Source organism: Macrosteles quadrilineatus, unplaced genomic scaffold (assembly GCF_028750875.1).
Source record: "Macrosteles quadrilineatus isolate MER2022 unplaced genomic scaffold, UCM_ALF_1.0 Scaffold_1__1_contigs__length_201487025, whole genome shotgun sequence".
Classification (NCBI taxonomy): Eukaryota; Metazoa; Arthropoda; class Insecta; order Hemiptera; family Cicadellidae; genus Macrosteles; species Macrosteles quadrilineatus.
The window spans coordinates 138,220,540-138,508,897 of NW_026542594.1; the positions used below are offsets into that span (position 1 = coordinate 138,220,540).

The following is a 288,358-nucleotide window of genomic DNA, read 5'->3' on the forward strand; positions in this document are numbered from 1 at the left end:
GGTTGGCGGCCGGTATTTAATCAAGGGAGGTAAAGAAGAGCCTTCGAAGACTTCAGCTGTCAGATCTCCTCTTGAGGGAACACCATTACCGCAACGATTCGGTATTAAGCCATCAGCCTCGGTGGTGTAGTTGATAGCGTGTCGGGCTGATATTCCGTAGGTGCTGAGTTTGAATCCCGCTGGCAGCACTAACTTTCTGTCAACAATATTTGTTCATATCAGCAAGTTTGGTTGGGTTTGGTTAAAATCAACACCTATCCTAAGATCAGAACAACATTCATACAACCTCTGCAACACACATAACATAGACTTTCCACAGCATCGATTGCAGAAATTCAATAATAGTCCTCCTGGCTCTTACTTCTTCAATTTATTATCACCACAACTAAAAACCGTCAAAGAACCTGTCACCAATTTTTAATAGCAAACTAAAACAATTACTTAGATAGGCCATACTACACAGTCTCCGACACTTTCCAACACCTGAGACATGAAGGCCTACAAACCCATTTTTACCCTGGTCCCAGGAAGAAGTTTGACGATTCCCCGATCCTTGGATTGTGGAAAAGACACCGGATGGTAGCCTAAATGGTAAATGGTAATAAAACAGTCCTTACCTTCCTTACCCAACCTTACCATTGACTAACCAAAATAAGGGAGTATGTTTTATCTATGGCGATACTCTTAAGGGATGATTGTAAGACATTCGAAAAACTATAACTCCCATCATATTACGTAAAGTAACGGAAGTACGTAGGTATAGACTAGTTTTCGATCATGGAGGCAGCGATGCATCATATAACAGGACATTTGGTGACGTCAATAATAGCTCGCTCTTTTGGAAGAAACCCTCTTACTGACTTGTATGAGTGAAACGTCGTGTGCGTGTGTCAAACACATGGCTTGCGAAATATTTATTAGTGTGCGAATTCCTCTCAACAATTAGAGTCTTAGAAATGTGTTTTTATGTATCAAGCGTACATTATAAATTTAAGCTTCACAATTATATCGTTTCCTATGATACGTGTCTGAGTGGTTAGTGTATCCGGAAATAACTGGTTTTCATTGCAAAGACCCTGTTTTTAAACTTTATAAGCTAAAACTATTTACATTATACAGTCTCTAAGACAAGAATTGTACTATAATATTTTTGGTGTCCCTTCATGAGCATTTAATCAGTTATTTGCTAAGATTTAACCTATTTTTACAAATCTGGTTCAAGGTGAGGGGTTTGCATCAATCTGTTAAGAACTATACTCCATTATTACCTGTACGTATTTGATAATACTTCATCATGTCTTCATACTCTTCTGAAGAAACATCCTCTGACAGGAACGTTGAAATATGGAAAATAAAGAAATTGATAAAAAGTCTGGAAATGGCAAGAGGGTGAGTAGGCCTAAGCAATTCCATTAAGTCTATACAGCAATACAAACTAATAGCCTAATTTAACCTTAAGTTTTCAGTGCCTATGATTTTAACCAGTCTGACAACGTATGTTAATAAAATATTCACATTAGGTCTATGGTATTAAACTACGCAGAGTAGGATACGCGTCCGGTAACCGGACGTGGATTGTTCGTCCGGCAGTTACCCAACCTAACCAACCAAACTTGCTGATAAAGAAAAAATCGAATGATGGTTAAATTCTGTTCATAAAATAAAATTAGAAATGCCAAAAATTCTAACAAAAGATGTAGGCCTAAGGTAACCCTCCCAGTGTTACTTGACGAAAATTCGACAAGCAGCACACTTTGTGTAGTGTTACTTGTCGATTTTTCGACACGCAGACATCGTTTACGGCGAAGGCTCTATGACTGACTGAATCGGATTAAACTGGATCGAGTTAGGTATCGTTCTTTCCGTAATATTCTAAGCTTTCTCCAGAGGTCTGTCCCTAAGCGCTATTCATTTTAGTTCCGAAAATATTGTAGCAGACAGCTGACGTGCGTGTATTTGTAAACAGCTAGGTTCCCCCGGACCGATGACTGATGTGTTTTATTACGTTTATCATTGTTTTAGTGTTAAAAATCAAAAGTAGTGATATACGTGGTGCATTATAAGAAGATTTAAGTGGTTTTGAAGTGCTGGTTGATGATCCTGAAGAAGTAGGTAGTGATATTGATGTAAATTATCAGCCAGATTCCTAGCTATGGTTAGGCTATGCATTCTTAGCTAAACGCTATGTACTGAAATCAGTTTTTTGCCCATAACTTATTTATTTGCAAATATACTTCCTTATATTATTATATATTTGTAATCCTCATAAAATTTAGAACATAGTGGCTATTTTCAAATATTTATAGGCCTATAATTTATACAATTTCATTGAGCGCGAACTTATTTTTTTTTTGAAAATTTTCGAAATTATATTTTTTTTACCTAAAAATTTTTTTTTTTTTTTTAAATGTTCCTTATGTTTTATATATAATATTGAAGCCCATGATTTTCCAAACAAAATGGTATATAGAACATTAGAATTAACATTGTTTTAAGCTTCTCAGATCCGTTTTAATAAAACCTTGCAAATGCGCCAAAAATAGGTGGACATTAAGGCCTAAACTATGGACACTTGGAGGGTTAACTTACAGTTAAGAAGAAATGGCATTTAAAGCAAAATCTTTGTCAAAAAGTTAAAGTTACCGATGGGATTCAAACCAGGGACTTCTTGCTTATCGACCGAACACTCTATCCACTACACCACGAACACCAATGGCTGTGCATCGTATCGTTGTGGTAATGGTGTTCCGGGCCCCCACAACCCGGTGACGTCACTGCCGGACACCTAATCCACGCCCAGTTACGGGACGCGTATCCTCTGTGATTAAACTAGAAGCCTAACTTAGCCTATTCTCTAATTTTGATAGGCCTGGGCCTACTGTACTTAATGACTTAGAACCCCTGTCCACAGATAGGCATAAGTTATCGTCTAAGTGCTAGTGGCGGCTGCAGTGCAGGGGGACCGCGAGCTAGGGGGGCCCGTGAGCCTTGACCGGGATTTTTCAGGAAATTTCACGGGGACACAGGCCTGCGATTGTGCAAAAAGTTCAGCCACACGGGCCCCCTATCATAACAATATTTATATGAGAATTCCCATAAGTTTTTTATGACGTAGGTCTATATATATGTTTTAATCTGTATTTAAAAACACTAAGTTAGCACAAGTAGCCTAACTTAGTTTACAAAAGCTATACTAATACTATTCCTTGACCGATCGATATCAGTCATGCAGGCTGCATCAACTGTCCTCGTACTGTGAGAAGGCGCTATAATACGGCTGAATTCAGAACTAATGTGGCCCCTGGCCTTGGAAGATAAAACAGAGGTAATGTTAATCCTCCTAGCCCCCGACAGGTCACACCATAAAGGGCCTTTTTATGCTGATTCAACTAAATGAACTTGACAATGTTTTTACAATTAAATCGGCGAACTAACCTAGGTGGCTAGGACACTAGCTAATAAATAATTCCACTCTTTCATAAAGCTATTTCAAGAAGAATTTTCATTTCATTTCATTTCTTAGCGTACTACCTTATTAGGAGGATGCACTTTAGATTTGTTTACCTCGCGCTTTAGATTTGTTTACTTTGAGTTACGTAAAAAATGTTACTTACCTATGGGCCTCTGCCAAATGAGATCGTTAAAAATCGGTTTGCTTTAAAAATTGTTAATTTTTATACAGGGTGTTTCAGTAAAGCATAGCCGGCTATGCAGATTCAGATTCTACATGCATAAATAAGTCGAAAATGTAGAATAACATTATTCAATTTCGGCTTAGTTTAGCCGTAATCCGTCATTTTGTATTTTTTTTTTATAATTAATAACTCAAAAACCCTTGGAGATATTTTTATGAAACTTTTTATACACTTTAAGTCTACAGGTGTAAATATTCTCCAAAAATATCTTTGATCAGGCTCGTCAAATTTCAAAATGTCGGCCATTTAAAATTTGTAAAGTAAAATTCCATGAAAACCAGCCATTAATACAAAATTTTAAATAGCCGCCATTTTTAAATTTGATGAGCCTGATCAATGATATTTTTGGAGAATGTTTATAGGCCTACCTGTAGACTTAAAGTTTATAGCAAGTCTTATTAAAATATCCCTAAGGGCTTTTGAGATACCTATTAATTATAAAAAAAAAAATACAAAATGGCGGATTACGGTTAAACTAAGCCGAAATTGAAAAAAAGTTATTCTACATTTTCGACTGATTTTTGCATGTAGAATCTGAATCTGCATAGCCCGATGCTTTACTGAAACACCCTGTATAATTTTGATTTTAGAGCCGAGCAGAGCCCTGGCCTACAAGCTTTAAGAGAGATCAAGCACAAAGTCAGAAAATCAATCTCGAGCCGATTTTCTCAGTTTAGCCTACTCAATACAATAGGCTAATGTCAAATTAAAAGTAAAAGCTTGTTCTTGTCCGCGAGGATCAAGCTCATGAAATTGAATGAATAGGCCTACGCTTTTGCCGCGATCGCATATATCGACGAGAACATTTTCTTGTGGGCGACGATGATGATGTTTCTGCGGCCGCAGTTGATGTTCAATATTTTGCTGTGATTGCGGAAGACGATAATGACTTTTATTTTTTCCGCGAGAGATATATATCTAGAATTTTGCCGCTATTGTGGAAAAAATAATTTCTCGCCACTAAGGGTCGTGGGAGATATTAGGGATTGGACCTTTAACGCGGGAGACGATGATGTTGTTATCCAATTATTTCATAGGTGTAGTTGCAATCCCGGTAAACTATGATAATAAATGTTTCTTCCATGACTACGGGAAGTAGGCTATGATTTTGCCGCGATCATGGTAGACAATGATGTCACCTTGGTCCCTCGGGAGATGCCATGCCAAGCTAAAGTGCAAGTTTTTAATTGGTAATACACGTGATAATACTTACTTTACATACATGTGATAATAAGATTATTGGGAGGAGGGCCCGACGAACAAGCTTGCGGGGGGGCCCCACGGGGCTCTTATCGTTGCTACTGCCAATTGCTCCAGAAGTCAATGAAACATTTGCTGATGAATTAATTTTTATTGTATAGCCTCTGGATCACTGGTTTTTACAATAAAAGGTTTAAATTACCTGTATCCGTCAAGTGATCCTGGTTTGTAGTTGGTTGACTACAGCTGTTTCATGTTAATATTAACACATCTTCAGGTCAAATTGTTGCATTGATTTACCGTATTCCATAGAATGGTCGTCATAAGATTTAAAGTTCATAAAAAATAACACATACCGTACGTACGTACACGAAACATATAACACTGATTGGCCAAAACACAAAACGAAATACGCGCTTTTTCGTTTTGTGTTTTTGCCAATCAGTGTTAAATGTTTTGTGTACGTGTATGTGTTATTTTTTGTGAACTTTAAACCTTATGACGACCATTCTATGGAATAAATCGATGCAACAATTTGACCTGAAGATGTGTTAATATTAACATGAAACAGCTGTAGTCAACCAACTACAAACCAGGATCACTTGACAGATACAGGTAATTTAAACCTTTTATTGATGAATTAACTTGTAGGCCTATACCTGAGGAATTATGCTCCCTTTTGAACGATCTGCAGTCCCTTTTTTTGAGGTCGCTTTGCAGAATTGTAACTGTAGGCCTAACCTACGAGGCCTTGTTTTCATGAGTCCGAATGGTCGTTGAGTCCCCTTGCACCTTCTTACATGATCACAAGTGATGTATACGAACTTAAGATTGGAAAGCTTTGAATTGGCTTACAGCCAAGTCCCATGTGTTTTTTTTTCTGTAGCCTGTAAGTCCTTAATTTTGTTTAACTTACGATTGAGTTAACTTAACGATTGAGGACTTGGACTAAAAATGAATTACCTAACTTAACGTATTTCTCATTGGTTAATTTATAAAAATAACTAAATGCCTAGGACTAAAAAGTTACCAGCCTACTCATTAAGTCTTCATTTAACCTAGTTACAAATAAGCTTTAAGCTTGCAATTTCAAATTCATATCCAAATTAAAAACAGTAGACTCCCTCTTATCCGGACTCCTCGGGACCGAGGCCGGTCCGGATAACGGTTTTTCCGGTTAATCCAATGTCCCCAAAAACTCGTTAAAACGGACCGTTTACTGTGATATTCAACTTAAATTTAGGAGAGCATTGTATATAGACCCGTGATCACTGGTCTCAAATATTTGCCACGAGAACAGTCGTTTCAGTACCGCCCATGGCAGGTTAAGTGTAAGAAAGGGCCATGTGGCCCTAACTTTGCCTGTTGAAATAAAGGATTTTCATTTCATTTCACTTCCTGCTGATCTAGTACGGTTAAACCAATGTGCTGGTAAAAATTACCCAGTTAGAGAGATGTCATTTCTGCCGAGTGTAGTCCGGTTCAACCGACGTCCGGTTAAAAGGTGATCGGATAAGAGGGAGTTTACTGTAGGCTTTAAGTCTTCTAGTGCCTATAACTTCATTACCTCCTCTTTTGCTTGAGACCAAATGTATTGGATAAGCATTGTCAAAGAGCAATTATGTAGGCTATATATTTTTACAATATTAATAAAATTTCTCCAATGGAGTAAAGTTATACGTGTGTCCCACTGATGGCGTGGACAATGGTCTTTGGACGCCAAAATTGTCATCGTAAAACTCACTTAACCTGTAGTCTAGGCCTTTTCATTCATATGTCTCTTAAGGTTTGAAGCAAACTGGTTGCCTTCAAGAAGTTTGATTAGATCAGGGAGCTTATTGTAAAGATTCAGTGCCATAACTGAAAAGGCATCCTTAGTTTTCACTAAGCCTGTGGAAGGAATTGTCAACCCTATTTTTGAAGCTGGTTGTATTATGACTACATTCCTTGTAATGAATTTCTACAGGTTAGGCCTATCAAGGATGTAGTTTACAGATGAAATGATGCAGTTTACTATAAACATTCAAATTGCTCATTGCTTGATTGGTTGGAGAATTAAACTTTAGTTGTTTGTAGGCCTAGGCTTAGTGTTAAATTAAAGTTAAATTAAGTTACATTAATTAAGCCTAAATAATGGTTTGTCATTTTATTACAGCAATGGAACATCTATGATTTCACTGATCATCCCCCCAAAGGACCAAATATCAAGAGTCAGTAAAATGTTGGCAGATGAATTTGGCACAGCCTCTAATATAAAGTCTAGAGTGAATAGGTTGTCAGTTTTAGGTGCTATAACATCTGTACAACACAGATTAAAGCTATACACCAAGGGTAAGTAACATTTTCAATTATTTACTTAGTTGAACAGTATGCTCAAAAACCTTTGGATTAAGGCTCGGATACACTTAATAATTACGAGGGCTGTCCAGAAAGTAGCGGATGTTTTGAAATAAACCATATACAAGATGAAAAAAGAATTTATTATATACATTTTGAAGCCAAACCTAAGGCTATTTTTCTACATGATCACCATTAAAATTAAGGCAATTTTATAAGCGTGGTACAAGCTTTTCAATGCCCTCTTTAAATAAATATACCGCCTGTGAGTTTAACCACTGGTTTACACCGGCATGGAATTCAGCGTCAGTGTCAATGCGTTGCGTAGCGAGCCTCGTCTGGAAACACATGGTAGTCACTCGGCGCCAAATCTGGACTGTAGAGATTATTGAAAACTTCCCATCCAAAACCATCCAATAACTCTCTGGTACGATTGGCGGTATGTGGACGGGCGTTGTCGTAAAATACCCTTGCCGCAGCAAACCTGCAGATTAAGCAAATTTCAACTTGTCTGATTAAATTTTAATTAGGCTTATAATATTTCCATAAATAAGACATACTAGGTGAAACCTGTCGAAATAGACGGTTACTTTCAGGGCTTGAACTAATTCATCTTTAACTTGGATAAATAAATAGAGTAAAATTTTACAAATTTTGAGCATTTAGCATTGTTTAATTTGAGGAATTGAGTGTAAAAACAGTTATGACAATTGCGTTAGTTACAAAATATTTTCCATACCGCAAGTCATCGGAGTTATTATAACTATGTTAACTGGTGTCTCTTCTTTTGGAAGAACCTCTAAATAGTATTAAAATCCTACTGGTGAATCCTTTTTGGTAAAAACTTCCGTGATTTCATCAGTGTAAAGGATATAAAATCAATGCTTTTATTTGAAAAAAAATATTCGTTTGTTGAGAAGTTACGTTTTTACTTCAAAGGAAGGTCCACCCTTAATTTTGATTTTTTTTCCTGTGTCACATGGTTCATCATAGCGTATTGTTGTGCCAATGAATAACCCTCTAGCATAGTTTTGAGAAATTGATCGTGGCGGGTTACTGTTAAAGCTGGAATTCCTAGACATGCAGATGTCAGTTGTCTCAGCCTTATCAATTACATAAAGTTGTAAATATAATCTCTCTTCGGAATGTTAGGTGTAACTTAGTGGAATTTACTTGTAGTGAAGCTGGCTTTTATTCGGGCCTCGTTCATATGGTCGTGCAGCTTCATTGGTAACAAATAATGCAAATGACAAAGCAATGCTGCATTTCCAAAAAGCAAATACTGTAAATATGCTTATACGTAAATAGTGACGTTTACATGCATTGTTGTTAATCAACATAGAATCGACTCCACCCAGGAACTCGTTGTACACCTTGATTGTCACTGGCTTTACTGAGACGTGATTAGTTCCTTGACTGGTAACTTCGACGTCTTGGGCATGCATACAATTTGATATTAGGTGAACCGGTTTCCTGGTTTCACGCTCTTTGAACTTCACAAGGAGGACTGATGCCAAAGCATCAAACATCCTTCTAAAGTACCAAGTCTCACTAACTTGTAGCACTGTATCCAAGGCGACTTTAGAAAGATCTTTAGACCGCTTTTTGACAGTTCTGGTCAAAAAGGTGTTTCTCTGGCTCAACCAACGGACTAAGGCGATCTTTGTATAGAAGTTATCAGTGAACAGATGATAGTCTTTGTCCAGTAAACCAACTTTCCCCATCAGGTACCGTACGTAACAACTTTCTGAGTGAAGGGATCAGAACCAGCAGACAAAAAGTATTTACCAGAGTACAACACAGACTGAAGGACGTAACCCGTCTTGGAATCACACAACTCAAACTTTTTAATGCCAAACCGTGAGTGGCGTTTGTTTGGCATGTATTGTATGAAAATAGTACGTTAGTTCATACCCACCAAACTTTCATCAATACATACGTTCTGATTTGGGATGAAATAAGTTTTAAAACTTCCATTCATCATTTGAAGGAAATTGCGAATCTTCACCCAAGGATCATATCCTTATATATCCGGGGTGGAGAGACCCGAGATGACAAATGAAGCATGGATGTTATGAGCTGAAATCTACGAAGAGTCATGGTTTGGCAGAAAAACGAAATATGAAGTGTATGGTCATTACTCCAATAGTTGGTGAAATTCTTCTGACGGGTTATTCCCATAGACAACAAACGCGCTAGGTACTTCTTCATTTCGTCCACTGTGATATCCATCCATCTGCGAAAACGGGATTGCGGGGACAACAATCCAGTTCTTTGTAGATGGTTGATTTTCCTGTGGGCATACAAGTTTGTCTCATTGACAAACATGTCCCACATGGCCCCAGTGAAGAAAAGGAAGAAGTAATGCAAAAGGTTTTTGAATACTTCACAAGTTGGTCCAGGATTTGCTACTGTAAATTTAGAACTCACGTCCACTGGCGGCTCAGGCGGATATACCCTCACCCACGGCGCTTCTGTAGGCAGCTCTTGCCGCGACGGTCCTCCCTGCGGAGCTGGTTCAGGTGCTGGTTGGTGATCAGGGGCTTCAACTTGAGGGGTGGCTGCCCTGGGGACCTTGGGTGGCGGGCCTGTGCCAATTTTCTCAAGCCTCGTATTGTCTTTCATGATAAGCGGATTGGTGGGTCTTTTCCTAGGCCTAGGGGGCTGTACACGGATAGGCCTAGGCCTAGGGTCGTCACCAAACAGATTGCGGCTATACCAAACAGGCCTGAAATTTCCTCTGTCGGTTGTGTCTAGATCGTCAGAGTCCACTGCCCGAGGAATAGTCATAAAGATCTTCGACGTCACTTTCCTCATGGACCATTGAGGATATGGCCTCATTTAGCTCGTGTCTGTTTGGACGTAGGATTTCTCTCAGTGGAGGTGGCCTTTCAGATGGAGGGGTAACGGGGGCACTTTTTTTGCTCAATACTTTAGCCCTATAAGCCTCATAAATGCTTACTCTATTACTTGGCCCTGCGACCTGGCCATCATTCGCACAAAACACTGTGGGGTTGGTTTTGTAGGTGGGGGTGTTGGATTAGTTTGTGGGGCCACATCACAGGGTACCGTTACACAAGAGGGATTTTCCAGAGACTGGATCACTGGGGGCGGGGCAACAGAAGTTCAAATCAAATCAAATCATTCTTTATTCATCTAAATATATAAAAGGCAAAGCCCTCACTGACACACTCACTCACTCACTCATCACTAATTCTCCCACTTCCCATTTACCTAGGAGGCTGAAATTTGGTACACTGATTCTTTAGGCATTAAATAGGAAAACTAAGCTATTTTTATTCTGATCCGACTCTCGGGCTCCGCCCCAGTGGCTCTGGAGTTTCCCATGTTAACCTTATGAGTACTCATATTTAAATGGAATTAATGAATATTAACAGCTGTTTCAATTAAACAAGTTGGTTCTGTTCTATGATGTGCAATAGCATTTAAGTTACAAGGATTACCAACAGGGTTCAGCACTATTTTATTTTAATTTATGACTACCGTACAGCTAATTTGCAACCAAAAAGGACGTGATTGAGCCATGCGAACGAGCTTACTTATGAAGTAAAACGGGGCAAAGCCCGTGGGTACAGCTAGTTATACATAAAATAACATGTATTGAATAGAGTCAAATAGGCTATAAATACATATAACTACATATTACAAAGTGCTTAAATTAAAATATACAATTAAGATAAGTGAAGAATTTCTAATTGAATATATTAAAAATATAACACTATTGCAATCACAATAACATTAGCAGTTATTAAAATAAAAAACATATACCCAAAATAACATGTATTGAATAGAGTCAAATAGGCTATAAATACATATAACTACATATTACAAAGTGCTTAAATTAAAATATACAATTAAGATAAGTGAAGAATTTCTAATTGAATATATTAAAAATATAACACTATTGCAATCACAATAACATTAGCAGTTATTAAAATAAAAAACATATACCCATTTTCTTGGCTTAAGTAAAAATATACACAGAAAAGAAAAAGTATTACTAATCATTGTGAAAATTTAAATTGTTCCCCTAATTTTGCTATGGAGTTCAAATTATGTAAGCTACTAATTTTTATTGTTTAAAAATTCTTCTATGGAATAAAATGAAAATTTAATTAAAAAGTCTTTTAGTGTTCTTTTAAATTTATTCAAATTGTCTTCCGTCTTTATATAAGCCGGCAGGTGTTGCAAAAAAATCAAACCTGAATAATAAGTTTTCTTTTTGAAAAATTCCAATTTATGTCGGGGTAGGTTAATTTTAAACCTAGTGTTATAGTCACCAGTATTGCTTGAAGTGGATGACAATTGAATTTGTTTTGCATAGACAGATGCTTCATATATATACAGACTATACACCGTTAGGATTTGTAATTCCTTAAAATATCTCTTAGCTGATTGTTTTCTTTGCAGTTTCATCATTAGACGAATAGCTCTCTTTTGTTTGATAAGGATAGAATCCAAATTGGTCTTTGATGTTGCTCCATAAATAGATATTCCATAAGCTATGTGACTATGCAGTAATGAAAAGTATATTATCCTCAAAGTGTCTATGCTGCAGACCTGAGACATCTGTCTTAAAGCACATACACCAGAAGTCAATTTTTTAACAACATGTTTAACGTGATTGTCCCATGTAAGATTTTTGTCGATAATTAAACCAAGAAATTTAGTCTGTTCAACTTGGTCTATCTTGTCATTGTTTATAAAAATTTTTGCTTCAAATTTTGTTGTTGATTGTTTGGTTGAAAAATATATGAAGTTTGATTTATTTGCATTTATAAGAAGATTTTTTTCTTTTAAAAATTCATGAGTTACTTGAAGATTTTTTGAAGAAGATGTTTCAATTTCAGAATTAGAATTTCCATTTAGCAGGATATTAGAATCATCAGCATACAGACACATGGATCCGTCACTCCCAGGAATAGTCCCAGGCAAACCTCTAATATAACAAAGAAATAGTAGAGGGCCCAGGATCGATCCCTGGGGGACTCCATATCGTAGTGTCTGATGCTGTGATTGAATTTTTTCAATGTAGTTTATTTTATAATGTTCTATGATGTCATCCACTTAAACAAACTGGTGTCTATTTTTAATGTAGGATTCAAACCATTTAAGTTCTTTACCACGGACTCCAAGTTCATTTAAAACGTTAATTAATTTATTGTGCGACACACTGTCAAAGGCTTTACTGAGGTCTAAGAATATTCCTACCACCTTTTTCCCTTTATCAATTGCATTTATTATAGACTCTATAAATTCTATACCAGCTGTTACTGTGGATTTTCCTTTTCGAAAGCCATGTTGCTCTTTGTCCAGTAACTGATTGATTTCAAGATATCTAGACGGCTGAATATAAACTATACGCTCATAAATTTTGGAAAAGGCAGGTAAAATTGAAATGGGACGATAGCATGATGGATCTTTAGGATTACCTTTTTTAAATATGGGAATAACTTTAGCCAACTTTAATTTGGATGGAAATATGCCTGAAATGAGAGAGGAGTTTATTAAATGTGTTAATGGTTTTGATATGAAAAGTAGTGATTTTTTAATTAGAGTAATTGGTATTTCATCATGCCCAGAAGAAATTTTATTTTCAAATGACAGCACGACTTTTTTAAGATGGTCTTCTGTTATTGTTTCAAATTTAAAAACGTTTGTCATGGTAGTCACTTTTTTTGGGTGAAAATGTTGTAATTTGATGTTGAATCAATGTTTGGCAAAATAAGCTTTTCAACAGCAGTTGTAAAGAAATTGTTGAAAACATTACTCACAGCAACAGGATCTGATATTTGGTTATCATTTTGAACTAAGATTATTTTGGAGGGGACAGTTTGTTTTGATTTTAGTGAAATCTCATTTTTTATTATATTCCATGTAGTCTTTGTTATGTTCCTAGATTTTCTAAATTTATTTTGGTAAAATTTTTGTTTAGCACTGTTTATGGATTCCTTTAACTCTTTTTTCTTTACTTTTATTGTTTTATATAACAGTGAATTCCTTTTTGCTCTAGTATATGTTACTAGTTCCTGGATTTCACTTTTTTTCCTTATTATTTCATTTGAATTCCATTTACATATATTTGATACTTTTTCTACACACATCATTTTGGGGAAATTAGTGTTAAAAATGTGACTGAAAGTAGACATAAAGACATTAAATTTTGCATCCACCGAAGATTGATAAACATCATACCAGTGTTCATTACTTAAGTCCCTAAGGAACATTTTAAAATTATTTTCAGTATACTTTCTGCATAACCTCTTCATTACCTTTTTGTTTGTACTGTTAACATTTTGTATTTCAAGCAATTGAGCATCATGATCAGATACATGAGTAATAACGCCTGAGACATCATAGACAATAGAGTAAATATAGACTGTCAAAGAAAGGTTTTGCGATCTGCCGCTAGAGCGTTATCGCCATTCGATATCGGTTATCGGTATTCTATTCGGTTTCATCGTCGACTACTCGCCAGCTGTTACCAGCACTACCACTCTTGCAAACGAAATGCTTACTATATAGCTATTATCGTCTTCTACAATCGCGTCAAAATCATGAACATCCTCTGCGGCTGTGTAGACATCATCATTGAATGCCGTGGTCCCGAAACGTCATCGTCGTCCACGATTGCCGCAAAATCGTGAACATCTTCAGCGGCCGTGTAGAAATCATCGTATCGTCTTCGTCTTGCGTGATCGTAGAAAAGACGTGATCATTTTTCCCGCGGTCACGAAAACGTCGTCTAGCACGGTCGCGGTTTAAGAACATCTCCCGCAGTCGTGTAGACATCATCATCGTCTTGCGCCGTCACGGAAACGTGATCGTTGTCTAGCGCGATCGCGGTAAAATCATTAAATTTCCCGACTTTGATATCAAAATAAAGACAACTTTTTAACCCAACTTTAGATCCCAACGTTGTAAGACCATTTTGAAAATCAATACTAATACCTGACTTTCCCGTTTTCACCGACTACTAGACACCCTGGTTAATTAGATTTTGACCTTGCAAATATGAAACAAAAACTTCCAATAAACCACTTGCTAAAATTATGGATTAGTAAATAAAAACTTTGAATCATTGTAATGAAACTACAAAAGTATAACAAATATATGTTTAAAAAAAAATACAATAAATAATGGCATTTAAATAAATTTATTGCTTATTATTAAATAAGTCAGTAAACTCCAATTCCGGGGAATTCCTCCAAAGTTGGCAACACTACTCCCAACTACGAAGTTGTTATGGAAACGGTCGCTAGCGCTTGATGCTGCAGCGGTGTGCGCCGTAACTACACATTACCCCTAGCGGTCGGCGCCGGAATATATGCTAACCGCAGCACAGCTGACAGTCTATATTTATTTCTTTTTGTCTATGGAGGCATTTAATTTTGTTTCAAAAATGCTGGTAATGAAGTTATCAATTGCAGTAGCTGATTTATCAGTAATCCTAGTTGGAAAGTCAACCCTATAAGACATGTTATATATATTTATGATATTTAAAAATTGATGGTACACATTATCATGATTTAAAACATTAATATTTATATCACCTGCTAATATGATGTTCTTGAACCTTTTTGTTAATAAATCTAGAGTAATATCCAGTTTTGCTAAGAAAGGTTGGATATATTTATATTCAGGAGTTCTATATAACCCTAACAATATAAACGACATACCATCTAGTATGATTTCAGTCATACAGCACTCAAATTCTTTCTCCAAAATAAGTTTTTGAATTCCTTATGTACTGTTTTAAAATTTACATAGTTACTAGTAAGTATTAGAACACCACCCCCAGTGGTTGAAGATCTGGTCCAATAGGATGCTATTTTATAATTTTTCAGTTTAAAATTAAACAAATCTGTCTCTTTCATGTTAATTTCTGTTAGAACAACAATATCTGGCTTAATTTCATCCAAGTTTACTTCCAAAATGCCTATACGGGTTGATAAATTTTGAATATTTTGATGAAGAATTAGAAAGTTTTGAGTGCTGTTTACAGAATGTGTTAATTGGTTGCTAGATCTTGGCCTATTTTTCTTAAAAAAGTGGTTACATTATGACATGATGTATTAATAGAATCACAGGTTAGGGGTAGGGATTTCAAGACAGGAGTGAACAATTGGCAATTTAAAGGTACTTCATTCACTGCACCAACACTATCACAACCCCTGACAGACAGCCCCCCATCACATGACACAGGCGCTGGTGACTCCTCCACAGGCTGGGTCATTTTTTCATTTTCCTTGGGCCAAAAGAAGCAGCTACTTGATCCTGGTGATCTCAAGTCTGAAGTAGAGGTTCTACAAGCTGAAGGGGTTGACACGTCATCGTTTAATGGGCTACTTAAGGATGTTTCCATAGCAGATGAGTGTTCCATGGATTCCTCTACAATTTTAGTCCTAGTAACTGAAGCCAATTGAAGTTCTTGATTAACTGGTGAAGACTCCTGCTCATGATGATGATCAATAACTTGCTGTAAGCGTTTGATGAAGTATTGGTAGGGAACACCATTGTGTAATGGGCGGTTCGAGTGTTGATGGTAGCAGATTATTTGCACAGATGCTTTGGTTGCCTCTTGAAATTGAACCAGAGTCCTGATGAAGTGATCTGGCCACACCTGATCCCTCACACAACCCATTGCAGAGCAAATAAGCACTTTAAGGTTTTTCTTCTTGAATTCCTCAGTTAACTGTTGGAAAGCATAGTCGTAATCGTAGTTTGTAGGTTTAAGATAGTATTTTGGTTTTGTTATTAAGCTAAAGACACTAGCTCCCTTATTAGTCTTCTGATAAGCTAGGTGACTGCTTAGGCAGTCTGAGGGCAATGGTTTACCAAACTCCTTACGGAAGGTAACTGCCACACCAGCACTTAGACTCCTTTCATGTTCCAGGTCTGCAGATATGGTGTGAGCAAAGCCAACAGATTCGTCGTTTTGAAATTTATTAATCATGCTTTTCATGCTTGTCTGAATTATACTTATTGGAGGTAGACTATGGTTGACTTTTCCTCTTATGTTTGATATTTCTTTGTTAGGCCTAATAGAATTTATAATGATATATGATAGCTTTTTCTTCCCCCTATGATTTAGATGTAGTCCATGACGTGTAAAATGAAATCTTTGTAGTTCATCCAGGTCAATAAGATGCACTTTGTTTGTTCTTATTGCTAATTCTCTGATATAACTATTTAATAAGTTGATATCATCATGACGCGGATCATTTAAGCCTATGTCATAGCGATTTGGTATTGTGGTAATATGTACAGATGATTTATCCTTACTTAGTTGTGTCAGATACTTTTCCAAATTGCTATAGATGTTTGAGGTTGTTTTTTTGATTACATCATCGGTTCCAGCAATTATTACTAATGACTGATGTCGAGATCTGTTTGCTTGGTTATAAATCTTCTCAGTTGTAGCACCGGACATGACTTGACCACAAACTGTAACTGCACTTCTGCTACACTGTTTAATCATTTCAGGGAGTTCTTTTCCATGGCTGTCAGAAAACAATTCTATTTTAAAAGAGTGTCTATCTGTTTCTTTCTTCTCATGAGTCCAATACCTTTTTGTTTTCCCTCCTCTGAAATTGGTTTGTGTCGTTTGTTGTGGGCTTTGAAGAACAACACCTTTGTCCGAGTCTAAACTTTCATTGATTTCCAACGTGTCATATTTATTGTTGGTAGTGAAGTTTGCAAAATTTTGAGTCTTGGAGTGTTGGTTTATTTTATATATTTTTTTTGGTTTCTCCCATTTCTCACTTTGCATTTCATGATTAACTACATTTTTATGGTTATTGTTTGTAGCTGTGTTAAATGAAATATCTTCAGTAGAAGTGGTTGTAGGGAAAGATGTTGGATTAACGATTGGTGTGGATGAAATGGGTGCTTTGAACATCATATCGGCTACGGTGTTGGGACTTAGTGCATTAGAGTTGCAATTGTGGAGAAATAAAGCCAGTTGTGCCCGCTTGGTTAAGACATCACTCTCCTTTACATCCGGCCAGAAGTTTTTAGGGCTACCTTTTAACTCTTGTATTCTACCTTGAGCTATTCGCTGGATAGTGAATATTAAGACAAATATTCCACAATCCACATTGTTACGTTGTTGGGGAACAATAACTTTGTTCAAGGTTGAGTGTTCACTCAAGCTTAAATGTCGTGAGATCTTCTGGACGACCTGCTCTGCATGATGCAAGTTATACTCCCCAACTGAATCGAAGTAGAACCAGTTGTTATTTGTTTTCTCAAGCAATAAAAGGCTCCAATGAGAGCCTCCCTTTTTTCATCTGCAACTGAGTCATTTATGGGGAAAAATACATAAGATTTATTTTTCATATGAAGGGGTTCAATTAGAATGTCAATTTCTTCCAAACATTTAACTGCTTGTGTTAGTATAGGATTCATCAGCAGTATTTCTCTTTCAGTAACTTTGTCTGAAAGTAACTCATAATACGATTTAATAGAATCATCAGTTATAAATTGTGGTTCCATTACAGACAGACAGGTTGTTAGTATACTTGAATCATTTGTTACTGTTTGAGCAGTTTCTGAGTCGCTTGTTTTCAATTCTGTACGATTAAGAACAGTGTCTGGTGTATTTGGTGTAGGCTTAGGTTTAACTGTTGGAGTTTTTTGCTTTGGTGTACTTGAACAACTTTTCTGTAATTTATAGGCTTTTTCAATTTCATCTAGAGCTTGTCTAAACCTGGGGTTATTTTCCTGTGAGCTACTAAGAGTACTAAGTAGAGTTTTGCTTCCTCTATACGGAGAAATACCGTTTTGTTTACATACTCCTGTTTCATTAGTCCCAAAAAATGTCACGTGATAGTTTTTAACATTATTTTTTAACTCTATTTTATCTATGATGGCTGGCCAAGCACAATGACCCCGAACTTTGGCAAAGATAAGATCATCCTTTTTGAAATCTGTGTGCTTGTTAATCATCTTTAAGTATAGGTAAACAGCGGTAAGAATTTAGGTACCTAACCTAACAAATATCATCAATTTATTCTTGGAAATTTTTCAGGTGTAATAGAACATACACTGGTTTAAATACCTGTATTTTAGGTATAAATTGGCAATCACAGGCTATATTTGAGCCAATATCTAGGACTTTATGCCTAGCAATAATATTAAGTTAAAACTAACTGATAAGAGATAACAAGGTACCAGCTTGTCCTAGGCCAAGGTGGGTTGGTTAGTCACTTTGCATTGATTACCTTATCTTGATTCCAGGTAGTATCTTCACTTACAGTATTTAACTTCAATCTGCTATTTATTTACAATATGTACATTCTTGATATTTAAAGCACTTTTAGTGGAAAATGCAGGTAGTATTTTTAAAGTAAAATGTTTTTGCAGGTTATAAACAAAATATGTTGCAAATATTTTAATAGGATACAATAAAAACAAAATGTATTTAATAGTTTTATAAATAAACACTGTTTCTTTCATTCACAAAACACCTTCACACTCAAAATTCTCTAATTTAATTAAAAAATAACTGAAAATGATGACTGGTAAAACTCCGTGTTTAATCAACTTCAGGAACAAGCAGGTGAAAGTTTGGGGGATGACACTCGGTTTACATGGCCGGGGTGGAATGTCAAAAATGGGCTGATCAGAACAAGGAGGGGTGATACTAGAGGGGTCATCAACCTCCTCCTCGTCCTCACTAAAGGTTTCAATGTCAAACCTTTTATGAACACTATTTTACACAATTCAGTAATATTTATGCATAATAATATGCATGAAGATTCCTGTTATACACACACACACACACTTCACTAACACTAACACTTTGAAACAATAACGGATTTAGTAATAAATCGTGAATATAACGAGAGCAAACACTCACTGAAACACAACACACAATGGCGATTACAAGACAGACTTGAGCAGTAACTTCTTCCGTCGTCTTCATGTGAGCAGACAGAAATAACCCTGAGCGCCACAATCACAAGCTACATTTCTTCCTCTTCAAAATGACATATTATATGACTAGTAATAATAACTTACACTGTATGTAATTTGTATTTTCCGTACTAGCGTATTACGCTGGTTGGCCATTTGTTATAAATTTAAAAAACAGCTGTTTTCATAAAATCGTACCCGTTGTACAATCAATATTTCGTTCTAAATATCAATACCACAATGAAGATAAAATCAATGGCTATCCAGTGGTACCACCCGTCAGTTGCGGTTCTAGGACCTTGTCAAGGGGGGGCTTGGGGGGTGTGGAGCACCCACCAATAAAGCAGGGGGGTCCGGAATTTGAATTTTCAAAGCCGTTTGGTGACTTTCTAAAGCCATTTTAAACACCTAAAACCATGCCCAATTGTCCATAAACTCCCATTTCATCTGTTGTTTGTCATGAGCAAATAGACATTTAAAAAATTAAACTATGACGATTGCATTTATGAATTTCAAAACACACTGTAGACTACGGCCATATCCTTCTTAAAGCCGTTATGGGTGACTTTCTAAAGCAATTTTAACGTCTAGAACTGTGGGCAAAATCTCCAATTTACCCATTTATTTGTATTGAATAAGTAGACATTTTTTAAACTAACTATGACGATTGCATTCATAAATCTCAAAACATATAGTAGGCAACGGCCATATCCTCCTAAAAGCTGTTTACTGGCTTTCTAAAGCCATTATTAATGTATATATCTGTGTCCAACTGTCCAAAAATCTCCCATTTCACATGTTATTTGTCTTTGTCATGAGTAAGAAGACATTTAAAAAATCAAACTATGTTGAACTTGCATTCATGAATTTCAAAACATAGGCCTACTGTAGAATACGAAGCCATATCTTCTAAAATCTGTTTTTGTGACTTTATAAAGCCATTTCTAACGTCTATAACTGTGCCCAATTGTCATAAAACCTTCAATTTCACCAGTTATATTCATGCCAGCAAGTTGACACGTTTTTTTAACCTTAAGTTTTTCTCCATTTCATAGATCTGTCACAATATTGTATAGTATCGAATTCAGTAATAGTATTGACTATATAAACTTTAACACAAGTGTTTATATAGTCAATGGTAATAGGCTACTGGTGCTACCGCTGATTGCGGATTGATGCCCGTGTAAAGTTAGTGGCTAGCAGACAATTTCACAACTAACTATGGAACATCAGGAAATCAGCTGTTTCACCGAACTTGCTCGGCGCTCTCCTTTGCCCTAGCGTGTCAACAGCTGACTTCTGTAAAATTGTGATGATGCGTACAACCACAGGCAAGGGAAACAAAGGTAATATTGTTTTATTCTTTGTGCTATTGTCCACAAAGTTTATCTATGTGCAACTTAATACTACTCCTGCCATCGCTTATTAAGTTTAATAAAAACTACATTGATGTCTGTTTTATGACGTTGCGTGTTTTAAGGACGAAACGTACGTATAAATTTATTCTTCCCGGGTCCAAGGGGGGGGCTTTAGCCCCTGTAGCCCCCCCCTTGGAACCGCCACTGCCACCTGTAATATCCCAAGACCAAAATACCCGATCAGGGTAATGCCAAACAAGTCGTGTTTTGACAGTTCCCAAGTGTCAGCTGCAAAATTTGTGCCGCGCCAAAAATTCATTTGATTTCTAATCGTCGTGACATTGTTATATACCAGCTACAGGGTTCGTTTATAATATAATGAAAGTTCAGAATGCGATCTTTCGAATGGTATATATATTGTTCACATGAGAGTTGTTTATAAGCGGTGTTTTCACCGTTTTGGTCAAAAATTTCAAAATTTTGGCCCATGCTAGCGTATTACACTGATGGCCATTCTAAGGCGTCACGGCGAATGAGCGTATTACGCTGGTTGGCCACTGCTAGGGTTAATCTTTACAAAACAGTTTAGAAAGAAATTGCAAAATTTGATGTTTTAGGGTAAAATATGGGAAAAACTCATTTTTACCCTATAAAACCCCCGTGCCCATGGTCCGATCATGCTGGTTCGCGAACTCCTTTGAATAAATGTAGGTTTACACGCTTATACTGAATTTCAACAAAATCTGGCTCGAGTTATCGCGCTAACTGACACATATATAAATATATATATATATACAGGGTGTTTCCAAATTGTCTGTAAATATTTTGTGAACTTGTCCCTTGGGCGAAAACAAACATAAAATGCCGTATAAGTATGGGTCTAAAATGCCTAGATTTCTGTTTGTCGGTCTGTTTGTGATTTTAAAAAATTGTTTTATATTTTGAGCATTTTTCAAGATTGAAATTTCAAAATTGGTATAAATGTGTATTTTGGTAGGTAAAAAGGGCTTACAAAGTTTCGTCCTAATATCTCAAGCCGTTTCAATATGGAGGCCATTAAAAACTTTTAATGCCAAATTTCATGAAAAAGGTAAATATTAAGAAAATTGTTTTTCAGATCAAACTCATTTTATTAGGATTTAAGTTCTTTATCTTTTTGTTCTGACAAACAATTTTCTTAATATTTACAGTTTTCATGAAATTTGACCTTAAAGATTTTAAATGGCTGCTATAGGCCTATTGAAACGGCTTGAGATATTGGAACGATACTCTGTAAGCCCATTCTACCTACTAATATACACATTTATACCAATTTTGGTATGTCTATCTTGAGAAACTTCTAAGATATTAAATAACTGAATATTAAAAAACACAAACAGAAATCCAGGCATTTTAGTACCCATACTTATATGGCCTTTTATGTTTGTCTTGGCTCAAGGAACAAGTCCCCAAATATGTCCAGACAATTTGGAAACACCCTGTATTTATGAATTTGAAGGAATGGTGTTTTTGGCCTCTGGGGACCTCAAAACGAAAAAGTAAATCGGTCCGGGGTCCAGGTCTTACCATGAGACCTACGGTAATAGCTTATTCCGTATATGGGAAATTTGCTTCACGACACTTGTTTTGGTCTTAATTTTTCAAGTTTTCGCAGTAACTTATACCTCTGAGTTCATTGTTTGGCCACGTTCAAGAAAGTCTACCAAAATCACTCCCAGAGTGTCCCAAAACACTCTAGCCCTGATTTTTCTTGCTGATAGCGTCTGCAAACACTTAATTTTAAGCTTTGCATTTGCAATGGGAGAAAACACAGTTTGATAAAAATCCGGTTCTTTAAATTTATGGATGCTATAGTATAACACATCTATCATAGCCATAATGTTCTACCACTGAACCTGAACAATATAAAAAAATAAATTATCATTTGCACAATATCACAAATCTCTATCTATATAGGCTACTTATTTAATACGCAAGCAGGTTTTTTGTGACAATTGATCCTCCGAAACTACTGAACTGATTGACATGTTTTTGGTGTCATTGGAAAGATCGTAACGTGAAGTTGTGCAGGACACTTTCTTTTTAGGGAAATAATTAGAGAGTGAGGCCCTGGGGTCCTTTAAAGTTTCATGTTTCTCCATAAGATTAACATGGGAAACAAAGATTTTTATGAAACTCCAGCTGTTGTCAGATATTAAAAGTGAGAAGGACATAAAATGTTAACTGTAAACAGTCAATAAGTTTGCTAATTTAACAGTTTGCTACAAACATTTACTGACTTGGTTGAAATAAAATATTTACTATTTGAATTTGGGTTGGCGTAAATATTACAATTTAAAATACCCCCGCCGCAGCAAACCTGCAGACTAAGCGAATTTCCATTTCCCTGAATGGATTTACACTTGTCTCCTTAAAAATATCACATTTATTCCCTATTTAAATAGAATCAGTTTAAAACATACTTAGGTTTGCTGCAACAGGGAGGGTAAAAGTGTTTTTTATGTAAAATGTTAATAGTTGGTAAGAAATAAAAACATTTTCCAAATTTGGGCAAAATATGTTAATAAACAAGCAAACTACAACAGTTTACTTATTCTCCATAAGAATAACATGGGAATTTTAAATTTACAATTTTTTGGAATTTTCTCCGTAACCATTAGGCGCATTATAACGCTTCAATATACTAAGTTATTTGTTTTTTTAAGCTCTACAAAATAGTTTAGAGAGAAATTGCAAAATTTTATGTTTTTTGGGTCAAAAATGGGAAAAACCCATTTTTACCCCATAAAAGCCCCCATAAACCCCCGTTCCCATGGTCCGATCATATGTACCAGTATGTGCATTTATGAATTTCAAAACACACTGTAGACTACGGCCATATCCTTCTTAAAGCCGTTATGGGTGACTTTCTAAAGCAATTTTAACGTCTAGAACTGTGGGCAAAATCTCCAATTTACCCATTTATTTGTATTGAATAAGTAGACATTTTTTAAACTAACTATGACGATTGCATTCATAAATCTCAAAACATATAGTAGGCAACGGCCATATCCTCCTAAAAGCTGTTTACTGGCTTTCTAAAGCCATTATTAATGTATATATCTGTGTCCAACTGTCCAAAAATCTCCCATTTCACATGTTATTTGTCTTTGTCATGAGTAAGAAGACATTTAAAAAATCAAACTATGTTGAACTTGCATTCATGAATTTCAAAACATAGGCCTACTGTAGAATACGAAGCCATATCTTCTAAAATCTGTTTTTGTGACTTTATAAAGCCATTTCTAACGTCTATAACTGTGCCCAATTGTCATAAAACCTTCAATTTCACCAGTTATATTCATGCCAGCAAGTTGACACGTTTTTTTAACCTTAAGTTTTTCTCCATTTCATAGATCTGTCACAATATTGTATAGTATCGAATTCAGTAATAGTATTGACTATATAAACTTTAACACAAGTGTTTATATAGTCAATGGTAATAGGCTACTGGTGCTACCGCTGATTGCGGATTGATGCCCGTGTAAAGTTAGTGGCTAGCAGACAATTTCACAACTAACTATGGAACATCAGGAAATCAGCTGTTTCACCGAACTTGCTCGGCGCTCTCCTTTGCCCTAGCGTGTCAACAGCTGACTTCTGTAAAATTGTGATGATGCGTACAACCACAGGCAAGGGAAACAAAGGTAATATTGTTTTATTCTTTGTGCTATTGTCCACAAAGTTTATCTATGTGCAACTTAATACTACTCCTGCCATCGCTTATTAAGTTTAATAAAAACTACATTGATGTCTGTTTTATGACGTTGCGTGTTTTAAGGACGAAACGTACGTATAAATTTATTCTTCCCGGGTCCAAGGGGGGGGCTTTAGCCCCTGTAGCCCCCCCCTTGGAACCGCCACTGCCACCTGTAATATCCCAAGACCAAAATACCCGATCAGGGTAATGCCAAACAAGTCGTGTTTTGACAGTTCCCAAGTGTCAGCTGCAAAATTTGTGCCGCGCCAAAAATTCATTTGATTTCTAATCGTCGTGACATTGTTATATACCAGCTACAGGGTTCGTTTATAATATAATGAAAGTTCAGAATGCGATCTTTCGAATGGTATATATATTGTTCACATGAGAGTTGTTTATAAGCGGTGTTTTCACCGTTTTGGTCAAAAATTTCAAAATTTTGGCCCATGCTAGCGTATTACACTGATGGCCATTCTAAGGCGTCACGGCGAATGAGCGTATTACGCTGGTTGGCCACTGCTAGGGTTAATCTTTACAAAACAGTTTAGAAAGAAATTGCAAAATTTGATGTTTTAGGGTAAAATATGGGAAAAACTCATTTTTACCCTATAAAACCCCCGTGCCCATGGTCCGATCATGCTGGTTCGCGAACTCCTTTGAATAAATGTAGGTTTACACGCTTATACTGAATTTCAACAAAATCTGGCTCGAGTTATCGCGCTAACTGACACATATATAAATATATATATATATACAGGGTGTTTCCAAATTGTCTGTAAATATTTTGTGAACTTGTCCCTTGGGCGAAAACAAACATAAAATGCCGTATAAGTATGGGTCTAAAATGCCTAGATTTCTGTTTGTCGGTCTGTTTGTGATTTTAAAAAATTGTTTTATATTTTGAGCATTTTTCAAGATTGAAATTTCAAAATTGGTATAAATGTGTATTTTGGTAGGTAAAAAGGGCTTACAAAGTTTCGTCCTAATATCTCAAGCCGTTTCAATATGGAGGCCATTAAAAACTTTTAATGCCAAATTTCATGAAAAAGGTAAATATTAAGAAAATTGTTTTTCAGATCAAACTCATTTTATTAGGATTTAAGTTCTTTATCTTTTTGTTCTGACAAACAATTTTCTTAATATTTACAGTTTTCATGAAATTTGACCTTAAAGATTTTAAATGGCTGCTATAGGCCTATTGAAACGGCTTGAGATATTGGAACGATACTCTGTAAGCCCATTCTACCTACTAATATACACATTTATACCAATTTTGGTATGTCTATCTTGAGAAACTTCTAAGATATTAAATAACTGAATATTAAAAAACACAAACAGAAATCCAGGCATTTTAGTACCCATACTTATATGGCCTTTTATGTTTGTCTTGGCTCAAGGAACAAGTCCCCAAATATGTCCAGACAATTTGGAAACACCCTGTATTTATGAATTTGAAGGAATGGTGTTTTTGGCCTCTGGGGACCTCAAAACGAAAAAGTAAATCGGTCCGGGGTCCAGGTCTTACCATGAGACCTACGGTAATAGCTTATTCCGTATATGGGAAATTTGCTTCACGACACTTGTTTTGGTCTTAATTTTTCAAGTTTTCGCAGTAACTTATACCTCTGAGTTCATTGTTTGGCCACGTTCAAGAAAGTCTACCAAAATCACTCCCAGAGTGTCCCAAAACACTCTAGCCCTGATTTTTCTTGCTGATAGCGTCTGCAAACACTTAATTTTAAGCTTTGCATTTGCAATGGGAGAAAACACAGTTTGATAAAAATCCGGTTCTTTAAATTTATGGATGCTATAGTATAACACATCTATCATAGCCATAATGTTCTACCACTGAACCTGAACAATATAAAAAAATAAATGATCATTTGCACAATATCACAAATCTCTATCTATATAGGCTACTTATTTAATACGCAAGCAGGTTTTTTGTGACAATTGATCCTCCGAAACTACTGAACTGATTGACATGTTTTTGGTGTCATTGGAAAGATCGTAACGTGAAGTTGTGCAGGACACTTTCTTTTTAGGGAAATAATTAGAGAGTGAGGCCCTGGGGTCCTTTAAAGTTTCATGTTTCTCCATAAGATTAACATGGGAAACAAAGATTTTTATGAAACTCCAGCTGTTGTCAGATATTAAAAGTGAGAAGGACATAAAATGTTAACTGTAAACAGTCAATAAGTTTGCTAATTTAACAGTTTGCTACAAACATTTACTGACTTGGTTGAAATAAAATATTTACTATTTGAATTTGGGTTGGCGTAAATATTACAATTTAAAATACCCCCGCCGCAGCAAACCTGCAGACTAAGCGAATTTCCATTTCCCTGAATGGATTTACACTTGTCTCCTTAAAAATATCACATTTATTCCCTATTTAAATAGAATCAGTTTAAAACATACTTAGGTTTGCTGCAACAGGGAGGGTAAAAGTGTTTTTTATGTAAAATGTTAATAGTTGGTAAGAAATAAAAACATTTTCCAAATTTGGGCAAAATATGTTAATAAACAAGCAAACTACAACAGTTTACTTATTCTCCATAAGAATAACATGGGAATTTTAAATTTAAAATTTTTTTGGAATTTTCTCCGTAACCATTAGGCGCATTATAACGCTTCAATATACTAAGTTATTTGTTTTTTTAAGCTCTACAAAATAGTTTAGAGAGAAATTGCAAAATTTTATGTTTTTTGGGTCAAAAATGGGAAAAACCCATTTTTACCCCATAAAAGCCCCCATAAACCCCCGTTCCCATGGTCCGATCATGCTGGTTCGCGAACTCGTTCGAATAAACGTAGGTTTACACGTTTGTACCAAATTTCATCAAAATCGGATCATTTTTGCTCGAGTTATCGCGCTAACGGACACATATATATATAAATATATATATATATATATGAATTTGAACGGATGGTGTTTTTGGCCTCTAGGGACCTCAAAACGAAAAAAAAAATCGGTCCCGGGTCCAGGTCTTACCATGAGTACTACGGTAATAGCTTATTCCCTATATGGGAAATTCGCTAAAAGCGAGAGAGCCTGGATAAATTGATAATATAAAACTGAATTAACATTGTGCTGCATTTCTTAGAAATCATTGAAAGAGCCGATTTGCAAACTATGGAAACATGGGAAATTCATAGAACACCACCAAGGAGAAGAAATAGAAATAATGTTTTTTTTATTTATAACCGTTATTATGGATAACCTAATGCGGGTATGAGTAAGGCTATTTGTAGACAACACTAAAAAACAAGATCAGCTTTTGAAAAATAAGATATTTACAAGAAATGTTGATTATTTCAATCTGTTATGTACATCTTGAGTATTTCCCTAATCTTTGAGTCAAATTTTTTAAAGTCATCAGAAATTATAACTTATTTGTTTTAAAATAACGCCTGTAATACTTAGCAATTGCTGGAATTCGAGCAACAGGTACACTAGTTATTCATTAAATTAAAAACAAACTTACTAAATTATTTGTTTTTAAGCTCATTAAAATTGTCTAGAGAGAAATTGGAAAATGTTGTTATGTGGGTCAAAAATGACAAAACCCCTTTTTACCCCACAAAATCCCGTTCCCAAGGTCCGTTCATGCTGGTTCAAACCATCAAACATCAAACCAAAAAAGTAAATCGGTCCCGGGTCGAGGTCCTACCATGAGACTTTTGGTAAAAGTGTATTATGCTTTATTTCTTTTGTAAGCTATTTTATTTTAAAATGTAGTATAGTATTAGTATTAGACTTTGTGACAAATCACCTGTCAAGAGAATTGATGTAATGTGATGATGTTTAATAAATAAAAAAATAAATAAATTACCTATATTCGCGCACATGTCGAAAGAGAGCGTCTCGGATGCTAGCAGCCTAGTATAATGCACCACATTTGAACCAATGCCCCAAACCGATTTTGTGCATCCCAGGAGGCCAAAAGTCACCGGACGCTTGAATTTCAGCATCCCGGGTGGCAGGCACAAAATCGAGCGTCCGGTGGCTTTTTTAGCATCCGACTCTGACATCCATAGTATAATCGCCCCCATTTGATTTAATGCCCCGCTAGCGTCCTAGTATAATCGTAGCCTTAGTTAAAATTAGCTGTCGTCATAAATGAAAAAAAAATGATAGTGCCGCACACCCTGTTGGTAAACCTTATAACTTTTTAATTCTATTGCATATCATAGAACCAACTTGTTTAGCTGAAACAGTTGACTACATTCTTTTTAAATACGAATACTAATAAGGTTAACATGGGGAGAAATTTTGAGATAAGAATAGGCCTAAATGTTAATCGGGAATGTGAGCTATCATCATGCCAAATTTCAGCCCAATCTGTCCACTTAAAATAAACAACAAACATACAAACAAACACACAAACTTTCACATTTATAATATTAGTATTAGTATGTGGAGTATGATATGATAATCCATATAGAAATTCAAATTCTTTACAAATTCTGTTACCTACGTCCGATTTTCCTTAAGCTAATTTTGTGACTGCTCTGGTGAACTAGGCCTACTCTATTTGAGTAAAAGACATATACTGGGGATTTATTTGTAACTTAGCCCATTTCAGTTGATGACCGGTTTAAGAATAATTTACCAAACTTAGGTTTACCTAACGAATTTTGGTTTCTCTTTGTAGCATTTTACATAGGCCGACATTATAATATTGCGTGTCACCATTAACTGATCGGACAACCATGACTTCGTATTACATGTTAACTCAAAGAAATCTGTAATACTCATAACTCTTGTGTAACATTTGATATTAATCTTAATGATTATTTAAGACTGTTAACTTATCTAAACAGATTATTTTTTTCCAATTATATGATTTTAAATAGTCTCCAAACATTGTGTTTAGTCATAATTACTAACTAGACACGTATTAAACTACAAAATAATCATAACTGAATTTAGTCATAGGCACAGATTTTTTTCAGTCATTAGATCAAAGCACGTTTGGTATTACTAAATGTATTAAATTAAATAAAACAATTATTTTTCTGTAAACACTTATTTGCAACCTAAGAAGTATTGATCATGGCAACAATTGTCATCACAAGATTAGAACATCTATTATTAAAGAATTTTTTTGATTTTTGTGTGTAGGAAATCGACCCCTAAATATTTATTTGTATAGGCATATTGGGTATCAATTTAAAGATTTTATCCTCTAGATGTGCCTTTTGCTGGTTTGGATGATATCCTGTGAAAGCCCTTTTTCCTATAGGCTTTTAATATTTCAGAGTTTGCGCTGAATTCTGTTCTTACATCAAAACAGATGGTCATGAAACAAATTCTACATCCATACAAAAGTGAGGTTATCTTACAGCTGGTAATGTTTTAGTGAATTCAAGGAAAATCCTTATATATAATACGTGAAGGCGATTTCTACGAAACACTACTCCTCCGTTAATAATGGACGGATTTTTACAAACGATGTGTCAAAATTAAGTATTTTTTGTGTAGACGCCCCCTTTCACCAATTCCTGTAATAAAAGTCTTCTGGCTTTGCCCCACAGGCCATCAAAATCCCAATGTATTTCTTATGAAGTAAATATTTTGTTTACTAGACGGATGAATAATTTGTATTAATTACAGCTGTTCATAGTAAACACATGATACATACAAGACCGTTCGTTTTCAGAATGTGTTCGATATCAGTTTCGAAAACTGGAGTGGAGCGAGCGTTCGTTTTCAGAGCGAGTTCGTTTTCAGTTTTGATAACTGGAGTAGAGTGATTGATTACATTATCTTTGAGTCGACTCTTTCAAGTCATCGGATATTGTTACTGTTATTCGTTTTGAAATAACGCCTGTACAGTAATACTTTGCAATTGCTTGAATTCGAGCAACAGGTGCACTAGGTTTTCTATAATCCCACTCGGATTATACGTAAACGAAATTTGCTCCCCATATATTTCTTATGGGAGTTAAATTTAATTTCTGTTTTCCGAGTTCGTTTGGATCTTATACCTGACCGATGTTCATGATTGAGGTCTCAAATTGAAGGTATGCAGGCACAGATTTGCCATCAAGCATCAGCATATATTTATCTTTAGTCCCACTCTGCTTATACGTAAACGAAATTTGCTCCCCATGTATTTTTTATGGGAGTTAAATTTGGTTTTTCTTTTCCGAGTTCGTTTGGCTCTTCTACCCGACCAATTTTCATGATTGACGTCTCAAATTGAAGGTATGCACGCACAGATTTGCCATTAAGTATCGGCATATATTTTTCTAAAAGCCCACTCGGCTTACACGTAAACAAAATTTGCTCCCCACGTATTTCTTATGGGAGTTAAATTTGGTTTTTCTTTCTCAGTTCGTTTGGCTCTTCTACCCGACCGATTTTCATGATTGAAGTCTCAAATTGAAGGTATGCACGCACAGATTTCCCATCAAGCATCAGCATTTATTTATCTATAGTCCCACTCGGCTTATACATAATAGAAATTTGCTCCCCATGTATTTCTTAAGGGAGTTAAATTTGGTTGTTCTTTTCCGAGTTTGTTTGGCTCTTCTACCCGACTGATTTTCATGATTGAGGTTTCAAATTGAAGGTATGCACGCAGATATTTGCCATATCAAGCAACGGCATATACGTAAAAGAAATTTGCTCCCCATGCATTTCTTATGGGAGTTAAATTTGGTTGTTCTTTCCCGAGTTCGTTTGGCTCTTCTACCCGGCCAATTTTCATGATTGTGGGCTGAAATTGAAGGCATGCACGCAAAGATTTCACATCAAGCATCGGCATATATCTACCTACTGTATTACTCGACCAAAAAACATAATTTTATTCATTTTCGAATTCTTTATTTTAAGATGTATTTCACCAGTTATAATTATATAACTCTGCATATTTTGGTCTAAGAACCTTCAGTGAAATACCGGCTTTTATTTAAGCTATTATTTATTCAAATCGTACGAGTTTCAAGCAAAATAGGTGATCAACCAACATAAAAATTATTTTTCATAAGGTTTTTCTATGATTAAAAATCACTATCTCCAGTGTTGTTCTTGTTTTCTTTATGTTTTAGACTCAAAATAATCAGTAAATTATAGGCTTTAATTTGAGCTATTGATAGTTTGAATCAGTTAATCTCAAGATTACTGTATTACTTAATAAAAAATCATAAATTGGATTATTTATCGGATATTATATTTATTTTAACGCTGCGGAGCAGCATGGGTCCTGTAGTATCATAATGTTATTTGTATCAAATGTAAATAAAATACCCCTGGTACAGCAAACCTGCAGACTAAGCAAATTTCCATTTGCCTAATTGGATTTACACTAAAATGTCTCCTTAAGCAGGAAACCCACTGGTCCGACACTCTCCGACACGACACCTTCCGTCAAGTCTCCGACACCTTCCGACAAAATTACTTTGCATAACTTTAAATGGACTGTAACCCACTAGTCCGACACGACACCTTCCGATCCGACACGTCACGACAACATTGCTCTCTGAGGCATTCTTGTCGGATCCGTCATTTCTCCACTCTGCGTGCACTAGGCCTAGATTTAGTCACTGTCTAGCTTTGTGTGTGTGATCACAATATGTGGAACAGATACGGAACATGTGATCACAAGTGTGTGATGTTTTTGTACAATTATTGGTTACAGAAAAAATTCAAAAAATTTTTATTTTAAAATTCCCATGTTATTCTTATGGAGAATATTGTAAAATATTGTAGTTTGCTTTCTGATGGATATATTTTGATTAAACTTAGCAAATTTATTTATTTTATACTAAGTTATTAATATTTTACTAAAAACCACACTTTTTTACCCTCCTTGTAGCAGCAAGCCTAGGTACTCATAAAACCTATTGTTAATTAAATACATTTAATTGAAAATCAATTCAGGTAAATAGAAATTCTCTCATACTTACAGAGATCGTCATAAATGTTATAGAATTTTGTATTATTTGTTCTTGTCTCTCAAACTACTGCTTGTGAACAGTATGTGATCACATGTTCCATTGCAACTGGCACTGTTGGAGTGGTGGTGTATTTCCCGTTGGAGGCCTACTGTCGGTGCCCGTCGGACTAATGGGTTAATGCCTTAAAATTGCGGAAGGTGTCAGAGATTTGACGGAAGGTGTCGTGTCGGAGAGCGTGGGTTTCCTGCTTTAAAAATATCACATTTATTCCCTGTTTAAATAGCATTAGTTTAATGAGTACTTAGTTTTGCTGCAACAGGGAGAGTAAAAGTGTATTTTATTGCATGTTAAAAGTTAAGTATAAAATAAACGAATTTCCAAAATGTGATCAAAATATGCTCATAAACAAGCAAACTGCAACAGTTTACTTATTCTCCATAAGAATAACATGGAATTTTAAATTAAATTTTTTTTTTAATTTTCTCCGTAACTGTTAGGCGCATAATAAGGCTTCAATATACTAAATTATTTGTTTTTTAAGCTTTACAAAATGGTTTGGAAAGAAATTGATAAATTTTATGTTTTTAGGGTCAAAAATTTTTACCCCATAAAACCCCCCATAAATAAACTCCCGTTTCCATGGTCCAATCATGCTGCTTCGCGAACTCGTTCGAATAAATGTAGGTTTAAACATTTATACAAAATTTCATTAAAATCGGATGATTTTTTTCGAGTTATCGTGCTAATGGATGCACACACATATATGTATCTATATATATATATATATAGATAATTTTCAACTGAACTCAGAGCAATAAAAAATTTTAAATTAATTAAAACATCACGAATTTGAAGTCACAAAGTGGCGCTGGCTACTAGTGTTTTTTATGCATGATTTTCTTATAGGCTACATATCTTCACAATATACTTCACATTACGTTCTCTAAATGGATGTATCAATCTTCATCTGTTCTATTATTGTTTATTTTAGGCGAGTCTCTCCCACCAAGCTCTGTCTCAGACATTGGACTGACCCCTCCTCATATATATTTCCTGGCCACAGTGGGGACTTGTCATTACTACTAGTTCTAAGCTTGACACTCAGGTTGTAGTTAAATTATGCAAGTGAAGGATTTGTTATGATCCTTATTTTCAACATTTTAACCTTTGGGCTAAAAGGTTATAATGGTACATTGATAAACCTATATACAGGGTGGGGCAGAGTGGACTCCCTAGTTTCAATCAGTCGCTGAAGAGCGTGCGCGCGAGTTAGCGGAGTGGGAGAGGTTTCATGTGGTGGGGGGAAAGACGCCATTGTTAGTAGTCACCATGCCATAAACTGGCGAGCATCGTGGTTTTGTAGTCAAAACGTTCTTTAAAAATAAGTATAGTGTGGTGGCGACCCAGCGTGCATTTCGTAGACGGTTTGGTTTGAATTGTCATGATAGTGTTCCCGATGCTAAAACCTTAAGGAAATGGATTACCGAATCTGCAACTGAGGTTTACAAAGTTCGACCAAGGACCTTGGAAGCCCTTAAGGAATTAATTGTTGATATTATCACTGGAATAATGCCAGGTATGCTGCGTAGAGTTTTTGAAAACTTCATTGAACTGCTGAATATGTGCATCACTCGTCAAGGTCTTCACCTGGACGATATCATTTTTAAAACTTAATGAAAAATAAATGGCATTGTATTTAGATTTCAGAAATAAAAAGCTTTTGTAGTAATCTTGTATGGTTTTTATACAGTTAACCGATCAAATCAGGGAGTCCACTCTGCCCCACCCTGTATTAGGCCTATGATAAATTTTGAGGCATAAAGTTAATTTGTTGTAATATTTTTTAATGAACTTTGTTGCAGTGCCCCCCAACGGTCTAGTTATATACTGTGGAACTATAGTAACTGAAGAAGGGAAAGAGAAGAAAGTCAACATTGATTTTGAGCCTTTCAAACCTATTAATACCTCCTTATATCTTTGTGACAATAAGGTATGAAATACAAGAGTGTTTGTTTTTTATAACATTAAAATTAATCAATTGCTAAAAATAAATCATCAAACGTCAATGTCAGATAAAGAAAAATGGTTAAAAGCCTTTTAAAATGACAACTCTTGTCATTTAAAAAATATTTGAAAGTTAAGTTTAAAAATTCAATTTGTGTTTCCCTAGGGTAGCAAAGGTTTGGTGTAAATGTTAGATATTGCCCTCCTTTCAGATATTACCCTCCTTTCTCCGTCCTTTATCCTCTGCTATGAGATCCAAAGCAATAATCCCTGAGTATTTCATTAGTTGGTTATGATAGACTTATTTTCTAGTTTCACACAGAAGCCTTGACCGCACTACTAGCTGATGACAACAAGTTTGGTTTCATTGTCATGGATGGTAATGGTGCTCTTTTTGGAACATTGCAAGGCAACACAAGAGAAGTCCTGCACAAGTTCACTGTTGACCTCCCAAAAAAGCATGGTTAGTATAGATATCTATTTAAAGAAATAGTCTTAGTAGGGATGGACAACATTGGATTTTTAGTTAGGGACGAGATTTTTTATTTCTCATAACATTTTGAGACGAGATCGAGACAGGATTTCTCATACATAACGGGAAATGCTTGTTTGACATTTTACCTGATTTTGTAACATTGTGAGATGACTGTTTAAATACAAAAATAATAATAGACATGAATATTTAATATCTTTTATTAAAAAGCATCAGTATAAAAAATGTATATTAATTATGCCTAACTTATTAAAAATAATGCTCATGCTTAGGAAACAAGGTGATATAAGTTAGGATAGAGTTAAACTTATCCTAAAATAAAATAGCAATATTAATTTTTATAAAATACTTACTTGTTTTGGCTACGTTTACAGTAGTAAAACATGCCTCACACTGCTTACACTCAAAAAAACTTCTCAAATTATAAAACAATAAAATTAATATTTACATGTAAAGAATTCATTAAATATGAACGCCTTCGCAAAGAAAACGCAATTACAACATGTGCTTGTATTGCAGGTGTTGCATTGACTTTTTGCAGCCATTTTTAACTTTTAGCGAATTTCCCATATAGGGAATAAGCTATTACCGTAGTACTCATGGTAAGACCTGGACGCGGGACCGATTTTTTTTTTATATATATATATATATATATGTGTCCGTCAGCACGATAACTCGAGCAAAAATGATCCGATTTTGATGAAATTTGGTACAAACGTGTAAACCTACGTTTATTCGAACGAGTTCGCAATCCAGCATGATCGGACCATGGGAACGGGTGTTTACGGGGGGTTTTATGGGGTAAAAATAGGTTTTTCCCATTTTTGACCCAAAAAACACAAAATTTAGCAATTTATTTCCAAACCATTTTTTAGAGCTTAAAAAAACAAATAATTTAGTATATTGAAGCGTTATTATGCGCCTAATGGTTACGGAGAAAATTCCAAAAAATTGTAAATTTAAAATTCCCATGTTATTCTTATGGAGAATGAGAAAACTGTTGTAGTTTGCTTGTTTATGAACATATTTTGATCAAATTTGGAAAATGTTTTTATTTCTTACTAACTATTAACATTTTACAAAAAAAAAAAAAAAACAGTTTTACCCTCCCTGATGCAGCAAACCTAAGTACTTGTTAAACTAATTCTATTTAAATCGGGAATAAATGCTATATTTTTAAGTAGACAGTTCAGTGTAAATCCAATCAGTCAAATGGAAATTCGCTTAGTCTGCAGGTTTGCTGCGGCGGGGGTATTTTTTTTTTAATCTCGTCATGAAAAAATCTTGATGAAATTCCTGAAATTTTGAGATTTGATTTCGGTCTTAGTAACCCTCGTACCTTGGCGAGTATGCTATCGTAGATTCTAAAAATATACTTTGTGGTTGGCTGACCAGGATTTGCTTTTTAAATAATATAATATATAAGACTTACCGTCTTGAAGCAATCCAGTATTTGTACTCAGTGTACAGCTGTTTCGGCTTCATAAAGCCATCAGTATAAATGTTTGCATATTTATAATGAATTGACCTCTAGAAGAATGGGCTGAAGATGGCTTTATGAAGCCGAAACAGCTGTACACTGAGTACAAAAACTGGATTGCTTCAAGACAGTAAGTCTTATAATATATAATATTATAAATGCAAATGTCTCTCTACAAATTTCTAAAGAAGTTTTTAAGCCTTCTGTCTAATCTCTTATAGACTAGGGGGTGGGCGAATAGTGATTTTTCAATTTGAGTCGAGTCGAGTATTTTAGTAAAAACTTTAGTATAGAGTTGAGTTGTTGCGCGTTAAGTAGGCCCAGGGTTTAAGCTACGGAAGCATTTTTAGTTGGTTTTTTAAGCGATAAAATACTTTACTTATAGGCCCCACTTAAATATTAAGAAAACTCACAGTACCTAAAATATGCCGTGGTCAGGGAAATAAATAGAAATCGGTCAGGGAATTCACTCAAGATATTTTCTTAGGAACCCTGATATACAGGGTGATTGATATAAGTGTGCCAGCCGTTTTATTCGAAAACAATAAGAGATATCAAAAAAATTTAAATGGTAAATGCCTTGGATGTTTTATTTAAAAAATTGTAGTCAAGTCAAAAAAATCATTTTAGCCGCCATTTTTCCAATATGGCCGCCAACATTGATTTTTCTTATGGAACACCCTGTATTTTATGATGTATTCTGGTAGGAAATGTAATTTTAAGATGATTTTATTCTTGTGATTTTTTTCATAAACCTACCCGTTTCATAGATAATAATGGTTAAAGTTTTGAAATTTCTGCATGAGAAAGAATTTCGATAAAGGCCTAAGCAAGCATGCCAGCTGTTTTATTAGAAATCCATTCAAAATTTCACAACTTAAACCATTATTATCTTTGAAACGGTTAGGTTTATGAAAAAAATCACAAGAATAAAATCGTCTTAAAATCACATTTTCTACCAGAATACATCATAAAATACAGGGTGTTCCATAAGAAAAATCAATGTTGGCGGCCATATTGGAAAAATGGCGGCTAAAATAATTTTTTTGACTTGACTACAATTTTTTAAATAAAAAATCCAAGGCACTTACCATTTAACTTTTTTTGATATCTCTTATGGTTTTCGAATAAAACGGCTGGCACACTTATATCAATCACCCTGTATGTGTGTGTGTCCGTTAGCACGATATCTCGAGCTAAAATGATCCAATTTGGATCAAATTTGGTACACAAATGTGTAAACCTATGTTTATTCAGACAATTTGGCGAACCTGCATTATCAGACTATGTGAACAGGGGTTTATTAGGGGTTTTATGGTATTCATATTTTTGACCCGAAAAACACAAAATTTCACAATTTCTTTCCAAACCATTTTGTAAAAAAAATAATTGCCTAACAGTTATGGAGGTAATTATAAAAAAAATTAAATTTTAAATTCCCATGTTATTCTTATGTAGAATAAATAAACTGTTGTAGTTTGCTTGCATGGATATATTTGTATCAAATTTGGCAATTTTGTTTATTTCATACTAAGCTTTTAACAATTCAATAAAAAAACACCTCAGTACCTTCCCTGTAGCAGCAGACCTAAGTACTTATAAAATTAATGTTATTTAAATAAGAAATAAATCTGACAATTTTAAGCGAATATTTTTGTGGAAATCAAGCCAGGTAAATGGAAATTTGCTTGGTATGCAGGTTTGCTGCAGCGGGAGTATTATTAATTGGTTTATGTAAATTAACGGCTCTTCGGTTAATCATTACCTTCTAATATCTAGTATTAGGTTAGGTTAGGCTATCAACTACCACAAAGAATCTTGGCCGATAAGTAGCTTAGCCGACCACGGTGGCAGAATTCCGTGGGTAAAATTCCTTTCTCAGGTTTATTGGGATTTTGATTATTTACAACTTTTAAATGGAAATGTGAGTTGATTGAAATAAATAATAATTTAATCGTCCGAAAAGTTCACAGCCGGAAATCTACCCCCATACCTGTGATGCCAAAATGACGTAGGCCAGGTAAATTTCCGGGGATAGAATTCTGGCGACCTATATGGTTAAAGGGGGGGGGGGGATGGGGCTGGGGTAGTAAAAATTCACCTTCTCTTTGGTTAAATTAGAAAATAGTATTTAAAGAAATTGTTGTTCTAATCAATAATATAGGTTTATGTTCGTAATTTATCAAATCCTGTCTTATTACAACTAAACTATTAAGAAAATACTTAAGCGCTATGATAGTTTATTACGGTGTATTTTATCAGTAGCAGAATAATTAGAGAAACCTGTAATTAAGTATAAAATAATGGCTGGAAGCTACCTCAGAGGATAGTTTACGACCTAAAAGTTTAATTTTTCGTTAGTAAAATATTTATTATTTTAAACTTTGCACAGGGTGTCCAGCGTTAACATGGACAAACTCCATGAAATGGTTCTATAGGTCAAAATGAAGAGAAAATTAGGAATCAAAAGTTTTTCCAAAATTGATTCGTTAACCAGACATCTAGCATTTTGTGTTTTTTACATAAACATTTTTATCTTTGTATTGTTCCAACCGATAACGATGTAGGTACCGGTATTTTAGAGTAGAAGAGACCTATGTTATAAAAAATAATTAACTTACTACAATTTCTATCAAAATGGCTGTCATTTTAATAAAAAATTTAAATTACAAAAAAATTGCTGATATTATCAAAGAAATGTCAAGTATACTTTACAACATTACAACATTAAGTTCAAAAAGAAATTTTAAAAAGTTTGATTTATTAATGATTCTTTTGATGTTCAGGAAGAGGAGGTCAGTCCGCGTTGCGTTTTGCTCGTCTGAGAATGGAGAAGAGACACAACTATGTTCGGAAGGTAGCAGAAGTTGCAACTCAATTGTTCATCACTAATGATAAACCCAATATTGCTGGACTTATCCTGGCTGGTAGTGCAGACTTTAAGACAGAACTGAGTCAGTCGGACATGTTTGATCCTGTGAGTTCTGTTTGAACTAAGGTTGTATATTAAACTAAGACTAAAAAAAAAATTAAAGGTTACCTACATTTTCTTAGCAATTTTCGCAGAATCTATTTGATCATAATGTTTTTTTACACTAATTCAGTAACGTTACATTTTTTGTTAGCTTGGCACTGCTGAAGCGCAAATTTTGCAAGAGTCAATATTGCTGTATAGCTACAGCAATATTGTATACCTATATATATATATTGTATATATATAATACCTTATATAATAATTTGTATACCTGTATACCTACAAGCATTGGTGTAGATATTTGTTTCACAAAGGTGTCTGCTATTCTTATGGGCGTATTAGTATAGAAATGGGGAGTGAGCTGGTCTAGTGGTTAGAGTGCAGGACTCCGGTCCCTGGGGTTCCGGGTTCGAATCCCACCAAACCACCACTGGAATTGATCCAAGTGACAATTCCACAACCCCTAAGTCTAGTCTGAAATAATGTGAAAAACAATTCCAGGCTCCTACCTTTCGTCCTAAGACAAAAAAATTTGTATATTAATTAACCCCATACCCTAATATTGTTGTAATAATGTAGAGCAGGTAATACCTTTTGATATTGTAGATCATGAAAACAGAATGGAGGTAGGAAGAGGTACAGTTATTACTAGGGATTTATTGAAGAGCTCTTCGTGTCATAAAATATTTTAGATCTAGCTCAAATCAATATGTAGGCATTTTGTTTATTAATCTAATTTTTTTAAATAAACTGTAAGGGAAGAACATTCAAACTTGATTTGTGAATGTTAACATGTAATTTTCAGAGGCTTCAAGCTAAAATAATTAAACTAGTTGATGTATCATATGGTGGAGAAAATGGTTTTAACCAGGCCATCGAGTTAGCTGCTGAGTCACTGCAAAATGTCAAATTCATACAGGAGAAAAAACTAATAGGTATGCTCCTTTGTTTAATCTCTTAAGTAACATAATATGTAATGTAAGTTAACAGTTTTGTTCCAGTAAATGTACTTTTAGTTGTCCTTTTATTTACTGTCTTATAAAGAAATTTAATGAAGCAACAAATAAAACCTTATGAGCCTAAATTAGCTTTAATGGACACTGATGACAAATGGTTTTGTATTTCCAGGATGAACTACAGTACTTCACAATACTACAGTTATTTTTCAAAACTTATTTTGTAGTAGAGATGTGCGAGTGCGGCCATGAAACTCGAGCTTATCTTTGAACTCGGCAGTTTCGAGTTGAGTTTTGTTTAAAATTGTAAAAAATCAATATTTGTTAAGATATAACTTGTGTTTATATAAAATGCTTTTTATAATTTGTATTAGGCCTACTGTAGATTCTACAGTAATACAAACATTTCTACAGTGTAGAAATAAGCAAGAGGTAGTTGTCTTAACCTATTTTTATAGCTGTCACAACAGAATAGGTAAACTCAAAGCAGTCGCCAGCGACTGACTGGCAATGGCATAATCTGGACTTGACACAGAATGACATGATCGGTAGTGATTTTGTTTTTAAGTACTGTTTCACAATAGAAAATTCCACTACTGAACTGTTACGTTCAAGCAATAAATCTATGTTTAAACAAGTCAGAATATAAACACTATAAAGGTAAAACAATAGAAGGGAGGGAGGGGTTGGGCAATGACCTTGAAAGGAGCGGGCATAGCAACAGTGGTGTAGGGGGTTAGTGGGAAGGGGAGGGTGAGACCTTTGAGCTATATTTAGACCATACTAGACTTTCACAACTTCCCAAATAAACAAGAGGTAGTTATCTTAATCTATTTTTATAGCTGTCACAACAGAATAGGTCAACACAAAGCACTCGCCGGCGACTGACTGGCAATGGTATACTGACTTGACACAGAATGGAATGACATGATCGGTAGTGATTTTGTTTTAAAGTACTGTTTCTCAATAGAAAATTCCACTACTGAACTGTTACGTAGGCAAATTTATGTTTAAAAAAGTCAGAATAAAAACACTAGAAAGGCAAAACAATAGAATGGAGGGAGGGGTTGTGCAATGACCTCGAAATGATCGCATAGCAACAGTGAGTAGAGTAGGGGGTTGGGGGGGGGGAAGGGAAGGGTGAGACCTTTGAGCTATATTTAGACTAGACTTTCACCACTTCCCAAATGGCTGGGTGGATTACAATAGCAGGTTTTTTCCTTCCCTGGTTCGACTTTTGTCTTTTTGTGTTGGAAATTTGAATAATCAAAAATATAATTTGAATTGACCACAATTATTTAGCATTGATATTACAATTTGCAAGGGACCAGGAGAAAAATTATTGGAATTAGAGTTAATGCCATGATTTGCATTTTTATGTCAACATACAACATTGCGCAATCATGATGTTTTGGGTCATTGGCCTTTGTAATATAGGTAACGCATCTGTTATAAGTCGATAATTATAAATTGATGTTCCCGTGGTTGAAAATAATTATTCTGTAAACTTGTAAAACATTAGATAACTCATAAATAAGTATAAAATAATACATAAAGATAATAATTGCACTCCTGAAAAGGATATTAAGATAACAACATAAAAACATCATTATACTTTCTCTTCGTTCTTCCATTCTTTCTCGGGGGTCCCTTCATTCTACGCATTACTCATAATCAGCTGAGCTGTTATCATCCAGTTATTGATAACAACAACAGATTTTTTTTTTATTGTAGCTATTAGAGAGTAATAACATAGACTAAGCAATGTATTTTTTATCTATGGTAATAAACAACAAATGCTTTCTGTTACTAAATCTTACAAATATCTGGATTATAGTGAATTAGGCTTAAGTCTAGGTTTCATTTGATTTCTATAACTACTATTGTATGGGCGTATTACATTATTCAGTACAATGTTCAATCTTCAATTGTTTTGTTTAACAGTAAGGTAGGCTACTTGTAGGCCTATTTAAGTATTTTATTTTGAACAAACATTTTGAGTATTTTGACAGAATTTTTGTTTACAACAGACAAGATTAGAAAATTTAATTTTCTTTAATTTTAAAAATTTATTTTTCCTTTACCCACTGTCAAACCATTGGAAATTGTGTATGCCCACTGTTAGAAAAACCACACCAACTAAGAAAAATGATAATAAACTTACAAAACTAAAGGTGAAAATGTAGAAAACAAAATTAAAGTTGTAGAATAAATCTCTATGCCTACTTTATATTGTAATTGCAACCTAAATAACGAATAGATGCAAGTATTAAGTAATTTTAGCCAAATATTATGGAATATTACTTATCAATAGGGATTAATATAATTATTTTTTTGATAAATATATGCTCTTTTACTTATTTTTCGCAGAAGTAGAAGTTCATTTATGAGCTCTATTGTTGTTGTTTTAAAATTATTTTCTATGCATTCTATTGATATGTTACTGCACATATATTAATAATTGATTCATTTATAATCGTACTTTAGCTTGTAACAAGGTTGTTTTACAAGTTACATGCTCTAGGCCTAAGGAGTTACTTAAACTTACACATCCTCTGATCTTTTTGATTTAAACTCAACTCGAACTCGAGAATCATACTTATTTTGCCAATTACTCGACTCGACCTGAAAAACCTGTACTCGCACATCTCTAAAAACATCCTTTATAAAGTTTTAATTAAAGTACAATTCATACATAAGAACAGGTCTTTTGTCATAGTGATATATTTTAAAATAAAATTAATAGTGACTATCTGTGTCCAAAGTCCATACACAAAACTACCAAAGATAGTCCTGTACATGGACACAGATAGTCCTGTATATGGTCACAGTTAGTCTTTGATATTGCCTAGCTATATGAATTATTTAAAAAACCTGCCCTTGAAAAAAGAAAAAAAAACTTATCTTTATTTGGATCAGATTTTTTCAAGATCCGGATCCTGCACAGACATTTTCTTGGATCCGCCCATCAATAGTTTTTATATATTGCAGGACGATACTTTGATGAAATTAGTCAAGACACCGGCAAGTACTGTTTTGGTGTTGAAGACACTCTGAGAGCCTTGGAGCTAGGTTCTGTAGAGACTCTTATTTGCTGGGAAAACTTGGACATTCAGCGCTACGTGCTGAAGAACCACACAAACGCTGAAGAGAAAGTCCTGCACCTCACACCAGAGCAAGAGAAGGACAAGACTCACTTCACTGATAAGGAGGCAAGTACAAGTAACGCTTTATACTCAATCTTGTGAGACATACTGATAGTGATTGTACCGCATAAGGGGAAAAATCCATTTTAATCCATCTACAAGATCAGCTATGCACTCTAAAGTTTAAATTATATCCTCAATTCCTGGCTTGTACTTGTGTTAGGATTACTCTTGTAACAGTGTTTGTATGTTAGAGTGGGGTGGAGCTGGAGCTAGTGGAGAACCAACCATTGCTGGAGTGGCTGGCCAACAACTACAAGAGCTTTGGTGCTACCCTGGAGATAATCACTGACAAGTCACAAGAGGGCTCACAGTTTGTCAGAGGGTTTGGTGGCATTGGAGGTGAGTTAATCCATTCTTCTGGTGTATTAGGCCACAATCCATGTTACTCTGTCTTTAACTGAGTTTAAAAAATGGGATACTAACAAATTATGTTCCAAGTCCTTATACATTGATTTTCTTATTTGCTGAAATAGGTTTGCAATTCCAATTATAATTATTAATCAGATAATAACCTGCAGTAATCCTACAAACAGTGCAAACCAAACTTTTACCAAGGAGATAAGAGAAATAAGATTAATCATACCATACCCACAGACAAATGTAAGTTTGTTATTTAATAGTAGACAAATATTGAATTAAAAGAAAACAATAATGTATTGTAAAGAAAGTTTGTAAGAAAAACCATTATTCTTGTTGCCGCTGTAGTCTGTAGTCCTACAAGTCTGTTCCTAGTAGTTACAGAGTCGGAAATAACAGCCTCTGCTGGCAGTCCACTGGTTTTGCCTGTGACCAACCGTTTTGGACATTCTTTGTTTGGTTTGGCTCATCAATAATTGTAATGGCAGTGCTGTTAAAGCTACTTTTAAAATAAATTGATTCCAGTGTTTAGTTTACCTTCAATTGCTTAGGTATTTTAAAATATGCCTACTCAGATGTCATTGTTGGGAATTCTTTTGGGATTTTTTTGTCTTTGGTTCTGCATCTTAATCATTAATGGTGTAGATAGTAAATTTACATTGTATCAATCAAACATAAATATACAACAATCAGACCGTCATTTAAGTTGAGAATCAAGCTTAAAATCAGAGGTTGTGTTACAATATTTGTTGTAAGAGCAGCTTGGGGTGCAATGAAGTGTGGTAAGTGGACTAATGTTAGTGTCTGGTATTTAATGCAAACAGGAATTCTCCGATACAAAGTGGACTTCCAGAGTCTCCAGGCAGATGAGCCACTAGATGATGTGGACCTAGATGAGTATTGAGAGGTGACTTGCTTGCCTAAACATTTCATGTTGCATTCTTTATTGTTGAGTTGTTTTCTACATCTTCATGTTATTCTTTATTTTTTATTTGCAAACAAAGGTACTCGGTTTTTCATTCCAAGAAGTAAATAAGTTATTTGCAAGGAGCAATCTATAAATTATTTGCTTATCATGTTATTTGACAGATAATAATAGTGATATTTAAAATTATAATCTTGTTATTTAAAATTATAATCTGTTGTTAAATTGTAAGATTTGGTATGTATAAAAGATCAATTAATTGTTGAAACTAGTCATATCCAATTCCTGCTACTTTATTGCCACATCTCATTGACTGAACAAGTAAATAATTGTATGGGCCTACTCTAAACAAATGATAACTATTCTATAGTTAGTTTTAACAAAAAAAAAAGCTCTAGACTAGGATTGTAATTTAAAAAAATGGCGATAGCATCTATCTTATCTAAGAATATGCATAGTACACGTAGAAACTACAGGACATTCAATATTGTGTTATCAATGTGTACTATGGTCTACCTGGACTTTTGCTAAGGTAAGCTAGTTGCTATCGCTCTTTTATTCTAACGATCACTTTTAATCTTCATTAATCTGTTTTTGAGCAGCTTCTGTGAGTTTATTCTCCTGGTAAAAGTTGCGTTGAATTTAAATTCCATCTAATGATATGATTATTGGTTAACTGAGTACCACATTCCAGCTACAGTGGAGAGAAGTAATTAATTGGTAATTCAAGTATCTGATTAAGAAGGGAAGATTAGGTTATATATAATGCTATTTTCTTGGACATATCCCTGTATTTTATTAAAAAACTTATTGGCACCTAGTTGATTGAGCATTGAGCTGATGACTTCAGCATTTTTCTGTCTTCTATTGCAAAGCTGATCGATCAGCTCTTTAGCGTACTTCAGACTTAAAGTATGGAAAAATCTATCATGAGCTTTAGATAATGAGTACAGTACAGCTTTAATAATTAAAACTCCAATAATCCGGATTACAAATTATTTGAACCTATCAAAGAGAAAAAATTTTTAAGAAAAACTTTGCTCATTGCAATATTAAGCAGTTTTTGCTAATTTGTCACATTGTTTTAATGTGTGCCGATTGTGTCCATCATGCAGCGAGTGTAGTGGTCATGAGATCTGCACAATAATTGCTCCGGATATTTGGAGTAAGCAACGATCTTTAAACTCGTCATCATTAATATCATAAGTAAATTAAATCAATTTGTGCTTTCTATTTAATTGGAAAGGTTTGTAAAGGTGTAGCATGGAAAATTATTCTTTGATTTGCTGTCAACAAATTTGTTATTCGTGTTCATTATTGTTTTAGAAACCACAGACCATTATGTCTTATTTTATGCAAGAATCATGTTTTAAGCACACATTTAGTTTTGTTTATTTGTGATAGAAGATGAGGATATAACATTGTAAGGCATGGTTTAGTTTTGTCATAGCCTATTTTTATTTTCTTGTGCATGGTTTATCTATAGGTCTAGGTCTATTTTTGGTGTGTTTCGACTAAAATTTTTGGCTGCCCTTTAGTTTACGCCCCACATTCATTCGATTAAAATTTTAGATTAAAACTATCGATATAACAATTATTCCATTTGATTGTTCAATCCATTGTTTACCAATTTTATTTTGTTATTTTTTTTGTGGTGCAGTTTGAAAAAATCGTTAGGAACTGTTATAAAGACTGACCATTTAACATTTTGCCAAAGTACATTTTGCCGAATACTTATATCGCCGTGATGTTAAGTTATCTGATGAAGATCCATTTCTTTTTTTATAGAAGCAGTAAAACAATTGTATCCCGGAGAAGTTTGAAAACGTTAAACTGTACTGATTTTACTTTTGTTCTAGTTAAATTGTTTGATTTATTTATTAATCTCTGTTTTGTTTAGTTTCTTCTGTTAATCATGACATGTTTATTCTAAAAACAAGCTGATAACAACCGATACCTTGTTGGATATTTACAATCAAATGAAATAATCGATATATCGATAGTTTTAATAGAAAATTTCAATCGAGTTATTGTGGGGCGTAACCTAAAGTGGAGCCCAATTTTTTGTTCAACAACATGTACTATTCCCAAATGTAAAAGATTTAACACTCATATGATAATTATGGCCTAATTAAGTAAATCAGGGTGTCCACTAAACCGGAAATTATGCGGGAATTTTGAATTTATACAGGGAGTTTTCAGATTACCGCGGTAGACAGCTAATACAGTATATATAGCTAATGGCAGCTATTACGGCTGCGAGGATGATCAGAATAATGCTGAGATCACGGAAGACGATGATAATGTACACTCAACCGTAGGAAATTATTAGAATTTTGCCACGATCACGGGAGACGCTAGTGATGTCTGCATAACCGCAGAATATGTTTATGATTTTGCCACAACTGCGCAGGACGGTAATGATGTCTACCCGGCTTCGAGGGATGATCAGAATATTGACGCAATCTAGGAAATTAATAATTATGTCCACAAGACCACAAGAAATGATTAGAATTTTGCTGCGACTCCGAATGACGTTGATTACGTTTCCGTGACTGCGGGAGACAATAATGATGTCCACATGATAATGGATGCCTACAGTAAATGTAATTCAAATTTATAAAAATCAGTCAGATAACTGAACTGGAAAAGCAAGATAGGATGAGAAAAAAATTTGACACATACCAAATGATAAAGGTTAAGAAAAAATAATTAAAAGAGTCAATACACCAAGCTAAACAAAAATGGTATAATGAAAAAATAAAAACTCTTCTAATAATACTAAAGCAACGTGGAACATAATTATAAATTAATAAAGCTTAACTCAAATAGTGATTGTACCAACAACATACCAGTTATGTATAGATCAAAATTGTAAACTCCTTAACCTATCTTTAACTAAAACCTTAACCTATAATTCACTAGCTGTCAGTAACAACTTAAATAATTTCTTTGTATCAGCTGTGGAAAAGCTTATCTTGCCACTAGTGATGAGTCAGTACCTTTTCTTCAATGTCGGTACCGGTTCCTAACAAATCAGTTCTCGGTTTAGGTACTATCGGTGCCTCATTTTAAATTAGGCAATTTAATTGTTTGTTGTAACGGACGTTGCCGCGGACGCTCAAAATGTCTTGGACCTTGTCGCGATAATGGGAAATCATCAGGAATGATACCGTGAACGTGGGAAATCATTACAGATTTTGTCGCGATTGCCGGAATTCATCACGGATGTAGGTGTGATTGCTGAAAATCATCATGGATGCTGTCACAATCACAGAAATGAGAAAATCACTTTGGATGTTGCGGTGATCATAAAGAATCATCATCAATTGAAGAATCATTACCGATTTTGCCGATTTTGAGGGAAATCATCCAAATTTTTCATTGATAGAAAAATAAGATCAACAATTTTGCTGCTATTGCAAGAAATTACCACGGAATTCACCGAAAGGTTTTTAATTGTTTTTGCAGGTTTAAACAAGCAAATAAGTTTTGCTTATTTGAGCGGCAAGTTTTGCCCTGGAAACTTTTTATTTTGAACCTGGAAAACCTGAAATTGTCCTTGAATTTTATTTTTATGGAACACTGGACACCCTGGTTTTGCATTAAAAGATACTATCGTCACTAAATTTAGGTTGTTTGTCTCAAATGTACAGTTACTGAGATACTAGGACCTCATTTATGAGTGTAACACAGTTTCCAGCGGACTTGGAAACTGGGGAAAGCGGGAAATGTACGTGAATTTTGTAAGGTACCCATATTTGATAGGAATCGCAAAGAAAAATAAAATAATTGTACTTAAATGTATGCATTAATCATTATGTCCACTATGACTAAAAACTCAAATAAAAACTGTCCGGTTTTGATGAAATTTTGGACATAAGTGTAAACCTTCAAACAGGTTTGCAACCCAGCATGATCAAACAATGAGAAGGGGTTTTATGGAGTACAAACAAACTGAACTAGAGCAAACCTTGATATTACATACTGTAGCATAAATGTTATAGCATTTGCATTACAATAAAAATATATTCATCATTGCCTCCAGGATTGATTATTGACAATATAAATAGGTTAATCCCTTGTGTCATCAATCCTTAATTAAATTAGTCTATGGCGACTAGTTTAGAAACATTAGCAGTTTCATTGTCAAGCCTCTTGCCTTTTTAAAATTATTCTTGTCGTTGTCAATACACATTGTAGTACATTCAACATACAGAAACACAGATACAAATTATTAACTAAAACGAATGCACTCCTGGTCTCCTGCCATAACTATCGCGGTGATGGGCACGATGCAACTCTCACTGCGGTAGTAATGGCAATGGCACATTTGTTTTTGTTTTAATTTGTGTACGTGATTCTGTATGTTGAATGTACTAATGTGTATTGACGACAACAAGATGTCCCAATATTTATAAAATGGCAAGAGGCTTTACAATGAAACTGCTGATGTTTTGAAACTAGTCGCCACAGACTAATTTTAGGATTCATGACGTAAGATATGTTAACCTATTTATATTTTTATATATATAAAAAGTAACTGTTATGATTTTTAGATTATTATAAAAGACTTTGCAATGCCTAAGATTCTTGCATAAATTGTCCACAAGTTGTACTTCTTCTTTCTTGAAACTTAAACCTAATATTTTGGACCCAATGGTGGCTGATAAAAGGTCATTAACATTTTATAGAAAGTTAACAGGTCCACTAAGGTCATATTTTCATAGGGTTGTTTTTTTCCAATAGGATGGTTGAGTATTATATCTGTTTTTATGGTTTTTCATTTTATTAAAGCACAATTAATTTTTTTTTTATTCCCACCATAACTGTTATAATCCAACACTACTTGCTTAGCACTTAGCAGTGAATGATAATCCTTATATATAATACGTGAAGGCGATTTCTACAAAACACTACTCCTCCGTTAATAATGGACGGATTTTTACAAACGACGTGTCAAAATAAAGTATTTTTTGTGTAGACGCCCCCTTTTACCAATTCATGTAATAAAAATCCTCGGGCTTTGCCCCACAGGCCATCAAAGTTGGAGTTTCTCCCATAAGATTAACATGGGGTAATCTAAATATTTAATTAGAAACTTTGTCCTCACTAATTTGAGAGAACGGCTGGGTGTAGAAACTTGGTAGAGGTGTCCAAAGAAAGGTCTTTGTCTGTAGATGAGTTACAAAAAGAAAAACCAAGCAAAATTCCTTAAGACTCTGCCCCAGAAGCCTTTAAAGATCCCTCGACAGAGTTGTTTACATTTTGGTCACGTGAATAATACTTTTTAATGAAACAGCTGTTCATTTTTATTAGGGAATTTCCCATAGGGAATAAGCTATTTAAATTGTATTTCAAACAACACACATTTATTTGGAGTTACTGAATTCTACCAAATAAGTATTTGCAATGTTATTTTCTGATTTTAAAATTGATTTTCTTCTTTATCATGTAATGTTTTGCAATATAACGTTCCATTACGAAATCATTGGAAAATCCTTTTATCAGCAATTCTTAAATCATTTCTCATTGAACTATCTTATATCTATTGTACGGGTTGGTGTCTGCCTTTTTCACCACTTTTTCCTACATTTTATCATATTATTCTACACATATCAAATATGCATTTATGTAGAAATATCTGCTCTTATCGTGTCTAATAAAATTCAAACATAGAAACCTTGCCCAAAATGGTACCCATCTTGACAAATTATTTGCACCTGCCTATATTAAGGACTTTGGCGCACTGGGTTGGTAACATTATTGAAAATAACACGACATTTTGGCTGTAAAATATGGTACAAAGAGAAAATACTATTTAAGCAGCTACTGTCATGACATAAAGGTCATACTGTATTCCTTTTAAACTAGATCACATAATCCTTTATAAGATACGTTGATTAACAATATGTAAACGTCAATATATACGTAACAGCCAATTTACAGTATTTTTGCTTTTTGGAAATGTCCCATTGCTATATCATTTGCATTATTTGTTGCCAATGAAGCTGCAAGACCATATGGACCAGGAGGCCCCTAACAGTTCAAGAATAAAAGCCAACTTCACTTCAAGTATTTTACTACACCTAACATTCCGTAGAAAGATTATATTGAGAACTTTATGTCATTGATAAGGCTGAGACAACTAACTGACATCCCTCATGTCAAGGAATTCCAGCTTTTTACAGTAACCCCACAATCAATTTCTCAAAACTATGCTAGAGGGTTCATTCATTGGCACAGAAGTACGATATGAACTGACGCGACACGCGACGTGACGAAGGAAAAATCAAACTTACACTGTAACGGATATACCCTCCTTTGAATTTAGAAAATGTCTTCCCAAAAAATATTTCCTTTTGAAATAAAATCATATTACACTGATGAAATCACGGAAGTAATTTCATTCAATTTAATTTCATTCAACGCAATTAATATCATTATTGTTTTTACACTTATTACTCTTTAAACAATGCTAAATCCTCAAAATATGTATATTTCACCCAATTTATCGCAGTTGGATGAATTAACGTAAGCCTTCAAAGTAACCGTCGATTTCGACGGGTTTCACCTAGTCCTTATTAAAGTGTGGCCAGCTGCTGAAGAATGCAGGAAAACTTCCTGGAATACAACCTAAGCATGGTGGAGATATAAGCAATAAAATTGATTAATGTTATCAACAATTAATTAAACCTTAGCATATTACTCATCTTAAGGTTTTGTAAAGTCACTGAGTTAGGAGTAACTTGTAACTTTTGCAAAGATGGTTTGTAAAAAACAATAATAAACCCCTAGTTTTACATGCTTCCATGAGAACAGTTTTGGAGTTTATTTTAATCAAATGTTGTGATTGTTTTAGGCCTACTGAGATACAAAGTGGATTTCCAGAGCATGCAGTGTGACGATCTAGACTTCAACGATGTATATGACTTGGACGAATACTAAGTCAACAGTCAAGTGTGTGAGGAAGGTAGGGGTGCCTGCACAACAACTCGTGACTCGATCTATGCTCAATCATCTACCCTAACATAATGGAAGTCTGTATTTATTTTGGCAAAATTAAAAGAGTTTTTAGTTTGCAAACTAAGTTTAATGTGTTATTATTTTATTTTTTGTAAGGAACACATTTGCCTTTTTTAAAGGTTAAAACCTGTAAGTCACATTCCAAAGCATACATATTTTTATAATGTAATCAATTGTAAGTTGGCCTAAACATTTTAAAGATGCTTAAAAAAAAGCATTAATGTAGTAACTACAACTAATAATATAAATTTGTTGTTTAGTGTCGAAAATGCATAATATCAAAGTGTAAATATTGCGATGACTGTTCAAATCTGGCTATCTGAATATTTTAGTTATGAGTTGTTATGTTGATTGCTTTTTGGCATCAAGTAGCCCTACCTTTTTCTTCACTATGGTATTAGTAAAATTTGTTGATCAAGTATAAAAGTTGGCATGTTTATTTTTTGTTGAAAGAAACAGCTCAAAATAAAATGTTTAGCGTTAATTTAATTTGACTGGTTTTAATAAGTAATGTAACATATCACTGTTTATTTGTTGAAAATATTATATCTGTGCCCTAATGAAGGTTTTAAAATAGATCATGTCATAAAGCCATATTTTATTTATTTATACAAATTGCATACACACTGGAGCAAGCTGTTATATCTTTAACTGAGTAAATTAATAACTTAATTATTATCAGGCATTTAGGTGTTTTACGGTTAAAGATTGTGGTTATATTTTTATTTATTGAAAATAAATCGATCAATTATGTAGCGAGTTGTTTGTCAATATGAGTATGGATTTATAATCAGGAAATTATTACAAAAATTGTAAGAGTGTTTCTTCAGTCTGCAATATTCTTAAGAATGAATAAAGTCTTAATGGAAAATTGATAGTGATTTACATTTTATGTAACCCATCGAACAGTTCCAACTACTGTAAGAACATTTTTTCCGTCATCGGCCCACTGGTTTTCTAGTGAGGTCTTCACATGTTTTGATTCATTAAACTCTTCATAGTGTCATTGAAACCAATAAAAACGCTATACATTAGAGTCCCGCAAACACGGCGTAATGTGGACTGGAAGGGTGCCGAGTTTGTGAAATGCCAGGTTATCGGGAACTAGGGTTAAAAATAAGAACAATACAATTTTAAAGCTTTTTAACCGTCTTTTTCATTTATATTTATATTACAAGTCAGTATTAAGTCATCAGATATAGTACAACAAATCCTTGGTACGAGTTGAGAATGATTTGACTTGAGCTGGCTTGAGTCCATGTTTAACCCGGACTCAAAAAATCACTAATTATCTGAGCCAGGTGATGGCCAAGTTATCCAAACTGCCGGGTTATCGAGTGGCAAGTTTGGGGGACTGTACTGTATTTTAGGTAGGCATAAACTTACATCACATAACTTATTCAAGGCCCTAGCCATATTACACTGAAATTGTCTTACAAGAGTAATCCTTTTCCAGCAGGGGAAGCTCTCTCCCTTTAACTTTGTAAAGAGGGGTCCCATGGAGTCGGAAGTGGGGTCTGGGGTAATGGATCTTAAAATTTTCTGATCAGTTTTGTACACATCAAGAGTAGACAAAATAGTTCGGTTAAATGGACTTGAGTAAATTCTATTGATTTACTAAAACTTGTATTCTACGACAACACTAGGGTAAAAATTGAATGTGTAAAAAATTAACTGAAGATCTGAATGTTGAACCAAAAAAACACAAGCAAACTTTTAATTACACAAATTGGGAGTTTTCCCTACCATAATAGGAAGGGCAACATTAACAATTATTAAAGTGAATACTCTTTGTCTTAGTTGTAACATATACATAAATCTAAAACTAAAATGTTTGAAAAATATATAATATGTTGTATTTATCAAAAAGAGATCTGTCCATTATATAGTGGTAGCTTAAAACGTACACTTTTCAGTACTGTAACTATTATTTCACTACTTTGACTAGCTAAGAGATAAAGGGTGTAATAACTTAAGGTGGACATAACTTTGAAAACCATTTTTTTGGGATTCAGGGGGGCCCAAAACAGGAGATATCAAGGCCACACTAAAAAAACAGGCCGTAATGCTCGTCAAGCATGACGTCACGATAGAAGACAGCAATGAGGTAGGTATTTATTTATTTATTTTCCAAGGAAAGATTAAAACAAGCAGCTGATCATAAACGGCAAATCTTACGTCATTGCCGTCTTCTATCGTGACGTAATGCTTGACGAGCATTACGGCCAGTTTTTTTAGTGTGGCCTTGGATATATCCACTTGAAACTCAAACTCAAAAATGTTGACCAAAACAATGTATTTTCTTCATATACTATGGTATAGGGGGAAAAAGTAAAAATGTTCATAGCAATTGAGCGGAGCGAAGTGAAGCTCTTTGGGATCGGCTTCAATGCAAACTTTCTAACACTTACAGAAAACATTTGAATGATGATTTATTTGAAGAATAATAATTACATCATACTATTGCTGTTGTCTCTATCAAATTTTTGTCTTTTCAATCTAATTTAATTAGCTTGTTTTCTTTTGTTTTTGTACTGTGGTTTATGCAAAGTTTTATTTATTGATGAGTGAACAAAGTGAATGAATCTATGTATCATGTATAGCGGAGTCGGAAATTAGTTGTCCGCTTGTCTGTGACTGTGTTCGCGTCAAAAACTCAAGAACCGTTGCACTTAAAGCGTTCAAATTATGTACAAATAATTCACTGGGAAGACGTCATTGAATTTCTAGACGATTCCGCTCAGTGATAATTATAAAACCTTAAAAATACATTTTAAAATTCGTCCCATAAGAATAACATTCAGGGGCAGCTCCAGCAAACTTTTTTGGGTAGGCCTGACAAGGAACAAGAAGGAGTTTGATCAGGGTAGAAGAGGTTTGAGGGGCTTCCCTGCAAAAAGGGGAAATTTAAAAATGTAAATGCAAAGTAATGAGTTTTAATGCTTTCCCTTTATTTACATATAATTAAATGTATTTAATTATTTATAATTTTGAAATATCTAAGAAAATTTGGGAGCCTACCTGGCCTACCCTGTGAAGCTGCCCCTAATAACATTAGAAGCGACCTTCTTATTTTTATTTGTTTACATTTTGCAACCAACAATGTTGTTGTTATTGTTCAAATGTTTATAGCGGACATTTTCCATCACGATGGTAAAAATAAAACCATCATGATGGAAAATGTCCGCAATAAACCTTTGAACAACATTAACTCACCATCACCAACAATGAACTTCAAACAAAGAACAATGTTGTTGTTTACTTTAGACAAAGAGAATGACTTTTTCTCTAAACATTTTCATTCATGGTAAACAGTAAACAGTTTGACGTCTATGAATATTATGTTATAATTCTAAAATTTCCTGAATAATAAATTTAATTTTACAATTTTAGTGGCAGTTATTCAATTCAATTCAATATTTCTTTATTCATTGAAGCACAAAGTACATTAATAGTGTCATTCTCTTAAATGTTTTTATATTACAATGTTATATTCTATGGATACAAAGTTCTTAAAATCTAACATAAGTTTATACAAATTACAAATTAACGCTCCTTCTAAAAATTTTAAAGTTCATCAAGATTCAATACCTTGTTGATGAGAAATGTTTTAAGACCCCTCTTAAATCCGACCATGCTTTTTGCCGATTTAATTTCATTTGGAATTTTGTTATAAAATTTGGAGCCTATATATTGAGTTGTATATTTGTTTGTTTGTTTGGCAGTGATAAACTCAGACACCGCTGAACCGATTGCCACGAAACTTGGTACATACGTGTAGAATGTCATGGAATAGGTTTATACACCATCAATTTCGTGATCCGTCCAATCGGCTCTGCCCCAGTGGCTCTGGAGTTTCTCATGTTAACCTTATGAGAAATGGAATTAATGAATCTTAACAGCTGTTTCAATTAAACAAGTTGGTTCCGTTCTATGATGTTCAATAGCATTAAAGTTACCAGGATTACCAACAGGGTGCAGCACTATTATTTCTTTTACATTTATGACAACAGCTAATTTGCAACCAAAAGGTGAGTGAGCATAGCGAACGAACTTCAACCTGGAGGCGAGTTAGCGTAGTGAACGAGCTAACCTGAAGGCAAGTGAGCGTAGCGAACGAGCTAACCTGAAGGCAAGTGAGCGCAGCGAACGAGCTCCAATCTAAAGGTGAGTGAGCGTAGCGAACGAGCTCCAACCCAAAGGTGAGTGAGCGTAGCGAACGAACTTCAACCAGGACGTGATTGAGCCGAATAGAAAGACCAAAAATATTGTCTACCCACTAGCATTAGTATAAGAGCAATAATAAAGAATCGTTTATCCTTTGTACTATATGTGTTTCATTAGTTGTCGTACGTATTTTAATTTAGTTTTAAGCACTTCATATACAATAAGACAATTAAACATTACGGTACTTAAATTATAAATAGTCAAAGGCAAGACAACGTCTGCCGGGTTCAGCTAGTTTTATCTAAAAAATCTATATCTATACTTATTTAATACGCAAGCAGGTTTTTTTGTGACAATTACTCCTCCGAAACTACTGAACCGATTGACATGTTTTTGGTGTCATTGGAAAGAGCGTAACTTGAAGTTGTGCAGGAAACTTTCTTTTTAGGGAAATAATTAGAGAGTGAGGCCCTGGGGCCCTTTAAAGTTTCGTATTTCTCCATAAGGATAACATGGGAGATAATTTTTATTTACATAAACATATGGTTGTTTCTTGAAAATAGTCACTACATAATAATTGCTGAGTATTATGACTGTTAATGTATATTACATTTCAATCAAGGATTGTGTACCTTAAAGTTTACTCATAATGGATCTTACTACTTTATTTTAATGCTGGGAATGGTAAAATTCAGTTGAGAATAAGTTACCATGATTTAGAAAAATTTAATATAATGATTTATGTATTTAAAATCACAAATCCTTGACAATATTAATTCATTTGAAACTAAACAGCTGATCAACAAATCAAACAAATCATCTACTTCATGTGAATAATATTGTTACACAAACATAATTTTTGTTAACCAATAACTTGATTCTTTTTTACTTGTGGGTGTATTTTGAGTTTGCAGTTATGATAGCACTAAGCCAAGTAACTTTTATCTAATTTTTTTTATAAACTAACAGTATTAATGAATTACTACATGGACTTGACAATTTATTGTCAGTATACCAAGGGAAAGAAGGGCGGGTCCGCGAAAACAGACGAAGGCGGAGACACCCATCTAGAAAATCCAACTGAGTTTTTAAATATACAATAGAGGTCAGTGGATTGCCAAGACACAGATTAGACTAATAAAAGGGGGCAGTGGTTTTATTGATGAGGAATATTAATACATCAAAAAGGGCCTCATTAATGGGACAAGGCTTCATGTGATCAGAACGGTTAACAACTTAATAGAATGAAAAGTCCTAACTGGAACAAGTGAGTGGGGACATATTTTGATTTCGAGGATAATAATTTGCCCGTCTGAAACAAACTTACCTTTTAAAATGGAAAGATGCTAATTTCTGTTATCTTTGGCATTTGCAGCACAAGCACTTTAATTAAAGAGCAGCATGGTTCTACCCAGACCAATTTCAGTGCATGAGCAACTATATTATATGTTGTTTTAAGTAAGGCAACATCTTTTAATAGGATACGCATATTCATTACGGAAAATTCTGACCAGGGTAATATTCCTTAAGGTAACATTATTACTAAAATCGTAGTAGGCCTATTCATGGAAGTGCTTTTGTGAAAAAAATTTTGTTTTGTAGTGTTTATTTTTTAAAGTGTTTTCTTCAAGCAGCATTTTATGACCCTCAAAATATGCTACACAGGCCTATTGGTTTGATATGATCAAATTGTTTGTTGAATCTGTTTTTAAAAATCTTTAAAAAATAACTACCCTATAACATACTTGAACTTCAACACTTATTAATTTACTAAATATAATACACATTCAGCTAGAAAATGGCTGGACTGCTTCGCTTTTAATGTTTTATTATTACTGTATTTAATTTTCGACGTCGAGTTAATATATAACACGATGAATTTGTTTTCTAAATTCATATGTTATTTTGCGGGGCATTGAGCCGCACAGGTTCACTAGTACTTATTTAATACGCAAGCAGATTTGTTGTGACAAATACTTCTCCGGAACTACTGAACCGATTGTCATGTTTTTGGTGTCATTGGAAAGATCGTAACGTGAAGTTGTGCAGGAAACTTTCTTTTTGGGGAAATAATTAGAGAGTGAGGCCCTGGGGCCCTTTAAAGTTTCGTATTTCTCCATAAGATTAACATTGGTAACAAATATTGTTATGGAACTCCAGCTGTTGTCAGAAATCAAAAGTGAGAAGAAGGGCATATATTAATTGTAAACAGTCAATAAGTATGCTAATTTAACAGTTTGCTACAAACATTTGCTGACTGGGGTGAAATTCGTTTTAAAATAACGCCTGTAATACTTAGCAATTGCTCGAATTTCGAGCAACAGGGACACTAGTACTTATTTAATACGCAAGCAGGTTTTTTGTGACAATTACTCCTCCAAAACTACTGAACCGATTGACATGTTTTTGGTGTCATTGGAAAGATCGTAACGTGAAGTTGTGCAGGAAACTTTCTTTTTGGGGAAATAATTAGAGAGTGAGGCCCTTATGGGGCCCTTTAAAGTTTCGTATTTCTCCATAAGGATAACATGGTAGATAATTTTTATTTACAGAAACATATGTTTATTACTTGAAAATAGTCAAAGTCTACTACATAATAATTGCTGTGTATTATGACTGTTAATGTACCTATACTACATTTTAATCAAGGATTCTATACCCTAAAGTTTACTCATAATGGATCTTACTACGGTACTTTATTTTAATGCTGGGAATAGTAAAATTTTGTTGAGAATAAGTTACTATGATTTAGAAAACTTAACTATAATAATTTGTGTATTTAATATCACAAATCTTTGACATTATTAATTCATTTGAAACGAAACAGCTGATGGACAAATCAAACAAATCATCTACTTCATGTGAACAATGTTGTTACACATAGTTTTTTTTAACCAAAATAACTTGATTCTTTTTTACTTGTGGGTCTATTTTGAGTTTGCAGTTATGAAAGCACCAAGCCCAGTAACTTTTATCTAATATTCTTCATAAACTAACAGTATTAATGAATTACTACATGAACTTGACAAGTTAGGTAATTAATTGTCAGTATGCCAAGGGAAGAAGAGTGGGTACTCGAAAACAGACAAAGGCGGAGACACGCATCTAGAAAATCCAACTGAGTTTTTAAATATGGAGGTCAGTGGGTTGCCAAGACACATATTAGACTAATAAAAGGGGGCAGTGGTTTTATTGATGAGGAATACATAAAAAAGGGCCTCAATAATGGCACAAGCCTTCATGTGATCAGAACGGTTAACAACTTAATAGAATGTAAAGTCCTAACTGGAACAAGTGAGTGGGGACATATTTTGATTTCGAGGATAAAAATTTGCCCGTCTGAAACAAACTTACCTTTTAAAATGGAAAGATGCTTATTTCTGTTATCTTTGGCATTTGCAGCACAAGCCCTTTAATTAAAGAGCAGCACTGTTCTTACCCAGACCAATTTCAAGTCATGATCAACTATATTATAAGTTGTTTTGAGCAAGGCTACATCTTTTAATAGGATACGCATATTCATTACAGAAAATTCTGACCAGGGTAATATTCCTGAAGGTAACTTTAAGACTAAAATCGTAGTATTGATGGAAGTGCTTTTGTGATAAAAATATTGTTTTTTAGTGTTGATTTTTAAAAGTGGTTTCTTCAAGCAGCATTTTATGACCCTCAAAATATGCTACATTCGCCTATTGGTTTGATATGATAAAATGTTTTGTTAAATGTGTTTTTAAAAATCTTTAAAAATAACTACCCTATAACATACTTGAACTTGAACATTTATTAATTTACTAAATATAACACACATAGGCTACAGCTAGAAAATGGCTGGACTGCTTCCCTTCTAAGGATTTATTATTACTGTATTTAATTTTCGACATCGAGTCAATATAACACGATGAATTTGTTTTCTAAATTCATATGTTATTTTGCGGGGCATTGAGCCGCACAGGTTCACTAGTTAATACTATTGTTCTCTTCAATTTCCAGAGTAAATTTGAGTTTTTTCGATATGTTGTTCAAATATGTAGTTTTTAAGAAGTTCTAACTGCCTTTTGTTGCCAGCAAAAATTACAAAAGTGTCGTCAACATATCTGAAGTAAGCTTTTATCTTTGGGGCATACTTGTTCTTATCAGAGAAAATGTGAGTGTTCTCGATGTGGTTCAGATAAACCTCTTTGACAAAGGTGAACCCATAGCTAAGCCATTGATTTGTTTATAGTATTTGCCGTCAAAATGGAAATAGTTCTGTTCTAAGACCAGTTCTAGTAGGGTGACTAGTCCATTAATAATTTCTTTTCACACCATTTTGTAGAGCATAAAAAAACAAATAATTTAGTATATTGAAGCGTTATTGTGAGCCTAATGTTTACGGAGAAAATTCCAAAAAACTTTAAATTTAAAATCCCCAAGTTATTCTTATGGAGAATAAGTCAACTGTTGTAGTTTGCTTGTTTATGAACATATTTTGATTGAATTTGGAAAATACATTAATTTCTTACTAAACTATTAACATTAAAAACCCACCTTTTTACCCTCCCTGTTGCAGCAAACCTAAGTACTCGTTAAACTAATTCTATTTAAATAGGGAATAAATATGATATTTTTAAGGAGGCATTTTAGTGTGAATCCTATCAGGCTAATGGAAATTCGCTTAGTCTGCAAGTTTGCTGCGGCGGGGGTATTATTAAATTCAATGTCGTATTTACAGGCACATTAGTAAACAAATTAACGATGTTGAAAGATGCCATCATCTTTGCACCATGATGCCATCATATGACATCCATCATCATATGACCATCATCATATGGTTGGCATCATATGACAACCATATGGTTGTCAACTTGAAGTTCTTTAGTATTTTCGACGAATTCTATACTATTTTTAATACTATGGGTATTATTTATACCTAAATGCTGTCTCAATAATTTATCTAGCTTTTTAGCCAATTTATAAGAGGGAGCAGGCATAAAATTGACTAGTGGTCTAATTGGCATTCCTTCCTTGTGAACTTTTGGAAGTCCTTTGAGTGAGGGGGCATGAGGGAATTTGCCTAGTTTTTGGTTAAAATGTGCTGGCACTTATTCAGCTTGTTACTTTCTCCCCCTTATACCATAGTATATGGAGAAAGTATTGTTTTCGTCAACATTTTTGAGTTTTGAGTGGATATATTCGTTTTCAGTCCCCCTGGACCCAAAAAGTGGTTTTCGAAGTGATGTCTGTGTGTGTCTGTGTGTGTGTCTGTGTGTGTGTATGTGTCTGTGTGTCTGGATGTGTACAGAGCTAGGGACTACACCTGTGGTCCGATTTTGATGAAATTTGGTATGTAGGTTCTAATCCATGGTATCTCCAGGGTTTTTTTTCATATTTTTGAAATTTTGATTTTTAATGGGGATTTTCCCATAAAAACCCATAAAGACAGGAAAAATTGGATTTTCTCAAAAACGGCCCGAACGATTTTGAAAAAAATTTAGTATGTTGTAGCCCATTAAATTTTGAACAAAATGGTACAAATACCATTTCTGTAAAAATTATGGTTCAAAAGTTATTGTAAATTATGTTATTTTCCCATAAAACCCCATTAAAATAAGAAAAAATAGGATTTTAGAAAAAAATCCCGTTTTGATTTAACATAGTATGTTATGGTCCTTACAATTTTGATAGTTTTTTTTATTTTTTTGAAATTTTGATTTTTAACGGGGATTTTCCCATAAAACCCCATAACATAACAGAAAAATAGGATTTTCCCAAAAATGGCCTGAACGATTTTGATAAAAAATTAGTATGTTATAGTCCTTTATATTCTGAACAAAATGGTACAAATCCCATTTCTGTAAAAATTACGGTTAAAAAGTTATTGTAAATTATGTTATTTTTCCATAAAAACCCCATAAAATAACGGAAAAAGTGGATTTTCCCAAAAATGGCCGGAACGATTTTGATAAAAATTTAGTATGTTATAGTCCTTTAAATTCTGAACAAAATTGTACAAATCCCATTTCAGTATATTTACTCTCACCGCTTACACATGATAAAGGTTGTTGGCAAACTTATGGGAGAAAGTATGTGTCAGAATGCTAATACCGTTCATTTTTTAATAAATTGTTAAATTTTATTGTCGGGTGAGCATCCATTTGTTCAATATTATTTTCAGAAATAAAAGTATTTACTTTTTCTTTGTAATCAGTTGATTTTAAAATCACTAAGGACTGACCTTTATCAGCTTTTGTGATAAGGCAGTCCTTATTTGACAACTTATCATTTATGCCGTTTAAGATGTAGTTTTCTTTCTTATGCAAATGGCTAAACTTATAATTAGGCTTATGTACAAGATTACTCTTTATTTTCTTATTTACATTATGTCTAATAACAGATCTATCTTCATTGTTAACGACACATTTTTTAGTGGTTTCAGCATTCATAATTTCTGAGAAAACATTGTTTTTACCAAGTTTAGACAGATTGTTCTTGGACCCTTTGTTAAGCAAGTTAATTTCATCTTGATTAAAACTGATATCAGTTTGGTTGACAACTCTAGGAAAGAATTTATGAGTGATTTTAAAGTTTTCTGTAGGATCCTGTTGTTTAAGGAGTAAGCTGAGTTTTTCATCTTGTGTTTTCTTTTTAGCGAATGTCTTTCTGTTGATCTGACTTCCTACAATGCCGAATATTTTATCAATCTCGGATGGGTGTAAAGAATTTGCTAATTTTAAGTGTTTTTGGAGGACGAGCTTGTTTAACATGTCTTTCTTGGCATATTGGCATAGTGAAAAACTTAATTATGGCTCAAATAAATTATTCAACACAGTTTTAGATTACTTTGGTAACAATTATGTTGGCAACATGAGTCCTGGAGGCACAGCTGATAAATGGAATGGAGTGGGGTAAACAGTCATCGTCGACCGGTTCAGTGACGTGCGCCGGCCGGCCAACTACTGTATGTTAAATGTCTACTGTGTTCGTGTTGTGTTTGTGTTCAATGTCAAATCTTTTTGAGAAGTTTTGACGACATTCAATGAATGAAATATTTTAACGTTCTGTTTCGAAAATGACTACTTAGTAGTTGAAACTAGTCAACAGAAGTTCGACAGAGGAATTGTGGACGTCAAGGTACGTAACCTGTTATAATTGATTACCAATTCAACAGGCTTCAACATAAATAAAATGAAGGAAGTAGTCAAGGCGAGCAGTGCAGAGTGTGGGAACCTTTTGTGGCAGTTAGATTAATGTATCTGCAATAATAAAATGCTGAGAGAAGGGAGGGAAGCAGGTCCACGTTGTTGGAAGTGGTGAAAAAGTAGTCAAGGCGAGCAATGCGGAGTGTAGCAGCTGTTTGTGGCAGTTAGATTAATATACCTGCAATACTAAAATACTATCGGAAGGGTTGGGAAACGGGTCCACGCCGTGGGAAGGGGTGCAGGAAGTAGTCAAGGCAAGCAGTGTGGAGTGTGGAACCGTCTATGGCATTTAGATCTGCAATACTAAAATAATACGGTTTTGAGAGAAAAACGTCCACTACGTATGAAGTGGTAAAGGAAGTAGTCAAGGCGAGCAGTGCGGAGTGTGGGAACCGTTGGTGGAAGTTAGATTAATGTATCTGCAATAATAAATTGCTTAGGGAATGGAGGGAAGGAGGTCCATGTCATAGGGAGTGTTGAAGGAAGTGGTAAAATTCATGTTTTCGGCCCCTGGACTATATTGTTAAGACAATAATAGGTTTTTTACATACCTCAGTCAAATAGTCCAAAAATGGTATTGCTCAACAGCTTACATGTTTCGTTGCCAAGACAACATTATCAAAGCTTGCAACTCGTCAAAAACACATTTAAAACACGAACACGAACACAGAAGACATTAATACGGTACGAATACACAATTGACATTTAGATAGCGCTATCATAATACTGATTTGGTCCGGCGCGGCGCGGGGCTGGTAGCAGACTGGAGGTCACGTCACGTCGTCTCCTCTACTGTTATCACTGATGTTATCAGATCTTCGATCAGCTGTTCCTGAGTTTAATATTGTATTAAAAATCGAGTGAGACTGGAACTGTAATTTTTCGTTAAGGATGTGGTCCTTACACTGTTCGTCATTATAAATTTTATAAATTTCGAACTCCTCCAAGGTGTCAAGTTTGCTACCTACCTTTCCCACAGACATGTAGAATTTTTAAACCATCGTCAATGCTACTCATTGAGTGATTTGAATCAACCAGGTGTTGTGCGAAGGCTGATTTTTGTTTGACCATTTTTGGAGTAGGCCTATGTTCTCTGTAGCGGGTTTCAAATGCCCGACCCGTCTGGCCTATATATTTGCATGGGCAATCTGGGCAACTGATCTGGTAAACACCGGTGTTATTTAATTTGTTGCTAGACCCTTTATTATGCAAGATGTTCCTAGTGCGGTTGGTGGTTCGGAACGTTAAGTCGATGCCTTGCCTATTTAGTTCTTTTTTAAGGCTGTTTTCTACAGAGTGGCTGTACTCCACGCAAACATATTTTCTCTCACTCTTATCTGGTTTAATATCTTGTTTTCTTTTGTTCTTATATTTGCTAATTAATCTGTCTACCAAATCGTGTTTGTACCCATTGGCTGATGCGATATACTTTATTAATGAGCATTCTTTGTTATAATTATCGGGGCTTAATGGAACAGTTAACATTCTGTGGATCATGGAGTTGTAGGCTGCTATTTTTTGCGAAAACGGATGGTAAGAAGTGGAGTGAATTGTTTGAGCTGAAGTGGTTGGTTTTCTGTAAATACTATAATCAAATTTGCTGTTATTCTTCGTGACTGTGAGGTCTAGGAAATTTATTCTATTGTTTGACTCTGTTTCTAAAGTAAACTTTAATTTGGGTGCGATGTCATTCAGATAGTTGAGTAGGAGGTTTAATTGCCTATTGTTGCCATCGAATAAAACAATGGTGTCATCCACATATCTGAAGTACATGCTGATTTTATTTTTGTAAAAGTTTTTATCGCAGAAAATGTTGTTGTTCTCGATGTAATTTAAATATATATCAGCCATAATACCCGATAATGGGGATCCCATTGCCAGTCCCTCATTCTGAACATAATATTTATCATTGAACTTAAAATAGTTTTGGTGTAAGACTTCAGTTAACAAGGCCATTAGTTCGTCCAACGTGGTAAAAGCGAGCAGTGCGGAGTCTGGAAACCGTTGTTGGCAAATAGATTAATGTTTCTGCAATACTAAAATGCTATGGGAAGGTAGGGAAACAGGTCCCTGTCGTAGGAAGTGGTGAAGAAAGTGGTAAAAGGCGAGAAGTTCTGAGTGTGGAAACAGTATTTCATTTGGCAGTTAGATCAATCTACATGCAATACTAAAATGCTAGAAAGGAGGGAGGGAAACAGGTCCACGACAAAAGAAGTGGTAAAGGAAGTAGTCAAGGCGAGCATTGCGGAGTGTAGAAGCAGTTTGTGGCAGTTATATTAATGTATCTGCACTACTAAAATGATGAGGGAAGGGTTTTAAAGGCGAGAAGTTCTGAGTGTGGGATCAGTCTGTGGCAGTTAGAACAGCAATACAGCAGGCAGTTTGTACATGCAATACTAAAATGCTATGGGAAAGGAGGGAAACGGGTCCACGACGTGGGAAAGTGGTGAAGGAAGCTTTCGAGGCGAGCAGTGTGGAGTGTGGGAACCCTTTGTGACAGTAACAAAAATGTATCTGTAATACTAAAATGCTATGGAAAGGGAGGGTAACAGGTCGACGACATAGGTTGTGGCGAAGGAAGTGGTGGCAAGCAAAGGCAGTTTGAACTCGTGTTGCACATTATATTTTTCCTACAGTTACTATAAAGCATCTATATATTTGAATACGCTAGGCATATTTTTGTCATAATTGTTTTGAAGCTACTATGCATCCGTTTATCAAGTTTGAGGTGTCGTTGGATAGGTTGCCACACACGTAGATTTGCCATCTATCAAAAAATCTTTGAAATTCCATCAGGGATCTGCCCCAGTGGCCTTCAAAGTTCCCATGTTATCCTTAAGGAGAAAATGTTTGTTTACATTTGAACAGATGAATACTTTGGAATCTACACTAATATTTGAAACAGCTGGTTATACTCAAATTGAAATTAATGGAAACATGACAAAGATTTTAAAGAGATTTTTTTTGCTCAACAATAATTGTCAATAATCAATAATCAATCGTTGAGTTGGGGACGCCACCTAGGTGCGTATTTTAACCCAAATAAGAGTGAAGGATGAGTGTAGAATGGTGTGTGATGACCTGTGTAGCTTTGTTACTGACTAAGATCAGCTGTTTCATTAGTCAGGATCATTTATTTAAAGCCTGCATTCACTGCAAAACACCAATTATTATGGTTCAGTGAATTTTAAAGTGAACTGACAGTACAGCAGTTAGGTACACGTTATTGTTGTGAAGATTTATTACGGGACCTGGCAAATAAGTCCCAGACTTCAGCCAAAGGTGTTGGTGGGAACGAGAGAGTTTGGTTTGTCATTTAGGTTATCTCCCGCAGTCGTGAAGACATCGTAATCGCCTCCCGCGATTAAGGCAAAATGTTAATCATATCCCACAGTCGTGTGGTGATCAACATCGTCATCTGCAATCACAGCAAAATTCTGACTGTTTCCCGCGGTTGTTGGACATTATCGTCTTCTGTGATCCCGGCCGTGTGTTGAATATTATCGTCTCTCTTGGTCACGGAAATGTCATTGTTTTCATGCACGATCTCAGTAAATCAAAATATCCAGGTAGAAATACAAAATTCACGCATGATTCCCGGTTAAAAATCACACACATAGTTCCCAAATTTCCCGGTCCGTGGACACCCTGTATATATTAGTTTTGCCTATGGCACTGATAGGGTCAAAAACTAAGTCAGGAAATGTTTGTAGAAAACACTATAATACCCCCGCCGCAGTAAACCTGCAGACTAAACAAATTTCCATTTGCTTGATTGGATTTACACTATACGCATACCAGAAACAAAATAACCCTGGGCCATTTCGAGCCGCGCAGGTTTGAAGGGTACACAACACCTAACACATGGTCTTTTCGTTTCTGCGCAGGTTTTTTTGTTCTTGGGATGTCTATAAAATGTCTCCTTAAAAATATCACATTTATTCCCTATTTAAATAACATTAGTTTAACGAGTACTTAGGTTTGCTGCAACAGGGAGGGTAAAAAGGTGTTTTTTTGTAAAATGTAATAGTTTAGTATGAAATTAATGCATTTTCCAAATTTGATCTAAATAAGTTCATAAACAAGCGAACTACAACAGTTTACTTATTATTCATAAGAATAACATGGGAATTTTAAATTTACAGATTTTTGGAATTTTCTCCGTAACCATTAGGCGCATAATCATGCTTCAAAATACTAAATTATTTGTTTTTTTAAGCTCTACAAAATGGTTTGGAAATAAATTGCTAAATTTTATGTTTTTTGGGTCAAAAATGGGAAAAACCAATTTTTACCCCATGAAACCCCCCATAAACCCCTGTTCCCGATGTCCGATCATGCTGGTTCGCGAACTTGTAATAAAATTAAATAAACGCAGGCTTACATGTGGACCAAATTTCATCGAAATCGGATGATTTTTGCTCGAGTTATTGCGCTAACATACCTATATAAATAAATATATATTTATAAATATATTTTTTAATAGTTCTGTTCATTTTTTAGGGCTACTTTTTCAATTAATAAGCAAAATAATAAAAACCAGAGTACCCTGAAATTCATTTTTATTTAAACTGATACGTATTTTGGCACTAAAGGCCATGATCACAGTATGAGTTATATAAAAGTTTGTAAACAATACAAATTTTGAGACTCTGGCTTGAACCCAGATTGCCTCAAGATGTTATATTATAACCATTTTTCCATTTGTGTGTTCCATCGGTGGACAGTGCCTTATAGCAAGGCAACATTAAATATAGCTAAACCAACAAAAACAGTGACAAAAGTGCCTGGGTGGCTAGCCATAGTGTTAAGCTTTTACCTATATTAATGTAATAAATGATGTCAGACAAACAATCGGATGACTTCAAGTCCTTCATTTCTTCAGTAGAAGAAATTTGTGAAGGTGTTGATGTGTCTTGGAGGTGAGAGTAGCATTGGAACATGCTACTCTACTTTGGAATATAACTCAATATGTCAACGTGTCTCGACCAGTTTCCTGTGTTTTTTCTCCTGTGATGCCTCATCAAGGGTTACATATTATTCAGCCTATTAAACCTCTCCTTCAAAAGATGTTTATGGTATGTCCAGTGAGATATTAAAAGAAATTGTATTAGAGATACTGGAGCCGCTAATATTTTGTCTCAATAAGTATTTTAGATGGGGTTTTTCCTGCATGTTTGAAAATCTTCAGAGTGGTACCCATCTATAAAAAGGGTAACCCTGATTTGCCTCTGTTTAGTAATTTAACAGTAATAGACCCATATCATGCATTCCAGTAATTGCAAAGATATATGAGAAAATATTAAAAGACCAAATTTGTAACTTTTTTGAAACTACAAATTTGTTTAGCGATTCTCAATATGGCTACGGCTCTGGCAAATCCACCATTCAAGCTATAGATGTCTTGGTTAATGAGTTAATTAGATCAGATCCTTAGTAGAATGTCGTTCTGCTCAGATTACACAGTGTGATTTAACGAAGGCATTTGACTTGCTTAGTTAAAGTACTATGGTTTTGATGGTAAAAGAGTTGAAATTGTTGGAGTCATATTTGAAAAAAAAAAAAATTAAATTATACACGACAGCTGAAATGAAATACACAAAAATGGCACATAACATTGCATGACTTTGTATGGTCACCATTTCATTGAAAAGTATTAACCCTTCCCGGACGGGCGAAATCGTGACATAAAACGGAAAATAATTATAGGAAAAAATAAAAATTAATACATTACTATACAAGTATATATAAAATAAACACAATGGAACACTGCATACTGTCAAAATAATATTTTACATGTTTTTAACTATGCGGATATATCCGCTACCCGTCCGCGGATGAAGAGAAAATCAGCGGATATATCCGCCACCCGTCTTTGAAGATATGACCATAAAGACAACGTAGTGTTGAGCGCAAAATGTCGAGGGGGGAGCGTAGGAGAGGTGGGTGGTGTCAAGGGAAAGGGGGAGGCACAGGAGAGGGGTAGGCGTGGGAGAGGGGTAGGCGCGGGAGAGGGGTATGCGCGGGAGAGAGGGGGGAGTGCGGGAGAGAGCGCAGTCATGGAAAGAGCGCAGTCATGGAGAGCAGGAAAGTGGCGCCTTGGTACCGCGAAACATCTGGTTACTGCTCAAGCACCTGACAGTCTGTCTGAAGAGAAGGCGGATGTATCCGCTTCCCGTCCAGAGCATCAAAAACCATAAGCAGATATATCCATCACCCGTCCTATATCGGCATAAACTTAGGCGGATATATCAGTCACCCGTCCGTGAAGGGTTAAAGTATTAAAAGCTAAAAAGTACAAAGGATCGCATTATTTTTTGAAGATTTGTATCCGTTTCACAAATCAAATACAAAATTATTTGTTCTCTTCTGTGGAACTTATTGACATCGTCATAGAAAAACTGTATTGCTTAGCTATGTTTAGTTAGTATAGATGCTACTGCAAGACTAAATCACTAATTGTATTTTATATTATTATTAGTGTTATGTCTATATGTTAATAAAAAATGTGAGGTATAATCAATCATACCAAATGTCAACCCTGTTGGTTTAGTATTTTTCATGTTTACTTGACACAGACATCAATCCATACATCCAAACTTTATCACTTATAATATTATAGTCCAGTAAATAGAGACAAAAATAGGGGGTTAACTTACAAAAGGTCCGGTAGTTCTAAATTTTTTATATGTTGTCTAGGATGATAAGTAGGTGTTTAAAATGCAAAATGAACAATTCTCCCCCCTCCGCACCCGCCACCATACTGGAAAAATAAAAAAAAATCGGTACTTTCTAGAGATTTTCGCCTATATCTCTGTTTTGGTGCGTTTTAGCAAAAAATAAAGATATGCAATGTCAATATTGTAGACAATTAAATTTCCTATAATATAAGTTTAACAAATTGTTTCTAGGATTTATGGATACGAAAATATTCAGTTTTTTTAAAGAATAAAAGATTTTTTTGATATTTTGCCAAATTTCTAATTTTAGATCGCTGTAATTCAGTAATGGCCTATTCTAGGAAAACAAGTATCACAATCACATTCATAGAGAATTTAATTACCTACAAAATGCTTCTATTTTTTAGGCCAACCGTTTGATGTGGGGCTGAAAAAAACAAACTAAACAAATTAAAAGAATGGGTAATTTTTTTGCTTTTGTGACTTAAAAATTCACAAATTATTTTTCAGTATTTGCTTTAATTTTCCATTAACACATTCGCTGCGGCTGCGTCCCCGGTGACGCATGGCGTGCCGTGGTGGCGAAGCGGATGCGTCACCGGGGACACAGCGCGCAATGCAATGTTTGCCCAGTCAGTGTGGCTCAGGTTATCGTCGTGGATGGTTGATAGGCGCTAGTATTGTGTATTGAATACCAGTCTACAACGTGGTGCAATTCGTTCGTTTCTCGCGGGGTGCTGCATGCGTCTCCGGTGACGCAGAAACTTTATCTTTGTATATAGTCTTTTTTGCTTTAGGTATTAGTTATTTTTGTGTCTGGGGTTTGTAATTAGTGTTTTTTTTGTTGCTAAAATGGATCCATCAATACCTGGTCCATCTAACCTTACCACTTTGGTGAACGTTCCATTTGACGACGAACTTGATGTTGACGATCCAGTTCAGCAGATTGTTGACGATCAGTCTTGTGAAGTTTTTAGTGATAATTACGAAACAGACTCTGAAGATGAGGATCCTGAAACACACACCGAAGCTCCACAATGGTCCATTACGACATCAGGTATGAGACCTATTTCATTTACCAGGACTGATACTCTGTTGGTGCCAATCCCTGGCGAAGGGGAACCTATTGATTGGTTCAACTTGTTGTTGGACGAAGTCCTACTCGAGGATGTTTGTAAAGCTTAACGAGTACGCACTACAAGTATTTTTCAAACCGACTTTGACCAGCAAATCTCGCATAAACAAATGAAAAGACCTAACTGTCCCGGAATTAAAAATTTTCATTGGTTTGATTTTTCATATGGGGACAATTCGATTGAATAGAATTCAAGATTATTGGAAGACTGACGGGTTTTTTTATCTAAAAAGTATTCAGGCAAAGTATGTCCCGTGACAGATTTCTGAATATCCTCCGTTGCCTATATTTTACAATAAGGTCTGCGAATCAAACGGAGCGTGAGGAGTCCATAACAAAAATAATCGTGGACTACTTCAATAATAAAATGGACCAGATTTACTATCCCCAAAAAGAGCTTTCGATTGACGAGGCAATGGTTTTGTGGCGGGGGAGGTTGTTGAAACTGTACACCTTATGTGAACACCAGGGGCTGATTCTCAAATTTTTAGTCTATGCTGGATCTGCAGACAAAGAGGTAGGAGGGAAGGGACACACCGAGAAAATTTTGATGCACTTGCTAAAGGGAAAACTGGGAAACGGACAGCCGTATACATGGACAATTTTTACAATAGGTAGCGTTAGTTTGTCAGCCCGACTATTAGCAAATCAAACGTTGTAACGTTAGTTTCTTGTTTTGAACCCAAATCCCAGTGAGACTGATCACCTCACTAATGACAATAAAATTGAAGTGACGCGCGCCTTCAATGTTTGGATGACCATAAACAGAACTGACAGAAAATTGCCAACTCTGCCCTGAAGGCACTAAATAAAGTCCACAAATGTATTGGGCTCAGCGTGGACAGCGCTATCGATCGGTCATTTGCCGAACAGCTGATTGAGATCATGTCTGTACTGGAGTGGAGGAGCACATGTGAACGCTCGTTAACGACGAAGAGGTTAGTTGAGGAGAAGCAGAGCCAACATCGTCAAGGACCCTCAGAGCACCGACGCCGGTGGATTTTCTTATATTACCATTTTGGGAATATTCTGAGGTAAGCAGTGTGCCGATTTTCAAATCAAAAGATTTAAAATCCGCGACAGGCAATGGACAAGTCAGTCCAACATGACGTAACGCGGAAGGATACAACAACCGTTGGGAACCGGGCCGTGTGCAAAGCGTCTCGTCCTCGTCACTCGTGGTTCAGAACTCGCGTAGTCAACATGTGAAGTCGCGTTTTGTCGCTGGTGTAGGACGAATTTATTAATATCTTCATTCGTAGCTCGGAAATTCGCGTTCGGGCGAAAATTGTGCGTGCATCAAATGATCGCAATTGTCAAAATTTCGCCGAATTGCATTTGGGGGTGTGTTTTATTAGTATTAAGTCGAGACAGTTGAGATGCCGGATTGATTGTTCGCGTTCGTGATGAAAATTCGTACATGCGTCATATTGATAGCAAATGTCAGTTTCTAGCAAATCGCGGGTCGTCGTGACGGTATTTTCAATTGAATCATTAAAACGCCAGCTCGAAAAAAAACAAGAATTAATAAGTCCTACACCAGAAAAAACCGTGTCGTAATATTCCGCTCGGTCAGACAAAAAAGTCACAAATCACCACGAGTCAGTTTTTAAATGTTCCGTCCGTGTGAGAGTGTATGTGTATGTGTCGACACGTGTACGTAAGTAAATGTATTGTGTTATTTGTGTTTTAGTATTATTGTAGTCTTGCCAATCTGCCATTTTTCCACTTGTACAAGACATTTTTACCATTCAGAAATCATGTCATAGTTGGTCTGAAAATATCATGTTTCACTTGGTCTGCTTAGAGCACATGGTCGCAATTCAGGATGAGAAGTATTTAATTGAATTTATCATGTCATGCAAAGAATTTAAGTTACATTAGAAATTATAGTCAATTGAAAATTATTTATTAAATTAAATTGAAATAGCCTAATAATTTTAAGAGCAATGATTATCTGTGATATATTATTATTTTTGTGTTTTATGTAAAGGGTCAAATTCTATCGTCAGTATTACTATTCTTAACATTTTGTATTTTCTTGAATTGTAATATTTTTGATCAGAGTGTCGCATTTTTATTAGTGAGAGTTTGATTGTGTAAAGTAAATGGGGGAAACAAAGTGCTCGGTCGAAGGCTAGGGTTGATAAAGGGTCATGAGGATAGACTCCCATTAAATTCATAAAGTGTAAATATTAAATAAAAGTCAATTAATCGACTCAGTAGTCGATTGGCCCCGTTGCATTAATCAACAATGAAGTGATATGTAGATCACAAGACTACGTAATGTTCCCTGTTGCATTGAATTGTAAACTGGCCAGTTGATATACCTATGAACATCTTTGGGGAGTCTGGTGGCCTAAAATAAATAAATAAAGTTGTCAAGGCTAGGTCATCCCGAGACTTTGTAGTTTTAAAATGTGGCAAACCACCAAGCTTAACTTACAATCAACTCTCTCACTCTCTCTTTCAAAATATTGCTAAATTGTGCACAAAAGGTTATTACATTGTTTATAGTTAATATTTGTATCACAGCTCATTTTATTAATTATTGTATCACAGTTCATATTTTCAACTCATTATACAGCATTTTTACAAAAATCCATCTTTTCATTCACCTGTGTTTCAGCTAGTATTTTTAGTATCAATCTGGTATAAATTAAAGAGGTAAATGGCTTAACTGAAAGAAGTATACAAAGTATACACAATGAGTGTTGATGATCACATTTTATAAATATATTTTGACAGTGCAATTTTTATAAGTTTAGTTCATAATATTCAATATCAAGTTGTGAATTCATGAGTAATCGGCTTAACCGAATCCATATATATGAACATCTTGAAGTCATACTTTTGATAAATATTTCCTGAACAAACAGTTTCATAAATATTTTCATTCAATATTTCAATATTATTATCAGGGACATATTTCCGAATAGGCGGACTAGGCGCCCGCCTAGGGCGGCAAATTTTAGGAGCGGCAAAATTTTGAGGGTAAAAAAATAAAAAAACGAAGTTTTAATCTAGAAGAAATTTTAGCAAATAATTTTGGGAACGGCAAAATAGCCATTTCAAATATTTTGATTAAGTATACAACTATTTCAGAACGCATCCAAGTCAAACAAACGTCAAAAGTTTATTACACAGCTGTGTAGAGTTGTCCGTGCTGCCCTATTGGTCTGGCGGACACGCTCGCCGCGGGAGCGGGTCGCCGTGCCGGCCGCTATTACGTAGAAAACACTCCCTTCTGTTTACTTCATACACCACTAGTCAATGCCACTACGCAGCGGCAGCTCTATAGCTGAAAGATTCTTTTGCTACGTTAAAATCAAGAAGGAAAGTGTGAACTAAATACTTACCACTGTACCAAACTTAACTAATTTAAAATTGTATATTATTCTTTCAGTAAAAATACGTAATTTTTCTTTGCGATTCATGTGTTTTTTGTAAGAAAAAAATAGTTTAAGAAAACATATTTCTTTCATTTCAAATCAAAGCCAATAGCACGTCTCTCAAGTGGATCTGACTAATAGTGTACAATGAAAAGCGTTATAAGAACCATTGTATACAGACGATTTTGTGTGCCGTTTAAAGCCGCAAAATGTAATTGTAAAAATACTGATTAGATAAAAAAAATTGTGCATTCCGTTTAGGCCTATCCAAGTCAGAATGTTTTGCAAAAAACGGCACAAAAAACGTCCGTTAAAAAGGGTCGAAATAGTATATTTCGTACCTAGGGCCGAAAATGAGGTTTCGCCGGCTCGAGACAGATTATTATGTTTTTAGGTTCGAGACGAAGTCAACCTAAAACGATCGAGAGCTGCAAAACCATTTCGGTCCGTGGTACGAACGCCATTTTCCACCTCACTATACCTTAATAGCACTATTCACCACAATAATGATGCACACTGATAGTCAACACAACTAGAACTTTAAGGTTACGTGAAGAAATAATTTGAGGAATCAGCAAAAATTAAAATAAATAGTTGCTAGGTAGCGGTGACAATAAAACAATTCTATTGCAATGCTATGGATACTGATTGTGTATTTAATATGCATTCATGTTTAAAACAGTAAGCGATCAGCTGATTTTGCGGCCCTAGGGATGTAAGAACCTGCTCGGTCCCCAAATGACGATGACAGCTGGCATGGCCAGCAAAACGTAACTTTCAGCCACCAATTAACGCATGTAAAACAGCTAAAAACATCATGGTGTGGTGAAAATTTATTAAATTTGTTGATGCAGCATGCAATATTACTGATTATTTTTCCACAAAACCAGCTGACAGGGCATGTATTGGCCATTGGGGCGATATTAGTGAGGTCGGGGAGTGCGTTGAAAGTGGGAGCGGGAGGGGCGGCGGCAAACTTTGTTGCCTAGAGGTGGCAGATATTTAAATACGTCCCTGATTATTATTTGCAATTTTACAGTTTTACAGAGTGTCAATTCACGTCACAATCTTTCATCAGAGTAGCACATTTCAATTCATGGAGTGTTCAAATAAACACATCAACACATCTATTAGTTTTTAAGAAGTGTTAGAATTAAGCTGAAGAAGGTGTGAAGGAGGACAACATATCAGACCTCTCACGGTCCATAAATCGGACTTCTGGGATATTTAATTACAGGGCCCACTTAACATCTTTAATTCCACTGCGCAGCTCTGTGATTGTATGTCCTCAGTAGTTCAATTAAAATCAAATTAAATTCATAAAAAACCCCACCAGGGGGCAACTTTTTGTTACATTCGCACCTGTATGGAATACCTAAATTGTATTACGTAAAGGTGTGAGGTGATTTTATTTGATGGAATGATCAATTAAGTAAGGAAGTAAAGTAGTTGTTACATTTCCTTACAAAAGAACCTTTTTATTCTTTTTTATTTTTCTTTACAGCAGGGAGAAAAATTAATTAGCTGTTTTGTTGGACAAAAGTCATTTCACTAAATCAAATCTTCAAATTAACTAGTTAGGATGTTAATTAAATCAATGTCGATTGGCCGTACGTTTTAACATGTTAGGGATCAAATTTTGTAGGATAAATGTTATAAATTCCGTAGTTTATTTATAAATGTTTGTGTTAGGAATTTTCCTCAGATAAAAGATAGTGTTATTAAGGCACGTCCTATTAATTTACTGTGTACACACAGGGTTTTTTATACCGACCCACTGCTACCGGAATTGTCACTACTACGAGAGGCTACTGTTTGGAAATCTCTGGACGCCGCGCCGCCTTGGTGTCAGCCGCTCACGTACCGACCTGCCGCTCACGTACCGACCTGCCGCTCACGGCCTACCGCTCGCTCAACTGTTGGACAATACGTTTGCCTCAGACACCCGGTCCGGCCGGATATCTTTTGTCTTTTGGACACTGTGTATGAAGTCTACATTTGGTGAGTGACTTTACGATTATTTGTCTCCTGTGCAACGGACACTTGGACAGTGGCTAGTGTATCGTCGTGGGACATCCAGGACCTACGGATTTATTTGTATATTTGTATATTTTGTGCTTTGTATGTTGTCTGTTATAGGGGTTCCGGTGGCCACCGTCATTATGTACCATTTTGTAGATTTAAGATGAATCCTTTTTGATTGATTATTGATTATTGATTATGGGTTACTTATTAATTATTGCTGAATATGGATTTTGATTATTGAATTTTGATGAATATGGTAAATTGATTATTATTGATTATTGAGTGCCGATTATTGATTATTGATTGTAGATTATTGATTTTGATTATCTTTGAATATTGATTAATGATTCTTGACTATTGATTACGGATTGTTGATTATTGATTTTTGAATTTTGAATATAGATTATTAAGGATTATTGATTACTGATTATTAATTAGTAAAATTTAATTCTGAAGTACTGCTATCCTATTCACTTTGAAACTGATAATAGATTTCAATTAGCCCACATTTGCTCATTTAACTGTGTGATTTAAACTTGATTTGTTATCAGGGCATTCTTATCTTGAGATAAATAGAGCTTATCATACATATTTGGATTTTTATTTGATATTCCAGTTAGTTTCTATTTGGGTCGAATTAGTATAGCAAATCTTAATAGCAACTCTAGTTCTTAAGTATTTTGAGTGATTTTGGTGACAGTTAAATTTAGGTATTTATCGATTAGACAAATGGTTAGGGCAATTCAAGCCAATGTAGAGTATGGTCAATTGACATCACAGGTGTTAGGTTTACCCTGCTTACCACAACTATAGGCAACACTATTGGGAGATTGGTTCCTTGTGACAATCGACAGATAACTTGTCCATATCACAAGGTGGCGCCCTTTTTAATAAATACTATCCATCGTAGTGTTAACACCTCACTGGCCTAAGACACATCGCACCCCGCCCATTGAGCTAGTCTGGAGCAAACTTGTTGGCAGTTGGTAAAATTAGTCAAACTGTTACAAATGGCGCCCTGAACGTGGGACCAGTGTGCTTGACCCCTCTACTATTGACTCTACTTGAACTGTTTTGAGATTGAAATATTCAAAGCTGATTTATTTATTGTTGTTTTGGATTGTTTTGTATATTATTGGAAATTTGAGACTACATCATGATTCCTACTAGTGTTTACCATTTGCGGAAGTCTGAAGTCGAATATGAGCTGAAGATTAGAGGTCTATCCGTGGAAGGTTCTGCAGGAGAGTTAAGAAAACGTCTGACACAGAGTTTACTTTCTAAGGTGGTTATAGATGTTTCTGTTGTAAATAATATAGATACTGAAGCGGAGTTGGAAGAGTGTGAGACTACATTAGGGGACTTGTCTTCAAAAATATCGGAATATGATGGGAATTTTCGAGATAATGAGTATCAGCGGTTGTCTACTAGGCTTATGTGTTTGTCTGATAGGATTGGAAGAATCCCAGTTTCTGCTCCGATGAAGCAGGTGGAGGAAAAACCCGAGGACTACAGTCAATGGCGTGTTCAGGATGGCTCATTGTGGAAGAAAGTTGGTGATGGAGCAACCCTGATTTCAGAAGAACCAGAATGGAAATTGGTCTTACCAAAGAATTTTCGTCAGCAAGCTTTACAGGAGTGTCATGATGCCGTGACATCTGGTCATCAAGGAGTTCTGAAAACTTACCGAAGAATCCAGCTCAAGTACTATTGGCCGAAGATGCGGAAAGACGTAGCTACGTATGTTGCCCGCTGTAAAGTCTGTCAAAGTGTCAAATATGACCAACAAAAACCAGCTGGTGTTATGGGAGAGTACCGTGGGGTTAACATTCCTTGGAAGATGATTTCTGCCGACCTCTTAGGACCTTTCCCTCGTTCGGTAAAAGGAAACAAGTATCTCTTAGTTGTTGTTGATACCTTCACGAAATTTGTCTTGTTGAAACCTTTACGAGCAGTGACAGCTCAGGCAGTGTCTTCTTTTCTTGATGAAAATGTATTTTTGGTTTATGGAGTCCCAAAATTTCTCATCTGCGACAATGGGTCTGAATTTATCGGTAAGCCTGTCAAGAAGCTTGCAGAACAATACGATGTGAAGATGCTTCTGAATGCGAGTCGTCATCCACAAGTCAACCCGACTGAACGAGTCAACAAGAATATAGTAACCATGCTGCGTGCCTATGTGGGGAACAACCACAGACATTGGGATAAGCATGTAGCTCAGTTGGGATTCGCACTGAGATCTTCAGTCCACGAGTCTACAGGCTATTCTCCAAACTTCCTTAATTTTGGAAGAGAACTTCCTATATCCGGAGCAGGATTTGGATTTCTTCGTGATGAGGAAACTGTTCCCGAAGTTGAAGACTGCCAACGGTACACTGAGAGGCTACGAGACTTGAAGAACATCCATCAAGAAGTTCATGAACTCCTCAAAGATGCTCACAAAAAGGAACGGTAAGCACTACAACTTACGGAGGCGCCCTCAAGAGTTTTAGGAAGACAGTCTGGTATGGAAGAAGAACTTCACTAAGTCAGATGCAGCAAATTACTACTCAGCCAAACTGACTCCAAGATACGTAGGTCTGTACAGAGTGGTCAAGAAAGTATCTCCTTTGATTTATGCCCTAGAAGATATGCAGGGCAAAGCAATTGGAAACTGGCATATCACCGATTTGAAGCTGTATGTCTAACAATGGTCCGGAGTGGACTTTGAGAAAATTTAGGAAATTTTCTTCTGGCAGGGGGGTATTTGTAACGTTAGTTTCTTGTTTTGAACCCAAATCCCAGTGAGACTGATCACCTCACTAATGACAATAAAATTGAAGTGACGCGCGCCTTCAATGTTTGGATGACCATAAACAGAACTGACAGAAAATTGCCAACTCTGCCCTGAAGGCACTAAATAAAGTCCACAAATGTATTGGGCTCAGCGTGGACAGAGCTATCGATCGGTCATTTGCCGAACAGCTGATTGAGATCATGTCTGTACTGGAGTGGAGGAGCACATGTGAACGCTCGTTAACGACGAAGAGGTTAGTTGAGGAGAAGCAGAGCCAACATCGTCAAGGACCCTCAGAGCACCGACGCCGGTGGATTTTCTTATATTACCATTTTGGGAATATTCTGAGGTAAGCAGGGAGAAAAATTAATTAGCTGTTTTGTTGGACAAAAGTCATTTCACTAAATCAAATCTTCAAATTAACTAGTTAGGATGTTAATTAAATCAATGTTGATTGGCCGTACTTTTTAACATGTTAGGGATCAAATTTTGTAGGATAAATTTTATAAATTCCGTAGTTTATTTATAAATGTTTGTGTTAGGAATTTTCCTCAGATAAAAGATAGTGTTATTAAGGCACGTCCTATTAATTTACTGTGTACACACAGGGTTTTTTATACCGACCCACTGCTACCGGAATTGTCACTACTACGAGAGGCTACTGTTTGGAAATCTCTGGACGCCGCGCCGCCTTGGTGTCAGCCGCTCACGTACCGACCTGCCGCTCACGTACCGACCTGCCGCTCACGGCCTACCGCTCGCTCAACTGTTGGACAATACGTTTGTCTCAGACACCCGGTCCGGCCGGATATCTTTTGTCTTTTGGACACTGTGTATGAAGTCTACATTTGGTGAGTGACTTTACGATTATTTGTCTCCTGTGCAACGGACACTTGGACAGTGGCTAGTGTATCGTCGTGGGACATCCAGGACCTACGGATTTATTTGTATATTTGTATATTGTAATATTTTGTGCTTTGTATGTTGTCTGTTATAGGTGTTCCGGTGGCCACCGTCATTATGTACCATTTTGTAGATTTAAGATGGATCCTTTTTGATTGATTATTGATTATGGGTTACTTATTAATTATTGCTGAATATGAATTTTGATTATTGAATTTTGATGAATATGGTAAATTGATTATTATTGATTATTGAGTGCTGATTATTGATTGTAGATTATTGATTTTGATTATCTTTGAATATTGATTAATGATTCTTGACTATTGATTACGGATCGTTGATTATTGATTTTTGAATATAGATTATTAAGGATTATTGATTACTGATTATTAATTAGTAAAATTTAATTCTGAAGTACTGCTATCCTATTCACTTTGAAACTGATAATAGATTTCAATTAGCCCACATTTGCTCATTTAACTGTGTGATTTCAACTTGATTTGTTATCAGGGCATCCTTATCTTGAGATAAATAGAGCTTATCATACATATTTGGATTTTTATTTGATATTCCAGTTAGTTTCTATTTGGGTCGAATTAGTATAGCAAATCTTAATAGCAACTCTAGTTTTTAAGTATTTTGAGTGATTTTGGTGACAATTAAATTTAGGTATTTATCGATTAGACAAATGGTTAGGGCAATTCAAGTCAATGTAGAGTATGGTCAATTGACATCACATGTGTTAGGTTTACCCTGCTTACCACAACTATAGGCAACACTATTGGGAGATTGGTTCCTTGTGACAATCGACAGACAACTTGCCCATATCACAAGGTGGCGCCCTTTTTAATAAATACTATCCATCGTAGTGTTAACACCTCACTGGCCTAAGACACATCGCACCCCGCCCATTGAGCTAGTCTGGAGCAAACTTGTTGGCAGTTGGTAAAATAAGTCAAACTGTTACAACGTACTGTACATGTACTCTCAGGCAAGATAGGAAAAATATACCTGAGGATGTAAAATCAGCCAAGCTAAATAAAGGAGAGACAATTGTGAGATACGGGAATGGTGTGATGGTGGGGAAATGGCGTGACAAAAGAACCGTTACTTACATATCTACCGAGCACGAGAACAAAATGATTACTTTCACCAATAGCCGAAAGCAATCGAGAATCAAACCACTTCCTATCGTGAAGTATAATGCTTTTATGAGTGGGGTCGACCAAAGGTAAATAGTGTAAATAATTTATTTAGGTAATTATAAACATTTAACTTATTTCTAACAAACAAAGTGACTTGTGTAAAAAATGTGGCGAAACCCGGCAGCGAAGCGGGCGGTGGACCAGCGGCGTTTCTTCGCGCAGTGCTACTGCGTCACCGGTGGACCATGGATTCTGGAGGCCCAGGACCATAGATACGTCACTGGAATTTCCATTTTGATGCCAGATATCGTCATTTCTATCACCAAAGGTAAGATTTTAAGTGAAAACTAATTTCAGTATTTGTATGTGGATTATGATTTTTTTAGCCGCAGCGAATGTGTTAATAAAAAGCATACTTACTGTACTTACTACATGTAACAGTGCAATGCTCATGATGCAGGTACTATATATACCCCTTACAAATATCCACTGGTGAGAGGAGGTGTAAAATTTCAAACAACCCACCAACACAGCAAGTATACATTTCTTAAGATTCATTTATTAAAAATTCATTTATAAAAATAAGAAAAATAAGTAATATCATTGGTGTAGACGGGTTAAATTTCCCATAATATATGTATAATAATCTGTTTATAGGACTAACGGATACGAAAATATTAAATTTTTTAACAATAACAAATTAAACTTTTCGACTGGAACCTATCAGAATGAGTAGAGAAGCTGCTCCCCCAAACCTTCTTAACACCATATCATGCAAATGCACAACAGGTTGTATAGGGACGAGTGGCTGTAGAAAGGCGGACCTAAGTTGTTCCGCCCTTTGCAAAGTGTGTGGTAGCCAAGAATGCAACAACAGGAAGGAGGTCACCGTCGACGACACCGATCTACTAACTTAACGAGGACAATGAAGACTCCGTCTTCATTCTCTCACCCCCTACAAACGAGTGAAGCTCCAGTAGTGTTCTAATATGCTAGTTATTTTATTTTATTTCATTTTATTAGTTATTAGTTTACTTATTTTTTTAAATGTTTGTGAAGATTATTACAGTTTTTAATCTTATTTTGTTTAAATAAATGAACCTTTAAAAATGTACTTGCTGTGATGGTGGCTATAAGAATGGTTCTTATAGTGATTAGGCTATAACAATGGGCTATAATTATAGAAATCATACTTCATACTAATATTATAAATGTGAAAATTTGTGTGTTTGTTTGTTTGCAGTTCAATCACAAATGCGATATCTATCTACTGGTCGGATTGGGCTGAAATTTGGCATTTATGATAGTTCATATTTCCGATTGAAAAAACATAAACATATCCTTATCTCAAAAATCCTTTCGGGCTCCGCCCCAGTGGCTCTGGGATTTCCCATGTTAACCTTATGAGTATTCATTCATATTTAAAAGGAACTATCCGTTACCCACGGGCTTCACCCCGTTTGACTTCATAAGCATTAATAAAACTATTGATTGGGGAGAAGCTGAAGAGACACAGCATTTTCAGTTTCAAGACTTTATGTTGTAAGATTTTTTAGTCGGAGATTAAACAAAAAGGTTTTCATTTAATTTTTGATTTTAATTTAATTCCTATAGAACTTTTAATCATAAAATGATTTTTTTTAAACTGTGCATGACTCAATTAATAATTATATCTTATTTTTTTGATTGTTGGCGAAGCCACTACGGATAATTATTTTAATGATTGCAATACTCTGTTTATTTCTTATGCTGTATAATATTTATGGTCATACCATCGCAGGCAAAGCCACGGGTACAAGCTATTATTTTAGTAAAAATCCAATCAGACAAATTGAAATTTGCTCAGTCTGCAGGTTTACTGCGCCGAGGGTATTTTATATTACAGTATACAGGGCAATAATTGTAGAACATCTTAATAAAACATTTTTTATTCCAACTATGATAGTATATACATTTTACATAGATACACTTTTTAGCAATCACATTATTAGCCCATATAACCTATTTTAACAAACCCTCATTAGAGGGTTGTTAAAACTCTCTAGGGGGGTGGCAGAAAAATATTTCAGATCTGGCAGGGATCATGCCACTTGGGGTGGTGATAGTATAGGACTAAGAATGTAAAACCGCCAGACCCCAATGTTTTACAACCTCGGTTGCCCTTAATTGAAAAAAAATTTCAAAATTAGATCAATACAAATTCTATTAGGAGCAAGGGACATCCGAGGCACGTTTTTAGTGTTTTCACAGGGGTGATGAAGACTGTTAAGAGAAAGAGATATGTTTTTTGTCTCTATATCCATTTGTTCACTGTGACATTAAAATGTAATAAATTAACTTGATATTTTTAAATAAAAAATTAAAAAATGATTAAATACCAGACAGATGTTTTTACCACAGTGGCATACTGATTACAAATTCTTTCTTACGTAAACATCAAATTCAATTGATCAAAACGAAAAAGTTTCTAAGGATAACAATAGTTTAAATAGTATTTGAAAACAGTGAAGTGCCACAACAATTGATGGTGAAGGTAAAAAATAATCAACTTATTCTAATAATAAAACTTCTTTATCATTTTATGACTGAGTAAATATGTGAAGGTGCTCTATTCATTTACTTGAATAAAAAAATATAAATTGGAGGTAAGTATAAGTTATGGGTTTTTCAAGCAAGTATGAATTATCTTCATTCATTCTTTTGTACCGCACGTCCCGTTAATTGTATAGGGTTGGGTCACTTGAACACAGTTTAGGTTTGAACTGAGTACTCGAGTTTTAATTCAATAGGTACTGGAGACCATTTTGATGATAGCTAAATTGGCTGATTAGATATTTTCTATAGACATAAAATACAATCATAATATGTACATTATTTTAGAGCAACATAGCTATTTATTATAAAGGAAACACTAAGAAGACAAAAATATTACATTGCGCATATTTAATTTTTTGATACAAGAAAATACTTCTTTTAATGCCATTTTTCAATGATGATTGTTTTAAATCAAAATAATACAAAATATGTGGAGATATTTCGTTGTTTAATTATAATATTTGCTATGGTAGTGAATCGTGATGTTGAAAACGGCCTTTATATTCTTTCAAATAATTACTCTTACCAGAGATTCATACAGTTTTAGGTTGGATATCTCAGAGTATACATTGCATCAATCCACACAACCTTTCCATAAATAACTATACAGCTATAGTCTATACAGGAAGCCTAACACAATACATCTTATCATATTTAACGGAAGTGTAACAAATTATGTATAAATGTATACATTAAAATAATTAATATTAGTTGAGGAATGTGTTAAAAAAGAGGTTAACCCTCCAAGTGTCCATAGTTTAGGCCTTAATGTCCACCTATTTTTGGCGCATTTGAAGGTCTTATTAAAACGGATCTGAGAAGCTTAAAACAATGTTAATTCTAATGTTCTATATACCTATTTTGTTTGGAAAATCATGGGCTTCAATATCATACATAAAACATAAGGAATATTTGTTTCAAAAAAATTTTTTAGGTAAAAAAAAATTATTTTGGAAAAATTGAAAAAAAAATAAGTTCGCGCTCAATGAAATTGTATAAATTATAGGCCTATAAATATTTGAAAATAGCCACTTTGTTCTAAATTTAATGAGGATTACAAATATATAATCATATAGTGAGGTAAGTTATCAAATAAATAAGTTATGAGTGAAAAACGGATTTCAGTACATAGCGTTTAGCTAAGAATGCATAGCCTAACCATAGCTAGGAATATGGCTGATAATTTACATCAATATCACTACCTACTTCTTCAGGATCATCAACCAGCCCTTCAAAATCACTTTAATCTTTTTATAATGCACCACGTATATCACTACTTTTGATTTTTAACACTAAAACAATGATAAACGTAATAAAACACATCAGTCATCGGTCCGAGGATAACCAAGCTGTTTACAAATATGCACGTCAGCTGTCTGCTACAATTACGATCGGCTCGGAGAACATACAGCGCTGAGACAGACCTCTGGAGAAAGCTTAGAATATAACGGAAAGAACGATACCTAACTCGATCCAGTTCAATCTGATTCAGTCAGTCATAGAGCCTTCGCCATAAACGATGTTCGTGCGTCGAAAAATCGACGCGTGACACTACACAAAGTGTGTAGCGCGTCGATTTTTCGACGATGGACGCTCGGAGGGTTAATGCATCCTATAAATGTGGTTTTATTGGTCACTTCACTTAGGCTGAGATGTTACTATTATATACAATATTTAAATATATTTCAATACTTCTAATATTTTTATTAGAAGTATTCATAAAATCACATCGAGAAGTAAAGAGATACATTGCTATGCTACTTTACAGGACACAGTGATAAGGATATTTTATTTTATTTACTTCCTCAATCCTATAAACAAGTATGAATGGTTTTAAAACTAATATACCTTGCATTCATCTGTTAGGACAAGTTCTTATGTATTTATTTACTAATGTGTTTGTTACAACTGAGCAGGTTGGTCACACTGATCTGTTGACTGGTTGAGAAAGGTTATGTTGGCAGTCTTGATGCGAGGGGTGACACCAACCAGTGATAGACAAGGTGAGATGCAGGGTGTAGAGCAGTGACTGTTGCTCAGATCACACTGATCCAACAGCTTCAGCAACTCCTCCGCGGTTGGACCACCTGAGTTTTGCATGGCTAATTGAAAAAGTTCAAAGTTAGTTTCGTTCAAGAAAGTGCTCTTAGCCAGGATTTTCAAGATAGCAAGGACTTGTAGAAGTATAGAATCAAAGGAATAGCAGCTAGCTTACATTGGAAGAAGTACAGGTAGACCATAGAACACAAAGAAGGCATAAAAAAAACACAATATACAGGGTGGCTGAAAAGTAACTTGCACCCCCCTTAACTTTTCAACCATTAGAGATATTTGAAATCTGTTTGTGGCAACCTTCTTAGCTATGAGGGGCTACAATTAGTATGGTCAATTTTGAAAATTTTGCCCTTAAGCTCAAAATTTTCAAACGACAAGTATAGTCGAGTTTGGTATCATTTTATAGATCTTGACGAAACATACAAATTGAGATAAAGAAAACCAAAATCGGCCCACTAATAACAAAATGGCGCCCCAAAACGTTTCAAATCCAAATAACCATGAGGGTGGCTGAAAATAAACTTGCACCCCCTTTAACTTTTTACTATTTGAGATATTTAAAATCGGTTTGCGGCAACTTGTTTGGATATGAAGGGCTACAACAATAATGGTCAGTTTTGAAAAAATTTTGCCCTTAGGGGAAGCGGTGGTAGGGGGTAGCTCAAAATTTTCAAATAACAAGTATAGTCGAGTTTGGTATCATTTTACAGGTCTTAACATAACATAACAATTAACAAAAATAAAATAGAAATTGGACCATTGATAACAAAATAACAGCTAAAAATGATTAAGACAATGGTTATTAAAAGTAATTTTGAACTGCCATTTAGTTATTATGCTCCGATTTCTATTTTCTTTATGTTAATTGTTATGTTATGTCAAGACTTGAAAAATGATACCAAACTCGACTATACTTGTTATTTGAAAATTTTGAGCTACCCCCTACCCCCGCTTCCCCTAAGGGCAAAATTGTCAAAACTGACCATTATTATTATTAGGACTCCAGACTTATCGTAGATGGATGAATTAATTTCTGTTTTCTCTTTCAATAGAGATACAAGTTTATTGTTAGTCTTGAACGATATGGTGAATTTATTTTTGTCCATGATATTTTTAAATGTGCTACTGATATGTGAACCAAAAATTGCTGAAATATACGTTTTCTTTTCTGTGGATTTAATTTGAGGGTTATTTAAATGTTTAAAAATCAGTTTGTCCACTACACTGGAGTGAAAGCCATTTGCGACTGCTATGTATTTTATCGTGTTTATTTCTTCATTATAATCAGTCTGATTCATCGGTATTGATAACAATCTATGGATAAAACTATTGTATGCGGCGATTTTATGAGAGTGTGGGTGGTGTGAGTCGGCATTTATGGTCTGGTCGGTGTAAGTAGGCTTTCTATGAATTTTAAATTCAAAATGATCATTTTGTTTCTTAATTGTAAGGTCCAGAAAATTTAACGCTTGGTTTTTTTTCCTCCTCTAATGTGAACTCAATATTCTTGTGCATTTTGCACAAATAACTGTTTAATAGAGAAAGTTGTCTGCTATTCCCGTTGCAGAACATAATGGTGTCATCAACATATCTGTAAAAGAATAAAATTTTATCTTTGTAACGGTTAGCATCTGTAAAGAGATTGTTGTTCTCTATATGGTTCAAGAATATTTCAGCTAAGAAACTGGAGAGTGGGGATCCCATTGCCAAGCCTTCGTTTTGTATGTAAAAATTATTTTCAAATCTTAAATAATTTTGTTTTAACACAATTTTTGTCAATTTTATAACTTCTTCTATTGCTTCTGGGGAAAGTTTGGAGTTTTTTTTTGCAAATTCTTATGTAGGATGGATATAGTTTCCTGCACAGGTACATTAGTATACACATTTACAATATCGAATGATACTAATTTAGGGTTGCCTTTTATAACTTTGGTTTTCAATTTTTCGACAAGCTCTAAGCTAGTTTTAATGCTATGATTGTTTTCCAGCACAGTTTCATTTCTGATTATTCGGTCTAACTTTTTGGCAATTTTGCATGCTGGAGATGGCATAAAATTGACTAAGGGTCTGATTGGCACATCAGGTTTATGTATTTTTGGTAGACCCCTCAGAATAGGTGCTTGTGGATTTGTCACTTTTAAACTGTATTTACAACACAGCTATTAGGATAATGGAGGGAAACAATGAATGAATGAACACGCACCGGTGATAAGAAGACAGAGACAACGTCATAGACCACTTTGACCACCAGTCTAGACTTTACCTCAGCCCGGGCACGATCGATTGTCAATGTCCCTTCGTGTTTTTTGTGTTTTGTAATGTGTGTCCGTTTCGTGTATCGTGTTTTGTATATGATTTATTTATTGAAGTCTGTTAACGACCTTCGAATGAAGTGATCACTTGACACCTTGAGGCCTGAAGATGGTTCAAAACAAGAACCGAAACTAGTTGCCTAAATCAGCAACAAAGGATTACTATATGCAGGTATTGTAAACCATTTTAAGTATAATACAGTAATCCGGAGGCTAAACAACTATTCTAAAATTATTTAATTCCTACATATCCAATGTCGAGGCGACTGTTGTAGGTCTCCCCCTTTACCTTGCTAACTAGCCTGACATTATTACTAAATTTCTAATGTATATAATTAGCCTAGGGACTTAGCCATCATGTATGTAGGGTTGCAGAAGATCCAATTTTCGGTGGTTTTTCTGAAGATGACAGCGGAGAAGTGGGAAGAGAATTGGAAAAGTAGGTGGGGGAAGGCGTTCACTTGCTCGCGGTGGGCTGACGAGTTCATCATGCAGCCCTGCCACGCGAAGGGCTGACACTATAAGAAATATAGCGTGCCGCTATGCGTCACAGCTTTTGTAAGGTTGTTACTGATTTTCTGTCTGTGATGTGTTTAATTGTAAATTATTTTGTAGTGATTTATCCTGACTGTGAAGAATGTCTTACAAATCGTCTTACAAAACGATTTTCAAGAGGATCCTGATCCAAGAAATGATCATTTAGAAACAGGTTAAGGCCAATGCATTGTTTTAAAGCTTTAGACACCATTACGTCTACTACATTATTAGTTTTTACAATGTGCCAGTGACAATAAAATGGTTTAGGAAATAGTAAAATAGGTAGTAGAAATACAAAAAAGTTAGGTGCGTGTATCGTACTTAGGGGACTCATCACTGTGGCCGCCATGTTGGATAGGTGCGAAGCGTTGGAAACAGGCTTCACTCTACCGTTTGGCATGCCTGGTCTATTTTAATTCTGTGGTCGCTGAGTGTACAGTTATAACCCCCCCAGAGGGGAGGTAACTGCCCGGTGTTGGATCCGGCACTTCAGGTAAGGCCACAGCAATGGACGACTAGGATCGCCAGCCCTTAGGGGAGCCCCCAGTGACATTCCTCCATCCAGGATGGTGGGGTGTTTAGCTCTCGGAGTGTAATTCTCTCACCTACCTGTGGCTGTGGTTCTATGGGCTTGCCCTGCCTGTTGTGTACGACTGACATTTTGTGAGGCATATCCTCGGCTCTGGAAGTAGCCTCTTCCTGGGAGGTGAAAGACGGGCAATTGCCAAGCCCCCAAAGGGGAGGTAACTGTTCGGTGTTGGAATCGGCATTTCAAATAGGCCATAGTCATGGACGTCTGGGGAGCGCCAGCCCCTTAGGGGGAGCCTCCAGTGACATTCCTCCATCCAGGTTGGTGGGGTGTTTAGCTCTCGGAGAGGTGGAAGTGCGCCATCATCTACCTGTAATTATGGTTCTATGGGCTTCGGCCTGCTTGCTTTGTGCGACCAACATTCTGTGTGGCAAATCCTCAACTTTGGAAGTAGCCTTTCCTGGAGGTGAAATCGGGCGAGTACCCGTAAGCTCACGGGGACACTCTAGGGGAACGGAACTTTCCGCAGTGTGAGGGCAACGGCTGGGCGCACTCCATCAGCCAATCCCTGTCTCTGAGCCTGGAAGGTATGGTTATCTAGAGTGTGGGGGGTTCTCCATGGAACCTCAATTGAGTTAAGGGTGTCGCCACCTTTGGTGGATAGGTTCATTGGGGGTGGGTCCCGCTTCTATACCTGCCTCCTTTTGGGAAACCCTGATGGCCGGGCAGTGATGTTGGGTTAGATGGGCAAACGAAGTAGATCGGGTGCTGGGATCAAGCCCGCTGGGGGTATTTGGGGTTCTATCCCCCCAAGTTATCCCTGGTTTCCCAGCGAATGGGATGGCCTTGATCTGGTAGTGGTGTAAATAGGGGGTTGGGGTAGGTAGCTTGCTGACGGTCCCCTTCCTTCTGGCTTTGATGGCGGGTTATGGCCTGTCAGGGATTAGATAGGTCCCGAGTGTCGCTTGCACTATGTTGCGTCCATTGACTCCATCATGGTCTGTCGGGGTTTTCGGCCCTGGGGGAACCCAGTTGGAGGGACGTAAGACCAAGTAACCGGTATCCCTGGTTAGGATTGAGGGGCAACCCTCTTTCCGAAGGAGTGCTTCGGCAGCCGGTGAGCCTGATGACCATAAGTCATCCACCCATGGTGTGACTAAGGTTGGTGCGTATGCTCCGGCCCACACCATGGGGCCCGGGTATATTTAATTAGAGGTACCGGGTTGCAGTTGAGGGGCCTTGGACCCTTTCAACAAAAACAAAATGGGAAAAAATGAGTGTACAGTGTAAAGTTGGACCTGTTTCTTGTGCCGGATTGGACTCAGTCCTATTCAGGTAAACCTACTATGTTAACAAAGCCTGCTATTTTCATATGATAAGTCAATGTTTTTGAAACTGCATGGTATTTTTCTCGGAAGGAAGGGCAGGATGTAAAAAAACCATAAATCATTGTCTCCAACAGGCCCCCAGGCATTCTCAAGGTCAAAGACCCTCCCCTCTTACACCTCCTGTTTGCAATACAATGCCTATTGCAAACAAAATTGTGTAACAAAACAAGGAAGTAGCGGTTAAAAAGTTATATTTCTTTATTCAAAAACGTAAAACTGTTACACATTATTTTCAAAGAAACTAATTCATTTTAATGTTGTTAAAATGTTTATTGCGGACATTTTCCATCACGCAATTAACCACAATAATTGTTGGGTATGGTTTTTCGCATGTCCGCAATAAACCTTTGAACAACATTAACTCACCATCACCAACAATGAACTTCAAACAATGAATTAATTCATGTTAGTTTGTGTCTTGTACATATTTTATTAGAAAAAAGTAATTTTACTTTTGTAAAATACAAAAATATTGACTAGAGTTAGAGATTAAATTTAACAGCCATTATAAAAACTATTATTTTATGATAAAATAGAATTGGCATATCAAAATAGCTATTACGCTAGTAATAAATGAAAGTCGAAAAGGATTAAACTGATAAAACTCAGAGTTCTTGGAAGTACATGAGTACAATAACTGTCCTGATAAAATATTAATGGATTTGGGACTGCTAATGGTTTTTTTTATTGCATCACTACCCTAGTAATAAGTTATGAAGATCTTAAACAAACATCTGATAAGCCTTTTATGTGCTCGGAACCAAAGGTTGTACCGAACCGAGTTTGTACCACGTAAAATGCTGTACCGAACCGATGACAGTAATTAAGCTAGAACGTACCGTACTGACTTTTTCGGTGCACTGCAGACCCCTAGTTGACAGTCTTATCTTTCCATGCCAGTAGGTTGCAGTATCGTATTGGAGCATTATAAACTTTAATAGGCGGCTGAGCAGAGTAATTTTAACAATGATGAATGACATAACAATGCTTAAGTTGCCATTGTGATTTATAATACGAAGCATGAAATGTTGGGATGAAATGAAATAACACAATAACATGATTTAATTGGTTGAAGTTAGAGATTATTTCTTGGTTGATTTATGTTCAAATATAATTATTACTATCGAGCCGGGATAGAATACTAAAGCATTCGTTCAACTATTTGAACTTTCCAATATTTGCACACCCCTAGTTTTCGGTGAGAGTGGGAAGTTTATTTTTTTGTCCTAGGACGCTAGGCACAAGCCTGGGATTGTTTTTCACATTACTTCAGGCTAGACCTAGGGGTTGCGGCATTATCACTTAGATAAAATCGATTGGTGACTTGGCGGGGAGCGAATCCGGGACCTCAGGGACTGAAGTCCCATGCTCTAACCACTACGCCAGCTTGCTCCCAATAGCCTCATGAGTGTGAGAATAGTAATAAATTACTTAATTTTCCAAAATAAAGTTAGTTGCTAATGAAACAAAGGGAATGCTTACCAGGTTCTCCCTTCTTGGCAAGGTCAAGTGCAGTAGTCAAGTCCCACATCTGTAGAGCTCCATTGCTGTGTCCTGTGAAAATGAAGCGCCGCGGCCGAGAGCCCATGCGACTAGAGCCCTCACATTCGTGCACACAGAACGATGTTATCATTGTCCCATCCACCGACTTGATCACACACACTCTGAAATCATTAATGGTCTTATGATAAGCACCAAATTGACACAATTCTAACCCAACTGGAAACTTGAAGGGAATTTGATACAGCACAGGACACAAAGAATATTACCCTTTACCCTTTATATTACCCAAAATAAAGCTAAGCACAGTAAACTCTCGATTATCCGAGCCCTGGTCATCAGAGTCCCTACCATTCAAGCCCTCAGGTTATTCGAGGTCGTTTTAGGCCTAAATATATATTTTTTTTATTTCCGGTCCAAAAACAACAATAATTACATTTTTAGGAATGTTTTTGATATCCAAGCCCTGGTGTTCCGAGTCCCTGCCATCCGAGCCCTCATGATATCCGAGGTTGTTTTAGGCCTAAATATATATTTTTTTATTTACTGTCGGAAAACAACAATAATTAAATGTTTAAGAATGTGTTTGTTTACAAAGGAAAATAGCAAGTAATTTGTTATTTCTTAAAATAATACTTTAAATTATAATTATAGGTATTATATTATTATTGACCACGGAGTCATACCGACCATCACGCCGAGACCACGAGTCTTGCCGAAAATCGTGCCGTGACCGCGGAGTCATACCGACGATCGTGCCATGAACGTGGAGTCATACCGACAATCACGCCGTGACCACGGAGTCATACCGACGATCACACTGTGACTGCGGAGACATGCCGACGATTTCGCCGAGACCACTGAGTCATACCGACGATCGTACCGTGACCGCGGAGTCATACCGACAATCTTGCCATGTCCGCAGAGTCATATCAACGATCACGCTGTGACCGCAGAGTTATACCGATGATCCTGCCTTTTTGTTTTTATCGATCAGTGCCACAAATGGTAAAATTTGATTTTGTTTGTCTTATGCACAGGAAAAAATCCCGTCCCGTCCTGTCTCAAAAGTTGGGAAGGAAATAAAAATCCTGTCCCAAACTAAGAATTCAATCCCGTCCATCCCTAATATACATACATACCTATTATTGTATACATATATACAAATTTGAACAAACAGTGTTTTTGGCCTCTGGGTACATGAACATGAAAAAGTTAATCGGTCCCGGGCCTAGGTCTACCTAAGCTACTTCCTTATAAAGAATTTCTCTAAAATCAACTGTTTGATCCTAAGAAAGTTACTAGGTTGTTCATGTTTCAAAGCTGGACCCGATCAATTTGGATTTTGCAACAAATTCCGTCCAAAGAAAATCACAAATGTATTCTTGTACCAAAGATCGAGAACTTATATTCTCCCCGAAAATTCTCTCAATTTTTAGGACTCATCCACCTGTACCTTAGGCCTACACTTCAAATGATAATCCAATATTCCTTTTTAAGCAAATATAAATACTTTATGATTTCTGTATCCTTATCAAAATCTGTGTCTGGCTGTTACCTTCTGCCATTTGACGCCAAGCGAACAAATATTTCAGGTGTTTCTGGGACGACTTTCTGGACAAATACTTGCTCATCATCTTGTTCTCCAAATGGACCTTCATAATACAAACAGCATTAATACAATTGAAATTCTTTTTTACCTTTGTTAATTGGACATTGGACGAAACTAAAAGAAATCCTCATACTCAGGTTAAAAATTTGTTTGTTCTATTACAAGGTTAAAAAATCTGATTTTTGTTCCACAGATTTATTTTTTTGTGTAGTTCTTAATAAACTACATCTTATTCTCTACTGTGATCTCATTACCGATGATCATCTTCCCCGATAATAGCAACTTTTTGGATTAGCGAAATTCTGGTATAATACATTGGTTTAAAGAAGGAGTTTTTTACAAAGTACTTTACTTAACAGTGCCCTATAAAATTTAGATAAGGTAAATGAAAAAAACATACCACAGTCGTTGCCTGCAGCATAGCTGACATATGGTTCCACCTCTTCAAGAGATAATATTTTGAAGGAAGCAACTGGAGTTGATCCTGGTTGAGTTGAGATCATTCCTCGAAACCTAGTGACACTCCACGTGCGCACATGGTTATACTCACAACATAATGACACTAAAAACTTCTCTGACAGGGTAACCTGAAACACAAAACACGTTAACTTAAAGTATATTCTGGTAGAGTTGAGATCATTCTTTAGAACCTCGTGACACCTTGTGCATTCGCACGGTTATACTCACAACGTACTGACACTAGGAACTTCTCTGACAGGGTGAGCTGTGGCACACAAGTTCAATAATTTTCAACTGCCAATCCACAGATTGACACTTTTTGAATCCTTACACCAATAAATAAATAAATAAATAAATAAATAAAAATGCCTTTATTTGCGAGCGTCTTTCAGTACAAGAACTGTTTTACAAAGTAACTCATATCAATATAACTAACTTAAAAATATACAAAAATTATGATACAAAAACAATGTGTATGACAAAACAAAACAAAACAAAATTATAAGCTATATACAATACTTTACATCTTCTTTACTTTTCTTTTGAAAGCCAGGACCCCCAGCTGTTTTAGGTCCAAGGGGAGATCATTATATATCTTTGGGCCAAAGTAATAAAACCCTTTTCTACCCACTTCTAGTTTTACTTTTGGAATGTGGAGCAAGGCGTTCTGCCGGGTCACACGTTGAGTCACCTCCCCACGTGCCACAAGCCTCTCCACCAAGTACTTAGGCTCTTGCTGAACCAAGACCCGGTGGATGAGGCTACAAGTCTGCGCCCTGCACACGGCAACCATTGACAGTAACCCCGCAGCATCCCGAAAAGGGGATACGCGTTCACGCTTACGGATACCGTAAACGAAACGAATGGCGGAGTTCTGCACTTTTAGCAATCGGGACATCTCTTCCCTTGAGATGCTGTTGCCGTATGCAGGAAAACAGTAATGGAGCACTGACAACACTAGTGACTGTACCAGCTGCAGCTTGGCTGTCTCTGGCAGGATGTTTTTGTACCGGTACAGACCACGCAGCCTTCCCAAAGCCACCTGGGAAACATAAGTGATGTGGTCCGAGAAAGTGAGGCCACTGTCAAGTACCACACCCAAGGTCTTGACGGTATCCCTCACCATTAGAGGTTTTCCTGCGATTTGAACGTGCATGTCTCCATTTGCAACTCTGTGAAGAGTAGTGGGTGTAGCAATATGAAGAATCATGCATTTTTCAGAGTTCAATTTCAAACCATGTTTGCGTGACCACTCACTTATTCTCACCAGATCAGAGTTCATTCCTGCAAAAGCTTGATCAGCAGCCTGAATCTCATAGGAGAAATGCAATTGGCAGTCATCGGCATATGAATGCACATTGCAGTGACTCACACATCTGGACAGATCTGCAGTGTACAGGGTAAACAAAATGGGCCCCAGACAGCTCCCCTGAGGCACTCCCCTTGATTTCTCTAGGGGAGGTGAGATATCGGTACCCACCATGGTAACTTTCAGTCTGTTTTCCAGGTAAGATCTAAACCAAGCAACCGCATTGCAATGAAAACCAAAATGTTTCAATTTTGCTAGGAGCAAACCATGGCTTATGGAATCAAAGGCCTGTGAAAAATCAAGCATGACTACAGAGCTACACCTGCCCTCGCTCCTCGCCCCAAACAAGTCTGCAAACATATTCATCAATGCAGTACAGGTGCTATGGTTCTTTCTGAACCCTGATTGCAGTTTGGGAAGCAGATTCTCTGCATCTAAAAATTCTGTTATTTGGCGTATTACTAATTTTTCCAGCACTTTAGACATAGCAGGCAAGACCAATATTGGCCTTAAATCATTAAAGTTTGAAGGAATCTGTTTTTTGGGCAATGGATGTACCATACTTTTCTTCCACGCGTGTGGAAATTCACTGTTTACAAGAGACATATTCATAAGGTGAGTTATTGCATCAATGGCATAAGGGCTGACGGCTTTTATCATTGCAATACTTATGTCATCAACACCGACAGCTCTAGAGGTAATTTCATTAATAGCTTCCCTCACTTCTGATACTGATATTTTTCTAAACTGGAATTTATTTACATTACGTGTATCTTCATTATATAATCTAATCAAATCTGCATCTGCTTCAAAACATGATCCCATTTTTACAAAAAAATCATTCATTTCACTGACCCTAAAATCATTTGGTAAATTATTTCTGCCCTTTCCTGCTACTATATCACTCTGTTTAAGGCATTTCCAAAAAGCTCTCGTATCTTTACAATCTGCCAGGTTTTCTGAGAAAAAATTTCTTTTTGCTTTCCAAACAGCCCCATTCAGTTTGTTTCTAACTTTTTTATAATCTATCCAGTCGACATTCTGTCCTGAACTTGAAAATTTCCTCCTTAATTTATTTTTCATTTTTGTTAACACAATGATATCATTATTTCTCCAAGGTGCTTTTTTCTTTGTCACTCTCTTTGTTACTAGCGGCGCATGTTTATCATAAATATTTTTTATAGCAGAGCAAATGAAAGAATTTATTTGACTAGCGTTGGTCATGTCCATTACTAATTCCCATTCGATATTCTGTAACATTGAAATCCGACATAACATGTTAATATCTGTAACATTATCCGAGGTAATTGGAACCAAATGCATCTCTTGGATATGTAAAAACTCGGTTAACACGGAAAGTGTTGAGAATATTATTTAAGGTTAGGTTAGAAATAGATTAGTAATGATAAAACATCATAAAAGAAACACTTAAATTATTTTATTGATGAAATTGCACTTCTTCTCTTTTGTTACACAATAATGTAAATACAACCAAGTTTACAATTAGTCAGAAAAACAAAACTTATTTTTGTGAAAAGAAAATTAAAATGGTTTTCTGGCGGAGTTTAGCTCCTCTTTTCTTGGTTGCAATGTTTCACCATGGCTGAAGGCAGAGTACTTCTGACGTCGTGGCCTCGGGCTGCTGTGCCATGTAAGCCAGTGCCTTCTCGAGTGATTTCAGTCCTTCCGTTTGTGATATGCGTTTGGTTTCGGCTGATTCGTCGTCACTAGAATCATTTTCATCTTTCTCACACTCATCACGATTTACAATGTTTACGATGTCGTTCTCGGTCAATTCATCTGTTTTATCTTGTCTCCGTTTACTCAGTCCATCACATTTTCTTGAGTAACTGGCTCACTCGTAGGCAAAACATTTGTTAGTGTAATAAGCTCACTGATATCGGTTTTGGCAGTTTTTGATCCATGGTTAGAGAGAAGTTTTTCTGTTAATTTTCGGATCCCAAAAAAGCTTCCTCGATGATTCCCTGACTGTGCTATCTGCCAAATTGTCCCATGCTTCGGCGACCCAGTAAGAAACATTCTTCATGGTTATTGCTTTCTGAGTTGTGGGGACAGTGTTTCCATGTGTGTCCAACTGTCCAATCAAGTAGGTCAACAGTATTTTTCGATAGTTCCTCTTGAACGTTTCAAGAGTACCTTGATAGAGCGGCTGAATTGCGAAGTAACATTAGGTGGCAAGAATATTGCCTTCATGTCTCCACTTACCAGATTGTCAGAGTCAGGGTGTGAGGGGGCGTTGTCTAGAAGCAATACGACCTTGCTTGAGAGATTCTTTTACTTTAAAAATGGTTCTACAATAGGTAGAAAATGGTTGAAAAACCACTGCTTAAAAATTTGATCATCCATCCAAGCATTTTTTTTTTTACTTTTGTACGTTTACAACTTTTGGTAAGCATTTAATGTTCAGGTTTTTGAACGCTAAAGGGTTCTTTGCTTTGCCGATAAACACCGGTTTCAATTTCTAACTTCCGGATGCATTGTAACATCCCAGAACAGTAACCCTATTCTAATTTTTTTATATCCAGGTGCTGTCTGCTCATCCCTAGATGCTTATGTTTTAGATGGTAAAATTCGGTAATTTAGGCCTCTTTCGTCATAATTAAATATCTGATCTGAGGTAAGACCATGTTTCAAAATCAGGGTTTCCAATTTTTTTTTTTTTACTCTGAAACGTCATTAGAATTTGCCGACAACTTTTCTCCGCTAATATCTAACTGTCTTATCCCAAACCTTTTCTTTTCATCGGTATAGCCACCCTGTGCTAGCAGTAAAAGGTTTATTGTCATCTTTGAACTGTTTTAACGCAATTGCTTTGGCTTGGATGATTCAGGGTGTCTACTATATTCTGGATGAAAAATTCATGAACGATTCCCGTACATTTAAGGACACTTTGTCGTAACCTTTGTCGGTGTGATTACCAAATATATTTTCATTATTTTCCTGATTTGTAAAACTGTATTAGCTTAAACTTGTTCTTCACTGTCGTTGTAACAGAGAGAAAAGTAAATAATAATATATAAGAGTTAAATTTCAAAATAGAAATTTATTGAAAGTAAAAGACCATTTACTTTAGGTAAAGCTTTATAGTGTAACAGAGATACTCAATCATTGTCTTACGCGATAGCGACAAGATCCTGAATATCTATATCGGTCACGGAAGCATTATCATATCATATCCAATCTAGGCGGATTAATTTGGCATGATTCGCCCTAGCAAAACGCTAAGTTCTCGACTAATTTTGAAAAAAAAAAAATCTTTAATGCATTATATTGTAACTTGGTTCTTGGTACAAAATCGGTATGGTAAGCGGCTACCAGTAAGCAAACAGTAAGATTATTGTCTTTTCATTTGCAAAGTTTATATCAACATGGGAATATAGCAATCATTAGTTTATCTTAGGCTCAATTAAATTTTCTTAGTATATTTTACAACTATTTCAAAGAATCAAAATACCCAGGCCTAGACCTAATTATTTAGGAGGGCCTATATAAACTGAGTACAAACAATGAGGTTATATAGTAGCAAAGCCACTATCATCATAAGATTTAGATTGCTTAAAGCATAGCATACAACATAATAAATAAATATGGGATACAAAAAACATTGATACCTGAACAGCCAACAATATAAGTCAAAGATACATCAAATGCAATGACTTGAGACCAAGTAGGCTTGCGTAATGATAAAAAATTAATGCAAACAAAAATGCTTGTTGTTTTGTCAATTGAAAGATAAAATATCCATAAAAATGGTATTTAAACTTACAAAATAATACCAGTTGTAGATTAGTTACAAGTTTAATATGAAACCATAAACAGTTTTATGGCAATAGGCAATCGCCAGGGCAAATTGAATCTTCAAGATGAAAGTACTATTATTTCCATGATAAAATAGGTTTGGGATCTAATTATAATCACCCTAGTAATAAATAAAGGAAAGTGATACAACTTTTATGAGCTAAGCTACTGGGTCAACAGTTCTTGGAGGTACTTGACTTGACACTTGATTGGCGTGATAATATATTTATGGGTTTGAAACTGTTAATGGGGTTTTTATTGCATAATTACTCTAGTAATAAAATATAAAAATGTAAACAAACATCTGATAAACCTTTAATGTGCTCCTAACCAACAACACTTATCATGCCATACTTAAAATGGCCCATACAACTATTTAAGGACATAGTCTGACATTTAAGGACAATTCCCACATTTCATGGCCAGTAAAAAATTAAGTACAATTTCCCGGTTGGTAGACACCCTGAGATTGGCCCACTACATGATTGGTGGACTACACAGTGACCTCAATTAGGAGAACCATATAAACAAAGCCTCAGATGTATTTTCATACTCAAATTTAGTCATAGTTTTCCTAATTGAAATGTCAAAACTGCTGCTCTGAGAAGCCCAACCTTCAATTTCAGATCTTTTACACCGCCAGTCTCCCACACCCCCGGTCACTTCACCAACACCTAGTTTCTTGGCCACTTTCTTAACAGACTCTCCATTGTCAAGACGTTTAATTGCATTCAATTCAATTTAATTTAAAGATACTTTATTCACAGATATACAAAAGTATACATGAATGGCGTTCAGAACAGTTCATCATAAATTATATAGCCTAATATCTAGATAGTAAACTGATACATTATATGTATATAAGTATTTATTTAATGACCTTAAAAATTCTTCAAAACTGTATAGCGCTTTGGTAGCAAGAAATATTTGTAATTTCCTTTCAAAGCATTTAAAACTCTTTTCAGATTTTATAATTTTAGGAAGGTAGTTATAATATTTTATCCCAGAAACAGTTGGATTTTTTTAAACTGCTTTTTAGAAATATTTATTTGAAAATTTCCCTGATTTCTTGTATCTGCCTTTTATTTGCTGATGACACAACAATAATTTCTCGCAACAATGACATTCAGATGCTGCTCCAGGAGGCTGAAATCGACCTCAGTAAAGCCAGTACATGGTTCGAGCATAACAAACTAAGTCTAAACAAAGACAAGACTCAACAGCTCATCTGCTCCCTCGCGGGAGTTGAATTAGGAAATCAGCCAGTGAAACTGCTTGGATTCTATCTAGACAGCAAGCTCTCTTGGAATGATCATGTCAGCGTGGTGTGCAAGAAACTGTCAAGAGTAATCTCCCTGATCAGAAAACTGAAAAATTTGGTCACTTTGCAGTATCTTGTCGTCATCTATCACTCCTTGTTCCATACACACATCTCCTATGGACTGCTTTTGTGGGGGCACTCTGCAGCATGTGAGAGAGTCCTCCTGCTCCAGAAGATGGTTTTGAGGATTATGACAGGGGCTGAGTATAGGCAACACTGCAAACCTTTATTTCAAGAGCTTGGCATCCTGACAGTCTATGGGAACTACGTTTTGAGCTCCCTCCTCTACGTAAAAGAGAATTTAGCTGATTTTCAAATAAGAGGGCAGCTTCACGGTCACAATCTGAGAAACAACAACCTGATCTCTATTCCCAGATGCCGCACTTCTAAAGTGAAGGACAGTTTCCCACTACTGGCTTGTAAAATGTTTAATAGACTGCCTGAGAACATTAAGAACCTGGAGCCGAAACTGTTCAAAAAGAAGTTCAAGTCGTGGTGTTGCCAACAGAGCTTTTATTCCTTGGAGGATTACTTCAAAGCCCAGTTAGTTTTTTAATATTTTTTATGCCGCCTGACACTCAAGTTAATTAATAATAATTATATGTTGAAGTATATTTTTTATTTTTGTAAGTTTTATGATATTTGTATCATTACTGACGCGACCTATCCAGAAATGGTCAACGGTCAAGAGGATGGTAATTATGGTAATTATGGTATTCAATTAAGTTTTAACTGAAACAACAGTGCGTTTCCGTGTACCACTCATGATGTGCTTAGAAATAGCACAACACACCTCACAACGTACCAGTACCTTTAGTGTCACTCACTACAATATTGAAAACTAAGTAAAACCAACAGCAAAATGGCGGGCGGGCAGCAAATTACGAACACACTTGACTTCAGCCGAACAAACACGACGTTTGCTGCTCGCTTCTGACGACTGCCGGTTGCTCCCGACTTCTTCTGACCGCTGCCGACTTTTACCTATATCTGTCCACCTCTGATTTGATGAAATTTTAAAATTTTTATTTTCAAGATGTGCCGCGGTTAACATGGAGGCTCGGATAAATGGGACTCTGATAACCGGGACTCTACTGTAATACTAAATTGCCAGTGCATATTAAATGTACGGTATTGATTCAACAGTCATTTAAAAAAAGAGATGTCTAATTAGTAATTTTCTTATAGATAAAGCTTATTATAGTGTACAATATTTCTTAAATGATCATTTTTGACCAAATTGAAATTCTTTTGTATTTTAGAAGCAAAAGTGAATTGAATATATTTTAGTTTTGTGATATTCTCCATTGTAAAATTAAAGCAGTTTTGTAGAAAAACACAACTCCTTTGTCTCTAAATGAAAAAAAAAACAAACAAAAACTGAATGAGATTTGTGAAATAAAAGTAGTTTACCATAAGGCACTCAATTGTAACCACGCATAAAATACGGTTCAAAATAGCTTTAGATTTTATAAAAGCATGCAAAAAGTAGACTCCAAGTAGTTTTAGTACCTATCCTAAGTAAATAATATAAGAAAAGAAAATATAAGAAGTAGCTACTTCTGGACAGAAAAATTGTGCTATAATTGAAATTAAGTTTGAAAATTGAATACAAACGCAAATAATAATGTACATTTATCTCTTGGTAAAAAAATACATCTATTTTAAATCCTAATCCAGACATATGTTTTTTTATCATGTTTATCATATAAAATTTGTAAACATTAAGCTACCGGTATCAAAATGATTACAAAACATTTCATTATAATTTTACACTATAATCACAATCCATTGAATAGAGATCTGTTAACTTACAAACGGTCCAGTAGTATTGGTAAGTGTTTAAAATGCAATATTTACCCCCCTCCACCACTGCCGCCATATTGAAAAAAAAAAAACGGCACTTGAGATTTTCGCCTACATCTCCGTTTTGGTGCGTTTTAGCCAAAAAGGAGTTATAGGTAGTCAATGTTGTAGACAATTAAATTTTCTATATTATACGTTTAATATTTTGTTCCTACAACTTATGGCAAAAAAATATTAAGTTAAGAAAAACGGGAAAAAAAAATTTTCTAAAATTTGACAAAAATTCTAACTTTAGATAGCGGTAATTCAGTGATGGCTTATTCTAGGAAAACAAGTATCACAATCCAATTTGTAGAGAATTTAATTACCTACAAAATGCTTCTATTTTTTAGCCAACTGTTTGAAGTGGGGCTTAAAAAAAACCCAAACAAATTTAAACATGGGTTCATTTTCTTTCACTTTTCACTCTACATTTAATTTAAAAAAACCACAAATTATTTTTCAGTTTTGGCTTGAGTTTTTAGTTGATAAAAAACATACTTACGTTACTTACATGTAACTGCGCAATGCTCATGGATGCAGGTACTATATTCCCCTTAGGGTAAAAACACATATACAGCGATTCAGAGCAAAGCGGGGGGGGGATCCAGAGCGAGCTGTAGCGGCGCGACTGACGTCGCACACATGCAGCCACTAGCGAGAGCGACACGAACGGGAGCTTGATCATTTCAAAGATACCACATTGTAAGTTCGCATGCAATTTGCAGCACAGAGAAAAAACGTGGGTGAAAACATTAATTTTGCATGCTTCAAACCGATCGGAGAGGTTGCATGGAGTGAATGGAGGAAGGGAGGTACATGGTGAATATAACAATTTGTTTCCAGTTCTTAGGAAGCATTATTCGTGATTAATGCAATACATATCTACCTCTACCTTTGAATATATTCTTTCAAAAAGCGAAGGTTCCAAAACGCTCTGTAAGTTTCGTTTCCAGATGGGCGTACAGAGCGACCTAATGGCAAAAGTGGAACTAAAATTGGCCACAAGATCGTTCACGCTCCGCTCCTAAACACTATAAAAACAAACAAGATTGTTCCAAAGTTAACCGCTCTGCTCCACTACGCTCGCAACAGCGGTTTGTGCGCACGTTACTACTTGATTGTATAGGTTTGATTTTGTCGCTCTAAATTGAGCCGCTCCGACCCGCTCCCAGTCACTGTATGTGTGTTTCCACCCTTACAAATATCCACTAGTGGGAGGAGATACTCAATTTCAAACTACCCATCAACACAGCAAGAACTCTTTTAAAGATTCATTTGTAAAAAAAATAAGATCAAATATAGTAATAATCTTTAAAAACGCAATGATGGGTCTTTTGTAAAAAGTTGACAGAATTGATTCATTCCAAACCCAAAAATGTTTAAAGAGGTGTCACAGCCCAACTCACTATTGAAAAATGCAGAGAAAAAGCTGGGGCGAATTACCCAGATACAAAAAAAAAAATACCACAAAAAAAGAAAGCCATATTTGTGCAAATTTGTACCTCAAAAGGTGAGCAAACCCCATCCTTGTATAATGAGTGGCTAAACCAAACTAGCTGATAGAAGTTTGTTCGTCTCCAGGGACGAGTCAGTATGGCAAGCTCAAACATGGCCGCATGTAATGTTTTAAGAGATGAAGATTATCATGTTTAGAACAAACACTGTTGTGAGGCGTAGATTACCTTGGTGACAGGACTCTGGTGTACAGTGAAGGTCTGGAACAGTTGAGGTCCGTGGCCTACAGTCTCTGGGTGTTGCACTATCACTCTCACAGTACCTGAACTGGTCCCATAAGCTATCTCTATCCAGTTACCACATAAACCTGCAACATGTCCTTGTAATTAGACTTGCAAACTTGAACTTGAACCTAGTAACAAATATTTACAAGAACTTTAACTTTAACTTAGGAACATCACTGCATTGTCAAGATTGGACATTTTTGGCATATACTTGAGCACTTACCTCAAATTGAAATACTCAAAACATACAGTATACAGTCCATGCAACGAAGAATATTAAATGTTACATCAAACCTCTGAAGATGAAAGTTATTTAACAAAAGAAAAGTCGGTGCACCTGCTAACAAGTGCAAAAAAGTTAATAGAACTATTTTACTTCATGGAGGATTGATGGAGTCTGGATCAAAAATTGTATTCTAAAAGTACGGTATATTTTTTATCTATCTGGGCCTAAATCTGATTACTACAATTATTACAATTGATCGCGTGTTGTAGTATACCGGCTAGTTACGTTTTCCCATCCTTTCCCCTTTGTGTTATATTTGTGGACGTCCAAACTGTAAGTAATTTTGTGTATTTATTTGTTAAATTGAGATTTTCAGTGAGTCGCACTTTGGTAAATTTTCCTGTCTTGTTTTGTCAATTCATGTAGAATAAGCACATGTTCATAGGTTCGATCACAATTTGTTGATTTTTAAATCCATTCATATTGTTGCAATCCGCTTTATTTATTAGACTGTGATATTTCTATAGTATTAAGAATAAATATATGAAAATGTTCTTATAGGGTAATTCAGAGTTGCTTTGTAATATTTTTATATAGTATTTGAATTTTGCACAGAGTCATTATTAAAAGTACAATTCGTTACAGAGTGTCACAATCAGCATTTTAATTTGGGGGAATCATTTAATATCAAAGGAGGGATTAGGTTGCTGGTTCGGCTGAATCGGGAAGTGTTATCGGAGGCTGTGCCAGTTTGCATATAGACGAACCGCCAAAGTGCCAAATTAGCTATAAAACAATAAGCAACGTTCCAGTAAATATTATTACGATTAAACGCAATACTGTTTAATCAGTTGACCTTCGAGAATCGACCTTCATATTTACATCGTTGGCCAACGAACAGGACTTGTTTGGCACTGGTCGTCTCAAATTAAATTAAATACCACTCCTCCGTTGACACCTTCGAGATCGGTGTGAAACCGCGCCAAATATTCCCCTTTGAATAAATCCGTTCAACATTCTCAGACAGATCAATTCCGTCTGATTGTGTCACTCAAGGTCATATTTTTATATTGCACCACACAATCAGAAACTGTCAAACTGGAATCATTGTAAATCTTAAATAATGCTTAATAAATCAAATTGTACTCACTTTTAGTTCTCAATAACCTGGTAGTTCTTTATTATATGCTATAGTATCAAATTGGTAAACAAAAGGTAATTCAGTAAATAATAGGCCACTACAAAAGATTCACCTTTTAAGTGCAACACTAAACACTAGTGTAGTAGTGAGCAAGTAAATTCGGTGTAGAATTAAGACTGGTAAATTGCTCTCATTAAAGGTATTACTTTTTTGGAAGAACTACAAACAGTGCCAAGGGCGTCCCCTAAGGACCTTTTGGGAATATTTATATTTTGCAGGGCCCACTCATATTTTTTCAATAACATCAAGCTTCCACTGCCAAAAAGCTCTGTCTGATATTTTTATTTTCTGAAGTTCTTCCAACCCAGGGGCAACCAACATTTGCGGTTCGTATTAATGGTCCAAAGGTATCGATGTGTAGTCGTTCAAAGCATCTTTCGGGAGGTTTAGAATTCATCAGGCCAATATTTAGCGCTTGAGCTGGTTTAGACAGCTGACAAAGGCTACAAGATCTGACAAATTGCTTAACCTCGTCGAAAATTTTCTCCCATGTGAATTCGCGTGTGATTCGCCCGATAGTCTTTTTTATTCCTAGGTGAGCTGATATTGAAATGTCGTGAAAATATTTCATTAACATTTTCTTCATTTGAGTCGGAACGACGATTTTAGACGGATTTCTGGGGTTTTTTTGATAACGTAGTATACCCTTTTTTATAAAATAATTCGGTACGTCGATTCCATCTTCGATGTTATTTATAATATTGAGGAGCTGTGGGTCTTCGCGTTGTTTCGAACTCAGTGACTCAAAGGTTTCAGGGAAGTGTTGTAGAAAGAAAACTTGTTCGGGGACAACATCATTTTGTGGTGTGAGAGTTTTAGTCGGCTGTTGTTTGTTGACTTTGACTCGGTCGGGGCCAACGTTGCTTTGTGGCGCTGGGGTTTTAGTCTGTTGTGGTTCATTGACTTCAAACATCCGGCTTAGAGCGTCGCTTACTATGTTTTGTGTGCCCCTACAATGCTCGATTTTCTCGCATGGAAATTGTGAAAATCGTAGTTTCCAACGCGCTAACATACCAGTAGTCTTGTCGGAGCCCATAACATGTGTTACAGCCATACAATCGGTTTTAAGGATGAATGGGTTATCAGTGAGATAATCCTTGAACTTTTCCAGGCCGTACAATACAGCGGCAAATTCCTTCAAATACATGCTGTATTTTAATTGAGCACCTGAGAATGTTTTGCTGGCAAAAGCGATTGGAACATTATTGCCATTAATTTCCTGTTCCAGGACAATTCCTACGGCGTTTTCACTTGCGTCACACGACATTATAAATCTCCTGGACCAATCTGGAAGATGAAGTACGACGGGTGAGGACAATGTTTGCTTTATTTTGTCGAAACTAGATTGTTGATCGGGACCCCACCTGAATCTTACGCCTTTCTTTTTCAAGTAGTTCAATGGTCTACTGATTTCGGAGAAATTAGGTATGAACTTGGCATAAAAAGCAGCCATGCCGATAAATCGTTGCACACCCTTTAAATTGCGTGGTCGAGGAAAATTACTAATAACCTCAGCTTTAGTATCGTCCACATACAGTTTGCCATCCTTTACTATGTGTGACAGGAAACGCATGCCCCTCTTTGCCAAGGTGACCTTGCTGGGTTTGATTGTAAGTCCGGCGGCCCTTAGACGTTCCAAAACCATTTTCAAGTCATTGTAATGATCCTGTGGGTTTGCGCTATAAATGCAGAGATCGTCGACAAAGTTTATTACACATTTAAATTTTAAGTCTCCTAGCATTTCGTCGACTATGCGTCCTAACACCTGGCTACCGATTTTTATTCCTTGGGGACAAGTACGAGGCTGATATAAGGCATATCCTACATTGAAAGCGGCGTATTTCCTACTATCAGGGTGTAATAGGCATTGGTAATAGCTATTGTTCAAATCAAGTGTAGTGAAATAACGAGCATCTTTAAAATAAGGAAAAACTTTATCTACTTCTGGTTGTGGGAAACTGTCCATTTCAATAAACTTATTTAGTTCTTTATAATTGACTACCAATCTAAATTTTCCGGGTTCCTTTTTTGGTCTTAGGAAGGCGCTAGAACTAAACTCTGAAACACTTTTTTCTATTACCCCTTCATCTAATAATTGTTGCACAGTATTTCTCATTATTACCATCTTATCTGGCTGGACGTGGTAAGGTCTTTGTCGGAATGGCACAATATCCTTACTAAAACGAATTTTGTAAGGCTCAGTCTTGGCTAAGCCGATTTTGTCTGTGACAACGTCGCTAAACTGTCGAAGTAGGTTTTCGAATTTATTTCGTTCGTCGTCTGTGAGCGGTGAATCACCTAAATCGGGTTTATCACAAGTTGGGATCTCTCCTTCTCCTATCAAACAATATGATTTAACACTCTCCCTAAACTTAAACTCCGCTGTTGAATCACCTAAATTCACGGACATTCGCGCAAACTTCATAAAATCGTACCCCAATATTAACTGTAACGGAAGTTGATTGACTACCCAGAAGTTGTAGTCCCATGACAGATTATCTATCTTAAAATGAACTTTGACCTCTGTCCGCACAGTTATCTTCTGGCGGTTCGCGACTTCTACTGATTGATTAATTTTACTTGACTGTTTGATCAAATTAGCACTTCGCAACTTATTAAAAAGCGTTTTACTCATCAATGACCTACTACTGCCAGTGTCTATCAGCGATAGGCAGTCTATATTGTTGCCAAACAATACCTTAATTAGCGGCAGTTTCGCGGATACATCTGTTGCTTGCATACTTTTGTTGGGCGATAACTTTACAGTTCGACGTTGTGTGCCCTTGACAACGTCGGAATCTAGTTTAAAGAAACCCTACAGTTCCTAGCGATATGACCTTCACCTTGACAACGATAACATTTTACAATTCTTTCCCTGGGTCTGTTACGTAGATCGTTTTGCGACGTAATTGGATTGTGACGAGTTTGATTCACAACCCTAGGCGATGAATTAATCAATGGGCGTCGATTTGCATTACCAAAATATCTCTCTTCGGCACGCATTGAACTAGTGATTCTATTTGCGAATGATTTTAGCTCAAATAAGCTTTGTGGCATTTGACCGAACGAAAAATGACTTCGAACAGTTGGATTACATTTTGTCAAAGCAATCTCAATCACCTCGCCTTCTGACATTGACGATTTTAAAGCGAATGCGATAGATATGATGTGATCGACGTATTCTGAAAAAGTTTCATTCGGTTGTTGTGGTCGATCTAACTCAAACGATGCAATCTCTCGTCGCCTAATTGACGGAATAAATCTGTGTAATATCTCGTCATGTAAGACATTCCAGCGTGCGTTACTCGATACTGCTTCTAAAAACAATTGGAACATTTGACCTTTGACCTTAGGGATAATAAGTTTAATGATCTCTGTATGACAATTCGGAGAAATATCAAATATTGGTTTGATGTTTTTGAGAAATGAAATTAATTCAAGTTCATCTGTGCCGTCGACTGTATTCAATTTATTAATCAGTTCAATTACCACAATTTGATCGGTTTTAGTAAGTGATTGACTAACATTGTATGCGTGAGCGTGTACGTGTGTGTCATGGTGAGTGTATGTGAGAGGTCGAGTGTGTGGGTGTGGGTGGTGTACAGTGGCACTGACCGGGGCAACAGTGGACAGTGAACCAGTCGCTACAGGAAATGACGCGCGTTGTTCTGCAGTGACTATCTCCATCTCTCTCGCACGTTCGCCGTTTGAAGGTTGAATATCCACGTACGACGAGCTGTTGGCATGACTGTTATCTTGAGTTGCATTCGACGTACTTGATAGCATTTCAGTCAATTCGTGGTTGTTTAGGTCCATTAAACAACTATTAGAATTTTGTCTAATTGGCGATGGTTCGTCATCGTTTACGATCGGTAAACGACAAGCGGAATTTTGTCTATTTGACGATGGTTCGTCATCGTTTACGATCGGTAAACGACAATCGGGATTTTGTCTACCTAAACTAACTCCATTATTATTTGGTGGAATATGCTCATTGTTTTGGTGTATCGGCGCATTTAAATCGATTAATTCCTCTAAATTTCTCCTTGACATACGATCGCGTCGGTCATTCGCAGTTGTATTATACCCAGGCCCAAATTGTTGGTGCATTTTTCCCGCTAGGAAAATAATTCAATTTACGATAATATATCTCACTTTAACAAAACGAATTTTCCACGATGACAAAAACCAATTGACAATTAATTACAGCACAATACACAACGACAATAACAATAATAATAGAATCTCTTATAATCTAAACAATTTCAGTGAATCGCACAGACACAAACAGTACCAAGAGATCACGCGATAATATCGTTTATTTGTAAAGAAAAATAAAAATAGAGTATAGTATAAGACAAGTAGAGTCCGCTCTCCGCGTTCCTCTTTCCGCTCTCCACTTCCGCGCCTAGGAAAACCCGGCTTTAGACTAAGAATAAAAAAGAACATTTCTGTATTAATTAATTTGATGATTTTATGAAATACAGCAGACATAGGCAGGTACTGCCTGTACGTCTGCTGGATTGCTATTTAATAATTATCAGTAGGTTACCAAATCATAATGGAATTATTATACAAACAAGATTAATAAATGGAATGAGTATTGCTTAAAATGTTATTAGTTTAGGGAAAGAGATTTATAAATATGTTAAAATAGAATAATAAACTAGAATAACTACAGTTATGATCAGGTGGGGAGCTAGGACCTATACCTAAGGATTTATGCTGACTCAAGATGGAGGGGGCAAGGGTCGGGTCAAACGCGCCGGTAATCAGCCGTGATGATAACGTCGGCCTCATCTATACCAAGCCTGAGGAGAAATTGTTTGATTCTTAGTTTGAACACATTAATTGAAGGTGATTCGAAAAGATTATCATTGGTAAAATGTTTACAGATATTTCGATAGAGTATACAGTAGAACCTCGCTAATCCGTCACCTACGGTACCGGGAGCATGGTCGGAACAGCAAAAAGGTCGGATTATCAGAGGAACGCGTCTATTGACATAAAAATGTAGTAAAACTGTATTTTAAACAGACCACGGATAACTAATAACCACTGTTAATCTAACATGACATAAAAGCGTTATTTCCAACTCATAAACTAAATGGGCGTTAATGTAATAATTTGCATATTACATCATAAAAATACAATTAGTAGGCTATTGCACAATCATGATAACTAGGAGTACTCGCGTATGAGAATGAACAAAGACCATTTCATACATACAAATGTGTTATTTAACAGTAGGCCTAACCACATTCATATCAGTTGATCAGCTGCTCAAAAAGTTTTAACTTAATTAAGGCACTTATCAAATCCATAATAACATAGATGAAACATACTCCCTAAGGGAGTACTGTGTATGTTTAATCTATGATAATACTTGTTCACCAAAGCAGTTTCTTTACTGCACTTTGGGCTTGTGTCATTAGCAGTACCAGGAATCAGGGAGTTGGTTTATGCATGGAAACTTTGGCCCAAGGTCATAAGACAGGTTTGAGAAAATCCACTAAAAGAACAGGTAAATCTTTACAAATTCTGTGATTTACAATCAAATAATGTATTTCAATTTATTACTAAAACCAGCAATATTTCTCAAAAATGCTGAGTAATATAGGTTTGTCAATCTATAAAACCAACAATTATTGTTTTTGATGATTCATTGCTGTACAACATTCAGAAATAAACAGCATTATGTACAGCAGTGTGTAAGAGCATCTCCTACATGACCCAAAAGGAGAATTACAATCATCACAATACATGAGAATTTAAACCTTGTGTGGTGTGGTGTGGTGGGGGAGAAAACATTATTTTGAACCAGCAGATACTGCTGATTTTGTTGTGTGAGTGATCAAACAAATGTTTTAAAGTTTTAAAACTTCATATATTTGGATTCATATTTTAATACATTATCATAAGATAGTTTTAAATGCAAAATTACAATGAAGGAGTAAATATTTTCTAAATATCAAGTATTTTTTTTTCTCCTACTACTTCACACCCAACCAGCCCATTGCAGAGTACTGTCAAATGTTCAACTCTCAAGAGGACGAGATCCTAAACATTGATGGTGAGGTGACTGTTTGGAGGGATTTCAATGCTAGTGCGGTGGAATGTGAAACAAACACAGGAAGGCGGTATGTTTTAGAGATGGCAGCCAGGCTAGCTCTCTATATCCTAAACACAGGTGACGTTTCCACCATCCGTCACCCCCGACATGGAAAGATGATCCCCGACATCTCTCTGTCATCTGAAGCCCTGAGGACTACTCTGCAAGCGACTTATCAGACAATTGTCTTCAAAGAAATTCCTGAACTTTCCTGAGCTGGGCATATACACAATATGCCAGCTCAGCTCATCCGTCTCAATGTACCTCAGTTGTATTTGCCAGAGCACATTTTAGGGTTACATAAAAAATTAACCCTAAAATTGGACTTGTTGAAAGACTAATTCGTACTTTGAAAAGACGGTTCTACACAACAAAGCAGGATGTTGGAGATGGAATGCTAGCTCTTCAAAATGTTCTTTTTAGCTACAGAAACTCGCCTCAGAAAACAACTGGTAGGGCTCCGGCAGAATTGTTTCTTGGTCGTAGACTACCAAAAATTTTTGACAATATGAAACCTAATCTTAGGAAAAAGATGGAGATGAAACTTTGGTAAGAACAAGGGAGGGACAACAAAAAAGTTCGAACTTTTGAAGAAGGAGAAGATGTGTGGATTAAGAATGAACATGGGAATCAAGTCGTCCATGTTTAACCCTGATATCCCATAATATGGGATATCAGCTGATTTATTATTATTAAGTTTGTTAGTAGATATTCTGTTTAGGTTGATGTGTTTTAAGAATTCGATAAAATGGTTCTTTTATATTCTGAATATCATTTAGTGTAATTCTACAAACATCCACAATATCAATCATATCAATCATTAGTTTATCTTAGGCTCAATCCAATTTTCTTAGTATATTTTAAATCTCTTCCAAAGAATCAAAGACCCAGGCCTAGACCTAATTATTTGGGAGGGCCTATATAGAAATTGATTAGGTTACAATGAGAGTAGCAAAATCACTATCTAGTTCATAAGATTTAGATTGCATAAAGTACCTTCAACAAAACACAAAAATACAGGAAACTAAAAATCATTTTAAGCCTTAAACAAGGCCACACTAAAAATAAAAAAAAAAACAGGCCGTAATGCTCGTCCAGCAAGATGTCACGATAGAAGACGGCAATGACGTAATTTTGCCGTTTGTGATCAGCTGCTTGTTTTAATCTTTCATTGGAAAATAAATAAATAACAGGGTGTATACTATTTTATTAAAGTGAAATTCCAGGTTTTTTCCAGGTTTTTTCCTGGTTTTTTAAAGTTTTTCCAGGTTCCCGCGTATTTCTTTGGTTCCACTTAAACTATAATCAATTTAAGACTTGCAGCTAAAGTATACAATATAAACTTGCATCAAATTTGTTTCAAAGTCCATAGTGAGCTAGTGTTGAAAAAGTAATAATCCTTATTATAGCAATCATTTTCATTATCATCATTACTTAAGGCCACGGAAACATCTTCTCTCTCGATAGCAGCAAAATCATGAATATTATCTTCATTTTTTATGAACAAACTATCAACGGCGGCAAAATCCTGAATATTTCCTGCGGTCGTGTGGTCGCTTCCCACAGTGACGTAAACGTCATCACAGTCTTACGTTATCATAGAAAAATCCTGGACATCTCCCGCGGTATGTATACATTATCGCCGTCTCTCGCGATCACGGAAACGTAATCATCGTCATCCACGATCGCGGCAAAATCACGAAAATCTTCTGCGGCCGTGTGGACATCATCATTGACTCCCGCGGTCACGTAAACGTCATCGTTGTCGTCCGCGATCTCGGCAAAATCATGAATATTTCCCGCGGCCGTGTAGAAATCATCATCGTCGTCTTTAGCGATCACGGCGAATCACGAAAATCTTCCGCGGCAGTGTGGACATCATCATTGCCTCTCGCAGATATGGAAACGTCATCGTCGTCTCCCGCGGTCACGGAAACGTCATCGTCGTCTCCCGCGGTCACGGAAACGTCATCGTCGTTTCCCGCGGTCACGTAAACGTCATCGTCGTCTCCCGCGGTCACGGAAACGTCATCGTCGTCTCCCGCGGTCACGGAAACGTCATCGTCGTCTCCCGCGGTCACGGAAACGTCATCGCCGTCTCCCACGGTCACGGAAACGTCATCGTCGTCTCCCGCAGTCACGGAAACGTCATCGTCGTCGGCCGCTATCATGGCAAAATCATGAGCATTTCACGCGACCGTGTAGAAATCATCACCGTCGTCTTTCGCGGTCACGGCAAATCACGAAAATCTTCCGCGGCCGTGTAGACATCATCATTGCCTCTTGCAGATATGGAAACGTCATCACCGTCGTCCGCGGTCACGAAAACGTCATCGTCGTCTCCCGCGGTCACGGAAACGTCATCGTCGTCTCCCGCGGTCACGGAAACGTCATCGTCGTCTCCCGCGGTCACGGAAACGTCATCGTCGTCTCCCGCGGTCACGGAAACGTTATCGTCGTTTCCCGCGGTCACGGAAACGTCATCGTCGTCTCCCACGGTCACGGAAACGTCATCGTCGTCTCCCGCAGTCACGGAAACGTCATCGTCGTCGGCCGCTATCATGGCAAAATCATGAGCATTTCACGCGGCCGTGTAGAAATGATCATCGTCGTCTTTCGCGGTCACGGCAAATCACGAAAATCTTCCGCGGCCGTGTAGACATCATCATTGCCTCTCGCAGATATGGGAACGTCATTGCCGTCGTCCGCAGTCACGAAATGTCATCGTCGTCTCCCGCGGTCACGAAAACGTCATTGTCGTCGCTTGCAATCGCGGCAAGACGCATTTTACGACTACAATCTTCTACCGGGGCTAAAATAAAAATCCCGGAATCGGTCCAAAAATCCCGGCTTTTTCCCGGTTTTTTCCAGGTCCCTTCAAATTCAAGGTTATTTCCCGGTTCTCCCGGTTTTCCCGGTTGGTATACACCCTGAATAAGTACTTATACGTCATAGCCGTCTTCTATCGTGACGTCATACTTGGCGAGCATTACGGCCTGTTTTTTAGTGTGGCCTTGCCTTAAACAGCCACATCTAACAATATAAGACAAGATACAGAACATGTAATGACGTAATTTGAGACCGAGTAGGCTTGAATAACGAAAACAAAAATTATGCAAACAACAACAACTGTACTTGTGGTTGTCAATAGAAAGATAAAATATCTATAACAAATATTTTAACTTATAAAATAAGATTGTAGATTAGTTACATGTTTAATATGTAGCCATAAACAGTTTTATGGCAGTAGGCAATGGCCTGGCAAATTGAATATCAACGAAAATACTGACTAAGTTAGAGATGATTTAACAGTCATCATAAAACTATTATTTTTATGATAAAATAGAATTGGAGAAAGTCATAAAGAAATAAAAGTGATAAAACTCAACAGTTCTTGGAAGTACTTGAATACAACAAATATTGTCGTGATAAATGGTAATGGATTTGGGACTGCTAATGGGGTTTTTATTGCATCATCACCCTAGTAATAAATTATGAAGATCATAAACAAACATCTGATAAGACTTTTATGTGCTTGGAACCACCGACTTTTTCGGTGCACTGCAGACCACTAGTTTAAAATCCAAGCTTTTTCAAACTTTTACTCAAATAAACAAATTGCCAAACATTGTACAGCAAAATAAAGAACAGAACAACAGAAAATCTAGTAAGCTACTTCTAGTCATAGGCTACTGCTACGCTGTTTCAGGACAGAAGAATGTCGATAAAAACATTAGATAGCGCAAAAAAAGTATAAAATAATACTAGCCTACTTATAGCATAACAACAGTCGTAAAACACCGTTAATGATAACAATGACATAAAAACATCGCTTATTCTTTCTCTTTGTTCTTCTATTCTTTCTTAAGTTTCTCTTAATCCTACCATTCAACAAGTTGCCATGGTTACTAAACACCCAATCACAGGCTACTAAAGTTGTCATGATTACCTACGGCCGGTTTCACACGAGCCACAAACGTGCCACAATCGCCGGCAGAAACGCGCCACTAGCAGTGCTCAATTGCGTGGGACCTTTCAGATGGCAAAAGCATGATTCCGCGATTTCCATAAGTTTATCGCCATTTTTGCTACTTACGGGCAGTATGCTTGTATCTCAGCACCTACTATATTCTAATCGCATACACTATAATTATTTTACTTATATATGTCAGTCTTCTCTTTGGTTCCCTTCAACTCGTAGTTTGGCCACATAGTAGACGCCTCATCTTCCCAAGCTTGGAACTTCAAATGTTTATTTGAGCAATCTTTACATTCTTGGTACCACTCTACTGGCCTACAACCTACTTCTACGCTAAAGTGGTCTTTGTCAATGTCAGACATAACTTAATGTTATAAAAGTCAAGCGCGCCACAACAGTCAGAAGCGTCGTTCCGCGATTGTCGGGCGTTTTGTGGCTCGTGTGAAACCAGCCAGTTGTGACATAGCAAGCGCACAGCAGACAGATGTGTCATGTGTAGGCCTAAGGAGCAGACGATTGTCAGTGTAAACGGATAGCTTGACCTTGAAGCTTTGATCGGCATTTCTTTGTTTTGCTTCCATTTTATTTTTGTCAAATGAACTGTGATTTTCCAAAAACAATAATGTGGGAGCCTACTTAATATTAATAATGGGCAAACATGGTTAAATATACAACAAATTTCAACACATTAGACAAAAAAAAAAAAACACAATTTATAAAGTTTTCTGGGTATTTTTTCTTGGACAATGAGGTTATGTTAGCGGAAGCCTATTGTGTTGGCAGCACGGTCGGACAAAGCGAGGAGTCGGACCATCAGAGGTCGGGATTAGCGAGGTTCTACTGTATTAGAAAAATAGAAAGAGTTCGTTTTAGAGAAAGTATAGTTTATCTGAAGTGATGAGATACCTACTCGTTAAGAATAACGGGTACTGTGAGAGTGAGTTATTCCTTGAAATATATTAGGCCTAGTGTGATTTTTAAAGATGTTTATTAATAGGCTTTTAATGAAGAACTATCAAATAGTGAGAATGGACAATTTCTCAAACAGAGCGTCAGTCGGGTATCGTTTGCATTTACCAAACCCCACTTTTAATATAGTTTTTTGAGCAACGTTTAAAGGTTCCAGAATACTTTTATAACATCCACTCCATGCAATGATACCAAAAGAAAGCAACGACTGGACATACGCAAAAGTATGCCATTTTTAATTCTTTTATTGAAAGGAACCTAAAGGTGAGTGAGCATAGCGAACGAACTTCAACCAGGACGTGATTGAGCCATGCGAACTAGATCATCTTGAAAATTGAAGTTAAACGGGGCAAAGCCCGCGGGTTACAGCTAGTATATAATAAGAATAAAATTGGCCCGAGAGTTGAACCTTGGACCACCCCGCAGTCTACAGGCATTCTACTGCTATTCACACCACATCTATTATATTATTAAAGTGATACAACCAAATTTTATGTAAACGGTTAAGGCCATTAACCAAATACAAATATAGACATATGACACATCAAAATGAAGCTTATAGTGTGTAGATTTGTCGAAAAGTGTTGATATGGACGAATTTCTTAAGGGCTCTGCCCCACAGGCTGATTTCCAAAGGGCTACGACGCCTGGCATGCTTCCAAAGTTTAAATGATTTTATTTAATTTAGTTAATGGAACAGCTGGTCAATGCAATAAATTGGTGTTTGTTTATTTACACGAAAAATATGTTTGTGATGCTTTATTTACATTTGAGAAAATATGTGCATTATTTAGTAAGAGGGTTATGTTTGGTTAAAGAAATGTAGTACAAGTTTGGTAGAATATTGCTTACATTTTTATTTGTAATTTATATAGCTACATAAAAAGAGGCTTGACTGAAATTTAAGAATTTTGGTAGAACATCTAATTCATAAAGCATCAATAATAATGAATTGATGCTATTGCTACATTTAGGTATGTTGATATTTTTTTATTATATATTGACATATAATATAAGTAGGGGTTTGAAAGATAGAGTTACAGTATTTGTAAACACATGTCAGCACCACTTATACACTTGACCGTAATGGCTGTTTAAGAAGTTTAAACCTTATCTAAATATAAAGAAAATAATTTTACTTTAGTAGGTGGTAAAACTGAGTTTTTATTCTAAAATAAATAGTCGATGTGTAACTATTTTATACAGCAGATCTAAAGAACAACATTATTCTCTTCTACGTTTTCTTCCCGTTGTGAAGCACGGGTATATCAACTCGTTTGAAATATACTGTGTTCTATTTGAAAGATAACTTTTAAACCAGTTGAGAGCGTTGCCACTTATTCCCAGTAATTCCATTTTGATTAATAATTTTGCACGATCAACAGAATCAAAGGCTTTTTTAAGATCAAGAAATATTAACATTGGGTGATTTTTATCAGAGATAGCGCGATTAAGTTCTCTATTAAAGAGGACGGCAAATTTAGCATTTCGCAACGCATGGAAAGAACTACATCGTACGATGCGACTGCTGAGTGGACTTTTTATTTACAGTTCTAAGGACAAGAAAAATATGAATATACAGATGACCAGTACATTGATATTATTTATAAAACATCTTTCTGTATTACCAGCTTTCATTTTTCACTTATATTAATAAGAATACATCATAAACAGGGTGTTAAAAATAAGCGGGGAGATACTTTACCTAGTAATTCCTTGGGTCAAAATAAACAGAAAATGAAGGATAGCATTTTTTCCAAAATCGTTTCGTTAAGCAGATATCCGCCATTTTGTGTTTTTTACATACAAATATTTATCTTTAAACTTTTCCAACCGATGTTTATGAAACTTCCTATGTTAAGGTAGGAGAGACCCATGTTATAAAAAAAGATTCATCTCGATTCACCCTAAAATTTCAAAATTTAAACTTAACTACAATATAATATAGGTACTTTACTACACCACAATATTTACGTATCACCATAAATCTTTAATAAAATAAAATGTTCACATTTTAAAAATCCAAAGTAAATCAATATAATCTTTCTTTTTTGGAAAATATAGTAAAAAAAATAAGGCGATGTTAAAATAACGACAGGCGAGTTTCGATCTGGGTGTTTCAGGTTTGAACCTAGGAGGATTTAACATTAATTAACATTAATGTTTAATCCTCCTAGGTTTGAACTGATTGAGAGGAATACATATGAAACCGAAGGGGGGAAGTAGCAACAAGTGCACTAGTACCATAGATAAAACATACTCCCTTAGCTAGTACTTACTAGTGTCCAATTACAATTTGATGGATTTAACCAAAACCTTTTCTATTTCACTTATTTTCAGCTGTTAAATTTCAAACGATACGTTTTAGCTACATCATCAACATTATTATCATCATCATCATTTGAGTTTGGGTTTGCGGCAATGTATTTTTATTAATAAAACCTTTAATTTGATACCAAACTTGACCTCTGCTGCTATTAATTGACTGTATGGACTATTAATTAACAGCTGTGTCTAAGGATTATGTCGGCCTTAGTCACTAACAGGACAACAAGATCGCTCCACTCATCACACACTCATCTCCATTCATACTTGGCATACATTTGTATGGTCGCCATTTCAAAAACAGGTAAAATAGTATTAAAATTATACAATAATTTTGTCTTAGTTTTTGTGGTCCATCCCCTTTAAGGGATAAAAAAGTGATAATAGCTTAAGACAGTAGATATTTATGGCTATTATTGATATACCAAGTCTCACTACTTTATCTATATTGTTAAAAAAATATAGCCAATCCAGGACTTTTCAACCATACTGTATAACGCCAACACGAAATTTTTCCGTTGAACTCCTCCGCATTTCTTAGACGATTTTTACCATTCATGTCTCATTAGAAAGAGCGTGTCACGTACATTTGCAAACAAACCTTACATTTTTTAAATCCCTTGGGCTCAGCCCCAGTGGCCCTTAAAGAACCCATGTTATGCCTATGAAGAACATATTGATTTATTCATATTAGGATCAGCTCAATTAATTGCTGTTATGCAATTCAAGGAAATAATGTAGGCTACATTATTAACATGTTACTGATTTGTTTGAAATACTATATTTACTATTTCAATTTGGGTTTGCTGGATAATTTAATCCATTTTACCAAACAATAAAAATTAATGGACAAAGTACTATTTTTCATGAGCAATCATTGAAAGGACCGATTGAAGTCCTCATCAACCAAAAGAATGCCTACTAAAGCAAATAAAATTAAGACAAACATTTAATGCACGAAATCAGGTGGTTCTTAAGTATGTGAAAAAATTTACCGCCATTCAAAAACAGACGGTAAACTTTTAAACATATTCGTGACAACGGGTAACATGGCTACATTATCGATGACAAACGTGGACAACCTTATACGAGTGTGAGTAAGTCCGAAAATAGAGTAAGTCCGAAAACAACTCTAAAAAACAATACAGTAAGCAATAAATCGCAAGAACCGTCTACTGACGTGTATACTCAATGCTTATACCGAACTGTTATATGTACTGTTATATGTATATGTAATGAGTATTTCCATTAGTTGTTCCATTTAGTTGTGTGTCCATTAGTATGAATGAATGAATGAATTATGAATTTATTCCACCACATATATAAAATTACACAACCAAATGTACAAAAGAAAAAAGGGCTTTATGCAAAACTAAACTAATTAACTATAACTAATTAACTATATAAATGTGTAAAAGGTTGTTCCTATCTAATTAGTCCTGGAATTAGCAGACATAGGCTGTGCCTGTGCGTCTGCTAAGTTTCTATAAAGATTGAATGAAGTTAAAGTGGTGCAATTTAGTTTTATTATTTTGTATGAGTGAAAAGTATAATTAAATGAATTTCAGCAGTTAAAAAATAGTAATGTAATAAGTGACAGTACTCTACAACGAAAAAGAACATGCAATAATAATAAGAACATGCAATAAATATCAATAGAAGCGTCGGAGAGAGAGTGGCTAGGGTGTGCTGTCAATGTCGAGGTCAAAGTCAAGTCAATGGTCAAGTCAAGGGTCGCGGGCCGATCCCGTCGCGCCGGTAAGATGAAGTAATAATAAGATCAGCCTCGTCCGTATTTAAATTAAGTAGCCATTCTTTAACAAGACGTTTAAAAGAGACAATAGAATCAAATAAATTTAATTCAGAATAGTATTTACAAAAATTTTGAAAAACTATGTGAGATATATAAAAAGAATTTGTTGTTGAAAAAGTGTTGTATACCTGAAGTGTAGTAATGTGGACTTGAGATGAGTATCTGGTGTTATGAGAATGTGAGTTTTCATTAAATATTCTAGTGCAATTCTTGAAAATGTTAATTAGTAAACATTTGATATACAGTTTGCGAACTGTAAGAATTGATGTTTCCTTAAATAGGGTGTCAGACGGAAATCATTTAGATTTACCAAAACCAATCTTTAAAAGTGACCTATGAGCAATATTTAGAGGTTCGAGCAAACTTTTAAAACATCCCCCCCCAGGCTATAATCCCAAATGAAAGCAAAGATTGGACGTAAGCAAAGTAGGCAATTTTAATTTCTTTTAAGGTTAGAATTCCATTCATTTGTCTGAAGGCAAACATGTATTTCCTGACCTTACTCCTTACACTTTGAATATGTTCAGCCCACTTCAGCCGACGGTCAAAAATTACACCCAAGTATTTATATGAAGCTACCTCTTCAATAGCTTCGCAATTACAAGACAAGTTAAGGAAATCACTACTGTACAAGAATGAATTGTTAGGTTTTGTAAATTATAATCTGTGTTTTTACTAATAGAAATAGGCATAAATTTTGTTTTTGATATGTTTAAGGAAAGAATATTTTGGTCTAACCATTTTTTTATAACCATTAGATCATGTTGCGCTTTTTCTCGCACCTCGGGCCACGACTTCTCCTCCAGGAAAATTAGTGTATCGTCAGCAAACAAAAATAACTTTCCAAAAACATTGATTCTCGATATATTATTAATATATATTAAGAAAAGAATAGGCCCTAAATTACTTCCCTGGACCACCCCATAATCGACAGGCTATATAGGATCACTGTCTGTACCACAAATTGTAACAAATTGAGCTCTGTTTGAAAGATAACTCTTGAACCATTCCAAAGCACTGCCGCAAACTCCAATTGTTTTTAACTTGTTGAGAAGTTTTAAACGATCTACAGAATCAAATGCTTTTTTGAGGTCAAAAAATATTAATATAGATCGTTTTTTGTTGGAAATGGTATCGTACAACTCTTTGTTTACATCAAAAAGAATATCTGAAATATTTTTGTCGTGACGGAAACCGTACTGATGCTCACTGAGAATGTTATTAGAATGAAGATAAGCAACCAACTGATCTTTGACAGCCTTTTCAATTATCTTAGTAAAAATACTCAACAATGAGATTGGGCGAAAATTGTTTTTATTGGTGATTTCGTTGGATTTATATAATGGAAAGACTTTAGCCAATTTGTAACAATCAGGAAAAGTTCCTGAAGTTATGCTTAAATTAACAATGTGTAAAAGTGGAAAGCAGAGGATATGAAAATTTGCTTTAAGGACATCGGCTGAAATACCATCGTAACCAGGCGCGGAACCACCCCGCAGGCCGCAGAAGTAGCGTTGTAAGTCATGTGCAGTGATCGGTTGAAGCGTAAACGTCGTGTCGAGTTGGTAGTCACAGTCATCAACCAAAAGGGCCCAACTTGGGTCTAGTTTATAATATTTTAGTTGACTCTTTTAAAGTCAGCAGAAATTGTGACTGTTATTACCCTTGAAATAATGTTTGTGTAGTACTTTGCAATCCTACCAATGCTTATAGAATCATAAGATTACAATTTTCTGGTTAGAATATGTCGCATAGAGTGGTGACTACTGTATCTTTTTGGTTTGCTTGTAAAACAGGATCAACAGAGATTTTCCATCGACTTAAACAATACGATACTCTTAAATTGTTCATTGCAATAACAAAATATCACACAGTTTGATGAATATTTGTGTGTAAAACGCATACCCAGTACATCTGTATTCTATCTATTTTACCTTTTATTTTTCCAAGACTTTATAGAAAATCACGCATTTCGTGATCAGTGAAGAAAGGCTGTATCCCATGTGTTTTATAGGTAAAGAAGACAAGGGCGGTCCTAGACATATATTTTGGGGGTTCACCGGGGGCCTGGGGGTCATGGAATACCCCCCAAAAAGGAGGGGGGTCCTGGGGTTCCCCCCGGGAATAACATATATATAAATAAATATAGGCTATACAGGGTGATCAACTCAAGGAGGCCACCATTGGGATATCGGAAACGGTAAGAATTAGAGAAAACATTAAATGGAGGACATTCCTTTATTTTTTGTGGTAGTTAAAAATATGATTTTAGTTTTTTGAAATCCAGCCGCCATTTTCCAAAATCAGCAAACAAAAATTCCAAAATGTCATTTCCAAAATGGCGGCCAAATTTGAAATTTCTTATGGAACACCCTATATTTAATCATGTTTTCGGATAGAATAGGCAATTTAAAAACTTTTTTATCCTTGACATTTTTTCGATAAACCCACTCGTTAAGGAAATACAGCCTATGGAAAAATGACTTCCGGTGTACATTTTACATCATGTAGGTTTTACAGTAAGTTTATAGCAAAAATGCGAAGAGTAAAAAAGTCTTACAATTGCATCCACATTCCAAAAAGACCATAAAATTTATTAAAAATATAAATTATAGTATTTCAAAAATGGCGGCAAACTTGAAAAGTGGAAAACTTTTTATTTTATAGTCTTTAAGGAATGTAGATGCAGTTCTAAGATTAATTTCCTTTTTGCAATTTTGCTCTAAACTTACAGGTTTAGGAGCTACATGGTGTAAAATGTACACCGGAAGTCATTTTTCCTTAGGCTGTACTCCTAAAGGAGTGGGTTTATCGAAAAAATGTCAAGGCTAAAAAAGTTTTTAAATTGCATATTCTATCCGAAAACATGATAAAAAAACTAAAATCATATTTTTAACTGTCACAAAAAATAAAGGAATGTCCTCCATTTAAAGTTGTCTCTAATTCTTACCGTTTCCGATTTCCCAATGGTGGCCTCCTTGAGTCGATCAGCCTGTATATGAATTTTAACGGATGGGGTTTTTGGCCTCTGAGGTCCCTACTCAAACGAAAAATTAAATCGGTCCCGAGTCCAGGTGTTACCATAAGTACTACGGTAATAGCTTATTCCCAATATGGGAAATTCGCCAAAAACATAACAGTTAAAAAAAAGAACAATATTACATTCAACCAGCTGTTAGTTAAAACAAATTATATGGGACTAAAACAAATCGATGATTACAAAGATTCCTTTAAAAAATAATTTGAACATCCTACTATTGCATATTTAATTAATCTGCCATCCTCATGCCTAAGAATTGAATGGTCAGCATTACATCTATCTATCTATCTATATCTATCTATCTATCTATACTATTATAAAAAAGAGGTGGTTGCTGTGTGTATGGGAAAAGTAAACTCGAAAAATACTGGTCGGATTGGGCTGAAATTTGGCATGATGATAGCTCACATTCCCGATTAACATATAGGCATATTCTTATTTCAAAAATCCTTTCGGGCTCCGCCCCAGTGGCTCTGGAGTTTCCCATGTTAACCTTATGAGAAATGGAATTATTGAATCTTAACAGCTGTTTCAATTAAACAAGTTGGTTCTGTTCTATGATGTTCAATAGCATTAAAGTTACAAGGATTACCAACAGGGTGCAGCACTGTTATTTCTTTTATATTTATGACAACAGCTAATTTGCAACCAAAAGGTGAGTGAGCGTAACGAACGAACTTCAACCTGGAGGCGAGTTAGCGTAGCGAACGAGCTAACCTGAAGGCAAGTGAGCGCAGCGAACGAGCTCCAAACCTAAAGGTGAGTGAGCGTAGCGAACGAGCTCCAAACCTAAAGGTGAGTGAGCGTAGCAAACGAGCTCCAACCTAAAGGTGAGTGAGCGTAGCGAACAAACTTCAACCAGGACGTGATTGAGCCATGCGAACGAGATAATCTTGAAAATTAAGAAGTTAAACGGGGCAAAGCCCGCGGGTTACAGCTAGTATAGTATAAATAAGTCAACTCTAAATATGTCTTTAAATTTGTTTCCAAATGCTGAATTTGTGTCACAAATGCTGAATGTTTACAGCTGTTATGTTAAGCAAATTATATTGTACTAAAAGCTAGCTTAGAAGGTTAGCGTCGGCTGCTAGACTTTTTAAAAATTAAAACTTAAATTCCAAAAAACTGGGACCCTTAATTATAATTATGGCTTTGACATTCCCTAGTTCTCAAAATTATCTTTCTTTCAACACAAAAATAATGAAAATCCGTCGACTGGTTGATTCAGAATGTGAAAAAACCCCATTTACGTTTTAATAATATATATGATAGTTTGGACAGGTTTCAACCCTTCCGAGGCGTAATACATTTACACAGTTTGTGTGTAGATTACATTATAACTCATAGAATAGTTCTACAATTAAATGGATCTCCTTTTACAAACGTATATAATAACCAGAAATTTTCAGATCGTCCTTGCGTGTATTTCATGCCACAAATTTTAACGAAAGGCTTTTTATTACATAAACTATACCTATTTACAGTGTTGACCAAACAGTTGGCAAGAAGCATTAATAGATAAGCTATATACCAAATATGATAATTTTAGCTCTATTCTAATTATGACAAAACAGGAAGTAACTAAAAGCGAGTTTTGTTGGTGTAGTAAGCGTTGCAGGAGGTCTACTTTACACTGAATCGACGTTCACTTTTAATTGCTTTTGATCTTCCGGCACTGTTGACTCAGCGAAACTGAACTTGTATTTTACCGTATTTCGTTATATTAAAACTGCTGTTGCATTAGATTCCCAATGTGTCAATCGCTTTAACATGGACCACGTTTTTAACACAGACTGTATTATTTGACTTACTGGGACTTTTGATCTACAGACACTGCAAACATTGTAGTTTTTGACCTAGCGGCACAGGTATAAATTATTTGACCTTCCGGCACTGTTGACTTCCAGCAACATTCCCCTATTTTTTCGATTATTTTTGCGAAGACACTTAGCAGAGATAAAGGGCGATAATTGTTTTTATTGATGAAATCGTTAGATTTGTGCAAGGAAATACTTTTGATAACTTATAGCAATCAGGGAAAACTCCAGAAATTATGCTGTGATTGACAATATGAAGGAAGGGATCACATTGTACATTGAAGTTGCTTTTCAAGACTTCGGCCGAGACACCATCACAGCAACAGGGTAAGATTATCTTTATAATAGATAGAATACATTTTAAAAATCTATAAAAAATTAAACATTTAAAATTGTTATTGGCAGTACAGTACTAAAAAAATAGGGTTACACTACTGGTATGTTTAACAGACAGATCTCTTACATGCAGATCCCTTGTCAACTGAAAAGAAAATGATCTATCACAATTATTTTATGATTTACCAACTCTTAGTTACGTATAATTAAGCAGGCCTAGCCTATATGGAATGGAAACTTTAAAATTATGCATTGATAAACAGACAGCACTAAACATATTTTCAACTAATGTTTTAGATAAATGAAATAAATAATATTGATATCAATATGTCGAGAATATGAATTTACTACAAGAAACCAAACTTGAGAGCTCTTGATACTCACTTGTTTTAGGAGTGAGGTAGACAGAGATCGCTGTGATAGGGTCATGAGAAGGATCACGATACAACTCTGTCACCAGGAGATCATTGTCCTTCATGCGGAGAGGAAACTTCTGCATGTCTGCCAGTGAGGATAAAAAAAATCTTTATAGATTGGTTAACAAGACTTAGAATAGAATAGAATAGAAAAAGTGCTTTATTGATTAAACATGTTATGTACATGAAATAAAATACAGTCATTTTGTTCCATAACGCACATACATCAATGGTCATATGACTGTCTGCTGGGTTGGCATAATGTCCATTCTATATTTGACCCATATATCAACTTATGGAGCACTAAAAACAATACATAAAATAAAATCACCCTTCTTTAGGTAACTTATATACATACATATGTACCTACTGTCCCAAAAAGAATGGATCAAAAGTAAACTGGCATAAAACATTAATTTTAAAGATAAATACCCCCGCCGCAGCAAACCTGTCGTCTATGCGAATTTCCATTTGCCTGAATTGATTTTCAATTAATCTATTTATAACATTAGGTTTAACGAGTACCTAGGTTTGCTGCTACAAGGAAACTAAAAAAGTGTGTTTTTAAGTAAAATAATTATAGCTTAGTATAAAATCAATAAATTTGCCAAGTTTGATCAAAATATATCCATAAACTAGCAAACTACAACATTTTACAATATTCTCCATAAGAAAAACGTGGGAATTTTAAATTTAAAATTTTTTGAGTTTTCTCTGTATCCAATAACCGTACAAAAACACTTTGATATGCTTAATTAATTGTTTTGGGTGTAAAAAATGAGAAAAATCTATTTTTACCCCATAAACCCCCCCCCCCCCCCCCCGTTAAACTCTGTTCCCATAGTCCGATCATGGTGGTTCGCGAACTCATTCAAGTTTATCCTGCCTTACACCTTCAAACCAAATTTAATCAAAATCGGACAAAAATTACTTAAGTTATCGTCCGGACACACACACACACATATCTATATATATAAAAGGCAAAGCCCTCACTGACTGACTGACTCACTCACTCATCACTAATTCTCCCACTTCCCATTTACTTAGGAGGCTGAAATTTGGTACACTGATTCTTTAGGCATTAAATAGGAAAACTAAGTTGTTTTTATTCTGATCGGACTCTCGGGCTCCGCCCCAGTGGCTCTGGAGTTTCCCATGTTAACCTTATGAGTACTCATATTTAAATGGAATAAATGAATCTTAACAGCTGTTTCAATTAAGCAAGTTGGTTCTGTTCTATGATGTGCAATAGCATTAAAGTTACAAGGATTACCAACAGGGTGCAGCACTATTTTTTTTTTTTTTATTTATGACAACAGCTAATTTGCAACCAAAAGGTGAGTGAGCGTAGCGAACGAACTTCAACCTGGAGGCGAGTTAGCGTAGCGAACGAGCTAACGTGAAGGCAAGTGAGCGCAGCGAACGAGCTCCAATCTAAAGGTGAGTGAGCGTAGCGAACGAACTTCAACCACGACGAACGAACTTCGTGATTGAGCCATGCGAACGAGCTCATCTTGAAAATTAATAAGTTAAACGGGGCAAAGCCCGCGGGTACAGCTAGTATATATATACAGGGTTAGTAAAAAGTGTGGAGACCCCCTGTTATTTTTTTAACGGCCCGTACTAGAAAAACTAAACTCGGCACATCTTTATGGCATGTTATGAAGTACTTTTTGGGCATAACCGCCACTTGGTGTACATCCCCAAAATGGGGGATTTTGTTACATTTAACTTACAGCTTTCCAAGTCTGGAGACCCCCTGTAAATTTTGTAACGGCTCACACTAGGAAAACTAAACTCTACACACCTTTTTGGCATGTTATGAAGTACTTTTTAAGCCTAATTGGTTCCCAAACCCAAAATGGGGGATTTTGGGGGAACTCTTAAATGTTAAGCCCCATCGAGTGACCCTCATTTTGAAGGTCATAATAAAAGAAAACTAACAACGCAAACTAGAGGTCTCTATCTTAACACAGTAAAATATGGCAGCCAATTGAATATAACATTGCAAGCTATTTCTGATTTCTAAAGATTTCAATCAGCTTCAATTTTTTACTGGATTGAGATAGAAACCTCTAGTTTGCGTTGTTAGTTTTCTTTTACCAGGACCTTCAAAATGAGGGGTCACTCAATGGGGCTTATGATGTAACATTTTTTGAGATCCCCCCAAAATCCCTCATTTTGGGTTTAGGAACCAAGTGGCTATTAATCTTAAAAAGTACTTCATAACATGCCATAAAAAGTGTGTCGAGTTTAGATTTCCTAGTATGAGCCGTAACAAAATTTACAGGGGGTCTCCAGACTTGGAAAGCTGTAAGTTAAATGTAACTTCTGAGAATATCAATTGGCTGCCATTTTTTACTGGATTGAGATAGAGACCTCTAGTTTGCGTTGTTGGTTTTCTTTTACTAGGACCTTCACAATGAGGGGTCACTCGTTGGGTCTTTCCATTTGAAATTTTTGAGTTTCCCCCAAAATCCCCCATTTTGGGGATGTACACCAAGTGGCGGTTATGCCCAAAAAGTACTTCATAACATGCCATAAAGGTGTGCCGAGTTTAGTTTTTCTAGTATGGGCCGTTAAAAAAATAACAGGGGTGTGCCAAAGGCATGGATTAAATTAAAATATTAAATGTCAGCTGGTTAGAATTGATTATAAGCATCTAGACTGCCAGTGCAACTCCTAGGATCGTAGGATCGTGGATCAGATCGAAAAACCCCCCACCACCGCTCAGTGCCGATGGCGTGACGTCAACCATTACTGCAACGATACGGAACTGAGTCATGAGCCTTTGTGGTGTAGTGGATAGCGTGTCGGGCTGATAATCTGAAGGTGCCGAGTTCGTATCCCACCGGGATCTCTAACTTTTTGTCAACAATTTTTTTCATATCAGCAAGTTTGGTTGGTTTGGTTAGGTTATGACAGTTTAATTTTATAATTAAAAGATTGTAAAATTGAATTTGAGACATTTATAATTTTATTTTTAGAACAGAGCTATTTTTCAATTAGTAAACCTTCCTTCGAGTTTATCATTATCAGCAAGTTTGGTTAGTTTGGTTAGGTTATGATAGTTTAATTATATTTAATTCAAATTTAATCTACAAATTATACGTTTTGACAGCGACAGTGATACAGATAACAAATTTCCGCCAACAGTTAGATAAGCTATGCTGATGCGCCGGTATGATTCGGAAGCGTACGACATGGTGCGGTGGTGGGGGGTGATCTACTGATCTGATCCACGATCCTCGGGCTCGGAGTTGCACTGGCAGTCTAGACGCTAGTGAATTGATTTGTTATTGTTTTGAACTTATAATTGTTACTATGGAAATATAAAAACTTTGGATCAAACTCTCTCAACTTATTTCAGTTTTATCAAACTTTTAATTTTATAAAACTAACAAACTTAGACTTTAACAACTAACTATTTGACATGGTAGCAGAGCTGCGACAATCCACCTGTAACTGATCTTTTTTACACAAATTTTAACCCTACAACTTCAACTGTACTTTGAACATGACGACTCGACTGAGGAAGAAGGCTGCCATTCTCACGTCGCGTGTGAAAACTACCCTTTCAGAGGCGACTACACTGCTTTACGCCGAGGACCCTTCGAGGAACTGCTTGCTGACTGTGAATGGCAAAGTTGTACGAGTCCCAGAACTCTTGCCATTTAAGAATGTTACCTTCAAACATGGGAAGGATTAGTTTAGGCAGTTGTACTAAACTGCGTGGATTTTCCAACACTGGCTCGGAAGAAAGACCATTTGAATTATTGGCATGATCATTGATAGCTTTCGTGTTGAACAGCTAGTGAACAGCTAGTGACGCTGGGAACTCTGCAAGGCTATTCAGCTCGCCTAGAAGCCTTGATGGAACAGATTGACCTAGACACAGCCAACGAGTCGGCAAATGTGGAGGGTACCGACGACGCCGAGGACCTTTTTGGTATCGTACTTGACAGTGAGCAAGTAATATCAACCTTGAAGGTAAGACTTGAAGAAGCCTTCAACACGAAAGCTATCAATGATCATGCCAATAATTCAAATGGTCTTTCTTCCGAGCCAGTGTTGGAAAATCCACGCAGTTTTGTACAACTGCCTAAACTAATCCTTCCCATGTTTGAAAGTAACATTCTTAAATGGCAAGAGTTCTGGGACTCGTACAACTCTGCCATTCACAGTCAGCAATATTTAACTAAAGTAGATAAATTCAATTATCTTAACTCCCTTTTGCATGGAGAGGCCAAACTATGCATTGCTGGTCTACAATTATCTGCTGACAATTATGACGTTGCCATTTCTTTACTCCAAGAAAGATTCATTCCGGTATGTTTTTTCCTTCGTGATGGCATTATTAATGTTATTCTTAGGTTGACGGTTACTCATCACTAAAATAAATTAATCACAATTTACTAAAAAATGTCGAGGTATATTTCAAGTTTACATCAAAACTCATCTTCAGCCTCTAGTAACAACATATCAAGTAAATAAACTATGATTTATAATGAAAGAGATATAATAATACAAGAAAGATTTGCTAACAAACAACTCATAATCAATTCACATAACAAAGCCTTGATGGACTTAAGTCCCTTAAAATCGAACGACATTGGAAAACTTAGGAACTTATTCGATGTTATTGACAAACACATCAGGTGTCTACAAAACTTAGGCGAAAATACCAACTCAAATTTCTTTTTTTCTCTGATTATGAGGAAAGTTCCTCTGGATATAGTTATAAAAGTAGAAGAAAACAACGTAGATAATACTCTTGATGCCACTAAATTATGTAGTATAGGAAGAAATATAATCGTAGCTAGAGAAAAGTCACAACTGTTATTAGGTTTTGGATCAACAAAAACTTCCATCTCACCATCAGAAAACGGAAACTACTTTTGTACCTCAGAAAAAGGTAATTTTTCAACTACCCAGGCCCTTCCATCGACCGAAAACAGAACTGCAACCTGTATTTTCTGCAAAGACGCCCACTGGAACGACCAATGCCAGAAGTACAAAACTTTAGAAGAAAGAAAAAGTAAGGTTAAAGGTCTCTGTTTTATTTGCCTGAAGAATGGCCACAACTTAAAAGATTGTAAGGTAAGCAAACCTTGTATATATTGCAAACAAAGGAAGAACCATCATAGAAGTCTTTGTCCCAAAAGATTTTCACAGTCTCTTAAGCCTCCCGAAAATTGTGCTGTCAATCCCGAAGTCTGTAGCGAACCTTCTCTTGTTACGGTTAATGAAAATGTGATTTTGCAAACGGCTAAGGTTTATTTGACGAGTAATGGCTTGACAGAGCCTGCTAAAGTTTTGTTTGATACCGGGAGTCAAAGATCTTAGATTTGCACTAATATTGCATCAAAACTTAAACTAAAGAGCAATAACACTCAAGTTTTATATGTATTTAACCTTTGGTAATAAAGATGCAAAAACCTTTGAAACACAAAATGTAACTACCGGACTCATACTAAGTGATGGTAAGGTTTTCAATCTCAGTTGTAATGTAGTGCCCCAAATCACGGGAAAGTTAAGCAGTACCTCTAGTATTGATGTTTCCCAGATACAATCACGGTTTCCATCCCTTACTTTTGCCGAGGGTCAAAATGAGGACTCAGTCATCGACTTGTTAATAGGAAATTATTTTTATTTTGACCTCGTAACTAATGAAAAGATCGAAGTATACTCTGGTTTGTATCTAATAAGATCTAAGGTTGGTTGGATTTTAAGTGGGAGGGAAAAATCCCCAAATGATGCAAAATCAAACACTTACACAACGTCCTTCCTCACTATGTCACAACCTACAAATGTTTTTAATTTAAGGAATCATTTTGTGGAACCAGACTCACCGTTTGTACAAGATTTGCATATTAAGGACCTATGGAGTTTGGATAATATAGGGATTTGTGATTGCCCTCATCAAAATGATGATGATATAGCTTTGGGCCAGTTCAATGAAACTATTAAGCTTGAAAATAGTAGGTATTTGCCATTTGGTTGGTTGGCCTTGGAAGGAATATCCCCCTGACTTACCAAAAAACTTCAATTTGTCACTTTCAAAACTTAACTCACTTTTGTACCGTTTTAAAAACAATTCTAGTGTGTTTGAAGAGTACGATAAAACAGTCAAGAATCAACTCTGTAACGGAATTATTGAAAAAGCTCCTCCTAACGATGATTTAACGGTTTGTCACTATATCCCACACCACCCAGAAAATGAATGGCCACGAAATGACTTAAATCAAATCACTTCAATGTCAGAACAAACTTATCAAGACGCATTGAACACTTGTGAACTTCCCACGCCTAACCAAGAAGTTATGGCTGCAACTCAAGAAACCACAAGTAAAGGAAGTCCTTTTGACATTGATTTTACAAAGTTCTCGTCTCTAGATAAACTAATTCGAACGACAGCATATTGCAAACGAGCTATTAAAGCATTCAAGAAACTTTCAACTCCATTTACATCCAACAAATTGAACTTCGAAGAGCTTCATGAGTCTACTTTATGTTGGTTGAGGTACATACAAAACTTACATTTCGGCCCTAGTATTAAAAGCTTAAAACTTGGCAGGACTGATCATCTCCAAAAACAGTTAGGGTTGTTTTTGGGTGAATATGGAATATTGAGATGCAGAGGAAGACTTCATAATGCTTATCTATCATCAGAAATAAAATTTCCTGTGCTGTTACCTAAAAATTACCACTTTACCAATTTGGTAATAAATGACTATCATGTTAAACTACAACATGTTGGTGTTCAACATACTTTATCAGAAGTCCGAAGACACTGTTGGATTATTCAAGGAAGATCTCAAGTGTCTAAGATTATCAGACGATGCAAGAAATGCAGAAGATGGGATGGAGGTCCATTCAAAATGCCGTCTTTCTCTCCCCTACCACTGGAAAGTGTTACCCAAAATATGCCTTTTTCATACACTGGTCTAGATAACTTTGGTCCGTTGTACGTGAAGAACAATGAACTCACTGATGACTCAAGAAAGGTATATGGTTGTATTTTCACATGCTTAACTGTTAGAGCTATTCACCTAGAACTGGTCAGTGATATGACGTCAAGTGAATTCTTGTTGGCTTTGAAGCGATTTGTAACTAGAAGTGAGGAAATTTTAGTTTTTGTCCTTCGCCCGGAGTGTGCCAAAGGCATGGATTAAATTAATATATTAAATGTCAGCTGGTTATAATTGATTTGTTATTGTTTTGAACTTATAATTGTTACTATGGAAATATAAAAACTGTGGATCAAACTCTCTCAACTTATTTCAGTTTTATCAAACTTTTAATCTTATATCTCCACACTTTTTACTAACCCTGTATATGTATATATAACTTATATATAAATTTGAACGAATGGTGTTTTTGGCCTCTGGGGACATCAAAATGAAAAAGTAAATCGGTCCCGGGCCTAGGTCTTGAGACCTACAGTATAGGGAAATTCGCTAAAAGTTAACTTTGTATAAAATGTTTTCCTTATCTTCCTAAGTTTCTTCTAACGTGGTTTTAACGCCTAACCTTTACATGTTCTCCGTTATTTCCAACTCTGATCACACATTAGCAAAACTATTATATATAAACCTTCGCAAATACAGTATCTGACAGTTTCGAGCCAATACAAATATGCTTCGCAATTAAATGTCACCCGGATTTTACATGTAAAATGATTTTAAATGATCACATAAGTGCCCAGCTCAGTGACGAAAATGAGCTGCTGATTCTTCACAGGAGTTATTCCAAAAAAGACGGAACGAGCCATATGACTGCTCCATCCAAGGAAATGGCATCCGTAACATGATTCAAGATTCAAGATTCTTTATTTCCAATAATGTACAATAAATAAAAAGTGACATATTTTATAAAAGGAAAAAATATTCCTCACAAGACTACACGTCTGTGTGTGAGGAAGAGTCCATGGCACTCGCTGGTCACTCTTAAAAAATATATACACTTACATAAAACAACTTTTCTAGTTAACAATATATAACTTATTCATTAAGTAAAATTCAGTATTGTACGTAAAAAGAAAGGCAAAAGTTCTTTTAAAAACCTTAGTAATTTGATGTGAGTTTAAAATCATGATAGACCTTCATGTGAGTGAATTATATACAGAAGAAAAAAAACTAAAATGCATTCGGATTCCTGTATAGCTTACAATTAATTGTGGCATTTCAATATTGACAAATAACTTTTTAATTGCGTAATGTGTGGATAAAATTATGTTATATGTGTTAGAGGCAGTTGTTGCCCGTTCGTATTCATTGCAATCGCTTTGTAGGGACAGCTCGACCGGTGAGGGAGAGGCCGGTTGCTGGGAGAAGTGACGATGAGTAGGGGGGGGACTGATGCGCGAGCGCGGTACACAGACTACCTTACCACAGCGTGTCTCAACGCAGACTAAGCTCAGCGGCGTACTGCATTACCATTGACTACCACGACCCAAGCGTCAGCGGCCCGAACTACGTCGTCAAAAGCGGTACCGTCTAATAGTATAGCGGTGGGCTCTCTGGTTAAGGTTAAAACTAACTACATAGTAATAAGCACATGGTTTTTCTAGAAAAATATATTATTTTGAAAATTTTATGTTGACAAATAAATGTTGCAGAGCAGGTTGAGTGAATGTATGTTTGTGTAACAGAGGTTTATTACGCCCGTCCGCCTAATTATCCCACCAATTCCAATGGTGAACACGGACCATTTTTCCTCCACAAAGCGCGCTATTAAGTAGAGCATTATACCATATACATCGATGGCCAGGGCAGGGGGTTGGTACCGCGCGGACTCGTGGCAGTGCGCGAATGGTGACGGCTAAAATAACAACGTTTTTAGAACGGCATGAACACTAATCACGCACTGAATTATGTTGTTGCTATGTTATTATGTTCGTCTTGTAACATAATTAGAAGGATTTTAAAATTGTACACCTAATAATGATAATAAAAAAAATTAGAAAAATATGTGTGTATATTAAATAAAGAAAAAAAGGAAACATGAAAAAAAGTTAAGAATATCACAAACAAAACATTGAACTGTTTACAAGTAAAAAGGTAAACAAACAAATAAGCGCTGACAGCGATTTTTTGTGACAGCCGGTAAAACTGACCAATGTTATAAGAAAAGAGCCCCCTCACCCCTCCCGTTTATTTTAGTTTATCTATCTTTGAGATCGGCGAGCGATATGATTGATCTTTCACTAACCCCCAGACAAAAATAAATCACTCCACTTTCGTCTCAATAAACCATTCCAAACACTGTGCTTTAATTTAAACTGCATTTCCATATTGCAACTGTATGTTTTGAAAATTCAAATGTGCCAACAACTATGGAACTGCTGATTACTGTTGAAAGGTACTAAAAAAACTTAGAGATGCAAGATTTGAAATGAGCCATAATTGACTTTTCTACGACCCTTGGTAACACGTATATTAACACGTTTGCTCCGACGTGGCTACCGGTGGCACATAAATGAAATTTCAGTCAAAAAAATTTGTGTACAAATTACCATAGACCAAAAAGAAAACTAAATTGTTATAGGAATAGATGTAATTAATTATTTATCAACTTTACAGTTTACTTGTACAGTTTCAGTAACAAAGTAAGATAATAATTATGATAATTAGTAAAAACGCTATTGACTAGTGAAATATAAAAGCCCTAAAATGAAATATAGGCAAATACAGCATTGTTGTGTTGTTACAGTCCTTACCTATGTAGTATATAGATCCATTGTTGCAGCCCAGCAGTAAAAAGGAACCAGCCACATCGAAGGATGATATCGGCACAACATCCTGTATCTGCCAGTGCTGTGTCATGGCGTGCCACACTCCTATCTTACCAGTGGGAGACAGAGCCACCAGCTGACTGCCAATGAAGAACAGGTACTCCACTCTCACATTCAGATTGAATGTACCTGCAAATGTCATCAACAACTGATGAGATAAAATACAGTAAATACACCTATCCAAAGAACAAGCCAACAGCTAGCTATACTTATATAATGATTAAATAATAGTGAACATCTTGCATGAATTCAAGCAATTGCAAACTATTACAGGAGTTATTTGATAACCAATAAAACTCATAATTTCCGATAAGTTTAAAAGAGTCAACTAAAATATTTATTTAACTAATGGAAATACTAACAATGTCCATACTAGTTCGATATAATCAAAATTTCTTGTAGATATTTTATAATTTTTTAAAAGCTGATCTTGTTTTAAGAGTTTTCTACAAATTTTTCCCACTCATAGCCACATTAGGTTGTCCATGATTATATTCGTCATTAGGGGTGTGCGAAGCAGCAAGAAATTTTCGATTCGAAGCAACGATTCGATTCAAAAGATTTTCGATTCGATTCGATGCAACTCGATTCGAAGCAATACGGTATTTTTCTATTCATAATTGTCAATTGAGTGGATTAACAATAATTAAAATTTACCACATTTGTGTAATGCAAATTTTTGTTGATGTGGTATTAGGCCTATTCATACTTAACATATGAATTTTAGGTGAAAAAATATTTATTTTCAATCATAGGGATTAGAATAACCTGTGAGCTGGTTTACTTGCCTATTTCATAATTTTTACTTGGAATTGGCTCAATTGCAAGAAAGAAGAAAATATTTTTTTATCAAGACATTAATTCTCATTTTAATAACTGTTTAAATAACTAAATAGGTACCGTCAGCTAAATTACAACAAATTTGAATGGAACTTAATATAAAAAGACCATTAAGAAATAAATTTAGCCTACATATCCTGTGGACCTGCTTCAGGACTGCAAGCAAGAAGAAAATAAAAATAATATGTTTCCACCATGCAATATGTATCATTCATTCCTTGCCTCCTAACCTCCTTAGTATAATAACCTCACACTTACATTATTTGTTACATCATCATAAATAAAGAATTATCTATTATTGGCATCAGTTAGTAGGCTTACAGCTTTACATAGGCATTATTTTTTATAGGACCTAAAAAAGTCCTAAAAGTGTACTAAGCAACATGACAAGTGGAGAACTCATTGAAGAAAAGATATTGTGTAAACTAATTTAGGCCCTACTATAAAACTAAAAAACAGTAAATAACACACAAACATTGTTTATGGTATAATTATTAAGGACTGTAAAAAATGCATATCATGTCATACAGTAGTATAGACCTACTGCAAGAGATTAAAATCCTAAAACAACTGATTTTGATAGCTAATGAATGAAATAAAAATCCATAAAATAAAGCCAAACAAAATCACAATTAATTAGGTACCCGAAAAGTAACTCTTAAATAATATAAAGTAGATTAAAATAATATTAAATCAAGAGATAAGAAAGTTAAATGCTAACTTCTAATGCCCTTGGCAACACAGGTCAATGTTTTTAAACTACCCTCAATGTTTTTGGAACAGCAGGGTCTTTTTCTCTGAAGGAAGGGTAGTAGTATGTCAACAAAAACAATGAATCACTCTCCCCAGCCAAGCCCAGGCAACGATGTGTGCATTCAAGGTCATAGACCCTACCCCTCCCCTCTTACACCACCCGGTTGCTACCCAGTTGCTTCAATTGCTGACAAAATGCAAGTGATGAAACAAGGAAGTAGAGACAAAAAAATATATTTCTTTATTCAAAAACAAAACTGTTACAGATCATTTTCAAAGAAATTAATTCATTGTAATTTGTGAGTTGTAAATATTGTATTGGATCTTAGAAATATATTTTTTTAACCCCATCTAACCAAGATACAGATCTGTTCACTATATCAGATATTTATTTTGTTTATAATTTATTATGTAAAATACTAAAATATATTTTAAATTAGGTATGGAATAAATAATAAATGATTAAACTAGTATGTCTGGATAAATAGTCTATTCTTTTGACTTTGTTTTCTTTGCACTGTTAGTGTTGCGTAACAGCTTTTGTCTTGTCAATCTTGTCAGTAGACGACTAGACTAGCTCTGGCTAGTGGCAGTGCGGCAATTGCTCTGTTGTGTCTTTATTCGTGAGCCAACTTACTAATCTTTAATTCTCATTTGAACATTTTAATTCCTCTGTAATAATAGATATAATAATATAAGAGTGTTTCTTTGGAAATAAATTATTTTTTTTTTTTCTCTTGCCCGAACAAAAATTGGGACCGGCAGACCACTAACAAAAATACCAAATGTATCAGTCTATAACATTAATCTTACTAGTTAAGTATTAAGTAACAATTTTTCAGACTTATTTTTAAAATCATTTTGGAGTGACCTATCTTGTTTTGGCTAAGTTTACAGTAGTAAAATATTTTTCACACTGCTTACATCAAGACAAAAAACAAAACCTCTCATCATTTGCAATGTCAAAACGAAAAAATATAAAACAATTAAAGCTATATTTAATGCAAAGAATGTATTAAATAAGAACGCCTTCGTAAAGGAAACGCAACAGCAACGCGCTCCTGTATTGCGGGTATTGCGTTGACTTTCTGCAGGCGTTTTTCGTATATGGATACTGACTCCCTCATGAATCGAATCGTTTTTTGACCACCACTGAATCGAATCGCGATTCGATGCATCGAATCGAATCGAATCGAAATTTCGATGCATTTTCGATGCATCGCACACCCCTATTCGTCATTGATAACGTGCCTGCATGGTACCACCATTGTCGCCAAAATGTTTATGAATTTCTGTAATAAAAAAAATAGCGATAAAATTTGTTCACATTACTTAAGAACTACCTGATTTCCTGCATAACCACTCTGTCACAATTTTATTTCCTTCAGTTGGTATTCTTTTGGTTAGTTGCTGTAATAACGTCAATTATATTTACCTGAGAAAATGCAAAGTTTAAAGGCCTGTTGTTGTTCAGATGTTTTTTTATGTTTTCCTTAACTGTGAATAGTAATTGAATCTTTCAATGAAAGTTTTAGTAAAGGTTTCTTGGATGTAGTCATATTCTTCTAAAATCACTTGACTTTTATGAAAACATAGGCATATATTTAATGTCTTTGCCGTACCAGTTTTATTTAGCCTTAGGGGTTTCCTCTGCAATATATCATAAATGTTATCCATGTTTCCTAATAAAATTGAGAGCACTTCCGCTAACATCCTTGTTTATCGTTTGTAGGAATCTTCAACTTGTAGGCGTTCTTAATTACAGTAGACTCCCTCTAGTTCGGCTTCGGTTGGATCGGCCGCCGGATGGTCCGGCCCGGTCTCAGGGGGACAAGTCATATGTCACGGGCGAATGACCTTCGACAGGATTGAACTTGAACGTTTAGTTTCCGGCCATAGAAGTAAACAATTCATGTCAGTTTAGTTTACGGGTGCTTCTGTGGGTGAATTGTTGCATATTACAGATATTACCTATGTAAAACTATGTTACATAACCTCAAAAATACCAAGAACATTTTTTATAAATAATTTTTCTTTGGTCTAATATGTTGAAATGCAGTGTATAATTAAATATTTTGGACCACTTTTTTATGCAGTAGGTTCCCCCATTATTGTTTTTGAAACACCACCGTTTATTTGACAAAAATAAATTAAAGCAAAACAACGAAATAGCCATCGTTAGCTTCAAGGTCAAGCTATCGCTTGCAGTGACAATCTGCTCACACAAACCTATGTCTGCTGTGCACTTGCTTGCTATCTCACAACAGTTTGTGATTGGGTGATTAGTAACCATGGCAACTTGTTGAATGTGTGGATGAAGAGAAACCAAAAAGGCAAAGAAAGAATAGAAGAACAAAGAAGAAAGAATAAGCGGTGTTTTACGTCATCCAATGTTATCTTTATCCTATTTTACGACTGTCCTTATTATCTTTAAGACTAAGTACTATGATTTTATGCTGTTTTATGAACCGTCTAATGTTTTTATCGACATTCTTATGTTCTGAAACAACATTTAGTAGTAGCCTATGCTGACTACGGTAGCTTGCAGTACTAGACTTTCTATTGTTCTGTTCTTTACGTGATTTATTGCTGTACGTACAGTGTTGTGTAATTTTTGTTTTGATTGAGTAAGCGTGATTTTAAACGTTTCAGTTTTTATTACTAAACCAAGGTTATTGACTCTACATATCACGATTGCGCAATACTATCATTTGTATTTTGATTATGTAAAATGCACTAAATCCGGTTAGTCCGGCCGTTTTGTAGTTCGGCCAGTGGTCCGGTCCCGAGGTGGCCGAACTAGAGAGAGTCTACTGTATATAAAGAACAATACTGGATTCTTTAAAAAACATTATCCCTATTTATTCTACTTTGTGGCGTTCTATGATTGTTCTATGTTTCCATAGTTTGCAAATCGGTTTTTTCAAGGATTGCTCAAGAAATACAGTAATGGGTCAATTCATATATCTTATTTGGTGAAATACCTATATAAAATTGTCCAAGCTTTCTCGATTTTTTTATGATATGTACGCAAACCCAAATTCAAATAGTTAATATTAAATTTCAACCAAATCAGTGTTTATACATGCTTTTCCTTGAATTGCAAAAATAAATACAGGCCTAAACAGCAAATAAATTATCCAGCTGATCATAATGTTAACAAATATGTTCTTCATAAGGATAACATAGGAACTTAAAAACCCACTATGGAAGAGCCCAAGTGACTTTTTAAAAAATTTAAGGTCAGTTTGCAAATCTACATGACACGCTCTTTTGAATGAGACGTTAATGGTCAAAATCGGTTAAGAAATGGCGGAGGAGTTCAAAGACAAATTTCGTGTTGGCTTAATAATTATATAGATTAATTATTGTACTAATTGCAGAGGCTACATATATTTTAACATTACATCATAACTGGGGGAATCACAGTGGAGCTCTGCAGCTCCTCTTTTTAATTAAAGAATAAGTTTTTCCTACAGTTACCTGAAAAACAGGCTTTCTTGAACTGACTACAGCACACAAAGTAGCTGATTCCTGCATTTACTTACTTTACCACACTCATTTAACTTCCCCACGCTCCAGTATTTCAACCAGACAACAAAAATACCCCCACCGCAGCAAACCTGCAGACTTAACAAATTTTCATTTGTCTGATTGGATTGACACTAAAATGTCTCCTTAAAAATATCACATTTATTCCCTATTTAAATAGAATTAGTTTAAGAGTAACTTACTTAGGTTTGCTGCAACAGAGAGGGTAAAAAAGTGTTTTTTTTTATGTTAATACTGTAGTTTAGTAATAAATGAATGTATTTTCCAAATTTGATCAAAATATGTTCATAAACAAGCAAACTACAACAGTTGACTTATTCTCCACAAAAATAAATGGGAATTTTAGATTTAAAATTTTTTGGAATTATCTCTGTAACCATTAGGTGCATAATAATGCTTCAATATACTAAATTATTTGTTTTTTTAAGCTCTACGAAATAGTTTGAAAAGAAATTGTGAAATTTTGTGTTTTTAGGGTCAATAATGGGAAAAACTTATTTTTACTCCATAAAACATCCCATAAACCTCCGTTGTTCCCATAGTCCGGTCATGCTGCTTTGCGAACTCGTTCAAATAAATGTAGGTTCACGCGTTTGTACCAAATTTCATCAAAATCGGATCATTTTTGCTTGAGTTATCTTGCTAACGGACACACACACACACATATATATATATATATATATATATATATATATTATTCTTGAGGATTTCTTGATAGGGTTATGATAATTGAGACATGAAACATTGCAAATTTTTGTTTAATACAAACGTTTTCAAGCAAAGAGAAATTAATGAAATATATAAAAATGAACAAAACAAACAAATATGAACTGTTTACAAATACAGTAGTTGAATTTTGAGAACATATGATTGAGTACAGATCAAAGAAAATAATCAAATCAGCCTAAACGAAAATTAAAATTCAGCTGAGTTGAATCACTTTTTTACTATCCTTAATTCAAACAACTTTGTTTTCAGTACCAACTGAGCCAATTCAGAATTTCTTAACCCTTCAAGACGGTTTGACGAGCGTTACTCGTAAGACACTGCTACGGTTTGACGAGTGCCGCTCGTCATGACATGACCCGATAAGTGGTGGTCTCTGACGACGATTTAGTGAACTATTTGGAACCCGGACTCTATGGAGCATGTTGTCCATTAGTTGTTTGACATTTTTCAGCTGTTATCGATCGCAGTAAGTGCGACAGAGACAGATGTATTGTTTGCAAACTTGAGTGTTGTTATGTTTGTTCGTCTCGGCGTCAACTGTTGGTACGTACTGACGTTCTCAATCGTTTTTTACGGTATAATCGTAATTATATAGCATAAAGTGGTGTTAAATTATATTTCAAGTTATAAACAAGTTAACAAGGTGATTGTTGATTCTTAGTTTTTGTTTGAAAATGTAATTTATGACGTGTGTTTGGGAAAGATGCGTGCGTGTTGTTGTGCAAGGTTAGGTTTGTGCTAGGTTATTCTGACAAAAAGATATAAGTTTTAATTTTAATGTTATTTTTACAAAAGTGAAATGGCAAGATCTAGTGAAATAGACCGTTGGATAGATGAAGATGAACACCTATTGTCGTCAGATGAAAGTGAGGAGGAGGAAATAGACTTCGCTCAACAGGAGGTAGGCCTAAAGGGTAACGTTGATTTTGATGATGGCGATGAGATTGGAATTGACATTGGAAACAATTTTGATGTTGATGATGAAATGGAAATTGATGATCCGGTTGTACAGGGAAATAGGAACATTGAAAATACAATTGAAAGTGTTGTACTAGGGGCTGGTGACTGCCCATTACCAAGACCTCAAGCCAAGCCCCAAATGGTTTGGGAAACTATGGAAGGCTACGAACCTAGCAGAGAACCCTTTAGGCCTAACAGGGAATCTGGGCCTAAAATACCCGCTAATAGTCCCCTAAGTATTTTTCAATTTTATTTTGATGATGATATTATGAATCTAATTGTAACAAGTACAAATCTTTATGCGGAACAGCAAAGGGCTAAGAAAGGAATGGTTTTTGCACGACAATCCAGAGACTGGGCTTGGCAGCCTGTTACAAAAAATGAGCTTTATATCTATTTTAGTATTGTCATGCTTATGGGTATTGATAAAAAACCAAGCCTTCGAACATATTACTGTAAAAATCCTCTGCTCAAAATCCCAATCTTTTCTAGTACCATGCCTTTCGAGCGTTTTCAAATGATTAGCAAATATTTACATTTCAGCGCTTCAATGCGACTATCGCAATTCCAAGGTCCAAAAAAACTTTTCAAAATATATCCCATTATTGAACATTTGAACAAGAAGTTTATGGAGTCTTAGGAGTTGTCCCAAAACATTTCAATTGACGAATCACTAACTCTGTGGAAAGGTCGGCTTTCGTTTCGACAGTACTTGCCTCTAAAATCAGCACAATTCGGAATAAAATCTTTTGAAGTGTGTGAATCCTCCTCAGGGTTTACTTGGACCTTACTTGTGTATACTGGGAAGAACTCACCAATTGAATGTCCCATAGTCCCGCCTGATAGCAACAAGTCCACAACAATCGTCATAAAGCTGTTAGAACCGTTATTGAATAAAGGACACACCGTATGGATGGACAACTGGTATAACTCCCCAGACCTATCAAGCTTTTTGAAATCCAAAAAGACTGATACTTGTGGAACACTGAAACTCTCCAGAAAAAATGTTCCTGGTGAAATAAAGAATGCCAAGCTAGGAAAGGGGGAAATATGTGCTCTTCATAGCAAAAACTTTATGGTAATGAAGTGGAAAGACAAACGCCTTGTCACACTTATTTCTACATTTCATAATCATGAAATAGAGCAAAGAAGGAACAAGTCAGGTAAAGAACACATGAAGCCTGTTCTTGTTTATGATTATAATCAACAGATGGGGGGAGTAGACCTTAGGGATCAAATGCTCCATAATTTCCTCCTAGAAAGAAAGCGTGGAGTAAAATGGTATATAAAACTATTCAAGCGGCTGATGAATATTTCAGTTCTGAACTCATATATTATTTGGAAGTTTACAAACCCAAAATGTAACCATTTACAATTCAGACTACAGTTGATAAAGGAGCTAATCCATACTTATCAGGCAGAGGTAGCTAGACCAGTGCATGGCAGGCCAAGCATTGAACCGAAGCCCGCTAGACTCGTTGAAAGACATTTCATCGATCACATTCCACCAACAGAGAAGAAGGAAAAACCTACAAGGAGGTGTGTGGTCTGCTACAAAGCTGGGTTAAGAAAAGAAACAGCCTTCTGGTGCCCAGATTGTAAAGCAGCGCTGTGTCTTGTCAATTGCTTCAAGGACTACCACACAAAACTCAACTTCTGAAGGTATGTTAAATAAAATTTTAATGTTAATGTTATATTTTTTGGTATTATTTTGTAGATTACTTATTCACAAACAATTTTATATATAAAATAGATTGATATGATGTATCCTACCAGAGATATGATTATAACTAATATCAATAACTTCAGATCATTATACTTGTACACTTATCATAAATACAGAAGAATGTATATGCCATCTGTTAGGAACCAATTCCTTCCAACCTTTGGACTCTCTTATCGCGTGTCCACCACACACACGCTCACCGCAGCTCAGACACAGTCCACTGCCGTTCATCATTGTGATCACACACATCAAGCATTACGCTACCCGCAATAATTTTTAGCTATCATACAATTGCCTTTTATTTGCCCTGGCAAAGATTTGATTTTTTCTTTGTATCGAAAGGAATTTTTATTTTTCTTCGTATTTTGAGAGAGAGATATTTTAGTTGTGTTTATAAACTTTTAATAAGTGAGTCAGTGCTAGTGTACAATACCGTACTGGACAGGATATAGACGCCATCATGGCCGACCAACGGCAACAGCATTGAAGGTGGGGTACCCCAGCCAGACGTCGCCGATCTTCACCTCCACAATACCAACAAAGGTCGGTGCAAATATCTTTATCTCTCTCGAAAACAATTAAAATAATTCAATATAAGCAATATATCTATTTGCCATATATTTCACATTATCTATAAAATCAATAAGTATTTTTTGCTCTGTTCAATCACGATCAATTTATCCTACATTATAACATTGGTCCTTCGAGCCGGATTTCATTTCCTTGTACTAGCCTAGGGAAAGAAAATTTACTTTATTTGTCATTTTAATACATTTGATTATTATTATCACTTATATTTCAATCATTTAACTATCTTTATTCATGTGAATTGCCATGTCCATTTCTGATCTATTTCTATGTCACATCGTTCCGCCATTTTGTTTGTTCACCTGTTCACCATCACCACAGTTTCAATTTCAATAAAGTAGTCATTCCATTCCTAGTCCTAACATTTGTTCCAATTCCATTCCACTACTTCTTCTTCTATACGTCATCAGAAGGCAGGATTACGTCACGGTGCTGTTACAAGTCGTCGACCGTTACAACTTCACTATAACCACGAACCACAGCCATCATTATTGTAGCGATCAAGTATTACAGTGTATGGAAAAGTAATTATAGTAGCATTACTGCAAGCTGCTGAGAGTTTGTCTACGTTTTGTAATATTGTATTGTCACTGTCTGCCAGTGCCATTTTGTTCTGTTTTGTTTTGAAAGCGAAGCGAATGCAGACCGTGTATACTGGGTTAGAGACGTAGAGTGAGGTTATGAATTGAAGCAGACTGTTTTAATAACGTTATTATTTGAAAATATTTTTTGTATGGAATAGAATATTCACTACTTATATTGAAGATATTCACTACTTATATTATATTGAAGACATTCACTACTTATATTGAAGATATTCATCACTTATTATTATATCGAAGATTCATTACATAGGCTAGAAGATACACTGAGCCTATTTATTTTGTTCCTTGATGCAACGATGTTATTTTGTGTGAGAGGCACATAATCTCTAACAAAATGAGGTTTACAACTTTCGTCAAGCATTGTGAGCTTATTGAAATTAGGCTTGAAGCCATCAATAAACAAGTGGTAAGTCTTTCAGAACTTAGTATCGTTAATGAATTAAATTCCCAACAAATCAACAAGCTTAAACTCTTGTCAAAAACAGCTAATCAAAAGCACTCTGAATTTGAAAAACATGTCAATAAGCTTTTTTCTAATATTGCATCCATTGAGGATATTGATAATAAAAAACTTGGTGATTTTCAAGAGAAAATATCTGATCTTTATATTGGCATACAGTCAAGTTGTGAAGCTTTGTTCCCTGCTCCTACAACTGAACAAACAGGTTTAGGCCTAAATGATTCGGACATTAGCACGGCTGGTCCAGCAACAGAGGCTAAGTCTAAGCCATCTATTAGGCTACCAAAAATCAATTTGCCAGTTTTTTCTGGTAAACCGGAGCACTGGATAGCTTTTCAAGGCATATTTGAGACTACTATCCATCTCAATGCATCTCTTTCAAACATAGATAAATTTTCTTATCTGCTTTCTTGCCTGTCTGATGAGGCACTTGACCTTGTTAGATCCCTGCCACTTAATGCCACCAACTATTTAATTGCATGGGGAAATTTACAAAAAAGGTACCACAATATTAGGCTATTGGTTACCCTCCACACAAACAAGATTCTTGACCTTCCGCAGGTTCACAAACCTTCTGTTAAGGAGCTTAGAAATTTTATATCAGCTTATAATGACAACTATCAAGCCCTAAAGGCCCTTAACCATGATATTGCAGCCAATGAAAGCCTAGTTCTTACTTCACACTTGTTGCGTAAATTCGATCCTGAGTTACGTGCTGAATTTGAACGAAAAAGGGAAGACTCTAAAATTATTCCAAACATTGGGGAGTTTTTAAAATATCTTGAGGATGAGTGTATTCAACAAGAAGCAGCATATTTAAATAACTTGCCAACTTCAACCTTTTCATCTACTTCCAAGCAACCTAATGCGTCTAAAATGCTACAACCGAAAAATCCGTTTTCAAGGCCAGGTAACGTAGCAAAGCCTAACAAGGCAGTACTAATGTCAGTTTCAGCTGGTAAGCAGCAACCATGTTGCGTCTTTTGTAATTCTGCGCACAACATATTTCATTGCGAGAAATTTGGAGCATTGACTCCTCAGAATAGGTACAATATTATTAAAGAGAAGAATGTATGCCTAAACTGTTTTGGAAATCATAACACAGGATCTTGTAGATCTATTTATTCTTGTAAAAAATGCAAGAAAAAACATCACACTCTTCTTCATTTTGAAAAGCAGGATCAGAATGTACAATCTAATAATGCACACAATCAGTAACTTTAGCCACTTCCTCGACCTCTTGTATCAGAGGCCTAGCCAATGACCTTGGTAACACTGTGGTTGCTACTGCACACTCTCAAAATAGTATGATACTTTTAGCCACAGCTCTGATTAAGGTGTCTACTGAAAACGGAAACCAGATAGTTGTACGTGCTGTACTAGACAGTGCCTCTCAGGCTACTATTATGTCAGAGTCCTGTGCTTCGATGCTTAAGGTTAAGCGCACCTTATGTGGTGTGACTGAAATAACAGGCATATCTTCAGCTCAAATCAAACCTAAAGGTTTAACAATAGTGAATTTTTCTTCACTTAATGGTACTATTTTGGCTTCTTCACACTCCGTCTTAATACTAGACAAAATCTCTAACTACATGCCTCGCATTACCATTTCACCTGATGTACGTACCAAGTTGAAAGGGTACACATTGGCAGACCCAACCTTTGACACTCCAGGGCCAATTGATTTATTAATTGGGGCTGACCTGTTCACACAAACATTGTTAGGGCCTACAGTTGCACTTGGCGACAACATGCCTCATGCTATCAATACTATATTTGGCTATGTTATTCTTGGTAATGCTCCAGTTTTGAAACAGTGCAACACTCAATACAGTGGATTAACTACCCTTCTCTCGGTCAATGACATTGATCTCCATTCTATGCTTCAAAGATTTTGGCAGATTGAAGAACTACCTCAGTGCTCAAAATTGTCTCCTCAAGAACAAGAATGTGAAACCCATTTTTTAAATACACATTCCAGAGACAGCAGTGGTAGGTTTATTTGCCGACTGCCATTTAAGGATGATCCTAAAAAATTAGGCAAGTCTTCAAACATCGCAAAGTCAACCTTTCTTTCCATGGAACGCAAATTTGAATCAAACCCTGAGCTCAAACGCAACTATGTGGATTTTATGGACGAATATCTTTTGTCTGGCCACATGACACTTTGTGATGAAAACTCAATGATCTCTAGACCTCACTGTTTTTTGCCTCATCATAGTGTTTATAAGGATACAAAAATTCGTGTCGTATTCAACGCTTCTGCACCCACGACTTCTGGTCTTTCACTGAACAACATTCTTCATCAGGGTCCAAAACTTCACAACGAAATTATAGACATTATTCTACGCTTCCGCTTCTATAAACTCGCATTCACTTGCGACATCAAGCAGATGTTCAGAATGATATCCATTCATCAGGACGACCAGTCATTTCAACTCATTTACTGGAGAGATCATCCATCACACACACTCAAAACTTATCAATTGACTACAGTAACTTTTGGAATGACATCTTCTCCGTTCCTTGCCAACCGAGTCATACAGGAACTCATCAAGAAAGAAGAGGAAAACTACCCTAAAACTTCTAAGATTCTTCAGCAGCAAATCTACGTTGATGATGCCCTCCTTGGTGCAAACTCTATTCAGGAAGTTTTAACTTTGCGCAATGAGGTGATAGGCCTACTAGGAAAGGGTGGTTTTGAGCTGAGGAAATGGATTTCAAACGATAAAAGAATTTTTGAAGGCCTACCGGTGGAACATTGTTTTTCTACAGTCTCTCTTGATCAACACTCCGTTGGAATATTAGGTTTGAAGTGGAATCCAGAGTTAGATTACTTTTCTTATTCAGTTGAGAAACCCTCAAAAATATTCACCAAGAGATCTATTCTGTCTACTATTGCCAGAATTTATGATATTACAGGGATGTTAGCTCCTCTTACATTATGGGCCAAAGCACTGATGCAACATCTGTGGGCCTTAGGCCTGGAGTGGGATGCTCCACTTCCTCTTGAAATTGCAGACCGATGGTCAACGTTTATCGAAGAACTTCATTTGATTGAAGATTTGAGAATTCCCCGATATTTATCCTTAGATGGTGCTGTAAATATTCAGTTACATGGCTTTGCGGATGCCAGTGAATTAGGCTACGCTGCCTGCGTCTATATACGCACTGAAGATTCACAAGGCAACATTGCAGTGAATTTATTGATTGCTAAATCTAAAGTTGCACCACTCAAGCGCATCACCATTCCGAAGCTGGAACTCTGCGGTGCACACATCTTAGCAAATTTAATTAATTACTGTGTTTTGCAGTTGTCTGACAAATTTCATGTTGACTCTATCACAGCATGGAGCGACTCAACGATAGTATTATCATGGATTCATACACCTGCTTATAGATTGAAACTTTATGTCGCTAACCGTGTGTCCTTAATCCAGGAATTAACTCCTTCATGCATTTGGAAACATGTATCCACCAATGAAAATCCTGCAGATTGTGCCTCCAGAGGTTTGACTGCTTCTAACCTCAAAAGTAATGATTTATGGTGGTTCGGTCCACTTTGGCTACGATCACACTCTTCATCATGGCCTCCATCTCGCTTCACTGTATCAGAAGAGGATTTACCTGAAGTCAAGTCTACATCTATTAACCTTCTGTCAACTGAGAAATCAACCAGTTTTGAATTCATTAGTAAACCTAAATATTCATCATGGAAATCACTATTGCATATCATAGGCTATGTTCTAAGATTCATCACTTGTCTCAAGAATAGGACCAAGATAACTGAACCATTAACTCGCGAAGAGTTGGACGAATCTGAAAGGCGTATTTGTCTGATAGTGCAGGCGGAAACTCTTTCTCATGAGATTGATCTTCTAAAGAAGAAAAAATCTTGCTCCAAGCGACTTCAACGTTTGTCTCCATTCTTAGACAACAGCGGCATAATTAGAGTGGGAGGACGTCTTAAACAATCCAATCTTGCTTATGCCAACAAACATCAGATCATTCTGCCCAAGAATCATGCTGTAGTTGACATGCTTATTGATCACTACCATACTTTTAATCTACATGCTGGACCTCAACAGCTGCAATCTTTAATCCAAGAAAAGTTTTGGATTCTTAGCGCACGGAGAGTAATTCGATCACGTGTGTTCAAATGCCTTAGATGCTTTCGTGTTAAGCCTAGGCTAACAGCACCACTCATGGGTGATCTTCCCTCGAATCGAGTGATTCCCTCACGCTGTTTCAATGTGTCTGCGGTTGATTATGCAGGACCCTTTACTATAAGATTTTTCAGACTACGTAGAGCACAACCTCTCAAAGTGTACATTTGCCTTTTCATATGTCTAGCCACTAAAGCCATACACTTGGAAGTTGCGACTGACTTGACAGCTGAAGGCTTTATTGCTTGCCTAACTAGGTTTATATCTCGTCGAGGTTTGGTATCTGATTTGTACTCTGATTGTGGTACCAACTTTGTCGGCACTGCATCATCTCTGAAGAAGTGTTTTGAAGATCTCATGCGTAGTCCTTCTACTCAACAATTCGCAGAGAATCACCAAGTCAAGTTTCATTTTAACCCTCCACGTGCTCCTCACCTAGGAGGACTTTGGGAGCGAGCTGTCAAGAGTATGAAATATCACCTCAAAAGAGTTATGGGCGAACAAATTTTGACATACGAGGAATTCCTTACTTTGACTGTTAGAATTGAGGCCATATTGAACTCTCGACCTATCACTCCGCTCTCATCTGATCCTAATGACATGCAGCCCTTAACCCCAGGACATTTTTTAACTGGTGGTCCGTTATCGTCTCTTATCGAACCTTATCTCCTAGACTCTTCTAGTCACCTTCAGCGTTGGAGACTAATGCAGGCTTTCACCCAACATATATGGAGTAGGTGGCAGAGGGAATACCTACAAACTCTCCAGGAACGTTCAAAATGGACTTCAAGCCAACCAAATCTTCAAGTTGGAGACCTAGTCATCGTTCACGAGGATAACTCTCCTCCACTCACCTGGAAGATGGCACGGATCACAGGAGTATCACCTGGGAAGGATGGAATCGTCAGAGTAGTGCAACTCAAGACCACCACAGGAGCCCTTACTCGCCCTGCCGTTAAGGTCTTCCGCCTTCCTATCCCTTAATCTATGACTACAATCCAAAACCCCCCTTTTGTTTTATTTTATTTTTATCTGTTTTCTGTCTGAGCTTGCCATCTTCAAATTTATTTTTCTTTGAACCTAGTTGGTTCAAGGGGGGCGATATGTTAGGAACCGATTCCTTCCAACCTTTGGACTCTCTTATCGCGTGTCCACCACACACACGCTCACCGCAGCTCAGACACAGTCCACTGCCGTTCATCATTGTGATCACACACATCAAGCATTACGCTACCCGCAATAATTTTTAGCTATCATACAATTGCCTTTTATTTGCCCTGGCAAAGATTTTATTTTTTCTTTGTATCGAAAGGAATTTTTATTTTTCTTCGTATTTTGAGAGAGAGATATTTTAGTTGTGTTTATAAACTTTTAATAAGTGAGTCAGTGCTAGTGTACAATACCGTACTGGACAGGATATAGACGCCATCATGGCCGACCAACGGCAACAGCATTGAAGGTGGGGTACCCCAGCCAGACGTCGCCGATCTTCACCTCCACAATACCAACAAAGGTCGGTGCAAATATCTTTATCTCTCTCGAAAACAATTAAAATAATTCAATATAAGCAATATATCTATTTGCCATATATTTCACATTATCTATAAAATCAATAAGTATTTTTTGCTCTGTTCAATCACGATCAATTTATCCTACATTATAACACCATCTCTTACAATAGATACAATAACAACAAATATATTGTTCCTTGGATATTGATATTCTCCACTCATTAAATATAATCCTTTTATTTAGTTTCTGTAAAACAAAGATCTTAAAATTCACTGAACCCTAATAATGTGTTTTGCAGTAAAACACCAATTATTGTAAAAAAAAAACACAGTGTACATTTTTATCTTTTCAAAATCTTTGTCATGTTTCCATTAATTTCAATTTGAGTATAACCAGCTGTTTCAAATCTATATATCTAATTCCGTAAGCCCAAAATTTTACAATGAAATTGTGAGCGAACGGGAGGTCGTAGAAAGCTGGGAGGGGTCTCATTTTAAAGGTCTGGGCATGAAATTTTGGGGAAAATTATTCATTTTTCTTAATTATGCACCAAAAGGTTGTTACGTAATAAAATAATTCACATTTAAATAGCATGGGAATCTAGGACATGTCTGCTTTGTTTACCTACTTTAAAACATGTGGTTAACTTTATTTAAAGCATATGGTAATATGTACTGTACTGTAATTTGTAGACCTTTTCCCAATTTTAAGGGTCTGGATTAGTCAATGGAGTACGATTGGTTGTGTTAGGTATGTCTGAAAAAAGTGTAAAGTTTGAAGTAATTTCTGGAGTAGGCAAAGGCCCAGCGCACACGGTGTGACGGTTTTACAACAACTGTTGCAAACCAGTTGCGTCTGGAACCAGTTTGCAACTGAAACAAAACTTCTGCCCGCACACGGTGTGACTGTTTTACAACTACAGTTGCGTCTATTGTGCAATCAGTGGAGTGCAAATTTAGTGCAGTTACGATGTTTTAAGGCCTAAGGTGCGCTTAATACGTCGGACTCAGACGAAGAAGACGTCATTAGCTATTATCAATACCAAAGACAGCGAAGGGTACTGAGATAACATTGGGTTCACCCTTATTTGAGCAAGAATGTTAGTACTAGGCTGTTTGTAGCAGCTAGAGCTATTCGGATAGGAAATTATAAACACTAAAAACACTATACGGCCGTCAAAATTCAACCAAAATACCACCATCAAACGCCACAAAAACACCCGTGGTCTCGTGCAACTGAAGTCTGCAACGCAACTGCAACGTCGGGCCCACGGTTGTATGTGACTGGTTTCAAACTTTTTTTGAAATCGCATACAACCAGTTGCGTCGTGTGCGCCTCCCCACTTTAATACATTGCCGAGGTCTCAAAACAGTTGCCCGCGCAACTGGTTTGCAACGAAAGTTGTAAAACAGTCACACCGTGTGCGCTGGGCCAAAGGGAACATATTTTTCATGCCAAAAATAAAACTAATATCTACAGATCATAATATGCTGTTTAAGTTTATAAGGATTCCAATTCCATTATAAATAAAGTGCAAGGCCAAAACTTCGAAAAAGTTGGCATTTATAAAAAAACCATTGTTTACCCATGGTCATTTTTGATGTTTTTAGCCGGGTAAAGCGGCCAGATGATGTATACTACTACTGTTAAAAGTACTACTGTAGAACCAAATAAAGACCAAGGAATCGACCAAAATGGATACTATAGGTACAACAAATGTTTCCAGAGAGATTTTGTTATAGAATTAGCATTTTAGAATTTGGAGGATGACACTATCTCTATGTGTTTTATCTAAGTGAATTTGTTTATATTCAAAGAAATTTATATATATTTAATTAATAGTCATGAAGATTATTATTAAACATGTTCCTTAGTTGTAATATGATTTAGTTTGTATTATAAACACATCAAATGAACAGTCCTTTGCAGTTTTTATTTTAATCAGAGCAGACATCAAAATGCATTGCAGGTATGTATACATATTATAATATACAAAAATGTTCAACGATAATTCAAGGTAGGGTAACCCATGAGACTAATAATTTGTACAAAATAATTACTAGAATATAGTATATAGGGGCTATTGCCCCTACAAGCCACTAGTATTAGTGTAAATTTCAAAGTATTTATCTGTTCAAATGTAAACAAACATTTTCTCCATAAGGATAACATGGGAACTTTGAAGGCCACTGGGGGGGGGGGGGGGGGCGTTCCTTGACATCCAGGGCGCCTTTGACAACACTGAAACCCAAGCTGTCATCAATGCTGCCAGAGCTCGTGGATTCCATGAGGTGGTGTGCATGTGGGTAGAGTCTCTACTTAGGAAGGAGGAAGGTAAGACTCTCTCTTCACAATGAGGTTCTGGAGGCCAGGACCACACGAGGGTGTCCACAGGGTGGTGTACTCTCTCCTCTTCTCTGGAACCTTGTTGTGGATGACTTAATTAGATCTCTCAGTGACAGTGGTGTATTCGTTCAAGGATACGCACAAGGACGACATTGTGATACTAGTTATGGGTAAATTCAATAACACGGTCTCCGACCTCATTAACACAGCCTTGAGGTCAGTTGGACAATGGTGCACAGAGGTAGGCCTTTCTATCAACCCCTCCAAAGTGGCGGTTATCCCCTTCACGAGGAGGCGCGATCTAAATGGCATAGGACCTCTGAGACTACAAGACACAGTGCTTGAAATGCAGAATTAGGTAAAGTACCTGGGTTTGGTATTGAACCGAAAGCTGCAATGGGGACCACAACTCCAAAAGGTCATTGATCGAGGTAAGTGGTCACTCATGGCATGCAGACGGATGGTGGAAGGAACCTGGGGGCTCAAGCCGGTGCTCATGCACTGGCTATTTGTCTCTGTGGTAAGGCCTGCCATGACATATGGCTCACTCGTGTGGTGGCCCAAGATGGACTCTGTGTCGGCGGTGAGAGATCTGGCTGCCGTCCAAAGACTCGCCTGTCTTATCATCACGGGCGCAACGAGCAGCTGTCCGGGAGCCTCACTGGACTGCCTTCTCAACCTCACTCCAATTGACCTGCATGTCAAGGTCACTGCGAGGAGGACTGCCTACAGACTCCAGTGTGAAAACCTTTGGTTGGATGTTGGAGGATCCCAAGGTCACTCTCGGATCACTCAGCAGGTAAGAGGGGAGGTAATGGACATGCCCTCGGACCACATATCGACTCGATTCTTCTTCGCCAGACCATTCACTGTCCTTCTTCCATCCAGGGATGAGTGGATGTCGGTTGGGAATCCTCTTCTACAAGGCGACCTTGAATGGTATACTGATGGTTCAAAGGTAAGAAGTGGGATTGGGGCTGGAATTCATGGAATGCAGAACGGGGTGGACATTTGTCTTCCTATGGGTACTCACCCAACTGTGTTCCAGGCCGAAATGACTGCGATAATGGTATGTGCTAGGGAAAACCTGAGGCTACGCTTCAGGAACATCAACATTTCCGTTTTTACAGACAGCCAGGCTGCGCTCAAAGCGCTCGACTCATATGAATTCAATTCTAAGGTGGTCTGGGACTGCCTTTCTGCGGTATGCGACCTGGGCAGGCGCAACAAGGTAACACTCTGTTATGTTCCTGGGCACTCAGGGATAGAAGGGAATGAGGTGGCTGACAGGCTAGCAAATGACGCGTCAGACTCAGACTTCGTGGGACCACAGCCTTTCTGTGGAATCTCTCATGGGCATACATGTCACTCAGTCATGTAATGGGTTCAGGAGGAACACAGGAAAAGATAGGTTAGGCTTCAGCACCATAGGGTAAGTAAGCTCACCCTCTTCTTCCCTTCCCAGACGGTCGCCTCCAATGCTCTACATTTAGACAGGAGGCAACTCAGACAGATCACAGGAATGGTCACTGGACCTTCCTGAAATTGCACCTGTATCGCTTGAGGAACCACAATGGTGACACTTCGTGTAGGAAATGTGGGCAATCAGAGGAGACTGCTGATCACCTACTCTACGACTGCACAGCTCTGAATGAGGTAAGGGACAGTACTCTTGGTGCAATGACAAGGGGCAGACACCTTCCTCAGGAGGAGCTCATAGACAGGATGCTGAAGTTCACTAAGCAACTCAGGTTTGACAAACTCTGAAGTACCATGTGGGGAGCGCAAAAAGCCCATCAGTGGCTGACATGCAACAGGACAAGGTCCGCCCCTACAGAATCAATCAATCAATCAATCAATCAAGTGGTCCTTCGAATGATTCTGATGTTTTAACTCATGTTATTATCATATTTTATCCCCCCATCAACCAGTAAAGGTTAACCTGTATATAGCCTACATACCTTTACACATTATTTATATGCTTTAAAGTAACTGTAGGAAAATTATACTGTACAACACAAGCGCAAAGTCTCTTTGCTGCACTCGAGAAACTTCCCTATCATTTGCACTCTTTTCCAATTATAAATACTGATCTTTTCAATGAAAGCACTGCAGAACGCACTACATTGAAAATAAATTATTACTAAAAATAACTCACTCTAATGGTTTATTCCCTGGGGTTAATGCACATTTTAATCATAAATTTATGTCAGATATTGTTTTGGAAAACAATTTTGGTAAATTGGTAATAGAAACGAGATTAATGTGATTAAGTAATTCCAGTGCACCCTTACCAATATTGGTTCTGCTTCCATGTTCGGAGATGCCCCAGAGTCTGATGTGACTGGAGTATGAAATAGCCACCATCTTGGATGCTGTCTCTCCCTGCGCTGCTCCACCTCCCAGCTTGGCATTGACTGCAACTCTCTCTATACAGCTCTCGATGTGAGGCGATGTAAACACCAGCTGCCATCCAGTAGAGTCCTTCAGCCTGGACCACACATATACTAATAATTATCCTATACTCTAATACAAGCTATGTCTGTATGTATGTCTGTCTGTCTGTAATTATACAGGGTGACAATTAAGTCTTAGGAAGACTTTAAAACTTTAAAATGCAAAGAGATATCATAACCAAATGTGGCATATCATTATTGGTGATAGTAAGATATTTTTTTGTGTACATGGTGATGTGATGTTACCTATGGGGGACGGCCCATATGGAGTAAGCTGAAAATCTTAAATGTATGCATAGGTTGATATATACATCAAATTAAAGGTCTTTTTGAACTAAAAACAATGCCATAAACTGGACCTCTAATGGAAAACCGAGTCAAAAATGGTAGCCGTTCGAAGATTTCTTGAATCTGTCATTTTTAATCTTCAAACGGCTTTCAATTTTTACTCAGTTGTTCTTTTGAGCTCACATTTGTGGCATTCTATTCTACTAATGAAGGCCTTTAACCCTCCGAGTGTCATGCGTCGCTGCAGCGACTCACGAACACTGTTTACGGCGAAGGCTCTATGACTGACAAAATCGGATTGAACTGGATCGAGTTAGGTATTGTTCTTTTCGTTATATTCTAAGCTTTCTCCAGAGGTCTGTCTCTAAGCGCTTTATGTTCTCCGAGCCGATCGTAATTGTAGCAGACAGCTGACGTGCGTATTTGTAAACAGGTTAGTTAACCTCGGACCGATGACTGATGTGTTTTATTACGTTTATCACTGTTTTAGTGTTAAAAATCAAAAGTAGTGATACACGTGGTGCATTATAAGAAGATTAAAGTGATTTTGAAGGGCTGGTTGATGATCCTGAAGAAGTAGGTAGTGATATTGATGTAAATTATCAGCCAGATTCCTAGCTATGGTTAGGCTATGCATTCTTAGCTAAACGCTATGTACTGAAATCTGTTTTTTGCCCATAACTTATTTATTTGCAAATCTACTTCCTTATATTATTATATATTTGTAATCCTCATAAAATTTAGAACAAAGTGGCTATTTTCAAATATTTATAGGCCTATAATTTATACAATTTCATTGAGCGCAAACTTATTTTTTTTTAATTTTTCCAAAATAATTTGTATTTTTACCTAAAAAAATTTTTTTGAAACAAATATTCCTTAGGTTTTATGTATGATATTGAAGCCCATGCTTTTCCAAACAAAATGGTATATAGAACAGTAGAATTAACATTGTTTTAAGCTTTTCAGATCCGTTTTAATGAAACCTTGCAAATGCGCCAAAAATAGGCGGACATTAAGGCCTAAACTATGGACACTCGGAGGGTTAATTTGATGTGCATATCAACCTATTCTTACGTTTATGATTTTCTTCCGTCTTCCCCCTGAGCAGGTAGCATATGCAAATTTAAAGAATCTTTGAAGAGCTGTTATTATTGACTCGATTGTCCATTTAAAGCCCGGTTTGCAGCATTGTTCTTAGATCAACAAGAGCTTTTTTTTCTGCGATAACTGAAAAATCTTGAATATCTCACTCAGTAACAGAAACATCACCACTGTCTCCCGAAGTTACCGAAACGTCATCGTCGTCACACGCGGTCACGAAAACGCCATCGTCGTCTCCCGCGAACACGGAAATGTCATCGTTGTCTCCCGCGGTCACAAAAAACTCATCGTCGTCTCCCGCGGTCACGGAAACGTCATCGTCATCATCCGCGATCACGGAAACGCCATCGTCGTCTCCCGCGGTCACGGAACGCCATCGTCGTCTCCCGCGGTCACGGAACGCCATCGTCGTCTCCCGCGGTCACGGAACGCCATCGTCGTCTCCCGCGGTCACGGAAACGTCGTCATCGTCTCCCGCGGTCACGGAAACGTCATCGTCGTCTTCCGCGATCACGGTAACATCGTCTTGTCACCCGTGGTCACGGAAACGTTATCGTCGTCTCCCGTGGTCACGGGAACATCATCGTCGTCTCCCGCGGTCACGGAAACTGTCATAGTCCGCATGCGCGATCGCGGCAAAATCACTAACATATCCCGTAGCCGTTTGGACATCATCATCGTCTCACGCGATCACGGTAACATCGTCTTGTCACCCGTGGTCACGCAAACGTCATCGTCATCTCCCGTGGTCACGGGAACGTCATCGTCGTCTCCCGCGGTCACGGAAACGGGCATAGTCCGCATGCCCGATCGCGGCAAAATCACTATAGTAATACCACGAACAAAACAACCTGCGCAGAAACGAAAAGATCACGTGGTTCGCGCCGGTAGGTGTGGCGTACCATTCAAACCTGCGCGGCTCGAAACGGCCCAGGGTTCTTTTATTTCTAGTATTACTATAACATACCCCGTAGCCGTTTGGACATCATCATCGTCTCACGCGGTCACGGAAACGTCATCTTCGTCTCCCGAAGTCACGGAAACGTCATCGTCGTCACAGGCGGTCCCGGAAATATCATCGTCGTCTCCCGCGGTCACGGTAACGTCATCGTCGTCTCCCGCGGTCACGGAAACGTCATCGTCGTCTCCCGCGGTCACGGAAACGTCATCGTCGTCTCCCGCGGTCACGGGAACGTCATCGTCGTCTCCCGCGGTCACGGGAACGTCATCGTCGTCTCCCGCGGTCACGGGAACGTCATCGTCGTCTCCCACGGTCATGGAAACGTCATCGTCGTTTTCCGCGGTCACGGATACGTCATCATCGTCATACGCGATCGCGGCAAAAATTTCCCGGTTAAATACAAAATTCACGCATAATTCCCGGTTCCAAAAATTCACGCATAATTCCCGGTTCTCCCGGTCGGTGGACACTCTGTTTTACCTACCACCATTTTGTAAACTAGCCGTTTCAGTTTAGTTCTTAGAAAAGAATTACTTAACAAAATTGAAAAGAATTGAAGAGATTCACTTAACAGTATTGTTTATTTACATAAAAACACGGGTAACGGACCAATGAGGTTCAAGGATTGAGAAAAAATAAGTAAAATTGTAATGATTCAAACTTCAACTAATCAGCTGTTCAGGCCAATTTAATTGTTGAGTGATGTAATTAATGTTTGGTACAATGTTTCATTTCATCACTGTCAGTGGCAATGAGAGGTTATAAACAAAAACATAAGCTCTCTTAGAAGTTATGAGTAGTGATTTTTAGTAATTAAAACACTGTCTTAGGTAATGCACTGTATCCAAGTTGCGAAAATAGTCTTAACGACACTCGTAGAAGTTTTTAAGGCTCGTACCTCCTTAAATCACTACCGGTACTCATGTCATTAACACTATCTTTACGCAGTCGTTGCATAAACTGGTATCACATTGCAGAGATGTTATTATTTCAGAGATAAATGTCTCAAGTTTGTAATAAAAATCCTTTTGTAAATTATTAAATGTCTGCTTACGATAGGCCTATTGTTTTAACAATTAAACCCAATGAACCATAGCCGAGCAAGGCACGGTCCCCCGGTACTACTAATAATACACCAATTCAAATAGAGTGAGAAATGATGAATATTTTTATTGTTTAGGGGAGATTCCACAACTTTCTTGTAAAATCCATCAGATGGAAATTTGTTGGAGGTGTTAATCAATAATGCACTTTGTCATGTCACCTGAAAACTCAAAAACCTATTAGATAGTCTACCCACCCACAGAGTTAACTGAAACTTTTGTAACAAGTGGGCGATTTTCAAGTGTTTACAGTACAAGCATGCACAAAGACCCAGAAATTATTTCACACCTATACTAGTCTTTTCTAAAAAAAGTAAGTCCTGTCATAGACAATCTGTGTATTTTTACTCTACATGGGCAAAAGAACTTTGGTAATGATGAATTAGACTGCTAAAAAATGCAAACTGAACAGACTGATTGCTAAAGAAAAATGCCATATTTAAACATAAAAAGGATATAAAAAAGTGTATAAACTTAAAGAAACTAATATGACGGATAAAAACGTTTTCAAGATGGTCACCTGTAGCAGACGACAAAGTGAGCGTAGGCCACTGCAATCCAGTGATGATGAGCCTTGATAATCTGCACTCTGAGGGGGTCAGCCCAGTTTGAACCTGTACAATTAATTATTGATAATAGTTTCCATAAATTGCAAGACCCTGTAAAGTTGTTGTGAAATATGTTTTATGTTGCTTTTTTTAATAATTTACTTTGCAATTCTGATTTCCGTCATTTAATTGGTTTAGCTCTCAGCCAACATTTATATTACGTATAGTATTATCCTTCGTTTTTAACCCTAAATGTTTGTTTCTATGTTCGTCGTGTTAAATGTATTTATTTATTATGAATTGACGACCTTCAAATGATGCAAGAAGACATCTGTACTGGCCCGACAATGACTCCGTTGTAACATTTGTTTACTTAAGCACAGTCGACACGGGACTGATCACCCTGTTTTAAATATAAAACCTTACAGGATGCGCACTGTAATTGGGCCGACGCAACAAGTAAACATGTTGACTTGACAATCGCCTATCCTTAATTGAAGGAGTCCTGAAATCACCGCAAAATGCTATATTGAAGATTAAAATTTAATTTGAATTATAATTTCATCCATTTATGCATCTTTGGTTAAAAATACAACAAGGCAGGCCTAAGTTATATTTGCAACATTTACAAAACGGTTTGAAGACCTGGGAACAGCTGATCGTACGAACAACCGAGGTGACGTCATTACCCCCCTCCAGAGTTATGATGAGTCATACGATCCTTGACATCTTCCCACTACATCTACCATCATCGCTGAAACTAGACCTAGACTACTACCCTTCCCTCCAGAGGATTTTAAGCACATCATGTGCGAAGAGGGCCGACCGTACCCCTAGCTGACTGAACCTGAGCGGAGTGCTTGATGACGACCTCACAAGACCTAATCTGAGCCAGCAGTGGACATTACTAGCAACAAGCTGCCCACTTCATCCTCATCTCTGAGGTTTACGCATTGCAGTCTGATGTCAGAACTCAGAAGCTGAACCAACCTAAGCTAACCCACTCCGTCACCTATGTGGAAGGGTAACCAACTACTGTATCGCATTTGGTGAGTGATCTGCTCCAATTATTCATAGGCCCTCTAAATGAAGCCTAGGACTTCAATGAATTAATTCATATAGACATTATGAATAATTATAATAATTAATTATAATTATGAATAATAAATGGCTGGCCAATTTATCATGTAATAACAATAACATATTTAGATTTAGAGGTAAATATAAATGAATTTCAATTGATTTCATAAATACCCAAAATACCCGGGTATTTATGGATTTATTTACCCCAAGTTTTAAATACCTGGGTATTTATATTTACCTACCCACTGGGTATTTACCCGGCCCACATCACTAAGAAGGAAACAATCTGACTATGAAGATAATGAAAATGAACAAGAACAAAATGAAAGAAGCAGAGAAAAAGAATACAATTATTCAACTATGAAGTCAATCATTGTATCAAACACTCATTCAGCTATTCAACCTCCAGCTAGTTTCTCCTTTGTACCAGCAGATTGGCCAAGATGGAAAACACGATTTCAAAGATATCGGTCAGCATCTGGGTTATCTGAAGACTCTGAGAACAAACAAATCAACACTCTGATATACACGTTAAGTGAGAAAGCTGATGAGATTTTTGCATCTTTTAATTTAGCAACCGAATCAACGCTAACATTTGAAGAAGTCTTAGATTTATTTGACAAACATTTTATTCCACGGAGGAACTTAATTTTCAAAAGAGCAAAGTTTTTGAAGAGACAACAAAAAATTAACAAAACAGTTGAAGAGTTTATAGTTAGTCTCCATTCCTTGGCTAGAACCTGTGACTGGGGTTCCCTTAATGATGAAATGGTGTTGATGGTACTAATACTGGGTTTAAATGATGAGAAACTTAGTGATCGCTTGTTGCTAGATCCCGAGATGAATTTAGACAAGAATGAATTTACAGTAATACGACATGCAGATAACGTAAAGAAAGAGAAGACAAATTTATGTGATGAGAAAAGAGTTCAAATTGAAGCAACTCGTCGAGTTCAAACCAAAATCAAGGATATAGGTTTTGTCAAAAGAAACGAGAATACCCAGCACAATGCATTTGGTGTGGTTATAAACCGTCCCATCCAAGAAGCACGTGTCCAGCAAAAAGCGCAACATGTAACTTATGCAAAAAGATTAGTCACTATTCAAAGGTCTGCAGATCTAAAGAAGCACAGGAAGTAACTGACGAAAATGAAGTATGTGAATTTGGACCTTCAAATAATAAAGTATTCATATGTACACTTGGGGATGGGTCGAAATGTAAGCCCTGGAAACTAGAATTAGTATTTGAGGGAAAACCACAAACATTTAAAACTGATTCAGGGGCAGATGTAACAGTAATTCCCCCTGGCATAGTTGATCCAAGTAGGATCCAGCCGACTCTAGATGAGTTGTATGGGGCTGGTAGAACAAAATTAGAAACTGTAGGTTGTGTTAGAGCTAATATCCAAAACAGAGATGTTAAAATAAATCACATGGTATATGTAGTGAAGGAACTCATAACACCCTTGCTTGGTCGTCCAGCAATACAGGACTTGAAAATTTTAACTTTTGTTAATTCAGTTGCAGAGGTAGTCAGTGACTTTTTTACCGAGTACCAAGAAATGTTTAGTGGTCTGGGCGTCATTCCTGATCCCTACACAATAGCACTTAAGGATAGCGCAAAGCCATATGCAATAACCACTCCTAGGACAGTACCTTTACCCCTAATGTGTCAAAGTGAAAAAAGAACTAGAAAGTATGGTAGAAAATAATGTAATCACGTCAGTTGAGCATGCTACTGAAGGGTGCTCAGCAATGGTAGTAGTGCCTAAATCTAATGGAGATGTCCGCATATGTGTTGACTTAACAAAGCTTAATGAATCTATCCTGCGGTCTTATCATCCGATTCCCAAAATTGAAACGTCTCTCAGCTCAATCTCAGGAGCAAAATGGTTTTCAAAACTTGATGCAAACAGTGGTAATTTCCTTACCCCTTTTGGAAGTTTTAAATTTCTCAAACTTCCATTTGGAATCACATCATGCTGTTACTTGTGTGTTACTGTTACTCATGTATTACTTCCAGTACCTGAACATTTTCAGAAATGCATGAACAAAATCTTAGATAACCAGTCAAATGTCGCAGTCCATATGGACGATATTCTGATTTGGGGCAAAACTAAAGAAGAACATGATACAGTTGTTCGGCAAGTACTTGAAAAGCTTAAAAATGTAGGAATGACACTTAACAAAGACAAAACTGAGTTTGGGAAGTCAAGTCAAGACTGCCCAAAAAACGTAAAAGAACTTCAAAGGTTCAATGGGATGGTAAACTTTCTTGGTAAGTTTTTTCCTGACAAAGCTAAGATTTTGGCCCCAATGAATTCATTACTTCAAGCAAACGTTCCATGGATATGGGGTCCGGAGCAGGCAAAGGCATTTGATGAAATAAAACTCATTTTGACTAACTCTCCTTGCCTAGCCATTTACGATGTAAATCGGGAAACAATTATCTCCTGTGATGCCTCGCTTCAAGGGCTAGGATTAACTCTTTCTCAAGTTTAAGATGATGGTTCTATACAACCAGTATCATTTGCATCCCGAAGCCTTCTTCCTTCTGAAAAAAACTATGCAAACATCGAGAGGGAGGCTAGAGCTGTTGCTTGGGCTTGTGAAAAGTTTCAAGAATTTATTATTGGCAAGAGAATAACAATACAAACAGATCACAAACCACTACAGTAGAACTCCGATTATCCGAATCAATTGGGACCAGACCCCATTCGGATAATCAAAAATTCAGATAATCGGAGTTTTACAGGAATTCCGGGAATTTCCAAGAAAAATCCTCATTTCCGGTACTAAATGAATTTTTAATTAATAATAAATGAAATCAGAACATTTTTACAGTATACAATACTCTTAGCACAAGTGTTCTACACTTGTTGTTAATAACAATTCTTTGATATTTTCCAAACCTTATTATTACTGTAGCTTTACATTATTAAAATTGTTGAAATAAGCGATTCGGATAATCGGCGATTCGGTTAATTGGAGTTCGGATAATTGGAGTTCTACTGTACTTCAAATTTTGAAATCCAAACATCTTGATGAATTGTCTCCAAGAATTCAAAGAATTTGATTGCGTCTCATGAGATATGATTTTTCAATGACATATATTCCTGGAAAGCAGCTTCTAGTTCCTGATGCTCTTTCAAGAGCACCTCTCCCACTTTCAGGTACTGATGACCGTGAGTTAGAAGAAGAAACTCAAGCGTTTGTTCAAATGGTTTTGTCGTCCATCGATATAAACGACTGCATAGTTGCTAAAGTATTGGAGGAACCAAATAAAGATCCGACTTTATGTGAACTGAAAAAAATAATCATCCAAGGTTGGCCTTCTAAGACATCATTACGAGATGACCTAAAACCATATAATTCAGTTAAGGATGAGCTAAGCGTTGATAATGAGATGATACTACGAGGTTCAAGACTTGTAATTCCACCAGCTCTTCAGTCTTGGGCACTTCAAAGAGGACATGAAGGTCATTTTGGAATTACCAAGTGTTGTTTACGTGCAAAAGAGTCTGTCTGGTGGCCAGGAATTTCTTCAGCAATTGAAAGTATGGTGAAATCATGCCCTACTTGTATTAAACATTCAAGGAACAGTCATGAACCATTGCTTCCCACACCATTCCCTGACTGACCATGGAAAACACTTGCAATGGATTTGTTCAAACTTGAAGGCGTTTGGTTTTTGACTGTGACAGATTATTACTCCAGATATTTTGAGATAGCTGAATTAGAGTCATTAACATCATGAGAAGTAATAATAAGATGCAAAGCTTTTTTCTGTCGACACGGCATTCCAGAAGAAGTTAGGTCTGAATGTGGGTCTCAATTTCAAGTCCTTGAACATTCAGATTTCAAGACATTTTCCAAAGTTCATGGCTTCAAGCATATAACAAGTAGCCAAAAATTTTCCCAAAGCAATGGAGAGGCTGAAGCGGCAGTGAAAATCGCCAAAATGATTCTTATTTAGCGCTTCTAGCCTATCGAAAGACACCCCTCTGGAATGGGTACAGTCCCTCTCAGCTTCTCATGAACAGGCGATTACGGAGCACATTGCCTCAGACAGGACATTTGCTTTGTGGAAAACCAGATCTAAAGGGTCTTAAAGGGAGAGAAGAAACATATTGTGAGAAGTATAAACACAACTATGATAGAAGAAGGCACAAAGTGCAAACTCTCAATCCTCTTCATATAGGAGACCCAGTTTGGATTGTGGACCTTAGAAGACATGGCAAAATTGTGAAAATCCTGGACAGCCCTCGTTCATATATTGTTGAAACTGATAGGAGGAATGAGAGAAGAAATCGATTCCACCTCAAACTTGCCCCTTATTTAAGAGAGGAAAACAGTGAACAAAATTTGTCTGAGAATACACATCAAAAAGAACCAAACAACCGTCTAAAGAGAAATATACACAAACCAAGCTGGTTGAAGAACTTTCAAACTTAAAAGGGAGGATGTTGTGAGAACAGTTTATTTTATAACACCTGTTAAATTTCTATTAATTATAATCATATGTTTATTTGTTATTCTATGTTTGTAAAAAGGTAAATAAAGGTAGTTGAGTTTGCGGTGGGGCACACGGGAGGGACTAAGGCTAACATATCTTGTAGTGTCAGCGTTCGCCGCTAGAACCCCTAAGTTGAAAAAACTTAAATTAATTTTTTTAATTTCTAGTTCTGAAATTAACTTTTTAATTATAAAATAATTTTTTTAAATAATAAAATAATTTTTTTAAATTATAAAATAAATTTTTAATTTTTAAAATTAAACTGTCATAACATAACCTAACCAACCAGACTTGCTGATAATATAAAAACTATATAAGATAAAAAATGAATAAAGGTTCAATATAAAAAAAAGTTCTGTTCATAAATAAAATTATAAATGCATCAAATTCTAACAAATGATGTACAGTTAAGAAGTATTCGCATTCTAAGCAAAAATCGTTGACAAAAAGTTAATGTTCCCGGCTGGTTTCGAACCCGGGACCTCCTGTACACTAATCCAAAACGCTACTAACTATGCCACGAACGCCGCTGAAATCATATCGTCTCGTTACGGTAATCGTGTTGCCTCAAGAGAAGACATTAGCCACGAGAGATATGACGTCACTACACCTTTAGCCTTAGTCCCTCCCGTGTGCCCATTCCGTTGGGGTTGAGTTATGACATAAAACAGTGCATCCACTTAAATCTTAGTAAACAGTTTTAACTGCTAACTTTTTCTTTCTTCAAGCAGAATTACAAAAAATAATTAACTAACAAAGTGAAAACACTACTGCCGCAACTACAAATGAAGATAAAGAGATGCTTGTCCACTCCAGCTATTAGTCTCTGATCACACTCTAACAACTGACTGGGTAGCAAAAAAACTCCTAAAGAAATTCAGGCATATTTCCCAGCAGCAAAACCTGGTTTTCTCGGACATGAAGTATCGTCACCAAGTGTAGAGTACCATTTTACTAGGGGTTTGTGGGCTCCAAATATTTCCGGGTCGGGTAAGGACAACAGTTGGCCTGGGGGATACAGGCCTATAATGAGTGTGGGGCCAAGCTTGGTTCAAGTCGAACAGAGCAGAGCGCATATTTCTGTACCTAACTGCAGAAAGCGTTTGCAAAGATGCACGTTCGAAAAGGTACGATTTTACCACAATTGCCGAAGACAAAGATGTTGCCATGACTACTGAAGATGATCACAATACCGTGAACGCAGAGACGTTTACGATTTCACCGTGACCGCAGAAGATATTCTAGATGTTGGCGTGACCATTAAAGGTGTTCACGGTTTCACCATGACAGCAGAAGATCTGAGGGTGAATCCAATGAAGATTGTAATGGTACCATTTACAGTAGACTCTCAGTAATCCGGCAGATATAGGACCGTGATACTGCCAGATTAGTGAAAATGCCGGATTACTGGAATGTTATCAATAAAAACACTTGGGATTCGTTGATAGCTCGTCTAAACGTCCGTGGGAGATGTTCATGGTTTTGCCGCGATCGCGCATGACGACGATGACGATTCCGTGACTGCGGGAGGCGATGATAATGTCTAAACGTCTGAAGGAGATGTTCATGATTTTGCCGCAATCACGCATGATGACGATGACATTTCCGTGACCGCGGGAGGCGATGATAACGTCTTCACGTCCGCGGGAGATGTACATGATTTTTCTTCGACCGTGGAAGACAACGATAATGTCTACATAACCGTGGGAGATGTTCTTGATTTTGCCACGATAAAGACGATGACGTTTCCATGACCACAGGAGTAGATTATGATGTCCAAACGGCCGCGGGAGATGTTCAAATTCAATTTCAAATTCAAATTATCTTTATTCATAAAGTACATTAGGAATATATACATGAATAGTGTCACATTTCTTAATGATAAAGTTATAATAAAATATACATGCTTATAGTAAATAAGAGAAAATTTTAAAAAAAACAAAAACTAACAGTTAAAACATACTTTGATTAGTAGGGACAGAGAAGTCAATTACAGTTCATCAAATGAATAAATAGCCCTGCTAATGAGAAATTGCTTAAGTTTGTTTTTAAATTTTTTGATATTTACTTCTGCTTGTATGTCCTTTGGAAGTTTATTATAGAATTTTGTTCCGGCGTATTTGGGTTTCTTTTAAAAAATGGCGCAATTTATGTATATGTATATATTTATTTATTTAATGCTAAGCTGCCTCGATTTCTTGTAAAATAATCATGTTTCTTTCCAACCAGCTCTATTTCATGAAATCTGTTTTTAACGGATACCACTGTTTCAAAAACATACATACCGAAAACTGTCATTATATTTTCTGCTTTAAACTTTCTCTTAACAGAAGTTCTAGGTGGAAGGTTGTAAATTATTCTTATAGCTTTTTTTTGCATTCTCAATATATATTTTAAGTTTCTCTTATTGGTTGAGCCATAAAGGGAAATCCCAAATGAAATCACTGAATGTATGTATGAAAAGTAAACTACCTTCAAAGTTTCTTTTTCACAATAATTTTTTAATCTAGTTAAGGCATATAATCCGGAAGAAACTTTTGAAAGTACTTTTTCAACATGACAGTTCCAATTTAGTCTTTTGTCTAATCCTAAAAATTTAGTACTAGGTATCCTTAACTTCAATGGTTTTATTATTAAATTCAACAATCGGTCGAGGTTGATTTCTGGTTGGCCGAGTTTGAAAATTTATGATACTTGTTTTATCCACATTGAAATTTAGATTTTGGGAGTTAAAAAAATAATTTAAAATGCATATATCTGATTTTGTCTTACTTTCTTTTCTAATTCTTCGTTTGTTGGGGCTACGATTTTCAAATTGGTATCATCAGCATACAAGCAGAGTTTACTTAAATTACTGAGTTGCGGAAAATCTCTTAAATAAATAATAAATAAAAGAGACCCCAGAATGGATCCATGCGGAACCCCATATTTTAAGTAAGTGGTGTAAGATTGATATGGAATTTTATAGTTTTTAAGGTTATGATAGATAATTTCAACAAACTGTTTTCTGTGGGAGAGATATGATTTAAGCAAATTTAAAGCAGTCCCCTCTATACCCAAGGTACTAAACCTTGAAATTAATATATATATATATCATGTGATATTGAATCAAATGTTTTTTTCCAGGTCTAAGAACAAACCCGCTACCTTAAATTTACCATCCAAACTATCAATAACCGATTCAATAAAATCAGTGGCAGCAGTTGTAACTGACTTACCTCTGCGAAATCCATATTGAAAGTTGTCAAACAGATTGTTATTTTCAAAAAATGTTACCAATTGATTATAAACTACTTTTTCATAAATCTTAGATATAGAGGGTAACAAAGCTATAGGTTGATAATTTGACACCATTTGCCTGTCCCCCTTTTTAAAAAGTGGTTTTAATTTTGTAATTTTGAGCTTATCAGGAAATATACCGGATATCAAAGAAGAATCAACTAGGTGGGTGATTGGTTTTAGTAAAAATGTCTTGACTTTTAGGAATCTCATCATAGTCCATACTAAAAGAGTTTTTTAGACTATTAATGGTTCTATCTATTTCATTCTCATTAACACTAATACCGAAACCCTACCTAGGCTGACGTTAACCGAAACCCACGGTCTGTGAGACCCCATTTAAAAATAATGGATCCCGCTTAGACACACACAAACCAAAACCTTCGGCCTGTGAGACCCCGCATTAAAATTCACTAACGATGGACTTCTGAGACGGGCATGTTATGAACAGACAACCTGTCAAGGTCACGGCACCCACGCAAAATGAACAAACAATATATCAATAGGTAGGGGAGGAAAAAGGGGGAAGGTATTGGGGGAATGGAATCTTCAAAGCAAACAGTGTTGCCAACATGAATTTATGAAAATTCCCGTGGGCCTGTCAGACCGGGGTTTCGGTATTAGTGTTAACAAAGCTGAATCTAAAGCCTTTTACTAAACTGAAATATTTCATTGTCTAACTGATTCTCTGACATCGGTTCAAAATTATACATTATACTAGTTACATTTGAAAAATATTCGATAAAACTATTACAAATAAATACAGGGTCAGAATTCAACTTATTACCTACTTTTAAATTAATGTTTTGTACATTCTTAGATCCTGTTCCCACTTCTGGATTTAAAATAGACTAAGAGGTTCTATTTACATAGTTTGATTTGTTAATTTTTGTTTTGTAATATTGCTTTTTAAAATACTTCAATTTTGACCTGAATTAATTTCCTAACTTTTTTATATAAAGTTTTTCATTTTAACTCTCGGGCTGTTTGGCTAAGGTTAACAATTTTTTTGTTTTTCTACTTTTAACTCATTGCTTACCAATTTAGGCTGTGTGCTGTCTTGTCAGAGATTTAGGAAACATATGTTAAAGTAATAACTGAATGTTTCATTAATGTATTATATTTATTTTCCACTGGAGAGGCATAAAGATCTGCCCATGACTCACATTGAAGTAAGTTTTTAAACTGGTCAATTTGTGAATCAGAGAATTTTATTTTATACTCAAAATAAGATTTTTGGGAAGAATGTTTAGTCACAGTATTACAAATGTCTAGCATCTGACCATCATGGTCAGACAACTGAGTGTTGATGCCTGTTAATCTGTAATTAAAAGGTTCCAAATTAGTAAAAATATTGTCTATGGTAGATTGAGTAGATTCTGTGATTCTAGTTTTGGAAAGTCAATTAATGAAGAAAATACATTTGCTCTCACAATATGTAATAATTTTTATTTCGATTTTTATAATTTTTGTCAAGCATGTCAATATTAATATCGCCGATAAAAGCTATGTATTTGTACTTTAAGTTGAGAACTTCAATCAAAATGTTAAACCTTCTAATAAACTCTGATTTGTTTTACTTGATAGGATTTCTGTAACAACCAATTAAAAGTAATTTATCCTTTGATACAGCCTTTTGTATTTAAACAACATTCAAATATTTTTTCTGGGATAAAATTTTGGATTTCAGGTGAGATGATAGTTTTACAATTTAGGAATGGCTTAGTTAGGATGACAACGCCTCCCCCATGGACTTTTTTCGGCCAAAACTAGCACTAAGGCTGTATCCATTAATATTGAGTCTTTCTATTGTATCCTTCGTCATTTTATGCTCTGCCAAGACAACATTGCTTGGATCTAGTTCAGATAAAGCTATTTCCAAAGAATCAAAAGATGAAAAATATTCAAACTAAAGTTTATGTCCACGAGCTGTTCTAATTGTTTATTAAGGATGTCATGTGATAATCCGTTTCTCAAGATCCGGTGAGAATTTTGATTATATGAAACTAATGTCACTGTTGCATTGGTTGATTTTTGAAATTGAATTATATTGTTAATGAAATGTGATTGATCAAAATTGTCCCGGACACATCCTATTGGGGAACAGATCAAATGTTTAAGGCCCTGTTTCTTGAAATTCTCTGTCAAATCCTGGAACGCTTCATTGTAGTCATATGGATTAGGCTTGCTGTAATAAGTGGGTTTTGTGATTAAACGAAATATTGAGGCCATATTATCCTTTTCTTGTATAGCCAAGTGTCTTGTCACACAGTGAGATGGCGTAGGTTTACCACAAAATGTTTTGAAAATATCCGCAACACCAGCAGTCATGTAACGGGGATCATAAAAGTCCACAGATATGCTGTGTGTGAAACCTACTGTTTTTCTTTCATGTCTGAGTCTAAGAATATTTGCTATATAACAGTCAGACACCTCAATAGATCTTGTCTTCTCAAAACTGTTGTTAAGAATAGCTACCCCCTTTTCAGTGGTGAGCAATTGAAATTGGCCTTCATTATCTTTTGCAGTTGTACATTCAAATATGTTTTTTGCTAATTGAATCATCAAATAGGCAAGCTTCCTTTTCCCATTATTGTTGAGGTGCATCCCATGGCGAGTGAAGTGCTGTCCATCAAAGAGGTCAAAATCAATAATATGTATGTTGTTAATGCGAGCAACCAACTCCTGGATGTAGTTATTTGCCAAAGCTATGTTGTTGTGTATGACGTCATCAGAAGATTTATCGTATCGAGTAGGGGTGGTTGTTATACATACAGGTCTGGTTTTACTAAGTTTTTTCAATTCACCTTCCATTTTTTCATAAACAACGCAAGGAGAGTTCACAGATACATAATTTGTACCAGCCAGCAAAATTAAAGGTCTCTTCTGAGATTTAGCAGCTGATTGTATATGAATTCGATTCCCGCGTCTGGTTTGACTAGTTCATCCATCAGGACTTTACCCTGGCTGCACTTAGCAACAAGCTCTGGAACCCTTCTTCCTTGGCTGTCCACATAAAAACCCATCTTTCCCTCTTGGTCTACATGGAAAGTTTTATTAATGAATGTAACTTTTTTCATGGGATAAGGTTTTGCAAACTTTTTAACTTTTCCCTTGACTGATGGTTCTTTGATTGTATTTTTGTTTTCACTGTTAAAGAGATAAATGATGATACCTGTTATAGTTTGAAACCCCTGCAGTTGTTGTATTCTTTTTGACTTTCTTTTGTTTATGTTTGGTTGCTACTGTCTTCCAGTTATCTTTGTCCTCCATATAGTTTATTATTTTCACATTGGTCTGATGTAATATTGATTCCTAATTCCTATAGAACTTTTACTTGTATTTCTTATCTCAAGGGTTTCTTCAAGATGTTATCCTTTTTATTGTGATTTTCACCTTCTGCCTTCTGATTCCTATTTTTAGGTTATTTATAGTCCTTATTTAGCATTAATCTTCTTTATATATAAAATCCAATGTATGTTTGTTTGTTTGTCCTTTATGGACTCCGAAACCATTTGACGGATTGTAATAAAACTTGTATGCATCATTAAGCATTATTCTAGGATGGTTTGTGTGAAGTTTGGTGCAGATCCGTCAAAAGGGCTCCGCCCCAGTGGCTCTGGAGTTTCCCATGTTAACCTTATGAGTTCTCATATTTAAATGAAATTAAAGAATCTTAACAGCTGGTTCAACTAAACAATTTGAATCTGTGATGTTCAATAGCATTAAAAAGTCAATAGGTTTACCAACAGGGTGCAGCACTATAATTTTTATTTATGACAACAGCTAATTTGCAACAAAAAGGTGAGTGAGCGTAGCCAACGAACTTCAACATGGAGGCGAGGTTAGCATTAGCGAACGAGCTAACCTGAAGGCAAGTGAGCGCAGCGAACGAGCTCCAACCTAAAGGTGAGTGAACGAACTTCAACTTGAAAATGAACGAGCATTTGACATAAAACCACATTAGGACAGGACATTAGGTCTGTCGGGCCAGGTAGTGTTGTTATAAAACTGTTGCTCAAATCAAATCCCAGTGATTGCTCAACACATAGGCCAGATGTGACCTCTTACAAACTAAATCAGCTTCAAACAGTGCTACATGCTGTAGAATCTCTAGGCTGATGATACCCTTACTTATAATATCAAAGACGATTGCCTCAATCAGCAAGCATACACACACACCACAGTCGTATGAATTGGGCTGTTGAGGTCCCTTTAGTTCAATAAAATCAGCGCTCATAGCGTTTCCTCCTAAATAGGCAGATATTTGTAGTTATTACTTGAATCCAAATAAAAAAATTGTTGGTTTCTTTACTGTACACAAGAAGGTTCCAGTGAGTTCTGGTCGTGGTGTTTTCATTTGTGGATATTTGCTCTGAATCATTTACTGCCATGATAAGGGCATTTTTGCTTTTGATGTCGAAAGGATCTAATAAATAAATAGCCAAAATCCAGGCAATTTTTGACTCCACTGACTATGAGATGATTTAATGCCAGACAATTTTCGTTCGGAGGATATCTTTCATTAAGAATATTTAAATAAGGCAAAAGAGAGTCATCCGAGAGCCAGTTTTTCCCAAGTAACTCCTCCTGTATATTCAGTTTATTTTTTAATGAAACAACCTCAGAAGCAACTGGACATTTTTCATTAGGTGTGCCTTCATCACTGTTGGAGCAATCTGAGTGTAATGATATTGTTGAAGCAGTGTTCTATAGAGAAGTGCCTAAACTGGAGTTACTGGAATTACATCACAAACTGTTATGTGGGAAGGATTCTTTTGCTCGTTGTCATCACTAACATGGTTTAAATTAATATAGTTATTTACAACACTTTCCTCCAAACATTCAGCAACAACAGGTTTTCTTACTAAGAAATTAAAAAATATCAATATTATGGGGTATCTTGTTTTCAGTGATGTATTTAGAAAGTTCCTTTTTTGACCTGAAAATCTTTCCTCTTGGGGATATAATATGTATGTCAATTCTACCTTTACTTAAAACCAGTTTTCCTAATAATTTCTTTTCTTTGCCAGCCCTTTGGTACATCATTTATACTTGAAGGATTCATTTTTAAATAATTTAAAATAATAAATAATAACTCTATTAATCTAATATATAAAATTCTCGTGTCACAGTGTTTGTCTGCAAACTCCTCCGGAACGACTTCACCGATCGTTATGAAATTTGGTGTGTAAATTCTGTAGGTATGCGAATCGGACGTAAACTATTTCCCTTTTCGAAATTCTTAAAAGGGCTCCGCCCCAGTGGCTCTGGAGTTTCCAATGTTAACCTTATGAGAAATGGAATTAATGAATCTTAACAGCTGTTTCAATTAAACAAGTTGGTTATGTTCTATGATGTTCAATAGCATTAAAGTTACAAGGATTACCAACAGGGTGCAGCACTATTATTTCTTTTACATTTATGACAACAGCTAATTTGCAACCAAAAGGTGAGTGAGCGTAGCGAACGAACTTCAACCTGGAGGCGAGTGAGCGTAGCGAACGAGCTAACCTGAAGGCAAGTGAGCGCAGCGAACGAGCTCCAACCTAAAGGTGAGTGAGCGTAGCGAACGAGCTCCAACCCAAAGGTGAGTGAGCGTAGCGAACGAACTTCAACCAGGACGTGATTGAGCGATGCGAACGAGATCATCTTGAAAATTAAACGTAACGGTACTTTCTTTCCATCGGTCTGTCTTAGGGGAAACTTATAACTTATGCGATACGAAGTTCGCCGGGTCAGCTAGTAATACTATATAATCATATAATTGAAAACATTAATTCACATCAGCAGAAAATGAATAATATCCAGTGATGTAGCTCTTAAATGGTCAAAATAAACAGACAGCTGATTAGGTCTTGTGAGAAGTCCTTGATTGATAAGGAGTAGGTTGTCTGTGGTCAGTGAGGGCAGGGTTCAGCAACTTATGTCAGTCTATATTGTTTAGGCACCAGTGCCTAACCTGTCCAAATCATGTTGGTTCGAAGCAGATTGATGTTATAACCCAATAAAATAGCGGTGGGGCACACGGGAGGGACTAAGGCTAACATATCTTGTAGTGTCAGCGTTCGCCGCTAGAACTGCTAAGTTGAAAGAATTTAATTTTTTTTAAATGTTTAGTTATAAAATTAATTTTTTAATTATAAAATACATTTTTAATTTTTTAAATATAACTGTCATAACATAACCTAGCCAACCAGACTTGTTGATAATATAAAAACTATATAAGATAAAAATCTAATTAATAATTACTTATAATTTTTGATTAATTATAAAATTAATTTTAAAATTAAAGTATTATAAAATTAAACTGTCATAACCTAACCTAACCAACCAAACTTGCTGATATGAAAAATTTGTTGACAAAAAGTTAGTACTGCCAGCGGGATTCGAACCCGGGACCTCCTGAACACAAATCCGAAACGCTACCAACTAGACCACGAACGCCACTGAGATCTTAAAGTTTCGTTACGGTAATCGTGTCGCCTCAAGAGAAGACATTAGCCACTAGAGATATGACGTCACTACACCTTTAGCCTTAGTCCCTCCCGTGTGCCCATTCCAATAAAATAGTGCCAATTATATTATTTTTTGTTTCATAAAGTCTGCAAATAAAACATGTGTTTTATTTAGATTATTATGATGAGATGTAAACAAATATTGTTATTGTTATAGACTTGTTATATTGTTATATTGTTATTGTTATAGAATTGTGGATATTTATAGGGATGCACTGTGGATGCGATGCTCCCTGGTGTGGATTAACGTCCGCACTAGTGAGTACTACGACTATCCGCAGTACTATCCTGATAATTAGACCAATTCGTAAATTACAAGGAAAAATGTGGTTCGGATTCCACTATAAACTGTAGGTCCCTTAGTTGCCATTAGCTGTATGGGCTATTAATTAACAGCTGTGTCTAAGGAATATGTCGGCCTTAGTCACTAACAAGACTACAAGATCGCGCCACTCATCCTACACTCATCCTTCACTCATATTTGGGTTAAAATACGCACATAGTGGCGTCCCCATCTTAACTAATTGATAATTGATAATTGATAATTGACTTCTTACAAAAGACATGTTTAAATAAAATGTTAAGTCGTGATACATGGCGCAGAGTGATGTAAACCTACAGATCCAACAGGAAATTGAAGAGAACACACTTCAAAGAAATCAAATCCATGTCAAGCCTCCAGACAATTTTTCCTTCAACCCCTATGATTGGAGTGTGTGGAAGAAACGCTTTGAAAGGTACAGGTCAGTCAGCGATCTAAATAAAGCACCTGGGAAAAGGCAAGTTGATATTCTTTGCTACTGTATGGGGTATAAGGCTGAGGAAATATTTGATTCCTTTAATCTAAGCCCTGACGAGTTGGAAAATTATGAAGTGATTATGGGGAAATTCGATAACCATTTCGTTCCCAAAACAAACATAATTTATCAGCGTGCTAAATTTCTTAGACGAAAACAGGGATCCTCAGAGTCAGCTGAAAACTTCATCCCGGACTTACATACTCTTGCAAAACCATGCAACTGGGGAGATTTATGGGATGAAATTATTCTCATGCAACTTATCGTTGGAATGAATGATCAAAACCTTAGTGATCGCTTACAGTTACAAAGCTCACTAAAATTAGAAACTGCAGTTGACGCTCTTCGTAGTTCAGAGGCATTAGTTAGGCAAACACTAGACCTAGCTGATCCCTCCTATGATCGGGTAAAATTAAACATCACTTCCAAAAAGTCTTTTTGTAAGAAAACTGTTTCTAATAACCATGGAAAATACAATCCAGGAAACCTATGTAAATGGTGTGGGAATACTCCATCCCATCGTCGAGGTTTGTGTCCTGCCAAAAATGTTCGGTGTAACAACTGTAAAAAAAACGATCACTTCACTAAAGTTTGTTCTAAGCAAAAGGTTAATGAAGTCAGTAGTGAACCTCAGTTTGTTAATCAATATTGTACAAAATCATCAAATTCTGAAGAAATCATAGGTAAAATTACCGAAAACGGTGCTCTAAACCCTGAATCTTGGGAAATTGACCTCAGGTTTAATGATCCTGACATTGGTAAGTTTAAAATCGATGCCGGAGCAGACGTTTCAGTTTTGCCAGCTAATATCAAGCTAAACAAAAAAGTTCCATTGAAACATACTTGTAAAAGACTCTCAGGACCGGATGGGACTCAGTTAGCTGTACGCGGGATGGTAAATGTAAGGTTGGGCTATAAGAACAAATCTTGTTTCGAGCGTTTTTATGTAGCAGAAAAATGTAAAAAACCGCTCCTAGGTAAATTAGCCATTGAAAAACTTAACCTTCTACAAATTGTCCGAAGTGTGCCTTCGACTTCGAGGAATTACAGAGAAGAGTACAAGAGAAATTATGACTCCAGGCATGCTGCCAAATCTCTTGGAAGTTTGAAATCTGGAGACAGCGTTTGGATATCTGACTTGGGAAAACCTGGAACGGTTGTAAAAACAGGAACTGAGCCACGATCATATATTGTCAGAACTGATACAAGAGACCTAAGAAGAAACCGTTTCCATCTTCTACCATTTCCCGATAACTTAAAAAGAACACCCTCACCAGACAATGTGACGGAACGAAATTCAACAAGGTGTCTGTACCAGAAGTCCAAAACCTCGAGATGTAAACTCAAGTTACAAGACTAGACACGGGCGTGAAGTACATCCTCCAAGGAGACTCGATCTTTAAGGAGGGGGATGTTTCATAAAGTCTGCAAATAAAACATGTGTTTTATTTAGATTATTATGATGAGATGCAAACAAAAATTGTTATTGTTATAGACTTCTTACAAAAGACATGTTTAAATAAAATGTTGTTAATTTAGTTCATTCCTAATTATTATTGTCACAAAAACTATCGACGGTCGTGATACATTTTTTGTGTTCTTTGTTATAAATCAAATCTTTGTTCTTGTATATAAATCAAATAATCAAACTGTTTTAATTATTATTCCAAATATAATTTGCAATGATATAAAATGATTTGCTTCTTGTGGATGCTCTTAATTTAGGAATAAAAGTAGTTTGAAACTATGGCTGAAAACATGTGTCAATTTGCATCCAATAAGTAAGTAGAACTATTTAACATATTATTAAGTCTATATTTACTGTCTTCTTGAAATGGTTATACAGAAACACTTGTAAAAAACTGCTCTTGTATCAATATTAATTACTTTTACTTCTTTTAAAACTTAAATAGGTAACACAATATTTCATTAATAAAATAGAGCACTTTAGAACAAACCAATACAACTCAACTATCTAGCAGCTTGAATCTGCTAGATTTGAATATTCTAGACTTTGCCGCTATCGCAAAAGACAATGATGACGTTTCCGTGACCGCGGGAGTGGATGATGATGTCTACACGGCTGAGAGAGATAATCATAATTTTGCCGCGATCCCGGAAGACCTCAGGCATCAAAAGACGCCGGAATACTGGAGTGCCGGAGTGGTGCAGTGCTGAATTAGAGAGGGTCTAGTGTACAAGGAAGAGAAACGTTGACATCGCTAAAGTACCAACTCTCTTCGGTAATCAGATCCAGGTTAAGAGGGAGTTCAAGTGCCTAGGAATAAGGCTAGACGACAAGCTCACCTGGAACAGCCATTTGGCACATGTAACGCAAGGCTCTCAGACCATTCTTATGTTGATGAGATAGGCTGTTGGGAAGACATGGGGTCTAAGCCCACAAATGACTAACTGGCTATACACTAGGGTTGCAAGACCGATGATGGTGTATGGCTCGGTAGTCTGGTGGACCAAGAAAATGCAATGGGAATTCAAGTTGAAAGCTTCTTATGTAGAACATGTGGTAAGGAGGAGACACCCTTTCACATGATATTTTTGTGCCCAGCCCTACAAGGTCTGCGTATGAGGTCTCTTGGCCTATTGAGAGGAGATCAAAGGGAAGAACAGGGTACCATAGTCAAAAGGATCTCATGGTTAACTAAGAACCTGGGATTTGACGGAGAATGAGGACCTGTGAATGTGGGTGCATAGCCTGGCCCTCTGTTATATAAAAAAAATTACGGCAGAAGGTGTTCTTGATATTAGGTAAAGTGTGCAGGTATGAGAAGTTGGTAAATTGAGTAATGTTTGTAGTGCACTAACTACAATCAGTAAGTATTATCAAGATCTTAAATAAGTCATATAATTGATTGATAATTGATAAGATAAGGTGACAAAGCCTTTGGCCCTTTATATCTCCCCAATATAGACAGGGGCAGCAACATATTTGTCTCAACATACCCGCTACAGTGTACAGTCATGCCTCATGGAAATGACAAACAACTTTTTGGTACTTGATCATTACACAGAGAGGGTTGTCTTAGAATGGGACGGGTGGCGTCGTCCTGTAATCCAGCTACTACGAGGTCACGAATTGTGGATAATTATAGGAATGCACTGTGGATGCGATACTCCCTGGTGTGGATTAACGTCCGCACGGGTCAGTACTACGACTATCCGCAGTACTATCCTGATAATTAGAACCAATTCGTATATACTAGGGATGGTCAAGTCTCGAAATTTCGGGAAATTTTAAATCTCGTTACACGAGACGAGATTTCTTTTTGGCCGAGATTTTTATCGAGACAAGAATTAAAAAAAAAAAAAAAAAAAAAAAATTAAAAACGCCTGCAGAAAGTCAATGCAATACCCGCAATACAGGAGCGTGTTGTAGTTGCGTTTCCTTTGCGAAGGCGTTCTTATTTAATTAATTCTTCAAATGTAAATATTACTTTAATTATTTTAATACAATTTGAGAAGTTTTGTTAAGTGTTAGCAGTGTGAGGAATGTTTTATTACTACAAAAAAGTCAAAACAAGTAGCTATTTTATACAAATTAATATTTTATTTTAGGATAAGTTGAACTCTATCCTAACTGATATCACTATGTTTCCTAATCGTAGGCATTTTTAATAATTTAGGCGTGATTAATAAAGAAATGTTATGCTGATGTTTTTTTAATAAAAGATTGTAAATATTCTTGCCTATTATCATTATTTTTGTATTTAAACAGTCATCTAACAATGTTACAAAATCAGGTAAAAATTCCGAACGTGCATTTCCCGTTGTGTATGAGAAGGGAAATCCCGTCTCGATCTCGTCTCGAAATTTTATGAGAAATGAAAAATCTCGTCTCGTCTCGTCTCGAACTAAAAATCCAATCTCGTCCATCCCTAGTATATACCAAGGCAAAAAAAATGTGGTTCGGATTACACAATAAACTGTAGGTGTCTTAGTTGCCATTAGCTGTATGAGCTATAATTAACAGCTGTATGGCTAAGGAATGTCGGCCTTAGTCACTAACAAGACTACAAGATTGCGCCACTCATCCTACACTCATCTCCATTCATACTTGGCTTAAAATACCTACTTTGTATGGTCGCCATTTCATTGAACAGTATTAACAGTATTAACAGTTGTATAAAACAGAAGGTCCCATAACCCAAGATAGGATTTAATCAAGACTCCACTGCTGAACAGTGTGCATGTTGTAGGTTTTGGATAAACTTTTTTCAAGTTGAGAAAGTTGCTACCATACAAAAAAATGCTGATAATCTTCACATAAAAATGTTGAGCATTTGACAGCCCCTTTTTGTACGTAATTATAACAAATTATATTTTGTAACAAATTATAAGGTTCCTGTTGATAAACTTTATTTCATAATTTGCAATTCACAAGATTTTAAAATACTCCTTTATATTGTATAACACTGGTGGCAACTTGATTTTTTTCACATAGAAATTGATAAAGGAATTTTTAGAGTAGCCTAATTGCTTTCATAGCCTATTTTTTACTATCCTAACAATCAAGCAATCAAGTGACAAGCTTTACCTTGGTTGCCACCGAACACCAGTCCCAAGTCGTTACGTATGAGCTTGTTGAGGTCGGCTGAAGAGTTTCTAGTGTGTCGCAAGTCTAAGGAAGCAGCTCTCGAGTGACACCCACGTCCGGGGATGTTGCGTATGTCCGAGGAGCTCCTACTGCCCACACGCATGTCTAGTGAGGAGTTGCGAGAGTGTGCGTGACCGCGAGCATGTGTGTGTGCGCCAGGCAAGTACGCAGGACTCTCACGAGGCATTGGACGGGCTGTAGCGTCATCAGGAGTCGACCCCGTTACTGGCTCTTGGATGGGGATGCCTGCACAAAAACACATTGAACTCTATCAATCCAAATATACTTTATTCACAAATATACAAGAGTATGAATGAATCTAAAAAAGAAATCCATCGGATACATTATATAATAACAAAATAGATAACCAATATTTATGGCCTAGTGGGTTGCCAAGTAACTACAGTAGAACGTCGATTATCCGAAGCCCGGTCATCCGAAACGTCGGTTAACCGAAAGGAAGAAAGAAGCAAAAATCAATAAAATCGCGCGCCAATCACGACTGGCCGTAGCGCTACGCCACCGCACGGCTGCTAAGTGGTGAAAGTGTAAATATAGCTCAAAGGTCTGACCCTCCCCCTTCCCCCCAAACCCCTACTTCATTCAGTGTTACGCCCGCTCACTTCGAGGTCATTGCACAACCCCTCCCTCCCTTCTATTGCTTTTCATTGCCAGTCACTAGTCAGTCGCCGGCGACTGCTTTGAGTTGACCGATTCTGTTGTAGCAGCTAAAAAAATAGGTTAGGACAACTACCTCTTGCTTATTTCTGCAATGTAAAAATATTTGTAAATCTGTAGAATCTACAGTAGTAAATATTATCCAGTATTTCACGTAAACAAAAGTTACATTTTAACAAATATTGATTTTTTTACTAATTTAAACCAAACTCGACTCGAAACTGCCGAGTTAAAAAATAAGCTCGAGTTTCAAGGCCGTACTCGACTCGAATTTGAAATCTCAAGTACTCGCACATCTCTATAATTAATCAAATTTATATTATTGTACAGTATCCACAGACGCAAAATCGGCAAATCGCCGCCGGCCGCTATCCCTTCACGTCATTTCCCGTTCTCTGTATTTTTCCCGTCAATGACCGGTTATCCGAAAAATCAGTTATCCGAACAACCCCAATCCCCAATTAATTCGGATAATCGACGTTCTACTGTATGTTCGTTCAATAAAATAAAAGGAAAAAGTAGGCCTAACTATAACTACTTTTTGTGGTTTAGGGGAACCAAAAATGGATATATCCAGTCTGGATTCCTCAGCAAACCCAAAAGCAATTTCCATTTATGTTTTCAAAAAAACCTACACTCTAGGTTATTGTGACCCTGGGAGCGATCCTGAAGGTATAACTAATTATCACACTTCTAACTATTTTATTTACCTATAATAGTAAGGCTACACTTACTAAATACTACTACATAATATCTCGTACCTTGTTTTTAGCTATGAAAACCAAATTTAAAGTTTTCCATAACCAACAGCTTCCAATGCGGGCGCTTCTGCCCGTAGTTTAGTTTATTCAGGGTTACCACCTTAGTGGGATGAAAAATACATTCAGAATTCATGGATTTCATTGGTAGTTAAACAAATTCATGGTCAATGCACTGGTACTTATAATTTTGAAAAAAATATGAGTGTTTCATGATTTTAGAAATGTAAAAGAGGCAGTTTTTTCAGCGAATTTCCCATATAGGGAATAATCTATTACCATAGGTCTCATGGCAAGACATGGACCCAGGACCGATTTACTTTTTCCTTTTGAGGTCCCTACAGGCCGAAAACACCATTCGTTCAAATTCATATATATTTGTATATATATAAAACATATAAGCAATTGAAAACATTAGTAGCCTACCCTTTTAAATTGATTTTAAAAGCTAACGACTAGTCTCAACACTTAGGTCGTATTCATGTTGTTGACATTTTATACAAATACAATAACAAACAATGAAAGGAATATATATAGTCATATATTAAGTTAGTTAGAATTTAAAGGATTTTGATTTATTCTTGGTTTAGTTTTGCGTATATTATATAATATTTCTGTTTTATTGTAACTGTAGGATTTTTTCAAAGATCGGATTTGTTTTCTTGATGTTCATGGTATTCAGTAAATTTTGAGGAAATCTTTCTAATTTGTGTATTTATGAAAATCTTCTTTGACATTTAATTTTGTTCTATTTTTTTAATATTCTAGAATTTCTAAATTTTCATTTATATTTTTGTATTCATGTCGCGTTTTGATTAGGTGCTCTAATTTGATTTCATTGTCGTTATGTTACCTGATTTTAATGATTGTATATGTTCTTGTAACCTTTTCTTGAAGCTACGACTTGTTTGGCCAATGTAGGATTTATTACAGTCTGAACATTTTATTTGATAAATGCCTGATTTGTTCATATCTTTAATTTAGTTATTACATGCTTCTAGAAATTTTGTTTTTTATCATCTAAATGGCATTATTTTTAGTTCTGTAACTTATTTTCAAATTTGAATTTTGGAAGGTTTTTCTTGTTGTTTTGTTACCATAATACAACCATTAACAAATAATAATTAACTTAACCCTTCCCGGACTTTGGACGGATATATCCGTCAATCTCCATTTACGTTGCGGGCGGGAAACGGTTATATCCGTCGCGATAAATTTTCTTTACGGGATAGAGACGGATATATCCGTCAGAAAAACAAATTGTTATACATTGGTTAGAACGCGAAAATAAACATCATAATACATAATTTAAGTGTTATTTAGTTTTTGTGGTTGGCAGTAATGGTTTCTGCGACTGTTTCAACTACTATTTCGCGCCATAGAGTGCGTTAGTTGTGTGTAAATCGCGCGAAACTGTCAGTGTGGCACGATCTCATTTGGGAAGTGTTTGTTTACAGTTTGTTATGTGCGTTATTTATTTTATTTAGCTAAAATGACTAATTACAAACAATCCGAACTTTGAAGTGGACGTGATTGAAATGTTGTATTTTTTTAATATTGCTGTTTTTAGGACAATAAACCCTAAATGTTATAGATAACTAATAAAACAAGGGAAAAACGGACGGACGGATATATCCGTCCGACGTCCACAAAATAGCCAAGGTCAGCAGTGTTCATATATTATCGTTATGGGCGGCAGACGGAAATATCCGTCCACCTTACGTTTCATGCGGCCCAATGACGGATTTATCCGTCAGATAAAATTTTCTTTTGTTTATAACTTGTCTAAAAAAATTATTTCAGTAGAAAGGTAATGTTGTTTATGCTCTATGAATGATTTTAAGCAAAAAAAAAAAAAAATAAAATAAAAAAAAATAACAACTTAAGTTTTTGAATTTTGGTGAAAAATAATTAAGCTCCAGCCCGCCATTTTATTTAGCCCGGGAAGGGTTAACATATGACTATTTTTATTCCTTTCATTGTTTGTTATTGTATTTGTATAAAATGTCAACATGAATATGACCTAAGTGTTGAAACTAGTCGTTTGACAAACAGACAAGACAGTTATTTGAAAAAGCATATTCAAACAGTGAATTTCCTACTTTTCATAACTTGCTAAGTTTTTGACCGATCATTGCAAAGCTTTAGATGCCGCTCAGTATACAGAAAAAGGAAATGCTACTAATATTCAAAAAGCCCCAATGGCACAGAAACCTAAGCCAAATTTACTTCAAAATGGTCACAAACCATCTAATGTGTCAAGAAACACTTATGTCACTAATGTTCGGACACCAAATTGTATTTACTGTGATGAACTGTGATGAAGTATGCTGTGATTGGAAACTGACAACCAGGTACTCTCGTGGCTTCTTGCACATCCACGCCAGTTTGGGAAAATTGGTCGTTGGGTTGTCCAAATATCATCCCTTAAGTTCCAAGTGCAACCTGTTCGAGGCACTCAGAATGTGTTTGCGGACACACTATCTAGGATGTACCATTCACCCGACGACCATCCTTCTGATCAAGAGCAACCGGGTTGTGCCGTGCTCTTGAAGTTTTCGCTCACTTTTTCTGATTTCATTCCCCATCAGCTGAAGGATCCCGAGCTGGCAAAGATTATTGGTTAGCTTCAAAATGGGGGAGCCCATCCCCCATATTTTCTGTCCCAGGGTGCCCTTTGCTGTCGTGCTCGGCAGCGAGGTAAACCTAAAGTTGTGCTGCCTAGTCTTCTAATCCCTATGGTCTTTGAGTATTTTCAATCTTCTCCTGTGGGTGGGCATTTAGGTATCCACAAGACCATTGCGAAGGTTAGGGAAATGTTCATCTGGAAGGGTATGGATCGGGACCTTATTGCTAGGGTGCGTTCTTGTCAAACGTGCTCGCTAAGCAAGCCTGCTCAAAACACTAAGTTTGGTTTATTGTCATCTGAGGTGGCAGAAAGACCTTTGGAGAAGGTTTTTATTGACTATGTAGGGCCTCTCCCACGTAGCAAGTCAGGAAATAAGTTCCTACTTGTTCGTGTGGATGCCTTCTCCAAGTTTTGTTGGCTTTTTCCCTTGAGGAATGCCACTGCACAGCTAAACGTGCAGGTACTTCGAACGCATCTCTTCCAACATTTCGGAATACCCGCCACCATTGTTTCTGACAACGGAACCCAGTTTGTTTCCAATCTGTTCAAAAGAATGTGCTTTGGGCACGGAATTCGCCATGTGACTACTTCCCCTTACTATCCACACACAGCCTTCTCATCAATCGCAATCTTCGCTTCGCTCTCATAGCTTTCCATGCTGACAAGCAGACCACCTGGAATCAGGAACTCCCCTGGCACCAATTTCCTTTCAATACTAATACTGCTCACCATTATAGTCACCAGGCGGTCCCTTTCGAGCTGTTTCTGGGCTATCCGCCTAACAACCCGTTTAGCAAATGTGTGGGGAATTGGCGACCTTCTGTCACCTCCTGGTGCGAGGAGAAATTTGATCAGAGCTAGGGAATTGGTCCGGAGGAAGCACAATCGTGGTAGAGTAAGACAACCCTTTCCAGGTGGGGATTTGGTGTTTTGTAAAGCTCATCCGGCCAGTTCGGCTGTGGACAAGAGAGCTGCAAAGTTGTGCAATCAGTGGTCAGGTCCCCACCGCATCCTGAGGTTTTTGACGCCTGTCACGGCGGAGCTAGGAGATCCACGGACTGGAAAAGGGTTCCGTAGGGCACACGGAACTCTTCCGTAGGCAATTTTTCTTTTCTCTTGTGTCTTGGTGGGAAGTGCACTGGGCCAGAGAAACTGATAACTTCTTCTGTCCCCTGTGATCTGCGAAGGAATTTCCCTCAGTAAATTTTCCAGCTCTGGCCAGAGCAAACCCTGGGGGTGAGTTTTCCCCTCAGTTTGGAAGTCCCTTGGCATTCCCTACCCCAGACACCTGAGTTGTCAATAGTGTCATTTTCTCTTCAGGAAGTGGGGGAGAGGCTTGTTTGTTTGTCCCTTTGGAGAGGAGTGTCCTCTTTTTGGGGGGGGGGGGGGGTTGAGCCATGACTACTTTCCACCGGCGAATGTCACGACTCATAATCAACGGTCAAACTGTTTTTTGTATAGTATGTGTTTCGACTTGTTACTGATCCAACGACCCTCAATGACTCTGTGTGTCTTGTTTTTCTTACTCCCACCGCCAAGTGTCATAGGTTCAGCGACCAACGAATTGAGAACATTTCAATAGTTATTTGAATCCTCAGCAATCTCAGTTTTGTGATTTTACTAAGCCATTTCTGAAGGATATTGGATTTCTGTACTACATCTATTTCTCTATTATGTCATTCTAAGGTCGCCGAATCTATAGTCCACTGTCAAATGTACGGACCCGTGTGCTCCTTGATGAGGCAGGTGTGGGAGTAGTCTTAATCTCTTCGTTTGACCTTTGAGAAATACAATTTCGATGGTGGCACTCTTGAAAATGGTGCGTTTGAACACTGTAGGTAAAAAACAAAATGGCCGCCATTTAAAATGTTTAAAGTCAAATTCCATGAAAACCAGCTATTAAAACAAAATTTTGCAACACATTATTTAAAGTCCTTTTTATTACAAATCGAATGACACTTTCTCCAGTTTTTTCACAGCCCGTGGTCTGTGTGTACTGTTATCCAAGTGACAGCCGGTCTATGTGCAAGATTCAAATGTATACCTCGCTCTGTGGCAAAGACCACGGCGTCGCATTTATGCGACGCTCAGTAGCAAACGTGTTAACCGTGTTTTGTGTTTATTTGTGACTTTTCTAGGAATACGAAAAAGGAGATAAGAGTAGTTTATTTTATAAATAATGCAAGTATGAGTATTACTTCAAAATTATGATTATATAATTCCAAATGAATGGCACTTCATTATGTTATGATTTTAGGGATTGCCCATTTTAACCAACCTTTTGAGTTATCCGACCTAGGTCCGGTCCCATTAGGGTCGGTTAAGAGGGGGTGTACTGTAATACTTAATCAGCCCCACGTTATTTATTTTTAAAACTCTTTGATATAATATGTTCAAATTCATTTATTACCATCCAAATTTTGGTTGGTACCAATTTGGACCAAATTTTGTCCCGTTCTATGTCACGATTTTGCCCGTCCGGGAAGGGTTAATTATTGATTGATACAGTCTATATCTCGGTGTTAAAAATGTTTTCTTTCTTAAAATACAGGGAAGTATTTTTCAATCTATTTCTTTTATTCTTACCTAAAATACAGTAAACTTATTAATCACACATCCCTCATAAAAGATCAGACGTCAAAAGTCCGAAATTAGGTTTTATTGCATATCCTTCCCGTTTCCTGATTTTGGAATTCAAGTCCCCAAACCCCAATATTCATATGCGGGGGTAGACCTGGAATAGTATATGTTACATATGTTATTAAGATTCACAGATGTTCAGAATTATTTATTATTATGTTTGTTTAATTCAATGTTGTTGTTTAGTTCAATGCTAACATTATGAAATGATTAAATTGAGTTTTATACAGTTCTTGTTAATAATTAATTGTATTTAATAGTATATTTTGTCCCTATGGCCGAAAATTAGGTTTTGCCGGTTCGAGATAGCTTTTAACACAATCGAGAGCTGCAAAATCTTTTCGGTCCATGGTACGAACGCTATTTTTCACCACACTATATATACCCTATTACCACTATTCACCACAATAATGCACACCGATGGTCAACACAACTACAACTTTAAGGTTATGTGAATAAATAGTTTGAGGAATCAGAACAAATAATAATAAATAGTTGCTAGGCAGCGGTGACAATATAAAAATTTTATTTCAATGCTATGGATACTGATTGTGTATTTAACATGCATTCATGTTTTAAGAAAGTAAGCAGGCAGCTGATTTTGCGGCCCTAGGGATGTAAAAACCTTGCTTGGTCCCCAAATGACAATGACAGCTGGCATGGCCAGCAAAACCTAACTTTCAGCCACCAATTCGTATGTAAAACAGCTAAAAACATCATAGTGTGGTGAAAATGATATTTTGAACCACATACAGTCCTTGGGAAAACTCAGCTGACATCAGCATCTGACCTCAAATGACTTTGAATAAACTGAGCAATTATAAGGGATTCTGATCGTTAAACTTGTTAATAATCATCTCCAGACAGAATTCCTTCTGTGTTGGTTTTTATGAACTGTTTTAACAAATGAAATGTTTTTTAACTAACAAGTTTAGTGGTATTGGTTGAATTATTATTATTCATGATTATGAAAATGCATGGTCTAATGGAGAAATTCATGCATACATAATCCATGCCTTTTTTCACACTTTTCAAGGTTTTCATGGCCAGTGGCAACCCTGTTATTGTATGTGAGGACCAATCTAAAATAAGTCAGTTGGAATTTAAAAAAATATGTTTTAGGTACTGTTAAGCACATAAAGTCCTATGAGTGAAGAAAAAAAGGTTAATTTCCCAAGTCATAAAAAAAAAAACTGATTGAGTGGAATAACACTTTTGCCAAGTTTTTGACACTAAGATACTGCCATATTTTTGGTCTCTATAAATACTTAAATTTCTAGATGTTTTAAACTATAACTATAGAACTTACTGGGGGGAGGAAGATAACCGTAAAAGAGAACATCTCCACATGATGATTGATTCAAATCTTCACATAAAACCAACCGCTTCACTAATGGTGTAATTCCATAATACTCGGCTTCATGTCTGAGTGTCTTGATGTCACTATGTCTTAGATCAATATCTCTTGTTCGGAGATAATTTAATATAGTTGCAAAAAGTTGAGGATCTCTGTCGATAAAAATGGCACCATGTTCATCCTTTAGGCTAGAAATTCGACCACTCAAAAGCGCTGTGAAGAACGAATCAGGTATCCACATCAGAGTTTGGCGAGATGTCGAAAATCTGAAATAAATTAAGGATAAGGAACTCTTAAAACCTATAGGAAGAACGTAATAAGTTACAGTGGAAGCCCTTCTGTTGGGTCTGCAGTGTGCAGAAATGCCACAGTAAACCAACAGAAAAGTTCACATGATCAGAGGAGTGAATGTTATAAAGCCTATGTTATAAGGTACTAGAATATTTCTGGTAAAAATATTGTGGTTAAGTTATAACTAGCCAAAACAAAAACAAAATAAAGGTAATTGATTGATACTGATTCACTTATTTTGCTGACAAAACAACTCTTTGCCGATGCCCTAAACGTGTGAAATTATAGTCATATCTCCAAGGTTTTGCACTAAGAGGGGGAAAATATTTAAGTTTTCAAACCCTAATAGGATGCCATTATTTTTAACGAATTACCCTATAGGGAAGTAGCTTTAAATCTTAGGTGGCAAGGTAAGACCTAGGCCCAAGACCGATTTTCTTGTCTCCAGAGTTAAAAAACTCTACTCGTTCAAAACGTTATTATATAATTTAATGAATGAAAAAAGGGTACTACTGTATAGTAAATTTAATGATTTCTTTAAATACTAATAAGGGGCCATATAAACATATTACGTAACACACTTTTTTGTCATTTTAAACCCCCCCCCCCTGCCACATGTAACACACCGTAACAATTGAGCAAACCCCTTCCCCCCACCTACCTTGGAAACTGACAATATTGAGGCAATAATAAAAATGTTTGGTAGGCTTAACAAATGCAGTAGATTGGAACCTCAAAAACAAGACCCTCGATAACAAGTCACCCTAGATAACCAGAGTGTCATTTTTAAATTCCTAAGAATTTATTTTACTCCTAATAACATGTTATTGCAAACCTTGTTATGAAGTCAACCTTGATAACAAGTCTTATTCAATAATCTCCAGGTTCTGCTGTATCTTTTTATATAACTAACTGATTTGGATATCAATTTGATAATTTTTGTATTATTAAAGAGGAATGTGTGCGTTACGTAACGTTGAGCCAACCCCCCCCCCCCTCCACCATTTAACGCAGCGTAACACTATGCCTTACCCCCTCCCCCCATAAGTGCATTACGCATACTTGGGAATAACGAATAGAAATTCTAAGAATAGCGCTATTCGTTGGTTTTTTTGGCTAACTTCTGTTTTATTAGTTAGTTTTTAAACCCTTATGAAAAAGTTTATATATGGCCATATAAAATTTTTTTTATCCGGTTATATTTGGTTTTGGACCAAATACAACCAGATATGATCATATATGGAATCCCCCAGATATGATCATATATGGAATCCTCCATATATGATCATATATGGAATCCTCCATATATGGAATTTTTTAATAAAAAATATATAAATAAATAAAAAAATAACAATTAAACATATTTTTACCTTAAATGGTATAAGCTATAAATTAAAACTATAATAAAAATTTTAAATTCAAAAATTTCAAAACAAAATTTTTAAGCATCTGACTGGGAATTGAACCCGGGACTCCGGCGTGAGAGTCTGCCCCCTTAGCCACTACACCACGATTGCTTCATATCATGTGGATGATCAAAACCCATTACGAATAAGAGAAGCTGTATTTGGTCTCGTAAAACAAGATTTTTCTTAGACATTTTATGTCATTTGAAGAATGTTATTATTAATATAGCCTAACTACGTGACATTGATATTTGAGGCTGTTTGATAGCAAAGGTACAATTAATTAATTATTAATATAATATTCTCCTTATTTAGGCCTACTACACTTACAATTTTAAAATTATACGTCAGTTTTAAGATTTTGTTGCGTTATAATAAAATTGTACAATAGATGTATGTACAGGATTTTGTCATCAGGGTTCAAATCTGGATATTTTATTTCTTTACTAATAATTACTTTAAAGGAGAATTGCCTATATTATCTGCCCCCTTACTGTACCACATATCAACTCAATCAGTTAAGTAGTTTGTGCTTGGAGAGCAACAAGAAAATACACAAACTGATAAACTTTAGATTTTTAATATTATAAGAAGTGTTTGGGAGTTTGAGAGTTACATAATCCTAAAGTGGCAACAATCCCTTATAATAATTCCAGTTATTGTCAAAAACTCATTTATAGATGAGCATAAATGGAAAATTATTATTCCATATATGAGTAATTTAATTTCATACCTGGGAGTCATATATGACCATATATAGACCATAATTCCATATATGGAGGATATTTATGGCCATATATGGGCAATATTTTCATATATAAAAAACATGTATGGCCATATATGAACAATAATTTCATATGTAGAAAACATGTATGGCCATATATGGGCAATAATTTCATATATAGAAAACATGTATGGCCATATATGAACAATTATTTCATATATAGAAAACATGTATGGCCATATATGAACAATTATTTCATATATAGAAAACATGTATGGCCATATAAGAACAATTATTTCATATATCGAAAACATGTATGGCCATATATGAACAATAATTCCATATATATACTACATATATGGCCATATATGGACACCACCATATATGGATACAACCACATCTGGCCATATATGCTTCCATATATGCTCATCAAAACCCATATATGGCTTTATAAAACCATATATGGAATTTTGATATGGCCATATATGGCCAGAAATTACTTTTTTATAGGGGAAAAGAGCTGGAAATAACTTCTACTCAGTTAGTTTAATAGACAACGAATAGATAATATATTCGCTAGTTTTAAATCGTTAGCTTTTCTGGTCAGGCAAAAGTATTTCCAGTACGGGTTATTTATTTTACGTGTTCAGTGAGGGTTGCGTATTGCGTGCGTACGTGAGAGGTCAGCGCCCTTGTGACAAACAACGTGGGGGGTGGGGAAAGAGAAAGTCAAAGTCCAGTTGCTTTGGTATGCAGCGGACCCGGGGGCGAGCCAATAACAACACCCCAAGCACCGAAGGGTGGGAAGGGGGAATGTTTGTTTGGCGATTGATATGTAATCTCAAGTGTCAAAACATTGTCTTCACTTCAGTCGATGTTCATTATCTGACCGTGACAGGTTTTAATTTTTTGTTAGTTTCTTAGTTGTCTTGTCGATATATATATTTTATTCTCTGTATACACTAACTTGGCGTCTGAACCCTAGTCTACCTGCGGACGGACCAGGGCCGAAACCTTCCTCGCCCACTGTTGAGCAGCTGTTTCCATAACTAGTCACCTAGTAGCACCTCCACTGCAATTATGAACTTTTTTGTGCGGGACGGAATTTTAATTTTTTTTCTGCACAAGCAAAAAGTTCATGAAATTTTAAGAAAAATTATACTAAACTTGACCATATTCCGTTAAGTTAAGCTTACGTTTAAATTATTTTTATCTGGTTGATGGTTGATATAATTGTATATAAATTTAATTTACCAAAATACCTAACAATGTTATTCATATTAAAAATATGTCGAGTGGGTGGGGGGGGGGGGGGGGGGGGGGGTAAAATATTCATATTATGCATACTGTTGATATTGTTATTTATATCTTTAAACCAACCCCCATGTCTTCCGGGAAATGAGTGATTCACGTCCTAAGACCTCTGACGATTCTGACGTGGGGATATCGTCATTAGATTAATCGCGTATTGAAATGCTATTGATGAAATATGTATAATCTGCCGAAAAACTACGGTAGGCCCAACGTAGGCCTACGCTTTATACAGAAATTTAATTAGCTAAAAAACATTTACTCAACACATACACATAATTCTGTAATTTTTTATCGACAATTGCCATATCCTTAGAAACATGATAATTGTATGATTATTTTAAGTTTCATTTGGCCCGTACAAAATTACGCAATTTCGACTTTTCATGCCAAATTCTACTTTCGCTCGCATTTACGATTAGTTTTTTTACCTTTTAACACATAACATTACGTGTACGGTTTAAAAGTGTTTCACGTTTACAATAGTCTTTTTAAATGTGATTGGTTACATCTACTCAAAGAAACATATGAATTAGGTTGTGACAAACTACATCATCTCAAACCGTTTCACATGTTTTTACTTCTTAAACTTTATTCCCCTAACAATATTAGGAAATTTAAATATATAAATCACTATTCCTTTTTTGTGTTTGCAGATTCGCGGTGCACATCTGATTTAATTAAAAATAATTCATACATAACGATATTACAGTTTTATTTCTATCCCTAATAAAGTTTCTATTCCTCAGTAACTACTGGGCCTGTAGGTTCTATAAACTTAATAAGAATATGGTCAAGTTTGGTATCATTTTACTTATTTATTCATGGACTTTTTGCTCGTACAGATAAAAATGTAAAATTCCGCCCCGCACAAAAAGTTAATAAGTGCATTGGGGGTGTGACCAGGTGACTAATTATGGAAACAGCTGCTCAAGAAGTGAGCGAGCAAGGGACGGTCCCGGCCCGGTCGCAGGTAGTCAAGGGTCCAGACGCAAAGTTAGTGTATACAGAGAATAGTGATAGTTAAATATTTTAAATGCATAAGTTATTAAGGTGAACAGTTTTAATAAAGTTGGAGTAGATTTTAATATTTGTTTGCAATGGTGGGCGAGTGTGATATCAAGTGACCAATTTTAAGTGACATATTTCAACAAGTTGAAAAAATGAAAAGGGTGGAAACGCGTTAAAATGTTTATTGTGTTTGTACCCAAAACAAAAATAATTAAAGCATCTCTCACAAGTGCTTCGAGGTAAGTGGAGAAAAAGTATGATGGTCTCGTTTTTAGCTTGAAGTGGAATAGGCCTATACAGGGTGATTTGTACTCAGTGTGACAAAATTTTTTTGGTGTAAGTACAAAGTAAATGAAGTGTGATGATGCATATCAAATGTTCCAAGTCTAAAAATTAGCTTCCCAAAAAATTATTTTATGTTTTTCAAAAATAACCATGTTTTTAAACTTAATACAGCGATTTCTCAATTACCTGTATATTGATTTGAGTAGATAATGTAATTTTCGTGTTCTACATTAAATTTTGAACAAGAATAATAGAAAATGACGGAGGATCAGTTGTAAAAACTCCATTGTAAATAGATTCAAAGATAAAAATTAAGATGTTTGATAAAAATTTTAAAAACAATGGTCTATTGCATTTTTCACACCCTGTATACAAGAAAGTGTCGGAATATATTAAAAACTGCGCCATTTTATAAGCTTTCCAACGATATGCTACACTATTGAGGTTTATGTCTGCTTATGTACGCTTTAGTGGTTTGAAGACTACAAAGCACGGTGTCTTTAACATTTAAAACATAGAAAGTCGGCATGTATTAAGCAAAAGTTGTATTTTTGATTCAGCTTGAACAGTAAAAACAGTAAAAAAGTTCCCTGTTTTCTGGTATTCAAACCACTAAAACAAACAAAAAAATATCTAAACCTCAATAGTGTAGCATATGGTTGGAAAGCTTATAAAATGGCGCAGTTTTTAACATATTCCGACACTTTCTTGTATACAGGGTGTGAAAAATGCAATAGACCATTGTTTTTAAAATTTTTATCAAATATCTTAATTTTTATCTTTGAATCTATTTACAATGGAGTTTTTACAACTGATCCTCCGTCATTTTCCATTATTATTGTTCAAAATTTAATGTACAACACGAAAATGACATTATCTACTCAAATCCATATACACGTAATTGAGAAATCGCTGTATTAAGTTTAAAAACATGGTTATTTTTGAAAAACATAAAATAATTCTTTGGGAAGCTAATTTTTAGACTTGGAGCATTTGATATGCATCATCACACTTCATTTACTTTGTACTTACACCAAAAAAATTTTGTCACACTGAGTACAAATCACCCTGTATATTTTTTTTATGAATATAATTTTTATTTTTTAGTACAGTTAATAGTTATAGTGTATTTCTCAATGTGTTTCCCGTGCTCTTTTAAACTTTATCTCACCACAAATAGGTCACTTTTAAATTTAGTAGTAAACTATACTTTTATCACACTGGAAAAACTACTTCATCAGACTTAATATTTGTTTTTGTCTTTTGAACTATATTGAAAACAGAGTGATGACAAGTTTTTGTATCACCTTTGTCGGGGAAATAAATATGTGCACTCGAGTTTGAGCCTAAATATATCTGAGATGAATTAGGTATCCGATTTTGTTGAAACAAAAATTAAATATAAGCTAGTTTAAATACATTTTACGTGGTGTCGATTAAAAAAATTTTACCAGAAAAATTTATATAGTTGAAAGATCCTAAAAAGTACCGGTTTTTAAGAAACTCTGCACTAACACTGAAGTTTAAAATTTATTTGTAAACAAACCACTGAGCCAATCTCTCTGAAATTTTTATGGCTACCAATAGGTAGGTTCATTTTTAACATTTCCATGCATTTAAAAAAATTTATTCACAATAGTTTTTATGCTGCTGTTAATTTTTAAAACGTATGCTAACATCGTTAATAACACTGAAAATTTCATTCAAAATACCATCGTGTTTGCCGTGACACAAGAAATAACACCAATATGACAGATTTTATAATGCGAACAAAGGTGGTTTTTAAACAGATTTATATTTGTAGACAACAATTTCTCCCGTGACTGGTAGCGGGCCGCCTGGTGTTTGTACGATATTTCCCAGCAGGGCGGGAGCACGTGCGAATCTGCGACGTGGCCGATGTGTACCTGACTACCACACTGACATTGCTTCAGTATTCACTCACAGCAAACTAATGTGTAAATCATTATTTAGTTATAAATTTACATAAATTTACTAACAAAATATTCACTAGTCATGAAACAAATACATTATAATACGATAATTACAAATATAAATACAAATTAAAAAACACCTTTGTTCACTGCGAACGCCTGTTCAGAGCGGCAAGCCTAGTCATCACTAACAGAGTAAGAGACGAGGAAGAATCAGCGACACCAATTTTGAAAAACAACTTCTTTTAAAGTTTAATAGGCATTTAAAGTAAATTTTGTTGTAGTAATGAATTACATTACATGTAGGCCTAATGTAAATGTGACGATGTTTAATTAATATTTAATTAAAACACAATAATTAGTAACCAAAATCTGTCATTATTTCATTACATATGAAATCCTTTAAAACAACCGTCCAACAAAAAGCTATCTTCTACAAATGTCGAAAACTAACTTTATTTTCTATCAGTTAGTTTTTCAACTAACTAATAACTTCTATCAGTTACTTTTTAAACTAACTAACTAGTAACTTCTATCAGTTACTTATTATGGGACTAACTTCTATCTTCTAACTAGTTAGACATTTTGACTAACTTTCCCAACTATGGGTTACGTAATATGTGTGTGGCCCCTAACAGTAGCCCTACAAGTGAACATTACCCGTTATTTTATAAAGCCTATACAAACTATACGCCTATCTCTCTGGAGCCAACATCCAGCAAAGTTTATGAAGCAATTATTAAAAGATAGGTGAGTACTTCTTTTGAAGTTTTTAGTATTTTTTCTAAGAATCAGTTTGGCTTTAGATCCAAGGAATGTACACGATTAATTCAGTCGGACAGCTAATCACATCCATATTAACAAATTTTGAACTTGGCCAATCCACAGGCGCAATTCTATGTGACCTAACTAAAGCCTTTGTTTGTGTGGATCATAGCATTCTAATGAAAAAATGGAATCTTACGGAATCGTTGGCAAAATGGCATTCAAAATTGTTTTTTTTAACATACCTCAGTAACCAGCAGCAAAATGTTTTTTCCAATCAAGTCTTCTCAGAACAAACTCGAGGTGAAATAAGGGGTACCGGTACCACAGGGGTCAGTACTAGGCCCTTTCCTTTTTCTTAGATCTGAACGTGGATGTTAATTCAATCCTTTTTGCAGAATGATGTAACCTTTTTTTAAACGAGTCCCTATGTTGATACTATTTAGGGATGAATTCAGTAGCATCATAAGTGAAGCCAATGAGTATAAGTCAAATCTATTGCTTATGAATGTAGAGAAAATTCAAAGCATGATCTTCTCCTAGTCATAGTGTTAAGTTGCTAACACTTAAGTAATTTGTTAAGTAGTGTATTTAACTTAGACCCCCGTGGAATGTGCATGTGCATGTCAAGTTTGTATAAAAACAAAGTATTAGGCTATTTACTAAATCACTTGAACAAATATGTATGTTGGGTTGTCAAACTGAAGTGGAGTGTTAGAGGTGAACAGGACTAAACTATCCAGTGCATTAAAGTTGATTTTTCATACATTATAAGTATTAAATCAAGATTCAAGTGCTACATACCTGATATTTAACACTTTTTGGAGATTTGTGAGTAAAAAATTTTACCAAAGAAGGTACAAACTTCAAGAATATCTTTGAAATATCCCACTACTTTCTAGTACAGGTTAAAAACACATGGTCACCAAGATTAGAATAAACTCTCAGAAATGGTTACAGTTTTATTAATATATTAACTTAAAAGTTTTTTAAACAAGATTTATACATAAAAAAACATTTTCTATTAATCCTATCCTACTAATATTATAAATGAGAAAGTTTGGATGTATGGATATATGGATGTATGGATGTATGTTTGTGACAAGTGAACGCGAAAAATACTGGTCGGATTGGGCTGAAATTTGGCATGATGATAGCTGACATTCCCGATTAACATATAGGCATATTCTTATTTCAAAAATCCTTTCGGGCTCCGCCCCAGTGGCTCTGGAGTTTCCCATGTTAACCTAATGAGAAATGGAATTATTGAATCTTAACAGCTGTTTCAATTAAACAAGTTGGTTCTGTTCTATGATGTTCAAAAGCATTAAAGTTACAAGGATTACCAACAGGGTGCAGCACTATTATTTCTTTTACATTTATGACAACAGCTAATTTGCAACCAAAAGGTGAGTGAGCGTAGCAAACGAACTTCAACCTGGAGGCGAGTTAGCGAAGCGAACGAGCTAAACTGAAGGCAAGTGAGCGCAGCGAACGAGATCCAACCTAAAGGTGAGTGAGCGTAGCGAACGAGCTCCAACCTAAAGGTGAGTGAGCGTAGCGAACAAACTTCAACCAGGACGTGATTGAGCCATGCGAACGAGATAATCTTGAAAATTAAGAAGTTAAACGGGGCAAAGCCCGTGGGTTACAGCTAGTAATATATAATTTAAATTAAAAAATATTATCCAAGAATACAAGGGATAACAACTACGGGACTCAAAAACTACTTGTGAACCAGTTTAACAAGAAAACTTGCTGGAGTTAGAAACTTGTCTCAGCAGAATCGGCAACTCCTTATCACAGGTTTGTTTACTCTGAGAACTGACCTTTCAACTGTGCTATTGTTGGAGTCTCCAACAATATGTAATATAGCTTATCACATCTGAAGAAGCTTGAATAAAGTTGAAGAACAATATTTAAATTTTATATTTACACTGGACTGGCATTTTATATATATAAAAAAAATGTCTAAGGCCTGAATTAAAATATATATGTACATTGTTTTATTTATTTAATATTTTCCTACATAAACATATAGTGACCAATATGTCAAAAACTACATGTGGCTTTTGCTCCAAAGGGGTGAGAACTTCAGCAATTTTTTGCACTGGTTGCAACAACTGGATACATCTAAATTGTTTAAATTTGACCTATAATAAAGTTAAAAAGTTCTCTTTGGAAGAATTAAAAAAATGGAAATGCACTTCTTGTCTACAAAGTTCAGAAAAAATGTAGTGAAGCCAAATGAGGAAAATATTGAATGATGTAAAAAAGTTACTGACGAGTCTACAAACTGTTTGTCTCTGGCAGAGGAAATAGATAATGCACTGCTGAAAGAAAATGAAACCCTAAAGCAAGAATTATACGAGGCTAAGAATCAAAGCTCTTTTTTTGAGTTACAGCTGGAGGACGATTTAAAGCAAAAAGAAGAAGAACTAGAGAATATAAAGCAGCTGTACAACAATAAAGTACTAGAACTAGAGAGTAGAATAAAAACCTTAGAAGCTAAACTGAAGAAAGAAAAGGAATTGAAGGAAGCAATCATTTCACAAGCAGAAGAAGAAAAAGCAATATATACAAACAATAGCACTAACCTAACAAGGAGGATGGTTAACTGCAATGAATGTAAAATACTTAAAGAGGAAACTAGCAAGATGTTGACGTCAATAAGATCCCTGGAAACTGTCATAACTCTTTTGAAAACAGAAAATAATGAATTAATCCAAGAATTACGATCTGTGGAAAACAGAAAATCTGAATGTTTAACATGTTTTCCTCCTCTATCTTGGAAAGAAATAAAAACACCCTAAAAAAACCCTCTCCCCAGCTAAACTGACAACAAGCACGCCCACCATTGCTCTTAAAAACCGTTTTGAAGTGCTTACTGAAACACCTGACATCTCGAGGAACAGTAATGAAGATGCAGTAGAAATAGCTCCATTGGAATTTGTGGAACCGAAAAATCAATCCGCTAGCAACCCGGCTAAAAAGACCAAAAGCAGGAGAAAAAGGAAGATGCTTATTTGTGCTGACAGCCACGGCAGGGATCTTTCTTTCCACATCAATAGGACCACGCAACTGTTTGAAACTGTAGGTTTTGTAAGACCTGGAGCAGGCGCTAGTGACGTATTAAGTAATAATAATATTGATGGGGAGAAACTTGAAGAAGAGGACACTTTAATAATTATGGCTGGGTCCAATGACATCGCCAGAAACGAAGCTCAAATCGCCATTGACAAAATATCAAGAACAATTGAAAAATATAGAGAGAAAAGAATATTGATAGTGGATCTTCCTACAAGACACGATTTGGCAGAATGGTCCTGTGTTAACAGAGAAGTCAAAAGGACAAATGAAATTTTAAAGAAAATGTGTGATTGATATAACAATGCCATTTTAGTACATTCGAGTTTAGCCAGGAGGGAACTACACACTCGGCACGGACAACATCTGAATAGACACGGCAAGACATGGTTAGCAAACTTAATCATCAAAGCAGCTTCTGAAAATCCCAAAGCAGCAAATGGCAACCATAGAGCACTCTCGAATGTCAACTTCAGCATGGCACCAGGGGAAGATTTGAGGGACACCAGCCCAACACCTGCAACCATTCCAGACGGCAACCCATCTCTGACGAGGGGCGCAGAACAACCAACCACAGACGAGGAGACAAGCCACAGCAGCACCACACAGGGAAACGATGGACGAACGACAACACCGGCCTCAGTAGGTTAGGTAGCTATATATTAGATTGTAAGAATAGTTATTGTTTGGATTATTTAATGCACTTTAATGTACAAGGAGTTAAGGAAAAACTAGATGAATTAAGCTTAATTGTAAATAATGTAAATACAAAAACCCTTATAATTTCATTGAATGAACACTGGTTGAGTAAAGAAAATATAAATCTGTTAAATAAAATTGAGGGTTTTAGTTTAGCTGATTTCTACTCAAGGGAAAATGGCAAGAGGGGAGGGTCAGCAATTTTGATAAGAGAAAATGCAGGTATCAAGTACAAAATTAGAGATGACCTTAAAACATTTAATGAAGATTTTTATTTTGAATGTTCGATTATTGAAATTTTAAACTTTGTAGAGCCAACATTAATTGTTTCTTTATATAGAGTACCTTATAAGTTTACATTAGTTAGTTTTTTTTTAAAAAATGCAATATTTGTTAAACAAGTTAAAAGCTAAGAAAAGGTTAAATGTTCTTATTGCTACTGATTGTAATTATAGCATCAGATGGATTTTTGAATATTTTTAATTTTAATGGATTTAAAGCTAATGTTAAAGAGGTAACGAGGCCTATCAGTGGAACTTGTATTGATAATATTATCACAAATGAGAAATATAATCTAGAACGAGTTTTTGTTAAAAATATAGGTCTTTCTGATCACAATGCAATATGGACTACTTGGCCCAGCTTTAAAGATGATAGGAGAACTAAAACTCAAACCTATAAGAGATGCTTTACTGCAAAAAAAATTGCTGAATTTAAGAACAAAATTATAAGCTTAAATTGGGAGGCACAACTAGCAAAAAGTGTAGATGAAAACTATGATAACTTTTTAAGAGATTTCATTATGTTAATAAATGAAGTGTTCCCAGTTAGGCCAATAAAACAGAAACATAAGAAAGATGTAAAGTGGATAACAGAAGGTATAAAAGTTTCAAGTAGGAACAAGAGACGACTCTCAAAGCTGGCAAAGGATAGTAACAGTGAAGGGATAAAAAACTACTACAAAAAATACAGACAGATATTTACTAGAGTAGTCAGGCCAGCAAAACGAAACGCAAATGATCAGTACATACAACAAGCAGAATGCAAAAGCAAAGCATCATGGAATGTAATTAAGAGAGAGTTGGGAATGAATAAAATAAAAGATAACAATATAACTGAAGTATTAGTTGATGGAACCATTATCAAAGACCCCAAAGTTATTCCAAACTATTTTAATCAGCACTATATTAACATCAAACAAAAACTAGATATCCAAAGTTTGCCAGAAAGAGCAGTGGAATGTTGTAAAAAAGTATTAGTTCCAGATGGGTTAAATTTTAATTTCAGAGAAGTAAAAATTAAGGAAATTATAAAAATCATACAGAATTTGCCAAATAAAAAGTCTACTGGATGGGACGAAATACCCATAAGCTTAGTAAAAGAATGTAAAGATTATATTGCTACGCCAATCTGTAAAATAGTTAATCAATCTCTATCCACAGAGGAATTTCCAACAAAGCTCAAGATTTCTATAGTAAGACCAATTTTTAAAAAAGGTGACCCAAAATTGATAGAAAATCATCGTCCTGTCTCACTCCTACCAGTTTTTTCAAAGATATTTGAAAAAGTGGTAAATAAACAGTTACAAGAGTACCTAGAAAAAAATGAAATAATAATCAAAAGTCAGCATGATTTTAGAAAATCCCATTCGACAAACTCAGCACTAATTTCTCTGACTGACAACATTTACAGAGCATGGGACAGGTCACAGACTACTGCCGCAGTTTGCTGTGACCTGTCAAAAGCATTTGATTGCGTAGACCATGAGCTACTTTTAAAGAAACTAGATGTGTACGGAATAAAAGGTTTGAGTTGGAGATGGTTTAAATCCTACCTTACTGAGAGGAAACAGAAAACTTGTTTAATTGTAGATGACATGAGGTGTGAATCTAAATATGATGTTGTTAAATCAGGAGTCCCCCAAGGATCAATTTTAGGCCCAACCTTGTTTTTGATATATGCAAATGACCTTCCCAAAAATACAAATGTTGAAATAGTAATGTTTGCAGATGACACTACAGCTGTAATAAATAAAATGTGCTTAGAGGAGTTGAAAACTACATCAGAAACTACTATAAAAGAACTAGAGCATTGGTTTAGAATAAATGGGCTTTCGTTAAATGCTGCCAAAACCAATATAATACATTTTAGAAATTCTCAAAATAGAGAGGGTGTACTAAGGCTAGCAATAGGAACCAATTATATAGAAAGCCAGAGATCTGTAAAATTATTAGGTGTGGTCTGTGATGAAAATCTTAAATGGCAAGAACACATAATGCAGTTAGGTAAGAGATTAAATTCAATATGCTTCAACATGAGTTGCCTTACCCACTGTACCAGTATGAAGACAAAATTAACTTTATACTACGGCTATTTCTATCCATTAGTAAAATATGGAATAATGTTATGGGGCTCATCAGAATTAGTAAGAATCATTTTAAAAGCACAGAAAAAAATTCTAAGAATTATGACACTAAAAAAACACAGAACCTCATGTAAAGTTATTTTTAAAAGTTTTAAATTAATGACAGTACCAAGTATATACATCCACAAGGTACTTTGTCACGTCAAAAACAATTTAATGTGGTACTCTCAAGAAAAAAACTAGTCACAGTTATAGTACAAGAAACAAAAACTTACTTGTGTACCCTCATCATTCCACAACAACTTTAGAGAAAAGCATTTACTACATGGGAATGAAACTTTATAATAAATTGCCTAACCCTATGAAAAGTTACACCCTCAACCCAACACAATTTTCAGAGAAGGTGAAAAGCTTGTTGATTAGAAAGGCCTATTACAAAGTTAACGACTTTTTGAATGATTCTGAAATGTGATATGTCTTGGATGCCTACTTACCATAGCTTTGACTGAAAAAAAAAAACTGCTTTAAAACCTTGTTGATACTCAAATGTTTTATATTGTTTATTTAAATTAAGACCATGTTAAATAGTTGTAAGCTTAGTTTTATCCTCTGTTTTAGTTACTGTTGAATTTTCCCTTTGGTATATTAAACTGTTGAATTTTATTAGTACAGTAGAGTCCCGCAAACTCGGCGTAATGTGGACTGGAAGGGTGCCGAGTTTGTGAAATGCCGGGTTATCGGGAAATAGAGTTAAAAATAAGAGCAATACAATTTTTAAGCTTTTTAACCGCCTTTTTCATTTAGATTTATATTACAAGTCAGTATTAAGTCATCAGATATAGTATAACAAATCCTTAGTACGAGTTGCAAATGATTATACTTGAGCTGGCTTGTGTCCATGTTTAACTCAGACTCAAAAAATCACTAATTTCCTGAGCCAGGTGATGGCCGAGTTATCCAGACTGCCGGGTTATCCAGTGCCGAGTTTGCGGGACTCTACTGTATTTATAAACATATTATATTTTTTGTTAACGATTGTCAAATGTATTTAAACCTAGAAGGAAAGAAACGACTTCTATAAGGACAATTTTATTTATGACGAAGCACCTGTACATACATCCTGTAATATTCTGTACGTTTTGTGCCAATAAATATCTATCTATCTGTATCCTCTGACTAGTTCAAAACTGTCTACTTTAGTCTATTTCAAAGTGCCTTTTCCTATGGTCTCTTGCTCTGGGGAAACATCTGTGATTGATATACTTTTCGCTAGTGATGTGGGCCGGGTAAATACTCAGTGGGTAGGTTTATATCCCGAAAAAATCTATTGCTGGGCATTTTGTGGGAAAATACGGCCGCGTACCATATTACCGATAATAGCACCAGATTGAGGAAACTTTAACGGACACGTGCACTACTTATTGCTGACATTACCACCCCTAACTTACCACCCAGGTAGGGCCTACATGATATTGATACTGTTGTGCCTAGTGATGTAAAATACCCAGGTATTTAAAACTCAGGGTAAATACCCAAAATCCATAAATACCCGGGTATTTTGGGTATTTATGAAATCGATTGAAATTAATTTATATTCACCCCTAAATATGTTATTTATCATTACATGAAAAATTAGGATAGTCTATAACACCTTTTACAGTAACTTGAAGCTTTGCTAGTACCTTTTATTTAATTACTAGCTGAGTACCCGTCCTTCCTACGGGGTTGGTGTAGGCTATATAATGCTTATTGTAGTTAAATACTCGTGCTTTGCATTTGCAATGAGAGAGGACACGTTTTGAGAAAAATTGGTTTATTATAATCTACGGTATACTATAGTATATAGAATATCTACCATAGCCATAATGTTCTACCACTTCACCTAAACAATAGAAAGAAGTAAAGTTCTCACACTCAGGTTTTTGTTGCTGCTTGGTTCAAATAAGCTGTTGTCATAAATTGTATAAAGAACGGTGCTGCACCCTGTTGGTAAACCGTATAACCTTTTAATGCTATTGAATATCATAGAAACAAATTGTGTAGTTGAAACAGCTGGAAAAATTATTTAATTCCTTTTAAATATGAATACTCATAAGGTTAACATGGGAAACTCTAGAGCCGCTGGGGCGGAGCCCGAAAGGATTTTTGAGGTAAGAATATGTCTATATGTTAATCGGGAATGTGAGCTATCATCATACCAAATTTCAACACAATTAGACCAGTAGTTAATGCGTGACTGAACTTCAAACAAACAAACAAATAAACAAACAAACACACAAACTTTCACATTTATAATATTAGTATGAAGTATGATTTAGCACTTTTTTTATAAAACATAAAGTTTTTAAATAAGAATAGGGTTTTGTTTTTTATCAAGGCAACACCTCATCAGAGAAATAGTGAACCTAAACCTACTTCTACTGTTATTAAATTATGATAGTTAAAAGATTTTATCGTTTAAATGGCTTGGAAGGCTAGACAGACCTAAGGCAGAATGGCAGAATACTAAAAGTAATTAAACTTTTCTGTGTTACCGCTTAGTTGAAAACAATAATATATTTGGATAAACCTAGGTACTAAAAAATACCCCCGCCGCAGCAAACCTGCCGACTAAGCGAATTTCCATTTGTCTGAATTGATTTTCAGTTAAATATATTTTAATAACATTAGGTTTAACGAGTACCTAGGTTTGCTGATACAAGAAAACTAATTAAGTGTGTTTTTGAGTAAAATATTGATAGCTTAGTATAAAATAAATAAATTTGCCAAGTTTGATCAAAATGTATCTATAAACAAGCAAACTACAAAATTTGACAATATTCTCCATAAGAATAACATGGGAATTTTAAATTTAAATTTTTTTTAATTTTCTCCGTTACTAATAATCGAACAAAAATACTTTTATATACTAAATTATTTGTTTTTTTAAGCTCTTTAAAAAGATCTAAAGAAAAATCGGGAAATTTTGTGTTTTGAGGGTCAAAAGTGAGAAAAACAAATTTTTACCCCATAAAACCCCCCGTAAAGCCCCGTTCCCATGGTCCGATCGTGCTGGTTAGCGAACTCATTCAAGTTTATCCGCTTTACACCTTTAAACCAAATTTCATCAAAATCGGACAAAAATTACTCAAGTTATCGCGTTCACGGACGTATATATATATAAGTCTATATATATATATATATATACCCCAGCCGCAGCAAACCTGCCGACTAAGCGAATTTCCATTTGTCTGAATTGATTTTCACAGCGAGCACATAATAATAATAAGGATTTTCAATTAAATATATTTAAATAGCATTTGGTTTAACGAGTACCTAGGTTTGCTGCTACAAGGAAACTAATAAAGCCATAGGAAACTAATAAAACTATACGCCTATCTCTCTGGTGCCAACATCCAGCAAAGTTTATGAAGCAATTATTAAAAGATAGGTGAGTACTTCTTTTGAAGTTTTTAGTATTTTTTCTAAGAATCAGTTTGGCTTTAGATCCAAGGAATGTACACGATTAATTCAATCGGACAGCTAATCACATCCATATTAACAAATTTTGAACTTGGCCAATCCACAGGCGCAATTCTATGTGACCTAACTAAAGCCTTTGTTTGTGTGGATCATAGCATTCTAATGAAAAAATGGAATCTTACGGAATCGTTGGCAAAATGGCATTCAAAATTGTTTTTTTTAACATACCTCAGTAACCAGCAGCAAAATTTTTTTCCAATCAAGTCTTCTCAGAACAAACTCGAGGTGAAATAAGGGGTACCGGTACCACAGGGGTCAGTACTAGGCCCTTTCCTTTTTCTTAGATCTGAACGTGGATGTTAATTCAATCCTTTTTGCAGAATGATGTAGCCTTTTTTTAAACGAGTCCCTATGTTGATACTATTTAGGGATGAATTCAGTAGCATCATAAGTGAAGCCAATGAGTATAAGTCAAATCTATTGCTTATGAATGTAGAGAAAATTCAAAGCATGATCTTCTCCTAGTCATAGTGTTAAGTTGCTAACACTTAAGTAATTTGTTAAGTAGTGTATTTCACTTAGACCCCCGTGGAATGTGCATGTGCATGTCAAGTTTGTATAACAACAAAGTATTAGGCTATTTATTAAATCACTTGAACAAATATGTATCCTCTGACTAGTTCAAAACTGTCTACTTTAGTCTATTTCAAAGTGCCTTTTCCCATGGTCTCTTGCTCTGGGGAAACAGCCTATCTGTGATTGATATACTTTTCGCTAGTGATGTGGGCCGGGTAAATACTCAGTGGGTAGGTTTATATCCCGAAAAAATCTATTGCTGGGCATTTTGTGGGAAAATACGGCCGCGTACCATATTACCGATAATAGCACCAGATTGAGGAAACTTTAACGGACACGTGCACTACTTATTGCTGACATTACCACCCCTAACTTACCACCCAGGTAGGGCCTACATGATATTGATACTGTTGTGCCTAGTGATGTAAAATACCCAGGTATTTAAAACTCAGGGTAAATACCCAAAATCCATAAATACCCGGGTATTTTGGGTATTTATGAAATCGATTGAAATTAATTTATATTCACCCCTAAATATGTTATTTATCATTACATGAAAAATTAGGATAGTCTATAACACCTTTTACAGTAACTTGAAGCTTTGCTAGTACCTTTTATTTAATTACTAGCTGAGTACCCGTCCTTCCTACGGGGTTGGTGTAGGCTATATAATGCTTATTGTAGTTAAATACTCGTGCTTTGCATTTGCAATGAGAGAGGACACGTTTTGAGAAAAATTGGTTTATTATAATCTACGGTATACTATAGTATATAGAATATCTACCATAGCCATAATGTTCTACCACTTCACCTAAACAATAGAAAGAAGTAAAGTTCTCACACTCAGGTTTTTGTTGCTGCTTGGTTCAAATAAGCTGTTGTCATAAATTGTATAAAGAACGGTGCTGCACCCTGTTGGTAAACCGTATAACCTTTTAATGCTATTGAATATCATAGAAACAAATTGTGTAGTTGAAACAGCTGGAAAAATTATTTAATTCCTTTTAAATATGAATACTCATAAGGTTAACATGGGAAACTCTAGAGCCGCTGGGGCGGAGCCCGAAAGGATTTTTGAGGTAAGAATATGTCTATATGTTAATCGGGAATGTGAGCTATCATCATACCAAATTTCAACACAATTAGACCAGTAGTTAATGCGTGACTGAACTTCAAACAAACAAACAAATAAACAAACAAACACACAAACTTTCACATTTATAATATTAGTATGAAGTATGATTTAGCACTTTTTTTATAAAACATAAAGTTTTTAAATAAGAATAGGGTTTTGTTTTTTATCAAGGCAACACCTCATCAGAGAAATAGTGAACCTAAACCTACTTCTACTGTTATTAAATTATGATAGTTAAAAGATTTTATCGTTTAAATGGCTTGGAAGGCTAGACAGACCTAAGGCAGAATGGCAGAATACTAAAAGTAATTAAACTTTTCTGTGTTACCGCTTAGTTGAAAACAATAATATATTTGGATAAACCTAGGTACTAAAAAATACCCCCGCCGCAGCAAACCTGCCGACTAAGCGAATTTCCATTTGTCTGAATTGATTTTCAGTTAAATATATTTTAATAACATTAGGTTTAACGAGTACCTAGGTTTGCTGATACAAGAAAACTAATTAAGTGTGTTTTTGAGTAAAATATTGATAGCTTAGTATAAAATAAATAAATTTGCCAAGTTTGATCAAAATGTATCTATAAACAAGCAAACTACAAAATTTGACAATATTCTCCATAAGAATAACATGGGAATTTTAAATTTAAATTTTTTTTAATTTTCTCCGTTACTAATAATCGAACAAAAATACTTTTATATACTAAATTATTTGTTTTTTTAAGCTCTTTAAAAAGATCTAAAGAAAAATCGGGAAATTTTGTGTTTTGAGGGTCAAAAGTGAGAAAAACAAATTTTTACCCCATAAAACCCCCCGTAAAGCCCCGTTCCCATGGTCCGATCGTGCTGGTTAGCGAACTCATTCAAGTTTATCCGCTTTACACCTTTAAACCAAATTTCATCAAAATCGGACAAAAATTACTCAAGTTATCGCGTTCACGGACGTATATATATATAAGTCTATATATATATATATATATACCCCAGCCGCAGCAAACCTGCCGACTAAGCGAATTTCCATTTGTCTGAATTGATTTTCACAGCGAGCACATAATAATAATAAGGATTTTCAATTAAATATATTTAAATAGCATTTGGTTTAACGAGTACCTAGGTTTGCTGCTACAAGGAAACTAATAAAGCCATAGGAAACTAATAAAACTATACGCCTATCTCTCTGGTGCCAACATCCAGCAAAGTTTATGAAGCAATTATTAAAAGATAGGTGAGTACTTCTTTTGAAGTTTTTAGTATTTTTTCTAAGAATCAGTTTGGCTTTAGATCCAAGGAATGTACACGATTAATTCAATCGGACAGCTAATCACATCCATATTAACAAATTTTGAACTTGGCCAATCCACAGGCGCAATTCTATGTGACCTAACTAAAGCCTTTGTTTGTGTGGATCATAGCATTCTAATGAAAAAATGGAATCTTACGGAATCGTTGGCAAAATGGCATTCAAAATTGTTTTTTTTAACATACCTCAGTAACCAGCAGCAAAATTTTTTTCCAATCAAGTCTTCTCAGAACAAACTCGAGGTGAAATAAGGGGTACCGGTACCACAGGGGTCAGTACTAGGCCCTTTCCTTTTTCTTAGATCTGAACGTGGATGTTAATTCAATCCTTTTTGCAGAATGATGTAGCCTTTTTTTAAACGAGTCCCTATGTTGATACTATTTAGGGATGAATTCAGTAGCATCATAAGTGAAGCCAATGAGTATAAGTCAAATCTATTGCTTATGAATGTAGAGAAAATTCAAAGCATGATCTTCTCCTAGTCATAGTGTTAAGTTGCTAACACTTAAGTAATTTGTTAAGTAGTGTATTTCACTTAGACCCCCGTGGAATGTGCATGTGCATGTCAAGTTTGTATAACAACAAAGTATTAGGCTATTTATTAAATCACTTGAACAAATATGTATCCTCTGACTAGTTCAAAACTGTCTACTTTAGTCTATTTCAAAGTGCCTTTTCCCATGGTCTCTTGCTCTGGGGAAACAGCCTATCTGTGATTGATGTACTTCTCGCTAGTGATGTGGGCCGGGTAAATACTCAGTGGGTAGGTTTATATCCCGAAAAAATCTATTGCTGGGCGTTTTGTGGGAAAATACGGCCGCGTACCATATTACCGATAATGGCACCAGATTGAGGAAACTTTAACGGACACGTGCACTACTTATTGCTGACATTACCCCCCCTAACTTACCACCCAGGTAGGGCCTACATGATATTGATACTGTTGTGCCTAGTGATGTAAAATACCCAGGTATTTAAAACTCAGGGTAAATACCCAAAATCCATAAATACCCGGGTATTTTGGGTATTTATGAAATCGATTGAAATTAATTTATATTCACCCCTAAATATATTATTTATCATTACATGAAAAATTAGGATAGTCTATAACACATTTTACAGTAACTTGAAGCTTTGCTAGTACCTTTTATTGAATTACTAGTTGAGTACCCGTCCTTCCTACGGGGTTGGTGTAGGCTATATAATGCTTATTGTAGTTAAATACTCGTGCTTTGCATTTGCAATGAGAGAGGACACGTTTTGAGAAAAATTGGTTTATTATAATCTACGGTATACTAAAGTATATAGAATATCTACCATAGCCATAATGTTCTACCACTTCACCTAAACAATAGAAAGAAGTAAAGTTCTCACACTCAGGTTTTTGTTGCTGCTTGGTTCAAATAAGCTGTTGTCATAAATTGTATAAAGAACGGTGCTGCACCCTGTTGGTAAACCGTATAACCTTTTAATGCTATTGAATATCATAGAAACAAATTGTGTAGTTGAAACAGCTGGAAAAATTATTTAATTCCTTTTAAATGTGAATACTCATAAGGTTAACATGGGAAACTCTAGAGCCGCTGGGGCGGAGCCCGAAAGGATTTTTGAGGTAAGAATATGTCTATATGTTAATCGGGAATGTGAGCTATCATCATACCAAATTTCAACACAATTAGACCAGTAGTTAATGCGTGATTGAACTTCAAACAAACAAACAAATAAACAAACAAACACACAAACTTTCTCATTTATAATATTAGTATGAAGTATGATTTAGCACTTTTTTTATAAAACATAAAGTTTTTAAATAAGAATAGGGTTTTGTTTTTTATCAAGGCAACACCTCATCAGAGAAATAGTGAACCTAAACCTACTTCTACTGTTATTAAATTATGATAGTTAAAAGATTTTATCGTTTAAATGGCTTGGAAGGCTAGACAGACCTAAGGCAGAATGGCAGAATACTAAAAGTAATTAAACTTTTCTGTGTTACCGCTTAGTTGAAAACAATAATATATTTGGATAAACCTAGGTACTAAAAAATACCCCCGCCGCAGCAAACCTGCCGACTAAGCGAATTTCCATTTGTCTGAATTGATTTTCAGTTAAATATATTTTAATAACATTAGGTTTAACGAGTACCTAGGTTTGCTGATACAAGAAAACTAATTAAGTGTGTTTTTGAGTAAAATATTGATAGCTTAGTACAAAATAAATAAATTTGCCAAGTTTGATCAAAATGTATCCATAAACAAGCAAACTACAAAATTTGACAATATTCTCCATAAGAATAACATGGGAATTTTAAATTTTATTTTTTTTTTAATTTTCTCCGTTACTAATAATCGAACAAAAATTCTTTTACATACTAAATTATTTGTTTTTTTTAAGCTCTTTAAAAAGATCTAAAGAAAAATCCGGAAATTTTGTATTTTGAGGGTCAAAAGTGAGAAAAACAAATTTTTACCCCATAAAACCCCTTGTAAAGCCCCGTTCCCATGGTCCGATCGTGCTGGTTCGCGAACTCATTCAAGTTTATCCCGCTTTACACCTTTAAACCAAATTTCATCAAAATCGGACAAAAATTACTTAAGTTATCGCGTTCACGGACGTATATATATATAAGTCTATATATATATATACCCCAGCCGCAGCAAACCTGCCGACTAAGCGAATTTCCATTTGTCTGAATAGATTTTCACAGCGAGCACATAATAATAATAAGGATTTTCAATTAAATATATTTAAATAGCATTTGGTTTAACGAGTACCTAGGTTTGCTGCTACAAGGAAACTAATAAAGTGTGTGTTTGGTAAAATATTGATAGCTTAGTATAAAATAAATAAATTTGCCAAGTTTGATCAATATATATCCATAAACAAGCAAACTACAACATTTTACAATATTCTCCATAAGAATAACATGGAAATTTTTAATTTACAGTTTTTTTTATTTTCTCCGTAACCAATAACCGAACTAGGATACTTTTATATACTAAATTATTTGTTTTTTTAAGCTCTTTAAAAAGGTCAAAGAAGAAATTGGGAAATTTTGTGTTTTGAGGGTCAAAAGTGAGAAAAACCAATTTTAACCCCATAAAACCCCCTGTAAAGCCCCGTTCCCATGGTCCGATCATGCTGGTTCGTGAACTCATTCAAGTTTATCCCGCTTTACACCTTTAAACCAAATTTCATCAAAATCGGACAAAAATTACTCAAGTTATCATAAAAATTTGAACGAATGGTGTTTTTGGCCTCTGGAGACATCAAAATGAAAAAGTAAATCGGTCCCGGGTCTAGGTCTTACCGTGCCACCTACGGTAATAGCTACTTCCCTATAGGGAAAATCGCTAATATATATATATATATATAAAAAATTGAACGAATGGTGTTTTTGGCCTCTAGGGACATCAAAATGAAAAAGTAAATTGGTCCCGGGTCTAGGTCTTACCGTGCCACCTACGGTAATAGCTACTTCCCTATAGGGAAATTCGCTAAAATGTATCCCCTGTTTTTTGGTCTAGCTTAATATAATTTTGAAAGATTTATTGTACTATAGATTTAAATGTTTTGTATCACAAGTTTATGAAATTAGTTTTTTTTTATTTTGATACTATTGATACCAACTAAAGATCTAGAACAAAAATATGATTAAATCCTGCCATTCTACAGATTGAATTTTAATTATTTTCTAAAGTTGTTTACACGCCTAGGCCACAACTAGGTTAAATTGTCATGTATTTATAAATAATAATTATTAGGTAGGCTACTTTGCAAATTATTTTTCTTCACTTTCAATAAAATAAATTCATCTATCTATCATAGAAATCAAATAGGCTAATTTATAGGCCTAAATAAAAAACTAAAAAAATTAACTTTTTTAAACGCACTAAAAAAGTAGAAAATAATTTACTTATAAATATATTGAGAGTATAAATACTTGTAAGATTTAAAACGAAAAACGTGGGTTGCATGCAATAGATAATTTACAATTACCTTCCACCTATTGAACTAATGTATTATTATCAATTAATTGCATGCACCCAACGTTTTTTGTTTTAAATCTTACAAGTAGCCTATTTATACTCTCAACATATTTATAAATTATTTTCTACTTTTTAGTGCGTTTAAAAACATTTTGTTTTAAAAAAGTTTTTTATTTATCAATTATTTTCAACTTTTTAGTCTTTAATGTGTAAATATGTTAAATATATTTTATATGGCCTTATATATAGGCCTAACCTTTGACTACCTATTAATACAATAAACCAAAACCTTATTATCTCTAATCATATGTTTTATCTTTACTTTAAAATGCTTGTTTTATATTTTTAGAATATATCTGGAGCAGAACCTGTACCTCTTAATCTCTGCTCTTCGAACTGTCAAATTTAAGTATTTACAGCTGACTTAAATTAATTGATATGTTTACATTCTTTCAAAATATAAACATGGAAAATGTGGAAGCCCATGGGGCGTATCCCGTGGGAAATATGAAAATTAAATGTTATAATATTGCATTGTCATCCATTTGTGAGCTATGTTTCAAATTTCAAGTCTCTAGCTCATCGGGAACTTCGTTTAAGATTGATATCAAAATTTGTAGGAAATCGACTAGCGAGCTAATAAAAACAAGCCCACGGGGCGTAGCCCAAGGGAAATATGAAAATAAAATGATATAATATTGCATTGTCATCCATTTGTGAGCTACCTAACTTATGTTTCAAGTTTCAAGTCTCTAGCTCATCGGGAGTATCCAAATTTGCAAGAAAGCGAGTTAATAAAAACAAGCCCATGAGGCGTAGCCCAAGGGAAATATGAAAATCAAATGATTTTTAAATAGATTTTTTCGGGCGCGCGCACTACTTATTGCTGACTTTACCACCCCTAACTTACCCCTCAGGTACCGGTACATAATATTGATACTGTCGTGTCTGTTAAAGTGTCCTCTATCTGCTGACATTAGGCCTATCGGTAATATGGTACGCGGCCGTATTTTTCCGCAAAACGGCCAGCAATAGATTTTATAAGGTGTGCACACTACTTATTGCTAGGTTCACAACAATAACTTTTTTGATGATATAGGTAACATAGGCCTACCGGTACCTATTTATATTCTCCTGTAACTAACAATGTTAATGAAATAAAGAGATAGGCCTAGGCCTATACGATATAGGTAGGCCTATTTAATTATTCACTGCAGTATTTAGCATTTTGTCAATGTTTTACTAAATATCAATGTTTTTCTCCAATATTTATCAATATTTTGTCTTTGGTTTTTTTAACATTGATGTTTAAAGGCCCATATGACTATCGATACTAATATAGAAGTTAAGTTACTGGTTCAATGTCCCAACAGTAAACTTAACTTATTAGCCCTCCAAATCCAACCCCTTTAAGAGGGGAATGATTTAACTATATATATACCGGTTTTTGTAAAGTTTTTTCTATCATAGAAGGGATAACATCTGGTTGGTTTAAAAGCTTATGGGGGACAAACACACAGTAAGTTACCTAGGTTAAGGCAACTCACATGGAATGGAATCCATATTTTAACGTAGGCCTAGAACTTACTTCGATTTGAGGTGTAATCTTTTCATTTTGAAAAAAGCCTTTCATACCAAGCTCTCCCACAGACGGAACTCCTCTTTAGTAACTTAGCGCACCAGACCTAACTGAGACGGATTTTTAATCCTTTTGTTCTTTAGACTCCTGAGTTATTGGCTAACAGAGGGTCTAAGTTACAGGTGCACCCCAACACCCTAGAGTAGGTACTTATGTAGGTAGGCCTACTTAAGTTTAGATCTTCAAAGCTCCCTTAGATTGTGGCAAATCCCTGGTACCTTGACAGATTTTAGCGAATTTCCCTATAGGGAAGTAGCTATTACCGTAGGTGGCACGGTAAGACCTAGACCCGGGACCGATTTACTTTTTCATTTTGATGTCCCCAGAGGCCAAAAACACCATTCATTCAAATTTTTATATATGTATATATATACGTCCGTGAACGCGATAACTTGAGTAATTTTTGTCCGATTTTGATGAAATTTGGTTTAAAGGTGTAAAGCGGGATAAACTTGAATGAGTTCGCGAACCAGCACGATCGGACCATGGGTAAGGGGCTTTACGGGGGGTTTTATGGGGTAAAAATTGGTTTTTCTCACTTTTGACCCTCAAAACACAAAATTTCCCGATTTCTCTTTAGACCTTTTTAAAGAGCTTAAAAAAACAAATAATTTAGTATATAAAAGTATTTTTGTTCAATTATTAGTAACGGAGAAAATTTTAAAAAATTGTAAATTTCAAATTCCCATGTTATTCTTATGGAGAATATTGTCAAATGTTGTAGTTTGCTTGTTTATGGATATATTTTGATCAAACTTGGCAAATTTATTTATTTTGTACTAAGCTATCAATATTTTACTCAAAAACACACTTTATTGGTTTCCTTGTAGCAGCAAACCTAGGTACTCGTTAAACCTAATGTTATTAAAATATATTTAACTGAAAATCAATTCAGACAAATGGAAATTCGCTTAGTCGGCAGGTTTGCTGCGCCGGGGGTATTATTCTCATTTAAGTTGCACTTTAGTTTACGTCCTACAAACTATTACCTATACATTACTAGCTGTAACCCGTGGGCTTTGCCCCGTTTAACTTCTTAATTTTCAGATGATCTCGTTCGCATGGCTCAATCACGTCCTGGTTGAAGTTCGTTCGCTACGCTCACTCACCTTTAGGTTGGAGCTCGTTCGCTGCGCTCACTTGCCTTCAGGTTAGCTCGTTCGCTACGCTCACTTGCCTTCAGGTTAGCTCGTTCGCTACGCTCACTTGCCTTCAGGTTAGCTCGTTCACTACGCTAACTCGCCTCCAGGTTGAAGTTCGTTCGCTATGCTCACTCACCTTTTGGTTGCAAATTAGCTGTTGTCATAAATGTAAAAGAAATAATAGTGCTGCACCCTGTTGGTAACCCTATTAACTTTAATGCTATTGAACATCATAGAACAGAACCAACTTGTTTAATTGAAACAGCTGTTAAGATTCATTAATTCCATTTCTCATAAGGTTAACATGGGAAACTCCAGAGCCACTGGTGCGGGGCCGATTGGACGGATCACGAAATTGATGGTGTATAAAACTATTCCATGAAATTCTACACGTATGTACCAAGTTTCGTGGCAATCGGTTCAGCAGTGTCTGAGGCTGCACTTTACTTGACGTCCTACACTCATTCGATTGTTTTTTTCGATTCGATATTTTCATTCGATATATCGTTTGGTTAGTTAGGTTAGGTTGACCTTACCTAACTAACCAAACGATATATCGAATGAAGCAATAGATTAATCGATATATCGATCGATATTTTCATTCGAATGAGTGTAGGACGTCAAGTAAAGTGCAGCCGTGTCTGAGTTTATCACTGCCAAATATGTATACAAACATCCTCTTTTATACTTATAGATACACTAACTACCAGCTGATTATAAAATAAAAATGTTATAAACTTAACCTAACCAACCTAACTGCAGTAGGCCTAGCCTATGTGAGTAAATGTAGGACGTTAACTTAAGTGCAGCCCTCATTTAGTCAATCTAAAGTAGGTAAACTCTTTGATAGGCATATGCCACTTTTAGATAGGCCTAGTCGGTAATTGGTTTTAATATTTAATAACATTAAGCCAATTTAATACATTGATCGGATTCCACTACAGACCATGAATAGGCCTAACTGACATGGGCCAATGACTTCGCCTTTAGGCCTATAATAGTTATATCTAAAAAATAAGTTGTCACATTTATTTACCTTGTTCCACCAACATTGAGATGCACAATATCACCAGTATGACTAGGGTACATAGTGAATTACAATAACCAAATAACTCTCTAAAAATTCAACTTAGTCTGGAATCAAGATCATAAAAATATATTTTTTTGATCCAACTCCAACATGACCAATAGACTTAGGCCCTAACTTAAATAACTGCATGGAAAATGGATCAATGGATGTTTAAGTTCATGTAGGGTTATAACAATGACACCAAGACCAAATAAATGCGAGACAGATCACAGTTCACAGATGATAATATTCATTCAACACTGTCAGTTCCAGCTCCAGCTGGTTCTCATATAAAAAAAGTTTCCTTTTACATCTTTTGCAAAAGTATGCCGCTCTACCTTATATATTTAACATGACACTATACTGTTTGTGATTTCATAAAAAAAATATATTTTAGTTTCTGGTTATATCCACAGCCACCTTTAACTCCAGCCACGGCGTTTGAAGTAGCAACACTGTTACTGTCAGTAGTGCTGTTTTGTTTGGAGGCAGCTAATGTTATTTTCTGAATTTTTTAAGAATGTGGAAGCTTGGTTACGAGGCTATTAAATATTGACTCGATTTTAAATGTACGGAAATAGATTTTCAATTTATATTGTGTGACGCTTAGCGCCACTATTTTATATAGTGCCACACAACAAAATCACCTGCCTTTCCGATCAGCGCGCCCCTTTCGGTCTGTCGCTTGCTTTTTCCAAGAAACGGTCAAGGAGCTACGGAACGGAGAAGATTTCCTCCGTCTTGTCTGTCGCCGGCTTTCCTTGGATTTGGATATACACTGATCATCCGTTTCTCATCTCACCATGCCCTTGTTAAATCAGGATAAGTCCATAATTATTATTATGTAGTGCTAAGATTAGGATGACAGGCTAGATTACCAATATAAGGGAAAGCCGGCAGGCTTACGCCCCATTCGCAGAAATGTAAATTCCAAAATTATGAAAACAGTTTACTTGTTCTCCATAAGATTAACATGGGAATTTTAAATTTACATTTTTTTTTAAATTTTCTCCGAAACCATTATAGGCGCACAGTAACGCCTCAATATACTAAATTATTTGTTTTTTTAAGCTCCACAAAATAGTTTGGAAAGAAATTGCAAAATTTTATGTTTTTTGGGTCAAAAATGGGAGAAACCCATTTTTACCCCATAAACCCCCGTTCACATAGTCCGATCATGCTGGTTCGTGAACTCGTTCGAATAAATGTATTTTTACACGTTTATACCAAATTTCATAAAAATCGGATTATTTTTGCTCGAGTTATCGTGCTAACGGACACACGCACACACACATATATATATACATACTAGTGGCTTGTAGGGACATAAGTCCCTAAAAAGCTCAAATGTAAAACAACTTTTTGCAATACCGGTATTTAAACCAACTCAGAATAACATTATCTATGTGTCAGAATAGGCATCCCTACACCATATCTTTTGTGTAAAAACCAGTTTGTTGTTCTTCTTTGTTTGCTTTTGTTGATGTCATTTTCAATAAATAATTTGAATCACTCCAGTGGTATAACATGAAAAGGCAGCAAACATATCATTGTTTGTGAATAAATACTGGTTTACTAAGGTAGCTTTGGTCTTGTGGTTAATGAGGATAAATAAAAGCTTCCCTGTTTGGAATTTTAAAAATTCATTGGAGGTTCGCCTTCAGATGAATTGAAGACGCCTGCAATTTCATCTGCAGTAGGCTTATTATACCTACGACAATCCATATTTATCCTGTCTACAAACCTAAGTTCTAATTCACTGTCACCTTGTACAACCATTTCTTCCGAAGCTCTTTTGTAAATTTGTGCAAATGGATTTTCTAGTAGAATTTCAGCTAGTTTTGACAATATTTCAGGTTTTAAGTCACTATTTTCTCGACGCCTTTGACGAATTTCTGTTGCTGTTTGATGTGTCAATAATGTACAATTGGCCATACACGGGGTCTTCATCATGTTGAGGCAGCAAATCTGAGATTGAACGATAAATCTGTCCTTGAATTTTGAAACAGTATGGTCCATTTCCTGGAATATCTTTCTTACTGGCTGAAAAATAAGCAAAAGCCATCGCACTGTTGCATTGTCGAATGAATTTATACAGTTGTGGGCTCTCTTCAAACAAACTTTTAAGTTCTACATTAGTTTTTGACTGAGGAAGGTTAATAAGTCCGTCATGGCAACATGTCATAAAATGATTATTCGTTAGTTCTTTTCTAAAATGAAGAGCACTACATTGAATGCACTCTTGGTCCAATAATCCTGCATCATGGATCTTTACATTTCTCTCATCTACCATGGGTCTCCTAAAAAGGGGTTATAACATATCTTGATTAAGTTCGTCATTATCTACTCTTGCTCTCCTACGCGCACTGTCATTCCTATGAACAGTTCCCCGCCTTTGTGGTATTCCCCTGGCGTTCGTATTAATTACAGTACTTATAATGAAAAGAATATATATCCAGCAGCCTACATACCAAAACATCTTGAATCCCTGGTGATTTTATAAAAGTATGATCGAATATGATTACTCTACGTTGTATATTCACTGCACTAAAAAAATTTACTTACGAAGGAATGCAAATACACCATTTTAGAACCAATAACATTTATAGGTTATTTTAGTTGTATATATTTACACAACCTTAACCTTAAAATGTGTAGAAATATAAAGAAAACAACATCATTTAAAATAAACTTGAACATATGATTTAAAAATAAAAACAAAACAGAAGTTAGATTTAATTTCGACTCTTTGATTATTTATACAGAATATTTATTCTATGTCGTTTATTCCTTTAACACGACAATAACGTAAAAGCATGAAAAAATGAAACTTGAGTATATGATTTAAATATAAACAAAGAATGCAGACGTTTTTCCGACTAATATTTCAGTTTTATTATAGTATACATTTCATAGTTGACTGGCTAAAAGTAAACCAAATGCGTGTATTGATCACTGTTTTCAAATCTGTGGCACAGCTGTTTTAATTTCAAAAGATGTAAACAAATTAAACCCCATGTTGTTTTAATGGGAAAAGTTTTATTCTGTTGCGAATTTATGGTAAAAAAATAAGAAAAATGAATAGTTTTCCCTCAAAATTCACGTCAAGACCTTTAAAATAAGACCCCTCCCATCCTTCTATGGCCATCCAGTCACTCACAATTTCTTTACAAAAGTTTGACTTACGGAATTATATATATAGATATATGAATTTGAACGGATGGTGTTTTTGGCCTCTAGAGACCTCAAAACGAAAAAAATCGGTCCCGCGTCCAGGTCTTACCATGAGTACTACGGTAATAGCTTATTCTCTATAAGGGAAATTCACTAAAAAGCTCATCTTCGCTCCCATCCTCTATGTTTTTTGACTCAGAAGAAGCCACTGACCCCGAAAGCAAATGCAACCTTTTCTCTAGATACTTTTCTTCAGTTTACAGAGTGACTGACGTTCCACTGCCTACTTTTGACTTTGGTCTGAATCTATCAGTAAGCAGCTGTAAGTTTCAAGCTTTGGATGTGCAGAGAAAGTTGGAAGCATTGGACCCGAACAAAGGAGCCAGCCCAGACGACATCCCGCCTGCTGTACTGAAGTACTGCGCCCCTGTCCTCACACCCCACCTCCAAATTTACTTTGCAAAACCTCTCTCAGAGGGAACTTTTCCGACGGTGCTGAAGCATAGCTTTGTTGTTCCTATCTTTAAACCAGGTTGCAAAAAACAACATAAAAAACTATAGACCAATTGCCATTCAGTCTGCCCTGTCCAAAATTTATGAAAGCCTTATTCTTGACTGTTTGAACTTTCAACTTGGCAGATTTATTGCTCCAGAACAACATGGCTTCATCCAGGGTAGCTCCTCTTGCACAAACCTCCTCGTTTTCCACAATATCTCATTATGTCAGCATTTACCGAACATTCCCAAGTAGATTGTGTCTATCTGGATTTTAGCAAAGCCTTCGACAGAATACAGCATCGCTTATTGATTGCTAAACTTGAGGGCTATGGCATCTGCGGTCCATTACTTTCCTGGCTGAAAAGTTACCTCACTGACCGCACCCTTGTTGTTAGATGTGATGGAGAGCAATCCCGTCTTTTCTTTGCCACCTCTGGAGTGCCCCAAGGTTCTCATCTAGGACCACTGTTGTTTAATTGATTCATAAACGACATCTGCCCAGAAATTAAAACGAAATTTCTCTTATTTGCTGACGACATTAAGGTGTTCAACAAAGTAACCTCCACACATGACCAAGAAATGCTCCAACACTCGATTAACAACATCAGCAAATGGTGCATATCAAATGCAATGGAGCTCAATATCTCCAAATGTGTAGTTAATGCTTCTCAGTCGCAGTAACTTAGTTCATGAGTATGACTATTGCATCGACGGCAGAAGTCTCAGCGTGAGCGTGGTCGAGAAATTTAGGGATCTTGGTGTAATCACTGTCCCTTCACTCAGCCCACATGATCACCTGATCCATATTTTCTCAAGAGTCTCTTCTCTGCTGGGGTTTATTCATCGCTCTACAAGACCTCTCAAATCTCCCATGGCACTTGTCACGCTGTACAAATCCCTAGCCCGACCAATCTTGGAGTACTGCTCTGTCATCTGGAATCCATATCAAACTGGCCACATTGAATTCTTAAACAGGATCCAAACACGATTTCTCAAACTACTGGGTCTAAAACTCGGGTTTCCTTTCCTTGACGTTCCTGTAGCAGCTCTCGAGGTGCAGTTCAGCCTTCACAACCGCTTCCCCTGAGACGACAAGTCAATGACATTGTCTTCCTGTTCAAGCAGGCAAATGACTGCCCCGAACTTCTGAATGAAGTAGACTTTAACGCTCCAAGAGGAACCCGATCCAGAGCTACCTTCAAAAGGAGATATCAGCCCACAAATTACACCCTTAACCACGGAATAACCAGACTGCTGAGACTTAGTGAAGACGTCTGCCCTCACTTAGACTTCTTTGGGCCATCGCCAGCATCTTTTAGACGTGAATCCAGCGGCTGCTCTTCTGACACCTCTCCTCTCTCTATCAGTGTTTTGTTTGTTCGCTCACTTGGTGGTGCCTTTAAAGGGCCACACGCAGACGCCGGGAAGTACTGGTTCGTGCCCCATGGTGGGATTTGTGGTCTCGTAGTTCCTTGGTGGTGCCTTTAAAGGACCACACGCTTAACAGTGTGAAGTGCTGAATCTTCTTCATTGTTGTTGGCATTCTACTAAAAGTTTTTTTTTCAGAGCTATACTTTTGTTTCCTTTTTTATGTTACGTTAGCTTCTTGTCACAGTTTATTATGTTGTTACCTTTTGCCATAGTTTATTATTGTTACCGTATGTATATAGTAAATTTATTGCTGTTAATTATTTACAATGTTGTCTTTTTGGATACTATTTACACTGATTGTTATTGTTGTTAATTATTTACACTGCTGGTTTTGTTGTTATTGTTTTGTTACATTGTTTGTTGTTATTGTTATTAATTTATTCACAACGATGTCATTTTGATACTTACTAATTGTTATTATTTACACGTTGTTATTATTTTTAAAAATATTGTTATTGTTATATTGTAACTGTTGTAATTTCACCCACATTGTTCACCACCACGACCACAATTTCTTTCGCTTTCATACCATGTTTTCTTTTGTATTTTGAAATCAATTGTTGCATGTATCTCATGTACTATTTTGTAAAATGGCGATTGCCGTCGAAATAAATAAATAAATTAACTTTAAAAAGTACAAGGGGCCACACGCACTGCGTTTTTAGTCACTTAAAAAAAATCCCTCCCACCTTGTGACGCTGCATTACGTAAGGATATAACCACGGCCACCTTTAACTCCAGGCCCCGGCCTAGTAGAATCGTAATACCTACCATGATGGAGGGTAAGGACAATTGGACCCGCGTGTCACACTTTGTCCAGGTCCGGATATTCTCCACGCCAAGAGGCTTGACCGGTATGCGGTGTAGGTCATAACAAATCTAAATGCCAAAAACGGTGCGAGCCCTGATGCCTTAGGTCACATGTTAGCTTGACTTGTTAGTCTACCTTGTTACCTACTGTCTTGTTACCTACTTGTTACCTTGTCTTGTTACCTTAGTCTTGTTACCTACTGGCAGTGTTGCCTCCTCGAACGCAGCGGCCTGGAGTTGTTGACTTGTTAGCTTGACTTAAAGTAATGCGGCAAACCATTCCATGGCTGTGTCCAACAGAGTAGAGAGTGATTTTATTAGTGAGTAGTCTGGTAAATTCAGAAAACTCGCACTACGTAACAGTACCTCCTGTGTGTGTAAAAGCATTTTCCCTCCCCTCCCTAAAAAAGCTTCCAAACAAAACAGCTGTGACAGCACTACTGGCAGTGTTGCCTCCTCGAACGCAGCGGCCTGGAGTTGTTAAAAGGGGCCGTGCTATAACCCCCTCCACCATATAACGTAACACACTGTCAGGTACTATAGTAAATACCCCCACCGCAGTAAACCTATCGACTAAGCGAATTTCCATTTGTCTGAATTGATTGTCAGTTAAATGTATTGAATTAACATCAGGTTTTATGAGTACCTACGCTTGCTGCTACATGGAGGGTAAACAAGTGTGTTTTTTTGTAAAATATTAATTACTTAGTATTAAATAACTACATTTACAAAGTTTGATCAAAATATATCTCACATTAATCCTAAGACAGGAACAGAGTTCTACATATTCCTACATATTATTTTCTTCAGACTTGTATATTTCTTCTAGCAGCGAAACATTACTTGCCCAACTATGAAGCTCAAACTTGGCTTTTGACAAAAGAAGCTGAGATTCTTCTACAAATCGATGAAGTTCATATTCACTCTCTACACTAGTTACACAGTTATCAACATAGAAAGACTCTTTCAATTTATTTACCGTGTCCATCATAGTTTCAGGAGAATTCTCCAGGTGATGAGCTAAAGTAGCACTCAAAAAAATGGGCTAGAAGAAACTCCAAATACCACCCTACAGTGTCGAAACTCGGATATTTTACCAGAATCATAGTCCTTTTTTCCGAATTTACCCATTGTGTCACGTAACTCTACTTGGTAAAGATTATGTGGAGTCTCTTTAGTTGTAATTGTAATACCCCCAAACAAACCATGAACTATTAATTCCTCACTAGATTTTATTAATTTAAGTTTTAGTTCATTAATGAAGTTTCCTGCTCCTAAAACTGTGAGGCAAGTGCGAAAGTTTATAGGAATGTGTGGTTATTGGTCTCGATATAATGTTTACCCACTACCTCTGTTTGCGCTGAAAAAGAAAGGTGTAAAATTTAAATGGAACGATGAGTGCCAGAATGCCTTTGAAACCTTAAAGAGTAAGATAGCAAATCCGCCTATAATACAAATGGCCGATTTTTCTTAAGAATTTGAATTGCATACTGACGCAAGCGACCTAGCAGCTGCGGGAGTTTTATCCTACTAATATTATAAATGAGAAAGTTTGGATGTATGTTTGTGACAAGTGAACGCGAAAAATACTGGTCGGATTGGGCTGAAATTTGGCATGATGATAGCTCACATTACCGATTAACATATAGGCATATTCTTATTTCAAAAATCCTTTCGGGCTCCGCCCCAGTGGCTCTGGAGTTTCCCATGTTAACCTTATGAGAAATAGAATTATTGAATCTTAACAGCTGTTTCAATTAAACAAGTTGGTTCTGTTCTATGATGTTCAATAGCATTAAAGTTACAAGGATTACCAACAGGGTGCAGCACTATTATTTCTTTTACATTTATGACAACAGCTAATTTGCAACCAAAAGGTGAGTGAGCGTAGCGAACGAACTTAAACCTGGAGGCGAGTTAGTAGCGAACGAGCTAACCTGAAGGCAAGTGAGCGCAGCGAACGAGCTCCAACCTAAAGGTGAGTGAGCGTAGCGAACGAGCTCCAACCTAAAGGTGAGTGAGCGTAGCGAACAAACTTCAACCAGGACGTGATTGAGCCATGCGAACGAGATAATCTTGAAAATTAAGAAGTTAAACGGGGCAAAGCCCGCGGGTTACAGCTAGTTGCAAATAAATGAGGAGGGGAATTTAATGCCTATTGCTTACTATTTTAAGAAATTCACACCTACTGAAATGCGTTATACCACATATGCAAAAGAAGCTTATAGTGTAATCTTGTGTGTAGAGAAATGGCACCAATTTTTGGAAGTAAGAAGTTTTAAATTGGTTACCGATTGTGAAGGACTTAGTTTCATTGCCAAAACTCGAAAAAGCCGTGGAAGACTGTCTAGATGGATTGAAAGGTTATTTAGAATTAATTCATTCACCCATTCACTGTAGAACACGTTAAGGGTTTGGAGAATGTCATAGCCGATGCGTTATCACGTATGTTTAGTGGAGAGAAAGATAGTGAGACAGAAAATGAGGAAATAAATCCGCTAAGCAAGATAAACAATGAAGTCTATTTTTGTAATGCATTAAATGAAATACCCTTGGATTTTAAGGACATCAAAGTTCATCAAGAGAGCGATGAAGAGTGTAAGAAAATATGGAAAGTATCAAGAACAAGACTAACAATGAAAACTATACCCTGAAAAATGAAGTGTTATTGTTTAAAAAGAAGATTTATTTGACCAAGAAACTGTTTAGTGTAATATTTGCATTTTATCACAACTCATTAATTGGAGGACATATGGGAATTTTAGGACACAAAGTAAAGTAAATGAATGTTTTCACCATCCTGAATTAAATGAATTCATAAAAAGTAAAGTCCGTGAATGTAAGATCTGTCTGATGTCTGAGTCGGAACAACGTAAGTTTGAAGGTCGATTAATATCTGTTCCCGTAACTCAAGCTCTGAACAATGTGTTTATTGATCTAGCTGGACCATTTCCCCGATCAAATGAACTGAATTAGTACATTTTAATTGTGGTCGATACGTTTACCCGCTTTGTGTGGTTATATCCTTTGAAGGATTGTAAGACAAAATTCATAATTGAAAAATTGAAGATAATTTTTGATAGTTTCTCTATACCCAGGCTATGTTTGTTCCGCTATGTTTGTTCCCAGGAATCAAGGAATCAAGAAATTGATGGTGCTGCAGCTTAATTGACTCAAGAAAACGTGTCCCTTGTAGCTTTGCTTGCAGAAATGCGCAGTTTCAGACAGGAAATAATGACCCAAAATAAAGACATAAAGGATACGCTTGGTAAATATTCAGATTGGCTAAAGGAAACCAATGAAAATATTGATAAGGTGGATGGTAAGATTACAGCTTTGACAAAAGAACTTGAGCAGATAAAACAAGAAAATTGTGACTTGAAGAAGAAGAATGATGCATTGACACATCGAATAAACTATCTAGAATAATCAGTGAATGATAATGAGATTGAAATACAATGAGTCCCAATTGAAGACGAAGAAAATATTTTAGATATCTTAAAGAATATTTCCACGCAAATATCGTTTGACTTCAACAATGAAATGATAAGTAACTGTTATCGTTACGGACAGTCTCAGACAAGTGAGTTTGCCCCAGGGATAATAGTACAATTTATACGAAGATTAGATAAGGATCGCTTCATGAAGTGTCGTCGAAAGAAGAGAAATCTTAATTCTAGAGACATTGGTTTCATGGGAGGAGACGCTACAGTCATCTATGTAAATGATAGCCTAACTACGGAGAAACGGAAACTGTTAAAAGCGGCACGACAAGCAAAGAAGGACAAAGGGTTCACCTATCTATGGGTAAGGGGTGGTCGGATCTATTTGAGGAAAAATCCTGATGACCCGTGTGTGCTGATAAACAACTATGATGACATCAAGAAGCTGGAGTGATATTTTTGTTCCAATACAGAAGTGTCCATGGTTTTAAATATTTTTGAGTGTAATGTGTTTTGTTTTTTTGTTTCACGTAGTGTTTTGTTAGGATTTGTATTACTTATTGTTGTTCAAATGAGGGCCTATTTAATAACCACTTCATACTCTTTTATCTGGTTAAATGGTTGAAAATAATGACGTTTCAAACATAGATAGTACTTCATGTCTTAATTTAAAAAATAAGTTCAGTAATTTAAGAAAATGTTTAAAAATAGTACATGTCAATGTTGAGAATATTAGGGCTCATAAAGACTCGTTTTGTAATGTTTTCCAAGATTCATTTATTGATATCATTGCCGTGTCAGAAACTTTTTTAAAGCCCGAAATTTCATCTTCGCCTTTTATGTTAAACTAGGTGAAACCCGTCGAAATCGACGGTTAAGGCTTACGCTAATTCATCTAACTGCGATAAATTGAGTGAAATTATACATATTTTGAGCATTTAGCATTGTTTAAAGATGAATAACTGTAAAAACAATAATGATATTAATGAAATAATTGCGTTAGTTACCAAATATGGTTGATCATTCGATGAATAAAATATTTCCCATACCGTACGTAATTTTTTTTTTTTTTTTTTTAAGGGAGAGGAGGGAAAATGCTTTTACGCACACAGGTAGCCAGCCTGTAGTGTGAGACTCCTGAATCTATCGCAGACTACTCACTAAAAAACCCCCTCTACTCTGTTGGACACAGACCTGGAATTGTTTGTCACATTACTTCAAGTCAGGCCAACATGTTACCTAAGCCCTCAGGGCTCTCACCGTTTATGGCATTTGGATACTTTAAGACCTACACCGCATCCCGGTCAAGGTCGAGCTTCTTGGCGCGGAGAATACCCTGGATGTAATGTGACACACAGGTCCAATTGTCCTCACCCTCCGTCATCATCGGTATGACCGTGTCCACCGACAGCAGTCCTACTAACTGTTGAGCCTCCAGGCGGGGCCTTTCCCAACGCTGGCAGTGGAAAAATGTATGTTCCACGTCATCGGGAATGCCTGGGCAGTATATGCAATCGGGTGACACGGCTTTGCCCATCCTGAACAGGTACGACCGGAAAAAGCCGTGACCCGTCAGAAATTGGGTGAGGTAGAAGTCCACCTCTCCGCACCGCCGATTAACCCAAGGTCGGACTTGCTTTATCAGTCGCCTGGTCCAGCGTCCCCGAGTCTCCTGTTCCCAGCTCTCTTGCCACAGCTGGTAGGTGCGGGTGCGTTCCTCTGTTCGTGCCTGGTCCTCCCCACGGCGCTGATAAATTGCTTTTCTCTCCGCCGCCAAAAGTTTGACGGGGATGACTCCAGCAACCACCAGGACGGCGGGTTCGGACACTGTTCGGTAGGCGGATGCAACTCTTAGTGCTGCCTGACGCTGCACTCGGGCAAGCCGCATCCTATATACCTCCTTATTTAGAGCGTCTGCCCACACCTCAGCACCGTACAAGAGTACGGACTGGACAGAAGACATTAACAGCCTTCTACGGCTGGACCGAGGCCCTCCGACATTGGCCATCAACCGGCTAAGAGAGGAGACCACCCTAGCGGCCTTGTCCGCCGTACGGAAAATCTGATCCCGCCAGCTAAGCTTGCTGTCCACCATAATCCCAAGGTACTTGGCAGAACGAACGGTCTGGACTTCAACGGCCCCTACCCTCAACGGCACGATGGTGTCAATCCGTTTTTTTGTTAATATCACGATCTCAGTTTTGCTCAAAGCAAGCGAGAGACCGTGGTCTGTCATCCATGCGTTTATAGTACGCATAACTCGGTTCAGCTTTAGCTGAGCCAGCTCAACGCTACGTGCAGCTATCAAAACTGCAACGTCGTCCGCGTACCCAACCAAAACAGTTTCCTCAGGCATTTCAGACCTCAGGAGGCTGTCATACGCGACATTCCAGAGGTCCGGGCCGAGTATGGAACCTTGGGCAGCACCGGAAGTGACACTCATCGTCCGTGGGCCCTCTGTAGTGTCATACAAGAGGAGGCGGAACCGGAGATAATCCTCTATGATACGCATGAGGTATGCCGGGACGTGAAAGGTGTTCTCCAGAGCATCCAGCATATCGCACCACCTCGCCGAATTAAATGCGTTTCGCACATCGAGAGTGACGAGCAGCACAACCCTTCGAGAGTAGTGGTTAAAATCCTCAGCTCTCATCACGGCTTGCTTCACCTCTTCAACAGCGTCAACCGTAGATCGCCCCATCCTAAATCCATACTGCCGAGGGGACAGGTCCCCCGCAGCGACTACGGCTGAATTCAGTCGGGAACGTATCAACTTCTCGAGGACTTTTCCAGCCGTATCCAACATACACAGAGGTCTGTAAGAGGATGGCAGGTCTGGATCTCCCTTCCCCTTCCCAACAAGCACAAGCCTAGCTGTTTTCCAGCACGAAGGGAAAACTCCTTCGACTAGGCAGGCATTGTACATGCGTAAAAGGATCAAGGGGTTAGTAGTCAAAACCTTTTTGAGAACTTCGCCGGGTACCCCATCGGGTCCAGGAGCCTTATTGTTCTTCAGGGATAGGACGGCCGCCTCCACCTCTCCAAGACTGAAAAGTGGTACGTCATCCACCCTTCCGAAATCCCGCAGTGGGCGCAACGTGTGAGCCGGGAAAAGGGACTCGACTATCCTCTCCATAGTGGCCCCATCCATGACGGAAGGTGGAGAGCGGGTGCCAAGTTTCTTGGTTACCAGTTTGTAACCCAAGCCCCACGGATTGGAATCGATATCGTCCCTTAATGTCTCCCAGCAACTACGTTTACTCCGGTTGATGGCTCGACGAAGAGACCTCCTAGCCACTCTGTAAGCATCCGACTTACGACGTCTGTCTACAGGTTCTCTGGCCCTGGTAGCAAGTCTTCTGGCTCTCAATGCTGACCGACGCAATTCCGCAATCTCGGCAGTCCACCAGTACACAGGTCGCTTATTGCACCGGGATCTTCCGCGAGGCATAGACTCATCGCAAGCGGAGACGATTAGTCCCATCATGGATGTAACTAACACGTCTGCATGAGCCACACTAGTTGCGGGGGGAACCACCGGTGTTCCTCGTAAGATGGCTTCATTGAATTTTGCCACGTCCAATTTTTTAATATTCCATCGAACGGGCACTTGACGAAACGCGGCTACTTGTCTCTGATGACCATCCAGGACATCAAAAATAATGTACTGGTGGTCACTGCCCGTGTAATCCTCCAGAACTCTCCAGGCTCTGATCCTTGGCAAAAGGGACTCAGATGCAAGGGTTATGTCTGGGATCGTTCCCCGCATCCCAGGGCGCCGGAAAGTTGGCGTGTTTCCCTCGTTGACGACAACGAGTCCGGCTCTGGCAGCAAAGTCCAGAATGTACTTGCCCCGGGAATTGGTGAGGGTCATTCCCCACTCGACAGCCCTAGCATTAAAAACCCCACCCACGACGACGTGCCCTGTGGTATTGCGCACGCTCTCTTCCAGGCGGTCTATCTTCTCACGAAATTCACGGATGGCCTCGTTGGGAGTGAGGTAGACACTAAAGTAAGTGACATCCCGGCACCGAACCCAAACGAAACCTCGGCCCTTCGCGTGACCCCGTACTTGTACTTTCGCTGCATTACGCGCCCAGAATGCAGCAGTACCAAGACTATCAGGGAACCAAAAAGATGGGTCCCTATCACGGTACTGGTACTGTTCGCTGACTAAGAGCGCGTCGACATCGTGTTCTAGGGCAAGCTGACATAGAAGTGCGTCAGCCGACCTGGATCGCTCAAGATTGCACTGAAGGATTCTTATCTTCGTGAAAGGACTTTCGCTTGCTGTAGTGCAGATTTGAATACACTACACTGTCCAGACCCAGCTATATGCTTCAAGTGTTTGTCAGCGAGCCCATTTTCTTTGCAAAGGAAACAGGACTCGACTTGGCAGTCCTTACGGACGTGACCGACCTCCCCGCACCGAAGGCAGTTCTTGCTTCGGTCGGGTCCCTTGCAGTTTCGGGAGGAATGGCCGAAACAGAGGCATTTAAAACACCTCTTCACTTCCACTCTCCGTCTGAGCCTGCAGTTGACCCAGCCGACTCTCAGATGCTGGAGTCCCAGCACTTTCGTGGCATGTGCGTCTGCCATTTCGGCGACCGCCATCCGCTGCTGACTCCTGTTCGGTTTTGTGAGCCACACCTTAAATAAAGCCGTTTGCCCGCCAAGCTCGGGGACAGCTTTCTTCAGGGCCTCAACAACATCAACCTCCGTCGACACACAATCAATGTCTCGAACCTCGACTGATGTCTTTGGTTCAAGAGCACGGACGGTGCCCTGGCCTTCAACAGCTGCCTTCAGTTCGGCAGTAAAGGCTGCTTTGTCTTTCGACTTACCCAGTTCAAGGAGAACGTCCCCGTCCCGGGTTCGTCTAATCGACCGTACAACCGTATCGGTCTGCTCTGGCTTAGCCTTGGCCTTAATTGCACCCAAGACCTCGGCGAAAGATCTCCCCCCTGAGGGCTTGACCAGGATTGCCTCCGTCCTGGGCTTTTTTGGCCGGGACTTTTTCGGAGCAGAGACCGAGCCGGGCCCAGTTTGGGCCACGCCGGTCGGCTGTGCCTTCACTGCCACATTCTTTATAGAGGCGACCTCCGCCCGCCTCAACTGCCTCTTCTCCTTTCGGGAACGACGTTTTTCCCACGCAGCCCCAGGTGTCTCTACGACTGACCCCTTTCGGGAACTTCCCTGAAGGGGGGTCGTAGGTAGCTGTGGTTGTTGGCTCTTTGCAGGAGCTGCAGCTATGTCCGAAAAGGATCTGGGCACAGCAGACAATAGATCAGTCTGAGTTGCCTTGGCCTTTACCGTGGTCCTTTTGGTTTGGACGCCTTCTTCTCTTTTTTGAGGACTGTCCGATGTGGAAGGCCTTTTACGTTTCTTAGAAGGCAGTGTTCTTTCGTCAGACAGAGACACAACCTTCTCGGCAATCTTCTCCATGGCTGCCTTACTCACCACCCGGCAGGCAAAAACGAAGCCAAGGTCATCCTCCAGTTTGGCCATGCCGTTTTTGACCACTTGATTTACAGCTTTCTGGGTCCGGAAGGTGTCCAGCATAGCCTTGATCGTAGCTTCCATGTCTTGGAGCCGGGTTTCAATGTCACTCTCTGCGTCAAGATATTCCTGACGCAGAAGCACCATCTCAGAGCCTTCCGACCTCAGCGGTGCTTTGAATGGCTCCTCCGGCATCCCTACAGCAGAACTGGCAGAGTGGGGGAGAGTTGCTGGCAACACCAGCTCGACACCTACATCTCCGACGCTTTCCGCACCGTTCCCAGCTCCACTTTCCGAAGGAGCTCCTAAATGGGGGAACTCCTTGGTGCATTTGAAGGTGGCAGGTGGGGGAGATGTCCTCACGTTTTTCGGTGGTGGCGACCGCTGCACCTTGGAGCTACGGACAAAAGCGTTCCGCTCCACTTCCAACGTCTTTTCTGGCTCATTTGAGCTCTTAATCAAAAATGTGTTATGAGGGGTTTTATTTAAATCCATCGTGTTTATTCCAGCGCATCGTGCGGCAAGGAGCGGCCCGGAATCAGTCAGGAACGGGTATACCCTCGGGGACAAAGACCCCTACCCCAGTTCCCCGGGGCCTGACCTCCGTTTGCCCAGCACCGGATACCTGACGTGCCGGGGGTCGCCCGTCACAATGCAGAGCCCGACCTCTACATCCATGCCGCACTCCCTGACCAAGGACCGAAGTGGCTGGCTTCTCACGACCCACTAAGAATACCCATCGGCAGTGCAGAGCACACATCAACCCCTGCAACACAACAGGGGCACTCCCAGGGACTCCCAGGGAGTTCGTCGGTCACTTTTTTAGTCGCCTCTTACGACAAGCCCGAGAAGGCTGCGGTGCTATTCTAACCCGGTACCGCACGGGAAATACCGTACGTCATTGAAGATAATATGTTATATGATACTTCTTCCTTTGGAAGAACCTTTAAATAGTATTAAAATCGTATTGGTGGCTCTTTTGAAGTTAAACACTTTTGTGATTTCATCAGTGTAATGCAGATTAATCTATGATTTTATTTGAAAAAAAATATCTGTTTTGTTGGGAAGACATTTCATTTCATTCTTCATTTAATCTCATTTCAAGACACGTTCTAACTTCAATGGGATATACGTTACAGTATAAGTTTGTTTGATTTTTCCTTCGTCACGTCGCGTCAGTTCATATCGTACTTATGTGCTAATGAATCCTCTAGCACAGTTTTGAGATATTGGTTGTGGGGTTACTGTTAAAGCTGGAATTCCTTGACATGGGGGATGTCAGTTAGTTGTCCCAGCCTTATCAAGCACATAAAGTTGTCAATATAATCTCTCTAGGGAATGTTAGGTGTAGGGGAATATACTTGAAGTGAAGTTGGCTTTTATTCTTGAACTGTTAGGGGCCTCCTCATTTATATGGTCGTGCGGCTTCATTGGCAACAAATAATGCAAATGACATAGCAATGAGGCATTTCCAAAAAGCAAAAATAATGTAAATTGGCTGTCAAGAAAATATTGACGTTTACATGCATTGTTAATCAACGTATCTGATAAAAGGGTGATGTGATCTAGTTTAAAAGGAATATGACCTTTCTGTCTGACAGTAGCTGCTTAAATAGTATTTACTCATTGGGCCATTTTTACAGCCAAAATGTCGTGTTATTTTCAATAATGTTACCAACCCAGTGGGCCACGGTCCGTAATATAGGCCACTGCAAATAATTTGTCAAGATACGTACCATTATAGGCAAGGTTTTTGTGTTTGGATGTTATTAGACACGGTAAGAGCACAATAAAATTATTCTGCAGATGAATTTTCTGTTGGAGAAATATAAACCGAATTATAAATGTCACAATGCGAGTTTGAGCATGTTGTAACTATATGGGTAAGTTAAATAGATTTTTTTAGACTGCTGCTCAGTGCACTTTAAGAATATATATATTTAGAGATAAATTAAATGATTTTTGTTGCTGAGTAGCGCTAGTAAACATGCACAACCCATTTCGTTAGTCTAATAACATTCAAAGGCTCTCTAAGAGTTCAAGTTCTTATTTGTATACATATCTATATTATGTTTTCACTAAGCTGGATGAATACATCGAAGTAACCTCTCTGAAAAGTGTGCAGTATATTGCAGTATTCCAGCTTAATGACTTTCTAAATCCTACACATATTTCTACATAAATATTGTAAAATTGTTTATCCAATTGTTGTAAACCACTATTAATTTAACAAAATATGGACACGGCTCAACTGGGCACCGTTCCCTTCTGCACTTGTATTACTTTGTATTGTATTACACAATCGAAAATTTTTCCATTGATTGAAAACATGTATGACAATAATATGATGATCTGTCAAGAATAATGTGATAAAATGTAGGGAAAGGTGTGAAAAAGGCAGTCACCAACCCGAAAAATATATATAAGATAGTTCAATAAGAAATAATTGTAAGAGTTACTGTGATAAAAGGATTTTCCACTGATTTCGTAATGGAACTTTACATTTCAACACGTGACATGATACAGAAAATCAATTTTAAAATCGAAAATAACATTGCAAATACTAAATTTGGACAATTCAGTAACTCCCAATAAATGTGTGTTGTTTAAAACACAATTTTTAAATTAACAGCTGTTTCATTAAAAAGTATTATCCACATGGCCAAAATGTAAACAAATCTGCAGAGGGATCTTTAAAGGCTTCTGGGGCAGAGCCCTAAGGGAATTTACTTCGTTTTTCTTTTGATAACTCATCTACAGACCAAGACCTTTCTTTGGACACCTCTATCAAGTTTCTACGCCCAGCGGTTCTCTCAAATTAGTGGAGACAAAGTTTCCAATTAAATATTTAGATTCTCCCATGTTAATCTTATGGGAGAAAAACCAACTTTGATGGAAGATCCTGCCCAAACTGATAAAGATATCAAAAAATGAAAAACACTTTGCAAAACTACAGATCACGGCCATTGTTTTGACATTTTAATCATCAAAATCGGTCCAAAAATGAGGGAGGAGTTCTGTTTACAAAAATCGGCTTAGCGTATTACAGTATATATATAGATGATTATAACCTTTTACGTCATGATAGGGTTGGTAAGGAAGGAGGAGGAGTAGCTGTATTTATAAGAAAAGATTTTAATTTTAAGTTAATAGCTACCTCTCAATCTGTATACAGTAAGAGAATAGAATTTATGATTGTTGAATTATCATTAGGTTGGAAGTTGGAAACTACTTTTATGTGTTGTGTATCGTCCACCTAAGGCTAGTCATATCGATGAGTTTTTTGAAATTATTGCTGGCCTACTTCCAGTTTACGATAATGTCTTAATATTGGGAGATTTTAATATCAATCTAAGTACTGATAGAAAGTTTGCTGAAAAAAAAACACAATTTAAGAGCTTAGTGAATAATTTGAATTTAACTGTTTTACCATTACAACCAACCTATCATTTACCATTGTCAGATTCATTGTTAGATTTAATCATTACTAACGATGTGCAGAGATGAAATGAAATGAAATGAAATGAAAAAATGAAATGAAAAACGTTTATTTATCCCAAGAATATAAACTAAAACAAAGAGTAGCTATACAACTTAACAGTACGATATTTCTAAAATAAAATAAATTTGCCTTACTTATGGGATACCCAGATAGCACAGAATGTCTGACAGATATCTATTTTGGTTTATTTATGTCCAAAGATATCTATAGAGTTCTTTAAATATTTATAAGACATATTAATCTAAACATTTATAAGATATTTGAAATTATATGTCTGATCAACATCTAAAAAGGTATATATTTGTCTAAAGATAATTTTGGAGATGTATTTACATCCCATGGATATCTAATTTAAAATGTTTATAGATTGACTAAGAATATCTTTAAGATGTCTATTAATATACACCCCAATCGCGCTTTGAACCGGTGAGTTCTGGGACTGCTGGCTGGGTGGGTGTAGGTAGGTGTAGAGGACTGGAGTGACCGTCGTGAAGTTAGCGGCTCTTTTCATCGGCGCTTTTTCGGTTTGTAATAGATGTGGGTTGGTACGCCTGCGGACCCACAAACGTGTTTTGCAGGGATGTCGGAAACACAAATCAATGACAATACGATGCGAAATGATGTTTTTATATTTATATAATGTCAATAATACATTGATAAAACGTGTATACAAGTTAAATTTAATTATTTGACGTATTTTAAAAGGCATATTTGAGACCGTACTGTACATTATACGTAGCTAAGGCTTAACATAACGCGAACAATTAAAACTCCGAACATAAAAAGTGCATAATCTTTTTCCCAAGCCCATCACATCAACTTTGAGCTATTCTAATGGTAATACACAATGTGTAGAATACTCAGTATAAATATGATTGAGGCAGTCCAGTGAATTACGAAGCTATAAGGCAAAATCTATATGGTTGATAGTAACTCGTATCAGGAAAAAGTGCACAATCTTTTTCCTAAGCCCATCACATCAACTTTGAGGTATTCTAATGGTAATGTACAATGTGTAGAATACTCAGTATAAATATGATTGAGGCAGTCCAGTGAATTACGAAGCTATAAGGCAAAATCTATATGGTTGATAGGAACTCGCATCAGGAAAAAGTGCACAATCTTTTTCCTTAGTCCATCACATCAACTTTGATGTATTCTAATGGTAATATACAATGTGTAGAATACTCAGTATAAATATGATTGAGGCAGTCCAGTGAATTACGAAGCTATAAGGCAAAATCTATATGGTTGATAAGAATTTGCGTCAGGAAAAGTGCACAATCTTTTTCCTAAGCCCATCACATCAACTTTGAGGTATTCTAATGCTAATATACAATGTATAGAATAATCAGTATGAGTATGATTGCGGCAGTCTAGTGAATAACGAAGCTATAAGGCAAAATCTATATGGTTGATGGGAACTCGCATCAGGAAAAGTGCACAATCTTTTTCCTTAGTCCATCACATCAACTTTGATGTATTCTAATGGTAATATACAATGTGTAGAATACTCAGTATAAATATGATTGAGGCAGTCCAGTGAATTACGAAGCTATAAGGCAAAATCTATATGGTTGATAGGAACTCGCATCAGGAAAATGTGCACAATCTTTTTCCTTAGTCCATCACATCAACTTTGATGTATTCTAATGGTAATATACAATGTGTAGAATACTCAGTATACATATGATTGAGGCAGGCCAGTGAATTACGAAGCTATATGGCAAAATGTATATGGTTGATAGTAACTCGCATCAGGAAAAGTGCACAATCATTTTCCTAAGCCCATCACATCAACTTTGATGTATTCTAATGGTAATATACAATATGTAGAATACTCAGTATAAATATGATTGAGGCAGTCCAGTGAATTACGAAGCTATAAGGCAAAATCTATATGGTTGATAAGAATTTGCGTCAGGAAAAGTGCACAATCTTTTTCCTAAGCCCATCACATCACCTTTGAGGTATTCTAATGGTAATATACAATGTTTAGAATAATCAGTATAAGTATGATTGCGGCAGTCCAGTGAATTACGAAGTTATATGGCAAAATGTATATGGTTGATAGGAACTCGCATCAGGAAAAGTGCACAATCTTGTTCCTAAGCCCATCACATCAACTTTGAGGTATTCTAATGCTAATATACAATGTATAGAATAATCAGTATGAGTATGATTGCGGCAGTCCAGTGAATTACGAAGCTATAAGGCAAAATCTATATGGTTGATGGGAACTCGCATCAGGAAAAGTGCACAATCTTTTTCCTAAGCCCATCACATCAACTTTGATGTATTCTAATGCTAATATACAATGTATAGAATAATCAGTATGAGTATGATTGCGGCAGTCCAGTGAATTATGAAGTTGTATGGCAAAATCTATATGGTTGATAGGAATTTGCGTCAGGAAAATAGCACAATCTTTTTCCTAAGCCCATCACATCAACTTTGAGGTATTCTAATGCTAATATACAATGTATAGAATAATCAGTATGAGTATGATTGCGGCAGTCCAATAAATTACGAAGTTATATGGCAAAATGTATATGGTTGATAGGAACTCGCATCAGGAAAAGTGCACAATCTTTTTCCTGAGCCCATCACATCAACTTTGAGGTATTCTAATGGTAATATACAATGTGTAGAATACTCAGGGTAAATATGATTGCTGCAGTCCAGTGAATTACAAAGCTATAAGGCAAAATCTATATGGTTTATAGGAATTTGCGTCAGGAAAAGTTTCGGTTTGTAATAGATGTGGGTTGGCACGCCTGCGGACGCCACAAACGTGTTTTGCAGGGATGTCGGAAACACAATTCAATGACAATACGGTGCGAAATGATGTTTTTATATTTATATAATGTCAATTATACATTGATAAAACGTGTATACAAGTTAAAACTAATTAATTGACGTATTTTAAAAGGCATATTTGAGACCGTACTGTACATTATACGTAGCTAAGGCTTAACATAACGCGAACAATTAAAACTCCGAACATAAAAAGTGCATAATCTTTTTCCCAAGCCCATCACATCAACTTTGAGCTATTCTAATGGTAATACACAATGTGTAGAATACTCAGTATAAATATGATTGAGGCAGTCCAGTGAATTACGAAGCTATAAGGCAAAATCTATATGGTTGATAGTAACTCGTATCAGGAAAAAGTGCACAATCTTTTTCCTAAGCCCATCACATCAACTTTGAGGTATTCTAATGGTAATGTACAATGTGTAGAATACTCAGTATAAATATGATTGAGGCAGTCCAGTGAATTACGAAGCTATAAGGCAAAATCTATATGGTTGATAGGAACTCGCATCAGGAAAAAGTGCACAATCTTTTTCCTTAGTCCATCACATCAACTTTGATGTATTCTAATGGTAATATACAATGTGTAGAATACTCAGTATAAATATGATTGAGGCAGTCCAGTGAATTACGAAGCTATAAGGCAAAATCTATATGGTTGATAAGAATTTGCGTCAGGAAAAGTGCACAATCTTTTTCCTAAGCCCATCACATCAACTTTGAGGTATTCTAATGCTAATATACAATGTATAGAATAATCAGTATGAGTATGATTGCGGCAGTCTAGTGAATAACGAAGTTATAAGGCAAAATCTATATGGTTGATGGGAACTCGCATCAGGAAAAGTGCACAATCTTTTTCCTTAGTCCATCACATCAACTTTGATGTATTCTAATGGTAATATACAATGTGTAGAATACTCAGTATAAATATGATTGAGGCAGTCCAGTGAATTACGAAGCTATAAGGCAAAATCTATATGGTTGATAGGAACTCGCATCAGGAAAAAGTGCACAATCTTTTTCCTTAGTCCATCACATCAACTTTGATGTATTCTAATGGTAATATACAATGTTTAGAATAATCAGTATAAGTATGATTGCGGCAGTCCAGTGAATTACGAAGTTATATGGCAAAATGTATATGGTTGATAGGAACTCGCATCAGGAAAAGTGCACAATCTTGTTCCTAAGCCCATCACATCAACTTTGAGGTATTCTAATGCTAATATACAATGTATAGAATAATCAGTATGAGTATGATTGCGGCAGTCCAGTGAATTACGAAGCTAAGGCAAAATCTATATGGTTGATAGGAATTTGCGTCAGGAAAAGTGCACAATCTTTTTCCTAAGCCCATCACATCAATTTTGAGGTATTCTAATGGTAATATACAATGTTTAGAATAATCGGTATGAGTATGATTGCGGCAGTCCAGTGAATTACGAAGATATATGGCAAAATCTATATGGTTGATAGGAATTTGCGTCAGGAAAATAGCACAATCTTTTTCCTAAGCCCATCACATCAACTCTGAGGTATTCTAATGCTAATATACAATGTATAGAATAATCAGTATGAGTATGATTGCGGCAGTCCCGTGAATTACGAAGCTATAAGGCAAAATCAATATGGTTGATAGGAATTTGCGTCAGGAAAAGTGCACAATCTTTTTCCTAAGCCCATCACATCAACTTTGAGGTATTCTAATGGTAATATACAATGCTTAGAATATTCAGTATGAGTATGATTGCGGCAGTCCAGTAAATTACGAAGTTATATGGCAAAATGTATATGGTTGATAGGAACTCGCATCAGGAAAAGTGCACAATCTTTTTCCTAAGCCCATCACATCAACTTTGATGTATTCTAATGCTAATATACAATGTATAGAATAATCAGTATGAGTATGATTGCGGCAGTCCAGTGAATTACGAAGCTATAAGGCAAAATCTATATGGTTGATAGGAATTTGCGTCAGGAAAAGTGCACAATCTTTTTCCTAAGCCCATCACATCATCTTTGAGGTATTCTAATGGTAATATACAATGCTTAGAATAATCAGTATGAGTATGATTGTGGCAGTCCTGTGAATTACGAAGTTGTATGGCAAAATCTATATGGTTGATAGGAATTTGCGTCAGGAAAAGTGCACAATCTTTTTCCTAAGCCCATCACATCAACTTTGAGGTATTCTAATGCTAATATACAATGTATAGAATAATCAGTATGAGTATGATTGCGGCAGTCCAATAACTTACGAAGTTATATGGCAAAATGTATATGGTTGATAGGAACTCGCATCAGGAAAAGTGCACAATCTTTTTCCTGAGCCCATCACATCAACTTTGAGGTATTCTAATGGTAATATACAACGTGTAGAATTCTCAGGGTAAATATGATTGCGGCAGTCCTGTGAATTACGAAGCTATAAGGCAAAATCTATATGGTTGATAGGAATTTGCGTCAGGAAAAGTGCACAATCTTTTTCCTAAGCCATCACATCAACTTTGATGTATTCTAATGGTAATATACAATGTTTAGAATAATCAGTATGAGTATGATTGCGGCAGTCCAGTGAATTACGAAGTTATATGGCAAAATGTATATGGTTAATAGGAACTCGCATCAGGAAAAGTGCACAATCTTTTTCCTAAGCCCATCACATCAAGTTTGATGTATTCTAATGGTAATATACAATGTTTAGAATCATCAGTATGAGTATGATTGCGGCAGTCCAGTGAATTACGAAGTTATATGGCAAAATGTATATGGTTGATAGGAACTCGCATCAGGAAAAGTGCACAATCTTTTTCCTAAGCCCATCACATCATTTTTGAGGTATTCTAATGCTAATATACAATGTATAGAATAATCAGTATGAGTATGATTGCGGCAGTCCAGTGAATTACGAAGTTGTATGGCAAAATCTATATGGTTGATAGGAATTTGCGTCAGGAAAAGTGCACAATCTTTTTCCTAAGCCCATCACATCAACTTTGAGGTATTCTAATGCTAATATACAATGTATAGAATAATCAGTATGAGTATGATTGCGGCAGTCCAATAAATTACGAAGTTATATGGCAAAATGTATATGGTTGATAGGAACTCGCATCAGGAAAAGTGCACAATCTTTTTCCTGAGCCCATCACATCAACTTTGAGGTATTCTAATGGTAATATACAATGTGTAGAATACTCAGTATACATATGATTGAGGCAGGCCAGTGAATTACGAAGCTATATGGCAAATGTATATGGTTGATAGTAACTCGCATCAGGAAAAGTGCACAATCATTTTCCTAAGCCCATCACATCAACTTTGATGTATTCTAATGGTAATATACAATATGTAGAATACTCAGTATAAATATGATTGAGGCAGTCCAGTGAATTACGAAGCTATAAGGCAAAATCTATATGGTTGATAAGAATTTGCGTCAGGAAAAGTGCACAATCTTTTTCCTAAGCCCATCACATCACCTTTGAGGTATTCTAATGGTAATATACAATGTTTAGAATAATCAGTATAAGTATGATTGCGGCAGTCCAGTGAATTACGAAGTTATATGGCAAAATGTATATGGTTGATAGGAACTCGCATCAGGAAAAGTGCACAATCTTGTTCCTAAGCCCATCACATCAACTTTGAGGTATTCTAATGCTAATATACAATGTATAGAATAATCAGTATGAGTATGATTGCGGCAGTCCAGTGAATTACGAAGCTATAAGGCAAAATCTATATGGTTGATGGGAACTCGCATCAGGAAAAGTGCACAATCTTTTTCCTAAGCCCATCACATCAACTTTGATGTATTCTAATGCTAATATACAATGTATAGAATAATCAGTATGAGTATGATTGCGGCAGTCCAGTGAATTATGAAGTTGTATGGCAAAATCTATATGGTTGATAGGAATTTGCGTTAGGAAAATAGCACAATCTTTTTCCTAAGCCCATCACATCAACTTTGAGGTATTCTAATGCTAATATACAATGTATAGAATAATCAGTATGAGTATGATTGCGGCAGTCCAATAAATTACGAAGTTATATGGCAAAATGTATATGGTTGATAGGAACTCGCATCAGGAAAAGTGCACAATCTTTTTCCTGAGCCCATCACATCAACTTTGAGGTATTCTAATGGTAATATACAATGTGTAGAATACTCAGGGTAAATATGATTGCTGCAGTCCAGTGAATTACAAAGCTATAAGGCAAAATCTATATGGTTTATAGGAATTTGCGTCAGGAAAAGTTTCGGTTTGTAATAGATGTGGGTTGGCACGCCTGCGGACGCCACAAACGTGTTTTGCAGGGATGTCGGAAACACAATTCAATGACAATACGGTGCGAAATGATGTTTTTATATTTATATAATGTCAATTATACATTGATAAAACGTGTATACAAGTTAAAACTAATTAATTGACGTATTTTAAAAGGCATATTTGAGACCGTACTGTACATTATACGTAGCTAAGGCTTAACATAACGCGAACAATTAAAACTCCGAACATAAAAAGTGCATAATCTTTTTCCCAAGCCCATCACATCAACTTTGAGCTATTCTAATGGTAATACACAATGTGTAGAATACTCAGTATAAATATGATTGAGGCAGTCCAGTGAATTACGAAGCTATAAGGCAAAATCTATATGGTTGATAGTAACTCGTATCAGGAAAAAGTGCACAATCTTTTTCCTAAGCCCATCACATCAACTTTGAGGTATTCTAATGGTAATGTACAATGTGTAGAATACTCAGTATAAATATGATTGAGGCAGTCCAGTGAATTACGAAGCTATAAGGCAAAATCTATATGGTTGATAGGAACTCGCATCAGGAAAAAGTGCACAATCTTTTTCCTTAGTCCATCACATCAACTTTGATGTATTCTAATGGTAATATACAATGTGTAGAATACTCAGTATAAATATGATTGAGGCAGTCCAGTGAATTACGAAGCTATAAGGCAAAATCTATATGGTTGATAAGAATTTGCGTCAGGAAAAGTGCACAATCTTTTTCCTAAGCCCATCACATCAACTTTGAGGTATTCTAATGCTAATATACAATGTATAGAATAATCAGTATGAGTATGATTGCGGCAGTCTAGTGAATAACGAAGTTATAAGGCAAAATCTATATGGTTGATGGGAACTCGCATCAGGAAAAGTGCACAATCTTTTTCCTTAGTCCATCACATCAACTTTGATGTATTCTAATGGTAATATACAATGTGTAGAATACTCAGTATAAATATGATTGAGGCAGTCCAGTGAATTACGAAGCTATAAGGCAAAATCTATATGGTTGATAGGAACTCGCATCAGGAAAAAGTGCACAATCTTTTTCCTTAGTCCATCAAATCAACTTTGATGTATTCTAATGGTAATATACAATGTTTAGAATAATCAGTATAAGTATGATTGCGGCAGTCCAGTGAATTACGAAGTTATATGGCAAAATGTATATGGTTGATAGGAACTCGCATCAGGAAAAGTGCACAATCTTGTTCCTAAGCCCATCACATCAACTTTGAGGTATTCTAATGCTAATATACAATGTATAGAATAATCAGTATGAGTATGATTGCGGCAGTCCAGTGAATTACGAAGCTAAGGCAAAATCTATATGGTTGATAGGAATTTGCGTCAGGAAAAGTGCACAATCTTTTTCCTAAGCCCATCACATCAATTTTGAGGTATTCTAATGGTAATATACAATGTTTAGAATAATCGGTATGAGTATGATTGCGGCAGTCCAGTGAATTACGAAGATATATGGCAAAATCTATATGGTTGATAGGAATTTGCGTCAGGAAAATAGCACAATCTTTTTCCTAAGCCCATCACATCAACTCTGAGGTATTCTAATGCTAATATACAATGTATAGAATAATCAGTATGAGTATGATTGCGGCAGTCCCGTGAATTACGAAGCTATAAGGCAAAATCAATATGGTTGATAGGAATTTGCGTCAGGAAAAGTGCACAATCTTTTTCCTAAGCCCATCACATCAACTTTGAGGTATTCTAATGGTAATATACAATGCTTAGAATATTCAGTATGAGTATGATTGCGGCAGTCCAGTAAATTACGAAGTTATATGGCAAAATGTATATGGTTGATAGGAACTCGCATCAGGAAAAGTGCACAATCTTTTTCCTAAGCCCATCACATCAACTTTGATGTATTCTAATGCTAATATACAATGTATAGAATAATCAGTATGAGTATGATTGCGGCAGTCCAGTGAATTACGAAGCTATAAGGCAAAATCTATATGGTTGATAGGAATTTGCGTCAGGAAAAGTGCACAATCTTTTTCCTAAGCCCATCACATCATCTTTGAGGTATTCTAATGGTAATATACAATGCTTAGAATAATCAGTATGAGTATGATTGTGGCAGTCCTGTGAATTACGAAGTTGTATGGCAAAATCTATATGGTTGATAGGAATTTGCGTCAGGAAAAGTGCACAATCTTTTTCCTAAGCCCATCACATCAACTTTGAGGTATTCTAATGCTAATATACAATGTATAGAATAATCAGTATGAGTATGATTGCGGCAGTCCAATAACTTACGAAGTTATATGGCAAAATGTATATGGTTGATAGGAACTCGCATCAGGAAAAGTGCACAATCTTTTTCCTGAGCCCATCACATCAACTTTGAGGTATTCTAATGGTAATATACAACGTGTAGAATTCTCAGGGTAAATATGATTGCGGCAGTCCTGTGAATTACGAAGCTATAAGGCAAAATCTATATGGTTGATAGGAATTTGCGTCAGGAAAAGTGCACAATCTTTTTCCTAAGCCATCACATCAACTTTGATGTATTCTAATGGTAATATACAATGTTTAGAATAATCAGTATGAGTATGATTGCGGCAGTCCAGTGAATTACGAAGTTATATGGCAAAATGTATATGGTTAATAGGAACTCGCATCAGGAAAAGTGCACAATCTTTTTCCTAAGCCCATCACATCAAGTTTGATGTATTCTAATGGTAATATACAATGTTTAGAATCATCAGTATGAGTATGATTGCGGCAGTCCAGTGAATTACGAAGTTATATGGCAAAATGTATATGGTTGATAGGAACTCGCATCAGGAAAAGTGCACAATCTTTTTCCTAAGCCCATCACATCATTTTTGAGGTATTCTAATGCTAATATACAATGTATAGAATAATCAGTATGAGTATGATTGCGGCAGTCCAATAAATTACGAAGTTATATGGCAAAATGTATATGGTTGATAGGAACTCGCATCAGGAAAAGTGCACAATCTTTTTCCTGAGCCCATCACATCAACTTTGAGGTATTCTAATGGTAATATACAATGTGTAGAATACTCAGGATAAATATGATTGCTGCAGTCCAGTGAATTACAAAGCTATAAGGCAAAATCTATATGGTTTATAGGAATTTGCGTCAGGAAAAGTTTCGGTTTGTAATAGATGTGGGTTGGCACGCCTGCGGACGCCACAAACGTGTTTTGCAGGGATGTCGGAAACACAAATCAATGACAATACGGTGCGAAATGATGTTTTTATATTTATATAATGTCATGATAACTTAGCTTAGCCCTGGGACCGTTTTAAGGGTACCCATGTTAGGGATTTTGAAAGAAATTTTTTGAAATACGCATTAAAAATAACTGTACTATTTTTTATCTTCAAAACTCAATTCAAAATCAATATTGACTATTTTGTTTACGAATTGATAGTAAAATATCCAGTTAGTATAATTTCTTTGTTTGAAAAATATTTGTATGGTAAAATATTCTATAGAACTATGAGGTTATTTGATTTAGTCTATGATTTTGTCATTGGTTATAGGAAACAAGTAAGATTAGTTGATATGAGTAGACCACAGAGATAAGTAAGACCATTGATGTATATACAAATCGAATGCTCTGCTCCCGAGAACTGTTTCAGGGGTTTCAAATTATCGAATTTAAAATGCATAACGAACTGTTCTGAATTAAACACAATTTTAACTGACTACTCGATTCCCGTACGTATGACGGGCCAATAGCTTGTATATATTAAAACGTAACAGGGTTTTTTTATTTCACGATACTGAATCAACCACACGATTTTTGTGTCGAAAGAAAGGTAAATTTGAGAACTAGGATATGTCGAAGGCATAATTTTAGTTTAGGGTTTCAGTTTTCTAGAAATTACGTTTTAATTTTAAAAAAGTCTAGCAGCCGACGCTAACCTTCTAGACTAAATCTTTTGCTATAACTCCATTTGCTTAACGTAACAGCTGTAAACATTCAGCGTTTGTGACACAAATTCAGCATTTAAAAATAAAATGAAATACAGTAGGGTGACAGGGGATTACAAGGGTCACTCAAGAATTCAGAGGATAAGGAACAGATTTGGGTTCGGAGGTGGCGGGACGCGGAGATAGCGGGAGCACACGCCTCAACAAAACATGAAAAAGATTAACCAAGTGCAATTAGACATAACCCTCAACATCCAAAGTGAAAGCTAACTTTTGACTCCAAAGTGTAAATTATTCAATTTACAAGTCCCCTTAATACCTACTAAAATACCTGTCAAATTGGAGTATCTATATAATTAATACGCTACATGAAATTTTGTCGGTTGAACTCCTCCACCATTTCTTAGCCGATTTTATCTATTGTCGTCTCACAACAAGTCTCTACAACAGTTTCCTTATTCTCAATAAGATTAACATGGGAAATCTACACTTCAAAATACGAAATTATTTGTTTAATAATCCAAAAAGGGTTAGGGAGAAATTGGGAAATAGTTATATATCGAGTGTCAAAAATGAGAAAAACCAATTTTTACCCCATAGAATGTGATCAATTATCATGCCAAATTTCAGCCCAATCTGACCAGTCCTTGCGTGATTGAACTTAAAAAAAAACAAACACACAAACTTCCACATTTAAATCTTATATAGTACGGTATGATGTTTGCTAGACTAGGTAATCTATTAACTTACTTTGACGATTGAGATCTGCGTTGTTGTATAGGCCTATGTGCTTTATTCATGAGTGCAATATTTCATTACCAAGTATTTGTAACCGAACCAATTATAAATCCATACCAACGAGTACATTTGGATTTTTTATAGATTTATTATACGTATTCCTATAAGAATAAAATATTTTCATTACAATACTGTTAAATTACCTGTTTTCGTTACATAGTTATTACCTGCAAAAATTCATAATTACATTGTTTACTAATGCTAAAGTAAATAATAACTTTAAATTGAAGTTATAGCCTGAAACATTTTATGAGTTTGACATGTTAAAAACACAATGAAAGTGGGTCCATACCAGCGACCACAGAATTAAAGTTTTAATTATGTGATCGCTAATCTATTCATGTTGCCATTTAAAGTGCTCGATTAATCTTCCACTTCAGACGTGATCTTAAATATTTAATTAATAACTTTCTACTCTTGTTATGAAATAACATCTTACGGCTTTAAAAATAAAAAGTAAACTAAACGTCAGAACATGGACACATAAAATAAAATTAAGGGCTAACTTATTACAGTATGTATTTTGTCAGAACTTGTGCTTCAATAACTACATTTTTTGTTATTGTATTGGTTACTGGAATGTTAAAAAATGTCTAGGGATATTGTTGAGCTTATTAATGATATCAATTAACTTTTTAGTAGCACTTGCCATGAGGGTAACGGCCGGCAGCCGCAATCTAGCTGAAGAATAGTGAAATGCACTTGATATTAATACATTTTCATTTGCAGGAAAAACATTTATAGCATTTTACCAATAACATAATTTGTTTTTAATACTTGTCATTATTGTTACATATGCGATTACTGCTGATCTGTGGGGACATTGGAGATGTGTCGTCCTGCCTGTCCCGTCAAGACTGTGTGTTGTGTGCTTCACTGTTGCGGCGGAGGTTCACCGTTGAACGGACAACAGCACCAATTCTGACACCGGCATACTTGGACGTGCTTCAAACAATGATAGGGACGAGTCAACTTACAGTTTGACATCGCGGCTACACTCGGAAGATAAGACAGTCGAAACGCTCCACTTTTACATTTCATTGGCCTAGTAGTCCTTGGAGCCTAGACGTTCTGATTCATAAAACAATTTAGGAAATTTTCCATTTAACAGGGTGCTGTATATTTAAATTACAATCACTTTGGTATTTGAAAACATATTTTGAGGTGGTAAATAACTCTTCAGTGGCTATTTAAAAATAACGCATTTAACATTGCTCTTATTGCGGGAAAATCTAATATGGCCGTTTGCTTCCATGATCTCCCTTGAAAATCAATTCAAAACAAACAAGACAATTTTTAATGTCATAGTATTGAGGATATTTAAATGATAACTTTGGTGTTTGAAAAACTATTTTTGGATCATTAACTCTACAGCAGCTGTTTAAAACTATCCAAGATGGCCGCTAGCCTCCAAGGACTCTTAAAATATTGTTGTTGATTATATTTGTTTTACTGTAATAAATTGACACTTTGTAGCATAAGAAGTATTCAGTTGAACCTCGTTTGTACGAACCTCGATAAAACGAATTCCTCGATAAGACAAATTTTTTTTAATCCCCTTGACACTTTCATATAGGTCAATGCTAAAAACACCTCTATACAACGTAGTAATTAAGTTAAAAACCTCCATAAGGCGAATTTGTTTGTGACATGGGCTAGCTGATTAACCTCTATACAACGAATATCCTTAGCACAAAACCTCTACAAGACGAACGTGACCTCTATAAGACGAATTTATCATAATCTTAACCTCCATAATAAGTAGTTTTCAAAACAAACAGAAGCTTGTCTCAACATGAAACCCCCACCCATCCCTCCTCCTTCCTCAGTCATTGTTTGGAGAAACCTTGGAGCGAGGAGAAACCTCTATAAGAAGAATAACAGCAGCATTAAACCTCGATAAAACGACCCTCTTTATTAAGAATACCTCTATAGTACGAATTTTTCCCGTACCCCTTGAAATTCGTCTTATAGAGGTTCAACTGTACTAAAAATAATACTAAATATGGGTTTTAAGACAATACACTAGTACCAACAAGCATGTACAGTAAGTTTTTTCTGTACATCTAGCGACAATCTTACCAATTAATAAATCTTACAAGATAGTTTCTAGGTGTATAGAAACCTTATTGTAAAAGGTACTATAATACCAACTAGTAGGAGAGTCATCATCACCTTTGGTTTGTGTGATCAGTTATCGGTGGAGGGGAGGGGGTGGTTTCAGGACGAGGGGGTGCTGAAGGTGAAGAGTACAGTATTTTACGGTACAGCAATACGGCATTACGGCATTTTAGCAATACGTAATAAAATAACTGTACTACGTTTTTAATTACAATCTCTTCTAGTATGTGATAGAAACAAATATAAATAAAATACACAAAATGTACAAATCTACTAAACAAAACCGGCAGTTGCTATTATATAAATTGTATCCAATTATCAGCGCTCTACATCGCCCTTTATTTTTATATATACAGTATATAGCAATTTAGTTCAAATTGCACATTTTTAAATGACGTGGGAAGCATGGGAATATTACCAAAACATGTTTGTAGCGTTTCTCTGGGGGTGATGAAGATTCTTATCTGAAGTGATCAAAATGTCGAGGTTTCTTAAGAGTCTAGCCTAGGAGGATTAAACATTAAGGAGAGGGCATGCGAATAGGGATATACATGTTGCGGTGAAGCCTAGTACCTAATAGCGGTGAAGCTTATGGTAGAACCGTTAAGGATTTAAAGTCAACGGTAGAACACTCGAGTGGCAAAAACCGTAGCTACCTATAATAAACATGGATGAGATTGGGAAACTTTTGCGTAGAATGTTTTCTGTGCTTTTACTAAAAAGCGAAATCTTTCTGCTATCGTATCCTCTGACGCCACAGTGCGTACGTAGAAGACCCTATCATTATTTTATAGTTATTTGATTTGTTTTCATGCAAATATTTTCAAATAGGTACTTCTACTTTTTTATGATTTGAGTATATGATTATGAACCACACAATCTATATTAACACAACTAGCTGTTACACACGGGCTTAACCCCGTTTGACTTCATAAGTATTAATAAAAATATTGGTTGGTTAAGTTAAACAGAAATTAGCAAAACATAATACAGTAATACAAACAAATAATAACACCTAAATTTAATTAGGTAATAAATTAAAATATTAACAAACAAATAAGTACAGCTGAGGTATTTTTAACATTAGGTATATAAGTGTTCCCTTTAGAAAGGAATTGCGACCTTAAAGGGCAATTTATGGCATAATGGATAGTTTTGCGCAAGGTTTCTCGTAATGACAAACATTTTAAGTATATGGTTTATGGGGGTGTGACTTGTATTTTTCTCATGTGGGATTTATGGATAGTAGTAGGACAAAAAACATGAATCCTTTTTAAAACCATATTAACTGGCCATCTTAGTACATATTATTCGTTCATTAATACATTCTTCCTCTTATGTAGGTTTCTAATATTCCGATTCCATAATATGAGTTATTAATTTTGTTTGCGTGATTTATGTAGACCTATATAAATCTTTTAAATACTTCACTGCTATTTCAGTAACTTAATCTCTAAAATGACATTCTAACGGTCCTAATTGGTTGGCGTGTACGGTTGCCTTAAAAACGTTATGTTGTAATGCAGGTATCTAAAAATCCCCCCCCCCCCCCCCACACACACACAAAACGGATCGGCGCGCGGTCGGGCTGGCTTCAACAAAACTAGAGCTTTTCCTCTATCCTCCTAAAATTTAATCCTCCTACATTCTAGCTGTGTTAAATTTGCTACTATAGTTCGGCCGCTTAGAAAGCGACCTCCTCCAGCATTAGTTTAGCATTAGCGCGCAAGTCGTTTTCTAAGCGGCCGAACTATACAGTCAAAATCATAAGGGCATTTGTTATTATTATTCAGTTTGTTTACGTAAATATTTCCTCAAAATCTTCATTATAACGAATCTTGAACTTTTTACTTTATCACTGTAATTTGGTAACTTTCTATGTAGTTCTGTTTGTACATCAGATGTACTAGTATTAGGTATTAGTTTTTCTTGAATATTTTAGTCTCCTTTTGTGTTAGTCGTGTGTTCATCAGAGCCGGCCTTAGGTACAATGCCCACACATTGGGTATAAAATACAGAATAATTTAAAAGTATTAAAATTTTACAATATTTATGTTAATTATAAAAAATTAAAAGGGGGAATTATTTTATCATCAATTTTTTGTTTGCACCATCCAAGGCCGGCTATGGTGTTTACAGTTGAAATCTATTTAAACTTCGATATCTATCTCCACTGATTTGACAGAATTTAAAAAAAAAAAGAATCGGCTTTATTACCTTATATAACGTATCTATTAAATTTTGAAGTAATACAAATTTTATATAAAATTCTTATCAACCCATTTTCAATGTCTTAAAAACAAATAATTTATTATGTTGAATAGTTGCGAAGGCTTAAAGTTAAAGAAAAACATTTATGAAAAACATGCAAAATTTAAATTTCCATGTTATTTATACATTACCTACATAGAATAATTAAACCGTTGCAGTTTGCTTGTTTATGAACACATTTGTATGAAATTTGGCAAATAAATTTATTTAGTAATAATCTATTAACATTTTACAAATAAAATTACCCTTCGTTGTAGCAACTCGCGTGATAACTCATTAAACTTAGGTTAGTATTTAACTTCGGAATAAACATGACTATTTAAGGAGATATTTTGATGAAAATCCAATCGAGCAAATAGAAATTCACTTATTCCGCTGGTTTTCTGTGGCTGGGGTGATAAAACATTGATTAAGCAAATAAAATTATCCAACTATTGTAATACAGTGGAACAGTAAAGCGCTACTCATAAAACTCACACAGAAAAATAAAATAATACATTGTCGACTTAAGCGTACAGTGACACTAACGTCTTGAAACAAACATAAAAAATCGTTTTACAATAGGATGAAAAGTCTATAAGCTAATCGGCACAATAAATTCGGACACCTAGACTAAAATCTAAAACTACAAATAAAATTATTTGATCCAGAGGAATCATGGATCAGAGTTTCGGTAAAACATTAGAGTATAATGGAACAAATTAGATATTATTCTAGTTAGTTGTTTTTTATCTTTATGTTTTCCAACATGTTTTGCTTACGTTTATAGTTTAAGGTTGTGTAAATAGATTATTTTCATACACGATATGTTTATAAAGTAAATAAAATAGCTTATTTAAATTTTTATCTTTTTGAAAAAGCAGTTTCATTTTGTTTCCCTTTCGTTAAGGTTACCTCTCCTCAGATTATACCTCAGATTTCTCCACAGATAATTAACTTGATTGCCTCAATCATATTCATAAATATTATACACTACGATGTATTTTACAATTGGAATAGCTCAAAGTTGTTGTGATATGCATAGAAAAAATATAATGCATTCTTATTTGTTGCAAGTTCCTATCAACCATATACATTTTGCCATATAACTTGGTAATTTAGAGGACTGCCTCAATCATACTTATACAGATTATTCTACACATTGTATATTACCATTAGAATACCTCAAAGTTAATGTGATGGGCTTAGGAAAAAGATTGTGCACTTTTCCTGACGCAAATTCCTATAAACCATATAGATTTTGCCTTATAGCTTCGTAATTCACTGGACTGCCGCAATCATACTCATACTGATTATTCTAAACATTGTGTATTACCATTAGAATAGCTCAAAGCTGATGTGATGGGCTTGGGAAAAAGATTATGCACTTTTTATGTTCGGAGTTTTAATTGTTCGCGTTATGTTAAGCCTTAGCTACGTATAATGTACAGTACGGTCTCAAATATGCCTTTTAAAATACGTCAATTAATTAGTTTTAACTTGTATACACGTTTTATCAATGTATAATTGACATTATATAAATATAAAAACATCATTTCGCACCGTATTGTCATTGAATTGTGTTTCCGACATCCCTGCAAAACACGTTTGTGGCGTCCGCAGGCGTGCCAACCCACATCTATTACAAACCGAAACTTTTCCTGACGCAAATTCCTATAAACCATATAGATTTTGCCTTATAGCTTTGTAATTCACTGGACTGCAGCAATCATATTTACCCTGAGTATTCTACACATTGTATATTACCATTAGAATACCTCAAAGTTGATGTGATGGGCTCAGGAAAAAGATTGTGCACTTTTCCTGATGCGAGTTCCTATCAACCATATACATTTTGCCATATAACTTCGTAATTTATTGGACTGCCGCAATCATACTCATACTGATTATTCTATACATTGTATATTAGCATTAGAATACCTCAAAGTTGATGTGATGGGCTTAGGAAAAAGATTGTGCACTTTTCCTGACGCAAATTCCTATCAACCATATAGATTTTGCCATACAACTTCGTAATTCACTGGACTGCCGCAATCATACTCATACTGATTATTCTATACATTGTATATTAGCATTAGAATACCTCAAAGTTGATGTGATGGGCTTAGGAAAAAGATTGTGCACTTTTCCTGATGCGAGTTCCTATCAACCATATACATTTTGCCATATAACTTCGTAATTCACTGGACTGCCGCAATCATACTCATACTGATTATTCTAAACATTGTATATTACCATTAGAATACATCAAAGTTGATGTGATGGCTTAGGAAAAAGATTGTGCACTTTTCCTGACGCAAATTCCTATCAACCATATAGATTTTGCCTTATAGCTTCGTAATTCACAGGACTGCCGCAATCATATTTACCCTGAGAATTCTACACGTTGTATATTACCATTAGAATACCTCAAAGTTGATGTGATGGGCTCAGGAAAAAGATTGTGCACTTTTCCTGATGCGAGTTCCTATCAACCATATACATTTTGCCATATAACTTCGTAAGTTATTGGACTGCCGCAATCATACTCATACTGATTATTCTATACATTGTATATTAGCATTAGAATACCTCAAAGTTGATGTGATGGGCTTAGGAAAAAGATTGTGCACTTTTCCTGACGCAAATTCCTATCAACCATATAGATTTTGCCATACAACTTCGTAATTCACAGGACTGCCGCAATCATACTCATACTGATTATTCTAAGCATTGTATATTACCATTAGAATACCTCAAAGATGATGTGATGGGCTTAGGAAAAAGATTGTGCACTTTTCCTGACGCAAATTCCTATCAACCATATAGATTTTGCCTTATAGCTTCGTAATTCACTGGACTGCCGCAATCATACTCATACTGATTATTCTATACATTGTATATTAGCATTAGAATACATCAAAGTTGATGTGATGGGCTTAGGAAAAAGATTGTGCACTTTTCCTGATGCGAGTTCCTATCAACCATATACATTTTGCCATATAACTTCGTAATTTACTGGACTGCCGCAATCATACTCATACTGAATATTCTAAGCATTGTATATTACCATTAGAATACCTCAAAGTTGATGTGATGGGCTTAGGAAAAAGATTGTGCACTTTTCCTGACGCAAATTCCTATCAACCATATTGATTTTGCCTTATAGCTTCGTAATTCACGGGACTGCCGCAATCATACTCATACTGATTATTCTATACATTGTATATTAGCATTAGAATACCTCAGAGTTGATGTGATGGGCTTAGGAAAAAGATTGTGCTATTTTCCTGACGCAAATTCCTATCAACCATATAGATTTTGCCATATATCTTCGTAATTCACTGGACTGCCGCAATCATACTCATACCGATTATTCTAAACATTGTATATTACCATTAGAATACCTCAAAATTGATGTGATGGGCTTAGGAAAAAGATTGTGCACTTTTCCTGACGCAAATTCCTATCAACCATATAGATTTTGCCTTAGCTTCGTAATTCACTGGACTGCCGCAATCATACTCATACTGATTATTCTATACATTGTATATTAGCATTAGAATACCTCAAAGTTGATGTGATGGGCTTAGGAACAAGATTGTGCACTTTTCCTGATGCGAGTTCCTATCAACCATATACATTTTGCCATATAACTTCGTAATTCACTGGACTGCCGCAATCATACTTATACTGATTATTCTAAACATTGTATATTACCATTAGAATACATCAAAGTTGATGTGATGGGCTTAGGAAAATGATTGTGCACTTTTCCTGATGCGAGTTACTATCAACCATATACATTTTGCCATATAGCTTCGTAATTCACTGGCCTGCCTCAATCATATGTATACTGAGTATTCTACACATTGTATATTACCATTAGAATACATCAAAGTTGATGTGATGGACTAAGGAAAAAGATTGTGCACTTTTTCCTGATGCGAGTTCCTATCAACCATATAGATTTTGCCTTATAGCTTCGTAATTCACTGGACTGCCTCAATCATATTTATACTGAGTATTCTACACATTGTATATTACCATTAGAATACATGAAAGTTGATGTGATGGGCTTAGGAAAAAGATTGTGCACTTTTCCTGATGCGAGTTCCTATCAACCATATACATTTTGCCATATAACTTCGTAATTCACTGGACTGCCTCAATCATATGTATACTGAGTATTCTACACATTGTATATTACCATTAGAATACATCAAAGTTGATGTGATGGACTAAGGAAAATGATTGTGCACTTTTTCCTGATGCGAGCTCCTATCAACCATATAGATTTTGCCTTATAGCTTCGTAATTCACTGGACTGCCGCAATCATACTATACTGATTATTCTAAACATTGTATATTACCATTAGAATACCTCAAAGTTGATGTGATGGGCTTAGGAAAAAGATTGTGCACTTTTCCTGACGCAAATTCTTATCAACCATATAGATTTTGCCTTATAGCTTCGTAATTCACCGGACTGCCTCAATCATATTTATACTGAGTATTCTACACATTGTATATTACCATTGGAATACATCAAAGTTGATGTGATGGACTAAGGAAAAAGATTGTGCACTTTTTCCTGATGCGAGTTCCTATCAACCATATAGATTTTGCCTTATAGCTTCGTAATTCACTGGACTGCCTCAATCATATTTATACTGAGTATTCTACACATTGTACATTACCATTAGAATACCTCAAAGTTGATGTGATGGGCTTAGGAAAAAGATTGTGCACTTTTTCCTGATACGAGTTACTATCAACCATATAGATTTTGCCTTATAGCTTCGTAATTCACTGGACTGCCTCAATCATATTTATACTGAGTATTCTACACATTGTGTATTACCATTAGAATAGCTCAAAGTTGATGTGATGGGCTTGGGAAAAAGATTATGCACTTTTTATGTTCGGAGTTTTAATTGTTCGCGTTATGTTAAGCCTTAGCTACGTATAATGTACAGTACGGTCTCAAATATGCCTTTTAAAATACGTCAAATAATTAAATTTAACTTGTATACACGTTTTATCAATGTATTATTGACATTATATAAATATAAAAACATCATTTCGCATCGTATTGTCATTGATTTGTATTTCCGACATCCCTGCAAAACACGTTTGTGGCATCCGCAGGCACCAACCCACATCTATTACAAACCGAAAAAGCGCCGATGAAAAGAGCCGCTAACTTCACGACGGTGAGTGTGGAGTGGAGAAGGAGAGAAGATGCCGCCATCCGCCATTCGCCATTTTCTTTAGTGATGTGACGAGTCGAGTACTTTCCCTACTCGAGTCAATTCGACTCGAAACCACAACTACTCGAGTCGGTACTCGAGTACTGGACTCGATTCTTACCTGTATAGCACCGAAGCTCTGTTGACTCGTGGCTGCCGTGCGAATACTGGAAATGGAACTTGTTTGACTCGGACTCGAGTCCCTTTACTCGAGTCGGACAGACTTGGCTCGGACTCGTTTTATACTCTGTGTAGATTTAAGATGAGAGCGAGATGGGTTATTTATCTCACATTGAGTTGATAATTAATTATGGATTTTATTCGTTATTATAAAACTTAGATTAATAACAAACAGTGTCTTGACTCGAGTAAGCAAATTACTCGAGCGCTATGTACTCGTAGCGGATAGTTTTGAAACTATATCTTGAACATTCAGCAGTGTATTAATACGAACTGTCAGTGTCAAGCTAAGCACACAAGCGCTGTCGACTCGTAGTGGCAAAATCTGGAACAACATCCGAGTCTCGACTCGAGTAGACATGCACCCAACCCAAGCGCTATGGACTCGTAGCGGCGGATCTAGTAAGCTTTAGTTCACGAGTAATAGTACTCGAGTATTGCCGATTTGGTATCGAGTCGACTCGATACTTCATTGGACTCGATACTCAACGAGTCAAGTACTCGACTCGTCACATCACTATTTTCTTTCTGATTCTGACTGAAGCCGGTGTTCGGTTTTCGTATTGTTTTCCTAATTTTAAGAAGTTCTGAAATCTGAAGTTATCATTTCAGAATCAGTTCTCACTTTCAGCGTTTTCTGTGCTTTCAGTCGGTCTGAGTGTTGTTTCTTGTCCTTGTGTATAGGAAGTGGAAAATTGTCTGTAAGATACTGATGAGGTAAGTCAGTTATTGAAATATTACAGAAAAAGTAGTTAAAAACATCGTTTTAGGAAGTTAAATTCCATGAACTAACTTACTCAGGCTAAGGTCCAGTTTATAGGCTGGCAGATACAAATCAAATTAAGCTTAACATTCAAGTTAATGTAATGTAGCTGGGTTTTAATATTATATCTGTTAATATATTTGATTGGTTTATAGGTTAAGTCAGGCTAAATAAATATGAAACAAAGCCATGTTTGTAACAAGTAATACCTAACTAAGTTAAAGTGATAAACTTAAGTTATTTGGCAACAAAAAGTCACAACTGAACACCTAATTTAACGCTTAAAATAATATTTACATATGATTCATTGTTATTAAGTCTACCTAGGCCTTTTGTAGCCTTAATATTAATAAAATAGGCCTAAGATGAGTTAAGTGTTAATGTATCATTGGTATCTTTTTGGAGGTGTTTTGGACCTAGGGAGGCTAGGCTAGAAATCACCCTAGGGGTACACTTCCATATCTGTTGGCACAAACAACCGAATGAAAATATCGATCGATAACTTACCGGTACCGTATATCGATTGTTCGAATTTCGTTTGGTTAGTGAGGTAAGGTTAACCTAACCTAACTAACCAAACAATATATCGATCTAAACAATCAAATAATCAATAACTTATTACTCATTCGGTTGTTTGTGCCAACAGATATGGAAGTGTACCCATACTTAGTTTACAATAGGCTAGTTTCATTTCCTAATCTAATATAGGCTATTATTTTTGCCAAAAAAAGGTTGGGTCTACTTAGTTCAATTTGTAATTTAAATGCATTTGAATATATCGACTTAACACAGAAAAAAATACGGATCGTTACATTTTAGGTAGGGTAATTCAGGATCGATTGCTAGTGTGATCTAAACTGAGGCATTTAACTTAGCCTAGGCCTAAGTATTAAAATATTATGATACTTAAGGTAACTACTAGGTTGGCTGCAGTTTCATAACTGTCCCGCAGAACAATCGAATGAATATATAATTTTTAATATAACTTAGGCCTACTTATCGAATATTTCATTGAATTAGGTAGGTATAAGTTTGGGTTAACCTAGCTTAAGTTAACTAACCAAATAAAATCTATGAATCGATATATCCATTCGATTGTTCTGCGGGTCACTTATGAAACTGCATCTGATAGGGCTAAGTATGTTATATATTTATGTAGGCCTAAGTTTGCTTATGAAAAATTCACTTAGATGTTAGATTGAGGAAAACTATTCCACGCATACTACATTACACCTGGAAGTAACCTATCATAACCTATCTTGATTATGCTTCACTTAGTTTCTTAGGTAAGGCTACAATAAGTTAGGTAGGCCAAGACTAAGTAGGCCAAACTTAACCAAATAAGTTAACTTAACTTTTAACATTGTTTTTTTGAGCTAACTTAGTTTGATTTAAAACATGATTGGGTACTTTACTGTTAAAGGGAATATTCATTATTATCAATGATTTCTTTTTGAATAAATAAGTTTGGCCTATTAAAATGAAACTATTATAAACTACAAGTTAACCTAACCAACCAAACTTGCTAATAACATTTTGAAATTCCGTTTGATAGCCTATTTCCCATGCCTTTTCTGTCATCAAACAGAATTTTGAAACGCTAACGTAGCCTATAGCCAGTTTGGTTGGTTATCTTAAGTTAGTTTAGAATAGGCTAGTTTCATTTCCTAATCCAATATAGGCGATTATTTTTTCAAAAACAAAGTTACCTTAGTCCTTAATTTGTAATTTAAATGTATTTGAAGATAACAGAAGGAATACGGATCGTGTAGTAAAACACGAAAAAAATCATCGATAATAATAAATGTTCCCTTTAACAGGAAAGTACCTAGGCCTATAATAGTAAACCGCCTATAATTTGTAACTTAAAAATTTTTACTTAGCCTCAGTTACCGGTACCCTTTTTTGTACTAAGTTGTAAGTTATATATTCTTTTTGTTTTCACGATGCCTAACTTAAGTTAAACTTATTGCATTTGATGTGCATGTGCATTTTAATCAAGGGTTTCATTTCAACATTATGAAATGAAATGAAAAACATCATCACTCCCAGCAACGTTTAAGTTAGCCTAGTCATATCATACACCAACCTATACAAGGTTTAGAAGTCTCGCTTAGCTGTTTAAAAAAATAACATTTCCAACAGTCATTGGGCTACGGTAGGTTAATGACTCAGAAAAGTTTGCACTAAGTTACTTTGTAATTTGTAATGACTACACCTCACAGCTCATTAATAAGTTAATACTAACCTATGCTCTCACACATTAACTGTTCACCTAAAAAAAAAATACCCTCAAAGATGAGGAAATTTAAAGTACCTAGTCATTCGCATCGTCAATAGGCCTGAATCATGGCCTGATTTAGTAAAATTGATCAAGTTGACAAGCAATGCAAAGACAATTTTTAATTCGAGTTTTTTTATTTCAGACCGTCACCTGAAGATATAGTGACCGGACAGTGGAACCTGTTGATAGTGAAGGACACGATAGCAAGGCTGAAGAATTATTTAATTCTTTGATACAAGAAGAGAGAAACGACAAGTTTTGTAAGTGTAGAACTTTTCAATACTAGTGTAAACCTAACATAGGTCTAAAATTAACCCATTGACTTACAGTGGCGGATGCAGCCAGGGGGTGCCCCCCCCCCCCTGGACATAAATGTTTCACTATCGGGTTGGCCTAACACGTAATAAACTTGGGCCTGGCATACACTCTTACCAAATAATTATTTATTTAACTGCCATAAATTGACAAATTTATATAAGCTATTTTCCCTCATTAACTTACTTAACCCTCGAGCGGGCACTTGTGGAGTTTTCCTCCGCACTTGTAGTGTTCGTTAATATAAATATACATAATGGGTGTCGGCAGTCGTGTCCAGCTCTACACTTCACGCGCCACATCCTGGGAATGCTCCTAAGCAATTTTTACCCCCGAATTCCACCTCATTTTGTTGTCAGCTGCAATTCAGTGACGCGGTGTCAGTTTGCGGAGGTTTACTCCGCGTGCGCCCTATCGCGTAAGTCCTTAGCGCAGAGTTTATTTCCTCATGCACTCTTGTCAAACTGTGTGTATATTTTATACATACAACATTATAAACTTGTTTAAATGTATTATTTAATTTATAATTATTATCAAATATATTTTGTTTGCATGTATATGTAATGTATAATTGCATTATTGCGGAATAAAACTCCGCAAGCGCCCTCTCTCGTAACATACCTTTATACTAGAAAATTGCTCAATATGTTAATTTGAAATATTACTTATATTAAGTTAAATAAATAATGTTATTAACAAAGAAGTTAGGTTTCTGATTAGGTTATTCAATACTAACATATAATATTTCGTTATAACAAGTAAAATGGGTAATATTTATGCTATTTAGTGTTGCGGAATAAAACTCCGCATGCGCCCGCTCCCGTTTCGTTTTACTGGTGAAGCGCTCCTCGAGGGTTAACCCTGGAAGTGTATTCCACTTAAGTTGCTTTTATTTTCAGAAAGCAGCCGCTTTCGACTGAATAAAGGACATTTGCCTACTTCAGAATGTGTTGCGCTAGATCCATTTCAGTCCACATGAACCACTGACTTAGATTGAATTCGGTGTGGCCGTAAATTGATATTCTAAGCTTTATTCCATAACCTTGGTTGTTAAGATCACAGTGTACATAATTGCATAATCAATGATTCTGGCATTGACTTTAAACCACACGCATGTAGGCCTAATCTTTTCATCCTATTGTACATTTTGAAGCTCGTTTTGGTTGTGTTTCATAACAAAATTAATTTATATAAAACCCAATATTTGTAGTCAATGGTTTTGTATTAGTGAGGTTTGAGAGTGTTGACTAAATGTTTTTTTTTAATTTAAAGGGAAATTATATTTTTTGTTCTTTATTCTTTTATTCAAAATACTATAACTTAGGCTAACTGTAATGGTTTGGTAATGGATCACTTTATTTTGCTAAGGGCCACTTTCCCCAAATCAAGTTTAACTCTGATCATGGTTTAAACTCTAGATTCACTTTCCCCAAAATAATATCTCAGTTTAAACTAGGTTTGAGTTAACCCTCCGGGTGAGGCTGGTGTAACTGGCGATCTATGGGTTAAACCAGGAGGCTGTATTTTTATTTCAGGATTAGTTTGGCCAACAGTGTCATTTGGAGGCTTCTGATTGGCTGTGGGAACACCATTACCGAAATGATACAATGGGACGACATCGGCCTCGGTGGTCTAGTGATAGCGTGCCGGGCAGGTAATCTAAAGGTTCTGGGTTCGTATCCCGCTGGTTGCACTTACTTTTTGTCTAAATCTTTTTCATTATCAGCAAGTTTGGTTGGTTTGGTTAGGTTATGACAGTTTAATTTTATAATAAAACAATAATAAAATAAAATGTAAGCCATTTATAGTTTTATTTTATGAACATAACTATTTTTTTCGATTAAACCTTTATTCGATTTTTTCATTATCAGCATGTTTGGTTAGTTTTGTTATGTTGTGACAGTTTAATTTTAGGTATAATTAAAACATTATAAAATTGAATTTGATGCATTTATAATTTTATTTTATGAACATAACTATTTTTTTGATTATTATACCTTCATTATAGTCAATCAAGCCTCCAAATGACACTGTTGGCAAAACTAATCCTGAAATAATTGTGCAACCAGGAGATAGGAATTATAGCTTGATTTAGATTAACATAAAGTGACCCAGTTCATGCTGCTACCTATTGGAAAAGCCGAAACTAGCACTGACGCGTGACGAGAAGGAGAAGTATTCTGTAGCATCCAGGCAGCTGGACAAGAACGATTGGTCGAAGTAGGCCAATGGGTTAAGTGGAATAATTGTGACATCTCAGGATCAAAAAAAGCTTTAAAAAATATAATATGTGTCAAGTGCTGTGGAAATTAGTGAATATTATGAGTGTAAAATTTTGTATCCAGCTCACTCTTTGAACCTTACAGTTGGTCGAAAGTGCTCTTTTCTCCTTCCCTCTTAGGGAGAAGCCTCCGTTAAGTGGTTGATTCATGGGTTGTTGTTTGTTATTTTAACTTAATTCTTCTCTATTTTTATTTCAGACCGTTACCTGATGATAGCGACACGACCTGATAGTGAGGGACCCGATAGCGAGGCTGAAGAATCATTTAATTCTTCGATACTAGAAGAGAGAAACAACGAGTTTGTGTAGACTGTTGAAGATTGTATATTTTAAATTTGTTTTAATAAATTGTTTGAATTGTAATGCAATTTTATTGTTGGAATTTAATTTATCAAACATTTTTTGAATTGACTTTTAATAATACAGATTATTTAATGCAGTGCAGAATTTTAAACCTTCCGTTTTATTTTTTTAATTTTTAACCCAAATTGCAATGTACGTACAATTATATATATTTAAATCTTAAATGTCAACTCAAATAATATAAACTTTAATTGTCAGTGCTAAGAAGTTGTGTTAAGGTACTATTAGTTATTAGTTACAAAGTAATAATAATTGTTTCAGTAAAACTCCAAATTGTGTAAACAATTTGACATATATAAATATCCCCTAAACGTTTAGGCCTAAACATCTATTAGATATCGATATTTATATGTTAATAGAACATCTGGCCTGAACATTTCTTAAATGACAAAATTAGTCAATTGAATGTAAATAAGAGGTTTAATAGATATCTATTTCCTTCAAACCATCAAATTTATAGATATTTTATAAACGTTTAATCCTAAACATCCAACAGATATCGATATTTATATGTTTATAGAACATCTGGCCTGAACATTTCTTAGATATCTGAAAATCGGAAATCTGAATGTAAATAAGAGGTTTATAAGATATCAAAGGTTTATATTACGATATCTATACGATATATTGACTAACCAATTTAGATGTTTAACAGATATCTTATGAATATGTCTGTGCTATCTGGGTAGGCCTACATGGGCAGGTGCCTGTGCGTAGGCCTGGCTGTTATCAGTCTAAGCAAATTGAGGGCACACACTAAAATTGGGAAGGTTTTAAGCAAATCAAATCAAATCAAAAACAATCCTTTAGCGGATAAGAGAATGTCGGCGACGACAACCAAAGCCAGTGCAATCTAAGACAGGAGACATTGTGAGGGCGAGGGGGTCGAAGAGTCGAGGATTGTTTAGTCAGGGTCAAGTAAGGTTAGGTCTGATCAAAGTTTCGGCCTCTTCATTGGTAATCGTGTGCAGTAAAACAAGCATCTGTTTTTTGAATTTCTGTATTGAGGGTAAACTAAAAATGTGTTGAATATTATATTTTTGAATTAGATTTCGATATAGAATCTGAGCAACATAAAAACAGTTGGTAGTTAGAACTGACTTATGTAGCTGAGGGACAGATATTCCAACATTGTGTGAATATCTTGTGTAGTGTTGATGTGTGACTGCTGTAAGAATCGTGTTTGAGTTTTTGAATGTGTGACTAAGAAGAAACTGAATGAAAATATGTCTGACTGGTAATACTCCCGTCTCACGGAATAGCGCATCAGTGGAATACCTTTTATTTTTTCTAAAAGCTACTTTCAAAATTGATCTTTGGACCACATTCAATGGTTCCAAGGTGGTGTGATAGCATGCTCCCCAGCAGATAATACCAAAAGAAATCAAGGATTGTACATAAGCGAAATAAGCTCTCATTACGTCCTCCTCGTCCAAAATGACACTCAGTTGATTAAAAGCATATATGTATTTACGAATCCTTTTCTTTAAGAAATCTACATGCTCTGACCACCTCATTCGGTAGTCAAAATAAACACCTAAATATTTGTAATAGTCTACTTTTTCAATGTATTCACAATTACAAGATATACTGTTATGGTCACCGCAACAATGAATCTTCAAATTGTCTAGACTATAATCAGTGCTTGTACTGAGTGATATCGGAAGAAATTTAGTCTTGTTCACATTAAGTGAGAGCACATTTTGATCTAGCCATTTTTTTAGAAGTGAGAGGTCACGGAGAGCTTTAGACCTGACATCCTCCCATGAACGACCCTTTAACAAAACTAATGTGTCGTCAGCAAATAAAAATAGTTCACCATCCAGGTTCAGTTTTGAAATGTTATTTATATAGATTAGAAAAAGTACAGGCCCCAGAGTACTTCCCTGAATAACCCCATACTCAATTGAATTTGCATCACTATTCACACCACAAATGGAAACTACTTGATTTCTGTCAGATAAATAGTTTTTGAACCAGGCGAGAGCAGTGCCTCTGACACCGATCTGTTCCAATTTTGTTATCAACAAGTTTCTGTTAATTGAGTCGAATGCTTTTTTTTAAATCTAAGAAAATTAACATAGAACGATTGTTATTTGCCATTGAGTTATTTATAGATTTACATACTTCAAAAAGTGCATCAGAGATGTTTTTATCTTTTCTAAACCCAAATTGTGAATTAGATAATATATTGTTATTATGAAGGTACTCCACCAACTGCTCCTTGACAATACGCTCTAAAACCTTGGAAAACACGCTTAACAATGAGATTGGTCTAAAGTTGTTACTGTCTTTTGGATCACCTGTTTTAAATAAAGGAATTACTTTTGCAATTTTGAATTGAGCCGGGAATATACCAGTCAGTAGAGATAAATTAATTATGTGTAGCAGCGGAATGTAAATTATGAGTGCGTTTTGTTTAAGTAAGTCAGCCGAAACTTCGTCCAGACCCGGAGCTGAGCCACCGCGCAGCTCGGAGATGTGTCGTAGTACGTCTTGTGCAGAAACAGTTTGCAATGTGAAAGTAGAGTCCAGTCTGTAGTCAGAGTCAACAACCACTGGGGTCCCACCCGCATCTATCTGCTTCGATAGATTTACTCCAACAGAAGCAAAGAAGTTATTAAAATCATCTGCTATTTTGTGTTTTGCTGCTTGAGTATCATGAGACATGCTGGGAATAAATTTATCAATTGGAAATGAATTTTTATTACGTGGCCTGCCAGCAAGATCATTGATCAGTCCCCAAAACAATTTTGGATTCCTATTGTTCTGGTACAATCTTTCCCTGTAAAAATCTCGTTTGGCTCTTTTTAATAGATTGCATAGGTTTTGTCTGTAATTCCTATAATAAGTTTGCAGATAATCATTAAATGGTTCACGACGAGCGGCTTTACTTAATTTGTCTCTAGTACGTATTGATTTGACCAAACTGTCAGTAATCCATGGTTTAATTCTTTTACGTCTAGATGATCTTGAAGTTATAGGTTTTTTTGCATTTTGTAAGGCAAAATCTCGATTTTTGTAAAACATTTCACAGCACATATTGATATCTATACAGTTTAGGACAGGTCCCCAGTCGGTCTGAGAGAGATTTTGAGTGAGAAGGGTGTGATCAAGGTAAGTTTGAGAAGGTCCGGTTGCAGTGTGAATGTTAAGTGTGTGTGCGTGAGTGTATGCAGTGTCATGTATAGTGAGGGCGGTGGCATAGTGGTCGGTGAGGCTAGTGTGCAGTACAGCAGCGCGCACAGCAGCCATGTCACAGTAACGCACAAATATGTGATCAATGCAGGAGGCAGTGTCCTGTGTAACTCTAGTCGGTCTGTCCACACACTGTACAAGTCCAGAACCAAGTAAACTGTTTAAGTAGAGGTCAATTAGTATATCCTTGTTCAAAAGGTCTAAATTCATGTCACCCATAAAAATGCACATTTTGTTTCTATCTATGTTCTGATAATAAGTCTCAAGTTCACTAGTGAATTGTACTGGATTGCTGTCGAATGTTCTGTAGAGTGCAAGTAAATTGAAGTTCTTGTTGCAGTACACAAAGTCCAGTGATAACCCATAAACGTCCCCCAGAGTGATTTGTCGTGCAGTCGCTGATAGTGATTTGTTAGTAAACACAATGATACCATCATTGCGGTTACGTTGAGTGGTAGTCATGTGAGTGTCAAACCCGTCGATGTTCGCCCCTAGAGAGTTCATAGTTATGGTCAGTTACCTATATCAGGAATATCTTATCATGATCTTGTTTTTGTTGAAATGAAATTTAGGGTGTAATTAAATGTAAGCAAGGAAATTATTTTCGTAAGAGATTTAAAAAATATACAACTAGACCAGTTAAAACAAGAATGTTTAACCATAGATTGGGGCGATCTTTACGCAAGTGATAATGTTGATAATAAGGTAGAGATATTGAACAATAGGTAACATTTATTATTTGATAAGTATGTTCCAGAGAGGAAAATAAGTAAAAAACGTAATCCATGCCCTTGGATAAACAATGAACTGAAATAATCAATGATAAATATATAGTAATACTTTGTATAGGCGTTACCTAAGGACGAAGAATGCTGTAGATTGGGAGAGTTATAGAGTTTGTAGAAATGATGTTAAAAGGAAACTAAGAGATGCTAGAAATTGTAACTTTAATACGTTATTGTCCTCTGATAGGTCTAATAAAGATAAGTGGAATATTTTGAAATCCCAAGGTGCAGGTAAGGTTGTTAAGCGACCACTTGATCCTAATGGTGAACTTAATGAATTGAATTCATATTTTTGTGGAATAAACAATAATATGAATAATGATTTGCTACGGTACTACAGGGATATGAGAAATAATTATGATCTATTAAATGTACCTCTTAGCTTTAATGAACTAACTTGTGAAGAAATATTCAAAGTATTATCAGATATTTCATCAAATGCCGTTGGGAGTGATGGTGTACAATTGAAATTTATTAGAATAATATTCAGTGAAATAAAAGATGTATTATGTCATATTTTTAATTTTTCACTACTTTATAGCGATTATCCATTGCAGTTGAAAAAAGCGTTAATATTGCCACTACCCAAGATAGATAAGCCAGTAGAATGTAAGCATTATCGGCCTATAAATATTTTATGTGTGCTAAGCAAAGTATTAGATAAATTAATTAGTCTTCAAACAGATTATAAAGTTTACAGATATAATAACATATTGTATAAATATCAATCTGGCTACAGGAAACATTATAGTACACAGACTACTCTTATACGAATTACTGACGATTTAAGATTAGCAATGGAAAAGAGGTATGTAACGGTGTTAGTATTGTTAGATTTTACCAGGGCATTTGATTGTTTCAACCATAAATTGTTAATATCCATACTGAATCATATAATTTTAGTGATAGTGTTTAAAATTGGTTTCATAAATACTTAAACTTTAGACAGCAACAAGTTAAGACAGCCAATTCAGTGGTGTCAAGGTCATGGTCTTAGTTTAAATATACAGAAGTGCAAACCTATTGTAACAGGAACATCAAGGCTATTAAACACAATAAACATGGACAATATTCATCAAGTAGTAATTAATGGTCAAGAGTTAAAGTATGAAACAAGTGTTATCAACTTAGGAATTACATTGACAAAGAACCTATCGTGGGCTGATCAAGTGACCAATGTTTGTAATAGAATTTATCGTTGTTTGTACCAATTTAGACGCTTATGTTTCAATCCACCCTATTATGTTAAGAAAGAGCTAGTAGAAACATTAATTTTTCCTATCATTGACTATGCCATTGCTGTATATTGTGACTGTAATAACGATCTAACTAGTATAACACAAGTTGCTCAAAATTCCTGTATTAGATATATTTAATTTAAGACTGGATGATCATGTAACAAGGTATTATCGTCAGTTGGGTTGGTTAAAGATTAAAGAGAGAAGAGAATTAAATGTTTTAAACACAGTTTATAAAGTTCTAAATAATTGTAAGCCAGAATATTTGTTTGAAATGTACTCAAGAATGCGTGATATCCATATGAGAGGAACTAGATTTGGTAATGAGATAATTCAATTTCCTGTGTATAGAACGATGATATATAACAAATCTTTCCATGTATTATCGATTAGACTTATCAATAATTTAGATAGCGAGATAAAAAACCTTAATAACCCTAAAAGTTTTTCTATAGCATTAAAAAATCTGTTATTACAAAGATATGAAGTATAAAATTATTAAGTAATGATCGAAGATGTAGTGTTTTTTTCAACTATTACTTTTTACACATTTATAAATATTAGGTATCCTCATTTTGTTTGACAATCCCATAATAGTTTTAGGTGATAAAATCTTTAGTTATCAATGTAATGTTTTGATTTGTAAGTGTAGGTTAATTTCTTTTTTACACTTCTGTTTTGTTATATAATTTGTGTTTTTCACTTATTAAAAGTAAATTTTAGATTTTCATAGTCCACAACTCTGTACATGTATAGGTTGTTTGTATATTTGTTGTTCCTGTCCTGGGGGAAGAGTGGACCTTTGGCCTAATTCAGGGCAGGTTAAATAAAGAATTTGTCATTTGTCATTATACCCCGAATACTTGTGTCTGATAATGCTAGTTATTTTACATCTAAAGAATTTAAGAAATTCATGTTCAATAACTATGTGGAACACCGGAAACTAGCAACATACAGAGCAAACGGAAATTTGTCAGAACGATATTTGAGGGAGACTAATAACGCTTTACGGAGTTTTTATGGTAATGAACATGATAAATGGGATTCGAACCTTGGACTGATTGCTACAAGTTTGAATACTGCTGTAATAATAAATATTACATATATTATAAATCGTTCGACTAAATCAACTGGTTTTAATTTAATGTTTGCCCATCCTTGCAATAACGCACTGACAAACTTATGGAATGTGAATGACATTGTTTCGGAGAAGTTAACTCCTGACCAAAGGAGGAAAAATTTGGAAAAAGCAATTAATAATGTCAGGGAGTATTGCCAGTAATCAAAGAAGGGAGAGATATAGCTATCCTCGGAGAAATAATCCATTTAAGTTGAATACGGAAGTATACATCAAAACCCATTAATTAAGTTATACAGCAAATAAATTCAGCAAGAAGTTAGCGCCTAGATACGTGGGACCTTATGTAATTCGCTACATTCTGAGTGATTCAACTGTACTAGTACAAAATCCGACCAAGTTGGAAGCCATGAAGAAAATTCATATAATTGATTTAAAGAAGAGTTAAATAGTGAAGAGGATCAAGAGTAAAGTATGTATTGATGGAAGAGGAAATATGAAAAATTGGATTAAATGGAAGACTACGGAAGACTGAAGCTTAATTGGTCTTTATAAAACGTCTGTAAAATATAAGTTAGAAATGTTTAGTTGAAATATTGATTATTTAAGTGATTTTATCAAGCAAAGAGGGAAATTGAAATTTTGTAAAAGTAATGTGCGAGTTGATTTGCATTTTTAGAATTTAAACTTTTCTTATGTTTTAGTAAAAAGGCAGCAAAAGGTAGAGTGAATCTGTATGAATCTAAAATGGAGCATGAATGTAGTTGTATGAGTGGGATTTTTGCTAACGTTCACAGTAATATTTAAATTAGTTTTGCACTTATAAACACGAAAAAAAACACAGAACACAAAACAATTCACACGAAACACACGAGGGAACATTAAGACAGGGAATATAACACACTGGGATAAATAAAATAAGGGAAAACTAAAGAAAACAGGGAACATGAACACAACATGACAAAAAACTAAAACGGCTGAAAAGTGAAAAACTGATTTGGGAAATTTAAAGGGTTTTACACCTTATTAAGTGAAATAACTATTATTGGGGAAAAGTGTGAACAGATTGATTCTCTAATTGAACAGTGTAGGGAAAATGTAACTAAACTGAAAATAGCTAAAATCAAGGCAAAACTAGTGCATGTACAAAACCGGACTGCTAATTTATTAAAATGTAAGCTTGAACCAGATACGAAGGATAGTTTAGACAAATTAAATCAGCGAATCTGAAATAGTTTTGAGCAATTTTAAACAATGCATAACTTCTCAGACCAGGAGATGGGGGATTTTGAAGAGGATCTGAATAATTCCATAGTAGAGAATGAAATAATTGGGGAAAAATTTAATCAGTCTAAATCTGTAGTTCCACAAACTGAAAACTTCACTTCTTCTACACCTCAAAATTTCGAGATTGATTGTTTTTAACAAAATGTTCCGAGTCAGGTCTTTGATAATCAACCAAGACCATGTACAGTTGCAAATAGTACTTGGTGGGGGTGTATCCAAGGCCGCACTAGGTATATCTAGTGCGGCTTTGGTATATCCTTCTGCACTTGTATTGTTCTTTATTGTATCACACAATCGAAGATATTCCCAATAATTAAAAACATGTATTACAATAATCTCTTGAACCTATGATGATCAATGATATGATAAAATATAGGCAAAAGTGGTGAAAAAGGCAGACACCAACCCGTAAAATAGATATAAGATAGTTCAATAAGAAATAATTGTAAGAGTTACTGTGATAAAAGGATTTTACACTGATTTCGTAATGGAACGTTATATTGCAAAACATGACATGATACAGAAGAAAATCAATTTTAAAATCAAAAAAACACTTTGCAAACACTTCTTTTGGACAATTCAGTAACTCCTAATAAATGTGTGTTGATTAAAATACAACTAGTGTACATGTTGCTCGAAATCGAGCAATTGCAAAGAAATACAGGAGTTATTTATAAACAAATAACTTGTTTAAAAACTAATAACAGTCATAATTTCCGATGATTTTAAAAGAGTCAACTGAAAGATTATTATAACTAATGGAAATACTTACAATTTACATAACAGTCCTATTCCAGTTTAAAGGGTTAATTTTTAACAATCTAAGTTATTTAGCCAATTTGTAGACAATAAGGTGTAGGCTACTTTAAACTAAACAGGACAGAGTTATAAGGTAAAAAACTGGCAGAACTCTGAAATGGTGTTATTTGTCATAGTTAATGTTATCACTCATATGCCAAATCCTTAAAAGAACAATTTTATAACTAATAACTTGAATCATTAAACACAAACCAACATCCAAAACTATACACATTTTTAATACAACATAGATAATTTACATAATATTGACTGTTTACAATTAACGTCCTTCTTCTCACTATTAATTTTTGCATCGCAACGGGAAAAGTCTGTTCATAATCATTGAATACTTGTGAAGTTAAACGGGGCAAAGCCCGCGGGTACAGCTAGTCCATCATAAAGTTTAAGATTAAATAAACATACCACATAGTTGCTTATCTATTTTGGATCAGCTGTCTGAAATTGTGAAAAAAGGCATTTGACAGTACTGGTTGTTTACATGTAAATGTCAAAGCAAATCTAAACATTGTGAATTTTCTCATGCTTCCATGGAGACCAATTATTAACATTTAATTTCTGACAACAGCTGGAGTTTCAAAACAATGTTTGTTTCCCATGTTAATCTTATGGAGGAATACGAAACTTTAAAGGGCCCAAGGGCCTCACTCTCTAATTATTTCCCTAAAAAGAAAGTTTCCTGCACAACTTCACGTTACGCTCTTTCCAATGACACCAAAAACATGTCAATTGGTTCAGTAGTTCCGGAGGAGTAATTGTCACAAAAATCCTGCTTGCGTATTAAATTAGTACTAGTGTAAGTAAGTGTTGCTCGAATTCGAGCAATTGCAAAGTATTACAGAAATTATTTCATAACGAATAACAGTCATAATTACAATGAGTTTAAAAGATTAAACTCATGAATTACCGGTGTGTAACTCATGGTGTAACTCATGGATAAATACTCACGATGTATATAACATTTCGATATAGTCAACATTTCCTGTAAATATGTTATCATATTTCATATGCTAATATGGTTTTTTAGTATTTTCTACAAACATTTCCTGGCTTATAGCCGCATAAGGTTGCCCATGTTTATCTTCGTTATTGATAAACCTGCATAATTTACAATTACTCTAACTAGTGAACCTGTGCGGCTCAATGCCCCGCAAAAACATATGAATTTAGAAAACAACCCTGTTTAGACTACGAACGTATGCGAGGATCACATGAATTAAGAAGGTCTTGCCGTAGCCGCCAGGTCCGTCGAGGAAGATAAGTTTTATGGGCCGACTGCCAACCTGGCCATGTAATATCGATCTTACATAATCAAACACCACTCTCTGGTCGTTGGAAAGCTTTGGTTCCCACTCATCTACCAGTGATCTCTGTTGATTCTCACCGTAGATGAGTAGTTCCCTACCCAATTCGGTCGTGTCGTCATCTACAATGGGTAGACCGTGGTCGGCCAAGCAGGATCCCTGACGGCGAAGACTTCGATCGATTTCAATCAGACCCAGCTTGAAAGCAACGTCGTGATCAAGAGGATTCCGCTCCAAATGGTCCTCACACAATGTATCACGGAAAGCATCCCACAAGAGGGCCGCAGGAGCTCCCATGTTACAAAGAAGAACAAAGAAAGAGCGGAGCCTCGGGCCGACCATAAATCGAGCAGCTTCCTTCAGTGCCTGGTGGTAATCGTCCTCATCTTCAACCAAACCAAGGGTCGTGTTATATTTTGACTCGTCGAAAATTAAATAGGCTACAGTAATAATGAAGCATTAGAAGGGAAGCAATCCAGCCATTTTCTAGCTGTATGCGTATTATATTTAGTAAATTAATAAGTGTTCAAGTTGAAGTATGTTACAGGGTAGTTATTTTTTTAAGACTTTTAAAAACACATTTAACAAAACATTTTATCATATCAAACCAATAGGCAGTGAATGTTGCATATACCTATGTAGCATATTTTGAGGGTCATAAAATGCTGCTTGAAGAAAACACTTTTAAAAATAAACACAAAATACCCCCGCCACAGCAAACCTGCAGACTAAGCGAATTTCCATTTGACTGATTTGATTTACACTGAAATGTCTACTTAAAAATATAACATTTATTCCCGAATTAAATAGAATTAGTTTAACAAGTACTTAGGTTTGCTGCATCAGGGAGGTAAAACTGTTTTTTTAATGTTAATATTTAGTAAGAAAAAAAAACATTTTTCAAATTTGATTAAAATATGTTCATAAACAAGCAAACTACAAGAGTTTACTTATTCTCCATAAGAATAACATGGGAATTTTAAATTTACAATTTTTTGGAATTTTGTAACGGTTGTAAATTTTGACCGGCTCTAAGTTGATATTTACAACCGTTAACAAGCAAAAGGTGTTAGCAGCGCGGACAATAAGCGGGTTCGGGGACAAAGGTCAATCCCGATAACAGCCACTAACCTACGACGCCGGCCGCTGGAGACCGCTGAACACGGAAGTAGTTCCTGAAATCACCGTTGGAGCTCGCTACTGGAACCGCTAGCCGTTCCAGGGAACAGTGAGTCAGTTCAGCTCAGTTGAAAGCAGTTGAAGACCAACCAACAGTCAATATGACCTGGTAGAATTAGCCAATTGAAATTCCAGTTCATTTTCTCTGGTGTTGGCGTATTTTAAATTGTCCAGTCAAGTAAGTGTTGTCAGACTGTTTGTGAAGGAAGACTTGCAGATTTCAGCTATTGAGATATTTTATTTAGCGAGACTGGCATTAACGTTTGATATTAAGAGTCGACAGTGAAAATCAGTAATTGAGACGATCAAAGTCAAATAGCGAAGAAGCCCAACTGAAATCCCAGTTTAGTATCTCTGGTGTTGGCCGTCTTTACTATCAAGTCGAGTAGTGCTGTAAGTGTAATTTAGACTATTTGTGAAGTAAAGCCCTTGCAGTTATATTTCAGATACTTTAGTTTATTTTATTATTTCAGAAAGACCGGCGAGTTAGCCTGGCAAGTAGGATTTTATTTTATTTTATTAAATTGTTGTAGGTTAGAAAGACCGGCTTGTTAGCCTGGCCAGTAGGGAATTATTTTAGTTTATTTAATTATTTTTGCTTTAGAAAGACCGGCGAGTCAGCCTGGCAAGTAGGATTTTATTTTATTTTATTAAATTGTTGTAGGTTAGAAAGACTGGCGTGTTAGCCTGGCCAGTAGGGAATTATTTTAGTTTATTTAATTAATTTGACTTTAGAAAGACCGGCGAGTTAGCCTGGCAAGTAGGGAATTATTTTATTTATTTGAATTGTTGTAGGTTAGAAAGACCGGCGAGTTAGCTTGGCCAGTAGGGAATTAGTTTAGTTGATTTAATCATTTTTACTTTAGAAAGACCGGCGAGTTAGCCTGGCAGTTAGGGTGACATTTTAGCATACTGCATCGGTTAATTTGACTAAGACCGGCGAATTAGCCTGGCACGAGACACGTGAGAACACCCAGCGTTGGCAATTGTTTTAAAGGTGATCATTAAAGCGATGATGAGTGTGATGACACTGTTGAACCCCTGTGGTGAGGTGTCACTCTGAGCTTTAACAGACAACAAAGACTTTTGATTCAAAATTGAGTAGTGGAAGGACCTTGGAGGTTCCCAGCTCGACTTGAGCGATTCCGAGCATTTTATTTGTAAGGCGATACGGTAGAGGGGAGAGGCCTCAGATAGGAAGGCCGCGACCCCGGCGCGCCGTAGCACCTTACAATTTGGCGCCCGAACAAATGGACATGGAAGTACGTTGGTTTTTGTTTATAGTCGATTTTAGACCAATCCTTTAGTATGGATGTACGACGAAGAAAAATATGTTTAAGTAATGGATAACAACATTTTTTTTATGTAGAATGCTGCCAAAAAGCATATTAGGATGAAGACTGTTTTGATTTTCACGTGGATTGTGGCACTTGTTGTGGGTTCAGAACGAAATATTCTGAAAGTGAAGTATGGCCACGACGTCCAGTACTACTGTAATCTCCCAGGATATGTGAACGAAGCATCAGTGCAAAAAGAGGGCTTGATGTTGATATAAATGAGAAACTCAACGGAAAGGTGCTACCAAAGCCCTATGACCCCCGACTCAGAATACTGTTTGACTATAATTAAACAGAAGCAATCCTGAGAAAGAAGATACTGTAAATGGCAAGACCAAGAGGTTATCGAGATAGGACACCAATAAATTTGACAACTGAAAACTTTTAGATAGTAAAAGAGTTATGCCTTTAATCTTTTAATGCATGTAATCACCGATTACAAAGTTTTTATTTTGTTATAAGAAAATTATTTTGTTAGAAAAGTTCAAGGTTTTTTCTTTTTTCGTTTTTCTTTTTTGTTCCCACAAAGTTAGGAGGGGATGTAACGGTTGTAAATTTTGACCGGCTCTAAGTTGATATTTACAACCGTTAACAAGCAAAAGGTGTTAGCAGCGCGGACAATAAGCGGGTTCGGGGACAAAGGTCAATCCCGATAACAGCCACTAACCTACGACGCCGGCCGCTGGAGGCCGCTGAACACGGAAGTAGTTCCTGAAATCACCGTTGGAGCTCGCTACTTCTGAGGCGAATAAAACCGGAACCGCTAGCCATTCCAGGGAACAGTGAGTCAGTTCAGCTCAGTTGAAAGCAGTTGAAGACCAACCAACAGTCAATATGACCTGGTAGAATTAGCCAATTGAAATTCCAGTTCATTTTCTTTGGTGTTGGCGTATTTTAAATTGTCCAGTCAAGTAAGTGTTGTCAGACTGTTTGTGAAGGAAGACTTGCAGATTTCAGCTATTGAGATATTTTATTTAGTGAGACTGGCATTAACGTTTGATATTAAGAGTCGACAGTGAAAATCAGTAATTGAGACGATCAAAGTCAAATAGCGAAGAAGCCCAACTGAAATCCCAGTTTAGTATCTCTGGTGTTGGCCGTCTTTACTATCAAGTCGAGTAGTGCTGTAAGTGTAATTTAGACTATTTGTGAAGTAAAGCCCTTGCAGTTATATTTCAGATACTTTAGTTTATTTTATTATTTCAGAAAGACCGGCAAGTTAGCCTGGCAAGGAGGATTTTATTTTATTTTATTAAATTGTTGTAGGTTAGAAAGACCGGCGTGTTAGCCTGGCCAGTAGGGAATTATTTTATTTTATTTAATTAATTTGACTTTAGAAAAACCGGCGAGTTAGCCTGGCAAGTAGGATTTTATTTTATTTTATTAAATTGTTGTAGGTTAGAAAGACCGGCGTGTTAGCCTGGCCAGTAGGGAATTATTTTAGTTTATTTTATTATTTTAGAAAGACCGGCGAGTTAGCCTGGCAAGTAGGATTTTATTTTATTTTATTAAATTGTGGTAGGTTAGAAAGACCGGCGTGTTAGCCTGGCCAGTAGGGAATTATTTTATTTTATTTTATTAATTTGACTTTAGAAAGACCGGCGAGTTAGCCTGGCAAGTAGGATTTTATTTTATTTTATTAAATTGTTGTAGGTTAGAAAGACCGGCGTGTTAGCCTGGCCAGTAGGGAATTATTTTAGTTTATTTTATTATTTTTACTTAAGAAAGACCGGCGAGTTAGCCTGGCAAGTAGGGAATTATTTCATTTATTTGAATTGTGGTAGGTTAGAAAGACCGGCGAGTTAGCCTGGCCAGTAGGTAATTAGTTTAGTTTATTTAATCATTTTTTACTTTAGAAAGACCGGCGAGTTAGCCTGGCAGTTGGGGTGACATTTTAACATACTGCATCGGTTGATTTGATTAAGACCGGCGAATTAGCCTGGCACGAGACACGTGAGAACACCCAGCGTTGGCAATTGTTTTAAAGGTGATCATTAAAGCGATGATGAGTGTGATGACACTGTTGAACCCCTGTGGTGAGGTGTCACTCAGCTTTAACAGACAATAAAGACGTTTTATTCAAAATTGAGTAGCGGAAGGACCTTGGAGGTTCCCAGCTCGACTCGAGCGATTCCGAGCATTTTATTTGTAAGGAGATACGGTAGAGGAGCGTAGTACGGGAGAGGCCTCAGATAGGAAGGCCGCGAACCCGGCGCGCCGTAGCACCTTACAATTTTCTCCGTAACCATTAGGCGCATAATAACGCTTCAATATACTAAATTATTTGTTTTTTTAAGCTCTACAAAATGGTTTAGAAAGAAATTGCTAAATTTTATGTTTTTTGGGTAAAAAATGTGAAAAACCTATTTTTACCCCATAAAACCCCGGATCCCGAACTCGTTTGAATAAACGTAGGTTTACACGTTTGTACCGAATTTCATCAAAATCGGATCATTTTTGCTCGAGTTATCGTGCTAACGGACACACACACATATATATATATATATCTTCTAATATATAAAATTCTCGTGTCACAGTGTTTGTCTGCAAACTCCTCCGGAACGACTTCACCGATCGTTATGAAATTTGGTGTGTAAATTCTGTAGGTATGCGAATCGGACGTAAACTATTTCCCGTTTCGAAATTCTTAAAAGGGCTCCGCCCCAGTGGCTCTGGAGTTTCCCATGTTAACCTTATGAGAAATGGAATTAATGAATCTTAACAGCTGTTTCAATTAAACAAGTTGGTTATGTTCTATGATGTTCAATAGCATTAAAGTTACAAGGATTACCAACAGGGTGCAGCACTATTATTTCTTTTACATTTATGACAACAGCTAATTTGCAACCAAAAGGTGAGTGAGCGTAGCTAACGAACTTCAACCTGGAGGCGAGTTAGCGTAGCGAACGAGCTAACCTGAAGGCAAGTGAGCGCAGCGAACGAGCTCCAACCCAAAGGTGAGTGAGCGTAGCGAACGAACTTCAACCTGGAGGCGAGTTAGCGTAGCGAACGAGCTAACCTGAAGGCAAGTGAGCGCAGCGAACGAGCTCCAACCTAAAGGTGAGTGAGCGTAGCGAACGAGCTCCAACCCAAAGGTGAGTGAGCGTAGCGAACGAACTTCAACCAGGACGTGATTGAGCGATGCGAACGAGATCATCTTGAAAATTAAACGTAACGGTACTTTCTTTCCATCGGTCTGTCTTAGGGGAAACCTATAACTTAGGCGATACGAAGTTCGCCGGGTCAGCTAGTATATATATATAAATATATAAATATATAAATATATAAATGTATAAATGTATAAATATATAAATATATAAATATATATATATATATATGAATTTGAATGGATGGTGCTTTTGGCCTCTAGGGACCTCGAAACGAAAAGAAAAAATCGGTCCCGCGTCCAGGTCTTACCATGAGTACTACGGTAATAGCTTATTCCCTATATGGGAAATTCGCTAAAAACAAAATTTTTTCACAAAAGCACTTTCATAAATACTACGATTTTAGTCTTAAAGTTATACCTTCAGGAATATTACCCTGGTCAGAATTTTCCGCAATGAATATGCTTATCCTACTATTAAAACAACATATAGGCCGCCTACAATACAGAACTGTATATAGTTGCTCATGACTGAAATTGGTCTGGCTAAGAACATTGCTGCTCTTTCATTAAAGTGCTTGTGCTGCAAATGCCAAAGATAACAGAAATTAGCATCTTTCCATTTTAAAAGGTAACTTTGTTTCAGACGGGCAAATTTGTTATCCTCGAAATCAAAATATGTCCTTACTCATTTGTTCCATGTTAGGACTTTAGTAGTGGCAAACTAGCGCTTTTACCCCACTTTAGGCGTTTTTTCCCATAAGAATAACATGGAGATCATTTTTTGGCCACCAATTCCAAAAATCCTGATCTTTGTCTACAAATCCCTATAAAATTAAAAAACCTTATTTCTTACTTATTCCCTTTAAATATATTCGAAATCAAGCTAAAAAAGCTATTTCTTACATTTATTGACCCTTACAAGAAGTGTAAATGTAAAGTAGTGACAATAGGAGAAAGAGACGACGCTTTAGGCGTTTTTTCCCATAAGAATAACATGGGGATAATTTTTTAGCCACTTTTTCAAAAATCCTGATCTTTGCCTGTACACCCCTATATAAATATTCAATACCATTGTACAACTTCATTAAAATTTAAAATCCACATCCATTCCTATGTATATTCTCAAAATCGAATGAGGTTTGCACGCGAACTCGGGCGCGCTCCCGGCTCACGGCGCGCTCCCTTGGACATCCTTAGTGGAAATTCATGAATTCTGGCTACTTGGGAACCCAAGCCATTTGACATACAATAAATCACCTTTTCTCCTAATTACCTTTTCCACTAAATACACGTCTTTATACTTGGTCTTTAAAAACTCCTCTGTATAGAATCCTCCTCTGATTATATTACCATTTTCATCTTTCAAGATATAAGTCACAGGCTTTGTATTCTTAACTTCTGCTATTGTAAATAGTTCCCCTGTCCAATTCGGAGTATAACCTTTACTAAAAACATGTTTATACTTGCAAATCCTCACACTATCACCTACCTTATATCTTGGCTTTTTAACTTGCACTACTTTAGAAGTCAACCTCTCATGCACATATTTACTGTTCTTAATACTCACTTGGTTAGGCTTCATTCCTATAGATCTATGCACCTTATTATTATATTTTCGAATTAACTTTGGAAGTAAATCCAACCATTTATAACTTCCCTGAGCACTAAATTCCCTATATAACCAATTCTTTAAAGTTCTCTGAAACCTCTCCACAATTGCAGCCTTAGTTGTAGAAAAAGTGTGATAGTGATTAATATTTAATTTTTTCATTAGTTTGATAAAATATTGATTAAAAAATTCTTTTCCATTGTCGGATTGAATGTTTTTAACCCATTGAATGTTTTTTTTGAATGTCGGTAGAATGGTTTTAATGGCTTCTGTAACCATCAACCCTGTCTTATTCTTTAGCGGAGCAGCATAAGCTTTTTTAGAAAATGTATCTATTAAAGTTAAAATATATTTTTTGCCAGAATTTTCTCTAGCATAGTTTTGCATATCAATTAAATCTATTTGTACGGTTTCGTTTATACCTAATACTTTAAAAGATCTTCTAATGAAATTCTTTCTTGCAGGCTTATGAAGTTCGTATGCAATTTCATTCATTTTTTATAACATCACTCTTTCCTTTAACTGTAAATATATTACCATTAGCCCCAATCAATAGATTATCTTCCATTCTTTTAAATACATAGTTTTCTGGTATATATGGTCTATTATCTATATACTTAAATCCACTCAAAGATGTAGGGTCGGCAACTAATAAATCAGGATTGTATTCCATCAAATTAAATTTTCTTCCTGCATATACAAATTTTGATCCATCATAATACATAGCTTGTGACATTAAACAAATATCATCTAAATATTCCCCCATTGGTAGATTTCTTATAAATTGTTTTTTGGCATCCCAACATTTTTCTTTTTTATCAAAAGTTATAGTCTGTTCTTTTGTAACACAGTCAGTGTCATCAATGGCAGGTTTAACACGTACTAACCTTTTATTATTAAAATCCCAATAGCCTGCTTCCATTTTTGGAACTTGTGAAACATTCACAGCATCTTTACTATCTGTACCTTCCATCAAATCGCTAAGTTTCTGTTTCTTAGCATTCCAAACACCATTCTCTGATTCTAAATATTCATAATTATTATCGTCTTGTACAAATTTACCATCTTCCTTTCGTATTAAAGTCTGTTGTAAAGTGGGCACATCATTTAAACTTTCACCTTTTTCTACATTAGTAATTTTCCGTTTCTTAGCATTTTTCAAAAAAAAATTCAAATTTATATTTAATATCTAAATCTTTAGAACAAGAAAAATATAAAAAATAATTGAAATATTTAGTTTGTGTGACGAAGTGAAATTACACACTTTTACTGACTGTGAAATCACACCAAATGATGTAAAATCACAGTCAGTTGTTGTATTTGATGACATAAATAGTCCAAATATTACACAATTTTTCTCAATGGGTCGACATAAAAATATTAACTGTTTTTACTTGTGTCAATCTTACAGCAAAGTACACAAATATTTACGTGATAATGTAAATTTCCTAATATTATTCAAACAAGATGATTTAAATTTAAAACATGTATATAACAATCATGTTGGTAATGCCTTTTCATTTAACCAATTTAGAAATCTCTGCCACCAATGTTGGGATAAAACTAAATAGGGCTTTTTTGTAATAGACAAAGAGAGGTCAAAGAATAATGGCAAATATAGATTTATGTTTGATCAATTCTATCAAGAGGATAGTAAGGGTAAATAAATGAAAGACTGAAGTTTTTTAACATTTGCATTTATTTTGCAGCATTGAATATATCTACACATACAATTTATGTTTGATCAATTTTATAATGACCAAGAGCAAGGGTGTTGATGCCATCTTCTAGAATAAACCTCTTGTCATCGTCAAACTATAGTACTTTCTTATTCATGGTCAAGGTTTGAAGGTGATGATTCGTAGATTTAATTCTTGTCACATTCTCTTAGTATTCTTGCCCCGTTGCAAGACAGTTCAAATAATGTTGATGTCTAAGGAGATGTTTAACTGTAGCACCATCAGCTCCTTTAGCTTTCTTCACCTCTAAAGCTTGCTTGTCCTCTTCATATAACCATTTTAGAGGAATGTAAGAATATAACTTTGGTCTTAAACCACAATATTCATACATAATATGACCATCTAATTCGTCTTTAAACTTGCCTGTGACTTTTTTATTGTTATCAGAGTATAAGAAATGGTCTTTACTATATCCAGAGGTATCAAAATAGTGCAAGTCACATTCTATTTCCTTGTAAAAGTCCTCTGTAGCTATAGAATACATTAAAGAATCTGTATCTGTCATAAGAAATCTTTTGTTCTTAAATTTTGACATATAATTATAGTGGAAATCAAACATTATTACTTTACTGATATCTAAAATGGTCATGCCTACATATATTGGTTTATTAAACTTTACAACTAATTTATTTAAATGTATAGCATGTAAATTGTTATCAAACTTTTTGCTACAGTCAAACCTTGGATTAGTGACATATTTTGTTAATAGTGACTCATCCTTGAGATATATGTCACGAAACTTGCGTTGGTTCATAATTGTTCGACCAAAGAGACTATTATTTAACAATTTGTAAAAGTCTTTTTCGAAATCATTTTTAGCCCATTTTCGTTTTTCAATATTAAAATTAATATAGGTTGCAAGCCATTTAGACTGTCTAAATTTTAAAATTCTGTGGTATTTTGTAACAATCAAACCTAATTCCTCATATTTTTGTAATGCTTTGTAATGTAAAATATATTTAGTTTTGTCATTTAAATTAGGTATTCCCTTTCGTGCCCAATGATAACTTTTTTACTCATGACATTTGTGCTGGAGTCTGGGAAATTTGTCATGAATTAGGGAATTTCAACTTCCTTCACTATACACTATGATGTTTTCAAATGGTATTGGCAGCTCTGGAATTCCTGATTAACTGCCTGGTTCAACTAAAAGTCTGTTTGTTTTGTGCCATGCTCTGTTCTGCCTGCTTTCTTCAGAAGCTCAACTTTGGAGATTTTTTTCGGTAAGTTCCTTCATTTTTACAGAAATAAAAAAATATGTTTCTTGTTAAATATTTCATAGATATATTAGTTTAATGTAATTTACCACGAGTTATAAATGTTTATAAAAATGTTATGATGTAAAAATCCCATTAGTAAAATTTTACTCATTGGGCAGTTGCGGCTCAGGTCTAGTGAATAAAATTTTACTCATTGGACAGTTGCGGCTCAGGTCTAATGAAGATGTCTTATATTTTGATATTTTCATTTCCAGCAATAAAAAAAATATAATATTGTATTAACACCTATATTTTTATAACGTACTAAATTTAGTGAATTATATTTTTGTTTTAGCTGAGAATATGGATAAACAATACCATACACACTCTGAAATAGAAGAATTGCTGCGAGGGTATTTGTCTGATATCGAGGAATTAGAAGATTTGGAAGGTTAGGAATATTACAAATAATATTCTTTTGATTAGATTAGTAAACAATCTGGACAGTGGCCAGTTGTATTTTCACATAATTTTACTTGAACATGTGAAGTAAATATTATAATATGTATTTTAAAAAATCCCCTTGTGGACAGAAAATGTTCTTTTGCAATTTAAAAATTGTGTATTAACATTAGCAAGCATTTGTATTATTATTTGCTTTATAATTTTCGGTATGAATATCACTCTCTATATATTAATATCTATATAAATAAAATTAGAGTTTTGTCTGTACATTGCTTAGAATAATGAACTTTTTGGTTATTTTTACATTTCATAGGTCAGAGAAACCGAATCAAACCTTATCTCAATTTCTGTCTGTCTGTCTGTCTGTCTGTCTGTCTGTCTATCTGTCATTCTCTTGGTAACGCTAAAATACGCACTTTATTACAACTACTCCTCAATAACTATAGCACTGTCCCGCCTGAAACTTATTTTCCAAATACTATACATATATGAGATGGTTTTAGACGTATTTCATCGAATATGAGACAGTTAGATATTTAACAGTAAACCCTTGAAAATCAAGTTTTTGTCGATTTTTGACGTGGAATTTCTGGAAGCCCATGTTAACCTTATGAGAAATGAAATTATTGAATCTTAACAGCTGTTTCAATTAAACAAGTTGGTTCTGTTCTGTGATGTTCAATAGCATTAAAGTTACAAGGATTACCAACAGGGTGCAGCACTAGCACTATTATTTCTTTTACATTTATGACAACAGCTAATTTGCAACCTGGAGGCGAGTGAGCGTAGCGAACGAGCTAACCTGAAGGCAAGTGAGCGTAGCGAACGAGCTAACCTGAAGGAAAGTGAGCGCAGCGAACGAGCTCCAACATACAGGTGAGTGAGCGTAGCGAACGAACTTCAACCAGGACGTGATTGAGCCATGCAAACGAGATCAGATAGTAAAAATAAAAGTAAGCCTACCGTTATAGGATCGACCGGCAGACACAGAGGTAATTTAACCTTTTATTGATTGTCATACCGATCCGGAACAACAAAAAACAACATAAAATGAAGCTATGTATAATAGTTTGGCCAGCATATCTTAAAATATGCAAACCAACTGCTGTTCGTTATATAAGAAGGTTTCAACTGAATATTATAAGATCCCCGTGCGTAGAACGGGTACACAGCTAGTAACAAATAAAATCTTAATAAAAACACAATTCTTGTCAATTTAATTTGCTTATTTTAAGACCTTTACTGCCCAATGAGTATTATTTTCCTCATGATTATAATTTTTTTTATTAAACCTCAAAAATGTTAAAACTTATATTTTTCTAATATGTTAGCCACCAAAGAGTGTAGTTATCAACAATAAAACATATTTTCTTATCTACATCTATGTTTGGGCATCAAAGGGCTAATTTTCCATTCATTTTCTCTGGTGCTAATGGATAGTCATTATGTAAATCATGTAAGCTTTTATCATATTTTAAATCAACTTCTAAAATGTATCCAAACTCATCATTTTGATTATTTTTGCATATTTTGTAGTATATCTCATTAGTCCAACGAAATTTATCCACAGGCAGTGGCTCGCACATTGCTGTAGAGTATAGTGAGTTACAGCCTAAATATATTAAATAGACACTCTCTTGATTGGGATCATAGTGTTCACCCATATATCTATTATTGGCTTTAGCGTAATGTGTGGAAATCATACTGACTCCTCCTCTAATCGCACTTTCTATGAACAAATGCATGTCAATATCTTGAAATAATTGTAATTTTATACCAGTCATTCTAAGACAGGCCTCCCATGTTAATCCAGGAAGTGAATACATATGTACAGGGTCCAGTTTGTAATCCTTTAAACACAGGTCTCTAAATGTCTCAAAGACATCAGCCAGTAGCAATACATCTGTTTTAAGATATAAATCATGATATTCTTGTAAATTATTTATATTAAAATGGGTCCAGACATTTTTAGCATGTTCATATTCGTTGGAAGAGATATGTTCTTTAGTTAGAGTACTATAGAATGCTTCAATTGGGGGTAGAGACTCTGCAAACTTATCTGGTCCCGTCATATATTCATAGGGATATACACCTTTGCGTTGTAGTAGTGGATTGTCTATGAATCTAAATGCATTTAAATTGGAAGCTAATTTGTATAATGGAAGGGACAGAAAGTTATAGGAATCTTAAAATACTAAATCATCAACAGAGAATGAAATGTACTCTTCCATATCTTTGGCTATGCAATTTAATTTACGATAAAAATTTCCCAAGTGTTGCATTATTAAATGACCATCATCATTTTTTAAGTTATGGAAGAATACTGGGATTTTCTTTGTTACTTTGTAGTTTAAATTACAATCATTGTGGGCAGCTCCACGGTATTGGCCATTTGAATGACAATGATCTCTGACCCTATCAAAATATAGGGGCTTTTCACAAATATGACAATGCGTTGAGTTTTGGAAAGATGCCTCTTCTTCAGGAGTCATTACAAGAGGAATATATATCGCCATTTGACTTTTAATGAAGTCATAAGTCTCAAACAACCGTTTGAAAAACACGTCCATAACATTTTCGCATCTATAACACTTTAGAAATAATCTTAGAATCTCTCACTACAACAAATGCAAATCCAGATGGAGTATGGTTGTTTGAGTTTATAAAGCACTCAAAATCTGCATAAATCACAAATGGGGCTTTAAGTTGATATTTATAGTTTTTAAACTGTAATGTATCTTGTTTAGACATTTCCACTCGTTGGGCATCAAAGTTTTTACAATACGTTATGTAACGTTCTAATATATCATTAGTGTAAAAATGTTGTAAACACAACTTGCAAAAATACTTCTTATTGTTATCTTTTGTAGAACGCAGCATTAACCTATTAAAATCACGAATTAAACAGTAATGTGATTTACGACCTTCTTGTAATAATAATAAATCTACATGAGTATTACTATTCAGTTTGGTTGTTCTTAATGGATATATACATTTATCATCTTCAACTCCAAATACATTAACACTTATATTATTTTGTGTTTCAAATTTATCTATATCAGATATTTTCACAGGATACTTTATGTTTGTCATATTTAGCTGACCTATGTAGGGTGCATAGCTGGAGACTCTATTAGCATTTTCATTAGAGTTCCTTGGATATAAAGCTGCTAATATCGACCAAAGGAAGCATTATTATCAGCATTTTTTATATTTAAAACTGCATGTTTCGATTTATTACTCTCTGGTGTGGGAATGTATGACTTTGGAGTTAGGGGCTTATACTTGTAAACATGTAACTGCCAATATTAAGTATGGTCATAAATCCTTCCACTGCCTTGGGCTTGATATTTGTTTATAGATGCATCAATCTTTAAAAGTGCATTTTCAATTTGAGGCTTTAAATCTTTCTTCTCAATAGTTAAGGTAGTAAGGCTTCTAAAATCTGCAATACATTCTTTTTCATTAACTAATTGTCCATTTTGATCTATATCAATTTTTTTAAACATTATACCAATCCTTCAGTGTTTATATTTTTTGTTGATTGGTTCCGAGTTTAGGCCCACAAACTGTTTAATTGAACTAGCCTAATTCATTTTGTTTTATGTAACGAAGTGAAATAACTTTGGTGTCTTGTGTATTTTGACTGTACTTTTGTTCAATTATGGCTCCTGTGAACCTAGCCCCGATTAAGGTTTGTACTTATAAAAGACTAACCAAACAATTCAAAGTTAGGCTTGGAAAAATTCAAGAAAATATAGATTCTATTAATGAAAGTGCTAAAGCAAACAACCTATCCTCTGTGCAAATAAAATCACTTCATAACTATTTAGATGAAATCAGGAAAAAGCGAGACGACTTTGAACTAAATTTCAGGCGCGTTTTAGAACATTGTTCTGACGAAGAACTTGATGGCATTATTCTAAATGATGATGAAAACACTATTGGTGAATTATGTATACATCTTTGTAGTACTATAGAGTCACTAATCCCTATTGACGAACCTCAATCTCCCCCCAAGAAATGGTGAATGATTCCAACTGTAATGCTTTCATGCAACCTGTCCGCCTACCGCAACTTGACTTGAAAACCTTCTCGGGAAACTCAGCCGAGTGGATTAATTTCATCAATCTTTTTGATAGCGCTTAACACCTCAACACATC

At 36.0% G+C, this 288,358-nt stretch overlaps 3 protein-coding genes across 6 annotated transcripts; 2 read left to right on the plus strand and 1 right to left on the minus strand.

Moving 5' to 3' along the window:
• The first annotated feature begins 823 nt into the window (after nt 1-823).
• On the plus strand, nt 824-52,476 carry LOC128985575 (eukaryotic peptide chain release factor subunit 1). 2 transcript variants are annotated; one of them, XM_054405200.1, is made up of 10 exons: nt 824-1,389; nt 7,051-7,226; nt 34,040-34,167; nt 34,494-34,644; nt 38,941-39,131; nt 39,934-40,063; nt 43,076-43,296; nt 43,485-43,632; nt 44,475-44,557; nt 51,438-52,476. In XM_054405200.1, the coding sequence occupies exons 1-9, from the start codon at nt 1,295-1,297 to the stop codon at nt 44,552-44,554; spliced, it is 1,320 nt and encodes a 439-aa protein (XP_054261175.1). In that variant the 5' UTR covers nt 824-1,294; the 3' UTR covers nt 44,555-44,557; nt 51,438-52,476. The 2 variants fall into 2 exon arrangements, with proteins under 2 accessions (XP_054261175.1, XP_054261166.1); XM_054405191.1 differs by lacking the exon at nt 44,475-44,557 and having other exon boundaries at nt 826-1,389.
• Nucleotides 52,477-82,914: 30,438 nt separating this feature from the next.
• Nucleotides 82,915-217,963, minus strand: LOC128985606 (BTB/POZ domain-containing protein KCTD3). 3 transcript variants are annotated; one of them, XM_054405252.1, is made up of 12 exons: nt 217,776-217,963; nt 189,572-189,885; nt 181,498-181,803; nt 160,725-160,818; nt 156,587-156,783; nt 135,981-136,184; nt 126,228-126,344; nt 103,969-104,108; nt 93,931-94,117; nt 93,477-93,573; nt 91,901-92,082; nt 82,915-85,699 (listed from the first exon to the last, which is right to left on the minus strand). In XM_054405252.1, exons 1-12 carry the CDS (start codon nt 217,826-217,828, stop codon nt 85,500-85,502), a joined length of 2,091 nt encoding a protein of 696 aa, XP_054261227.1. In that variant the 5' UTR covers nt 217,829-217,963; the 3' UTR covers nt 82,915-85,499. The 3 variants fall into 3 exon arrangements, with proteins under 3 accessions (XP_054261227.1, XP_054261219.1, XP_054261238.1); XM_054405244.1 differs by having other exon boundaries at nt 103,969-104,120; XM_054405263.1 differs by lacking the exon at nt 217,776-217,963 and adding an exon at nt 197,592-197,611 and having other exon boundaries at nt 103,969-104,120.
• A 4,178-nt stretch (nt 217,964-222,141) lies between these two features.
• On the plus strand, nt 222,142-222,567 carry LOC129000914 (uncharacterized). Its single transcript, XM_054427999.1, has one exon. It carries the CDS (start codon nt 222,142-222,144, stop codon nt 222,565-222,567), a length of 426 nt encoding a protein of 141 aa, XP_054283974.1.
• The last annotated feature ends 65,791 nt before the right edge of the window (nt 222,568-288,358 follow it).

Excerpts from the sequence above, each read along its gene's own strand:
- LOC128985575 (XM_054405191.1), top strand. The coding sequence starts at position 1,295 with ATGTCTTCATACTCTTCTGAAGAAACATCCTCTGACAGGAACGTTGAA. Across the intron at positions 39,132-39,933 it reads AGTCGGACATGTTTGATCCT|AGGCTTCAAGCTAAAATAAT; the intron begins GTGAGTTCTGTT and ends TGTAATTTTCAG. Across the intron at positions 43,633-51,437 it reads AGGGTTTGGTGGCATTGGAG|GCCTACTGAGATACAAAGTG; the intron begins GTGAGTTAATCC and ends TGATTGTTTTAG.
- LOC128985606 (XM_054405244.1), bottom strand. The coding sequence starts at position 217,828 with ATGTACCCTAGTCATACTGGTGATATTGTGCATCTCAATGTTGGTGGA. Across the intron at positions 189,886-217,775 it reads CTCAATGTTGGTGGAACAAG|ATTTTCGACATCTCGCCAAA; the intron begins GTAAATAAATGT and ends AATTTATTTCAG. Across the intron at positions 92,083-93,476 it reads TTGGCGTCAAATGGCAGAAG|AGTGTGTGTGATCAAGTCGG; the intron begins GTAACAGCCAGA and ends TAATGATTTCAG.
- LOC129000914 (XM_054427999.1), top strand. The coding sequence starts at position 222,142 with ATGCTTCTCAGTCGCAGTAACTTAGTTCATGAGTATGACTATTGCATC.